At 42.9% G+C, this 288,358-nt stretch overlaps 1 protein-coding gene, 1 long non-coding RNA gene and 1 pseudogene across 4 annotated transcripts; 1 reads left to right on the forward strand and 2 right to left on the reverse strand.

The window, feature by feature from the left end:
• Positions 1–33,015: 33,015 nt before the first annotated feature.
• On the reverse strand, positions 33,016–33,499 carry LOC115460344 (annotated as a pseudogene).
• Positions 33,500–55,215: 21,716 nt separating this feature from the next.
• LOC115460345 lies at positions 55,216–90,448 on the reverse strand. Its single transcript, XR_003940467.1, has 4 exons — positions 90,135–90,448; positions 72,041–72,147; positions 64,472–64,591; positions 55,216–55,249 (listed from the first exon to the last, which is right to left on the reverse strand). It is a non-coding gene; the product is annotated as an uncharacterized LOC115460345 (long non-coding RNA).
• Positions 90,449–91,534: 1,086 nt separating this feature from the next.
• GATA6 (GATA binding protein 6) lies at positions 91,535–185,925 on the forward strand. 3 transcript variants are annotated; one of them, XM_030213446.1, is made up of 7 exons: positions 91,535–91,656; positions 93,060–93,942; positions 101,405–101,571; positions 159,142–159,267; positions 163,671–163,758; positions 163,849–163,958; positions 183,546–185,925. In XM_030213446.1, the coding sequence occupies exons 2-7, from the start codon at positions 93,105–93,107 to the stop codon at positions 183,711–183,713; spliced, it is 1,497 nt and encodes a 498-aa protein (XP_030069306.1). In that variant the 5' UTR covers positions 91,535–91,656; positions 93,060–93,104; the 3' UTR covers positions 183,714–185,925. The 3 variants fall into 3 exon arrangements, with proteins under 3 accessions (XP_030069306.1, XP_030069302.1, XP_030069312.1); XM_030213442.1 differs by having other exon boundaries at positions 91,535–91,632; XM_030213452.1 differs by lacking the exon at positions 91,535–91,656 and adding an exon at positions 91,911–91,971.
• Positions 185,926–288,358: the final 102,433 nt, after the last annotated feature.

Here is a 288,358-nt window from a genome sequence, read left to right on the forward strand (position 1 = left end):
CAGGGGCTCTCTGCTCATCAGTGTAAATGTGTCCTTTTGGCCTTAGTGCTAGCAAAAAGAGTCATCTTGCAGCACTGCATTGATAAGTCACCGCCACCTTTGGTCAAATGGCAGGCTAGTATGACACAGATGGCGGAGTGGGAACAGGGGGAAGTGAATCTACCTTGCAAGAGAGATGCTCCATACGTAGGTTTATGGAAGCACTGGCAGGCAATGACCAGATAAGTGGTCCTCATGTCACACTCTCACAACTGATAGAGGTATCTTACCAATATAATACAACATAAAATGGATTACTTGCCAGTTCCGAAGGGAAGGTAGGAGAGGGGTGGGGGGAGGGAGATGGGTGGGGGTGGGAGGAGAGGTGGGGGATGGGATAGGGGGAGGGTGCTTGGTGGGGGGGTGTTTTATTAGGTTTTGGGTTTATAAATAAAATAAAAGGAGAGAAGCAGCCTCTAAGTATAACATTGATTTTCTAGTACTCATATAGGGCAGAGAGGACGTGATTAGTGTAATCTGGTATTGCTAAGTATATGGACTGGGTTGCATGTTCCTGAGTGATGTGTACTTGTACTGTGGATGGCAAATTTGTTGCCTGCAGCTTTGATATTCTGTATCTTCATTTTTTTGTATGGTGTGTTTCTCCATTTAATAAAAACATTTTAAAAAAACAATGCTCGAGAAACTCAAAGGAAAAGAAAGCAGTTTTTGTTGTTAAAAGAGAGGATGTTGCGAATAGGAGGGACCTTTTTGTTAAGGTTCCCCTGTAGATGTTGTGTTTCTTTGAATTCTGTGAATTATATTTTTTTTGAACCAGAGAAGTTAAAAGAATTTATAGTATCAAAGGAATAGCGCTGCAGTAGCCCTTGATTGTATAGCGTTTAACCGGCTAGTGACACTCCTTACTCTGTCTGCTTGATGATATGAAGTAATTTACTTTTATATTAATTGGGTTTAGGTTGAATTTCCTCTTCTTGGATCCATAATATGTGGACTAATGGTGAAAGATTTTTCTTGATATGAAAATGTGTATGTATACTTTTTCTCTTATGTGAATTTATGTTTATTGCATAAATGTAAAATGAATAATTATAAATAATAATAAAAAAACAATGGCACTGAATACAATATATCACATGAGTGCTGGTTCAAGTAGTTACATGTTTCAATCGGTAAGTTTTATTGGAGCAGGAATCTTGAAAAACTTCCCCTTCCATTACAATAACACACATGGAACATGTCCTCCATTTGTGTCCACTGACATTTTTGCCCACACATCAGAGCGAAACAATTAATCACTCAAGTTGCAATTCCTGCTGTAAGCAATTAAACAATGTATAGAAACCTGTCTAATAATTTGAGGCATTTTTTTCTGAAAAATGTGCATATCTAATCACATAAGCAATCTGATCTTGACCTTCCCGTTAAGAATTAGATGACAATAGCAAGTCCCAGTTATTATTAAGTGCTCTCTTATAGGCTTGCTTTACTACTTTATAAGGCTAGCCTCTTTCTGATAATTGATGAGCTAACACTTCAGAAGTCCAGTGATAATTAGCTGTAGATGCACAAATATGTCTGTAGTGCAAAACTGAGAAAATGGTAAGCTGTCCTTAAGGTACCAAGGATACATACTACTATATTGCAACAATGTATTTCTATCAGTAGTCTTGTGAGATACCATAGTAGAAAATGTGTCCCGGACAAGTTGTATCTGGACATCCAAAAAAGAAATCTTTGAAATATGATATGAATAATGAAAGCCTAAAGATGTATGATAAATTTTGAGATACTGAATAAAAGACAAAAGCTGGTCATCAATACCTGTCCATAATACGCTGAAATCTTCTGCTCAGTGTGTGGGGGTGGCCAAAAAAGCAAACAGGATGCCAGGAATTATTAGGAAAGGGATAGTGAATAAGACCAAAAATACTATAATGCCTCTGTATTGCTCCATGGTGTGACCTCATCTTGAGTATTACATTCAGTTCTGGTCGCCTTATCTTAAAAAATATATAGCGGAATTAGAAAGGGTTCAAAGAACAGCAACCAAAATGATAAAGGGAATGGATCTCCTCTCATATGAGGAACGGCTAAAGAGGTTAGGGCTTTTCAGCTTGGAAAAGAGAAGGATGAGGGGAGATATGATTGAGGTCGTCAAAATCCTGAGTGGTGTAGAATGAGTAGAAGTGAATCAATTTTTTACTCGTTCCAGAGATACAAAGACTAGGGGACACTCAAGATAGTTACATGGAAATACTTTTAAAACAAAGAGGAGGAAGTATTTTTTTTTACTCAATGAATAATTAAGCTCTGCAACTATTTGCCAGAGGGTGTTGTAACAGCGGTTAGTGTATCTGGGTTTTAAAATGTTTGGAAAAGTTACAAGAGAAAAAATCCATAGTCTGCTATTGAGACAGACATGGGGAAGCTACTGCTTGCCCTGGGATTGGTAATATGGAATGTTGCCACTATTTGGGTTTCTGCCAGGTACTTGTGACCTGGATTGACCACTGTTGGAAAAAGGATGCTGAGCTAGATAGATCATTATTCTGACCCAGTATGGCTATTCTTATGTTCATATGTACCATCAATAAATCAATGCCAACATATCACATAAGAAAATAGATCACCTGTGTAAACCCATTTTCTCTCAAACACTGCGATAAATAAATTAGCAATAGAGGACACAAAAGCAGTTTAAAAGTAAAAATCGGTTTGAGAGGCACTGCAGTTAATGGACAGGACACAGAAGACATGGGCTCAGGTCCCACACTGGCACTGAAAAGAACGAGGCTAATTTGCATAACCAGACCTATTTGTGATGCTGGAAGACTGAAGTTGAGAACCCCCTCAGCACAGATTGAAGTAAAAAAGGCAGTATAAACAACTTGTAAAAATGCTGTAGTTTAAAAGAAAATCAGAAAGAGTAGAGAAAGAGGGTAAAGAGAGAGAGTGAAAGCCATACTTACATATAAAAATCTAGTTGCTTGCACACCACAGTGTCAAGTGTACTAGTGACAGTAGTATTTCAGTTTTTTGACACTTTCCCACCTCACTACATTGCTGCTGCTTGGCATGTGTTTTTTTTTGTTTGTTTCTGTGTGTATCTGCAGGAGAAGAGAGACTTGTGATATCAGTTGGAGGGCAATTTTATAAAACGTCAGCTAGATCGAGAAGGCAAGAAGGCACATATTTTGCTTCATGATTGTTTAAAACGAACCTTTCCCAAGTTCCAGGCATTTTTTGGGTTTGATAACCCATTCGGTTTTTTTAGACATGCATTGTTGCATGCAATTGATTATAGCAGGTTAAATTGTAGGTTACGGTATACTGACTTGCATGCGCTTTAAGGGCTAGTTCTCAATCGATCATCTAAAATTAGGTGCAGGGATGATGCACAGATTCTATAACAGCCATTATAGAATCCTAGCATAAATCTGCATTTATATGCCTAACTTTCAGTGTGAGTGCTTATACCAATCAAATGGCTGGTGTAAATGCTCACATCTAACTGTAAATAACTGTTAAATAGTCCACAACGATGTACACAGCTGGGATAATTTAAATCACTCAGAAGGCAACCCTGCACTTTAAATTCTCCAATCACTTTAAACAGCGGGTACATCCAATTATAGGAACCTCAGAAGCAACTCATTTCACACAGAGATTAACCCTATGACTTGCCTACATCGTCATCGGCTTCCGTTACATTACTTCTTAATCATAGAAACATAGAAATATGATTGTAGATAAAGGCCATATGGCCCATCCAGTCTGCCCATCCTCTGTAACCCTTAACTCTTCCTTTTCCTAAGCGATCCCACATGCTTATCCCATGCCTTTTTAAATTCTGATACAGTCTTCGACTCTACAACCTCCACAGGGAGGACATTCCATGCTTCCAACACCCTTTCTGTGAAATAATACTTTCTTATATTACTCCTAAGCCTCTTCCCTCTTAACTTCAATGTATGCCCCCTCATTCCAGAGTTTTCCTTCAGTTGAAAATGGCTCACTTCCTGTACATTAATGCCCTTGAGATATTTAAATGTCACTATCATATCTCCTCTCTCTCTCTCCTCTCTTCCAGTGTATACATGTTGAGGTTCCTAAGCCTGTCCCTATATTTTTTGTGTTCAAGACTGCTTACTAATTTTGTAGCCGCCCTCTGGATCGACTGCATCTTATTTATATCTTTCCGTAGGTGTGGTCTCCATAACTGCCCACAGTACTCTAAATGGGGCCTCACCAGAGACTTATACAATGGCACTATCACCTCCTTTTTCCTGCTGGTCATCCCTATTTTTATGCTTTATTTATTTATTTTTTTGTTACATTTGTACCCCACGCTTTACCACTCATGGCAGGCTCAATGCGGCTTACATATTGTATACAGGTACTTATTTGTACCTGGGGCAATGGAGGGTTAAGTGACTTGCCCAGAGTCACAAGGAGCTGCCTATGCCTGAAGTGGGAATCGAACTATGCTTCAACAATACAAATATTTATGCTTCAATAATACAAAAATTGGTATACACTTTAAAACATATCTTTTAGTTTCAAAACACTATGTTTAGACCCATTCCTTCATGGGCCATGTTTTACCACACTGCATTAGGGCGATAGATCCTATATTAAGATGCCATTAACTTCAGGTGTCTTCTCAGCAACTCAGTATCAGTATAACCGTATACAGTTTGGTGTGTAAATGTTAGTATTTTGTAACCTGTGAGCCTAACTGCTTGACACCCCCCCTCCCCACAAGTATGTAAATGCTAGTATTCTATAACCTGTGAGCCTAACTGCCTGACACCCTCCCCAACCAACCCATGCCCCTCCCAGGTCCACATCCTCTTGGAGTTGCACACTCTGGAATTTGAGCACGCAACTTATAGAATACCGACTAAAGACTGTTACATGCGTAAGTGCCAATTATTGCCTATTAACACAAATTATAGCCAATAACTGGTAGTTAAGGCCAATTAGCATCTAATTATTCTATTACATTATGCACCCAACTGACCTTATTCAAAACGTTGCATGCATAAGTTACATGCTAGTTGGAAATTTGGGTATGCAGCTTCCTAGAATTAGAAGGCAAATGTGTAGGCACCCAAAAGGGTTGGTAACATTTAATCACTGGACAGTTAATCATGTGTCACGTTAATCACTTGTTCAGGTAATCAAGAGTTATTTAGTTACAACTGAATTTAAATACTAGTCACTTCAGAAATGAGTGTTCTTTGAGGATATGTACATTTTTTTAAAATGTATACTATAAAGCCAATTAAAACGCCATAGCCACTAGTGAATTTCTTAAACATACAACAGGTGGGCAATGAGGTAGACTGTGATATTAGTAAAGAAGAGCAGTTGACTGCTTTTTGCATGTATTTACATGTCTTTTCTCAAACCTGGCATGAAAGTCCATGACTTCGGGTGATGGCATTGGAGCTAAATTATGTTTGTTCGCTGCTTACCAACATTGACTATGGTACCAACCTGTGACGTCCAAGAGGCTTTTGGGATATTAACTGACAACATGCCCAGCCTTGAGAAGATGCCAGAACTGTTGTTATACTTGAAGCGCAAATAGATTAGGGGTAGATGACATCTTGGCCATGGTTTATTTGCATTATAGTTCAGCTATTTTTCCTGTTCACATTTGGGATCACTTTGACACTGGTTCAGAATGTTTAGTAAGAACAGCTAATGCCGTTGAAGGATGGCATGGTAGTTCACAGGCTTTATTCCAATGCCATCATCCAACGTTATGGGTCTTCAAGCAAAGTCTGGGAAAGGGCATGAAAATGTCCGCAAAAAGCGGTCAACTGTTTTACCTTTGGTAAGATCGTTGTCTACCTCAGAACTAATGCCCACCTGTCATATGTTTAAGAAATTTAATAGTGACTAAGCCAATTTATTTAGTTTTATAGTAGAAATGTACATGTCCTCAAAGGACACGCATTTATGAAGCGATTAAATGCCCAGACCCCACCCAAATGAACAGAATATGCGCTCACAAATGCGCACTACTAACTCTTTCATGAATTGCCAGTTAAAGCACTTTGTTAGAGTGAGAGCTGAAGAAGTCAGTCTGCAGTGTAACTCTGCACAAGTGGGTTTTACGTCTATCATAGTCATTCACTCACCTCATACTTGTACTGTTAGATATGTCCTGGGATATTCCATGTCTACCTACAGTTCATTGCTTTTTCACTTATTACCATTTCTAACACTTGAGCTGTATTTGCTTTACCTGTACCAACAGGCAAAAGTCTGGTTGTCAGTTTGAAAAAAGGAGGTAAACATGCAACGTCAGTCAAAATTGTAAAAGAGTGTGGAATGTGTTTTATTGCTAGTCCTTAACTAGCCCACTTACCTGAAATACAAGTGAGCTTTTAAAGCAACAAACTTCTCAATTACAAAAAGATAACATCAAAATCAATCTATCAAGTTGTATTTGTAACATGTCTTCCCGCAAATGTGCTCCTGTTTCTTCTCTCCTTTCCCTTCTCAGCTATCCTCAGCTGTCCTCAGTCCTGCCCTATCCTATACTCCTTTTTCTATATTCTCCTTCATAGGGCCAGTGCTAGGGTCTCTGGCGCCCCCTGCAAACTATCAGTTGGTGCCCCCCGTCCAGCACCCCCCCCCCCCCGTCCAGCATCTCCTTTCTCTCTTCTTCCTCCCCCTTCTCCCACCCTGCCCTCTTTTTCAGCCCAGTGCCTTAAAAGCTGAAGAACAAAAGTTGTTGTTTTTTTTACTCGACAGCTTTTTAATTTATTTGAAAGCTTCCCATATGTAGATTTTTATATCATGAAGTATAATTGAATATCATTAAAACTGCTTAAAAATTATTGTGGCTGGTGGAAACAGCACTAATAAAGGCTGTATTTTGTGCTCCTTTTTCTACACTGTTCTATACAATACAGTAATACATGGCCAAATTTCAGTGAGGATATCCTGGTAACTGATGGGTTCATCTTAACTGTTGTTGCAATCTGCCTCGGGAAGCCTGGTGTTATAAAGACTGGAAGTAAAATTAAACTCTCCTTTCATTGAAGCACATGGAATCACATCTTTACCTCATCTCTTTTGTACAAATGGATTATTCTGGTTTGTTTGTTTTTTGTACAAATGGATTATTTTGTTTTGAACATGTTTCAGGGACAAGTGGTTTTCTGAAGTCAAAATAATAAAAATAAATATTTTCTTTCATCCAGATCTCTCATTTGCTTAAACATAACTAAATGGGCTATAAGCCCTTAATTCAGTCCATTGGTTTTCTTATATTTTGTCCTTGTGATGACTTATACTGTGCCAAAATCTCCCCTTCCTCCACCGCCACCATCCCCCTCCCACATACTACAACCCTCTTTGAAGGCTGACCTGGTGGTGTAGTGGCCTCTGCCTCTGCGGGGGCAGGAAAGAATCCCACTCTTTCCTGCCCTCTGCCGCTCCTCTGTCTCCCTTTGCTCTTCTGTGATGCGGGCGGTGGTGCTATCAGGATTTCAATGGCTGAGTCTCGCAATACTGCCGCTGGAAGCCTCGTCAGCCATTTTTAAAATATGGCAGCACTGCCCACTGTATTTACTGTATTGTACGCCTCTTCTTAAATAAATATAAATAAGTCAAAATGAGGAAGAGTAAGCAAAAGTTAACCTGATATCCTAACCATAGGACCCATGTTTGCTCCTCACTGGTCCATCTATCTTCAATCTCCAGCTGTATTCACTGTCTACCTGTTTACTAGATTGTAAGCTCCATGTCTTGGTGGCTTCTGGGTTACATTACTGCAACTCATTGTATTTGGGGCTGTATTTGGCATCCCATTTTGGTCTCACATCATTTCCACACTGGAGTTGCATTGGTTGCTGGTTATGCACCTTATTAAATGTAGGACATCTAAAATGATCTTATAGATTCTTGTGGGTGAAGGGCCCAGTCTCCTATCTGTTTTCTTGCTGCTCTACGATATTGATATAAAGCTGCAAACTACTCGTGCCTCTGATTTTTGGTGCCAGTCTAGGAATTTTGCCTTTTCAGCTGCTGGCCCTCTTGCAGGGAATTCCCTATTGGAGATACTAAAGACTAAGCATAAGCATGTAGCTTTTAGACCTATTTATGTACCCAAGGTTTTGGATCACGATGAACCCATTGGTGGACCAGAGAGTCGGTGCTTTTGTATGGAATTCCCTAATTGGAACACTAAAGGCTGCATGATTATTTGAATCAGTTGAATGCCCTTGATGAGCTGATGCCATTTTAGTATGAGGGATTTATTTGAATCTAGATTGTTGGTATTGTGTTTTTTTTTTCCAAGTATGTTTTTTGAAATCTGTCAATAACATGGTTGAATTGTATGGAATATAAATGTAATAAATTAAATGAAATCAAAAGTATCTGTACAGAGCTGTATAATACCTTGTAGCGTAATTTGAATGTTTAATAGTAGTAGTGATAGTTCTAAGAGCCAAAACATGCTTTGTTACTGGTGAAGCTCTAGATCAGTGATTCCTAAACTTTCTCAGGTCATGGCGCCCCTAGGCTACACAATTCCTCTTATGTCTCTCCCACTGCTGCTGCCGTTGATGGTACTGAGCATAGGAGCCAACTTTTCAAAATTATTGGGGGTGCTAAGCCCAATGGAAATAACCCCTCCCTGGACACATACAGGGAATGTTCTCAATATTGGGGGTGCTCATGCACCCACAGCACCCACAGAGTCAGCTCCAATGGTACTGAGTCCTACCTTTGCTGGTGGGGATGCCCAAGCCCTGTCAGATGACGAGGTCCAATGCCTGAGGCCTGAGCTCCAGAGCAAATCGGAGGCATGCTTCAGCCACTGATGCTGGCATTTCCACACATGTCCTTCTTCTCTCCCCCTTCCATCCAGCCTCTGCATTACTTCTCTTCCCCCTCAATCCTGCCTCTGCCCTCCTTCTCTTGCCCCCTCTATCCTGCCTCTGCCCGCCTTCTGTTTCCCCATCCATCCAGCCTCTGACCTTATTATCTTCCCCTTTCCATCCAGCTTCTGCATTCTTTCTCTTCTCCCTCTATCCTGCCTCTGCTCTCCTTCTGTTTCCCCCTCTATCCTGCCTCTGCCCTCCTTCTGTTTCCCCATCCATCCAGCCTCTGCCCTCCTTCTCTTCCCTCTCCATCCAGCCTCTACCCTCCTTCTCTTCCCCATCCATCCAGCCTCTACCCTCCTTCTCTTCCCCATCCATCCAGCCTCTGCCCTCCTTCTCTTCCCCCTCCATCCAGCCTCTACCCTCCTTCTCTTCCCCATCCATCCAGCCTCTACCCTCCTTCTCTTCCCCATCCATCCAGCCTCTGCCCTCCTTCTCTTCCCCATCCATCCAGCCTCTGCCCTCCTTCTCTTCCCCCTCCATCCAGCCTCTACCCTCCTTCTCTTCCCCATCCATCCAGCCTCTGCCCTCCTTCTCTTCCCCCTCCATCCAGCCTCTACCCTCCTTCTCTTCCCCATCCATCCAGCCTCTACCCTCCTTCTCTTCCCCATCCATCCAGCCTCTACCCTCCTTCTCTTCCCCATCCATCCAGCCTCTACCCTCCTTCTCTTCCCCATCCATCCAGCCTCTACCCTCCTTCTCTTCCCCATCCATCCAGCCTCTACCCTCCTTCTCTTCCCCATCCATCCAGCCTCTACCCTCCTTCTCTTCCCCATCCATCCAGCCTCTACCCTCCTTCTCTTCCCCATCCATCCAGCCTCTACCCTCCTTCTCTTCCCCATCCATCCAGCCTCTACCCTCCTTCTCTTCCCCCATCTATCCAGCCTTTGCCCACCTTCTCTTCCCCTATCCATTCAGCCTCTGCCCACCTTCCCTCCCCCTCCATATATATTAGTTTGATACTATGTGCAATTGTTTCTGACCTGGACCTCTTAGGGAAAGACATGTTTCTCAATAAACATCTAGACAAGATTAGGTATTTACTATAAATGCAAATCTAAATGAGAAGAAAGTATAAAAATGTAAACATGTTGAAAAGGTGAAAATGAGGAAACATGGAATGGAGGCAATGCAAATTCTTTTATTAAACAAAAATTTATTAGATCCTTTACAAAGCAAACATTTTTTTGTGTCCTTCAGCCAGAGGATTATGTTCAAACAGGTTTTAAGGACTGGGTATAAAGGTGATCTGGCTTGGCAGTATAAGAATAATTTATTACTTGGCAGGCCGTCCTTTATGCACTGTGCTAAAGACATGTTCATTGAAAGGCATTTTCAAGAATCTATCTCACCGTTTTGCTTTTGTTTCTATCTGAAATGGGGTGCTGTAAAAGTTAGTTATAAAAGTAAGTGCCTATCATTACTAATTTGTCTCACAAAACTGTAGCTACAGAAAAGCAAAATAACTCATTACATGAGAAACACAGACTATGACAACAGAGAAAGACTGCAAGGCCCATCTGTAGTCTGCCATTTTTCCTTCAGGTCACAATATCATAGATGTTACTTCAGGAATTGTTTTCTTCTGACATACAAAGAAAAAACAACTGCCCAGTTTTAACCCCAGTTCCCAGCTACAGGAAAGATACTGCTACAGATAGAACTAGGGACACCTTTGACTCCTTGAGCAATTTATAAGATTTGTTCACTTGCTATAATTTAGTTATATAATATTGTTTCCTGTTTCTCCTCTTCCTCAGATAGTGAGATTCTTGCTCCCTCTCATTGGTGGACTATATAGAGTTAATTTTGTTAGGAATTTTTCCTTTGGGGAGTTATTATGTTTTGTTATATTACTTTAATTGGCTCTTTATCATAATTCAAACTTGTTTTGATGTATTTTTGAAAAGGAATTAAAAAAAAGATTTTTTTTTTGCATTTTGGGGAACCTTTGGTCTTTTGCTGCTGTATTAACATTAAACAAAAGGAGAGTTGCTCATGCCCCTTTTTGCAAACACCTTGAATTGCAATGTTGCATGGAGATTTATGGCACTGAGCCAGAACCATCTGTCAACTAGACCTTCATTTGCCATATTGGAAAGTAATGTAATGTGTAAAATGTGTATTTACACATGAAAATCAGCATATACATGTAAATAGAGATTTTAGAAAAAGTGGTACTTATGTGAAATGGAATGCAGAAATTTCAAGGAGTCATGTTCTGGTTGTGGACTGGGTGCTCCTTCAAAGTATACATGTATTCAGAATTTAAGAATGGTAATAGACATACACACAATTTCCCTATCAGCATTTATATTTTCTTCAGATAATGCAGAACTCATGGCTAACATCTTGTTTGGGAAGGAGGCAAAGAAAGGACAAACTCCAGAGATAGACAAAGAGTTGAGATGGCCAGAAAGGCAGTGTAAAGCCACAACCAGGTTTATTGAATAACTAATTAACCATCTGCTTCAAGGGTCCCATAGTCTAAAATGAATATAAATACATAAATCAGATACAAATAGATTCATAAAAATTGGTAAAATGAAAACATTATAAAAAATAAAATGAACAATAAAAATATTATTATTAAACCATTTATACATTAATAACTCATGCACAGATAAAATCATACTAAGGAAATAGAAAACAATTATAAAATAAAACAAACATAAGCAAACATTGAGAGTAATATAAAATCATGGATACAAAATAAACAATTATGCAAAAGAATAATTGCAACCTTGTAAAGAGAATATCAAACATATAAATGGCAAGTGACCGACTCACCTGCAAATGCACAGAAGAGACTTCCCTCTCTGTCTCGCCCTCGCGTCAAGACGTGATGGCGTCAGAGGGCGGAACAGAGAAGGAAATGGAGTTGGAGTCACTGTCGGACGCTGCCGCCTGGAAACGAACATCGCGTGCACCAACCTCCACCCTCTCCCCCCATCCCCGCCGCCGCTCCCGCCCTCCTCCGTATCGGGCCCCCTGAACTGACCTGACAGCGCCTCTCACCTCTGTGTGGAAGCGCTGCAGGCAGCAGCAGAGCGATCAGCTGCTGCCTGCAGCACTTTCACACGGAGATGAGAGGCGCTGTCAGGTCAGTGCAAGGGGCCCGTCACGGAGGGGGGAAGGGAGCGGCGGTGAGGAGGGTAGCTGGAACTCTCGCCCAGCTAACGGCTAGTATCTTAATAGAAAATTACAGAGATAAAACTGCAAAGTTAAAAAATTAAAAAGAAGATGCTTGTATGAATCAAAAAAGAGAAACGTACAGCAAAACTACTACTTAACATTTCTAAAGCGCTACTAGGGTTACGCAGCACTGTACAATTTAACATAGAAGGACGGTCCCTGCTCAAAGAGCTTACAATCTAAAGGACAAGTGAACAGTCAGTCTGATAGGGGCAGTCAAATTGGGGCAGTCTAGATTACCTGAAAGGTAAGAGTTAGGTGCTGAAAGCAGCATTGAAGAGGTGGGCTTTAAGCGAAGATGGGTAGGGAGGGGGCTTGGCGTAAGGGCTCAGGAAGTTTGTTCCAAGCATAGGGTGAGGCGAGGCAGAATGAGCGGAGCCTGGAGTTGGCGGTGGTGGAGAAGGATACTGAGAGGAGGGATTTGTCCTGTGAACGGAGGTTTCGAGCGGGAACGTAAGGGGAGATGAGGGTAGAGAGGTAGTGAGGGGCAGCAGACTGAATGCATTTGTAGGTAAGAAGGAGAAGCTTGAACTGAATGCGGTATCTGATCGGAAGCCAGTGAAGTGACCTGAGGAGAGGGGTGATATGAGTATATCGGTTCTGGCGGAATATAAGTCGTGCAGCAGAGTTCTGAACGGATTGAAGGGGGGATAGATGGCTAAGTGGGAGGCCGGTGAGGAGTAAGTTGCAGTAGTCAAGGCGAGAGGTAATGAGAGCGTGGATGAGAGTTCAGGTGGTGTGCTGAGAGAGGAAAGGGTGAATTTTGCTGATGTTAAAGAGGAAGAAGCGACAGGTCTTGGCTATCTGCTGGATATGCGCAGAGAAGGAGAGGGAGGAGTCGAAGATGACTCCGAGGTTGCGGGCAGATGAGACGGGGAGGATGAGGGTGTTATCAACTGAGATAGAAAGTGGAAGAAGAGGAGAAGTGGGTTTTGGTTGAAAGACGATGAGCTCGGTCTTGGACATGTTCAGTTTCAGGTGGCGGTTGGACATCCAGGCAGCAATGTCGGATAAGCAGGCTGATACCTTTGCCTGGGTCTCCGTGGTGATGTCTGGTGTAGAGAGATACAGCTGGGTGTCATCAACATAAAGATGATACTGGAAGCCATGAGATGAGATCAGGGAGCCCAGGGAAGAGGTGTAGATTGAGAAGAGAAGGGGTCCAAGGACAGATCCCTGGGGAACACCAACAGATAGCGGGATGGGGTGGAGGAAGATCCATGAGAGTGAACTCTGAAGGTGCGGTGGGAGAGATAGGAGGAGAACCAGGAGAGGACAGAGCCCTGGAACCCAAATGAGGACAGTGTGGCAAGAAGTAAATCATGATTGACAGTGTCAAAAGCGGCGGATAGATCGAGGAGGATGAGGATGGAGTAGTGGCCTCTGGATTTGGCAAGGAACAGGTCATTACAGACTTTAGAGAGTGCTGTTTCTATCGAGTGTAGAGGGCGAAAACCGGATTGAAGTGGATCAAGGATGGCAGGAGAGGAGAGAAAATCAAGGCAGCGGCTGTGAACAGCACGCTCAAGTATTTTGGAGAGGAAGGGTAGGAGGGAGATGGGGCGATAGTTGGAGGGACAGGTAGGGTCAAGTGATGGTTTTTTGAGGAGAGGTGTGACTACGGCGTGCTTGAAGGTGTCAGGGACAGTTGCAGTGGAGAGAGAGAGGTTGAGGACATGACAGATGGAGGGGGTGACAGTATGAGAGATGGTGTTAAGTAAGTTGGTGGGGATGGGATCATAGGAACAGGTGGTGCATTTTGAGGAGGAAAGAAGGCGAGCGGTTTCCTCCTTGGTGATGTCAGGAAAGGAGGAGAAAGAGGCCTGGGTTGGTTGGTTGAGGGAGAGGGTTGAAGGGTGAAGAGGAGGAGATGGCTTGGTAGTGAACTCAAGGTTGATCTTTTGCACCTTGTCGCAGAAGTAATCAGCTAGTGATTGAGGAGAGAGTGAGGGGGGGGGGTGGGAGCGGAGGGCACTTTGAGGAGGGAGTTAAGGGTGGCGAAGAGACGACGGGGGTTGGAGCTGAGAGAATTGGTCAATTGGGTATAATAGTCCTGTTTGGCAAGGAATAGGGAGGAGTGGAAGGAGGATAGCATGAATTTGTAGTGAAGGAAATCTGAATGAGTGCGAGATTTCCTCCAGAGGCGTTCAGCAGATCGGGCACAGGAGCGAAGGTAACGGATGCAAGGGGTCAGCCAAGGCTGGGTATTAGTACGCTTTGTGGGACGGGAGGTGGATGGTGCGAGGGTGTCCAGAGCAGAAGAGAGAGTGGCATTGTAAGCGGAGACAGCCTTGTTGACAGACTCGGAGGACATGATGGAGGGGAGGAGATTAGAAATACTAGAGGATAAGGTGTGAGGGTCAGTAGCCTGGAGATTCCTGGAGGTAGTGGTTAAAGTTGGATGGGGCTGGGGGGGGTGAAGAAGTGTGAAGGTGATCAGGTGATGATCGGAGAGAGGAAGAGCTGAAGCGTGGAAATTGGAGGGAGAGCCGGAAGAGGAGAGGACGAGGTCAAGACAATGGCCGTCTCGGTGAGTAGGGGTGATGGAGCATAGCTGGAGGTTGAAGGAGGATGTTAGAGTGAGGAATTGAGAAGCGTGAGGGTCGGATTGGTCATCAACGTGTATGTTAAAGTCTCCGAGAATGAGGGACGGAATTGAGGGTTCAAGAAAAACAGAAAGTCAAGCATCGAAGTTGGTGAGGAAGGAAGAGAGGGATTTATCAGGAGGGCGGTAAATGACTGCCACTCTGAGTGGCAATGGGTAGAATAGCTGGATGGAGTGTGCTTCAAAGGATGAGAAGCAGTGAGACTGCGGTAGGAGGAGGGGTTGGAAACTACAGGAGGGCGAGAGTAGTAGCCCGACACCTCCACCGCGGCCAACTGGGTGGGGAGTGTGGGAGAAGAGATAACCTCCATAGCAAAGGGCCGCGACTGAGGCAGAGTCGTCAGGGGAGAGCCAGGTTTCAGTTAGGGCGAGCAGTTGAAGGGAATGAGAGATGAAGAGATCGTGGGTGAAGGGCAGTTTGTTGCAGACCGAGTGGGCATTCCACAGGGCACATGAGAAGGGGAGGGAAGAGAGGGGAAGAAGGGGAATAGAGACGAGATTGGAGACATCATGGAATCGTTTGCATGGATAGGAGGAGGACAGGTGAGGGGGGCCTGGATTAGGATTAATGTCTCCCGTGGATAGCAAGAGGAGGAGCAAGAGAGTGCAGAGGAGGGTGGGGGAGGGCGGGCGACAAAGGCGACGAAGACGGGATGCACTTAGGAGGAATGGTGATGGGTTAATGGCAGGAAGGAAGTGTTGAAGGTTGAGAGCTAGGAAGGAGGAAGGGGACAAGAGAGATGGTGAGGTGGTGAGGGATGGGGGTGAATAGGGTATGGCCGTAGGGAGCAGGACGGGAGAGGACATGGGTGGGCAATGAGTTCCAGCGGTAGACAGCGGTAGGGGGAGGGGGAAAGATTAGGAAGGGACAGGGCAAGGAAGAGAATGTGGACAGGGACCATAAGTAGTGATTGAGGTGTAACAGGTGTATGTGTAGTGACTGAGGTGTGAAGCAGATAGATAGAGCGGGAAAGCTGGATTGGAGGCTTGGAATTGATGGACTGGAGAGCAGGTAAGTCAATGGCTGACAAGTTAGCAGGCAGGCAAGTAAGTCAATGGCTGACAAGCTAGCAGGCAGGCAGGCAGGTTGGTTGATGGGTTAACAGGCAGGCAGGAGCAGGACTGGAGTCAGCTGGAGCAGACGGATTGAAGTAAACTGGAATGGATGGACTGGAACATGCTGAAGTAGACCAGCTGAGACAAATGGACTGGAGCAGGTGGCAGGACTGAAGCAGGCTGTAGCACTTTGGAGGTTGGTTTGATTGGCTAGCAGGCAAAACCTTGCAAAATATATATCTTCTGACCTCTACATGGCATTATTTTTGGTCCTGTATATTCATAGAGTTAAACCTGGGGTTGCTTATTACCACAGAAGAGACTCCAATTCTTAATCCAATTCTTCACTTAATACAGTTGATGACATGATAAACAAACCAGTCACAGTGGTGTTGAACTGGATTAGGGATTCTGTATATACAGAGTGAATCTGTGTTTGTGATTAGCTCCTCTCCCAGACAAGAGGAACTGTAAGTGGCTAGTATTGTGAAATAATCTGCAGCCACTACAGTAGCCACAACAGCAGCCACACCAGGTGAAAAATCACTATGGATTACTAACGCTGAGAAGAAGAAAAAAAGCAGCAGTTTACTGCCTCAGAATGGAGAGTTCAAGCTCTCTACATGGTGAATCTATGACCTAGGCATAGCTCTAAACAGGCTGCCATATCTATATATATTTTTTACCTCAGGAAAGCAATCAGAGAGAGGGAGAAATGCACCTCTCAGCATGCTCAGAGGCAGGCAATAACAAAAAAACTCCAAAAGGCACTGAGAGTAGAACACAGGTGTTCATAAAGGCTAATCACAGAGGATCACAGAAATTCAGGGACCTGGTTCATTATACACAGTTTAATAAATGTACAGACATGTAATCTGTTACAAGCATGTAATGGGGGCAGGACAACCTTAGTAAATCAGGCCATACATTATCTCAATTCTTGAACATCCCGTTTAGATGACACTTTCTACATTTGCTTCAATTTATTCATTGACCTTTGCATCTAAATACTACATTCAATAGTCATCCTCATGTGGCAAGATTTGATTGATATGTAATCATCCCTTATGGTATAAGAATACTGAATGAAAATGGAGACATGCTAGTGAAACCATCTGAACTGAAGAACAGCAGAGGTGAAACACTATATTGGAGTCAGTGACCAATATATTCCACGGAATTTGGTCAGGGATGACATGGAAAAAGAGCTTCTGGTTCCCTACACAAAGCAGAGACATACAATTTTGGAATTAGTTTGTATTAGCTGCTACCTGATGTAACATTTAAAACCGTGATGAGCAACCATGGTCCTTGAGGACCACAGCGCAGTCCAGTTTTCAAGATTTCCACAATGAATATGCATGAGATTGATTTGCAAATACTGCTTCCATTTTATGTAAACTGATCTCATGTATATACACTGTGGAACTCTTGAAAATCTGATGGTGCTATGGCCTTCAAGAATCATGGTTGCCCACACCTGATTTAGAAGGTTTAAAAACAGGACCAATGTATGTACATAAAACTCAACAATTTAGAGGAAAGAAGTTTAAGGGTTAATTTTCAAAGTAAAAGTGTCCAGTGGAATAAAGGTCTTGTGCTACTAAGGGAGAAAAGCACAACTCATAAATAAATAAATAAATAAATAAATAAATAAATAAATAAATATGTTTGATTACCAGATATGAGAATCTTAAGGTTATTCAACTGCCATAGGGGTCCTTTTGCTAAGCTTCAGTAAATGCTAGCATGTGCTTTCTGCAGCTGAAAAAAGGGCTTACTGCAGGTGGTCCTGCGATAAGTCTACAATTAGTGCATGCAAACCACACACTAAAAAATATTTTCATTTTATGGCAAAGGAGGCTTGTTAGGGAGGCAGAGAGTGGATGTGCCAGAACTGATCAGTTAGCGTACTACACGTTAACTGATTAGCGTATGGTTAGCGCGTGAACAATTACCACCTACAAAATAAGGGTTCATATGTGTGGACACGCTAATTTGTTTAAATGGTCATGCACTAATGACAGCATTAGTGCATGGTCATTAATTTTAAAAATGGGAAATTGGCCATTTTACTGCTGCGGTAGAAAGTGGCCTTAGTGCCTGGGATAAGGGTGCACTAAGACCACTTTTCCTGCACCTCTGTAAAAGGGCTCTATATTGTCTTGGAGGCGAGGAGAAAGAAACAACACACTGCTGTGTCCACATCTAATTGTGTAAAAACTAATTTTGGTTAAAAAAAATAATAGTTACACATCCATCTAGAGTTCAAATGAAAATTGAAAATGAATAATTAAAAAAAAAACAATTTCATAAAATTTGAAAGAAGGGGAGTGTAAAAATAAATGGTGGCAGCATAAGCTTGCAATAATCTAATTGGTTACTTGAAGATAAAAGGAGTGACATGCAAGAAATCACAATAAAGTGAATTAGTGAAGGGAAATCTTGCCTCACCAATCTATTACATTTATTTGAAGGGGTGAACAAACATGTGGATAAAGGTGAGCCAGTTGATATTGTGTATCTGGATTTTCAGAAGGCATTTGGCAAAGTACCTCATGAAAGACTCCAGAGGAAATTGGAGAGTCATGGGATAGGAGGTAGTGTCCTATTGTGGATTAAAAAATGGTTAAAAGATAGAAAACAGAGAGTAGGGTTAAATGGTCAGTATTCTCAATGGAGAAGGGTAGATAGTGGGGTTCCCCAGGGGGTTGTTCTGGGACTGCTGCTTTTAAATATATTTACAGTGGTGGAAATAAGTATTTGATCCCTTGCTGATTTTGTAAGTTTGCCCACTGACAAAGACATGAGCAGCCCATAATTGAAGGGTAGGTTATTGGTAACAGTGAGAGATAGCACATCACAAATTAAATCCGGAAAATCACATTGTGGAAAGTATATGAATTTATTTGCATTCTGCAGAGGGAAATAAGTATTTGATCCCCCACCAACCAGTAAGAGATCTGGCCCCTACAGACCAGGTAGATGCTCCAAATCAACTCGTTACCTGCATGACAGACAGCTGTCGGCAATGGTCACCTGTATGAAAGACACCTGTCCACAGACTCAGTGAATCAGTCAGACTCTAACCTCTACAAAATGGCCAAGAGCAAGGAGCTGTCTAAGGATGTCAGGGACAAGATCATACACCTGCACAAGGCTGGAATGGGCTACAAAACCATCAGTAAGACGCTGGGCGAGAAGGAGACAACTGTTGGTGCCATAGTAAGAAAATGGAAGAAGTACAAAATGACTGTCAATCGACAAAGATCTGGGGCTCCACGCAAAATCTCACCTCGTGGGGTATCCTTGATCATGAGGAAGGTTAGAAATCAGCCTACAACTACAAGGGGGGAACTTGTCAATGATCTCAAGGCAGCTGGGACCACTGTCACCACGAAAACCATTGGTAACACATTACGACATAACGGATTGCAATCCTGCAGTGCCCGCAAGGTCCCCCTGCTCCGGAAGGCACATGTGACGGCCCGTCTGAAGTTTGCCAGTGAACACCTGGATGATGCCGAGAGTGATTGGGAGAAGGTGCTGTGGTCAGATGAGACAAAAATTGAGCTCTTTGGCATGAACTCAACTCGCCGTGTTTGGAGGAAGAGAAATGCTGCCTATGACCCAAAGAACACCGTCCCCACTGTCAAGCATGGAGGTGGAAATGTTATGTTTTGGGGGTGTTTCTCTGCTAAGGGCACAGGACTACTTCACCGCATCAATGGGAGAATGGATGGGGCCATGTACCATACAATTCTGAGTGACAACCTCCTTCCCTCCACCAGGGCCTTAAAAATGGGTCGTGGCTGGGTCTTCCAGCACGACAATGACCCAAAACATACAGCCAAGGCAACAAAGGAGTGGCTCAGGAAGAAGCACATTAGGGTCATGGAGTGGCCTAGCCAGTCACCAGACCTTAATCCCATTGAAAACTTATGGAGGGAGCTGAAGCTGCGAGTTGCCAAGCGACAGCCCAGAACTCTTAATGATTTAGAGATGATCTGCAAAGAGGAGTGGACCAAAATTCCTCCTGACATGTGTGCAAACCTCATCATCAACTACAGAAGACGTCTGACCGCTGTGCTTGCCAACAAGGGTTTTGCCACCAAGTATTAGGTCTTGTTTGCCAGAGGGATTAAATACTTATTTCCCTCTGCAGAATGCAAATAAATTCATATACTTTCCACAATGTGATTTTCCGGATTTAATTTGTGATGTGCTATCTCTCACTGTTACCAATAACCTACCCTTCAATTATGGGCTGCTCATGTCTTTGTCAGTGGGCAAACTTACAAAATCAGCAAGGGATCAAATACTTATTTCCACCACTGTATAAATGATCTAGAGATGGGAGTAAGTAGTGAGGTAATTAAACTTGCTGATGACACAAAGTTATTCAAAGTTGTTAAATTACAAGAGGATTGTGAAAACCTACAAGAGGAACTTATGAGAATGGTAGACTAGGCATCCAAGTGCCAGATGATGTTTAATATAAGCAAATGCAAAGTGATGCATGTGGGAAAGAGGAACCCGAACTATAGCTACACGATGCAAGGTTCCACATTAGGAGTTATTGACCAGGAAAGGGATCTAGGTGTCTTCGTTGATGATACGTTGAAACCCTCTGCTCAGTCTGCAGTGGCAGCTAAGAAAGCAAATAGAATGTTAGGTATTATTAGGAAAGAAATGGAAAATAAAAACGAGGATGTTATTATGCCTTTGTATTGCTTCATGGTGCGACTGCACCTCGAATATTGTGTGCAATTCTGGTCACTGCATCTCAAAAAAGATATAGTGGAATTTGAAAAGGTACAGAGAAGGGTGACAATAATGATAAAGGGGATGGGATGACTTCACTATGAGAAAAGGCTGAAATGGCTATGGCTCTTCAGCTTGGAGAAAAGACAGCTGAGGGGAGATATAATAGAGGTCTGTAAAATAATGAGTGGAGTGGAACGGGTAAATGTGAATCGCTTTTTACTCTTTCCAAATATACTAGGACTAGGGGGCATGCAATGAAGCTACAAAGTAGTACATTTAAAATGAATCAGAGAAAATATTTCTTCACTCAACGTGGCATTACTTATTTTCTTATGTTCTTAAAGGCACTTATTTGTGTACAACTGGGCCATGTAAATAATATGAATGCAAATGGGCTAATGCCTTGGGTAAAAGATGTACCAACCTAAGAATACTAACAGATTTTCTAGTAGAATTGGTGTCCATTGCCCTCACATGAAACTATTTCTGTTTTCAAGTGAAACTTTCTCAACAGATCAAGAGAACAGCAATGGGAGCCTCCATGGCTCCCAATACAGCCAATCTGTATTTTGCACATTTCAAAGAAACCTTTTTCAGGGATCATCCATTCATGGAGGAGATCAGGTTCTGTAAGAGATACAGTGATGATGCTCCCATGTTATGAAAGGTAGTGTTGACCGCTTACACCAGTTACATTCATGGCTTTATAAGAGATGACAATATGAAATTCAAGATGCACTATGACCCCAGGAGTGGAGGAGTAGCCTAGTGGTTAGTGCAGTGGACTTTGATCCTGGGGGACTGGGTTTGATTCCCACTGCAGCTCCTTGTGACTCTGGGCAAGTCACTTAACCCTCCATTGCCCCTGGTACAAAATAAGTACCTGAATATACAGTATGTAAACCGCTTTGAATGTAGTTGCAAAAACCTCAGAAAGGCAGTATATCAAGTCCCATTTCCCTTTCCCTCCCCCTTTCCCTTTCCCCATTTGAGATTCCTTACCTAGATATCATAATTCAGAAAATCACATATGGATTTACCACTACCAGTTATAGAAAACTGACAGATAAAAATAATTTGTTACACTATAAAAGCTGTAATGCATAAAATTTGAAGACAAAACTTCCCTACTGTCCATTTTTATATTTTTACTGAGACTCTGCAGTCTTCAATAAAAATGGCAGACAGGCAGAAATAATGATGAATAGATTTAGAGAAAGAAGGTGGCCAAACAAATATATACATGACAGATAACTTTGCAACTCTGACAAACCAGGCTTTGTCTGTACATTGAGATTCTTTAGTATGGCAAAGAAGATTCAAAACATTATTGGCACTGATTTTCTTGTTAATCAATTAAGTTGTGTGCACAGTTTGGCTGTATGGTCAAATTAGTGTGCACAACTTAAGGTGCCAGTTATAGAATTTGGGGGATAGTCCTTGTACTACATTCTTTCTGTCTACCCTTTCCCTTCTTTCTCCATACTTTATCCTTTGATTGTGCCACTTTATCTTATCCTTTCTTCCTTTTTGTCCTTTGCATTGATCTCAGGGCGGTGAAACAATGTGACAAGGTAGTGGTCACAGCCAGAAGGATGTTAGGCAGCATAGAGAGAGGTATAACCAGCAGAAGAAAGGAGATGTTGATGCCCCTATACACACTGTTGGTGAGGCCCCACTTGGAGTATTGTGTTCAGTTCTGGAGGCTGTATCTAGCTAAGGATATAAAAAGAATTGAAGTTGTCCAGATATAAGCAAGATTTATACCAAAAGATGCATGAGAAAAGACTTGATGAACTGAATACATTTATCCTAGAGAAAAGGAGGTATAGGGGAGATATGGTAAAGATGTTTAAATACTTGAAATGTATTAATATAAAAACAAATCTTTTCTAGGGATAGGGAAGTGGTAGAACTAGAGGATATGAATTGAGGTTATGGGGTATTTAACTTAGGAATCTAGAGGAAGTGAAGGAGACAAAAACGGTAATGGAATTCAAAAATGCATGGGATAAACACAGAGGATCTCTATATGGAAAGAAGATGGTCAGAAACACAGAGGAACATTGAAGAAAGACACGTTTCCTTAAGTTAAGTACCTTTTATAAAAGATTAACATAGAGGAAGATTTGCATGTCTCTTTATGCTAATTTCCATTTATGATAAGAAGGCAAGCGATTTACACCAGGAGGTTTTTTGCCCATGATGAAGAAGTCCTAGCCCTCTTTCTGCCTTGTCAGTGGAAAAGGTGCTTCTCGAGGCTTTTTACTCCTGAGAATTTATTCTTTTTGCTTACTCAGAGACTTGTTTCCTGTATCTATACTAAGTGGAATCTGTTAGAGTGGAGACTCGTTCCCTTGTAGAAATATAGTTCATAATTATTTATGGTTAACAGCTCATTAGCCAATTAAGCTGTGCAGTCATTTTCGGAGTATACCCAAATCTGGGTGCCATATATAGAATCTGGGGGATTATGGCACTCTTTGTTTTATTGTCCTGCAGCACCAAATTTACAAATATTGGATAACTTTACTCCTCTGACTCAGTTTAAACATTTTTACTTATGTTCAAATAATTATCCAGCTGATCCTTGATGCAGGCATTTTGACGAAAAATAGACCGTGTTGGGTTCATTAATAGAAATTGCTCCTACACCAATTCTTGGGGCCCAGTATGCTTTTCCTGCGTTGAACTTTTTTTTTTTGGCCACCACTGCACACTGAACAGAAAATTTCAACATCTTTTCCATGATGGATTGATCAGGTCCAGTCCAGCTCCACGTGGATCCCTGCCCAGGATCCTGGGATGTATTGTCACCAGTAGGGGGTGACAATACATCCCAGGATCTATGTACTAAGCTTTTCTATAGACCAAAAATGGGAGAATATATTTATCATGGGCCTTCTTAAAAGAATCCTGCAGACCTCACAAACAGCTGTGTTTTCACAAGGCAAGGGGGGAAAGGAGAATGTCTGTTTGAAGGGAAGAAGCAAGAAAAGAATAGTGTCAGAAGTGAGCAAAGGAAAGAGCCTTTGGAAATGATGTGAGGAGATGAGAAGAGGGTAGGTGTGTCTGGAAGAGAAGAGTGGAGATAAGGTATGAAGGATCTGGAGGGCCTAGTAAGGGTCTGAGAGAGAAGGGTAAAGGAGCAGGGTACTATAGAAGCTTGATTGGAGGAGTGGCCTAGTGGTTAGGGTGGTGGACTTTGGTCCTTTTGGAACTGAGGAACTGAGTTCAATTCCCCCTTCAGGCACAGGCAGCTCCTTGTGACTCTGGGCAAGTCACTTAACCCTCCATTGCCCCATGTAAGCCGCATTGAGTCTGCCATGAGTGGGAAAGTGCGGGGTACAAATGTAACAAAAATAAAATAAAATTATTGAGAGATAATGGAAATGGGATTGGAGAAAAAGTGAGAGAGGGGCAATGGGAGGCTGGATGGAAGTAAAAGAACTGAAGGGGTTGGATGTCAGAAGGGGTTGATTGAGAAGGAAAGAGGTGGGGCTGATGAGGAAATCAGAATCAGAGGAATTTAGATAATAGTTTGAGAGGGGATAAGTACAGAGGATTGCAACATAGGACTAGTGTAAATGATAGGTGGAATAGGAAGGTGAGAAAATGATATACAGGGGACAGTGAGAGACTGAAAAATTGTTCTGTTTTCCCAGTAGTAGGTGTGCTGGTGCTCTGAGCCTGATATATATTTGCAGTGCTGTCTAGGCAGATGAAATTTAATTTGAGCAAGTGCAAAATGATGCACATAAAGGAGAGGATCCTAAACTATAGATACATTATGCAAGGATCCACATTAGTCACTGGCCTGGAAAAGAATCTAGATGTCGTCGTTTGATGCATTTAAATCTTCCGCTCAGATGGTGTAGCCTGGAGAAGACATGTCCTTAGAGCACCACAAACCTGAGAAGTATAAAAATATTGTTAACTAGTAAAACCCTTTTAAACCTAAAATTTTTTCAATTCAGTTTACCAGAATTGGAGAATAAAAATATCAAAACAGACCAGGAATACAGCGTCACTTCCAGTCTCAAGAGGCAGAAAACCAATCCACCAACTCCTGACAAAATGGCTACTAAAGGAAAAAATACTAATGAAGATTCAATTATGACTGAGGTACACTCCTAAAGAAAAATGCTTAAATGGAACTCAAACTCGCAAGTAATGTGTAGAAGGAATCAGAAGAAATTAACTCTCAAATAACTCACAAAACAAATCCACACAACACCAAACATAGAAGACCCATACCAAAACATTCAAGTGGGTTACATCAATGCCAGATCCATAGTAAACAAAACAATAATAGTAACAGACTGGATCATGTCAGAAAACCTTGATCTGCTTTTTATCAATGAAACCTGGATCCATGATCAAAACGACCCTATAATCCTAGACCTATGCCCTCCAGGATACAAAATCACTCACTGGACCAGAAAGGAAAAGAGAGGCGGAGGCATAGCATTAATCTATCGATCCCACTTTACCACCGAAACCACTGCCGAGTCCATAACAACCCAACTTGAAATTGCCTCAATCAGAATCCACAACAAAACCCTGCTTGATCACCTGAACTGTTTCTTGTTTTATAGACCACCAGGTAATTGGAACCAAGGCCAGACAAACTTCATGGACTTCATTTCAAACACTTGTGTAACCAACTCCAATATACTAGTATTAAGAGACATTAACCTTCACCTAGAAGACCCAAACTCTATCAACGCATGAGAATGCAAGGAATTCCTCCACTTATGGGATCTCAAATGGCCACACATTCAACCAACCCATGTCAAAAGGCACACACTCGACCTCATCTCACACAAACTGTCAACAGACCAGAACCTAATAATAACAGATATTAAATGGACAGAAACACCATGGACCGATCATTACAAACTAAACCTATCCCTAAAATGGTGGAAGAAGGGTTCATACCGTATACAAGAACACACAACCTACAGCACAAGAGGCCAAATAGACCCGAAAACATTCTGGCAACAGATATACAATAACGACTGGACAGCACAAACAGACTCCATATACTACCTCATAGAATGGGACAAAAGATGCAGAAGCATACTAGACGAAATAGCACCCTTATGAACAAGAACCTCACGTAGGCAAAACTCGATACCATGGTTCAACGATGAACTGAAAAAACTAAAAACACAATCCAGGAAACTCGAACGAGCATGGAAAAAAATAAAAGATGAACACACACTCAATGCATGGAAACAAATACAAAGAAAATACAAATACGCAATAAGACAGACCAAAAGGTCATACTATAAAACTAAAATAGGGCCAGATTACAAAAACACGAAGAAACTATACCAACTCGTGAACAAACTACTAGACATCACCTTGGTCATTACAACCAATACAGACATCTCATCTGCAGACAAACTTGCTAAATCCTATATAATAATTCTCACCTCCAACAGAATGTGCTTGGGACCGTGCCTGCCGGAAGTGGTCTGCTAGGCAGGCACGTACTGACCTCAGTGACAGACAATTTGGCAAAGCAAAACAATCTGAGTGCTGGCCATTAGGACACAGGGTTGATAGGAGAGTTTTAAAAGACTGAAGGAACCGAAAGTGTTAAATGGGGGGAGGGGGGGGGGAGTTCTGAACGACTGAAAGACATGAACATTTGGGAAAGGAAAACAATCTGAATGCTGCCCATTAGGACACAGGGTAGATAGGAGAGTTTTAAAAGACTGAAGGAAACGAAAGTGTTAAACTGGAGAAGGGGGGGGGGGGGGGGGAGTTGTGAATGACTGAAAGACATGCACATTTGGGACAGGAAAACAATCTCAATGCTGGCCATTAGCACACAGGATACATAGGACAGTTTTAAAAGATTGAAGGAACCAAAAGTGTTCGGGGGGGGGGGGGGGGGGGGGGCAAGTTCTGAATGAATGAAAGAAATGAAAATTTACGAGAGGAACACAATCTGAATGCCGGGCATTTGTACACAGGGTAGATAGGACACTTTTTTTAAAAAAATGAAGGATGTGAAAGTATTACATCTTGGGGGAGGGGTGAGGAGGAAAGCGGTGGGGTATCCGGATACTGGGCGTTAGGGCCACTGGGGTACATAGACTTTTGAAAGCCTTAAGGAACCCAAAGTGTGGGAAGGAGGAGGAAAAGGAGAGGAGGGAACGGGGTGAGGGGCATTAGGATCAGGGGAGGGGGCCCTGTCACACACTCTCATTCTCACACACACACTGTCACACAGACAGTCTCACTCTGTCACACACCCGCACATTCACTCTGGCTCTCTCTCTCAAACATACACACTCCCAGGAAAACCTTGCTAGCGCCCGTTTCATTCGTTCCAGAAACGGGCCTTTTTTACTAGTACTTCAATAAAAAAATGGCAAACCTAAGCAACACTCTACCTCAGGACAATACCAATATCGAAATCTTCATCAATGGTTTGGACCCAACCCTTGGAGAATACCCAGCTGACCGAACTTGGTCAAACTTCGCTCTCTTCACCGCTGAAACAGTTACCCAGGCGATTAATAGGTTCTCCAACACTCACTGTAAATTGGATATCTGCCCCAGCTACCTAATAAAATCTGCCCCCGACTGCTTCATAGCAGACCTTACATCCCACCTAAACTTCATGCTTCAGCAAGGCCTCTTCCCTAAGGAAAATGGCAACATCCTACTCACCCCAATACCAAAAGACATCAATGAAAAAACAAACGAAATCACTAACTACCACCCAGTAGCATCTATCCCACTGGTAGTCAAACTGATAGAAAGCTTTGTAACCAAACAACTTACTGATTATATAAACAAATTCTCAATATTACATGAATCACAATCAGGATTTCGCCCCCTCCATAGCACTGAAACAGTACTAATTACTCTCCTAGCCAAATTCAAGCAGGAAATAGCAACAGGTAAAAGCATACTCCTCCTCCAATTCGACATGTCTAGTGCATTCGACATGGTAAACCATAATATACTACTAAGACTCCTAGATTACTTCGGGATTGGTGGAAATATACTCAGTTGGATCAAGGGTTTCCTAACCACTAGAACATATCAAGTGAAATCAAATTCAAACATATCACCACTGTGGAAAACAGACTGCGGAGTATCTCAAGGATCACCACTATCACCGATCCTTTTCAACCTAATGATGACCCCACTAGCCAAGTCCTTATCCAACCAAGGCCTCAACCCTTTCATCTACGCTGATGATGTCATAATATACATTCCTTACAAACATGATCTGACAGAAATCACCAACGAAATCAAAATCAGCTTGAACATCATGGACTCATGGGCAAATGCATTTCAACTAAAACTCAATACAGAAAAAATGCATTGTCTCATCCCAATACAATGCAAACAACCCCACAAATATAAACACCCCAGCTCACACCCTCCCTATCTCAGACAGCCTGAAAATCCTCAGCGTTACAATCGACCGCAACCTTACACTAGAAAGCCAAGTGAAATCTACAACAAAGAAAATGTTCCACTCAATGTGGAAACTCAAACGCGTGAAATCATTCTTCCCCATGGAAACATTTCGCAACTTGATACAATCAATGGTACTAAGCCACGTAGACTACTGCAATGGAATTTATGCAGGATGCAAAGAACAAATCATAAAGAAATTTCAAACCGCTCAAAACATGGCAGCCAGGCTTATATTTGGAAAAACGCGATTTGAAAGCGCCAAACCCCTCCGAGAAAAACTATAATGGCTCACAAAGAACGTATTGCTTTCAAAATCTGCACCCTGGTTCATAAAATTATCTACGGCGAAGCCCCGGGATACATGACAGACCTCATAGACTTACCAACCATAGACACATCCGAATGAACACGAACATATCTAAATCTCCACTACCCAAGCTGCAAAGGACTCAAATACAAATCAACTTATGCATCCAGCTTTTCCTACATCAGCACACAACTCTGGAACGCATTAACAAAAGCCATGAAAACAACGTATGACCACCTAAACTTCTGGAAATCACTAACCTGAGTGAAGGAGTGGCCTAGTGGTTAGGGTGGTAGACTTTGGTCCTGGGGAACTGAGGAACTGAGTTTGATTCCCACTTCAGGCACAGGCAGCTCCTTGTGACTCTGGGCAAGTCACTTAATCCTCCATTGCCCCATGTAAGCCGCATTGAGCCTGCCATGAGTGGGAAAGCGCGGGGTACAAATGTAACAAAAAAAAAAAGGCATACCCTACCGACCCAACTTAAATGCCTGAACCCTGCAACACAATGAAACCAAAGCATGTAATGGATATAACATAACTCTTCCGCTCTACGATTCCCTAATGTGTCTGTACCACACGAACCTTATTCTACCATAACATCACTTTGTATTTGTTCATACCAGAGCTGGCAAATGCCTCTCCGTTACTATGTAAGCCACATTGAGCCTGCAAATAGGTGGGAAAATGTGGGATACAAATGTAATAAATAAATGTACATACCTTTCAACAAGAATAACACAGTAATAATGGACAAAGTCAAAACAGGACTGGACATAATGGAAAACTGGGCTGAAACCTTCAAACTCAAACTAAACAGAGACAAAACCAAATTCCTGGTTCTGTCAAGCCCACACAACCATGCAACCTTCCAAAACTTCACAATCAACAACCAACCGTACCAAATTTAAACACAGTTAAAAATACTGGGAATCATTCTCGACAAACACCTAACACTAGATAGTCAAATATCAGCAGTAACTACAAAATGCTTTAGAACACTATGGAAACTGAGAAAGATCAGAGACTATTTTCCAAGACAATCATTCAGGTTATTAGTACAATCGACAATACTATCACAACTAGACTACTGCAATGCAGTATACGTCGGTTGCTAAGAAAGTGCACTGAAATCACTACAAACTGTCCAAAACAAGGCAGCAAGGCTAATTTTCAATAAGTCAAAATACAAAAGAGCCACCCTACTACTCAAAATGCTACACTAGCTGCCAATCAAGGCAAGACTGTTCTTTAAGGCGAGCACCATTATCTACAAAACATTATTCAGTATGTCACTAGAGTACATGCTAGACTTGATAAAACTATCACCAGGACATGCAAATCCTGAAACCAGAAGCTACCTACTTCTCCACTTACCAACTTGTAGAAACCTAAACTACAAATCTATTTACATGGCCTGTTGAAACTACCTAGGTTCCAAATGGTGGAAATCTATACCTAAGATCACAAGAAACATTACAAACTATCTTCAGTTCAGAAAAGAACTGAAAACATACCTTTTTAAAAAATTCTACAACAAATAATTTAGTCATCAATGTCATTCTGATTACTAAACACAAACCATCATACAATTCACAACCACAATATAAACAGCACTTGCAAACCATCAATTTAAGCCACAACTAAACTGCAAATGTAAACAAATACTGTAACTGCTACTCAGAATATAAGTTGTAAACCACTTTGAACCAAAACTTGTTTTTGGATAACCGTGGGATACAAGAATGCATAAATCAAATTAATTTGCCATTATTTACTGAGGGGTCATTTTACAAAGGTGAGCTAACATTTTTAGCGTGCGCTAAAAATAAGCTTGCGCTAAATGCTAGAGATGCCCATATATTCCTACGGGCATCTCAAGTGTTTAACATGTGCTAAAAAATGCTAGCACGCCTATGTAAAAGCCCCCCCCCCCCCCCCATGAGTCTAATATTCAGCCCAAATTGGTATGTGGCTTGTAAGCTGCTCACAGTAATGGGCTGAATAACCTAGAGTTAACCCTGGATATTCATTCCTGGGGTATGTCCAGCCTTCAGCATTGAATATCCGGGGTAGTGTGATAACCCAGTAATTAAATGAGCACCAGTCAATATTCAGACCAGTGTCCAGTTAACTAGGTGGATAAAGTTAGGACAGCTCTAGACTGCTCCATGTGTGGTGGAGGGAGGTTGGAAAGAGACCTGTTTAAAGGGTGATTCATTAGAAGGCAATCATTTGAGGTGGGGATTTTGACTGTGTGCACCAGTGTGTGTGTGTGTGAGGGGGTGGGGGTGCTATTGAGGGTGCTTCTTGTTGGAGGGCAGGACACTGGAGGTTGTTGGGTGGCTGTCGGGGTGTAAGCATGCAGATGGTGTTCTCATCAATCCTCCCTGTAGAGGGTAAAGGCCAGGACAGAGAAGCTTACTTCCTGGAGATAAATTCATGGCTGTGTGGATGGTGTCATCACAAGTGTGTTGACTTCCTAGACTATGGGATATTTTTCCAAGGGCTGCTGAGCGAAGATGGTGTCCATCCATCAAAGAAGGGAAGAAGTGTCTTCAGCAGCAGACTGGCTAACCTGTTGAAGAGGGCTTTAAGCTAGAATCATTGGGACTGGATGATCAAAGCCCCCAGTAAGTATAAGCCCTCAGGTAAGTAAAACATTAAATACTTCCACAAAAATGGGAAAAAAGGTTAACATCTGGAAAGCAACATATACTAATGCCCATAGTATGGGAAATAAGATTCTGGATCTAGAATAAGATGATACCTTTTTTATTGGACTAACTATTTAACTTATTTCTGATAACTAGAAACTATGATGAAAGAGGCTGATTTGGATTTAGTGGCAGCCACAGAGATCCATGGTTCACAGAGAACCAATACTGGGATATAATTATACTGGGCTATAATCTATTCAGAAAAGATAGGATAAGAAGAGAGGGAGGGGGAGTAGCATTATATGTTCAAGATAATATTAAAGTGACAGAATTACAGGAATTACTGGGTAAGGAAGCAGCACTGTGGGTCAATCTGGAAAGAGAGAATGGAAAATGCATTTACATTGGTACGATTATACAGGCATAGCCGTGCCAACACGGTAAGCGGGGTAAGCACCGCAGGGGGTGCCTGCCTTCAAGGGCGCCGCTGCGGTGCTGCCCCGCCTCCCACCTACCTTTAAAAAAAATTTTGTGAAGCCGAGTTGCAGGCAGCGCCTCGCGTCTGCCCGGCTGCTTGTAAAACAAGTAAATCTCTTCTTCTCGTCATCGTCGGGCCTCACTGTGTCCCGCCCTCCTCTGAGGTAACTTCCTATTTCCACAAGGGCAGGACACAGTGAGGCCTGATGGTTTGGTTTTAAGTCTGGTAAGGGAAGTCTGGTAAGATTTGTCTCTTTGCAGATGGCACTATGTTTTGGCACCTACGTGCCTGCTTCAGGAGTCTTGATATGTATACTGATGTTCACATGTGTCCTTGGTAACACGTCTTGTAAAATAGACTTAAGTTAGTGTTTAAAAAGACTGTTGTGAAATGAAACAGAAGTATGGTATCAAGACTCCTAAAGCAGGCACATAGGTGCTGAAACATGGTACCGTGTCGAGTCAGATTTAATAAACATCTACAACTTTGCTTCAGCGTCCAGAGTCTGTTTTTGAAGAGCCTGATCCAATTCCCACTCCTTGTGTTTTGTTAGAAAAGGATCTACATTTTCCCAAGTGTTTTCTAAAATACGAGATTTTTTTTTATTAATAGACCTAATCATCTATTTTTCAACCTAGAGTGATCTATATGAAGTCATCCTCCATATCTTCTGTTTTGTTCTCCTTTCCCCATGGTAAGGATTTTCTTTGCTTGGAGCTGGCTGTTGATATGCCTGAATGTTTTGCTAGTATACCACAAGTGGCCACATCTAGCCTACTGAGAGAAAGTCTATGCAGACTACTTTATAGAGTGTTCATTTCCTAGTTAAGGTCATTTCGGTCAAACCCAGTTAGAACTTTGTCAAAAATGTAAGCAAAGGGTGGACATAGGAGCCAGCTCTGTGGGTGTTGTGGGACTGCACCCCCAATATTGAACAAACTCCTTGACTACGTCCAGGGAGGGATAATTTCCATTGAGTTTAGCACCCCCAATCCTTTTTAAAATTTGGCTACTATGGGAGTGGATATGCTGAACAATCATATTTGGGGGTTTTCTGAGATCATGAAATATTGAGGACTGTATAACTAGATAATTGGGAGCTGTCCTGGGCCCATGGATAAGGCTGTCACTAGAGGGGATGATATCAAACTCACTGAAAGCTCTTACAGTCAAAGTGAAGTCTACCAAGCAGTTTCTCCAGAAAGTGAGCCTAGTGGTGAAAAAAAAAGATGTTGCAAAATTGGAAGGGGCATGAGCCCAGGGGCGTAGCTACGGGTGGGCCTGGGTGGGCCCAGGCCCACCCAATCTTGGCTCAGGCCCACCCAGACAGCCAGCAGCTGTCTGGTCGTCCTCTGCCTAATTTTGTTTTTAGTGCAGCCACTAATGTTAGACGCTGGCGCCGTTACTCCGTCGCTCACTTCCTGAGTCCCCATTCAGTTCTGAGGTTTCTGGACTCTGCTGCTTTGCTCCTCCCCCTCATGCGTGACGGCACCGCAGTGCTGCATGGGAGGGGAAACTGTGCCGGCTACCATCGCGGTTCCTCCACTCTGCCCTGCTTCTACAACCAAATCCCTTTTCCTCATTCACCTGTACCAGTCGAAGCCCTTCTCATAGTTCCGATCAAAGAAATGTGGCTCTGCGCCCACCGCTCTGATGTCCAGATGCATCCAGAGAAACTCCAGCAGTGCCGGGGTGCCCCTTTTCTTCACCCCGATGATGATGGCTTGAGGCAGCTTCTTACTGTCCTCTCCCAGCAGGGTCAGCATACTGACCTGCTCTCTGCCAGCCCCTGAGCCACCAGTTGCCATGCTGCGCCCGATCCCTGGCTGCCCCCGCTGCAGCAGCCGCTTCCTCTTCACTGACTGCCCCTGGCCGAGCTCTGACACCAGGGATCCCCCTTCCTCCTCCTCGGAGCCCCCGATAATAGGGCCGGGCATGGTGTGGCAGCGATCGGCCAGGCAGTAGAAGACATACAGTGACATCAGCACGAACTTCTTAAAAATGCTCCGGCCCCCGGGACAGAGGCTCCGAAATGGACGCACTCAATGCCATAGTAGCCCGAGGCATGGGAAGTTCGCCTAGCAGGCGATACAAAATGCCATAGCATAGAGGGGAACTTGCTCCTGATGTGCCCCTGCCTAAACTCCCATCCAGGTCACACCATGGCTTCCCTGGGACCTGGGAAAGTTCAGCTGGGAAAATACTTAGCATAGGAAAGGTCGGGGGGGGGGGGGGGGTTGCACGTAACAGTGTGTGTGTTTTGGGGGGAAGGGGGGGCACTAGGAAACAAGACTATATGTCACCGATTGCATTACAAGAAAGATGCTCCCAAATATCGTTTGTAAAAATCGTTTGCCACAATCTGAATGAAGATCAGCCTTTTTGTTGATTCCTCCCAGGCCTCAGCACTCCCCCGTGGCCACACAACACCACACATGGAGCAGAGCACAATGATTGCGCTCTGAGTCTGCCACCACCAACAAAGCCCAGCTGCCCAGGCCAGGTAAAATAATGATGGGTGGGGGTGTGCTCTTCACTGCCTAGGTAAAAAAAAAAAAAGGCATATTTAATAATTAAATATACTTTTTTTCACTAGGCAGTGAAGAGCCCACCCCCACCCAGAAGCCCACCAAAAATAAATTTGTTATAATGCTCAGGTTACAATCTAAAAAAGGTTGATGGGTTTTTGGGGGATGTTCTCTGTAGTGCCCGGGTTACAAAGTTTTTACAAAATGTTTTAAATTTAATATAGGCAGGTTTCTGGGTGGAGGTGGGCTCTGCAGTGCCCAGGTCATAAAAAAAAGGTCTTATATTTAATGCTGGTGTCCTTCATGGTTGGGAGAAGAGATCCCAGACCGTGGGAGGATGGGTAGGGGGTAGGACAAGGCTGATGCTAGGCTAAAGGGTGGGGGGGGGGGGGGGTTATGGTAGGGCTTATCTATGGGATGAATGATTGGAAAGGGAAGGGCTGATACAGTGCTACAGGGAAAAATGGGGAAGAGGGTAAGGTAGAGAAAGGAAGGGTTGATGCTGGGCTATGGAGATGGATGATGGGGTAGGGAAGGGAAAAGCCGATGCCAGGCTGAAGGGCAGGGATGGACTGATGCCAGTCTACAGGACAATTGCTAATGTATGGTCCTCTATTCTGTAATTGATGAGAGTTGGTATGTGCTCTGCATGTGACCAAGGTGAGAGATTCTGTGGGCATGTAGTTTGTGTTGGGTTGTATGAGTCTGACTTGTCTGACTTTTCCAATGGGAAGTGTATTGCTGTTATGTATATGCACTGCTGCATTTATAAAAGTACTGTTATTGGTATTCGTGTTCAGAATTGGTGTTGAGATTTGCAACATAGGCTCTAAGAAGTTTCTTTGCAGGATTTAGTGTTACTTCACAAAGTACCTGACAGTTAAGGGATTTTGTATTGCTATTATTGAGGTGCTACCAGAATTTGAATACATCTTTCCTGTGTATTTATATTGCAAGATCCTGTCGTGTGTTGAGAGGTTTGCCTCTGTAGTAGACTTATGTCTGGTCAATTTTAAGATATGGGAAAATGTAATTATATTTTAAAATATTGTTTTTTCTGTTATGTATGTGGTTTACGCTGATGCAGCTGTTAGGCAGACTACTTAGAAATCCATCATCAAGTGCATTCTAAGGCCTTATTTTGTAGTATCCCAAGAAACACTACTCATACATAGTGCCCACCCATATTAACTCTGGGCCCACCCAAAATGTCAAGTCTGGCTACGCCACTGCATGAGCCACTCTCCTTTTGCATTTTCATTGCTTGGATCTTACATTGTTTCTGTGATTAGATCAGCTATCCAGTGTCCTGCCCTCACTGCCTTCCTATTGACTGAAAGCATGCAATGCAGGCGCACTCACACATGGGAAAAGATTAGAGACTTGCAATGGACAGAGGGGTTTCCATTTTTGTACGGGAGAGTGGGAGATGAACTCCCAAATGGGGATACTCCTGCTCAATTTGGGGACTTGGTGGATCTGATACATTCCTGCTAACCAGAAGGGCTAAGGCTTTTTGATTTTGACAGCCTTTTGTATCTATCAGCAATATATTCCTACTGAGTAGATTTTGGATTTTAGATTTATTCACTCACCTTTCCAAATCTGAGTTCATGGTGAGTCACAATTCAGGTACTGAGATTTCTCTTTCCTTGATCTATACAAATAAAGCAGCCTTGGTGAGTAGAACCACTCAAGTGTCAAAGATCATATATTTCTAAAGCCATTATATGAAGTGGAGTGGAGGAGTGGCCTAGTGGTTAGAGTGGTAGACTTTGGTCCTGGGGAACTGGGTTCGATTCCCATTGCAGGCACAGGTAGCTCCTTGTGACTCTGGGCAAGTCGCTTAACCCTCCATTGCCCCAGGTACAAATAAGTACCTAAGCCACATTGAGCCTGCCATGAGTGGGAAAGTGTGGGGTACAAATTAAAAAAAAAAAACACCTAGTGTAACTGAAAGTAGCTCACCTTGGAGCAATTCCTGAAAAAGGTGTGAACTAATACCTAGTGTAACTGAAAGTAACTCACCTTGGAGCAACTCTTTGAAAAAGGTGTGAACTAAGAAATAAAATTACAAACTAGGAATGCATGAACAAACATTTTATGAGGCCTAATGTAATTTCCTTCTTTTGTACAGAAATCTTCATAGAGTGATCACTACTAGCAGCTGCCTTTCACAATGCTGGATGGCAACAAATGGCAAAGTTGATTTCAAAATCTTTGGTAACATCACAGTGTACTTTGACCTTTCCAGGATTTTAATTATTCTCATTCCTCCTTAGAGAGAGTTTACTTGGCATGTTGCCACATCAAATCTTGCTCTCTCTAAATATTGCATGGTGCTGTATTTCAAACAGTGTGTTCAGGAAATATAAGCACTAGCCAATGGCAGCAGGGCAGTCACACACAAAGTCCTCTGACCTCCCTGAGATTACAACTGACCAAACTTGGCCTGTTTCCTAACAGGATGCTAGGGTAAAAAAAAAAAAAAAAAAAAAGCAAACAATGATTCTAAGAGGGGAGGGGGACGAAAGTAAAGGTCAGGAACACATGGAAACTATGAGTTGGGTGTTCTACTCTCACGGCAGAAATTTGTATGAATGGTTAGAAAGTAATTGGGTGGACAGAAACAATTGAATATTTTATAGGGTCGGCTTCACTGCAGTAAAGTAGTCAGCAAATTTTGGGGATTTCACTCAAGCCTTTCCAATAGCAGCTCAATGTAGGTTACACAAAGCTAGGTATTTCCCTGCCCCTTGAGGGTTTACAATCTAAATTTGTACCTGAAGAAATGAAGAATTAAGTGACTTTCTCAAAGTTACAAGGGACATTAATGGAATCTGAACTCTAGCTTCCCTGGGGCTCACCCTACTGCTCTAACCATTAGGCTACATCTCCACTTTGTAAGTAGTTGATGACATTGTGGACATTTTAGAAAGGATGTTCAAAACCCAAAATAAGCATCCAACTAGAAACATGTAGCCCAGCAAACATATTACTAAAACTAAGATATGAACATCTAGGAGTGGTTCGAAATCACCCCATACACATCTCCAGAAATAAATGTCCAAACAAGGAAATGGATATGTGATAGGTAAACCATGTCCATACCACATAAAATAAACAGCCACAGTGACAGCATAAAGGCAAATGTCTATACAGACAACCATGTCTAAAGACTGAAAAATGTCATTTGTAACCACAGGTGGCATATACAGGTACATGTTACAGAATACACGTGGCCACAAGTATGTAAATGTTCCATGCCGTATAGACTGTGGCATGGCTGTGAAATGTAATAGATATCCAACGACGTCCACGATTGTACATCATGTGGATTAGCAGTGTGAGCTACACAAAATCTTGTAATTCAGTTTCTTATCTGCATGACACAGTTCCCTCTATATGAGGAAAATATTGGATGAGGAACATGACTGCCAGGATGGAGCAAACCTTCTCACAGAGGACAGCAAACTCCTGGTGATGCTATGCATTCTTTACCATAGGCAGCTGTTTCGGAGGTGCAGAAGGCTGCTACCACATGTTGCTGCCAGGCAGATATAGAGGCAAATAAGATAGGGGAGAGAAAGACAGTGCCAGACCTTGGAGGGGGGGTGGCTGGAGCTGATGGGAAAGACTCGCCAGAGGGGAGGGGGGCTGGGCCTGGAGGGAAGGGAGGAAGGTGCTGTTTACTTCTTTGACCGTCACCGTACACTGGGCAGAAGATTTCAGTGTATTGTCTACAATGAGGGGAATAATCGAACGGCACCGGTGAAATTGATGGCCGGCCATCTTCGAGGCCGGCGCCGTAAGAAGGCGGAGCCAAGCGTATTTTTGAAATACGCTTGGCACCGGCCAAATTGCTCACCAGGTTTAGAATATGATCGCCGGCGGATCACCGGGTTTAGATGAGATGGCCGGGTCTGATTTTCAGCCATAATGGAAACCGGACCCGGCCATCTCAAACCAGGCAAAATGCAAGGCATTTAGCCATGGGAGGAGCCAGCATTTGTAGTGCACTGGCCCCCCTGACATGCCAGGGCACCAACCGGGCACCCTAGGGGGCACTTTAAAAATCTTTTTAAAAAAAACCCAAATTAGCTTCCATATCCCCCCCAAAACCCACTGCCCACAAGTCTACACCATTACCATAGCCCTAAGGGCTGAGGGGGGGCACCTACATGTGGGTACAGTGGGTTTTGGTTTTTTTTGGAGGGCTCAACATTAACCACAACAAGTGTAACAGGTAGGGGGGGTGGGCCTGGGTCCACCTGCCTGAAGTGCAGTGCACCCATTAAAAACTGCTCCAGGGACCTGCGTACTGCTGTCAGGGAGCTGGGGATGATATTTGAGGCTGGCATACAGGCTGGCAAAAAATGTTTTAAATTTTTTTTGTGTGTGTGGGAGGGGGTTAGTGACCACTTGGGGGTAAGGGGAGGTGATCCCCGCTTCCCTCCGGTGGTCATCTGGTCAGTTGGGGCTCTTTTTTGGGACTTGGTCCTAAAAATACATGGACCAAGTCCGCCCGGCGAAATACTCGTTTGAGCCGGCGGGTTTTTTTTCATAATAAGGTGAAGCCGGCCATCTCGTAACCCCGCCCCCTTCCCGCCTTCGCTACCCTACCAACATGCCCCCTTGAAGGTTGGCCGGCATCGCAACAAAAAAGCTGGAAGTAGAAGTAGTTGTGAGTTAAAATGAATTTGATTAATTTTGTAATTCATTTTAACTCACAACTACTTCCGCTTTAGCAATGATATCTATCTACAAATAATGGGCACTGCGATGGGCACCAGGACAGCACCCCAATATGCCAACCTTTTTATGGCTGAGCTGGAAGAGACATTTCTGAATACACACCAGACCAAACCTCTAAAATACTACCGATACATCGATGACATTTTTATGATTTGGACGGAGGGTGAAGAAACTCTGAAACAATTTTATTCTGCCTTCAATACATACCATCCTACAATCAGATTCAAAATTGACTACTCCCCAGAAAAAGTCAATTTTTTGGACACCACGGTCTCAATCAGTGATGGCTGTATACAAACATCTATATACAAGAAACCCACAGACAGATGCAGCTACCTCCACAACTCCAGCTTCCATCCTTCACATACAAAAAGATCCATCATTTACAGCCAAGCCACAAGATACCACCGTATCTGCTCTGACCCAGGGGACAGAGACAGACACCTTAAAAGCCTGACTGCATCCTTCAAACAGAAAGGCTACAACCCCAAAATAATCTCCAAGAATATTGCCTCCTCCCTCAAAACACCCAGGGAGAATCTGCTACAGTACAAGGAGAAAAAATCCACAGACAGAATCCCCCTTGTAGTGATATACAATCCAGAGCTGGAAAAACTGAGGAAAATCATAAGAGATCTACAACCTATACTCCAGGAGGATGAATTACTGAAAGAGATATTCCCATCCCCACCAGTACTGGCCTTCCGACAGCCACCCAACTTAAAACACAAGCTAATCAGAAGTAAACTTCCATCACAGACTGAAAAGGAACAGAAGGGCACACTTCCCTGTAATTTATCCAGTTGCAAACTATGCCAAAATATTTCACAGGACCCCAAAGTCATCCACAAAGGAAAGATATTCAACATAAAGGGATCTTTCACTTGCTCATCTTCCAATGTGGTATATATCATTCAGTGTAAAAAATGTAACGAAGGATGCTATATTGGAGAAACAGGCCAGATGCTTAAGACAAGATTCAATTTACATAGACATCACATGAACAATGCTGGTGCCAGTAGGGTTCCCACACCTGTTGGTCAACATTTTACAGGACCAGGACACTGTACCAGTGACTTCACAGTGAGAATCCTGAAAGGTAACTTTAAAACCATACAAGAACGTAAGAACTTTGAAGTCAGAATGATTGAATATTTTAACACCCAACAGAAAGGACTTAACAAGGATCTGGGGTTCCTAGCCCATTATAAACCATAAAGCTGTATGTCTCTGTTGATCACCCCATCCCTCACCTATCCACACCCATCCTGTTAGAATATCAATGATATGCTTTGATGTCCCCATGCATATCTCCTACCCACCCCCATCCTCCCACCCTGTCAGACTGTCATAGTAATGCTTGAATGTTTTCACTTATATACACTGTCAGCTAGCACATTTGCTTATTTCCGATCTGACGAAGAAGGGCAACCTTCGAAAGCTAATCAAGAAATGTATTAAGTTATGTCCAATAAAAAAGGTATCATCTTATTTTCTTTTCCATGTTTTATTTTGTTTGATTTCTATTGATAACCTTAAGAGTGGACTAACACGGCTACCACACTCCTCTACTTAAGAAATAAGCCTGAATGACACCTAGATCTTTTTCTTGGGTGCAGACATCCAAGGTGGACCCTAGCATCAGGTAACTATGATATAGATTATTCTTCACAAAGTGCATCACTTTGCATGTATTCACATTAAATTTTATCTATAACTTGGATACCCAATCTTCCGGTTTCCTAAGGTATTCCTGTAATTTTCACAGTCTGCATGTGTTCTAACATCTTTGAGTAGTTTTATTTATTTATTTTTATTTATTTGAGACATTTATATTCCACGAGTATCCCAAACAAGTTTGGGTTCAATATGGGTAACAAGAAACATTAACAATAATATAATACAAGTGATTTGAGCATACAAAGAAAGTAAACATCGCCTCCTTACAGTAACCAAGACAAGGTACCTAACATACCCAAGAACTAACAAGCACCAATGCAAGTGAAGGATCATCAAATTTAATCACCTCATTTGTCTTTCTGATTTCCAGATCATTTATAAATATGTTAAGTAGCATTGGCCCCAGTACATATCCCTGCAACACTCCACTATTCACTCTTCTCCATTGAGAAAAATAGCCATCTAACCCTACCCTCAGTTTCCTGCCCAAAAACCATTTCCTAATCCACAAGAGAACATTGCCTCCTATCCCATGAATTTTTAATTTTCTCAGGAGTTTCTCATAAGGAGCTTTGTCAAAAGCTTTCTAAAAATCGAGATACACTACATCAACTGGTTCACCATTATCCACATGTTTATTCACGCCTTCAAAGAAATGAAGCAAGGTGAGACAAGACTTCCCTTGGCTGATACCAGGCTGACTCTGTCCCATTAAACCACGTTTGTTATATTTCCGTAATTTTATTCTTTATAATAGTTTCCACTATTTTACTCGGCACTGACATCAGACTTACCAGTCTGTAATTTCCTGGATCACCCCTGGCACCCTTTTATGTGTTAATCTTTTTATTGGTAGCATGTCAAATACATAGTTAAATTTTACATAATGAGTAGGTCAACCGTGAACTGTCATAACATCAGTCATAACAAATCTACTAACCAACACGTTAGTTTTACCGGTATATGTTGTCCACCCCCTCCCCCAAATTCCCATCCCCAGTATTCCTTTCCCGCACCAGGCAGCCATATCTGCAAATAATTCCTGTGATTATAAAATTAGCAAACAGCTTCTTGCTCTTGGAGTTAGTATGTTCCAAAAGTGCGACCAGGTGGCTTGAAACTGAAGTCCCAGACCTTTTGTAATGTCCTTAAACTGTAGTCGTACCATTCTCATGTCCTGAATCATTAATATTCTCCACCGCTGAAGAGTGGAACCCTCCTCCAAGCACCATGTCTGTAATATTGATGTAAGACCAAAAAACACTAGGTGATGTAGAAACCTGTTGCTCCCTTGGTTTGTTGGACATCCCAGAGTATGCCCCAAACAGCAGAAGAGGTGTGTGCGGCACTGACAGAGACCACAGTGAGACAAAATACTAGAGCAGACTCAACCAGAAATCTTTAATAGTTGGGCATGTCCAAAACATGTGGCCCAGATGAGCAGCTGGAGCCAATCCAATGAATGTACATAATGGCAGGCCTAAAGATAGGCATAAAGGTCTGTAGAAGGCATTTGATATTCCTGCTGAATCGTATGAAAGGATTTTGGTCTGCCTTCTAGATCTATAAAAGTGTAGTAAATAATATATACCATAATATTGCCAGCATACAAATGGGCATTCACCCAGACCTGCAGGAAATCCAGATTTCCGCACAAAGTTAAATATGGGGTCACATTGGCGGAGAACTGATAGCGATGGCAAATCCATTTCCAGGCCTCCCTGGCTGTTTTGTAGACCTGATGATGCTTATATATGCCCTTGGGCAAGCTAGGCAGAACATGGAGTATATTGCTCATATGAATTCCAAGTACCAGCTGTGTCTCCATGTTGGTGCAAGAGAAGGCCTCAGTATTTCTGTGTCAATCATTGATATGATGTGTCTGGCTGGCCACTGAAAAGAATTTAATGTTAAGAAGACCCATCCTCCCATGTTGTATTGGAGTCTGCAATACCTTGAGTGGCAATCTTGGCTTCTTGCCTTGCCACAAGTAATGTTCTACCCCAAAGTGACAATGAGTAATGATCCCTAAAATCGAAGCTTAATTTTCGTGTCTTCTATTAGAAGGTAAATGTTAGCATCATATAAAGCAGTACGATCTGCTGGAAGATTTATCCCTAGGTATTTCAATTGCTTTTCCTCCCAGGCTAATGAGAAGGCTCCTACCCATTCCTTTTGCACTGCCCTGCTGACCAGGAGTACCCTGGATTTAGATGGATTCAGAGCGTGAACCCAAAGAGCCGGCCACATTTAGTCAGCAATTGTAAGAGGGAGCCCAAAGAGTGTTATGGATTTGACATTACCACTACCAAATCATCCGTGAAGGCTAATCCTTTGACCTGTGTGTCCTGTAATCAAACTCAGGCTATAGTCAGGGTATTATTTAAGGTACAAAGTAAAGGTTCCAATTTATTTATTTATTACATTTGTATCCTACATTTCCTCACCTATTTGCAGGCTCAATGTGGCTTACATAGTACCGTAGAGGTGATCGACAATTCCGGTTATAACAAATAGAAAGTGAGGTTGTGGTAAAGTCCATGTGTGACAGACACATTGGGGAATCGTAAGAAGAGTTAAGTTATGTCTAGTATGAGCTTTGGTTTTGTTGTGTTGCTGGGTTAAGGCATTTAAGTTGGATTGTTAGGGTATGCCTTTTTGAACAAGTTAGTTTTTAGTAATTTCTGGAATTTCAGGTGGTTATATGTTGTTTTCACGGCTTTTGGTATTATGTTCCATAGTTGTGTGCTTATATAGGAGAAGCTGGATGCATAGGTTGATTTGTATTTGAGTCCTTTGCAGCTTGGGTGATGGAGATTTAGGTATGTTCGTGTTGATCTTGATGTGTTTCTGGTTGGTAGGTCTATGAGGTCTGTCATGTATCCCGGGGCTTCTCCGTAAATGATTTTGTGAAACAGGGTGCAGATTTTGAACGCGATGCGTTCTTTGATTGGGAGCCAGTGCAGTTTTTCTCATAGGGGTTTGGTGCTTTAGAATTTCGTTTTTCCAAATATAAGTCTGGCTGCTGTGTTTTGAGCAGTTTGGAGTTTCTTTATGATTTGCTCTTTACATCCCGCATAGATACTGTTGCAGTAGTCTAGATGGCTTAGTACCATAGATTGTACCAAGTTGTGAAATATTTCTCTCGGGAAAAAAGGTTTCACTCGTTTGAGCTTCTACATTGAGTGGAACATTTTCTTCGTTGTAGTTTTCACTTGGCTCTCTAGTGTGAGGTTTCGGTCGATTATGACTCCGAGAATTTTCAGGCTGTCTGAGATAGGGAGGGTGTAGTCTGAGGTGGTTATGTTGGTGGGTTTGTTCATGTTATATTAGGATGCGAGGATGAGACTGTGTGTTTTTCCTGCGTTAAATTTTAGTTGAAATGCATTTGCCCATGAGTTCGTGATGTTTAGGCTCAGATTGATTTTGTTGGTGATTTCTGTAAGGTCATGTTTGTATGGGATGTAAATTGTGACATCATCTGCGTATATGAAAGGGTTGAGGCCTTGATTGGATAAGGACTTGGCTAGTGGGGTCATCATTAGGTTGAAAAGGAGTGGTGATAGTGGTGATCTGAGGTACTCCACAGTCAGGTTTCCATGGTGATGATATGTTCGAATTTGATTTCACTTGATATGTTCTATTGGTTAGGAAACCCTTGATCCAGCTAAGTACACTTCCACCAATCCCGAAATATTCTAGGATGCTTAGTAGTATGTTGTAATTTACCATGTTGAATGCACTATACATGTCGAATTGTAGGAGAAGTACGCTTTCGCCTGTTGCAATCTCTTGTTTGAATTTGACTAACAAAGTAATTAGAACTGTTTCGGTGCAGTGGTTGGAGTGGAATCCTGATTGTGATTCGTGCAGTATTGTGAATTTGTTTATGTAGTCAGTTAGTTGTTTAGTTACCATGCTTTCCATCAGTTTGACTACTAGTGGGATTGATGCTGCTGGGCGGTAGTTGGTGATATCATTTATTTTTTTTCTTGGTATCTTTTGATATTGGGGTGAGTAGGATGTTGCCGTTTTCCTTAGGGAACAGACCATGATGAAGCATGTAGTTTAAGTGGGATGTGAGGTCTGCTGTGAAATGGTGGGGAGCAGATTTTAATAGATGACTAGGGCAGATGTCCAATTTACAATGAGTCTTGGAGAACTTATTAATCGCTTGGTTGACTGCTTCAGCGGTGAGTGGAAGGAAGCTTGTCCAGAATCTGTCCGCTGGATATTCGCCGTGGACTGAGTCCATACAGTCGATGAAATTTCTGATGTCGGTGCTGTTCTGAGGTAATGTGTTGCGTAGGTTTACAATTTTTTCTTTGAAGTATTTGGCATGCCTCTTTCGCAGATATCCATAAGTCAACATTGATGGCGCATGGACGTTCACCAACCCCCCTGTTCTAAAATAGAAGCGGATTTGTGGGTATATGAATGTCCATATCACAAATAGCACTTCTAAACTGACCATCATAATGTGCTTTGATCTCAGTGAAAGAAGTGATTTGCATAGCATTTCTTATATGTATTTATCAAAAATATAGATCACCTATCTCAAAAAAGGCTGCAAGGTGGTTTATAACATAGCACAACCTACACATAAAATAACCCATTATGATACAAGTGTAATAAAATTAAAACAGTTTAGCCTAAATTAATCATAGTATATTTTGAACAGTCAGCCTTTACGTCATTTCTAAAAAGGAAGCAGATCAACTAATAGTTTAATTCCCAAAAGCTAGTTTATTTTTATTTATTTAGATTTTGCTCACACCTTTTTCAGTAGTAGCTCAAGGTGAGTTACACTTATTCCGGACCAAAACGAGAAAAGATTTGCTGTCTGGAATTTTCAAGAGGTCCAGGTGAGAGGAGCGAATACTGGATATACTGTTGCATTAAGGCAGTAAGATATGATGGATTTTTCCATGCAAGATCTTATGGATCACTAATAAAATGTTTAATTTAATCCATTGCTGAACAGGCAGCCAATGTAACATAAGGGTATTGGTCAATATTCATCCTGCACTATTTTGTACAAGCTGAAACTTTTGTAACTGGAAATGAATGAGTTTATAATAATAATTTAAATGATATGCAACACTATTAGGCCAATTTTCAAAGGGAACAAGGAGACTAACAGGCTTATTTTTGAAAGAGAAGGGCGCCCATCTTTCGACACAAATTGGGAGATGGGCGTCCTTCTCCCAGGGTCGCCCAAATCGGCATAATCGAAAGCTGATTTTGGGCGTCCTCAACTGCTTTCCGTCGCGGGGATGACCAAAGTTCACGGGGGCATGTCAGAAGCGTAATGAAGGCGGGACTAGGGCGTGCCTAACACATGGGCGTCCTCGACCAATAATGGAAAAAAAAGAAGGGTGTCCCTGACGAGAACTTTGGCGACTTTACTTGGTCCATTTTTTTTTACGACCAAGCCTCAAAAAGGTGCCCGAACTGACCAGATGACCACCGAAGGGAATCGTGGATGACCTCCTCTTACTTCCCCAGTGGTCACTAACCCCCTCCTACCCTAAAAAAAACCTTTTAAAATATTTTTGCCAGCCTCAAATGTCATACTGAGGTCCATCACAGCAGTATGCAGGTTCATGGAGCAGTTTTAGTGGGTGCAGTGCACTTCAGGCAGGCGGACCCAGGCCCATCCCCCCACCTGTTACACTTGAGGTAGTAAATGTGAGCCCTTCAAAACCCACCAGAAACCCACAGTACCCATATGTACATGCCCCCCTTCACCCCTTAGGGCTATGGTAGTGGTGTACAGTTGTAGGGAGTGGGTTTGGGGGGGGGGTTGGGGGGCTCAGCACTCCAGGTAAGGGAGCTATGCACCTGGGAGCAATTTCTGAAGTCCACTGCAATGCCCCCTAGTGTGCTCGGTTGGTGTCCTGGCATGTCAGGGGGACCAGTGCACTATGAATGCTGGCCCCTCCCATGACCAAATGGCTTGGATTTGGTCGTTTCTGAGATGGGCGTCCTCGGTTTCCATTATGGCCGAAAATCGGGGACGCCCATCTCTAAGGACAACCATCTCTAAGATCGACCTAAATTTCATGATTTGGGCAAACCCGACCATATTATCGAAACGAAAGATGGACGCCCATCTTGTTTCGATAATACGGGCTTCCCCGCCCCTTCGCCGGGACGTCCTCAGGAAAACTTGGGCACCCCTTTCGATTATGCCCCTCTATGGGTGGCAGTAAGGACTCCCTCCTGAAATGGCCATGCGGCAAGTGCTTTAAAAGGCGAAACTTTCCTTTTACCAGCTGCAGTATAAGGGGGCCTCAGCACGCGTGTAAAACACACGCCGACACCAGCACCGGCCCCTTTTGCCACAGCTTGGTAAAATGGGTCCTAAGGGCAGCCCTTATCTAGGTACGCGTGGCTCTTACCTGAATACGTGTATAGTTTGTTATGTATTTGCTATACTGCCTTCCACAAATTCACATCAAAGTGGTTTACAAAAAAATATAAAAGGCAAAGCAAGCTAGAAGTAGAACTCCATGATCAAATAGGACAGCGAGACACAGATAAGAGGATAAAAATACACAACCAGAAGAAAAACACCCTGTGCAACCAGAGACATCAGTGGAACCTAGAGCTAAAAGCCAGCTCAAATGCATGAATTTTGAGAGCACTTTTGAACTTTGCTCTGAGGCCATCACTGAATTATCAGTGGCACTGGCATTATTTGGATAATGCCACTGAAAATCATCACTGATCGAACCGGTGTTATCCGGATAGAAGCAGGATAGTCTGGGGGCAGAGCTGGAAGTTACTGAGGTAGCATCAATATTTAGCATCGGTACCTGGATAGCTATCTAGTTAACTAAGCACAGGAAAAAAGCTGTCCTAAGTTAACTGGGTAGCTATCCAAGTACAAGCACTGAATATCAGAGGTATCTGGATAGTAGTGACAGCCTGCCCTGTACCCGGATATTCAGTGTCGGTATCTGAATATACAGGTATTACTTTAAGTGCTGCAGCTAAAATGTTAAATTGATGCCAACCACAGAGTTTAATTATCGACCAGTGAGGATCTTAAGGGGCTGATGTACTAAACAGCCAACATTTTGTAGCTCTGTGGTCATTTTTGCAAAAACAAATATCAATGGGATCCAAATAAAGGTTGTTAGTTACTAACCTGCATTAAGGGAATAAAGCATGATATTTGTCTCTTTACATGCAATAAATGGCAAAATCATGCATTATTTCATCATAATGCAAATTACAATAATGTAACACATGTTACACAATAACGAATCACGAAGCATGCAAATGTATGCAAATCATCTCATTATTATGTAAACTGAATAACACAGCTTGCATTCACTTTGCAAGCTGCATTACTCGTGGAAAAATAATGCCAGCTTTGCAAGCCCCTCAAAAGTAACCCTTCCAAAGCAAGTATCCACCCCCCAAATGCTGTGGGTTTCTAATAGATCCCCAGTCACTCTAGCCCCATCTGGTTCCGGATTCACAATGCTACCTAGTGATCCCTAGCAGTACCTTTTTGGTACTACTGCTAGTGGGTCAAAATGCCAAATAAGGGCTCTTCAATTTGGAGAAGAGGTGACTGAGAAAAGATATGACAAGTCTATAAAAGCATGAGTGGGTGGGAGGTAAATAGGGAAATAATATTAGGGTGAGGGGATGCTTTATGAAACTAATAAGTACCACATTTAAAACAAATCAGTGATTTATTTTCACTCAATGCACAATTAAGCTGTGGAATTCATTGCCAGAAGATGTGCTAAAGATGAGTGGGTGTAAAAAAAAGTTTAGAAGGAAAAGTCTATAAACTTTTATTAGCTACCAGGAAAGTCCCTGTTTATCTCGAGGTATAAACAATAAGGAATGGACCTGGATTGGCCACTGTTAGAGACAGGATGATAGGCTTGATGGACCTTTGGTCTGACTCAGGATGGCACATCTTAGGTTCACAACGTTCTCAAGAAAAATAAACATTTCAAATAAATGTTGCATTTATAACCATTTGTATCTGGAAAAATAACTCTAAAACTGTAAATGAGTAATTGTCTATTTGAAATAGTGGTAGTATTTAGGGAACAATTTCATAACATGATAGGAGTCTATTCTATAAAAGAAACAAGATGCCTAGGTTCCATTATAGGATACTAGTGTAACCAGCTATTAAACATGTCTAATACTTAGGTGCTCACACTTATATGCATAGGTGGGAACCCCACCTGTGTCCCACCCATACTCCGCCCCTGTCTATACTCTCTTGCAAATACACTCTATATAAGTTAAGCAGATATTTGCACAATAGTGTTTAGCAATGGCGTTCCTAGGTCAGCTGCCACCCGGGGCAGATCGCCGCTGCGCCCCCTCCCAGGTGCAGCATGACACCCCCCTCAGAGCATCAACACCTGCCCCCTGGCGCATCAACATATGCTGCATCAACACACGCTGCTGGAGGGGTGTTGGGAGCAGCCGTGCGGCTGTCGGCTCCGCTGGCTCCCTCTGCCCCGGAACAGGAAGTAACCTGTTCCGCAGCAGAGGTAGCAGGGAACCAGCGGAGCCAACAGGTGCACGGCTGCTCTCTGCACCCCTACAGCAGCGTGCACCCGGGGCAGACCACCCCCACTGCCCCGCCCTTGGTACGCCACTGGTGTTTAGGTGCCATACTAGCATTTATGCACATTTATGCATGTAAAAAGTCTGTCGAAGGTGGACGAACGCCAAAATCCCACAAAGAGGTTGACAGTACAAAGGCAGTGGGAAGTGGGCCAATGGTTCAAGAGACCAGGACAACAGTCTGGTGTTTAAAATGAGGACCAGAGAGAAGAAGGAATTGAAGCCCCAGTGTATGTCACCACCACCTATGGTTAAGAATTGTGACCTGGCTGCAACCAATTCTGTACTACAGTACTTAAGGAATACTATTCTTTGGAGATTTACACATTCACGTAGCCAACAAGACTCCTGAGGCAGGCCTTTGGCCAAAACACAGATCTGTGTCGAGTCCTTTATAATAAAATCATTTATGCATGTAACACATGTAAATATGAGCACCCAGGTTATAGAATTGCCCTTCAAGTGATTTCTCTTATTTATTTGTCTATTTATTTAAAACAGGTTTTTTTCCTACCTATCAATAGCAATTCTAGGCAACCTGAAAAAAACCATAAAATCAGAAATACCTGACACACAATCATTACCCCAACTTCATAAAACTATATAAATACACAGGAGCTGAAACATCCATGTATTCATTTGTTTTCTAAAATAGCAAACATGTAGATCTGGGATCAACAGGTAATATATTTCACAGTGCAGTTAACAGCTACTGAAATCATATGGGAATGTGCATATACCCACTGCACAGCACACATAGAGAGTACCACAGTAGTATTCTGTTCAGTCAAGTTAGAAGCAGCATTAAGAAGCTTTGACCTAGGCAAAACACAAACCTTCTAAACTTCTAATTATGAGTTATATCAGATTAAACTTAATCCATTGCCCATTCAGCAATTGACATAGCTGATGTAACTGGAACAGTTCACTTCACCATGCCAGATGGTTTAAGTTGCCCTCACGTCCGTTGAACCACAGGGTAATATCCGACCACTCTTCCCCAAAATCTTACCCTTCTACAGGGTCACTTAATAAATATTTTAGTCCCATCCTGTCATGGCATTTCCCGGAGTTAGGGAGGAGGTCAGTCAAGCAAGAAAGAGAGAGTGTTAAGTTCCAGCCACCAGTACTGAAGCAGCTCCTGTTAAAGTAAAAGCCCCACATTCATGAACATGTCTGAAGAACATTCCCTTATCCCTTTGTATTTAGAAAGGAATCTTGGCCTGTTTTTGATTGTGCTAGCTAGATACACATTGGAACCAAGGCTGAACAGTCAGCTGGGCCAAAGGTCATCTAGGTGTCACCAGAGAAGCTTTACATTTCTTGCTGTTGTTCTGCTAAGGGATGATCACTGACACTGTATAGCTTAAAATCATCTATACAAAGTAAGGATGAAGCTACCTGTCAGTCATTAGTATGTCTATACCCATAACCTCAGAAGCTAGTAAGAATACTCAGTGCATGTGAAGGGCAATTTGATAACGGGGCACCTATTTGGAGCTATCTTCATAAAGGAAAGTAGGTACCACACTGCTTTGGGGTATAAGTTTAAAACCAGGACTGGTCAAAAGTCTCCCTCCTGGAACTGGATAACTTGGTAGCTCTGATCTAGTCTCGTCATCTGCTTTTGCAGAACCAGCTCTTGGCTTTCCCTGGGTTCTCTATTTCCCCCTCCAGCTCAGGGGTTAGTCAAACGTCTGCTGCCTCACAAAGTTCTCTTGGTCCTTTCTTCATGGCTCCTCATGGATGTCTCCTCTGGCTCCTAGAATGGCCCATTTTGGAGCCCCTGTGCTGCTGGTAAATTTTATATGCCCCTCTGCTGCTGGAGGACTATAGCAGCTCAGATAGTTTTTATTGATTTTAATAAAGACATTATTTGGGAAGGCATCACATGAGACAGGACTCTTTTTGGATCCACTGTGTGTACCTGGTGTTCTTCATTTCTCCTGTGGAGAGATCACCTTCTGTGGTTATTTCACTCAGATAGTTTAACAGACTTGCCTTGAAATCCTGCCATCAGTGCTCCTGCCTGTTAACATGTTGGCGACTTTACTCAAATCACTGTGTAGTAGTGTAAGTGAGGGTGGGCCTGGAGCCTCGAAAAACACAACCACAGAGAAGTTTAAAAGTGAAATTCAAGTTTCAAGTTTTATTGAAATTTACTATCCCCCCCTTATGGCCAGGCCACCTAGGTGGCTTACAATCTAGCAGGTTACAGATAAAAAAGAGAAAAGAGTCTGCATAAGAGAGATAGTTTAAGGAAGGAGAGAGGAACTCCATTATTAATAGGACAGAAGGAGCAGGTCAAACAATAGGTAGCTCTGTTGTCTTTTCAGAATGTCCCAAGGGTTCTTTTAAGCACTGGAAGGGGTTAATTGAAAGCATCTTAAAACAGAAATGTCTTGAGATCAGTAAATTGAATGAGGGATGTTTGTAGTCGCAAATGGGGGGAGGGAGGAGTAATGAATTCCATAGGTATGGACCCTGTACAGAAAAAATATAAATGCTCTGGTGTGTTTATGAATAACTTCTTTATAAGTGGGTACGATCAATCAGTTTTGATCCAGGGATCTAAGGGTGCGAATGGGAGAACAATGAATTTGGTGCCGTGAGATGTAATTTGGCTCCCCTGAAAGCAATGTTTTAAATACTAAAAGAAGGAGTTTATAAGTAAGTCTATGAGGAATTGGAAGCCAGTGGGCAGATTTCAGAAGAGGTGTAATATGATTGAACCTGCTGACCTTATTAGTTGTAAGGATTGCTGTACCCATTAGAGTTGTTGATGGTCACTAACTTGGGTGTCTTTATATAATGAATTACAGTAGTCCAGCTTACTGATTATTAATTAATGAATGAGAATGGTGAGTGCTGATGGTAATGGCTGGACAGATTTAATGAGACAAAGTTTATAAAAGCTGCAATGAAGTACTTGCCCTATTTGAAAATGGAAAGAGAGGTCTACTAGGTCTCCAAGAATATGGGTGGAATAAACTTGCAGAACTAGGACATTGCATAAATAAAATAAACCAATTTATTTAAGAACAGAAAAATGGCATACCTGTTCCTCTGACAGGTCAGGAAAAAATAAATACACCAAAAAGTAGTTCTTTTGTTCAAAAAGTACTCTCTTATGGCCAGCTCCTGCAAGGCCACAGCATGCTCTAATAGGTCTCTCATAAGGCAGTACAAACAGCTTGCTTCTGGCCTAGAGTTACGGCTCTGTCTTTCAAAAATGCAGCACAAATGACCAGGCTTGGCCTTAGTTCAAAGGTTACAATTTCAGTAGGGTTCCAAGATAAACTTGGCCTACTTGTGTAGAGCTTCTGTAGCTTACACTTCTCTGGTGGAGGAAAAGGGCTTCACTTCTTTCTTCTGGGCCTCCCTGACTGATCTGTCCTAAGGGTTTTTATCCTGCCTTGACCACACCCTCCCTGCTCAGGTCCTACTGAGTCATCTCTTCCTTGCTCTGTGGCCTGCCTTTTAAGGTGGCTCTGTGACTGTGAAAGTGTGCTGTTAAGGGGGAATGGTAACTTCTTATAGACTCCCTCACATACTGTTTTTTCTTGCACAATATTCATATGCTGAGACCTTTTAGGAGAGGCCTTGAGAGTCCCAATCAGTGGCATTGATTGCTTTGCAATGGTTTGGGCTGTTTAGTTATTTTGTGTCCTCCCAAGCATTTACTGAATGTAGGAAATAACATGCTTTAATCCCAAGGAGAAGATCTGCTACTGGTGATAGGTGGGTGGAGCTGGATACATGGATCTCACTAATCTGATTTGGAGGAGGACAAATTTTTCACAGGCAATCTCTATTGTTAATCTCATCTACTCCTCATGAATCTCTTTGATCTTAATGCTGGGGGTACCACCTTGATTACATTGGTGTTGGAAGGCCCCAAAATAGGTTAAGATGACACTCTGGTAGGGTAGAGTCAGATACTGTGTGAAGATGGTGCCAGTTCTTGTTGGAGATCAGCTCTCAGGACCCCTGTTTTGGCTGGAAAGGGAAATTATTTCTGTGCTTTAATAAAGAACACTTTTGACGACACATCCTGTATGGAAGTCAGTGGTTTATCATCTCCTCCTTTGATTTCTTTCAGCTTACAACATGTATCAACTTTACTGCAAGGAATAAACTAAGGAATTTGGAAGCTGTGTTCATCTTTTGTTACCAGTGTGAGCAGATAAGCTCAGTAAGTCAAATTCCTTTATGGATAAGGACATAACCTTTATAAGAATGTTTGGGATGAAGATGAAAACCCAAGGAATCCATGGCAGAGGGAGGAGAGGAGATTAGGATGGCTATGATTATTTCCAAGAGTTAAATGATTGGCTTAAGTATTTTATTTTAGTTTACTGTACTTTTGTTTTAGTTTATTATATATGATTGTAAACCACTTTGGTCTCTTAAGTTAAGTAGTATATTAAGTTTTTAATAAACCTAAACATATTCACCCAGAGGTCAGCTATTCTTATGATATGGAGTAAGAAACAAATGCCATCTTTAATAGTTTAACGCAATTTGATATCCCACCCTATTTTCAAACAATTCAGAGTGGTGTAAAGAATGCCAATAACAAAAGAAAAGCAAATCATCCAGAAAAACAAAAAACACAAACAAACAAACAAAAAAAAACATTACACAAGCACACAAGACTTATTCTCTGATAGTACATATGTCTGGGGACAGAAAACTCATTTCTCTGAAAATTTCCCCACAAAATAAGATTTCAATCGGACTTTAAATAATTGGTTCTTCTTCCCGCAGTTCCAATGGCAGCTGATTCTACAACGATGAGGCACACAAAAAAAAGCCACATTCTCTAGTAGAAGTCAAGTGAGCTGACAATTGAGGAGGGACAGTCAAAAGTGCTTTATCTTGTGACCTAAGCGCCCTTAAGGGAACATAATACTGTAACAAATGTGCCAGATAACCAGGCATTCCCGTGTACAAAGCCCATAGGAGTCAACTTTTCAAAATGATTTAGGGTGCTAAGCCCAGTGGAAATAACCCCTCCCTGGACACATACAAGGAATTTTCTCAATAATTGTGGGTGCTCAAGCACCCACAGAGTTGGCTCCTGTGCGATGCAGTATTATTAGCACTTTATAAAGTATACAAAACTCTACCGGAAGCCAATGATATTTAACATAAAGGGGGGAGTAACATGATCCCACTTCGATGCTCCCCTCAACAATTTAATTCCAGAATTTTGCACCATATGCAATCGTTTAAACAGACTACGGGATACTCCCATGTAAATGACAATACCATAGTCCAACTTGGACATCAAGAAAGAATGCAAAAACTAATGAAGCACTGACTGTATCATCAAAGCATGAACGCTCAGCCCTCAATAACCTTAATGAGGTGTACCCCGCACGCAACACATGAGAAACCTGCCGTTCGAATTTCAACTTCGAATCAATCCAAATCCCTAAATATTTAATAGGATCAGAAAGCTGTACCTTACCCTGCAAGAACTGTGGGAAGTGTGAAGGACACAGCAAATGTCCTGCCAAACAAAATAAAAGTACATCTAAATTGAATGGACCCAGCTATTTTGCATTTCTTCTTTGTTACTACCTTATGTCTGTCCAAGCCAGTCTGATGTATGGTAATCCTTTTACTGCAGACTGGAGCTGTGTGTTTTTTTTTCTATTGTTTGAACTTTAATGCCATCAGAATAAAATAAGCACTTGGGAAACAACTAGCAATTGTGTGGAAATTCAGCTAACAGCTTTATTAAAAGCTGCCCTGTTCTTTCACTGTAGACCCTAATTTCCACAGTCTCTGTGATACTGCAAAACTTTATGTCAGCTCATCAGGACTTGAGCCCGTGTAGGACAAAAAGCAATAATATGTTGAAATAAATGATTTCTAGGTTTCAAGGTTGTTATTTCTGATCTGAAGAAGAAGGGTTACCTTCAAAAGCTAATCAAAAGATGTATTAAGTTAGTCTAATAAAAAAAGGTATCTTATTTTCTTTTCTATGTTTTGATTTATTTCTATTTATTAAGGCTTATTCAAAACTCGGTATGTCGCAAATCAATCAAAATGTCTATGCAGCTTATAATACTAAAATACATAGACAAGAAAGAAGTTAGAAATTAAGAATAAGAAGGAATTGATCAGGGAGGACTGGAAAAGGAACTCCATTATCAAATAGTCCTTAGTGAGCGCATGATCTGGTGCAGGAGGAGGTAATGGTGCTGGGGCCGCTTGATATATATTCAATCTGAAAAAAAAAATCAAAACCATATTACTTCATCTGTTCTATGCAACAATTAAAATTACAAGAAAAAAAATCAGATCCATGATATTTATATACCCTTCTCCCATTTGTTCAAATACACCCAATTCAGCAAAAATAATGTACTCTTGCACCACTGTATTTATTTTATTTGTTACATTTGTATCCCACATTTTCCCACCTATTTGCAGGCTCAATGTGGCTTATATAGTACCGTTAAGGCGATCGCCAGTTCCGGTATGAACAAATATAGAATAATGTTGTAGTAGGGTAAAATTCATGTGTGACAAACACATTGGGAGATCGTAAGGAGGAGGAAGAGTTCAGTTATGTCCAGTATGGTTTTGGCTTCGTTGTGTTGCAGGGTTAAGGCATTTAGGTTGTATCCTTAGGGTATGCTTTTTTGAACAGGTTAGTTTTTAGTGATTTCCGGAAGTTTAAGTGGTCATAAATTGTTTTCACGGCGCATGGTAGTGCTTATATTTATTTTGTTACATTTGTACCCCGCGCTTTCCCACTCATGGCAGGCTCAATGCGGCTTACATGGGGCAATGGAGGGTTAAGTGACTTGTCCAGAGTCACAAGGAACTGCCTGTGCCTGAAGCAGGAATCAAACTCAGTTCCTCAGTTCCCCAGGACCAAAGTCCACCACCCTAGGAGAAGCTGGATGCATAGGTTGTTTTGTATTTGAGACCTTTGCAACTTGGGTAGTGGAGATTTAGGTATGTTCGTGATGATCTTGTTGTGTTTCTTGCTGGTAGGTCTATGAGGTATGTCATATATCCCGGGGCTTCGCCATAGATGATTTTGTGAACCAGGGTGCAGATTTTGAACGCAATACGTTCTTTGATTGGGAGCCAGTGCAATTTTTCTCATAGGGGTTTGGAGCTGTCGAATCTCGTTTTTCCAAATATAAGCCTGGCTGCTGTGTTTTGAGCAGTTTGGAGTTTCTTTATGATTTGTTCTTTGCATCCCGCATAGATTCCATTGCAATAGTCTATATGACAGTATCATGGATTGTACCAAGTTGCGGAATATGTCCTTCGGGAAAAAAGGTTTCACACGTTTGAGTTTCCACATTGAGTGGAATATTTTCTTTGTTGTAGATTTTGCTTGGTTCTCTAGCATGAGGTTTCGGTCAATTATAACTCCAAGAATTTTCAGGCTTTCTGAGATAGGGAGGGTGTAATCATGGTGTTAATATTGGTGGGCTTGTTCGTGTTGTATTGGGATGAGAGGATAAGACAGTGTGTTTTTTCTGCATTAAGTTTAAGTTGAAATGCATTTGCCCATGAGTTCATGATGTTCAAGCTGAATTTGATTTCATTGGTGATTTCTGTTATGTTGTGTTTGTAAGGGATGTATAGTGTGACATCGTCTGCGTAAATGAAAGGGTTAAGGCCTAGATTGGATAAGGACTTGGCTAGTGGGGTGATCATTAGGTTGAAAAGAATCAGTGATAGTGGTGATCCTTGAGGTACTCCGCAGTCTGCTTTCCATGGTGATGATATGTTCGAGTTTGATTTTACTTGGTATGTTCTAGTTGTTAGGAAACCCTTGATCCAGTTAAGTATACTTCCACCAATCCCGAAGTAGTCAAGGATGCTTAGTAGTATTTTATGGTTTACCATGTCGAACGCACTAGACATGTCGAATTGTAGGAGAAGTACACTTTTGCCTGTTGCAATTTCTTGTTTGAATTTGGCTAGTAGCTGTTTCGGTGCTGTGGGTGGAGATCCTGATTGTGATTCATGTAGTATTGAGAATATGTTTATGTAGTCCGTAAGTTGTTTGGTTACCAAGCTTTCCATCAGTTTGACTACCAATGGGTAGATGCTACTGGATGGTAGTTGGTGATGTCATTTTTTACTTTTTTAGTATGTGGTATGTACGCATTAGTGATTACCACCACTTAGTAAAAGGGCCCTTATATCTATAGAATTTCAAACACAAATTTAGAAACAAATGAGAGAAATGTTGCTAGCTGAAGGTGGAAGTTATCAAAGTGGGGATATTGTCAAGACGGGTTAATTTACCACAAGTCATGCTATTTCAGCACAGTGTCCCATTTTATGCAATGAGACCCTGTGCTGAAATAACGCAAATTGTGATAAAATAACCAATCTTATCGGTAGCCAACATTGATACCTTTTCCCCAACATTGTTCATTGTTGTTTAATGCATAGTGAGGCAAATGTGCATTAATGCCTTAACATTCCTTAATAACAAATCCCCTAAATATATGCAATAATGAAATATATATATATATATATATATATATATATTAGAAAAGAATCCACAGTCGCACTGTATAGCAAGGTTTCCTGATAATTTTACTAATCTGAATGGCTAGATGTCTCAATTTCAATGGGTAAATAATTCTTTGTTCTATTACTTTATCTCAGCCTTTAAACGTGAATCCCTGCCTGACTCCTTTGATTTATTGTATCCTTTCTTGATACATTCAACATAATATCTTTTATACAGAAATCTCTTAGGGCAGTGGCGTAGCTACGTGGGGCCTGAGGGGGCCTGGGCCCCCGTAGATTTCAGTCGGGACCCCCCTCCCGGCGAACCCGCCGCCGCCTACCTTCAGTTTTGCTGGCGGGGGACCCCAATCCCCGCCAGCCGACATCGTCTCCGACCGTTCTGCTGCAGTCAGACTCAGAAAAGTCTTCTTCCTTCAACAGTTGCATGCTGACGTCCTGCACGTTGTACGTGCAGGACATCAGACTCAGGGGTCATTTTACTAAGCTGCAATAAGTGCTAGGGGTCCGATCTCTGGTGGCTGGAATAGCAGACTTGGAGAAGCTGAGGCAGACACAGAGGTTTATAGAGGTCTACAGGGACACAGTAGAAAAGTCCCACCTCCAGTCTGCCAATCTCTGTGCTGCCATAGAGGAGAATGGTCTCCAGAAGGCAAGAAGTAATCTTGTAGCCAGGATCTGACCTCCAGGGGATGCAATATCTTCTCACACCGAGGATCTGTCTCCAGGGGTTTCTGCCCAGGAGGGAAGGGTTAGGATGGTCGTCGTTGTTGGGGATTTAATGATTAGAAATGTAGATAGCTGGTGTGAATGGGCAACATTCTGGGGTAGGAGGAGATAGAGCAGCTTTTAAACTAGAAACTGGGGGAAAGCCGACAGTCACTAAAAAGTGCATGGTTTGGAACAAGGTATCTTTAAAAGATATCACCAAAACAGGGAAGATAGGGCATCCCAACAGCAAGGTTACAATAGAGGTCATGGTAGACCAGCAGGCTCATTTTCGAAAGAGATGGACGTCCAAAAAGTGACATAAATTGGCACTTAGACGTCCATTTCACAAGAACGTCCAAATCAGTATAATCGAAACCCAATTTTGGACGTCTTTCTCAGAAGTCCGTTGCAAGGACGTCCAAATCTCAAGGGGGCGTATCGGAGGCATGTTCAAGGCGGGACTTAGGTGTTGCTAAGACTTGGATGTCTTTGAGCCATAATGTAACAAAGCAAAGACGTCCAGGACTAAAACTTGGACGTTTTCACCCAGACCTCTTTTTATTATGAATAAGGCACAAAAAGGTGCCTAAAATGACCAGATGACCACTGGAGGGAATCGCGGATGACCTCCCCTTACTCCCCCAGTGATCACTAACCCCCTTCCACCCTCAAAAAACATCATTAAAAATATTACTTGCCAGCCTCTATGCCAGCATCAAATGTCATACTCAGGTCCATGACATCACATGCAGGTCCCTGAAGTAGTTTAGTAGTAGGTGCAATGCACTTCAGACAGGTGGACCCAGGCCCATACCCCCCCCCCTTACCTGTTACATTTGTGGAGGAAACAGCAAGCCCTCCAAAACCTACCAGAAAGCCTCTGTACCCACATATAGGTGCCCCCCTTTACCTGTAAGGGCTATGGTAGTGGTGTACAGTTGGGGGTAGTGGGTTTTGGGGGCTCAACTCACAAGGTAAGGGAGCTGTGTACCTGGGAACATTTTATGAAGTCCACTGCAGTTCCCCCTAGGGTGCCTGATTGCTGTCCTGGTATGTCAGGGGGACCAGTCTACTAAAAATGCTGGCTCCTCCCACGTACAAATGGCTTGAATTTGGACATTTCAGACTTGGTTGTTTTTGGTTTCGAAAATGGCCAAAAATCAAAGACGTCCATGCTATTTTCAAACACAAAGATGGATGTCCATCTTTTTTTGAAAATGACCTTCTCCCTGCCTCTGAATTTGGACGTCTTTGTAAAACATCCAAATTCACACTTAAACATTTCTTTCGAAAATGCCCCTCCAGGTGTCTTTAAATCAAGAGCAGATAGATTTTCAGGATTGCAAATTATCACTGACAATTGCTGAGCAAGTTGTAAATAGGAACAAAAAATATTCCCTCCCCCCCCCCCCCCCCGTTTACTAAGCCACACTAGCAACTGCCACGTGACATTGCCGACACAGCCTTTTTGTAAATGGGCTGTGTCGGCATTAGCACATGGCAGCCTCTAGCACAGCTTAGTAAACAGAGGGGATTGGTTGAAATATCGGCATACAAATGCCAAATGCCTAAGAAATAAGATGGGGAAGTTAGAATATATTGCACTAAATGAAAAGATATATATAATAGGCTATGGGAGCCATTGTGGTTCCCATACAGTACCCTTGATTTGTTTATAAAATGTCCTTTTAAAATTAAAATACTTTTCTTTGCGAGAGCTAATTGGTGATAAACTCAGTGGGTATTTTGAAGGTATGCTTTCTCAAGAGTATTATGCAGTCAACTTTTTTTTTCAGCTTCATATTCTCATCAAATTAAAGCCTATGAATTCAGCTGATAGTTTAGGGCGGTCGTAGTCTTGATTTATTGCAACTTGATTACTGTAATGCACTTTGGGGCCTATTTACTAAAGAATAGTAGGCCTAACGCAGGCCTACCGCATGCTAAAAGGGCACTACTGCAGAACACACTGAGGTAATACTGCAGTAGTTTCCTGATCAGTGTGCGCTAATCCCACATTGGAAAATATTTTTTCTTTTCCAGCATGGGAGACATGCCCATGGGTGGAGAGTAGGCATGTCTGTGCTAATCGGGTAGCATGGGCACATTACCGTGTGCTAATCGATTAGCATGAGAGTAGCGTGAGAGTCCTTACCGCCTCCTAAATAGGTGACAGTAAGGGCTTCCACAGTAATGGCCACACACTAATGGGGAAATTAGCACATGGCCGTTACAAAAAATATGGCATGGCAGCCATTTTATCGCCACACTAAAAGTGGTCACAGCACGCAAAAAAACCATGTGCTGACACCAGCGTTGTCCACCTTTTAGCACAGCTTGTTAAAAGGACCCCTTTCAGGCTCATTTTCGAAAGAGAAAGGAGCCCATGTTTCAACACAAATCGGGAGATGGGAGTCCTTCTCCCAGGGTCGCCCAAATTGGCATAATCGAAAGCCGATTTTGGGCGCCCTCAACTGCTTTCCATCGCGGGGACAACCAAAGTTCCTGGGAGCGTGTCAGAAGCGTAGCGAAGGCGGGACTGGGGCATGCTTAACACATGGGCATCCTCAGCCAATAATGGAAAAAAGAAGGGCGTCCCTGCCGAGCACTTGGCCGACTTTACTTGGTCCCTTTTTTCTTGCGACCAAGCCTCAAAAAGGTGCCTGAACTGACCAGATGACTACCAGAGGGAATCGGGGATGACCTCCCCTTACTCCCCCAGTGGTCACTAACCCCCTCCCACCCTAAAAAAAAATTTAAATATTTTTTGCCAGCCTCTATGCCAGCCTCAAATATCATACCCAGCTTCATGACAGCAGTATACAGGTCCCTGGAGCAGTTTTAGTGGGTATTCAGTGCACTTCAGGCAGGCGGACCCAGGCCCATCCCCCCCTACCTGTTAAACTTGTGGTGGTAAATGTGAGCCCTCCAAAACCCACTGTACCCACATCTATGTGCCCCCCCTTCATCTGTAAGGGCTAAGGTAGTGGTGTACATTTGTGGGGTTTGGGGGGGCTCAGCACACAAAGTAAGGGAGCTATGCACCTGGAAGCTTTTTCTGAAGTCCACTGCAGTGCCCCCTAGGGTGCCCGGTTGGTGTCCTGGCATTTGATGGGGACCAGTGCACTACGAATTCTGGCTCCTCCCACGACCAAAGAACTTGAATTTGGTTGTTTCTGAGATGGGCGTCCTCGGTTTCCATTATCGCTGAAAATCGGGGATGACCATCTCTAGGGACAACCATTTCTAAGGTCAACCTAAGTGTGGAGATTTGGGCGTCCCCGACCGTATTATCGAAACAAAAGATGGCCGCCCATCCTGGTAACTTGGGTTTGATTCCCACTGCAGCTCATTGTGACCTTGACCAAGTCACTTAACCTTCCATTGCCGCAGGTACAAAATCTTGATTGTTAGCCCTCTAGGGACAGAGAAAGTACCTGCATATAGTGTGTACAGCACTGCATACATCTAGTAGTTATAGAAATGATTAGTAGTAGTAAAGATTGATCACCAAACACAGGGCCTCTTTTATCAAGCTGAGCTACCAGTCCCCAGTGCTGTAATGCTGACGAAGCCCATGTGTGGATTTCGTCAGCATTACCGCACTGGAGACTGCTTAGCTCAGTTTGATAAAAAAAAGGCCCTCGTCCCTCCCAAAATCAATTAGGCATGTTTCTGATTATCCACAATTTCGGAAATTTAGTGAATTCCTTGCCACTGTTGACCATTGTAATTCTCTTGGCTCATTTGATATTTCAAATGAGTCATTCTACTTCTATGTTATACTTCTTCTTGTCTTTTACTTTTATTTAATCCTTATTGAACTTTGCTTTAAAGTTTGATGTCAGCCACATTGAACCCAAACTTCTTTGGGATAGTGAGGGGTATAAATGATAAAAATAAATAAATATAAACTATTCATTCCATTGCTGATGCTGAAACTAGGGATTCTCCATTTTCTTTTGCAGAACAATTGGAGTGGAACAAATGACTTGTCCCTAGGAGGCTGATTTCAGACAAACATAACTTTCAAGAAGCAGATAAAAACATTCTTGTTCACTTAGGGTTTGGGAGCTAGTATTTTACTGATAGTGGAACTGCATGGATTAGGATACAAGTTGACAGCTTGTCATTTACTAAATGTTGTAAGCCACATTGAGCCTGCCAACGGTGGGAAACTGTGGAGTATAAATGAGTGGGATACAAGTGCAGCAAATAAATAAATAAATATAAATAAATAAATAAATTTATAGATATCACTGTCAGTCTGCAGTTAATTTTTTTGTTTTCATTGTGTTTATTAAAATCTAAATTTTATGTTCTGTTTGAAATAATTTATATAATGTGGAGGGGCATAATCGAAAGGGACGCCCAAGTTTTGTTGAAGACGTCCTCGCAATACATCCTGATGGAGGGGCGGGGAAACCCATATTATCGAAACAAGATGGACGTCCATCTTTCGTTTCAATAATACAGTTGGGGACGCCCAAATCTTGAAATTTTGGTCATCCTTAGAGATGGTCGTCCCTAGACTTGGTCATTTCTGATTTTCGGCAATAATGGAAACCAAGGACGCCCATTTCAGAAACAACCAAATGCAAGCCATTTGGTCGTGGGAGGAGCCAGCATTTTTAGTGCACTGGTCCCCCTGAGATGCCAGGACACCAACCGGGCACCCTAGGGGGCACTGCAGTGGACTTCATAAAATGCTCCCAGGAACATAGCTCCCTTACCTTGTCTGCTGAGCCCCCAACCCCCCCCCTAAAACCCACTACCCACAAGTGTACACCACTACCATAGCCCTTATGGGTGAAGGGGGGCACCTAAATGTGGGTACAGTGGGTTTGTGGTGGGTTTTGGAGGGCTCACTGTTTCCTCCACAAACATAACAAGTACGGAGGGGGATGGGCCTGGGTCCGCCTGCCTGAAGTGCACTGCACCCACTAAAACTGCTCCAGGTACCTGCATACTGCTGTGATGGACCTGAGTATGACATCTGAGGCTGGCAGAAATATTTTTAAAGATATTTTTTGAGGGTGGGACGGCGTTAGTGACCACTGAGGGAGTAAGGGGAGGTCACCCCGATTCTCTCTGATGGTCATCTGGTCATTTCGGGCACCTTTTTGTGCCTTAGTTGTAAGAAAAACAGGACTGGAATTGAAATGTTGATATTGGAGCATGCCTTTTCTGAAATACTTGCAGAAGTACACATATATATTTGTTAGAAGCAGACATTTTACAGACATACACATTACAAAAATGGCCAGCACAAATCTGCCACTTTCACATGTAAGAAGTGATTTCACAATGTCCACAAGTAGCTGCCCCATTTTATGCAGGTGCCTCCAATTAAGCAGTGAGGCAGTGATTTTAACTTGGTTTTATTTTGGAGGCAGAAGTAAACAATGGGGAACTGAGAATGACTAAAGTCATGGACAAAATGAGAATTTCTAAAATATTAACTTACTTCCAAAAAATAGATTAATCTACCACATAAAAGCTATCAAGGGAAAAAAAGTTTAAACTCAGGGGCCCTTTTACTAAGGTGTGGCTGAAAAATGGCCTGCGCTGGTGTAGACGCGTGTATTGGACGCGCACAGGTCCATTTTTCAGCATGCCTGCAAAAAAGGCCTTTTTTTTTGCTGAAAATGGACATGCAGCAAAATAAAAATCAGCGCACGTCCATTTTGGGCCTGAGACCTTACCGCCACCCTTTGACTTAACGGTAAGGTCTCACATGTTAATCAGGCGGTAATCATCAGCGCACATATACTGCCGATTACTGCCTGGTTAGCGCCAAATAGTAGAGAATAGAAATTATTTTCTGCCGTGTGTTTTGGACGCACGTCAAAATTAAAATCACCACCCAGGGCACACAGTAGCCAGGCAGTAGTTCTAATTTGAAGTGTGGTGTACGCGCATAGGCGCCTACGTGTCTTAGTAAAAGGGCCCCTGAAGAAACAAAACCCACATGTGCTAAATAGTGCCTGCTCAGTACTTTAATAAACAAACATCCAGGCATCATAGTTTGCTCCAATCATGAATGACATTAGTATCTCCTAGAAAGAATTATTTCACTTACAAAATATTTCCATTTCTTTACCATGCCTGTGTCGGCATCAGCAAATGATAAAAAGACAAATCAAGAACACTCATTGCCATGTATCGCCTGCTACTGTTATATTCTCAATACTGGCTAAGACAGTACCAGTCCTGATTTTAAACTTACATGCCAAAGCATTAGGGTGTTTGTAGTTCCCGATTCCACCCATTGAAATCAAGGCTGCAGGTCCCATAATGCATCAGGATAGGGCTGTTAGAAATCCAGGACTGGCCTATCATCTCCTTCCTGAAACTGTATAATTCAACTGTTGTACAGCTGAAAAACGCCTAAAACAAGGAACATCCTTCAAAAAAAATGCATCTCTAATGTTCTCTTATCTCTGGAAAACAGTCTCCAGAGATAAGAGAACAATAGTGATACATCTTCCCACACCCCTCCTCCCCCAGCAGAGTCTCTTTTAGGCTGTCTCCTATGTGAGGGTTTGTGCAGGTATGGTGCCTGTTTATTCACTGCCAGGTTGGAATCTAGATGCCACAGCCTCCTAGGGCTCATCTTATCTGCACCAACTCCTCCTCCTGTCCATGAGGATTCAATCAGCTTGGGAGCTGCTCTGGAGGGGAGAGGGCAGTGCCTGTAAATCTGTGAGAGCTGAAGCATTTAGGGGTCTTGAACTTTATCAGGTTTGAATGTGTGACTGTGAAAGTAAAGAGCAGGAAAATGACAGCACTCAGTAAATCAAACTGAGACAAGATCAGGGCTGTCAAAAAGGCAGGGAGAATACTGGCTGTGGGTTGAAGCTGTCTTGCAGACTTCAAGTCTCACTTGTTACTGCATGGCACTCCACAGCTCAAAAGATGCACTTATTCATTAAAAGGCTCTTGGCATTATAGATGATGTGCTCAGAATAATTCTGTAGACTATGAAAAACACAAGGTCATTGATTCTAGCCTTTAGATTTCATTATTATTAATATTATTGTATTACTGCTTTTGAGATCACATTCTTATTAGTGATAATGTCATAAAAACTGGATTCACTTATTTAAAAAATTATTTTGCAGGTAAATGATGCAATTAATAGTGAGCCCCATTTACCAAGCTGCGGCAAAAGGGGGCCTGCGCTAGCATCATCGTGTGTTTTTCACATGCGCCGAGACCCCCTTTTACCACAGCTGGTAAAAGGGAAGTCTCACTTTCCTACAGGAAATGGCCATGCGGCTAGTAAAGCACTTGCCACGTGACCATTTCGAGGTGGGGGGAGGCTTTACCGGGTATACTCCAGCGGTACGAAAATAAATAAATTTCTGTAGCACTGGAAATGATGGCGGGCAAGGGGTGGGAAGTACCGCCGGTAGTCCAGCGGTACTTCCTGTATAGCAAGCAGTAAGCCCCAGTTGGGCTTACTGCCAGTTAGTAAAAGGAGCCCAGTGTTTTTTATATTAAAAACTAATTAAAATGTAGACTTCTTAAGAATCAGCAGAGATGCTTGCTTCCAGATTTTAAACAGTGCTAAATATTTACTGCCCAATATTTAGCACTATTTAACCAACCAGAACGGCTGCTTACCAGCTAAATTACGCTTAACCAGCTATCCACTGCTGAATATCTCCAGTTAGTGGATAGCCAGTTACAGTGTGTTTTTTCTAGCAAAAAAGGTGCCAGTACTCAATTGATAGGCCACCCTTCAGGGGTGGGATGATCACTGAGGGACCCACCCCACAATAGCTAGGCCCCCTGCAACCAGTCACAGAATCTATGACAAGGCTGAATTGGTGTGTAGGGCCTGAGCTCTTTCATTAAAACTTGGGGACCATGGGTCAATTTTAGCAGACAATGGAAAAGGTGCCGGTACTCAGTACCCCCAAGTACCCTCTCAAAAAAAGCCCTGGCCAGTTATATCACGTGATATAACCGGCTAGTCGCCAATTTTTAAACCAGGTGTAGTGGCCATATTTGGTCACTTGAAAACCTGGTATATCCTTGGCCAGTTTGAAGATAACTGGCTAAGACTGAATATTGACTTAGCCGGTTATCTTCAAACCAGCCAAAAATAAACCGGATATTCAATGCAGGTTACTGGAAATGGCCCGGCATTGAATATCCAGGTTTACCGCTGACCACAGGAGTTAACTGGTCTAAGTCTCACAGTCTGAATATCGGCCCCTAAGGGTCTCTCAAAGCAGTTTTTATTCATGTGTGACATTAAGAAATCAATTACATTATAAAAGGCACATTTTAATAATTATGCTGGTGGAAGTAGTGGAGGAGTGGGTGATATCATTATGCTGTGGGGTGGGGGGGGGGGAGGGGATACAAAAGGATGATGTGATTATGCCAGGGAGTGGGATAGAGGCTAATGTGCTGATGTTAGCATTTTTGTAGGAGTTTTAAAATGTAGTTATATTATTATGGTGGTGGGGGGGCATCATATATGTTTGCTTAGGGTCAAACAAAGGGTTAATCTAGCCCTATTCATAAGACTTTTGGAAAAATGTAATCTGGCCAGATAAAACAGGTGCACACATAGGTAAAAAGATCCACAAAAGATAAAAAGTTACACACTTTAAAAGTTCCAAATTAAATAAATCATAAAAGACCCAACATGGCCATGCTTTGCCAGTCAGGTTGCATCAGGAATGAAACCACAAGAGTGGATGGGAAACAACCAGCTTCTTACATCCAATTTTCAGTCGTCAAAAATGATCTAGATTCAATTTTACTGCATTACAGAATGGAACAGAACCCCTCCCCCCTCACTCACAAATACACCCACATACCCGGCTGGTCTAACCGTTAGGCAAGACTAGGCAGTTGCCTAGGGCATCAGCTTCTTGGGGGTAGCAAGTTTAAAATGTAATAAATGTATAATGTTCAGTTATGCATTTTTATAGGATAGCTGTGAGATGATCATGATTATTGAGTTTAATTGTCAAACTGTTGGAGAAGGGGAACTGGGCTAAAGGCCAGAAATTTAACTCTAGGGGGTGCAAGGCTGAATATTCACTAGGAGGTCTGATACTCTTGTCTAATAGTTGGGCCAGCTCTGCACACAGACTAATACTTGGCTTATGTGTTAATGTGGGCAAACATTTTTCTCATAGACACAAAGGTGCCTAAGCAATAAAACCTGAACTATAAAAGTTTTAACCTATGACTTGTTGAAGTTTATATGGACACATTAAAATAGGACTTAACATGCTAGACAATAAATGTGACCCCAGGGCAATCTAAAGTTGCCCCATGATGGCATGGCCTCAGTACTAATGTAGATGTTAAAGTTTCCATACTAGCTGCCAGAAAATTCCCTGTCCTAATCAGCCCTAAGAGAAAGAGCAGGTCAGCAGAGAGAATTTCATCTCCCCAACTCCTGATGAAGGGGCCAGCATGCTCTGATTCCTCTCAACCCTCATACAAGATACAAGAGCTTGCTAGTCCTAATCATGCTCCCTCAAGACCTGTGCAATGATGGGGACCTTGTTGCTCCTATATCTGACTCCCCTCCCCCAAAATCTTCCCTGTGACACATATATGTTAATGCTGGTAGTAGGGTTAGTACAGAAACATTAACATGTTGGGGCACCATTTTAACATGCATGTTAAGGCTTTGTTGCATACTAGGCTATTTCTAGTTCATAGAAAATAACCTTAGATCCTAATTTATTTATTTATTTTTACATTTATATTATGCGTTATATCGTGGTTCCTCTGTGTGTGTGAGTGTGTGTGTGTATGTGTGTGTATATATATATATATATATATATATATATATATATATATATATATATGGGGGGGGGGGTTCAAAACACCCACTGGTATTCTTCACCTCGTTACAATTTTTTTTTTATATTCTTTATGTAAAATGCTAACATTGGAAACTACAGTATAGTCTATTATATATTTAACTTTCCTAAACTCTTTCATTGCATGGAGGAAAATAACTTTATGCCTGAAAAATTACTGCAAATCTTTTATTTCAAGAATAGAGAAATACAAAATGACAAGTGTTAGACAGAAGTGAGCATGCGGCACCTTGATATTTTTCTTCAGAATAAAGCACACTTTAGAAATGATATAGTTTCACATTTATTTTGGCACCCTCCCCCACTTTTACAAAGTTGTGTGGCAATGCCGACACAGCCCATTCACGTTGAATGGGCTGTGTCGGCATTACCGTACCGGCAGCTGCTGCTGCAGCTTTGTAAAAGGGGGGACAGTCTTTTTTGCAGGAATCTTCCTCTAACTATTTTCCACAATAACAATAAGTAAATTGATGAAGCTCCATTATTCTCTTCAAGATGAAGAAAGACTAAGGAGGCTAGGACTTTTAAGCTTGGAGAAGAGACGGCTGAGGGGAGACATGATAGAGGTATATAAAATAATGAGTGGAGTGGAACAGGTGGATGTGAAGTGTCTGTTCACGCTTTTCAAAAATACTAGGACTAGGGGGCATGCGATGAAACTACAGTGTAGTAAATTTAAAACAAATTGGAGAAAACCTTTCTTCACCCAACGCATAATTAAACTCTGGAATTCGTTGCTGGAGAATGTGGTGAAGGCGGTTAGCTTAGCAGAGTTTTAAAGGGGGTTAGACGGCTTCCTAAACGACGAGTCCATAAACCACTACTGAATGGACTTGGGAAAAATCCACAATTCCAGGATTGTACACAATTGTACGTTTGGGAAGCTTGCCAGGTGCCCTTGGCCTGGATTGGCCACTCTCGTGGACAGGATGCTGGGCTCGATGGACCCTTCATCTTTTTCCAGTGTGGCATTACTTATGTACTTATGTACTTAAGATCTAGATATTATGTACTTAATTTGAATTAACATGCGCCAAACTCTAATGTAAGTTAGTAATTGAGCGTGTTAAACTTTATTACATACTGTAGGCCTCCAAAATAGGAGAAAATATGTGATATGCTTGCACTATAGTTTGTGCCTGGATTCTAATGCTGTAAATAGCACAGGTTTTGTAATAGTTCACTGTGCTGAGAAAATATTTATGAACCCCATAGGATGGTCTGTATTTTAGCATAATTTGTACTGAGAACATGATTGGATCCTAATCCAAATTCTGATAACAGAGAAAGAAACCCCCATTGAATAAATAACTCAGGCAAAACAGGATGCATTTTGATTATTTATTCAACAATACGTTTCAGCAATAAGTTTCCTTGTATGAAAAAGTATGTGAGATTGTAATGTATTAACTTGACTATTCAGGGCTATTATATTGATTTTGGCTCAGCTTCAACTCATGGACAGAGGATCTAACATTCTGTCAGTGATTCTGCAGAAAGTAGCCTCACCACATTGTGATCTGCGCATTTGCTAATGAACGACACTGAACCTCTTGGTTGTAATTTTTGATGACTGAAAAGTGACTGTGACAAGTTAGTTGTTTCCTATCCACTCATGTGGTTTCATTCAATGAAGACATAGATATAATAGGCATCTCAGAGACCTGGTGGAAGGAGGACATTCAATGGGACATTGTGTTAACAGGGTACAAATTAAATTACAATGATAGAGTGGATCAAATTGGGGGGGGGGGGGGGTTGCACTATATGTTAAAGAGGGAATTGAGTAAAACAAAATAAACATTCTAGATGAAACTGACAGCAACATGGAATCCTTAAGGATAGAAATTTCATGTGTGAACGATGGAGTATTCTCGTAGAGCTGCTCCACCATCCACCAGGATCCAATGAACAGACAGATGAAGAAATGTTTACAGAAATTAGGAAAGCTGGCAAATTGGGCAACATTGTAATATGGGTGATTTCAATTACCTATCCATGCATCACAGAGGTTTTACTTACAGGAGAGGGGATATTCTGGATCTGTTATAGAAAAGCCTATTATCAAGCTAAACATGCTCATCGTGAAACTCTGTTAGTATGTAAAAGAAAATGTATTCAAAATAGGATTGTTGCTTTTTGTACTCCAGTTGGAGTTTGATATTTTGATTTGATTTGAAAGAGTTTAGGGGCCCTTTTACGAAGTAGCGGTAAACCCAACACGGGCTTTCTGTCCACTGTTCCAGGACTACTGCTGGCCCAACGTGGCTGCCGGTGGTAGTTCCGGGTCGAGTACGTGCCATTTCCGAGGGAAAAATAAAAACCCTGGAAACGGTTAGCATGGTGGTAACCTGGCAGTAATCGGGCATCGCCATGTACTGCATGGTTACCGCTGGGTTACCGCCACCTCAATGGGTGGCAGTAAGTGCTCCCCGCCACATGGCCATGTAGTAAGAGTTATCTTGATTTAGTTCCACAGTGACCTTGTCTTCCCTGAGTGTTCCTTTTTCTCCTTCATGATCTAATGGTCCCACTGATTCCCTTACAGGCTTTCTATGTCTGATATACCTGAAAATGTTGTTCCCATGAGTTTTGCCTCTATGGCTAGATTCTTTTCAAATTCTCTTTTAACTTTCCTTATCAATACTTTGCATCTAATTTTCATTTTTTCATTTTTTGACAGATGTTCTTTTAACTCTAATTGCCTGTGTCACTTCCCCTTTTAACCATACAGGCTGTCATTTGCTCTTATTTCCACCTTTACTTTTTTTTAATATGTGGAGTACATCTGGTCTTGGCTTCCAAGATGGTATTTTTAAAACAATGTCCATGCCTGAATTAATTCCTAACCTTTGCAGCTGCTCCTTTAAGATTTTTTTTTTTAACCATTTTCCTCATGTTATCATAGTTGCCCTTTTAAATGCTCCCACATTAGATTTCCAGTTATTAATTCAAATTCGATCACTCTTTCCCATGTGCACCCAACACTGTTACCTCTCACACCAAGTTCTGTGCATTCCACTAGGACAGGATCTGTACCTTTGCTGGTGGGGGACCCAACCCCCCCCCCCCCCCCAACGGATCTAAATATAGCTCCCCTTCTTGACAGTTCCTGGACTAGCTGCTCTAGAAATAGTCATTTATTTTGGCTAGGAATTTTGCCTCTCTAGCATTTCCTGATGTGACATTTTTCCAGTCAATATTGGGGTAATGAAATAATTCATTAGCTCAATTTGCTAGTTTCCTTAATTTCTGTTAACATTTCATCATCTATCTGTTTGTTCTGGCCCAACAGATGGTAGGATAGCCCTACCATCATTCTCTTTCCCTTCACACATGGAAATTCTGTGATCTGTATCTTGCTGATTTTAACATGTAGAGCCACTCCTCCCCTCCAATATTATCCACCCTGTTATTGTGATATAATTTGTACCCTGGTAACACAGTAGCCCATTGTTTGTCCTACTTCCACCAGGTCTCTAAAATGTCTATTATATCTACGGAGATGCCTATTATATCCATCTATGGGACTTTTTTAGTAGGCTGCGCTAAGAAATGGGCTTCACATGTCCTTATAGAGTGGGGGAGTGACCTAGTGGTTAGTGCAGTGGACTTTGACCCTGGGGAACTGAGTTCAGTTCCCACTGCAGCTCCTTGTGATTCTGGGCAAGTCACTTAACCCTCCATTGCCCCTGGTACAAAATAAGTACCTGAATATATCATGTAAACCGCTTTGAATGTAGTTGCAAAAACCACAGAAAGACAGTATATCAAGTCCCATTTCCCTTCCCTTATGGGGGTCTTTCCCATGTGCTAAGCCCATTTCTAGCATGGCCATAAATTTGGCCTTTTTTCTATTATATCTTTTTCTGGCTGTGCACTAATGTTAGCATTAGCAAGCTGCCTTTAAAAAAAATCACTGTGGGAGCACTTACCGCCTTCTATTTAGGTGGCATTAAAGGCTCCCATGTTCGCACGGTGGTAATGTCATCAAGCTAGCTAATTAGTCCTTCCATGTGCATTCTTCACCCCAACACGCCCCCTGCAAAAATAAGAAAAAATAAATACTGCACATTTAGCATGTACAGATGATGAAATTGTTCCAGTTAGTAGTCGTCATCATTTTAATATGCCTTCCAAAGCTGAATTTTTGCCACTATGAGGACAACTACAGCGCCTACTGATCTAATTCCATCTGCTTTGCTTAAGCATTCATTAGATTCTTTACTCCTATTTCTCCATGCTATGATTATTAAAAGCCTGCCCCTAGGGTTAGTCCCAGACCTTTGGAAACATGTCACCATTCGACCAAAAATGAAGGAGGTGTCTGATACAGCCAATCTACCATTTACATCAAAGATTGTAGAAGCAGTAGTGCAGTCTCAGCTTCTTGATTTCATATCTAAAACCTCAGTTCTTCATCCCATTCAAACTGCATTTAGGAAGCATCATAGTACCGAAACTTCTTAGATGGGTATTACAACTTTTCTTTATTGTGCACATGATCAGCGCAAATCAGTCCTCCTTCTATCACTGGATCTTTCAGCAGCTTTCGATCTGGCAGACCATTCTATTCTATTGCTTTAGACTAGTTTAACTTTTTTCTCACAGACAGAATATACACTGTAACTTTTAATGACTCCATATCCACACCTTTCAAACCTGGAGTGGGTGTTCCTCAAGGATCCCTTCTCTTACCAACGCTATTTAATGTTTTTCTAGCTCCTCTCCTAACTTTAGCTCAAATTCTTGGATTCATGATCAGTGGCATACCTAGCTTGTTCGCCACCTGGGGTGGGTCACCGCTGTGCCACCCTGGCGCATCACCACCCCAAGGCCAGTCATACCCACTGAAGTGGGATAGAGCTGGCTTGTTTGTTGCAGAGCTATCCTATTGTTTTACCCCACCCCTTTTTACTATCATGATTGTAGTCAGCGGTGTGCTGGAGCAGGCCCTCACAGGCTCACAAGAGCCGGTTGTTAAGTTTTTAAGAATTTTGGGAGCCGGCTACTTTAACAACTGGCTCCCAAAATGTGGGCTTGGGCCCCCTATTGAATTATCTTTTACTTTGCTGGTGGGGATGCTGAGCCCTGCCAGCCAAGTAAATAGACTACTGCTGCTCCCCGCTCCTTGTTTCCAGCTCTGAGCAGCAGGCTGGGACTTCTCCAGCATGTGAGAGAAGTTCCAGCATGCTGCTTAGAGCAAGACGTTGGGAGTGGTGGCTGTCCATTTATTGGCTGCCAGCAAAGGTATGCCTAGCGTGCCCGCACGAAGGGAGGGAGGAGAGAGAGGCAAGTGTTGCTTCCCCCCCCCCCCCCCCCCCCCCGGCTACCCCTGGCCCTTCCAACTGCAGAGCTGGCTACGTCCGGAGAAAGAGCCTGTTGTTAAAAATTTACCAGCACACCCCTGATTGTAGTTCTACTATATTTTATTTATTTTTTTATCTCTTCCATAGGGAGTGGTAGCAAATATTAAATAAACTTGGAAACGTCCCCTGTGTGGCCATTTTTGCTATATTAGGGCATACGTTAGTGCCTAATGCAGCTTAGTAGAAGGGTCCCTCTATTTGGCAGTGAGACCGGAACAAGTTTGTTTGGTTGCTTGTCTAAAGGATTAGAAAAAGCAAAAACATCTCTAGTAAAAGAATCCCTGTCAAGATGTCAAAACAAAAATTTTTCCCAAAACAATTGATGTGAGGGTCAAAATGAAACGTAAATATTATGTGAAGGGGAAACCATCAGAGTAAGGGCATGCAAACACTCTCATATACATCTCAACATGAGCTGAATTCTAATGACAACACCATAATATTATGGCCATTAACATCTAAGCTCTCTTCCATGTCATTGGTCTACCCCCCATAGATAACCTAAACGAATCTATAGTGGCACAAATCTATTAAAGGTGTTCCAGAAAGTGCTCATGAATCTGTTCCCAAATCCAGTGAAAAAAGATCAATCAGTTCTATTTGATATAAGCAAACAGGAACAGACCCTAATATCCGTATTTTCAAACAGTTCATTCACACTGAAACAGTACATATTTATATAAATGATCCACTTCATCATCATCAACTTTATTTTATATACTTCTACATCAAAATATATCTAAGCGGTTTACCAAAATATCTTAGAAAAAAAGGGTAAAGTTGCAATTTAGTTTTAAACTTGCTGTAAATAAAGCAATATAGTTAAAGACAGATAGACACAAGAGGGATGATATAAGCACAAGCCTGAAACTACAAAGTCACAACAAAAAAGGTGTCATGAGGCTTCTTAATCAATGCATTAGGTTAAACAAGGAAGTCTGTCATATGCATTTACCCCCTCATTCTATAATCTTGTGTGCACATTGTTGTGCTTAGTGAGCAAAATTGCACACACAGGTTACAGAATAGTGCCGGCTATGCATGTAATTTAACTGCATAATTAGGTGCAAATTAACATAAACAACCAATAATCAGTGATTAATGGAGTTAACTGGCCCTAATTTGTAATTATGCACATAGGTACTATTCTATAATTTTAGCACCTAAATTCTATAGCACGTAACCTCAAGAGGGGTGTGGGCATGTGAGGGGCTTCGGTGGGGCAGGGGCATGTCAAACACTTATACATTAAGGGTTGGTGCTGAGGCCAGATATTCAATGCTGGGCTTATTCTGGTGACCGGCCTTAAATATGCAGTTTATTTTTGGCCAGTTCAAACTTAAACCAGCCAAGCCGATATTCAGCACTGGTCGGTTAAGTATGAACTAGCTAAAGATAGGCCTGGTATTCACATAGCCAAATATTGCCACCAAACTTGTGCTAAAAATTGGCAGATAACCGTTATATTGCATGATATAACCGGCTAGCTGCTTGCCACTAACTGCGAATTTTCAGCAGGTCATGGCCAGCCACATTCTGCTGAAAATTCATAGTTAGCTGTTTATGGGGCATTTAACCAGCCAGGTGCCGATCCTGGCCAGTTAAATGCTTTTGAATGTCGAGGGTAAGCTTTTAGAATATAGTTAGTTACATATACTTGCATTTAGTTGTGTGCATTTATGCCTGTCATTGATCTAGCATACATGCTCACACCTACAGTTATGCTTGTAACTGCAGACGCACGATAGTATTGTATAACTGTAGATGACTGTGGTAATGTGATCGAGGGTTTGGCTTGGATCGGGCATAAACTCAGTCATAAACACAGGGTTGCAAGCAGAAAGGAAAAAACTTTTATTGCTCGACACACGTGTCCCCTGTTACTTCACAGGCTTATGTCCAGCACAAGTACAGTCTCTATTTCTCTCTGGTTTCTTACATCAAAAGCAAATACTTTCTCCTACCTTGTCAATCTTCCCACACAGAGTCTCAAGTCTTAAGCTTGAGCCACACCAGTTCCCTGGTTCTCTTATCAGGTACTAGAGCTCAACTTAGAGTGGAGTCCTCTTGCCTCGGGACCTCCATCCTGGAAGCCTCTACACTCGGGGGGCTTCTCTATCCTGTTCTGTCAGAGAGCTTTTGACTCCAGCCTGGTCTGAGCCCCAACCCTCTGACTCAGCCTCAATAGACTAGCACCACCTGTTGTAAGGTGCCTAAGCTGCACCAGTGAGGGAGTGTTTCTAAGGAAACTCTGCCTTGAACCAGCCACTCCCTCACATACCCTCCTCCTCAGCTCAACCCTACCTACATACAGCTCCAGCCAGGTACAGCCATAGCCCCCATAGACCTCACAAAAGAGCTAGAAGGAGGTCTTCCTAGTCTAACTCATCCTCCTTACCTGGCCACAAATGCTCCATGCAACACCTCAGGAGTGCTGCATGCCATAGGAGATACAGATACACATCTCCAGAGTCTAGCTCTTCAAGGGACACACAGCCACAAAGCTTTGTAACCACTGGGGACATGCAACGCCTAATGCTGCTCCTCAACAAGTTCCTGACACAGCATCTGGCTCCTTCAGCACTGGCTCCCACCAGCATCACGCCTGCACCGGGATGCTCAGCAGCACATAGCGCTACAGAAGCGCACAGCTCCAAAAGAGCACCCCAAGCTTGTAACTGGGAGGAGGAGTCTTCTTGGGAGGATGGAGAAGTCAGTGACACTGGAGACTCTCCATGGGAGGTGTCAGCATCAAATGCCTCAAACAACCCCCCATGTGATACCTCCAGTGTCCACAAGGAAGTCAATAGCTCTATCTCCCTCAGCCTTACTCCTAGAAGACCTCACATATCCAAAATTTCTTCTGAAGCTTGCTAACCAACTCTCCCTCACACCAGGTGAGACCCAGACCAACAGGAAATACGGGATGCACTAAGACACCTGGTACATCTAGACCTCTGGTCTCTCTGCCAGTGCACCAAAGGCTCCTCAACTGCAGGACCAAGATATGGCAAACACCCTTCTCTGGAGCCCCCGCATCAAAAAGACTAGAAACCAAATACCAGGTACAATCAGTGACAGGTCTGGACAAACAGCAACTGCCGCATGAATCAACTGTTGAATCTGCTTTGAGGAGGTCTAGGTGCTCCTGAACACACGGCAGCACCCTACCACCTAAAGACCTATGGACCCTTGACCTCATAGGTAGAAAGGTTTTTCAGGGTGCATCACTCTGCACATGCATCGCAGCACACCAGTTCCAACTGGCTCTCTACCTGGACTCCCTCCTTCAAAAGGCCCAAGGTGCCCTCATGCCCCTACCACCAGAAACAAAAAGCTCCCTCAATACCATTCTCCTGAATCCTGAGGAGTACAAAAAAATCTCATCTGATCTACCTTTGATGCCTTTGAGACATCTTCCCACATCACAGGCACGGCTATAGCAGCACTCCTCCTAGTATGGCTTTGGGCCTCAGGACTGAGAGAGGACACCCATGACCGCCTAGCAGATGCTCCATGCTAGACCTCTTTGGAGACAAAGTAGAGAATACAGTAAACACCATCAAAGACTGCTGCAACACTATCCACACACTCTCCAAGAATGGGCTGAACAGAGACCCTCCCCACCAGATGCCCCCAGCAACACAAGCCATATTCCAACGGATGGAGACAAATGATACACCACACTTTGAATACCCAACATCAGCACTTTCCAGCTTCTAGCAACAACTACTAGCAATGACCGATCGACACCAGCCCAAGCAGAACTCAGCCCAGTCACAGAAGACCAACCCTGGCTTTTGACTCACAAGATCTGGCACTTCAAGTGGGGAAAGTGGGTGCCTCTCGCTCTTCACACATGCCTGGACCTCAATCACCTCAGACCAGTAGATACTGAGCATCATAAAGACCAGATACCACATCAGGTTTCACTTGAACCCCCCAAATAAACCACCATGATCCCCAAAGATCCACGATCCACCAAACCCTTGCGTACTCCAGGAGATCGATTCCCTTCTCAAGGCAAAGGCAGTAGAGCAGGTTTCACCCAAGAAAATAAAACAAGGCTTTTACTCCTGCTGCTTCGTCATTCCAAAGAAAACACAGGGGTTCCACCTAATCCTGGACCTACAAAACCTCAACAAGTGCATTTGGAAAGAAAAATTCAAGATGCACTCACTAGGAACAATATTGCCCCTCCTCCAAGCGGACAACTGACTGGTATCACTGGATCGCCAAGATGCTTATTTTCACATCCTGATCCACCCATCCTATAGGAAATACCTCCGGTTTTCCATCGGGAACTACCATTACCAATACCGGGTACTCCCCTTCTGCCTCTCCTCATCCCCAAGGGTTTTCACAAAATGCGTCGCAGCAGCAACTGCCCACCTGCGCTTTCTCTTACTTGGATGATTGGCTGATAGCAGGTCCCTCCGGACAGGAGACCCTATTGGCCATACAGAAAACCATTACCCTCCTCTAGAGCCTGGGGTTTCTCATCAACTACAGGAAATCCCAATTATCCCCTTCCATCATCAACGCAAGGTCTGCCAAGGCCTTCCTCCTGGCCATGAGAGCAGACTCAATTGTCGCCTTGGCACAAGCCATCTTGACCTCAATGACATCCACAGTCAGGACTTTTCTCCACTTCCCAAGACATCTTGCAGCCACTGTTCATGTGATTCCACTCACAAAACTACACATGCATCCTCTCCAATGGCATCTACACAAGCATTGGGACCAGCACAGGCAGCCATTATTGAGCAAAATCCCCATCGATATATCAATAATCAAAGCCATTGTTTGGTGGACCAACCGGGCACACCTCCTCTCCAGCACACCCGTTCATCAGCCTCGTCACCAGCTTTCAGTAATGACTGATGCCTCCAAGAGTGGATGGGGAGCCCACCTCCTCCAACTGCAGACAGGTGGCACATGCCCCTCCCCCTGAAGCCCGCCAGCATACCAACCTCCTGGAACTGAAAGCAATAGGGAAGGCATTGCAGGCTTTCAGAATGCACCTAACAGGCAAGAACATCCTCATTCAGACATTCAGACGGACAACCAGGGTGGAATTGTCTCCCGGAGACTCTGTCGGGAAGCATGCAGAATCTGGCAGTTTGCACTCTCCATCAGACGCCTCTTCCATGCCATATACCTGCCGGGGGAGCTCAACACGATTGAGTCAACAACTGAAACCTCATGAGTGGTCCCTTCAACACCAGGTTGATAAGGACTTGTTCTATCACTGAGGGACACCCCCACATCGACCTTTTTGCCACTGAGTACAACAAAATGCACCCTCTTTTATTCCAAGTGCAACTCCCCACTCAGGGTCACACCAGATGCCTTCAATATTCAATGGGGAAAACAATTATTGTACGCTTTTCCCCCCACACCTTTCATATCCAAAACTATACAGAAGATTCTGTAAGATGGCCCGACAGTCATCCTCATTGCCCCCTACTGGCCCAGACAGATCTGGTTCCCGTACCTGCAGCAACTGACGAAGTGTCCACTCATCAGGCTCCCGCTGATCCTGAACCTCATCACCCAGCATGGGGGAACCACTCTCCACCCCAACTTATGCACCCTGAACCTCACCACCTGGATGTTGAGTGGCTCACCTTAGCAACCCTCAATTTACCTCAGGAGGTCTCAGAGGTCCTACTAGCAGCCAGGCGTCCATCCACCAGAAGAAGCTATGCCTTTAAATGGAAGAGGTTCCAATCCTGGTGCACTGCGGCACAGCAAGGCCCTTTCTCCTGCTCTACGCCAGCCATGCTCCAATACCTGCTCACCCTAGCAGACTCGGGCCTAAAATCAAGCTTCATATGGATTCATCTTAATGTCATTGCAGCACTACTGGACATCAAGCCCTTATCTGCTCACCCACTCATCAGCACGTTCATGAAGGGACAACTCAACCTGCACTCACCTCTCAGGCAACTGCCACTGACCTGGGACCTCAGCATGGTGCTTGACCAACTCACACACCCACCATTTGAACCACTCAAAACAGCCATAGCGAGAGCACTCACATGGAAAACAGTGTTCCTCATCGCCATCACGTCACTGAGATAGATCAGTGAGCTCCAAGCCCTGGTGGATTACCTACACCTGGATCCAGCAGAACTGTACCATCCTTCGGACACACCCAAAGTTCTTCCCCAAAGTCGTGTCCTCATTCCACATCAACCAGTCCATTGTCTTGTCCGCTTTCTTCCCTGAACCACTCGCTAATGCAGTGGAAGAGCGCCTTCACTCCCTGGACTGCATGTGCACTCTGCGTATCTACCTTCGTAAGACTCAACCAATCCACAGGACATCACAGTTGTTCCTCTCATATAACTCTAATAGACCTGAATACCCAGTCAACAAAGATCTTTGGCCTGCTGGATATCAGATTGCATTGCCATCACCTACAGCTCTGCAGATTTCGATCTCACAGAGTACGAGCACACCAGCTTCAAGCGATGGCGACCTCTGTGGCATGCATGCTCAGGGGAACCTTCCCAAAAGGTTTCCCTGAGCTCTGGGAGAGCAATTATCTGTCCATGGTGCCATAGGATGACGTCACCTACACATGGCTGACTTATTTTGCTGTCCACGGAGAACCCACATAACAGATAAGTAACCTTACTTTCTCAGTTAATTGCACTGCCTCAAGAAGTTGTGCTTTCATCCAGGTGCACTGTGCCTTAATCAAGCTCCCAACTTTCAGCCATTTGTAGCTCACTCTGAAGCTACAGCACATTGTCGTCCACTATCTCTCCAGTCAGGAACAGCTTCCAGAGTACTTGCTTTCATACTTTTAATCCCATTTTTTTCTCTTTTCCACCTTGCCAACTCTCCTGGTTAGGTGCTGCTTGTACAACAGCCCCCAACACACTCTGCTGAACTTCTCTGGCCCCTCCTGACCAGGTACTTTCTCTGTCCCTAGTGGGCTCACAATCTAAGATGGGTGCCCACAGAGGGGTTGTGTCTGGGGGGTGGAGAGTGGGCATTTCTGCATTAATCAGTTAGAGAGGCAGCATTGGCAACCGCTGAGCCCTTATCGCCTACAAAATAGGTAGCGCTAAGAACCCACAATCTAATGACCATTCACTAATGGCAACAATAGCACATGAATCTTCTATTAACTAATACTCTGAGCTGAAGAAGATACTTCTACAACATGTATTATAGATAAAAAAAAACAACAAAGCAGTGGAATCAAATGCATTTATTGGAACAATACCCGGCGTGGCCACGTTTCGCCCTCAGGCTGCATCAGGGGTACAAACTATCAAAAGTGTATGTAAATATATCATACACACTAGTAGTTCCAAAAATCTAGTTCCATTTATCTGCTACTTCCAACTGAACTGATATGCATTAGCTGCTTTGTTGTTTTTTATCTACCGTTTTGTAAGCAGTTGTGTGCCTTTTTTTGTTTTTTACAACATGTATTATGAAACTAAACCTCTTCTTAATTGTGGTTTATAGCAGTTAACAACAGTCTTGTAACCTAAGCAGACACAACCTGGGAGGATTTTAAGGAGGTTGAAGAAGCCTCACCAGTGCACCCCTTTTTAAAATAAATCTGCTTGTGGCTTAGCCTGCGCCTTCTGGGGGCATTCACTCTCATCATTGGAACCGCCCCTCCTCCTCCTTCTGGTTGTTTACTTTTTGTATGTTATACTTTTCAATTTTTTTCAATTTTTCTTAGTTTGTACTTAACTTATCTAGGTAAGCTGTTCTGTGCAGTCTAGAGAGCCATGGCCGACTATGGCCAGAGTTTCGATCCTTCTTCAGGATCTGTGGCGCAAAAGACAGCTCTTCAAAATGTCAGACTGTGATCTATCCTCACTAATCCCATAACCCTGCTATAAACCGCAGTTACTCACATCACTGTACTGGCGGTCCAAGTCCCGTTGCTGCAGTTCCCTATGATAGCCTTCTTTAAATATGGCACCCTTATTTATACTATTGATGTCAGACGCCTATACTAAGCTGTAGCCAATCATCATCGTGTATACAAATGAGGCTGGGGGTGAATTTGACAGACAGAGTTTTTAAGGAAAAACTTATTTAAAGACCAATTTTCCTATTAGAAAAAAATGATTTTTTTTTGTTACATTTGTACCCCGCGCTTTCCCACTCATGGCAGGCTCAATGCGGCTTACATGGGGCAATGGAGGGTTAAGTGACTTGCCCAGAGTCACAAGGAGCTGATTCCACTCTAATTTAAGATTCAAACCTCTTGGACAGACTGTCCTCAACCGGAAAATCCATGTTTGCTCCAGTTATGGACTCTAGGCTGCCGTATGAAACTTGTTGCTTAATCATAAGGAGAAGGGCCATAGCTCATGGAAGGAAAGGCTTCCAGTGCCTCATTATGCTTTCTTGTAATACCTGCCTTAAATCGAATATGTCTAGACTTGACTAGAAGAGGAGGAACATTTTCGATAACAGAACCATCTATGTGGAATAAGTTACCTATTTATCTTAAAAATGAACGTCTAGAACAAAGATTTAAACACCAACTGAAAGCACACTTGTTATGCCTGGCATATTATGTGGCTGCAAATGTTACGTTGTGATCTATTTGAGAGACCTGGACATTGTTTCTGTTTTGATTGTGTATTATGAAGAATTTATATTGTATTTTTCTTTTTATGTGATTTTATGTATGTTGCTTTTTGTAAGCTGCCCTGGATAAGGGTGGGTTAAAAATAATAAATCCAGTCCACAATCCAATCCAACTCTGTCATAACATTATAGCACAGTGAATGATAGCAGATAATGGCCTATTGGCACATTTGATCTGCTCAATTGAGATTCTTCCTTTGATTTCTGCCCCTCTGGGTTAATGAGCATGCAGATTTTCATTTGCCAATTATACACACTCCTAGTACTTGAGGGCTGCCATTGGATCACATTGTCAGGCTTTACCTAATGAGAATGAATGAGATTTGCATACTCTATTGTATGCAAATCTCTCTCATGCATATTTATTAGGGATATCCTGAAAATTATGACTTATTTATCAGTGGCATTCAAGGACTGAGAGTGAATACCACTACCATATGCAAAATCCCATCACCAGCTCACCTCTCAATACATGTCTTCCATGACCTCTGAAGCCCTCTCCCCTCACTGCCCTCCACATCTGTCCCAAACATGCCCAAATTCATTTACCATCACATCCACCCATAGGGCATATCAGGACCTGTCACCTTCCTCTTTCAGTCATACAAGACCAATATTTAACCAGCACTCTGGCTCCCTTCCCCCCTCTTCTAATCAAGTTTTGTAATAATTCCCCCAGTTATCTAAATTAATGAAGCTGACATAAGTGTGCAGTGAGGATAAAAGCTGTACGTCTCACTGTACACCATTATCACTGCTGTCATACCCAGATACCTAGGACTTATTGTGCAAACTCACCCTGCTCTATAAATAGTGAATCTTATCATGCTATACTATATTTGAAAGAAGTTGACTATTTCAGGTTCCGAACTGCTTACACTAATGTGCTATGAGGGAGGTATTAGGAATGTTGATTAACTGAGTGATGTCAGAACATTATGCATAAATGGATAGTGACATCAGGGTATACCATTTTATCTCTAATTGATACTCGAGGTCTGTTCAGATGCCATAATGTAAATACACTCATTTAAAGAACATATAAATCCTATTTCATTGTGTATGCTAAAATACTATTGTACTTGAGCAAGGACATCCCCTCCAACACACACACACACGCACATACATGCATACATAAACATGCATGCATATACACACATGTGCATATACACACAGCCACATATATACAACCCACATGCACACATGCATGTGCACACACCCACACACACCTCTCCTCCCTTCTCCCATGAGCACAGGCACATAAGCACACACACTAGAGGGAGAAAGGTTTGTGAGAGAGCGAAACTGAATAACAAATAGTTTCAACCATGACAAATAGTTTCAACCATGAGAAAATGATTACAGTTAGCAGATTCTGATGATATAAGCCATAGGGTAGTTTGGGGTGGGCATGGGGGGTGGCACCCTTTGCCCCCCCCCCTCTACCAAAAGTAAGCAGACTAAGTACACCATTTAACCTACACATAACTACACATAAACCTTGAAACCAAATGTCATTTTCACATGTCACCAATCAAGGTATTGATAGTTACCATAATGTTTTACTAATTGTTAAGTATACAAAATAAAGTCACCACATTTTTAGTTTAAAGGATTTCTGTCAATTTTTGCAATGGTTTTTTTTTTTTTTTTGTTATTTTACAGTTTTAGGAGCAGATAGAACTTGGATGATGCCATATCTTGGGGACCAATGTTCAAAGGTTCATGGCACAGTCTTCACTCGCTTTTGCCTCATACGAGTTATGGGATCAGAAGTGGGCTTCCACAAGACTAAAAGGACATTTGTGACTGGGGGAGGGGGCCAGGGAGCCACTTGACCACCAGGGCATTTTTTTTTAATTAGGGGACGGTGAGTCTGCTCAGGAGGAGGCCATTAGACCACCAGGATACATTCTTTTTATATATTAGAGAAAGGGGGGATCAACTCAGGGAGAGGGAGGAAAGGCTGGGTCCAGTGCAGTAAACAGTCTGGGACAAGATGATCCTCTCAACCAACCCTTCTATCCTGCTCCAGACCTGGCAAAAAGTTCCCCATATTACATGCATGTGAGAAACTTTTAATACCTGTATATAATATGTAAACCACTTTGATTGTAACCAAAGAAAGGCGGTATATCAAATCCCTTCTCCTTCCCTGCCCTTCTCTTTTTTTGAGCATGGCCGTGGGGTGCATAATGACTGCATTAACATGCATTTTAATGCGGTAGGTCCGTGGTAATGGTTTCAGCACAAGTTAATACCCTTGCTGAAACCATTTGAGCACTCTGCACACAAACCCTGTGATAACCGCTGGTTATCTCGCATAACTTGTACAATATAACCCATAACCAAGTTGTAACAAATGTACTTTCATTATTCTTATCTTATTGTAAGCCACACTGAGCCCGCAAAGAGGTGGGAAAATGTGGGATACAAATGCAAACAATAAATAAATAGTCATTTTAAGCATCGGCCACCTTGTTTGGGGAAATGTGACATCTGGGAAAGACACCTGGACTCTGGCACTATTTAATGCCAGGGATCAATAGTGCCAGACTTGAAAGCATTTGCCTTGAGCTGTCATTGTATTATGCCTAAGAAGGTGGGGCAAGCACAACATGTATGTAAGAACAACACATGAGTATTTTGATCACAACCAATTGCTTATGGGTAGGTGTGGAAGAAACAGCACTGTGGCAGTTGCCATCAAGCCCCCACCTTTCCATTCAGGATCATGCAGTCATCCAGTGCAGAACATGCTCATCCTAGCGCAGTACCACATGCGATAGCAGTAGCACTAGGGTAGCGCTGAGCAGGGTCAGTAACCGAGTCTCACATGTAGAAGTCAATACAGAAGAGGCTACAGTCTTAGAAATGTCTGATAAGAAAGGAAGAGCTGAAGACAATGGAATGTTGTGATGCAACAAAGAGCTGAAGAACTCTTTTATGAGATTGCTGCTGCTGCTGCTGAGATTCGTGACTGCCTCTGCCTCTCTGGAGCAGGAAAGACTCCTGTCACTGTCACAGCCTCCTAGATAATTCACAGTGCATTGGGATATATTAGGATGGACCTGTTAGGGAGTCAAAATGTTTATGTGATGTTATGCTATAATGGATTTATAACCTGCCAACTCCATCAATTGAGGATACAAAAAAAAAAAAGAAAACTGATAACAGTCTATCAGGATGGACAAAAACAAAAATCATAAACTGTTACAGCTCTAATCAGAGTGGTCCAGCTAAGCAGTTTAATCAATTGAGATGATTGGCAGACCTTTAGGTTGCAAAAGTTTCAATGAAAGGAAAGAAATTAAAAGGATTCAAATACTTCTTTGTTTCAAATGCCACCATATATAAAGTAGGGAAATGAAAGCTTTAAGCTTTTTTCCCAACTTTTTTGCAGGTGATTCCTCGGAGGCATTCATTCACACCTATTTTTTTCTTTCCAGGTTGTCTGTGACCTTTAGGAAAGTTGGATTAAAGAAACATCTCACTAATAAAGTATCTTTGGTGTCTTACTAGAGTTCATATTTTTGAGCATAATATTTAAGAACAAAAAGGGCTCATTTATGAAAAGTTACTACTTAGCTAACTCTTTTGTTACCTTTAGCTGAGTTAATACTGAGCTTAGACTGGAACTGGTGACTGCTGGCCTTGCACCTTCTTTAAATATTAGGCATAAGAAGGAGGGGGAAGATTTAATAAATGCCGATCTGTAAAGCAGATAGTTAATAAGCACCAAATTATTTATACAGAAAGGAGCTCACAATCAATCTATTAAATATGTGCTCTACTTCAATCCATTATTCCATCAATATTTCTTTCAAACACAGTCCACTGTATTCAGAAAACAATGTGTTCTTAAAGGATCTATCAGATCAGCGCACCTTCCCCTAATAAGGCTAAATGAGCCTAGCATATATCTAAAGGGGTGTAACCCAATCCTCATCGATCCTTAAATGTATTATATCCAACTTCCCCCCTTTTTTTCTTATTTTTTTTTATCAATTATAAATAGTATTTAACTCCTTCAGCTTATTGCACATAGCATTTCATAATATACTAAATTACTTAGCTTTCAGCTTTCAATTTCACGATCATATGCGCGGAGACTACCTTGAAACAGCGTCTTGTAACCTGAAACATGGATCTGTGTCGGTTGACATCTGGTCTCCAGCAATATGATCGTGAAATTGAAAGCTGAAAGCTAAGTAATTTACTATATTATGAAATGCTATGTGCAATAAGCTGAAGAAGTTAAATACTATTTATAATTGATAAAAGAAAATAAGAAAAAAAAGGGGAGGGGGGGGGGAAGTTGGATATAATACATTTAAGGATCCATGAGGATTGCCTTACACCCCTTTAGATATATGCTAGGCTCATTTAGCTTTATTAGGGGAAGGTGCGCTGATCTGATAGATCCTTTAAGAACACACTGTTTTCTGAATACAGCAGGACTGTGTTTGAAAGAAATATTGATGGAATAATGGATTGAAGTAGAGCACATATTTAATAGATCTGTAAAGCAGGGCACAGCAAGCAGTACGTCTTGCATAATGTTATTTAGGAAACGTTTAGCTCTGCCAAAGAGCCTCAGATTTAGTGCCGGTGCAGAACAAAGGCGTCTCCGTGGCCGAAGAGAGTTTTACTATCTGCATTTGGGCCCATAGGGATAAAATAGGTCCAGCAGTAAAAGACCCCGATTAAGTTATTGAACTTTATTTTCGTTTCAAACTCTGATGTTTACCTTACAAAAACTGTCCATATCAAGATGATTAAGTAGACTTGTGCCAGACCTTTCCGCTGGGGGAAAAATACATTTGCTGACATCTTTCCTGCTTTGGGGTTTTAGACAGATGCCGGCACTTTTTTGACGGTGTTAGGAAACATTTTTTCATAGCACCTGATCTGCCCTGTGTTGTATTCATGTAGCGCTAGATCATAAATTCATGTGCTGCATTGTGTAGCACCAGATCATACATTCCTGTTTTCCCTGCCTGTTCAGAACAGGGCCATTTAGTGCTAAGGACAACATGAATAACCCCTATTTGCTAAATAACCCCCAGAATGTTAAAACCCATCCCGCGGTGCCAGAATTTGTATGAAGTTTTAACCTCACCACGGCTGCAGAAGTGTGGAGGAACTTAATTCCATATGGACATGTGCCTGTTAATGGGTGACTCAAACGTCATAGTAATACTTTATAATTCTAGAAGTTATGAAGTTAGAATTAATAATAATACAGGAATCCATCAGCTGCAATAAACAACCGTAAACCATTGATGGGTACTGTTTATACTTTACAACTGTGGACCATAAATTCAGGCAAAGTGTAAGACTAAAGCTATAGAAATTCCTTCCACATCACATTTGTGAAATATGTGTGCAGTTCCAAGCCGCTTTAGTATAGTGAAACAACAGTCATGCAAGGAATGGAAATAACTTAATAACATTGTGTGACCTTGATAGCAACACCGCCGCGCTTGTAAAAGACAGCAGGAAAAACCACACCAGGAGACTGTAGCAACTGCCAGTCTTATCTGTCTGGCCTTAACTCGTCAGCAATGTATAAAGTACATGAAGTTACATAAACATAGCACGCAGAAGAATGTCCTGCGCCCCCCTTTTTTTTTTTTTTTTTTTTATTAAAGCTGCCATGTGGGTGACCTTTGCTGCTTATTCTAAGGGCAGGCAGAGCCCACGTTCCATATATTCTGTGTAGCAGCTACTGTCGGTTTCAAAAAAACAACCAAACAAAAAAATGTTACACTTGATTTTTGTATGCATGCAGAAATAAATAATGAAAGAATAGAATTATTTGCTGGACAAATGGAGGAATAGAAGATAACCATTTGCTGGACAAATGGGGAACAGAATTATAATTCAAAGACTCTCTCTCTCTCTCTCTCTGCTTAGCTACAGAAAAGGAGCACATAATTTTCTGCATAAAATTAATACATTTTCCCCTGTAACAGGTAATATCAAGCATAAACTACTCTGGGTTAGGCATGTAGTATTTCAACTGGAGTCTTTCTATTAAAATTGAAAAAAAAGTGTTAGTTTTTCATTGAATTTTTTTAAAAAGGGGCTATATTAATTCCAAATATAAAACGAGAATAAAGCGTATTGCACATTTGTAGGACTGAAGGCACAGTGTTATATCTTTCCTTGCACTATGGATGTCAGGCTAAGGAAAAAATGGGATTCAGTACATCCCATTGATCCTATTAAAGCTGTAACATTTAATAAATGAGCTTACAATTTGAAAAATAATTAGCGCCTTATCCAGGGATTTCAAGATGGAATAATAAATGGAAAATTAAAATAATTAAAAATGAAACCCTAAATGTAAAATAACTAGCTGGTAAATGATAGATGCAAACACATTCACACAAATATATATATATGAAAAAATAGATTTAGTTGCTTATTCGTTTTAATTACACTTAATAAAAATAGTGGAATTCGTTTTATTAAATAACTGACAAGCACCTTTGAATGCTTATTTTTATCCACAGTGTTTAATCTCCCCCCTCCCCCCAAATCCCATACGAATCAGTTTCTTAAATACGACAATTTTGGAGATACAGGAACCAAACGATTCCAGATCTAATTGGTGTCCGCGCCGGAGCATTCCCTTCTGGTTTCTTTAATGAGAGAGAGAAAAAAAAAATGCAAAATTCGTCACTCCGCTAAATCACACCAAAGGCAATCGTGAAGAAGTGGGAATTAAATTACCGACCCAGACAAATTAGTGAGTGGTCTGACATCAGACAGAAATAAAGGTACCTCGGAAAGCAGTCTTGTCTCAATGCTGGCCATTGGTAAAAAAAAAAAAAAAAAAATCAAATACCATTTTTGTCTTGTTTGTGGTTTGCCTATTAAGTAAACAGATAGCTAATCAGTGCTGACAAAGTTTGGGAATCTGGAGGTAAAATGCAGGTCAAACGAGACCCCTGCTTCTGCGTGCTTGCATCTCCCTGGCAGAGCCTGCTGCAGACCCCCTCCGAGCTACTTCTAACTTCCACCAGTGCAATGGGCGAAGGGAGCCTCCCCTTTCCTTCATTACTGGATAGACGTACTGTGGGATAAGTTATGTAGTTCTGAAAGCATATGTATATAATACGATTTTTATATTACACACACCCCTATAAAGTATATAAAAATAGGTAAACTATGTGTGTGCCCCATATATAAATCGCGAAGTTTCAGTAAACTATTAAAATTAATCTAATTCATACGGCCAATTATATACATACACATTATAACATGGCACAAACCCTTAGTAAGATATCTACCGGCCATGTGATATATGTATGTATACCTATGTACTCTAAGAACACATGCTAAAATCCAAATTAGCAATAAAAGCTGTAAGAATAGGGCAGAAGGGGACAGATCGAGTTAGTTTTTCTGTGACTTACTGACGGCCTTAGTATATATGCCTTTAAGCGTTGTTGGTATTTGTCTAATTCGTTGTAGATTTACTGAAGAAAACCTACAAAGTAAAATATAAATGTGAAGGTGTTTTTCTCCCCATTTTGCAGTCAATGTACCATGAAATAAATTATAGTAAATTATTGAAATAAGGCAAATCATTGTTTTTTTCTTCTCAATTTGACTTGAACAATAATAACAAATAACAATGGGTCTGAAGTTCTGGAAGTGAAAGAAATTTCGCTGAAAAAAATATGAAAAGCAACGATAAACGGCGCAGAAACGAATTGTTGATGATTTTCTTTGATGTATAGAATTCAGAGAAAAGTTCTGTATTTAAATTTCATGAAAAGTGAAACAAAGAAACCGTCCGTGATAGATTTTTAACAAGCAATGACAAAAAAATAAAATAATAACTAAAATGAAATGACCCCGGTCTTCTGAGGAAAATCAGGAATTGCATTTTCAGTCTGTATTTTTGTTTCTGTCCCCATCCCCCCCCCCCCCTTTAAAACAACAGAATAACTCGCTGCACCCAATATTCCACTCGGTAATGGAAACAACATTTCCATTTTCCACTCACCTTTGTCTGAAAAAGAGAGTCTCAGTCAGCAAACGATAAATCTAGAGTATTAGACTCTTGTGTTCGACCCCCCCCCCCCCCCCCCCCGTCGAATGGAGTGATTTCTGTTCTCTGTGGGGATGGTGACACAAGTATGCTTCATCCCAGAAATGCCACACAAAAAAATCTCTTTCTGTACATACTGGTGATGACAGATATACGGCTGATAACCTCTTGAGGGAAGGGGGAGATCGCGTTATTTTAAATTCCAGTCATTTTACTGCTAAGGCCCCAATATCTCAGCTTGTACACCGGCAAGACATCCGTCCAGCTCGGAAAAGAGACACCACTTAAGGGTTTGTGGCCAGGCTGTGACTTGACCTGAAACTGTTCCAAAACTCCAGGCAGGGCCCAGCTTTCAGTGCTGTCCGTTCACCCACAAAAGTGACAAATACTTTTGGTGATTGCTCTTCTGTTACTTTGGATTTTTTCCAAATAACCTGATGCTATCTACTAGGTAGACATTTGGGTAGATGTATAAAAAAAAAAAAACATACATCGAATCACATTAATTGATGTTCATAGAGTTGATTTCGGGTTTTTCTTTTCTTTTGTAAGCCACAGTACCTGCCTGTTGATCTTTCAAGAAAGGTTCTGTTCTTCAAATAAAGATGTATTTATTTTGACATTTATATCCGCATTTTCCCAAACAATGTTTAGGTTCAATGTGGCTTGCAAATACAAATACATAAATACATGTTGTATAGTGCATTGCCTGCAATTAAGCATAATGTATTTTACAATAAATCTTATGTCAAAAACATGCGAATTGTTTCACAGATAGATGCCTGCTATTTGTAAGTAGATATTTATTTTTTAAAATCCAAAACCTCCTAGACCTAGAACGTTTAAAGTGAAAATATAGCATGATGGTGCCTTTTAAACTGAGGATTTCTGAAATTTGTATTTCAAAACTTTGTGGTCTTGTTTTCTAATTATACACTTACAGACGTGCATTGTGTGAGTCTGTGTAAAGGGCTGGCTCATGCGAGTGATTTACTAGCAGGGAAATAGGGGCTGAACCTCTTGTTTTCAGGTAGGACAGTTCTCTTCCACTGAAGAGTACTTTGCCGACTAATGCGGAGAGTGGCTGCTGCCGGTCCCTCGGCCCCCCCCCCCCCCCCTCCTTCCCTCCCTGCCTCTTTCTCTCTCTCTCGTCCCCTCTGTGGGTATATACAGGACCGCTGTGACTGGTAGGACTGGCACCCCTGTGGAGATCCATGTTTATTTAGGGCTCAATGAATCCAATCAGGAGCTGCGGTAGGGTGGGTCTTTTTTTTTTCTTTTTCTTTTTTTTGCTTTGCAACAGGGCTGTGTGTAAGAGGCACCTCCTACCTCCTCTGAGCACATTACAGCTTTAGCAGCCTGTGCCGTGCCGAGTCCCCGGAGTTCTCTCTTCTGAATCTAAAGCCAGCAACCACCAAGCAAAGCCCCAATGGCAAAGCAGCAGAAGCAATAGGTTGGATTTTTTTTTCACATTCTGGTGTGTGTGTTTCTCTCTTTCTTGGTTTTCTTTTTTGCTTTTCCTCTTGAAATGGGCGGTCAACCGTGAGGCGATTCCCGGGGGGGGGGGGGGGGAGCAGGAATTAAAACAGAAAGGAAAGCAGGATTTGGCTTTGGTCCCGTTTGAAGCGCTTATCGCAGATAGCCTTATCTGGCAGTCATTTAGACCAGAGACAGGGAGACGGGGTTGCGCGCCTATGGCAAACTCCTTGCTGTGTCTGCTAATAATTTTAATGCGGTTATCTCTGACAGAACTCGAGCGATACTGATAGGAAAAGAAAAGCACGGCTTTGAGGTTTGTTTGTTTTGTTTTTTCTCTCTCTCTCTCCCCCTCCCCCCTTTTGCTGTCAAAGTTTCCGAGGCAGACTCGCTGCCTTCCCGGGATCTGATTTCTGCATTGTTCTTAGTTTCATTCGCTAGAGTATGAGAAAAAAAGATCAACAAACAACAGTTTGATATTCACGAAAGTGATGGGTTATTTTTTTTTTTAATGTCTCCCTCCTCCTTCCCCCATTTTCTTCAGTTCTGCGTTGATGTATGTATACCCTACCAGGGGCCGAGGTGCTCCTCAGCTCCCAGGGCTGATCATGTTGATAGTGGATTGATGCCATTTGCAAGGTGTGTTAGTCAGTGGTTTGGACTTGTAACTGAATGTAAACTTTGGGAGGCCCTCGGTAAATGGTGCAGGCTGGCACGAGCTTTCTCCGAAAGGTACACTTCCCCCCCCCCCCCCCTCCCTCCCTGTTCAGATCTGTTAAGTTTTGTGATGTGTGACTTTCACATCAACCTTTGGGGTTGGGGAGGGGGGGAGGTGAGCAGGAGAAGTTTTGCGAGGCTTTAATCAGTGCTGGTGCACCTTTAGGCAATATTGGATTTGTACTACGGGAGTGTAAGGGCTGGTTTTATTAATCAAAAAATTAATTCCAGTGAATCATCCGTGGGGACAAAAACATTCCATAGGCCCAATGAATTCATCCGTCTCCAAACGTTTAATAAACGATGACAACGGGAGCACATAAAAAAAATCTAAGTACTGTTAAAGGTTTAAATTTGGTCTCTGTTGATCTGATTTTGTTTCGGACTTACCGACAGGGTTGTCTGATAAATGTTTAGCATAGATAAGAGAAGGCTGGGCGAGACCTCCCATTGTTAGGCCCTTGAGTCAAAGGTTGTTAATGACCTTTTGCTGTTGTCTCCTATTGTCCGTTTAAAGAGAAGAGGGGGGAGACAGCACTGATTAAAGCTCCCTGTCTTAAGATAAGTCTTAATACAAACTAATTAAACCGTCTCTTAAAACAGAACAGTTGTTTCTGTGGGTTTGCTAATGTTGTTTTTTCTTTACTTTATTTTCTGGGTGTGCGTATGGGGGATTTCTCCCTATAGCACGAAGGACAGTCTGCTGTCATTTCTCGACAGCCCACGACCTGGATGGACCTGAATGAAGCCAGCTGCTTTGTGGTGCAGAGGTTCCCTTCCGGCAGCCCAGGCGCCTTCTTCTCCTTCCCAGCCAAGGACAGCTCCTGTTCCTCCTCTCCCTCCTCCTCCTCCTCCCAGGGAGATCGGGACTCTTCCAAGACACTTCGGCTTGACATTGTAGGGAACCAGCGTCCAGCAGAGGGCAGCTCACCAACCTCTCCCCTCCAGTTTGGCCCTTTTCATTCCACAAACCCGCCCAACTCGGAAGACATCCTTCTTTTCACCGATTTGGATCAAACCAGCAAACTGATCGTATCCAGCAGAGGCTCCAAGCTGAGTCCTTTCTGCGACCCATCCGAGGAAATGTATCCAACCTTGGCCATCTCTGCAAGCCAAGGAGGACCAGCCACCTATGATGGATCTGCCACCAGCTTCATGCACTCCACGGCAAGCTCCCCTGTTTACGTACCTTCTCCCAGGGTTGGATCCATGCTCTCTTATCACCCGAGCAGCGGGGCTTCTCAACCTGTCTGGTCACAGCCTGTGTCGGAAAGTCATTCTTACGGCAATAGCAGCCCCCATGCGTCCAGCAGATTCCCCTACTCTTCGAGCCCGCCTATGACCAATGGGGCATCGAGAGACGCGGGCTACAGCAACAGTCTGAATGTGAACGCCAGAGACCACTATAATCCTCTGGCTAGGTCTCTCAATGGATCTTACCCTAGTCCATACACATCGTATATGGGACCCCAGCTTACAACCGCCTGGCCTCCAGCACCTTTTGACAACTCCATGCTCAACAGTCTCCAGAACAGAGCTGCTTCCATACCCATGCGAGGGCCCAGCGCAGGTAAGCCGGCCTCACTGCAGCCTGCTCTTAGTTTCTACAATTAAATGAATAATCCAAGAAATATACAGGAATATACTAGATTCCACAAAATCCTCAAATCGTTCCTATTCAAACAAACCCTCATAAAGAACGACCATATCTCAAACAATTAATTATTACCTGAATTGGTTATTTACTATTAACTTTCTCTTTGCTTCATGTACAATTTCTCATTCATGATAGATTTTCTAAATGTTAAACATCCATAGCTATCCCAGTATGTTTATGAAATTCTATTGTAAAATTGGATTCTTACAACAAATTACTTTCTTACCATTATTCTTTGTTATGTATCCTATACTGTTTATTGTAAGCCACATTGAACTCAAACTTGTTTGGGATAATATAGGATATAAATGTCATAAATAATAATAGTAATAATAATAATATACAGCCTATATGAAAGTATATAGAAAGCCTGGCAGACCTTGAATCTGTGAACAGTGAAAGATACCTGTCTTGAACTCAGTTTAATGCTGACCAATCAAATCAATATATTTTCATTGGTTAGGGAGAATGTGTGCCCTCTCAGTAGTAGGTAAAAACAGCGGTAGGAAGAACATTTAATACCAAAGAGGTTCAAGCTGGACTTTACAAATGATAATAGTAACCATTTTTTTATGAACCGTATGCTCCCAAGTAATTAATTGTTCTGCCCTGAGCACAAACTGGTAGAAAACCGATTGTGAATAAACCTTTATTATAGGGGTCTGAAAGGTCACTGTAGTGTACAGGACATTTATGCTTAAATAACCGATTGACTTTAACAAGTGCAAAATAAGATACATAATTTGGATGTGGGTCTAGATTTTAACTTTCCAGGACATATGTCAACCTGAAACGCATTTTGCGGAGAAAGAAGTATGTTCCACATAGCGTTGACCACAGGCGGCTATTTGTTGGTTCACGGTTCTTAAAGAATATGAACCTTGGTAAATTTTCCAAAAGATTATTTAGGAAGAAAAGGTCAAGACATTGGTTTGGAGGCTTTTTTTTTTTTTTTTAATTAGGTCGATGAAAACTGAGCCATAACCCCCCCCCCCCCCCCCCCCCCCCCCCCGGCAAGATGCTCTCAAATCTACAGAATCAATCCAATTCAGATATGTGGCCTATAACTTATTTACACGTGGCTGGTCGACTGACATGGCAACCACATTGCTTTATGCTTCAATATGTTTATTAATTTTCAATTCTAACAAGAATACACTTGTTTTGAAATACAGCCGTATTAACCACATTGCTTTATATAACGATTTGAAGTTTTAAGATTTTAACTGGGGATACTTCAGTGTAGGATCCCACCTGTCTTTTAAAAATCTTAGGTCCTTGAGTGATAGATCTTAGCACAGGAGGAATCAACTTTTCTATTATGGATGATAAAACGCAGAAGCAAGCACTCCCCTTTGCCACAGCGAAGGACTTTTCTTTGCCACATGAACTGAAGTCAGCCCCCTGCGTTTCTTAGGGATGGGTGATGAGCCCGGGCCTAGCAGTGTCCCTTTAATGACAGGCTACAGCTATTTTAAGCCTAACCTTCTGTTGATGTTGACTAAGCGACAGATAGTGAGGGGAGGTCTATTGTTCAGTGATAGACTAGATAGAGAAACATAAGGTAAAGGCCAGCACCACATCTAGGGTTACACAAACCATGGTGAATATTCAGACGGGGATGAAAAAGGAAATCATTTTCGACTTTCGAATCGCTCCTATCATGTATTAGAAACAGGAAATGTGCCGCAATAGTAATTTGTATTTACATCATTCTTTTCCTTAGGACAAGGCGTCAACTTGCTTTGCAATACAGAAACAAAGGTGCACCTATCTCTCTGTGGGGTGTAAAGTCTATCATTGAGGATTTATTTTTTTATTTTTTTTATTTTGTGAACTATAACTGAAAATGTCCAGGTCAAGAACTTTTCCAGATCAGAAGGTTCTCAGTTCCACCTCATTTATCCCCCACCAGTTTTTACATACACTGTATTTGGATGAATTGTCTTTGAGCGCCCATTTAAAATTAATATAAAAGTGTATTTGCAGTCTGTAGCACTTGTGCCGTTCTTTATCTAATCTGAAATTAGCATGCACACAAGAAGTTCTCGAAAAAAAGAGAGGACTTCAAAGAAAACTCTGTAAAATGAATCAAATTGACTTTCTTAGTCTGATATAGACAATATAAATCAGTGAAAGAGACCTTCCAACCAGAAAATAAAGCTACTCTGGCATATGTATACACGGTAGAAGAATTAATGTCAGGGGAAAAAACTCCCATTTATTGAAAAATGAAGAAATACACTGAATAAGAGGAGAGAGAGAAAGAGAGGGCGAGAAAAGTTTGCGGAGGAGCCAAGGGTCAGAGCCTTTTGCCAGGGCTGTCCCAGGGCAAGACCAGGCTTTAGGCAGCGCTGATTCATTTCCACTACACGGGTTTAAATCTAGAGGTTACTGCCCGATGTCTGATGCCCCCCCCCCCCCCCCCCTGCTCAGGCTTTTTCGGTAGTAGTTTAAGGCAGAGCGGACATATTCCTATCCCCAGAGGGCTTGCAGTCTGTTTGTACCTGAGGCAGTGGAGAAGTGACTTGTCCAAGGTCACATAGAGCGTCAGTGACATTTGAACCCTGGTGGCTTCTTTGGTTCTGAGCCGCCATGTCATTGTTGTTGATGATTTGCAGAATAAAGAATACATAGGCTGGCAAAAGGGTCAAGATCACACATTGTAAGTTGCTGTATAGTAAGCAATTTGGTTTTACATCTATGTGACTGTATCCTTCAACACTGTTTATATACCCAAGGCTGGAATGCTCTTTTTGACGGAAATAAAATATTTAACAATCTGAACCACCACAGTTTTGCTCTGAAAAAAAAAAAGAGAACCAGACACTTAATAATTCTCCTAATTTGAAAAGATATTTTGAATGTTTTTACACATTTTTGGAGTATACAAAATTAGGCTGAGCAATCCGGTTCCCATTTGGAGCTCAACTCATAGACTGATGAAGAAAGTAAACATATTGTATGAAAATATAGTTTATCCCTAATTTGTTTTAAACAGTTAACAATTTATGGATTTTCACTACAAAACCAAATCCTAAACCTTTTTACATTTTCCTAGACTACATACATACAATTTCTGGGTAGGAAAGGTGTTGCTGGCATTTCAATGCAGGCAGTTGTCAATAAACTATAAATTAAGGAACCGACCTTATCAGGATTTAAATAATACTTGGGCAGTGCTAGTTAACTTTTAATGCAGATTTTTGAAATCACTGGAACCTGCAAAGAATCAGGGGAGTGGGGACTTTAATAGTATTCCTCGGTACTAGAAAGAAATGGAGATCTGTGTATGGCAAACATGCTTTTTTTTGGGGGGGGGGGGACCCATCAGTCCTTTCAAGACAGATTCCTTCTGAATTAGCAGGTCCGTTCAATGATTTATTTTAAATTTATTAGGCGGGAAACCAAAACAAATGCTTATGCTACTTAACTATCTTTGGAAAAGTGTAATTTCATTGTATTATCCTTTTGTTTAAGACATTTATAACTTCATTGGAGAATGTGGAGAGTTTTTCAACTTTTATGGAGTTATTTATGTTTCTTTTGTTGAGTTTAATTTGTCATTACTGGGTGAAATATAAACGGGGGATTAGGAGCTGGGTGCACAGTTCCACTAATACTTCTATATTTTCAGTGCCCTGAAATCTTAAATATTTCAAGGATGGAAATGTTCTGTAGTAGAAACAGCTGTAAAGATGAATAAATCTTGCAAGTACATTGCATCTTTCAAAACTGCCCACTCATGTTTACGGCTTCCCTGAAGGTGTTTGTGACGACATGATCGTTCTTATAAAACAAAAACAAACAAACAAAAACCCTACACATAAAGTTGTTTGACAGCACAAAATTTCTTCTTTTCCTGTTTATTTTTACATGATTACTTTTTTTTTTAGCATTTTTATTATTGAAAGCCCTTAAGTATCTAGTTAGATCAATACAGGTTGAAGTGCTGATTCTAGTTGAAAATGCACAACTAGTTTTGAACACGTAACAAATCTTGACCCGTATCTTTAATTATTCTTATTAATAGCTCACTGTTACATTTACCCTTACAACTTGTTTTCCGGGCAAATCATTCACCATGAGTTGTTAATTATAGGGCTTCCATCTCATTTAGATTCTAGCTTCTGTCTTTCTTTTCAATCTTTATATCTTTATCAATTTTGAAGGAAAAAATAAAGCTTAACGCAGAATAATATTTTTATATACAAATGCTTAAAAAATCAGAATACATCGATGTCCTAATTTTCTAGATCTGTACATGGATACGGGGTGGGGGAGACAGAAGAAACGGAAAATAAAAACTCTTAGCTCCTTTTTTTCATAATTTGCTCTGAATTAGACTGGATTCTTTTTTCTCTTTTTTTTTTCTCCAGAGAAAGAAGGGCAGCTTCACTTCCCTCATTTCCCAGGTCGTTATCTTTACAGCAAACGATCCACACTGAGATCCTGCTTGACTGTAGTGTAGTTTTAAATTTTCATAAAAATTAAAAGAATGTTTTCCAAACTGGCAGTCTGACGCAGATCTGGTGGTGCAGAAAACATTTTCTAACTACTTCTTTTTAGTTAAGTCTACGTCATTTGCTGTTGCTTTGGTCGAGTACCTGACTTTAAAAAGACGTTTCTTTGTCATTAGCTTTTAACAGTGACGCCACATGCCAAAATGAATTAAAAAGGTCAGAAGGAGATCCGACGTCAGGAGTTTTCACTTAAGATTCTTAATCGCTGTAAATATCAGTGATCATAGCAGAACGCCAGTAATTTATTACTCCAGCTGCAGAGCTTTCTTGTTTCAGGTTAATCCTGCATGTCTTTCACAGTCTTCAAATTTTTTTTAATTATTCATTTTTCTTCCATTTAGAAAACAGCTCTAACCAGGCACACACATTTTGCCGATTTTTCCGGTTCACTTGAAAAAGGAACTTATGATAATTTTATAATTGCATATACAAATTATTTATTATTATATTTATATGCAGATAATTATGAGAAAACTCATACATGTCTTTAGCAGCCGTGCTATGAAACGCCCATCATTACAAAGTTCGCCAGAATTTCTTGGTAATTCTTCCAAAAAGCTGGGCTTTATTTCTTGCCAAAATTGGAGGACAAATATTTTAAGAGTAAGGAACAACATTCAGCACTCTGAAAAACCAAAAATGATATTTTGTTCCGAGCATTGAAGGAAGAGACTTCAATTCAATAAAGAACATTAAACAAATGAAACCTCAATTCCCACAGAAGGTCTACATTGATGACCTTTCATCAAAGGCTATAATAACTGGTTTCCAATTAAAGCACCAAAAAATGTAACAGGATTATGGACCTTGTGCTACAGTAATTGTATATAGAATACAGCAGGGTTGGTTCAGCCTGTTTCTGGAATATTCCGGTGAAGAATACCTTCCCAAGCTAAGTGATATGGCTTTTTTTATGTGGACAGAGGACTTATATCTATGATATTTTTCAGCTTTAATTGAACAGTGTTAGTTTTGATATTGTTAGTTTTTTAAAGAGATTTTATTGAAATTTTTGTTAGAAAAAAAGGGATACACATTGGAACAGGGAAAACAGATATTCAAAAATGTCTCTCTCCTCTCACCCATATAACTTCCCTACTTAGGCTGAGCTACTGTATGTTCTCTATGCCGCTTTTCTTTTTCTCTGCTGATATTGTTAATTTTAATATTATTCTAATAATTTAAGAGCATCTTTTTTCATAACAGTGCGTTTTCTCTCTTGGTAGGAGTTGTTTTCACTGTTACTTTTTTGGTGCTTTAATGGGAAAACAGTGATTATAGGCTTTGATGAATGGTTATCAATGTAGACCACCTGTGGCCGTTGAGGTTTCATTTGTTTAATATTCTTTACTGAATTGAAGTCTTTTCCTTCGCGCCTTCTGTCTCGCTGCACCCTACGCCTGGAATAAACTTCCTGAGCCCCTACGTCTTACCCCATCCTTGGCCACCTTTAAATCTAGACTGAAGGCCCACCTCTTTAACATTGCTTTTGACTCATAACCACTTGTAACCACTCGCCTCCACCTACCCTCCTCTCTTCCTTCCCGTTCACATTAATTGATTTGATTTGCTTACTTTATTTTTTTTTTTGTCTATTAGATTGTAAGCTCTTTGAGCAGGGACTGTCTTTCTTCTATGTTTGTGCAGCGCTGCGTACGCCTTGTAGCGCTATAGAAATGCTAAATAGTAGTAGTAGTAGTAATGCTCAGAACAAAATGTAATTTTTGATTTTTCAAAATTGGAGGACGCCATTTAGGTTTTTCTTCTTGCAGACATGGAACTGTCTGTATTCATTGTGGTACTAACCAGGATTGATAGAGGAGATATGATTAGAATGACAATATTTCAACAACACCAATGAATTACCATCTTAGTATATTTCTACTCACGGTACAAAATTAAAAATAGAGGGAAGTTATGGAAGCCTATCTCTGGAACTAACGCTTTAGATTAAACACTAATAAGGGCTTAGCAGGATGTATATATTTGTGGTCAAACAATCTAAACTAGTCAGGCTAAGTAACAATCAGGCTTTCAATTTAACCTGTTCACTTTTATTCCCATACGAGTGAACTATTTCTGTATCTATTTTACAAAAAAATATATAGTTGAAAAATGTTATATACTGTTAAGTTTAAGATATTTGGGAAAAGTAAAAAAAATATATATATATTTACGCTGAGTGAAGGCCTGAATCTCTCTCTTCTTTGTCTCTAGTATTATAAAGATGGATAGGTGATCCAGTGAGGAAGAACAGTTAAGCAAGTTTAAATGACAGACTCTAACATACAACAGACACAAAACTACATTTCTGAAGGTTTTTAAATCTGTCAGCATCAGATCAGCCGCATTCCTAAGTGCTGGACACAATTTAAAAAAAAAAACCCAAAACACCTAAGTTGAAAAGCAGCTGGTAGAATGGCAACTAACGATTATTATTCACTATCTTTTCTGCTATGGGGTTTTTTTTCTGACTGATAAACTGATTTTTCATGTGTGGGTTACTGGAGAAAAGCAGGCAACAGCAGAAGGGCCAACTGAAAGGGGATGGGCTATCAGGCCATGACAGGAAGTGAGGTGGACTTGAAACCAGATCTTTGAAAAATGTTATAACACGCAGTCACAACAAGGGTAGAGTCCCACCTACGAGGAGCAAGTAGCACTGGTCCGGCTGTTCAGTGATCTGTGGATGTGTGAAGTGTCTGCCTGAGCACTGGGTTGGTAATTTGAAGATGGATAGAAAGACCTGAACGGGTGGGAGGTAAAAGGGTCCTCCATAGCTATGCCACCAAAGGCCAGTGTGTGAGGACATTATTAGAAGGTCACTGCTTTGCTTTTGTTCTACTGTCTAGACTTGCTGGATGATCTGTCAGAGAGCAGGGAATGTGTCAATTGTGGCTCCATCCAGACCCCGTTGTGGAGACGGGACGGCACCGGCCACTACCTGTGCAATGCCTGTGGGCTTTACAGCAAGATGAACGGCCTGAGCAGACCCCTCATCAAGCCCCCGAAGAGAGTGGTGAGTGCTGGGGGTGACCCCATGTGATGATCCTCTTCCCCCTCCCAAATTAGTCCTCACCGGGGAGTGGAGGAGGTGATACACAGTGTCTTTTCTCCTCCTCCTCCTCCTCCTCCTCCTCCTCCTCTTCCCTTCCAGTTTGACTCTGTTCCCTTGTCACACAGGTTATTACAGGAGAGTCCCTGATTTCCCACTTTTCCACCCTACTGGGTTTTCTATTCTGTATTTTTGGTTTTGTATTGACCATCTCCCCTCCCCCTCCCCAAAAGAGAAAAATATCTTGGGGGTCGATGCTCAGAACCTACTGCCAGCGTTTAGAGCTGATTATTTTATTTTTTATTTTTGTTACATTTGTACCCCGCACTTTCCCACTCATGGCAGGCTCAATGTGGCTTACATGGGGCAATGGAGGGTTAAGTGACTTGCCCAGAGTCACAAGGAGCTGCCTGTGCCTGAAGTGAGAATCAACTCAGTTCCCCAGGACCAAAGTCCACCACCTTAACCACTAGGCCACTCCTCCATTTACTTTAGTGCTGGACTAGCGCTGGTGTCAATCTGCACAGAATGCTCAGAGGACTTTAGTGAAGGAAACAATGTACACACCAAAGATGGCTTCAAATTGTATTTAAATGTAGTCAAACGGATGTTAATGAGATCGTTTGCTCTGCCCTCCCAATGCTCAGAGAACAGCACACAAACAAACCTTGCTTTTACCGCTGGAAACCTACCACCAGCATGGAGCTGGCGTAGGGGGGGATTTGAAGAGAGGATTTCTTTAGAATTTGACTTTAAAATCTGCCGGTTTTGATTTCTTTTGGAAATGGAAGGAAGCCTGTGCAAGCTTCTAAGCGCTGGTACTAAGATGCAATTGTGTGCGAGTCTGAGCAAACCCGAAAGTGAAAGCCACCATTGGCACCTATTTTCCGGGCTTAAATATAAGCCTTCAAAGTGAAAAAAAAATGTGAAAAGCTTATATTTAAAAGGCACAGAAGAATGGCGCTGTTGTGTGCTTCACTTCAAGGTTTGCCTGAGCATGTACATAAGAGCTGCACTTACCGCGAAACGCTGTACGTGTGCACCAGGCAAGTTTCTCCCCCTTACTTTCAGTCTCACGGCATGTATATAATTTGAATGTCATTAGCTTTGATCACTGGAGGGCTACTTTTTCTGCGCTGTTCATGCGCTATGGGGCAGGCACTGTTCCCCTTAGTGCCAGAGCTTTGAGTATCGGGGCCTGGGAGGGCCAGACTGCACTGAAATAGGAGCTACAACATCAGACTTGAATAGTGACTTTCAGAGAAAATGCATACAAATGGATCAGTGTTATTGTTTTTTTCTCTCTCTCTTCACCCCCCCCCCCCCCCCCCCCCACCTACCTCCTATTATTAAGTCTGACTCATCAAATATCAGTCTAGCATTCTGCTATCTGGTGCAGATCATATCTCACCCAGAAGGTGCCAGCTAGACAGACCAAAATGTTGAAAGTTTGTGGGTGTTAAGCTCATCACTAGCTCCCCATATTTCTCTTAATTGCTGCATAGTTAAAAGTAGTAGTGCCACATGCTTCAGATCATTTTGTTCAGATCTAGGTGAGGCCTCCTCTCCCCCCTCCCCATCAGCAGCCCAGCCTATACCTTACTTCCATATTTAGAGGATTTGTTAGGAAAGTATTGTCAAATAATCTGTAGGATGCATATACATAGTAACATAGTAGATGAGGGCAGAAAAAGACCTGCACGGTCCATCCAGTCTGCCCAACAAGATAACTCATATTTGCTGCTTTTTGTGTATACCCTACTTTGATTTGTACCTGTGCTCTTCAGGGCACAGACCGTATAAGTCTGCCCAGCACTATCCTCACCTCCCAACCACCTGCCCCTCCTCCCAACCATCGGCTCTGGCACAGACCGTATAAGTCTGCCCAGCACTATCCCCGCCTCCCAACCACCAGCCCCTCCTCCCAACCACTGGCTCTGGCACAGACCGTATATGTCTTCCCAGCACTATCCCCACCTCCCAACCACCAGCCCCGCCTCCCGATCTTGACTAAGCTCCTGAGGATCCATTCCTTCGGCACAGGATTCCTTTATGCTTATCCCACGCATGTTTGAATTCCGTTACCGTTTTCATTTCCACCACCTCCCGCGGGAGGGCATTCCAAGCATCCACTAGGCTACAGTGTCCTTTATAGATATTCCCTAGTTGTACTCCCACCTAGCCATCTGTTTTATTCATTGTTATTTATTTAGATTTTGCTCACACTTTTCTTTCAGTAGTAGCTCAATGTGAGGAGTTGCATTCAGGTACATGGGGTATTTGAAAGGTGAATACTGCAAACCTTGAAGTGGGAGGACTCTATGGAGTCTGATCAGGCAAAGAAAACTTCTTGTAAACCATAAAAAAAAGCAAATTAAAACAAAACACTTCTTTAAGGACAGTGATTCTTTTTTTTTTTTTAAGTGTTTGCAGGCACAGCTGTTGCTACTGCTGTAGAACGTGCCTTGTCTTCCCAGAACAGGAACAGAAGCCTGGCTTCTGACCTGTCATCTTTAAATTGCCCATTTAAAACTTAAGTGTAAAAGGGATTTTTGGAGCTGGGTACTAATCAAGCTAATTTAATTGCCACAATTTAATTAGCATGGCTCCACTTAACAAATGTTGTTTGTTCTGGGTGAGTTTCAGGAGAGTTTCAACCTAGCGTCTGACACCTAATGAAAACAGAGCTCATTTCCCATTGTTCCATTGTCTTACTAGTACTGTAATATTTTGTTTAGGGAACCAGTTAAATGTGACTTGGAGTCCTTGTGCTTTGAAACACAAAAGCTTCTTTTAATGGTAACTATTGGAAATTCCATGCAAAAAAGTTTTTTTTGTTTTTTTTTAAATTAAAGGACTTAGGTTCAGGGAAGTTACCAAAGGATGAATTGTGGCTAGTTAACATTGTGTTGTTGGTTTTGAGTGTAGCCTCTAACGAAAACTGGCTCCCCAATGCTCAACCATAATAAGGTGCAAATCATATGCACAGTTTGACTGAAAGCAAGGGGGTGGAACATGCCTGGTATATGTGCACAAGAGTTTCATAGTAAGCTGAGTTCTTGTACACATGTGCCAGACAAATCCGGAAGCAAAGGACACATCGGTGCCATTCTTCTGTGCCTTTAAATATAAGCTTTTCTACCAATTTATTATATTTAAGTGCAGAAAACAGGCACCAATATGTGCTTTCACTTTTGGGTTTGCTCTGACTTGTACGTATTTGTCTCTCACTACCAGCTCTTAGGGGCTTGCATGAGCTTCTTTCTGCTCCCAAATAAAATAAAACCCGGCAGATTTTAAAGAAAAATTGTTAAGTTTTTAGCAGGAAGGGTGGCTTTGTTTTGTGCTATGCCCCTATCTGAGCGTTAGGAGGGAATAGGAAGTGACCTCATTAATATCCATTTAAATACTATTTACACTAATCTTTGGCATGCACTTGTCTGTCACTACCAGCACTTAGAGGATTGCATGAGCTTCTTTCTGTTCCAAATGAAGTAAAACCTGGCAGATTTTAAAGAGAAACTGGAAGGGAGGCTTTGTTTTGTGAGCTGTTCTCTAAGCATTGAGAGGGAATAGGAAGTGACCTCATTGACATCCGTTTGACTGTATTTAAATACTATTTGCACTAATCTTTGGCATGCACATTGTTTCCCATGCTGGAGCCCTCTGAACATTCGGCACAGATTAATGCCGGCACCAGTCCAGCGCTAATCAGCTCTAGCGCCGGCCTTAAGTTCTGAGCATCGGCCTATCAGAGGGAATTTCTATAAAATAGATGCTAACATTTAGGTTCCAGTTACACATGTAAATGTGGAGACTACTGGCCTAAGTACACATACATGCCAGATATGTGCTTATGTGCTAGTCTGTAAATATGATCATATCAATGATAGTGCGTGTTTTACAGGTGGGCACACACACTGACAAACTCTGGGCGGAGCTTGAGCAGGAAGCACATTTACGCACATAACTTTAAAAATGCTATAATGTTATGTATGTATCACCAGCACTTCTGTGCACGCACTCTAACTCCATGGCTGGCATAAACGCTTGTGCCTAAGTGCATGCATTCATGTATACCCCGTTATGCTAGTATACCCGCCAGCGAGCCTTCTCCGGAGTAGCCCCCAAACTCTGGAATGCACTCCCTGAAAGGCTTCGCTTAACACAAGACTGTCTCTACTTCAGGAAACAGGTGAAAGCTGCTGTTCAACCAGGCCTTTAATGGAAAGAAGTAACTAACTTGCTAGTCACACACACACAAGGCTGCACATAGTATAGCAGGATATGTTTATCCACCCCTATCCTAGACGAGATAATATTTAAGCACATTACTGACCTCATGTGCAACTTTTTTTAAAGTAGTCCCCTTATTTTCTAACTCCTGTTACTCTATCTTATGTATCTATATGTTCCATCTTTGCTTTATGCTGACCACAGCTTGAATACTGTGCGCAATTCTGGTCACCGCATCTCAGAAAAGATTTAGCGGAATTAGAAAAGGTACAGAGAAGGGCTACAAAAATGATAAAGGGGATGGGACACTTCCCTATGAAGAAAGGCTAAAGTGGCTAGGGCTCTTCAACTTGGAGAAAAGATGGCCGAGGGGAGATATGATAGAGGTCTATAAAATAATGAGTGGAGTGGAACGGGTAGACATGAATCGTTTGTTTACTCTTTCCAAAAATACTAGGACTAGAGTCACGCAATGAAGCTACTAAGTAATAAATGTAAAACAAACTGGAGAAAATATTTCTTCACTCAATTCGTGGTTAAACTCCGGAATTCATTGCCAGAGAATGTAGTAAAAGCAGTTAGCTTAGTGGAGTTTATAAAGGGTTTGGATAACTTCCTAAAATCCACAGTTTATTTCTAGGATATGCAACATAAAGCCTGTTTTACTGTTCTGGGATCTTGTTGCCAGGCATTTGTGACCTGGATTAGGCACTGTTGGAAACATAATACTGGGCTTGATGGACCTTCGGTCTATCCCAGTGTGCAACGCTTATGTTCTTATGTGTTGATATTGTAATGTAGCGTACTATGCCATACCTTGTATTGTTAGTTAAATATATTTATGTTGTAACTGTCCCCGCCCCCCATGATATTCAGCAGTTTTTTGACTCCTGGCCGGTTAAATATGGGATAACCAGCTATCCGCCAGCCATATACCACTGAATATTGCCGGTTAGCGATTAGCGGATAGCCAGATATATCAGGTGATATAACCGGCTATCCACTGTTTTTTTAAAGTTAGACCGGCCACGTTTGGCTACATGAAACCCTGGAATATCTTTGGCTGATCTGATTTTAACCAGGCAGTGCTGAATATCGGCTTGGCATGTTAAAATCTGACCGGATATTCAATGCCAGTCACCGGAAACCGCCTGGCACTGAATATAGGCTCTCAGCATCAACTGCGGAGTTAGCTGGTCTAATTCCCATATTCTGAAAATTGGTCCTGTCTTGTCTAGGTTTGACATTATTGCTGAATCCCATTAGCCTGATGAATTATGCCACCAGCTCCCCTGAAGGGGGGACACCAAATGCCATAATGCTTTGGGATGTAAATCTTCCTCCTGACACTGGGTCATTTAGCAGCTTGGAATTGCTGGTTACTTCATTACTCCCTCCCCCTCCCCCCTCACAAGTTACTGCAGATTTGGCTTTTACCCATTGTATGCATGAACTTGTAGTTCTGCATTTCTTAGGGAAATTGGAGCTACATTGCTGGGCTGATAGCTCAGGTGACATGTGCTGCATGTAGCAGTGCAGAAAACCTGGTTTCATTCCCACCCTTAGGTTTTTATGCCTGGTTCAGTTGGAACTGGGGATGCTGCATTCATAATCCCTGAGGTGAGTGGATGGTGTCTCAGGCATTAGTCTATGAAAACACCTTTCATCACCAGAACTGCCAAATTGCCCCAGCGTCAAGAGTGAGGGGGTCTTTTTCTTTGGCTAGTCCACAGCGAAAGCAGTGTGGCATTTTCAGTCCTCAATTTTTAGTCATTAAAAACAGTACTGCAGGACGCATAAGGGGCAATTCTATAACTGGGGACCACAAATTAGGCTCCTAGATACCAAGCACTGGCCACTAATTCTATAATGGAATCTTAGCTTGGCAGAGTTCAAAAAGGGGTTAGACGGTTTCCTAAAGGACAAATTCATAAACCACTACTAAATGGACCTGGGAAAAATCCACAATTCCAGGAATAACGTGTATAGAATGTTTGTATAGCTCACCAGGTGCCCTTGGCCTGGATTGGCCACTGTCGTGGACAGGATGCTGGGCTCAATGGACCCTTGGTCTTTTCCCAGTATGGCATTTCTTATGTACTTATGGCTGCCAAGATTCCGGTATGGAATACTAGCACAAATTGGCATCGATGCACCTACATTTAGGTGTGGCCCACTCACACCATGTCAACAGAAAGCCATAAGTGGGGATGCCCATATACGGCAATAGAGTGTTCTATTAGTTAAGCATGCAAATGTTGGTCCCGCCCAGAACCCACTCATGCCCCTCCCTGTGTCCCCCTTACATTTACACACTATGTTGCAAGCTTCATTATTTTACATTATACTTCTATACCGCTGATACCTTCAGGTTCTTAGAGGTTTACAATAATTTAAAAAACAAGCAATCTAAGTGTTAGCAGTCTATAAATTTACACATGTAATCAGTGTGTAAATCTAAGCACATGTTATAGAATGAGGGGGATAATGTATTAATATACATTACATGGCAGCCTGATCACTATGGATTGTGGCCACCATTTTGAACCTGGCACCACTTTTTCTTCTAAGCTGAGCAGGAGTCCTCCAACTTCATCGCTTCCAGTGGTGGTGGTGGGGAGGGGTGCTTCAACACTGTGTTTTGAATTCTAGGGACAGGCAGGTTTCCTGGAGTCCTGCAGAGCTTGCCTGTCCCTCGCTATTGAAAATGTGATAGTGAAGTAGACTCCCCCCACTGGCACCAGCAAGAGCAGAAGTGACTGGGGATTGCTTTTACCCCATGATCCCTATACCACCGAACATTGCTTCAGGAAGGCCTGGGAGGGGGAGATCTTGGGGAAACAAATACATAGGCATGGTTTCATGGGACAAAGCCAACATGAATTTAGCCAAGGGAAATCTTGCCTCATCAATCAAAAAAACATAATAGTCATACCAGGTCAGACCAAAGGTCCATCTAGCCCAGTATCCTGTTTCCACACAGCCTTTCAACAATCTCTCCAGGAACATTACCAAGATAATAATGATGCACTGACATATAATTGAACATCTGGATGAATACAAGAATAAGAAACCGATTGTGGCATATAAAAGAGGACAGAAGCTCAGAGACTTACTAGTACTGTCTGCACTTCCAAGCATGAGAAACGAGGTCACACAATTACCATATGGACATTTTAGATATGGGAGCTGCTTATTCTGTAGTAAAAATTTAAGAACCAAATAATTTACTGACCCACGGACTGGTGCAAGATTTGACTTGAGACATTTATTAAACTGTAAGACCATTGGCGGAGTATATGCAGCGATTTGCCCATGTGACCTGGCGTATATTGGGAAGATGAGAAGGTAATTTAATAAAGGATTGACAGAACACAAAAGTGCCATTAAAAGAACAGCCACAGACAAGTCCCTGGTGGCCTGTTCAATAGAGAAGAACCATTCCCTTGAGGACTATGGGTTTTGTTCTTAGCCAGAACCAAGATCTCTCGGAGAGGGCGAGACATGGACAAGATTATATTAAGATTCGAACAGAGACTGATCGTTGGGTTTAATACTATTTCTCCTCATGGTCTTAACCAGGAGTTAGACTTATCTGTTTTTCTGTAATTCATTTTATGGTCTGATTTCTTTTAATTGATATTTATATAGTAGATACCATCACCAAAGACTTATTTTACATGGTTTTATTTATTTTTAAACAAGGCAGCTCCAATTGGCTTTATTTTCATTTTATTGTGTCCTATTTTAATGATTTTGTCATGTTTTTAAATATGGTCAAGTCATAAGTTTGAAAGAACAAGTCATGCCGTCCATGCTGATATATTTCATTTTTAAAAATGAGGCTTTCTAAAAAAGGTTTTATGATCATTTTGAAGTTGTGGCCACAATTTTGTTTTGGTGATTTTACATATTTGTCAATATGCTCTTTATGATCATTTACCCTCATGTTTACTAAGCCATGCTAGCAGTTGGCAGTGCACGCGGCTTAGTAAACAGGGGGTTAGTTTTTTTTTTTGTTAAAAACAAAGTTTTATTATGATTTATTTATATTTTCAAGTTGCGGTGGCCTTCTTGTTTTAGCAAATTTTTTATTTCATCAAAATTTAATCATTTTTATGGAATGTGAAAGAGGTGTTGTGCCCTTCATGTAGATATATTTTGTTTAAAACACAAAATTTTTGAAACGTGTTATTGTTTTTTTATAAGCAATTTTTGTTGTGGCCACCATCTTGGATTGCTGGTTTTAAAAGCTCATTTGAGTTGTTTTAAATGTCATTTTTGTATTTTTGGATGATCTTCACTGGTCTAAAAGTTCTAATAGTTGTTTCATTTGTATTTTTTTGTTTAAAAACATTTTTGAAGTTGCTTGGAGCCTCTCTGTTTCACAGCATGTCATTAAAGTCATGTGACCTAACACTTAAAAGCCACTTTGGAGCCAGGAGATCCTGATAAGTCATTTTAGGAGTTCTGCCTTGGCTAAATAGCATTATAATTTTGAGCAAAACTTACTCCTGTTTTACTATCCACTGCAATGCCTTATGGTGATATTTTTCACTGAAACCACAAGGGTATGTAACACAGTCTGACCTGGTTCCCACACATTTTATATGTATGGAATGAGCCTCTCCACAATTTGTATGTTTTGTATTTATATCTTGTATATGATGATTTTAAGTATTCTATGTATGTATTTATTTATTTATTGGACTTATTTATTTATGAGTTATTTGTTCATTGGATTTGTTATTTCTTCTTGTTTTTATTCTTTGCATGTACATGGTTTGTGTGTTAAGGTATGTGACCTGTTAGTGAGATGTGTTTTGTTGTATTTTATAGTAAAAGTTAAGCCCCTGAAGCAGCACATATAGAGTGAAACATGGCCTTGTCGAGCAGTATTTTAACCTACTTTAATAAAGATTTTTTAAGACCTCTTCAACTTTGACCATGTCTGCCTCTATAATTTCTTAGACCTCTTCAACTTTGACCATGTCTGCCTCCACAATTTCTTTCCTTCGGGACTTAGCAGACCATTTACCTACTTGTTTTTTGGGACTCACCAATCATAACATAAGAATAGCTATACTGGGTCAAACCAGTGGTCCATCTAGCCCAGTATCTTGTTTCCAACAGTAGCCAATACAGTGAAACCTCGGTTTTCATTGACTTCGGTTATTGTCGGTTTCGGTTTTCATTTTTTTCAGTGAAAAATTTGTCTCGGATTTTGTTGGTTGCCTCGGTTTTCGCTGCTAATTTTGCGAAAACAAAGGGCAACCTACGCGTTCTCCTGCTCATTGGATTTACATTGATTCATATGGAAATAATTGCCTCAGTTTTTGTCTGTTTTGGTTTTCGTTGATTGTTTTCGGACGGATTATCAACGAAAACCGAGGTATCACTGTATTGGTTACAAGTATCTGGCAGAAACCCAAATAGTAGCAAAATTATGTGCTACCAATACTGGGGAAAGCAATGGTTTCCCCATGTCTATCTCAATAGCAGACTATGGACTTTTCCTCCAGGAACTTGTCCAAACCGCTGTTAGCATATCCTTTGGCAATGAATTTCAGAGCTTAACTATTTGCTGAGTGAAAAAAAAATATGTCTTCCTCTTTGTTTTAAAAGTATTTCCATGTAACTTCATTGAGTGTCCCCTAGCCTTTTGTACTTTTTAAACAAGTAAAAAAAAATCAATTTACTTTTATACGTTCTACACCACTGAGGATTTTGTAGACCTCAATCATATCTCCCCTCAGCCATCTCTTTTCCAAGCAGAAGAGCCCTTTTAACCTTTCCTTAACCCTCCATTTCCCCTGGTACAAAATAAGTACCTGAATATATGTAAACCACTTTGAATGCAGTTGCAAAAACCTCAGAAAAGCGGTATATCAAGTCCCATTTCCCTTTCCCTTTCCTAATAAGGGAGGAGTTCCATCCCCTTTATCATTTTGGCTGCTCTTCTCTGAATCTTTTCTAATACCACTATATCTTTTTTGGGATAAGGTGACCAGAATTGAACACAATGCTCAAGGTGAGGTCGCACCATGGAGTGATACAGAGGCATTATAATATTCTTGATCTTATTTACCATTCCTAGCATCCTGTTTGTTTTTTTTGGCAGCTGCCACCATACGCTGGGCAGAAGATATTGACATGTTCTCTACAATGACACCTAGATCTTTTTCTTGAGTGCTGACTCTCAAGGTGGACCCTACCATCAGATAACTATGATTTGGATTATTCTTCCCAATGTTCATCACTTTGCATTTGTCCACAATAAATTTCATCTGTCATTTGGATGCCCAGTCTTCCAATTTCCTAAGCTCTTCCTGCAATTTTTTACAGTCTGCGTCTATTTTAATAACTGTGAATAATTTTCTGTAATCTGCAAATTTAATCACATCACTTGATGTTCTGATTTCCAGAACATTCACCCTCCAGTGTGTAGCAGTGCCAAGAAACCAAATAGAATACTAGGAATTATTAGGAAAGGAGTGGAGAATAAAACAGAAAATATATAATGCCTTCATCTTGCTCCATGGTGTGACTGCATCTCGAATATTGTGTGCAATTCTGGTCACCACATCTGAAAATAGCTATAGTGGAGTTAGAGAAGTTACAGAGAAGGGTTATGAAAATGATAAAGGGGATGGGACAACTCCCCTATGAGAAAAAACTAAAGATGGTAGACCTGTTCATCTTGGAGAAGAGATGGCTGAGAGGAGATGTGATAGAACAGGGATGCTTGCACCCTCAGAAGTAAGGGAAGAAGTGAAAGAGTGTGGAGAAGGGTCTTGAAATCTGAGGCAATTTATTGAAACGTTCTAGACAGAGCAAAGGCAACCATTAGGACAGTTATTGATAGTATACACCCTAATTCTATATATGGTGTTCAAAACTGCATGCACAAATTTGGGCATCTACCAAATTTGGGCATGCAATTTAATTGACAAGCAAGCCAATTAGTACTGATCATTGGGTGCTAATAATCAATTATTATTGCTAATTGGCATTATTTAAATTTACATATGCTGGGTGCTGGGATCCATGAGTAAATTTTACATGTCGATCCGAAAAGGGGGCACAGCCATGGGAGGAGCATGGGTAGAATAGGGGCATTCCTGGAATTTGTGCTCAGTGTTACCAAATGAGGGAGGAGTAGCCTACTGGTTAGTGCAGTGGACTTTGATCCCAGCAAACTGGGTTCAATTCCCACTGAAGCTCTTGTGACTCTGGACAAGTCACCTAACCATCCATCGCCCCAGGTACATACAAGTACCTGTATACACTATCCAGCTTATAATCAAAAGACAAAAACGCCTATATTGCGACCTAAATCGGGAGATAGGCGTTTATCTCCCAAAAACGAATAACGCGGTATAATCGAAAGGCGAACTTGGATGTTTTCAACTGCACTCCATCGCGGAAGCGTACAAAGTTGACGGGGGCGTGGTGAAGGCGGGACTGGGGCGTGGTTATCACCCGAACAGAGATGGGCGCCTTTCGCTGATAATGGAAAAAAAGTATGCGTTTGTAGCTAGAATTTAGGGCACTTTTCCTGGACCCTGTTTTTTCACGAATAAGGCCCCCAAAAGTGCCCTAAATGACCAGATTACCACCAGAGGGAATCGGGGATGACCTCCCCTGACTCCCCCAGTGGTCACTAACCCCCTCCCACCACAAAAAAAATGATGTTTCACAACTTTTTATTTTCACCCTCAAATGTCATACCCACCTCCCTGGCAGCAGTATGCAGGTCCCTGGAGCAGTTGTTAGGGGGTGCAGTGGACTTCAGGCAGGTGGACCCAGGCCCATCCCCCCCTACCTGTTACAATTGTGCTGCTTAATGCTTAGTCGTCCAACCCCCCCAAACCCACTGTACCCACATGTGGGTGCCCCCCTTCACCCCTTAGGGCTATAGTAATGGTGTAGACTTGTGGACAGTAGGTTTTGAGGGGGATTTGGGGGGCTCAACACACAAGGGAAGGGTGCTATGCACCTGGGAGCTCGTTTACCTTTTTTTTTGTTTTTGTAAAAGTGCCCCCTAGGGTGCCCGGTTGGTGTCCTGGCATGTGAGGGGGACCAGTGCACTACGAATCCTGGCCCCTCCCATGAACAAATGCCTTGGATTTATTCGTTTTTGAGCTGGGCACTTTCATTTTCCATTATCGCTGAAAAACAAAAACGCCCAGCTCACAAATTGTCGAATAAAACATGGACGTCTATTTTTTTCGAAAATACGGTTCGGTCCGCCCCTTCACGGACCCATTCTCGGAGATAAACGCCCATGGAGATAGACGTTTTCGTTCAATTATGCCCCTCTATGTAAACCACTTTGAATGTAGTGGCAAAAATCACAGAACAGCAGTATATCAAGTCCCATTCCATTTCCCTAATTTAGGCATGAGAATTTATACCAGGTTTCAGTTAGTGTAAACCTTTGAATCCCAGCACCAAGCACTAATTTTTATCAGTTCAGATTTTTTGGCACCATATACAAAATTTAGTCCATAATGGGGCTCACTTTTGAAAGAGAAAAACATCTAAAAATTGGCATTAAGCAGCATTTGGATGTTTTGCTTGCCAAAACATTCAAATTGCTATTTTCAAAACCTATTTTGCAGATGTTTATCTATGCATTTCATTTGCACTGCATCCAGATCACAAGGTAGTATGTCGTAGGTGTGTTGGGGCATGATTTGGGTGTTCCAAAACAAAATGTCCAGGATTAAAACTAAGATGTTTTGAACTAGACCTGTTTTAATAACAACTAACCCACAAAACATGTCCTAAATAACCAGATGACAACTGGAGGAATAAAAGAATGACACCCCTTACTCCCCCAGTTGTCACTGACCCCATTCCATTCCCCAAAGATATGAAAGAAACAGTATACCAGCCTCTATGACAGCTTCAGATGTTATGACCAATCCTTCTAGAGCAGTAAGCGGGTCCCTCGAGTAGCCTGGTGGTCGATTCAGTGCACTGTGGAGAAGGGACCCAGACCCATATCCCACTGTAACTGGTACACTTGTGGTGGAAAGTGTCAGCCCTCCAAAACCCACCAAAAACCTACTGTACCCACATATAGGTGGCATCTGCAGCCGTAGTGGTATATAGTTGGGTACAATAGGGTTTTGGTGGATTTTGGAGGGCTCCCCATACAATATAAGGGGGAAATAGTGAGATGTGTTCCTGGGAGCTTTTAGGTGAAGTCCATTGCAGTGTCCCTTTAGGGTGCCCCACTGCACTACTGGGATATCTCTGTGGCCAGTCTACTAAGAATGTTGGCTCTTCCTACATCCCAATGGCAATTTTGTATGTTTTTCACTTGGACTTTTTTTTTCTTTTTTTGAAAATGGTCCAAAAAGATAAACGTACAGAGTACAAAAACTTCCAGCAAGTGCTGTTTCAAAAATCGTTATATTCGCAATTCGGACTCTGGACGTTTTGAACAAAATCTCCAAAGTTGCACTTAGACATCATATCGAAAATGTCCCTCCATGTGTACTACTGAAATTTTAGTGACATGTTAGCAGCACTGTTAGTGAGTAATAGTGAGATATTGGCTACCAGTACAATACAGGGCATTTAAAATATGTCTGATCTTCAAGGACCTGAAAGGAAATGGCCCTGAGTATCTGAAGAATAGGATGAGCCTCCACACACCGCCAAGGACACTAAGGTCCTCCCAACTACATCGTCTCCAAAAGACATTACACGATGTGAAACCCGCATGCGAGCCTTCTCCGGAGTAGCCCCCACACTCTGAAATGCATTATCTGAAAGGCTCCGCTTAACACAAGACTATCTCTACTTCAGGAAGCAGGTGAAAGCCGATAATGGAAACCAAGGATGCCCATCTCAAAAATGACCAAATGCAAGCCTTTTGGTCATGGGAGGAGCCAGCATTCATAGAGTACTGGTCCCCCTCACATGCCAGGACACCAACCGGGCACCCTAGGGGGGCACTGCAGTGGACTTCACAAATTGCTCCCAGATGCATAGCTCCCTTACCTTGTGTACTGAGCCCCCCAACCCCCCCAAAACCCACTCCCCACAACTGTACACCACTACCATAGCCCTAAGGGGTGAAGGAGGAGCACCTACATGTGGGAACAGTGGGTTTGTGGTGGGTTTTGGAGGGCTCACATTTACCACCACAAGTGTAACAGGTGGGGGGGGGGGGGATGGGTCTGGGTCTGCCTGCCTGCCTGAAGTGCACTGCACCCACTAAAACCTGCTCCAGGGACCTGCATACTGCTGTGATGGAGCTGGGTATGACATTTGAGGCTGGCATAGAGGCTGAAAAAAATGTTTTTTAAAAAATTGTTTTGGGGTTGGAGGGGGTTGGTGACCACTGAGGGAGTAAGGGGAGGTCATCCCCCATTTCCTCCGGTGGTCATCTGGTCAGTTCGGGCACCTTTTCGAGGCTTGGTCGTGAAAAAAATTGGACCAAGTAAAGTCAGCAAAATGCTCGCCTTCTTTTTTTCATTATCGGCCGAGGACGCCCATCTCTTAACCACGCCTCCATTCCGCCTTTGGTACACTGCTGACACGCCCCCATGAACTTGGAGGCCGCCCAAAATGGGCTTGCCATTATGCGGATTTGGGCTACCCTGAGAGAAAGACGCCCATCTCCCGATTTGTGTCAGAAGATGGGCGTCCTTCTCTTTCGATTATGCCGCTGTTAGTGTTCTTCAGAACTTACCTATGACATAAAATTTTATGCTCTCTTCATCCTTGTTTTACAGTCTCCTATTGTAAAACAAAATTAATTGACTCTCTTTTTGCCATAGGGATACAACAAATATTGAAAAATGCTAAATTTCTTAATCATATCTTTTGGTGGAATACAATTTGCCTTTACAAATGATATGAGTTCTATGCTGCTGAAAAAACCCCAAAATCATACAAAGTTTTAAAACTTCTTTGGGATCCAGTAGATACTTTCATACAATCTGATCCTAAAGATAGTGATGCAGATCATTAATCCAACTCCTCCAATGATTGGTATATATTATGTATTGATATATGCACTTGCTATCATGCTCTATGTATAATTGAATTACTAATCTTAAATTTAAAAAAAAAATTATAAAAGAAAAAGGTTTGAACAAATTCCTAATAGAAAAGTCCACAAACTATTATTAAGGTGGACTTGGGGAAAATCCACTGCTTATTTAATATACTCTTTTGGGATCATCAGATACTTGTGAACTGAATTGGCCACTGTTAGAAACAGGATTCTGGGTTTAATGGACCTTTGGTCTGTCCCAGTATGGTGATACTGTTTACTTATGTATTTATCCCGGAGAGGCCGCAGGGAGAAGTGGGGTAGCAGGCATGAACCTTTCACATCTAATGTGTCTTCAGGGAGGTTGGAGCTCTAGGGCATTTGGGAAGTATGTTTTGGAGGGTGGTCTTTGCTGAGAGGGGATTCTTAGACCATGCTGGACCCCTGGGAAACAGAATAATACAACTTGTCAGGCTGATTGCATACTGATTTATTCCTTTAAGGTGGGAATCATTAACCTGTGGTATTGAGTTACTGCAGGTTTGTGATGCCTGCCATAAACTAAATTGTGGTAAAATACCATAGAATTGTACCACAGCAGCATAGTAACTAGAGGGTGACTAGAGGGTGAAACTGGCACTGGCATTTTGGGCTGAAACCAAAGTATAATCAAGCCTGGATTTTGGGCCAGTTTCAGCACCAGAGCCAAAACTGAAACCAAAATTTGGTTGGTCCCTAATAGTAACATCTCTTCCTGAAGGAGATAATACTATAAAGAGAGCACCATAATTTAGGGCTAAGACCAGAATACAAACGTATATGTATGTATGTGTGGACATATGCATTAATGCCAATATTCCTGCTACTTATTATTCTATAAAATGACACCTAAATGCAACGATTGATAGTTTGAAGGTGGGCATAGACATGGACAGACTCTGATCAGAGTGTGAGCAGGATACACAGTTATGTGTATAAATGATAGAATGCTATAATTTAGGCATATTTTTTAGTATTTTTATTTTAGCCATCTAGGCAAGCCAATCTATGGCTAGTATAAGCGGTCATTCCTAAATTATAGAAACTAGGATAGAGGAAGTCCAAAGCACACCAAAAGAGCACCAAAAACAAAAGTGCAAAAGGCCTTCAAGGTTAGGGTGGTCAACTCAGGAGTGTATTGATTAGACCTGACACGGTCTGTGGTTCGGCAAAACTGCCTGCTTCAGGGCTCTTAGAAATGTAAACAAGTACACTTATAGTAACCTTTCAAAGGAAAACGCCAACAAAAGGCAATGAATATGCAAAAAATGTGCCTGAAATGAACTGTTTATCTAACTTACTTTATAATTTATTTCAACATTTATGAACTTTAAATGTAATACTACTTTGTATTTCTCCTGCGGAAATGGAGTTCGCCATTACGGCATAATGTAAGCCACATTGAGCCTGCAAAAAGGTGGGAAAATGTGGGATACAAATGCAACAAATAAATAAATAAAAAGAGAACTCTCTCGCAGTACACACTCTGCTTTGGAATTGCAGAGAAACACCATTTGTTGGCATTTTTAGGGCCCTGTTTACTAAATTGCGCTAACATTTTTGGCATGCGCTAAACGCTAGAGTCACCATATGTTCCTATGGGTAACTTAGTGTTTAGCATGTGCTAATCATTAGCATGCGCTAAAAATGCTAACTCTCCCTTACCGCTGCTTAGTAAACAGAGCCCTTAGTGACCTAAGAATTGTTATTTCTCTTTGAAAGCTTTCTATAACTGTTCCCATTTATAAGTCCCCTGACTAGACGGTTTTACCGAGACATGGACTGTGTCAGGTCTATGCAATAAGCATCTAAGTTGACGCCCTAACCTTGAAGGCCTTTTGTGCTTTTGTGTTTCTTACCTAAATTATACGCACGTACTGGCATCGCTAGGCTAATATTCTGTAAAGGAAAGCAGGCACCTGCTTATCTTGGTAGGATGGCCTTCAGATAGGTGCCTTCTTGGCACCTAAAAATTGACACCCCTTTACAGGCTTGCCCTCCCCATGTCGTGTTCAGTAAATGTAACAGATTGCCTGCATAGTACTACCTGCAAAAAAAAAAAAAGAAGTAATCAAACCTGATGGAAATTCCCTCTCTGTTCTCCAAAATGACATAAGTACATAAGTATTGTCATACTGGGAAAGACCAAAGGTCCATCAAGCCCAGCATCCTGTTTTCCAACAGTGGCCAATCCAGGTCACAAATACCTGGCAAGATCCCAAAAAAGTACAGAACATTCTATACTGCTTATCCCAGAAATAGTGGATTTTCCCAAGTCCATTTAATAATGGTCTATGGACTTTTCCTTTAGGAAGCTGTCCAAACCTTTTTTTAAATTCCGCAAGCTAACCACCTTTACCACATTCTCTGGCAACGAATTCCAGAGTTTAATTACACGATGAGTGACCTCTGAAGTGAAGCAGGTAGAGATTGAATGGTGCTGGTTAACAGGTTTCCTACCTGTTTTCTTGAGGTGCAATGTATTTCTGGTAGCTCACTTTAGGCATGGCCCTTGAAGTCCATGGTCTCATTATTTTAGCATCGGCTAAAACCCCATACAGTGAGCCTGATGTAATGTAGCACTGAGGAACAGTAGAAGCAAACTGCATTGCCTTGGCATGTTGCATGAATCTCACTGTTTTCCCTGTGGTTCTCCTAGGGCCAGTAAGAAAGCCTACTGGCAAAAAAATAATCATCCTGGGCAGGAGGGCTGATGAATGGGGAATACAGCAAGGCAAATTATTTTTGGGCACAATGCAGAAATTTGTTGATACTCATGATCATCATCATCGTTAGCGACTGTGTGAATTTGGAGCGTGTTGCAAACCAGCAGATTTATGCTATCAGCTGAATACCAGGCTGGTGATGAATGGAACAGAGATCACTTGTTAAAGGGACTTTTATAATCCATTCACCTTCACTTCATTGCTTTATGAGGTTTGGCTTTGCTTCTGATATTCAGCACACAAACTCATAAAGTTCTTTGTTATATGACTGCTTCTGATATAAGGTTGCTGGGTCTTGGCTCCAAACTCCACTTGAGATCCTCATAAATGGCTTGTTAAGGACAGACTTTGCTGTCACACACAAAAGTTCACTGCTGGCTTACTAGAACAGACTCAGTGAGGATGTACTGTACTCTCTCGTATATTATTGTTCCTTGTTCTGCCCTCTCCCTTTCAACCTGGAGTACAATTAATTTAATCCCTGGTTATACTCAGACTGGTTTACGTTGTCCCACTGCCACTGCTGTTTTCCTGTGAGATAAAATGTTTTCATGCGGATGATACCTCCGGGTCACGTGTGTACAGGCCCTTTGATATCAGTCCACCTTTTCTTGTTTCTCCTTTCCAAACAAGGGATCATTGCTTTCATCATAACATCATAAAACAGAAATTGATGGGGAGATAAACATTTTTCCCTACTATATTCCTGCTATTTCTGCCTGTTGCCTTAAAAACCTTCCATACGTGTTCAATGCTTCTTTGAATGATTTTTACCCGATCACCTCTGCTGGGAGGTGGTTCCACAACAAAAGTTGTGACCCGCTGAGTGACAAGGTACCAAAAATGGGGTTACAAATGACAGAGATAAAGACTATAAAAGATTGGAAGGGTAAATTTGAGCAACTTTCACTTTGAAAAATTTAGGGGGTCTTTTACTTAGACGTGATGGTGTTTTTAGCACGTACTAAAAATAGGCACACGCTAAACGCTAAAGATGCTCATAGGGATACATTGACATCTTTAGCATTTAGAGCGCACTTATTTTTAGTGAGCACTAAAAACACCAGCACACCTTAGTAAAATACCCCCTTAATGTACTGTGGGGTGAGTAGAAAGGGACTATGCAATTTTTTCAGAACTACATGTTCTGCAGCCTAAAAACCGCAAAGGATGTGATTTCTGGGGTTAATTACTTTTTTATTGATAAATATTTCTCTTTTTTTTATATAGATGTGAAGCTGAAATTTTGCAGGATTGTGCAGTTAATAAGTCACACACCCCACTTTTTGTAACTTTTCGCTGAGCGGATCAAATATATATCCTGCACAAGCAGTCAACATTTCTCTCAAATACTCAATGAGAAATTGTAATGAGAGGTATCTCATATATCAATAACTCCAGCCATCATTAAGGCCTTATAATTTATTATTATAGCTGTTGAATAGGCTATGATTCAATTTTTGTAACTCTTGAAACCTCCTTGTATACCCACCTTTAGCGAAAGTGTAGCTCAAACAAATGTGACCTGCGGAACAAAAAGGTACCAAAAATAGGGTTACAAATAACAGAGATAAAGGCTATAAAAGTTTGGGCAACTTTCATTTTGAAAGTTTTGTGTACTATAGGGTCAAAATTGGTCAAACTTTATCTGTAACTTAAACTTCCTATGATACATAGATGTTTTAAGTTTGCTATTTTTCAAATGTGTTTTTCTGAAAAACGTACTTTTTTTTGATTGATAAAGGTTTCTCATTTTTTAAAGACATAATTCGTCCATACCTGAGGCTGAAATTTTGCAGGATTATGCACTTGATATCCTTCTATCATGTATAAATACATCATTTACCTCATTTTTTGTACCTTTTTGCTCAGCAGCTCACAAAGGTTCATAAATGCCCTTCAACAATAGAAAGCCCACTTATCTGGAGCAATCACAGAGCCAGCTATCTTCATCTCTACCGAACAAAGGGTGGGGCGGGGAGGATGGTCCATTCTGGGTGCAGGCAGAAAGGGGGCTTATGGCTATCGGCTCTGCCAGTCCCCTGCCCCCTCTAATGTCAACTTCCTGTTCTGGGGCAGGGGACTAGCAGAGCTGATAGCCCTCGGAGGACAGGTGCTCTGTCTGGGGGGAGAGAGTGTGCTCCACCCTGGTTGACAGCTAATGTAGACACGGCACTGGTCTTCATGCCAGCTGATGCCAAACTTTAAATATGGTCCAAACACAGTCCCCAGGAACCAACTCTTGTGCAGAGTTTTGCTGAACATTGCTTTGGGGTTTGGGAAATCTATTGTAAAAAGAAAAGGGGCTGGAGTTACTGTTATATGAGAGATCTCTTAACCACAGAATATCTGGGAGAAATGTTGACTGTTTGTGCAAGATATATATTTTGTTGTGCTTGCCCTAGATATCCTGTTTAGGGATTTTTTTTTTTTGAGGGGAGGAGGTGGTGCATTTCTTACACTTTCCTTGAAGAAATACTTCCTTTATATTACTTTTGAGTCTACTCCCATCTAGCCACATTTTTACAAACTTTTCTTCTATAAAATTTTCTTTTCCGTGCAGACTGCTTGTGTCTTGGTTATTATTTATAGCCTTGAGGTATCTGAATGTTTCTTATCTCTTCCCTTCCTTTTTTTAACAGGGCATTCATATCTAGGTTAAGTCTCACCTTGTAGGGAAGGTGGCCAACTGGTTGCAGACTCTGGTTGCAGACTCTGAGGACAGGTTGATCTAGTAGTCCTGGTTTTACCCCACTGCATGCATGAACTTGTAGCTTTGCCTTTTTAAGGGATTGCAGTAGAGAAATTAGGTCTACAAGTCTTCACATGCAGTGAGGTATAATCAGAACTGGATCAACTTGTCCTGAAAGTCTGGAACCGGTCGGCATCCCTACCTATAGAATTTCTATAAATGCAGACTGAACCATTGTGGTGGCAATTGTCCCACTGCTTGTGATCTGTATCCTTCCAAAGCTGGAGCCAGTGCTCCTGATTAGAGACATGCACGGGGACGGGGTTCATGGGAATCCTACAGAGTCCACGGGAATCCCCTCCAGTGCTGTGGGATTACCATGGGAACGGAAGCAGTTCTGCGGGGTTCCTTTGGGGATGGAAGCAGTTCCTGTGTGGTTCTTATGGAAATGTAAGCTGCACCTGTGCCAGACTCTCACCTACCAAGTACCAAGTTGTTTGAGTTCCGCCACCTCCTCCTCCTCCTCCTTGCTTTAACAGCACAGATGCAGAAAGTCTTCCATTAACCCTCTCTGCTCCCAGGCTGATGTGGAAGCCTCAGCTCTGACACAGCATGAGCATCAGAGGTCACCTAACCTACTGGCGCGTGCATGTGGTGACCTTTCAGCACACAGTGCCAGCGAATCAGAGATGAGTCTTCCATGTGTGGTCCAAGTAAGATTCCAGTGAGGATGGGTTAGATTCCATTGGGGACGGGTTAGATTTCTGTCCCTATGGAACCAGTGGTGTAGCTACGTGGGGCCTGAGGGGGCCTTGGCCCCGTAGATTTCCTCCTGGACCCCCCTCCTGATGACCCTCTCGACCCCCCCCCCCCCACCGTCGCCTACCTTCGGTTTTGCTGGCGGGGGGGGGGACCCCAATCCCCGCCAGCCGACGTCCTCTTCGTCCTTCAGTCAAAAAAGTCTTCGTTCTGCTGCATGCTGACGTCCTGCACGTTGTACATGGAAGACGTCAGACTGAGAGAACAGAACAAGCTCCATCTGTTCTCTGAGTCTGACGTCCTGCACGTACGACATCCAGGACGTCAGCATGCAACAGAATAAAGACTTTTTTGACTGCAGGACGAAGAGAATGTCGGCTGGCGGGGATTGGGGTCCTCCGCCAGCAAAACCGAAGGTAGGCGACAGGGGGGAGGGTTCGTGGGGGGGGGGTCGAGAGGGCGGGAGGTTGTGAAAAGTGGCGGCAGGTTGGCAATGGGGGGGGGTCAGCAATGGCGGGGGGGTTGATGGCACCGGGGGGGGGGGGGGCTAAATGTGCCCCCTCACCTCGGGCTCTGGACCCCCCTCCCACCGAAGTCTGGCTACGCCCCTGCATAGAACTCTCTACTCCTGATGAAGGCCATCACTGGCATAAAGGCAAGGTCACCTTCAGTCCTCTAACATTGATTGAACTCTTCCTTTCATCTTGTCACACTGTTTGGTAACTTGGAAGACATCTGATATGCTCAGTTTCAGATCTCATTTGTTTGGTGACCATCATCTCTGAATGTATAATTTTCTCCCAGTGTCCCATTCTTGTTTATATCTATATCTATCTATCTATCACAATTCTATTCTAGGTTCAATGCTAAATATTGGTTGCACTGTAATCACTACTTTCGACAAGCAACCGTTGCAATTAAAATACAAATCTTTATTAAATATACAATATCAAAATATTCCACAATATCAAAATATTCCAATTAACATCTAGTATCATCCATACTAGATGTTAATTGGAATATTTTGATATTGTGGAATATTTTGATATTGTATATTTAATAAAGATTTGTATTTTAATTGCAACGGTTGCTTGTCGAAAGTAGTATATCTATCTATCGATAAGTAGATAGATAGATAAATAGATATAGATATATATAGGATTACTCAAATAATTCATACAAATGCACACTTGACTGGTAAATTGAGAGTTTCCATATAACCACAAAAGGAAAAAGTCAGAAAAAAGAATTCAGTTATAGTCAGCAATCAGAACAAAAGTTCACCACATTGGAGGGTGAGGAAAAGAAAAAGGAAAATGTGAACCAACACATCTCAAGAAATAAGCTAAGACTGTGAGTCTTAGAGCAAAACATTTAAAATTGCATCACTCAGGAAGCTCATTAAGTTCAAGAGCACCCTCAGACCTATCCAAAATCAGTTTATTATGTAAGAACAAAACCAAATTGAGATGAATTTAATAAAAAAAACATGTATTTTACATTCTTTAAAAGGAAAACACATTTACAGGGAAACTTCATTAGAAAACATGCTAAACCCTTGTTCTGAGTAGCAAAAATGCTGCCTCCTCTTTTGAGTTTCCCTTGTAACGTCTGGGAACACCCAAATCTGAAAATCACACAGACTCTGAGCTTTATATTTAAATGTATTATTTTTTAAATTTTTTATAAATCAATTATTTATAATTTTTCATTTTACAAGGGTCACTTGCAAACAGTAATACAGAGATGATTGCACATTAATACAATATAAGAAGAAAACAATCCCAACTAGATATATGGATTATATACAATCTTTCTCTTTCTTAGACCACAAAGTGAAGAAAAATAGGGAGAGTGAAATAAGACAAGGAGATCAATTAAACAGTAAACAGAAAAAAGAAAACATGGTATTAACCTGATTATCCCCAGATATTACTCATCTAATACGTTATTCCACATTGATCATCTGGTTGGCTTCCTCAAGACCAAATACGGCATATAGTCAATTCATTTCATTGAGAACATATTGTCCAGGTTTTAGTTAGAAATAATACATCTGATTACATTCTCTCTCTTTTAAAAACCAGAAATTATTTAACGATACATATACTCAAGTCTGTAATTCAAATCCCACTGATTAAAGCAATCCCAGTTTTCACAGGCTTCACTCCTTTCGAAGTAATAATTAAGGAAATATTTCTGAGGAAAACGTTAGGAGTCATACCTGGAACTCTGGGAAAAACAATAATCTCGACATTAATCATCCACAAAAACATCCACCTTATTATTCAAAGTTTCTGGTCCATTATCATTTTCAAGATCATAACCACTTCTTGCTTGTACAGAACTTCATCTGTCATATCAATTGTTTCACTCTCAGAGGGTTCAGTCAAATTGTCCATGCAACTCTCCAATAAGATCATATCTGAAACAAAGTTATTTACTACCGCCATTAGGTCCCGAAGCGCCTTCCAGATGGTATTCAATGTAACCTCCACGGAAGCCAAAAACTTCAAGATGATTTCTCTTGAGGTGTTTAGGAGTGGTTCCGCCGATTCGGGTTCTGCTGTAAACGTCCTCCGTTTCAGCATATGCCTCTAACTCACTCCTCCACTCCTTTGGACATGGTGGTTGAATAATTCAGGAGTGATGGAGTTGTTTTTCCAGGTCCAAGAGCGTCGACGCTCCTTCACCAGCGCTAATCAAAGGACTCGCCAACCCTTTCATCTGTGGGCAGTTCGATGCACAGCGGTCCTGCACTTGCTGCTCAGGGGACAAAACGCTGGCCATCACCGGCTGACTGCCGGTTGTTCCCTTCCTCTCAGTTAAGGAAAATGCAATTGCAGAGAGGAAATTTACATAAAGAAGACAGAATTTCAGAGGGCAGCTGGGCAGTTGGGCATACGAACTCCAGGTCACCATCTCACCACTCTCCCAGTTTGGGACACTCTTTGTCTGGTTTCTCCTCAGAGGCGTCTGATATGGGTAGCCCTTCAGCATAGCCCTCTGAGTCATTGAAACATGGAAGCCCCTCCACCACTACAAGGTGGTGTCCCTTCGGAGGGGATTTTAAATTTTTTATTTATAACCATTTAAATTTTTACAAGCGATAAAACAACTTGCCAGAAATACAGAGAAAGTAATATATAGGAATTATTTCAGTCAGGTAATTCTCTTCGTTAGACCACTAAATAGGGAGAGTGAAACAAGACAAGGAGATCAATTAAACAATAAACAGAAAAAAAAGTGGTATTAACCTGATTATCCCCAGATATTACTCGTCTAATTCATTATTCCACATTGATCATCTGGTTGGCTTCTTCAAGGCCAATATGGTGTATAGTCAAATCATTTCATTGAAAACATACTTATTGTCCAATATTAGTTAGAAATAATACATTTAATTACATTCTTTTTTAAAAACCAGAAGTTATTTAACAATACATATACTTAAGTCTCTAATTCAAATCCCACTGATTAAAGTAATCCCAGTTTTCACAGGCTTCACTCCTTTTAAAGGAATAATTGAGGAAATATCTCTGAGCTTTATATTTAAAGTGTAGTTTCAAAATACATTCATGATCTGATTCTAATTCAGAAGAAGCTATTAACTTGGCAGAGTTAGTAGATTTTCTACCTGAATTAAGAGCGTTCAAACTATCAGTAGAGAGTGTGAATTCATCAAATGAGTAGCCCCCGACTTTACGAACAGTCCCATTTGTAACCATTCCTTAAACTTTCTTTAAGGTCTCTCCATTTTTCTTTTCCTTCTAGACCTCTTCAAGTGAAGGAATAGTGTAGAGCTTATTGCAACAAGCTGAGAACCAGAGAAGTCAGGGTTAAAATCCTACTGTTTCTCCTTGTGACCTTCAGCAAGTTTCCTAACCCTCCCTTATCTCAGGAACAAACAGATTGTAATCTCTTCAGGGAATGGAAAATACCTACTGTTCATGAAAATAACTCACTTTGAACTTCAGAAAAAAGCATGAGCCAAATTCAAATCCCCCTCTTGATCCCCATCAGGGCTTTTTTTAGATTACTGCAAAAGGTGAAGCTAGATTGAGTCCTTCCCCTAGACAGGCTCTCATGTCAATTGCACTGCACAGATTTTAGATTCTATATATCACTTCTAAAAAATCAGCACAAAATGAAATTTGCCTAAGCGTATTCTATGAAGTACGCCTTAATTTAGGTGTAATTTTTCGAGTAAGCTTAAATTTCCACGCTGTATATAGAATACAGTGCATGCTGGTACACACAACTAAAGAAAACGTTTGTGCAAATCCTGACGCCAAAATTAGGCGCAGTCTGGGTGCATTATATAACAACGCACATAGATTTTAGAAACGCCGATGATGCACCCATTCTATGCCCACGGCCATACCTATTTTTCAACTATGCGACATAGAATTTACACTCAGCACATTGTAGAATACACTACAGTTCTGTGAGTAAATTCAGCCAATTCAAAATACTACCATAAAATTAATTACAAATGCCTAGCAATATGATCACATCACACTATTATTAAAAAGTAAACACTGGCTACCTATATTAGCCAGGATATCCTCTGAAATCATATAATCTTGGTATATAACACACTTGCATTAGACTTTCTTTTATTTCTATTACATAATTTAATTCCCTACCAACGTGTACAATATTTGTGTTCTTCCTAACATCTATTAACAGTATCCTCCTGTCATCAGCTCTCTTTTGAATTCATCGTTCATCAGTTTTCAGTGTATTAGGGCCTACACTCTAGAAATCCTTGCCGTTTTATATAAAACTTGAGTCCTTCTATCAAAAATTCAAGTCAAGACTAAAGAGCTACTATTTTAGAAAAACTTTTGAAAGCGATTAGTTTTCTTAGGACTCCTGTTGCAGAGAATGATCCTGGCGTAGAGGTTTTTTTCCTGTTTGTGATTTGACTCCTGGATTTCTTGAGACATAAAGGGGCTCATTTTTGAAAGAGAAAAATATCCCCAAAAGTGTCATAAAGCAGCATTTGGACAAATTTCTTTTCAAAATGTTCAAACTGGTATTTTTGAAACCTATTTTGCAGACATTTATATATGCAATTTGTGTGCAGTGCATCCAAGTCAAAAGGGGGCATGTTGGGGACGTTTTATGGGCAGGCATAGGGAATTCCTAACACTTGGATGTTTTACAGCCATAACGAAACAAAACCAAAACGTCTAGGGCTAAAACTTCAACTTTTTGGTCTAGACCTGTTTTTAAAATGAATAAAGCACATAAAAGTGCCTTAAATGACCAGAGAAACCACTGAAGGTAATCATTGATGACCCCCCCCCCCTTTACTCTCTCAGTGGTCACTGACCCCCCTACCACTCCCCAAAAATGTGAACAAAAATAGTACTTACCAGCCTCCATGACAGCCTCAGATGTATAGCCAGGTCCATTAGAGCAACATGCAGGTCTCTGGAGTAGTCTACTAGTCGGAGCAGTGCACTGTAGACAGGTGGACCCAGGCCCATACCTCCCCCTACCTATTACACTTGCAAGCCCTCCAAACTCAACAGAAACCCACTGTACCCACATATAGGTGTCTCCTTCACCCATAAGAGCTATTGTAGTGATGTACAGTTGAGGGCAGTAGGTTTTGGAGGGCTCAGCAGAAAAGATATGGGAGCAACAGTGAGATGCATACCTGGGAGCATTTATATGAAACCCACAGCTGTACCCCGTAGGGTGCCCCATTGCTCTCCTGGAATGTCTGGGGGACCAGTCTACTAAAAATGCTGGCCCCTTCTACATCCCAATGGCTTGATTTATGCGTTTTTAGCTTGCACATTTTTTTTTTCCAAAAATAGCCTGAAAAGATAAACGGACAGAGTGCAAAATCATGTTACAAATGGGATTAAAAAAAAAAAAAAGATAGTTGTTTTGCAGTTTTGAAAATGGTCATGTTTTCTCTTCAGATTTGGGACATTTAGGCAAAATGTCCAAAGTCCGACTTAGACGTCATATCAAAGATGCCCCTCAGCATAAACTTAAGGGCTACTCTCTCCTACACTTTCAGTCTCATTTTTGAAAGAGAAGGATGCCCGTCTTTCGACACAAATCGGAAGATGGGCGTCCTTCTCCCAGGGTCACCCAAATCAGTATAATCAAAAGCCAATTTTGGGCGTCCCCAACTGCTCTCCATCGCAGGGACGACCAAAGTTCACGGGGGCGTGTTGGAGGCGTAGCGAAGGTGGGACTTGGGTGTGCCTAACACATAGACGTCCTCAACCCATAATGGAAAAAAAAAGGCATCCCTGACGAGCACTTGGACGACTTTACCTGGTCCTGTATTTTTTTTATGACTAAGGCACAAAAAGGTGCCCGAACTGACCAGATGACCACCGGAGAGAATCGGGGATGACCTCCCCTTACTCCCCCAGTGGTCACTAACCCCCTCCCATCCTAAAAGAACATCTTTAAAAATATTTTTTGCCAGCCTCTATGCTAGTCTCAAATGTCATACTCAGGTCCATCACAGCAGTATGCAGGTCCCTGGAGCAGTTTTAGTGGGTGCAGTACACTTCAAGCAGGCGGACCCAGGCCCATCCCCCCCACCTGTTACACTTGTGGTGGTAAATGTGAGCCCTACAAAACCCACCAGAAACCTACTGTATCCACATCTAGGTGCTCCCCTTCACCCGTAAGGGCTATGGTAGTGGTGTACAGTTGTGGGTAGTGGGTTTTGGGGTGGGGGGGGGGTCCGCATACAAGGTAAGGGAGCTATGTACCTGGGAGCAATTTATGAAGTCCACTGCAGTGCTCCCTATGGTGCCCGGTTGGTGTCCTGGCATGTCAGGGGGACCAGTGCACTATGAATGCTGGCTCCTCCCATGACCAAAGGGCTTGCATTTGGTCGTTTCTGAGATGGGTGTCCTTGGTTTCCATTATCGCCTAAAATCAGAAATTACCAAGTCTAGGGACGACCATCTCTAAGGAAGACCTAAATTTCAGGATTTGGGTTTCCCCGACCGTATTATCGAAACGAAAGATGGACGTCCATCTTGTTTCGATAATACAGGTTTCCCCGCCCCTCCATCGAGAGGTTTTGCGAGGATGTCCTCAGCAAAACTTAGGCGGCCCTTTCGATTATGCCCCTCCACGTTTCATTAAATGCTTTATAATGTATTTTCTTTTTCTTTTAAATGCTGAGATGGTATTTATCATTCGGTGGTATATCAAATGTTAAATAAACTTAGAAACTTAGAAACTAAAAACTCGTTTTCTAAAATTGGGTTTTACACATGTATGTGGTATCCAAATGTATGTTCTGGTATTTTCTCATGTATATCAAAAATATGGTTCTAAAATAAGGGTCTTTACACGCTAACATTTAACCCTGCTTCAGTCCAGTGCAGAGTTCTGCCAGTTTACCTCCAGTACTTTCAAAAGACAGAATGACGATAATTTGTAAGGGGGCCCATACATTAAGCAGTAATGTAGTGCTTTCCAAACCTCTAACCACCATGACTCCGTTTTAACACTTAAAAATTCATATGATCCAGATGATGATGAATTCAGAACAGCAGACCTCCACTCCACTCTACTCCCCTTCCTCATCTACTTCCCCCTCCCCTACTTATCCAAAGCATGAAAACAGCAGCAGCAGCAGCAGCATAGTAACATAGTAGATGATGGCAGAAAAAGACCTGCAGGGTCCATCCAGTCTGCCCAACAAGATAAACTCATATGTGCTACTTTTTATGTATACCTTACCTTGATTTGTATCTGTCATTTTCAGGGCACAGACCATAGAAGTCTGCCCAGCATTAGCCCCGCCTCCCACCACCGGTTCTGCCACCCAATCTCGGCTGAGCTTCTGAGGATCCATTCCTTCTGAATAGGATTCCTTTATGTTTATGCCATGCATGTTTGAATTCCATTACCGTTTTTATCTCCACCACCTCCGCGGGAGGGCATTCCAAGTATCCACCACTCTCTCCGTGAAAAAATACTTCCTGACATTTTTCTTGAGTCTGCCCCCCTCAATCTCATTTCATGTCCTATAGTTTACCGCCTTCCCATCTACGGAAAAGGTTCGTTTGCGGATTAATACCTTTCAAATATTTGAACGTCTGTATCATATCATCCCTGTTTCTCCTTTCCTCCAGGGTATACTTGTTCAGGTCAGCAAGTCTCTCCTCATACGTCTTGTAACAGCGGTGATGGTAGCAACAGCAGCAGCAGTTGGCACAAGACCCTCTGTGTCAGTTTGCACTCACAGACCCCAATCCTCAGCTTGGGGTTTTCAGTCTAATAGGACAAGGTCTATGAACATTCACTGACTCACACACCCATGCTCACTGCACTACAGGGAAGGCCAAGAGTGAGAAGAACCAGCAGCCTTATTTCTGTGATTCCATCTACAGATGATACGACTCCACTTTGGGGTCTTGGCCCACAGTTTGGGAACCACTGCAGTAATGTGTGCACATTTTGGGGGGAATTTTAGTCATTTATGTGGGGATGTGGCCATATACGTGTTCAGTGCATTCTTGTTATTTGTGCAGATATGGTTTAAAACATTGCGCGAACCGCAAAACAACAAAAGGCAATGCATTGTTCCTATGAGAAATTCCATCTTGCATTTTTGTCAGGCAATTATATTAAAGCAGTTACAGTACTGAAAGAAACATACACAGGAAAATAAAACAGCATTATACATCAAGAACTGCAGGAGAGGGAGAGTAGGAGACGATGAAGCCAGCGAAGCTGGCAGATCAACCTCTGGAGCCTAGCTTTCGCAACTCGCTGATTGGAAGACCTGTGTCAGCCTTGTCTTCTTAGCTTTCCTCCTCAAGTCCTTAAGGGTTTCAGTATAAGTGGGCAAATGCAGAGATTGTAAGACATTCCTCCATTTTGCTGAACATTGTATCCAACATTAATGCCCACTCTAATTTTTGACGCTGTCAGAGGCACAATTTTTGGAGCCTTAGGCTGATTCTCCTCTTCGTCATCATCATTGCTGCTTCTAATGCCTTGTTGCACCATCTAGGTCTTCATTGCTGGGCTCTATTTCAGTCTCAAAGCCCATTCCACGATTCTTTGCTAAAAGCGCATTATGTTTTTCACACCTTTTTTCACATTTTACGCAACACCTTCAAAGCCCTCAAAGCTTATTAGGCAGTCAGGCCAAGTTTTCTTTTCCCAACAATTGTTTATAGTAGCCTGCGTAATGCTGTCCAGGCTATGCCAACATAGTATGGTGGTTTCTTTCTCAGCATTTAGAGCTTCACAGGCTTTACTGTAAAGCTCCCACAGGTAGTAACACTTGAAAGCCTTTATTATTCCTTGATCGAGGGGCTGGATGACAGAAATAGTGTTCAGGTTAATAAAAAGGACTTCTACGTCTGGGTGAGCATTTTCAAGGGCTTTGTGACGGTGTACTGGGGCCTTATCCAAAATCAGCAAATCCTTGAAGGCAAGGTTTTTGCGGTGGAGATAGTGTTCAGCTTCTGGGATGAAACAGTTGTTGAACCAATCTCAGAGTATTTTGGACGTCATCCAAACTTTGTGGTTCCATCACCAATGGACTAGCATGTAGTTCAGGTTCTTTCATTTAAGTGTGTAAGCATTTTGTGTTCTGTAGACCATGAGAGGCCTGCATTTGAAATTGCTCTTGGCATTGGAACACAATAGAAGGGTGACACAGTCTTTAAATGATTTAAAGCCAGGGGCTTTTGGCTGCCATTTTCGTTATATATGTCCATTTCCCAGTCTGATTATAATACAAGTCAGTCTCATTGACACTGAAGACCTGATCTGACGCATAATCCTTTTCTTCTATCACACTTAGCAAGTACGTTTTAAATTCTTCATCAGCTTCATTGTCCGTGGAAACTGCCTCACTGGAAAGCTCTACATTTTTAACCGCATATCGCCTTTTAAAATGCGTATACCAACCAGAACTAGCAGATTCATCCTCACAACAGTGCTATCCACTGTGGGGTTTTTTTAAATTGTCCACCATTTGCATAATCCATACATTTAGCCTCTTTTCCATCTTTTCCATTGACTGATCACTAACCACAGATATTGTTTTAGCACTTTTTGGCACAGCATCATGAACAGACTGGTGAATATCCTTTCTTTAGCTGGATGTATCAGATTGTTGATTCATTAACATTGAACTCACAGCCAACAGCAGTAACAGACATGCCAGAACGAAGCTTATCTAAGACACATATTTCATCACTAAGGCACATCACAGATTTATTGCATTTATGAATGCTAGTTTGAGACTCACTTGCAGGATACTTAGGTGCCATTTTCAGTTCTGATATGCATGTCAGGAGCAAGAATGACCACTTCTTCAGCAAACTATTTTAAAATTACCCTTGTATTGTGGACTGATAGCAGAAGAGGGAGTTGTATTCAGGTGTATGGGCCTCACCTCTTATCTACATCAGATCTTTCCCATAACAGGAGAGGCTGCTGGGGCCAAGAATCGGCTGGGTTCCTAGAAAAATGGTGGGGGCAACTTTAACTTGAAAAGCCCTATAGTTCAATACTTCCCCAGGCTTCACTTGAGCCTAACCTCCTTGCAGAATTAACACTGTGTGAAAAGATCTTAATATTATTTTAGTCTCTCTGCAATATCCCCTGTGATAGCATTGACTAGAACTGGCCCTAAGACTATGCTTGTTTGTTTTCTTTCCTCTGATCCTCATCATTCACTTACTATCCCATACACTAAGCAAGCTGCCTCCAGTTGATGTGTAATTTCTCTCTAAGTGCTCTTTTTGCAAAATAAACACTCACCTGATGTCCATGAGACACCATCTGCTAGGCAGTCTTCTGGAAAGAGTAGGGTTACCATATGGCTCCAGAAAAAGGAAGATAGATTGAGCCAGTCTGGGTTTTACTTTCATTGCTTTCAATGGAAGCAAAACCCGGACTGGATCAATGTGTCCTTCTTTTTCTGGAGCCATAAGGTAACCCTAGGAAAGAGCTCAAAATTTATTGAAGCTGTTATAAGTACCCAGGACAGGGTGTCATAGGAAAAATGCAAATAAATAAGCTTCCGGCCATCTTGCCTTAGGAGCCAGCTCTGTGGGTGGAGTGGGTGTTGATCACCTCCACTAATGAGCAAGCTCCTTCAATGTGTCCAGGAGGGGGTAATTTGTATTGTATTTAGCACTGTGCCCAAAAAAGACAGAGCTACATAGTAGTTGCAGGTAAAGGGAAACAGCAGGGCCACCGAGAGACTAAGCTGGACCCGGGGCAAGGCCGCCCCGCCTCCACCCCCCCCCCCCCGCCGCCGCTGCTGCCCCCCATCGCTCCTCCTGCCACTGCCGCCCTCTGTCGCTCTCCCACCGCTGCCCCCCCATCGCTCCCCCCGCCGCTGCAGTCCACGGTCTCACCTGCCTGCCTCCATGGCTCCGGGCCCCCTGCATTCAAGGCGGCAGTCGCAGATCGCCTTTCTTCTGGCCTTCCCTCCCTGTATCCCGCCCTCATCTGATGTAACTTCCGGTTTCCGCGAGGGCGGGACACAGGGAGGGAAGGCCAGAAGGGAGGCGATCTGTGACTGCCACTTCGAATGCAGGGGGCCTGGAGGCAGGCAGGTGAGACCGGGGACTACAGCACCGGTGGCCTGACCCCAGCATCAGGCCCCCCCTTGGAGGCCCGGGCCTGGGGAATTTTGCCCCCCCCCCACCCCCCCTCTCGGTGGCCCTGGGAAAGAGCATTATATTAAAGCTGGTAGGTCAGGGGTCCAGTTCCGTTCACAGGTAGGAGGAAATAGACAACATAAAACTAGTCCATAAATATAACAGTGTCCTCGTGTGACCTGCTCCTGCAGGGCCACTGTGTACCTTATGGCCTCTCAGTCCAGCAGTACACTTTACTTGACCCTGGCCTGGTTCCTCAAAGTTATCCGGCAAGTCTCTAGCAATTACACAGGTAAAAATACAAAATCTGTAAGGTTCACTTACTTGAGATCATCAGGCACTATCCCATTAAGATCTTCCTTCTGGGCTATGACCAATAGTCTCTTCTCTCATATTGTATAGAACTCCTTTTGATATTTGGAGTCCAAATGCATCAGGCTGCACTTCTTTACATTAGAGTTTTAACTGTTAAATCCTTTTCTTCTATCACACTTAGCAAGTACTTTTTAAATTCTTCAGCAGCTTCATTGTCCGTGGAAACTGCCTCACTGGAAAGCATATGCTTTAAAAAGTCTAGAAGTCTGTCCAACCATGTCTAACCCTTCCACAGTGTTGCTCATGGGGCACTCCATTCCTTCTAATTCAGAAGTGATCTGTATTTTACTGTTTTAGTATTGTATGTTTTCTTCATGTAATCTGCTTAGAGAATCCTTGTTAAGCAAACTATCAAGTATGAACTCCCAAGGAGTTTCCCTAACCACACCCTCTCCAAAGGACATCACAGGATGTGATACTTGCAAGCGAGCCCCCACGATCTGGAATGCTCTCCCTGAAAGGCTTCACTTTGACTTATTCTTGCTGCTTTGAGTGAATTCCTTCAAACTAAACATAAGTGAACCATATCTGGTGTAACTCTTTAGTCACCCAAATTAAAATCAGATTCATTTGACATGACCTGCTTCTGATACTACAACCCATTGGATTGTAGGTCATGAACTATCCTTTCCTTGCAGTAGTGTCTCCATTATTTATCCTACAACCAAGATAAGGTTTACAGACCCTTAGTTTCCAACTTTCTTTCTGTTACTGCTTTTATGGAGAAGGAGTGTGTTTGTTCTTCTTTGGTGTAGAGGAACCAGTCCAGTCTCCAAAGATCTAGTGATCAAATATACCAGTAGACCCATGAAAACCTCTCAGAGCTGTCTTAGTGTCCTGGCTGGGATATATCTCACCTGGCCCCATGGCTTTGTCCACTTTCAGGTTTGTGAGCTCCTCATATATACTCCCTTCCATGAATGGTGCTGTATTTATTCCATTTCCTTATGTACTTTTACCAGCCATCTGCAGGTCTTCTCCATGGTCTTCTTCCATAAACACTAAAGAGAAGTGGTTTTTTCTTTTATTTTTATTTTTTTATTTCCGCCTTTTCCTTGCCAACCTCTATGCATTCTTCCATGGCACTTTTCAGCCTTACAGTAACACCTTTGGCCTTCTGTTTTTCCCTAATATAAGTGAAAACAAATCTTATCACCATACTTTATATCTTTAGCAATGGCCTCCTGCAGGATATTGAATGAATTCAGTAGCGTGTGTTCAATTAGTTAGTATATCTTAGAAAATGTAGGGGTCCTTTTAGAAAGGTGTGCTAGCATATAGTCCAGTGAGTATCTCTAGTGTTTAGCACATGCTAAAAACACTAGTGCGCCTTTGTAAAAAAAACACTTAGCAAGTTAATATATGATAACCTATCAATTAATATGACTATTATCAATCTGAGCACATTAAGGAGTTCTAACGTACATTCAAATTCTTTACTAAATCAAATGTGTGAAACAAACAAAAAATCTACCCAAAACTTCGCAAAATTTCCAAACTCGAACAATGTTTTGGCATCCAAATCTCTACTCTACTGATTTTTTAAATAATTATCAGATGCTCTTTTCTGTATTATCCTGTTTGATATCCTTTGGATTTTTTGAATATTAATCTTTTTGCTTTCTTTTTTTTCATATAGACACCACCTGTCCACATTTAGGTCCTGATTAAAGGGAGAAGTTATCAATGTAGGCAACCATTAAGATGGGTTATTTTACCACAAGTTGTGCTATTTTAGCATAGGGTTTCATTGCATAAATAACAGTAGCCCACATTGATAACATCATATGAATACACATACTGGGTCAGACCAATGGTCCCTCTAGCCCAGTATCCTGCTTCCAACAGTGGCCAATCCAGGTCACAAGTATATGACAGAATCCCATATAGTAGCAAGATTCCACACTACCAATCCCAGGGATAAGCGGTGGCTTCCCCATGTCTAACTCAATAATAGATTATAAAATTTTCCTCCAGGAACTTGTCCAAACCCTTTTTTAAACCCAGATACACTAACCGCTGTTCCCACATCCTCCAGCAATGAATTCCATAACTTAACTATTCATTGAGTGAAAAAATATTTCCTCCTATTTGTTTTAAAAGTATTACCATGTGTCCTCTAGTCTTTGCACTTTTTGAAAAAGTAAACAATTTTACTCCACTTAAAAAAAGACCTCTGTCACATCTTCTCTTAATAACATTTTTCTTCTGTTTCGATTTTATGGGAGAACAATAAAGTAAAGGTCTTTTTTTTTTTAACTAATGTTTAGTAAAGAGTTGTAGTTACTGTAAAAAAAAATAATGCATGGCAACTGCAAGGTCTGTAGGTGTGCCTGGCCTCTTTGTATATAGATATCATACAGAAAAAACAGTTAGCATGTGTTAAATGCATAACCGCTAATGTGGATGCATTTGATGCCACCTATGAAGTGACATAAAGGGCCTCTTTTACAAAACTGCTCTACAGATTCTCGGTGCAGCAAATGAGAGGAAGCCCATTTAATTCCTATGGGCTTCCTCTCATTTGCCGCGCAGGAATCGCTAGCGCGGCTTTGTAAAAGAAGCCTTAAATGATCTCCATGATCTGCCACAGTAAAATTGCATGTTGAGTCAACATGCACTGACTACAAGGTGCAGTTCACACCCATTGCACTCTGCTTTCCATTCTAAGAATAAATAAGCATGTATTATCTGGGTAATTCTGTAATATAGATGCTAACCTTTACATACAGATTACATGTGTAAACGGTTAGAATAATGGCATTTATACATGTATGCGTGCACGAATGCACATAAATGCCAAAATTCCAGCTAAGCGCTATTCTGCAAATACCTGAGTACCTGAAGAATAGGATGATCCTCTACACACTGCCAAGGACACTAAGGTCCTCTCAAGAACTATCACTAAGTACACCCTCCTCAAAAGACATTACATGTTGCGATACCTACAAGCGAGCCTTCTACGGACTAGCCCCCTACTTAGCACAAGACTATCTCTACTTCAGGAAGCAGGTGAAAGCTTGGCTCTTCAACCAGGCCTTTAATGGAAGAAGTAACTAACTTGTTAGTCTCACTCACACACACAAGGAGTGACTCGGGCTGCACATACTACAACAGGACATGTTTACCCACTCCTACCCTAGCTGAGATAATATTTAACCATCTCTTTGACCTCGTGTGCAACTTTCTTTAAATCAATCACCTTACTTTCTAATGCTTCTTACTTTTTTAAAAATTTTATTTATAACCATTTAAATTTTTACAAGCGATAAAACAACTTGCCAGAAATACAGAGAAGGTAATATATAGGAATTATTTCAATCAGGTAATTCTATTCTCTTCCTTAGACCACTAAATAGGGAGAGTGAAACAAGACAAGGAGATCAATTAAACAGTAAACAGAAAAAAAAAACACATGGTATTAACCTGTTTATCCCCAGATATTACTCATCTAATTCATTATTCCACATTGATCATCTGGTTGGCTTCTTCAAGCACACTTCTTACTTTTTTTTAACAATTTATATGTTCCATCTTTGCTTATACCCTTCACCATCAATTAAAATGTTCTATTACATATTGTGTTGACATTGTAAGTAGTATACTATGCCATACTTTGTATTGTTATTTGAATATTTTTACTGCTGTAATTGCCTTTTGCTCATGTTTGATCTATTCTTACTGTACACCGCCTTGAGTGAATTCCTTCAAAACCCTAATAAATAAATAAATAAACCCTAATAAATAAATAAATAATAAATAAATATTTGCAAGAGAGCATATGCATGAGTAGAGCATTGGCAGGGCTTTTATACTTGCATATATAATTTATAGAATATAAGTTATGAGTGTATCCTAGTATTAAGGTTCACCAACCCTATGACTGGCATGAGTGCTCATGCCTAAATGTTAAGCACCTATATACCTGGTTAGGCTAGTATTCTATAATGGGAAATAGGTGCTTTTTGTTCCCTTATAGAATAACCTCCTACCAGGTGTCTTGCTTTAGAACTGCCCTCCATCTGTCAAGCCAGCATGGTAAATGCTACTTTGGCCAAGCACTAACATTTTAGCAAGAGGTGCCCTTAGTAATTTAGACTTTTACCTACATATTTAGGATAATATTTTAGAAAGGTTTTCTACATATAAAACTGGGTTTTACACTTAAAAAGAGCAGTTTCTAAGATACATGTATGAAAATGTGCATGGGCACTGTTCCTACACATACTATTTTTTGGTAAATGTTCCTAGGGGTGGAGCTAGGCCTAGTTTAGTGTTTATACATATACTTTACAACATGCAGAGTATGCATGTAAATCCTGGCAAATACACACCTGTATATTTATAAGCAGTGGGGTACTGGAGCTGGCTTGCACAGGCTTGCGAGAGCCGGTTGTTACATTTTTACTAATTTTGCAAGCTGGTTGTTAGAGCAGGTGTGGGATCAAAACTAGAACGGTAAAAAGTCTTTCCCTTACTGTAAAAAAAAAAAAAAAGCAAGCCAGTTGTTAGAGCTGGTGTGGGAGCAAGACATTTTACTGTTTTCTCAGGAATGGTAAAAAGTCTTGCTCCCATGATACAAAGAAAACCCACGATTACCGTTGGAGTCTTTCTCCTTCCCCCCTTCCTGCCACCTCACCAACCTGCCACAGTATCTTACTTCTGCAGCCAGCAGCCACCAACAAAATCCCCACAGCAGGCCTGCTCCGGGACATTCCCTCTGCCAGGTCTGCCTTCTGATGCAAAGTGCTGGAGTGAGGGAGGAGGTGCTGGAGGGAAGGAAGAGAGGTCCTCATGGGGGTTGGTGTTGGAGCTGAAGGGAAGGGAGAGAGGTACTCGACCCAGAGGGGGGCTGGAGCTGAAGGAAAGGGAGAGAAGTGCTGGACCCATGGGGGGTGCTGCTGAAGGGAAGGTAGAGAGAGGTACTAGACCCATGGGGGATGGAGCTGGAGCTGGAGGAAAGGGAGAGATGTACTAGACCCATGGGGGGATGCTAGAGGGAAGGAAGAGAAATGCTGGACCCATGGAGGAAAGGGAGAGATGTGTTAGACCCATGGAGGTGTTACTAAAGGTTAGGGAGAGAGGCACTGGATCATGGAGAGGCAGCTAAAGGGAAGGTAGAGAGGTACTGGACCCATGGGAGGGGGCTGCTAGAGGCAAGGGAGAAAGTTACTGGACCCTTAGGGGGCTGCTGGAAGGAAGGGAGTGAGGTGCTGGACCTGCAGGGGGAGGAAAGGGAAGAGAAAGAGAAAGAGAGATATCAAACCAAGGGGATGAAGGAAGAGGGAGTTAAATACTGAACACAGCAGAGGGTGGGAGGGAAGAGAGAGAGAGAGACATACACACATTGGTGTTGGAGAGGAAGATAGGAGAGAACTGGACACAGGGAAGTATACAAAACAGAGGGGAGCTAATGGGCATGACGGAGAGCATAGAGACAGGGGCACAAAGGGGAGATGCTGCATGCAGATGGTATATGGACACAGAAAGACAATGCCAGACATGGGAAGGGGTATATGGAAACAGAGGGGCAATGCCAGACATGGGAAGGGGTAAATGGACACAGAGGTAAGATGCTAGACATGGGAGAGAATAGGAACAAAGAAGGGAGATGCTGGTCATGGAGAGCACAGGGTTACAGAAGAGTGATGCTGGACACAGGGGAAGGGATAGGGACATAGAGTGGTGATGATGAATGTGGAGAGATGGACATGGGGCAGATGCTGGACAGGGAAGTATAGAGGACAAGGAAGATGCTGAACATGGGGAAAGATAGGGACACAGAGTTGGAAGGTGGGTGGTGGACATGGAGAAAGAAGAAATGTCAAATGGTCAGGGGACCCTGATGAGTAAGTTAAGAGAAGACAGAGGGAAACAGAAATCAGAGTCAACATGATTTTAAAAATAAAATGACCAGAATACAAAAAGGTAGAAAAAATAATTTTATTTCAATTTTGTGTTTAGAATATGTCAGATTTGAAATGTGTATCCTGCCAGAGCTGGCTGGGGCCCAGGGCAGAAATTTGGGAGCAGACCCCCAAAGCCATGCCTTCTTAAGCTTCCAGCAGGCTTAGGGCTCTCTCTGGCCAGGGTCAGTTGTTCAGGTGAACTCCCCTAACATGTGTGATCTTTATATTTTGCACAGTATAGAATGAAATGCATCTCCTTTTATCTCTTTGGTGTGGCTTCTTGGGGTTTTAGTGTAATTTATGTTCATCATTTTTGGTTAGCTATTATGTATTTGGCATTTGTGTTCTGTGTGTGTGACAGAGGTATTCTGTTAGCATGAATTTTCTATGTAGCATTCTGTAGTAATTTGGCTTGTTCAGTTTTCCCAATAGTGGAGGACGTATTTGTGGAGGGGAGACAGATGTTTGGTTGATCCTTGTTCTGTATTGTTTGTGATTTATAAAATGACAGTTGTATAGAATGTTTTTTTTTTTTTTTAATACTTTAAATCCATTTTCGCCCCCCCCCCCCCCCAAAAGGCCTCTTTTGCAGGCATGCTGAAAAATGGACCTGCGCACGTCCAATACATGCGCCTGCAACAGCACAGGCCATTTTTCAGCGCACCTTAGTAGAAGGACCAGGTCAGGAAGGTTGCATGGCCATGAACCGGTGTACTACAAGTCTGCAAACAACTTGGCATGTCTGAGGATGTCTGCAAATTTCCATTGGTTATCCCTTCCCAACCTGTGTGCCTGTGAGAGAGCTTGTTAATGAAAGGACCATCTTCATTTGCCTGTATTAATGCAAGGTCTCTGAGTACTTTTGGATCCATGGACTTAAATTGTACCTAATTTTCAAAGAGAGAGAACCAGTACGAAAATACCTGCCTACTTTGGTTCTGATGTTTATGCAGGCAGAATGGGGGCAAGGTACATTTCTACCAAGAGCGTATATAATAAAGTTATGTATATGCTTTATTAATAATTGCTGAATCAAACCCAGAAGGGAAAGCTGAGAAGGCAAGATTTTGGAACTAATGGAGACTTAGGTTACTTCTCATAAAATTTATTTGAATCTGGAACCAGATTTGTGGGATATGTGCCCGACTTTACAGCTATCAGATTTGAATTATAAATTGGAAAGTTCTTCCCACATCCTTGGAGTAGAAGTTGACAGTTTTCTCATGTTGAGAAATCAAGTAGATGAGACTATTAAGAACTCATTTATGCTCCTGAAAAAATTGAGAGCAGTTAGAAAGTTTTTTGAACTACAAGTATTTAGATGTATTGTTCAATCTGAAGTCCTTTCACAGTTAGACTATTGTAATGCCATTTTCTTAGGTTGTACCAAGTCTTAGAAATCTTGACTTCAGTTGATTCAAAATTCAGCAGCCAGATTGATTTGCTCAATAACTCCCCTACTAATAAGATTACATTGGCTCTCAGTTGAAGCTAGGTTTACGTTTTAAAGTTTGTGGTTTTGCTTATAAGTTTTCATATGGAGAATTACCTACATATATGGCAGATCATTTCAAACTGTTGTCAGGTTTATGCTCAAGGAATATGCAAGAGAAACTACTACTGAGACTTCCATCATCAAAATCCATAAAATCTCAAATTGTTAGGCAATTCATTAACCTACCAGGCAGCTGTAATCTGGAATACACTTCCAATAGATGATCTTTGCTTTAGAAAACAATTGAAAACTTTTTTTGTTTAGAAAATGTATATTAGGCCTGTAATGATCTTAAAGTATTTGATGTCATTTTAGTTTGTGTCTCTTAATTGTGATTGTGTTGATTTTATAATCATTTTTATTTTGATGTGATTCTAGTTACTGTCTAGTTGCTCTTATTGTTAGCCACTTTGAAACTGAATAGTAACTGATCTTTTTATGTAATTATAATGTAATAATGTAAAAAGGTTTTGGTTTGCTAGTGCAAAAGAGTAATTGCATTATGAAATATAAAGAGGAAATTCTGTTAACCTATGGTAAATAGTTTACTTATTGGCTGAAACAAAACCAGAAGAGAAACTGGAAGGGAAATGTCATGGCAAAGTTTGGTAAATGCAGATAGATTGGTGCTCTCTTTGACATGCTGAAGTTAATTAAGCTAATGAATGAAGGAGTTCTGTTAATTCACTGGTACCAAAGAGTGAATTTACTACTACTACTACTGCTTATCATTTCTATAGCGCTACCTAGACATATGCAGCGCTGTACACTGAACATGTAAGAGACAGTCCCTGCTGGAGCTTGATGTACTGATTCAGGAAGTCTATCCCAAGCGTATGGTGCAGTATGATAAAAGGAACGGAATCTGGAGTTTGCAGAGGAGGAAAAGGGTACAGATATTTATCAGATGAATGGAGTTCCTGGGGAGGAGTGTAAAAAGAGTGGAGAGGTACTGAGGAGCTGCAGAGTGAATGCACTTGTAAGTCAATAAGAGGAGTTTGAATTGTATGCAGAAATGGATAGGGAGACAATGAAGTGACTTGAAGAGAGGGCTAATATGAGTATAGCGACACTGATGGAATACAACTCGTGCAGCAGAATTTAGAACAGATTGAAGGGGAGAGAGATGGCTTCAGGGCTGTGCCAACACGGTAAGTGAGGTAAGCATGGCAGGAGGGCACCATCCTCTGGGGGGCGCCCCGCCGCACCATGCTTACCTCGCCCTCCCGCTCCCATGTTCCAACTGCCCGCCCTCTTCTCTCCCCTCAACAAGATCCCTTTTAAATTTACCTCCGTCTGGCAGCGAAGGCGCAGCGTCAGTGAAGGAGGCAGCGCTCCCGATGTCTCTTCTAGTCTTCCCTTCGCTCAGTGTTCTGCCTTCTGACATCAAGGAAATGACGTCAGAAGAAGGCGGGACATTGAGCAAAGGGAAGACTAGTAGAGACTTCGGGAGTGCCGCCTCCTTCACTGACGCTGCGCCTTTGCTGCCAGACAGAGGTAAATTTAAAAGGGATCTTGGGGGGGGAGAAGAGGGCGGGCAGTTGGGACATGGGAGCGGGAGGGCAGGGGAGAGAGGAGCGTGGATGGGAGGGCAGCGATCATTTTCACGGGGGGAGGGGGCGCGCGCGCCAACTGTTCGTCTGCGGTGGGGCGCCAACTGATCTTCTGCAGGGGGCGCCACAGACCCTTGGCACGGCCCTGGATGGCTTAGTTGTTATCCACAGAGATAGAGAATGGGGGAAGAGGAGAGGTGGGTTTAGGGGGAATAAGAAGCTGTCTTGGTCATGTTTAGTTTCACATTGCGATGAGACATCCAGGCAACAATGTCAGACAGGCATGCTGATACTTGTGCCTGGATTCCTGCTGAAATTTCTGGTGTGGAGAGGTAGATCTGGGAGTCATCAGCATAAAGGTGATACTGAAAACCATGGGAGGAGATCAGAGCACCAAAGGAAGAAGTATAGATGAAGAAAAGAAGAGGTCCCAAGGCAGAACCCTGAGGTACACCAACTGATAGCGGGATAAAAGTGGAGGAGGATCCACCAGAGCATACAATAAAAGTGCAATGGGAGAGATAGAAAGAAAAACAAGAACAGAACCCTACTGGGGAAAGGGTTGGTGAATGGAGAAGGTTGTTACTCCTAGGAATGCTGCAGTTTTATTGAGAATAGGAGGAAGAGAGAAATAATTCTTCCTTAGTATCATGTGTCTCCACAGGATTTTGAAGCTGTCTGGAATACTGCAAGTCATAATTGTCCTGTACTTTTGGATGTAGTTGTGACATTTGTAATGTTTATAAGTTCTTGTAATGTTTCCTAACTTGCTGTAAAGAAGAAAAATGATCTTTAATTCTTTATAATGTCTGGAGCCTGTGAAATTTAATAGTAATCCCAAGAAAGTGATTTTAGTTTTCTTTTACTTTTTGGTTGGTAACCATCTGCACGGATGGAAGCTTGAAAGCTGTATAGTTAAACCTAATGCAGTTGTGCAATGCGACACAACTTCATTAACAATCCTGGAGATAGTTGTTTATTTGTGGGTAAATTCCTGTTCTACTGCAAAATGCTTTAACACGGTTTGTGGTAAGCCTTTTTCCCCACATTAAGCACACATTAGTGCTTAATGTGGTTTAGTAAAAGGGCCCCTTACAGTAGCTCTAATTTTAGTCACATTTAGCCAGTTATGCTAGTATTCTATAAAGGAACCTAGATGCTTAGATGGCAGGCTATCATGTTTTCATTTATGCAGATGACATTTCTATTATTTTTCAAGTAAACTGCAAGTTGCAGCAAATACATATCAAAATATCTCATTGCTTCTCTTTAATTATGGATTGGATGAATACATGTTACTTAAAACTAAACAAGGATAATATAAAGTTCTTACTAACTGGATCTAAACCCAACCAAACTGAGGGTCTAAATCTTAGAATTGATGGGATAGATTATTCATTAGAACATTCACTGAAACTTTGGGTATTATTTTGGATTATAAATTATCTATGGCAGATTAGATCCATCACCTTGTAAAAGAGTACATTTTGCATTTTAGGAAAATTGAGAAGTATTAGAAAATACCTGAAACAGGAGCAATTCAGGCTGGTGGTTCAGTTGTTGATACTAAGCAAGCTGGATTACTGCAACATTGTTTATTTAGGACTTCCAAAACCTTGTTTAAGAGGGTACAAACTGGATAGGATAACACCTTTCTTTGTGACTTTGCACTGGCTTCCAGTTGAAGCCAGAATATTGTTTAAGCTGGGCTGTTTGATTTTTAAGATCTTAAATGGTCTAATTCCTCAATATATTGTTTTCTGTACTACACAAATCTCAATCAAGATTTAGCCTCCAACACAGCACAGAAACGGTATTAATCAAACTACTAGCAAAATTCAGACAAGAAATCTCCACAGGGAATAACATCCTTCTACTACAGTTCAACATGTCCAGTGCATTCGACATGATTGACCACACCATCCTTGATAAAATAGGAATTGGGGGAAAAGTACTAAAATGGTTCCAAGAATTCCTAACCACTCGATCATACCAAGTGAAATCGAACTCCACTATCTCCAACCCCTGGAAGGTGGAATGCAGAGTACCCCAGGGTTCCCCACTATCTCCAATTCCATTCAACCTAATGATGGTCCCCCTAGCACGATCCTTATCCAACCAAGGACTCAATCCCTTCATCTATGCAGACAACGTCTCCATCTATATCTCATTCAAAAAAGACGTATCTGAAATCACTACCAAAATCACCAACAGAATAAATATCATGGAACACTGGGCATCAAACTTCAAACTGAAACTAAATAAGGAGAAAACACATTTGCTTGATACTCGCATCACCATTCAACAACGACCGATTTACATCCATCAGTGCTATGGGTATAAATCTTCCAGTAGCAGACAACCTAAAGATGCTAGGAATCACCATTGATCACAAATTATCCTTCAATAAACAAGTGCTAACACCACAAAGAAAATGTTTCAAACAAAGTGGAAACTCAAAAGAATAAAAGGTATTTCCCATTGGAAGTCTTTCACTCCCTTGTCCAATCCATGGCCCTTGCCCATGCAGATTATTGCAATGGAATCTACACGGGATGCAAGGAACAAATTCCACAGAAACTACAAACTGCACAAAATACATCTGCTAGACTTATCTTTGGCAAAAACCGCTTTGGAAGAAAATGAGTTGCAAGATCCGAGACAACATGGTTTTACCAAAGGGAAATCGTGCCAAATGAATCTCATTGAATTCTTTGATTGGGTGACCGGAGAATTGAACCGTGGACGTGCTATAGACGTAATCTACTTAGATTTCAGCAAGGCTTTTGACACGGTTCCCCACGGGAGGCTCTTAAATAAACTGGATGGGCTGAAGATAGGACCCAAAGTGGTGAACTGGATTAGGAACTGGTTGACGGACAGGCGCCAGAGGGTGGTGGTGAATGGAGTTCGCTCGGAGGAGGGAAAGTTGAGTAGTGGAGTGCCTCAGGGATCGGTGCTGGGGCCGATTCTGTTCAATATATTTGTGAGTGACATTGCCGAAGGGTTGAAGGTAATGTTTGCCTATTTGTGGATGATACTAAGATTTGTATCACAGTGGACACCCCGGAGGGAGTGGAAAACATGAAAAAGGATCTGAAAAAGCTAGAAGAATGGTCTAAGGTTTGGCAATTAAAATTCAATGCGAAGAAATGCAAAGTGATGCATTTAGGGAGTAGAAATCCAAGAGAGGCGTATGTGTTAGGCGGTGAGAGTCTGCTAGGTACGGATGGGGAGAGGGATCTTGGGGTGATAGTATCTGAGGATCTGAAGGCGATGAAACAGTGTGACAAGGCGGTGGCCGTAGCTAGAAGGTTACTAGGCTGTATAGAGAGAGGTGTGACCAGCAGAAGAAAAGAGGTGTTGATGCCCCTGTACAAGTCGTTGGTGAGGCCCCACCTGGAGTGTTGTGTTCAGTTTTGGAGGCCGTATCTTGCTAAGGATGTAAAAAGAATTGAAGCGGTGCAAAGAAAAGCTACGAGGATGGTATGGGATTTGCGTTACAAGACATATGAGGAGAGACTTGCGGACCTGAACATGTATACCCTGGAGGAAAGAAGAAACAGGGGTGATATGATACAGACGTTCAAATATTTGAAAGGTATTAATCCGCAAACAAACCTTTTCCAGAGATGGGAAGGCAGTAGAACGAGAGGGCATGAAATGAGATTGAAGGGGGGCAGACTCAAGAAGAATGTCAGGAAGTATTTTTTCACGGAGAGGGTGGTGGATGCTTGGAATGCCCTCCCGCGGGAGGTGGTGGAGATGAAAACGGTAACGGAATTCAAACATGCGTGGGATAAACATAAAGGAATCCTGTGCAGAAGGAAGGGATCCTCAGGAGCTTAGCCTAGAATGGGTGGCAGAGCTGGTGGTTGGGAGGCGGGGCTAGTGCTGGGCAGACTTATATGGTCTGTGCTGGGGCTGGTAGTTGGGAGGCGGGACTAGTGCTGGGCAGACTTATACGGTCTGTGCCGGGGCTGGTGGTTGGGCGGCGGGGATAGTGCTGGGCAGACTTATACAGTCTGTGCCAGAGCCAGTGGTGGGAGACAAGGATAGTGCTGGGCAGACTTATACGGTCTGTGCCAGAGCTGGTGGTGGGAGGCGGGACTGGTAGTTGGGAGGCGGGGATAGTGCTGGGCAGACTTATAGGGTCTGTGCCAGAGCTGGTGGTTGGGAGGCGGGGATAGGACTGGCCAGACTTATATGGTCTGTGCACTGAAGAGGACAGTACAAATAAAAAAGTAGCACATATGAATTTATCTTCTTGGGCAGACTGGATGGACCGTGCAGGTCTTTTTCTGCCGTCATCTACTATGTTTACAATGAAAGTGCAAGACCTCTACTTCCAAATCTACACTGGCTACCTATCAAAACACTCATATCTTTCAAGATCTGCACACTGGTCTTCAGAAAAATCTTCGGCCTCTACCTGACATACATGAGGGACCTAATCACCCTACCACCATGCAATGCAAACAAGAACGCAAGATCCTACTTAACCCTCCACTTCCCCAAGTGTCAAGGACTGACATACAAAAATATACACACTATGGGTTTCTCCTACATCTCCACCAAAATCTGGAACTCCTTACCAAAAAGCATAAAGTTCATAACCAACTGTCTACAATTCCGAAGGGAGGGGGGGTGGAGGGAAAATCTGAACAAAATGGAAATTACCCCAAACGACACAGGAAATAACACAAGATGAAAATTTTCTGCCTTCCCACCTGTAACTACTATATACACCTACAAGGAAATTTAAGACACTGCTCCTAATTATAGAACACCAAATCACATAAAGAGGAGCTGCCTTTGCCTTCTTTGTGGTTCATGCTGATGTCTTGGAAGTTACATCTGTGAGCAGTCACACTCAGACTCTTCTAGTAGAGGGATTGCTGAAGGAGTCTTAACTATGAACATCTGTAAGTCCGGATCTGAGGGCACCTCCTCCACAGCCCTAGGCACAGAGCCCTCGGCAGCGGTAGCTCTAGATTCCAGGGGTAGAGTGACGTAGTAGACCATAGGAGCCAACTTTTCTAAATTAAATTGCATTGCTAAACCCAACAGAAATTACCTCTCCCTGGACACAGTCCAAGACTTTGTTCAATATTGGAGATGCTCAAGCACCCATAGTACCCACAGAGCTGGCTCCTATGTAGTAGGTGCTGAGGTGAGAGGTCAAACAAATGATGAGACTCCCAGAAGCACAAAGCAGGGGTTTTGAATTCTTTCTCGGCTAACCATGGAAACTAGATTTTTGTTAACTGAGAACACCAGTGGAGCTACAGGTGTGATTATTCTACTGTAGTTTTCTTTCTGCTTGTCTGGCTCTATAACATTAGAAACTATTTGGGAAGTGATAGTTGATTTGGAGACATCATTGCTACCACAGGTGAATGAACTGTCTCAGCGATTGCAGACACTGAAAGCTAGTGTGGAATAGTAGACTGAGAAGCTGGCACAGTTTGAATCTAGATAAGATATGCTAGAACTGTCAGTGACTGTATCTAAAGAACTTCAAGCAACTTTGATTAAAGATGCTTCCTCTTTAAGTTTGCAGGTGGAAAGTTTGGATAACGTTACTAGGAGTTGCTAATCTCTGTATACTGAATTTTCCTCGAGTGCCTATGATGTCAGCTAGGAAGATGTTAAGGAAATACTTGATGGAAGTTTTAAATGATTCACAAGATAATCTTCCACAGTTCACTTCCAAAAAGGGTGGAGAAGAAAAGTTTGATACAGATTCGGTGACTGCTATGGCATTAATGGAAACTTCAGATTCTGCATAGGCGATATCAGCTACCTTGATTGTAGCTCTGGCTTTAAACTCGGATAAAGAATGGCTTGTTCAGCTATTTTTCAAGAATTAGGACACACTGTTTATGGGTTTTAAAACTCACATTTTCCCAGATGTGACTAAGGGACACAAAGAAGGTATCTGCAATTTTTTTTTTAATTATTACGCCTTGTTTTCTATTACTGCAGACTTTAAAGCATGGTCTGGGAAGGAGGAAAAAGCTCACTTTTCTGTAGATAGCATTAGTGAGTATTTTGTGCCAGTTTCTTTTCATATACCAACATGAATTACTGTACCTGCAACTTTTATTGAAGGAATCCAGGAAATAAAATTTAAAAGAAAAAAAAAACTGCAGAGCAATATAAAACAGAAGTGATCACATGGCGAAATGCAGGATTAAGAGAAAGGTGCCACAGCTGTGAAACAAGGGGCAATGCACTCGATTGCCAAAATGTACTTGATATCATGCCAATAATATATATTTGGTATCCTGCACACATCTAATGTGTTTAACCTGATATTTGCGTATTTCACTGTTTGTGTATGCAATAGATCTGCACAATGTGCACAAAATACTGATTCTGCAGCTGATGCATGGTCCGATGCAGGCTTCCATAGTGATTGGCCTGCACCCCCATATTTGCACATGCTTTTTGAACTTCCATTATTAGCTATGATTTGTTTACTACATAGAGCATAAAAATACTTTTACTGCCTGTGTTAGTTACGTGAACCACATAGAAAAATAAAATAATATTTATTCAATACAGATAAATAAAAACAGCATACAATTTTCCTCTAACTGCCAATCATGGCCATGTTTCACCCTCACAAGGGCTGTGTCAGAGGCTTAACATAAAACTATAAAATAAATACATAAAAGACCATCAGATAATGTCATTTAACAAAAAAACTATAATCTAATATACCCTAAGTGTGTAGAGCATTTAAAGGCAACAACACTTTATTCAGAAATACAGAAAAAACAAAATTACATACCTAACAGGAGTAGTCCAATGTTTTCGCTGGCTGGAAAAGACAAAGCTACCCCCCCCCCCCCCCCCACCTGTTTACTAAGCCATGCTAGCAGCTGCTGCGTGGCAATGACGATACAGCCCATTCACTCTGAATGGGCTGTGTCGGCATTAGCGCTCGGCAGCCGCTAGCATGGCTTAGTAAACAGGAGGCTAATATAGGTGAATCAGGTTTCTTTTTAAAAAAATCTACTTTATTAGTATTGCTATCTAATCTAATCTAATCCCAACATTTGTAGACCACTAGATCCTTCCGGTCTTACGCGGTTTACAATAAACAAGGTCTTAACATATAGTCTAAATACAATGTAATTAAAAAGGGATCCTTTTACTAAGCTATGGTAAAAGGGGGCCTGTGCTAGAGTCAGTGCATGTTTCTGATGTGTGCCGAGGCCCCCTTTTACTGCAGTAAATAAAATGCTGTCTTTTTCTGAAGAAAAGAAATGGCCGTCCGGTAAGCGAAACCACGCAGCCCTTTTGGGGGGCAGCCCTTACACCTATTGAGAAGGTGGTAAGAGCTCCCATGCTAACCCTACAGTAACCAGGCAGCATGCTGCATTGCCCACTGGTTAAGTTCCAGCACTACAAAAATAAAATGTATTTTTGTAATGCCGGAAATGGCGCACGCTAGGGTGCAGACTACCATGGAGTAGTTCCAGATTGGCGTGCAGTAAACCTGCCGTGGGCTTACTGCCACTTAGAAAAAGGGCCCCAAAGAAAACTAAAAATCAGTCACATACTAGTTCACAGTGCAAAACATTCAAAAATCTCTTAAAAAGATACGTTTTTATTTTTTTCCCCGCCTCAGTTCCAATGGTAATTCATTCCAGATTGAAACTGTATTTTTCTATATATCTTAAACCAACAGAGGAAAGAGACGACAGAGATAAACTTACCTAGATCAGCATACAAAAATAGAAGAAAGGCGTTCTAGAAGATCAACCACACAACATAATGTCAAACCAAAAAGAGGTCTTATAGACTAAACTGATGGTTTTAAATATAACTCTGACTTGGATAGAAACCAATGAAGATTGCACAGTAAAGGTGACACTCTTTCATATTTAGTGCATATTCCACAAATAGTCCTTGCCGCCATATTTTGCAATAATTGTAATTTAGCCAGTAATTTCTAGGAAAGGCCTATATATATGGAAGTACAATAGTCTAAATAAGAGAGAAACATGTTCTGAACCACTAAAACATTTATATCCTGGCATCTTACGTCTTGTGGAGTGTGGGTATATATGTGGTTTCTGATAAACATAGTTCTCATTGTTCTCTATTTTTCTTCCTTTCCCACTATAGTATCTATAGTATCTATAGTATCTATAGTATCTATACTTATAATAAGGTCTTCTGATGCACCTGGTAGGTCCTTTGCCTATACCACCTACAATTTGAGTTTGAATCCGAAAGTAGGATTTCTGTCAGGTAGTTGATATCTACCACTTTTGGTTGGAAAATGAGTACTTGGCCATAACTCTGTGTGTGTGTGTTTGTGTCTGTAAGAAACTGTCACATAAGTCATTTGCATAGAGGGGACATAAGTACATAAGTAATGCCACACTACGAAAATACCAAGGGTCCATCGAGCCCAGCATCCTGTCCACGACAGTGGCCAATCCAGGCCAAGGGCACCTGGCAAGCTTCCCAAACGTACAATGACCAGTGACTAACAGTCATTTATCTAATGCTGGGTAACAAGTGTAAAGAGGAATTCTGAACAAAACGGTCCAGTCATAAATCAATAGGAGATATGGATGATCTGAAACAAGATACTCAGAGCAGGCAGAGCAGATATATTATTCTTAAGCCATGCATCAGAACATTTGAACCAGCTGATATGCAGCTGGCAGCAGTCAGTGTTTTTTTTTTAAGGCTGACCATTGCCAGCTAAATTAGGCCCAGATATTCAGAGGCGGGGGGGGGGGGGGGGGGTGCATTTCAGAGGGTGGGGGTGAGGAGTGGAAGGTGGTCAGAGGGACTGAACACAATTTCAAAAGTTATGCAGGTCCCAGCCAATATTCAGCTGGGGCCTACATAGCTAACCAGGTGAATTTAGAACCCCTTTGAAGTTGTCCTAGCTATGTGGATGCTGGCACTGAATATTGACTGACACTTGCATAACTGCCAGCTCCTGCCCAACTCCACCCTCTGTGCCACCCCTGACCTGCCCACTTCAGACATGGCTGGTCTGAGCCAATATTTAGTGGCACTATATGGTCAAGTGCTGCTGAATATCAGTGGTTGGGAAGCCCTAAGTGATATAAGCAGGCAGGAGCCTCTCATGTCCACTTAAATTGCTTTGAATATCGGGCAGGAAGTTACCAAAGCATCATAGCAGTATATAGAACAATACTGATATAATTACTGTCCTTTATTTAAGGAGCTTTCTATTGCGACCTCTCTGTCTGCTTCTACTATCTCCTAGGATCACAGGAACATACCTCTGGCAGCAGCCTCCCTTCCCCTCATCTGTCCAGAACAGAAGGAACAGGAAACCACGTTTCCATGGTTTCATTCCCTTTCATAGTCTTGTGGTGCTGCCATCTACTGCTACCATCAAAGCACTTTATCTCCCACGCGTATGTTCTGTGCATGACCTCAATTTGTATTGATAATTAACATGGTATCTCTAAATCATAAGCAATCATAGTGAAGACACTAAGATGTCAATTGTGTGGGGCACCTCTTTGTAGGCTCTCCAATACCATGTGGTAAGCACCAATTCTATACTGGCAGCTGAGGCCCAGGTGTCATTGCCGAATGCTAGTGTAACCTAATATCTGTGCACCCTTCATTGAGACACCTGCGGTTACATCAGCCATAGACCTGACCTAAAGGTGGCATAGGTACATGTATTATGTAAGTAATTGGGAGCCCTGCCATTCTCCTCCCATACTCAGCTCATGTGTTTTCCCCCTCTTGTATTTGCAGATAGCAGCATGTATTGTATACACAGTCTGGCTTCTTGGAGGTTCAGTTTAATTTCAGATGTTCTTAAAACCTTTTTAAGAATATGAGTTGAAGAAAATTTGGTTTTTTTAAATATTTGACTGTACATCCGAGGTGACCAGATATTCTGTTAGCATTGAATGTATGTGTAGGATTGATCTGTACTAATCTGGCATATTTAGTTTTCCAATAGGTGTATTGATGTTCTAGTGCCCACCTAGGAAAAGGCAGCAATGTAAACATTATGCCCACTGCCATATTTATGCTGCTGCCTTTTCCTAGTTATGCCCTTGTTGTGTGACTCCTGGAAGTTAGAGCTATTATGGTATGTGGAATTTTTCTATATGATTTCACAATATGTGTGGTAGTGGATTTGAATTTAGGTCACAATTTTCTCAGCAGTAGCTCAAGGCAAGTTACATTCAGGTACCCATCCCTGGAGGGCTTACAGTTTTAGGGGCCCTTTTATTAAGCTGCAGTAAAAGGGGCCCTGTGCTACCAGTGGTGGCTGTTTTTGCCGTACGCCAGGACCTCTTTTACCGCAGCGGATTAACGGGCCAAAAAAAAAAGAAATGTCCATGTGGTAAGTTTATACTTGTTGCATGGCCATTTGGGGGGGGGGGGAGCACTTACTGCCACCCATTGTGGTGGAAGTACAGGCTCCCATGCAAACCTGGCAGTAACCAGGCAGCGTACGACACTGTCTGATTACCGCCAGGTAACCACTGTGGAAATATTTTTTAAAAATATTTCCACTAGCACCAAGTAGAATACATTCAGTCTAATAAAGTACATTTCAAGATACATTTTAAGAGTTTTCTTAAAACTTTTAGATTGAATCGACACTCGAATATTTAATGGTAAAGAATTCCAGTGCTTGACAGATTGGAAAGAAAAGAAACTTAAAAAAACTGATCTATAAATTACTCCCTTAGGACTGGGGTATTGTAATAGTAATGCCAGTTTATTAGAAGAAGCACCATTTCTCTGAGAAGGGACTACTAAATCAGATAAATACTTAGGAGCTAATCCATTTAAAATTGAAAAAGTAAGTGTGCATAATTTAAATATAACCCGAGCCCTGACAGGCAACCAGTGAAGTTTTCACAGTAACGGCGAACCAGACTCATATTTTGAGACTTGACAAATCAGCCTGGCAGCTGTATTTTGATAAGTTTGCCATCTCTTATAGAGCCCCTCAGATATTCCCACCAATACATAATTACAATAATCTATATGAGGTAAAAGCAATGATTGGGTGAGAAGTCTGAAAACATTAAAACTCAAGTTAGATCTTATTCTTCTAAACCTTTTCATTGTGTAAAAGCCTTTCTTTATCACTTGACTAATGTGGGGTTCAAAGGATAAATATTTGTCAAAAACCACACCCAGTATTTTCCATTGTTTTTCCAACTAGAAAGAAATGTTCACAGACAAAGTAGAAACTTCAAAGGGTTTAAACAAATTACCCAGAACTATAAACTTATTTTTTTCATTCTTTAGCTTTAGCTTGAATACTGAAGTCCATTCATTTAGTATTCTAAAACCGTGGTCAATCCTATACGTTATTTCAGAAAAAGATTTGGTAAATGGAATAAGTACCGTAACATTGTCTGTATAAATATAGGAACGGAAACCATTTTTAACAAGAAGAGCAGCTGAGACATTAAAACATTAAGGGCCTTGTTTACTAAGGTGGGTTTGTGTTTTTAGCGTGCCTACACTTAGCCCGTGCGCTATGTAGGCGCCTATAGGGATTTTGTAGGCATGTACATGGTTAACATGCGTTAAAAGCATTAACACGCCTATAACGCTGCTTAGTAAGCAGGGCCCTAAATAATGGAGAGAGACGTGATCCCTGAGAAACTCCACACTTTGGGATCCAAGAGGAAGAAAGATTGTCAGCCATTTTGACTTGGTACAATCGGTTCTTAAAAAATCCCCCCCATTCACTGAAGGACAGCTCCACCTAGTCCATAAAAATCAAGTAAACATAGTAGGATCTCATGATCCACCCAGGGCGCTGAGAAACAAAGCCTGGCCTGGGGCAGGACCGCCATCGTCGCTGTCCTCAGGCCACCCCACTCAGGATGCAGTCACAGTAGCCGCCCCTCCCATGCTCACTTGTTCGGACCACCCCTGCTTCTATGCGCATAGCTGGACTTGAAAGATTGGGTGGGGCCAGAGCCAAACGTTGGGGAGTGCACATGCTGTCTCCCACCCATCCGTAACAGTTTTATGTGTATATATATATATATATATATATATATATATATATATATATATATATATATATACACACACACACACACATATATATATGACACTTATACCCCCAATGGAGCTCTTTGTGGTTTGCAAAAGATTGTGTCACTGGGTATTCCCAGAGAGCTACAAGTAGAATACATTCAGTCTAATAAAGTACATTTCATTTCTCGTTAAATTGTCTAAAAATACATACCTTGGCTGGCGGGGGTCCCCAAGCTCCGTCAGCAGAAGCCTTCCTTCAGCTCTGTTCTTCCTGTCCTGCTCTGCCCTGTTGCCTGCCCTGCTCTGTTCTTCCCCTCACGTCGCACATGTCAAATTTCATCAAAGCCGAGCATGAGTGATGTGAGGGGAAGCAGAGATGGGGACCCCCGCCAGACAAACCAGGGGCCCCGAATCCAATTTGGGAATCATGTCTGCTCCTCCCCGGCCTCTAAGGGAAGCCTGTCTTTCTCCTGCTCCTGTTGGGACCCAGGTGATTGCGTTAACACGGTCGCCAGGGTCCTGTCAGAAGCAGAGACAGACAGACCCTGGCGCCGGGCCTCCCTTGGAGGCCGGGCCAGGGGGAAATCTTGCCCCCCTCCATTGCAGGCAGCTTGGCAAAATCAGTGAAAACGCTGTCTGATGTCCCACCAGCCTTCCCTTTGCTCGTTCGTTCCCTCTCAGTGTCCCGCCCCCAAGGAAATGACGTCAGAAGAAGGCGGGGCACTGAGGGAACGAACGAGCGAAGGGAAGGCTGGTGGGACATCAGACAGCGTTTTCACTGATGCTGCCAAGCTGCCTGCAACGGAGGTAAATTTAAATACTTGAAGATTTGAAGAGAAGAGGGCGGGCAGGTGGACATGGGAGTGGGAGGGATGGGGAGAGAGGATTAATTGCTGGACATGGAGGGGAGGGAGGAAAATTGCTGGATTTGGATAGATGGAGGAGGCCCCACCAAATTGTCCTGCACAGGGCCCCGCACTTGCTAAGACCGGCCCTGTCTCCAGTTCCGGGTTCCACTCAGTTCTTCAGTCCAGGAACCACACTGTACTCCAGAAGGCTTGATAACAAACTTAACTTTTATTGCAACCTCTGCCATAGGCACCGACTCCATGGGTGCTGTGGGTGCTCGAGCACCCCCAATATTTCACCCACCAGAAGTTCGTTCCCTCCCTCCCTCCAAGTTCCAGGGTCATCCCCCCCCCCCCCCCCCGAGTTCCAGGGTCATCCCCCCCCCCTCCGAGTTCCAGGGTCATCGTCCCTCCCTCCCTCCCTTCGAGGTCCAGGCCCCTCCCTCCAAATTTTAAAAGTCATCTTGACTTACCTCGTTGGGGTTATGGCGGCTGGCAGCAGCGGTAAAAAGCGTGCAGGCTCTGCGCTTACTTCAGTTTTGCCTTCTCTCTCTCTCAGCTCTGTTGCCATTGCTGCAGTTATTTTGGGGATGAGGCAGGGGATGAAGCACAGATAGCAGTGGATAGTAGGTTCATGTCTTTCAAACAGCTGGCAACTGTAGGAACTAAGCTGTGATATATAACACATTGTTGCACTATTTTACCAGAGAAGACAGCTGATATCTAATACAAACTTACCCCCTGTTTACTAAGCCACACTTGCAGCTGCCGCTCAGCAACGCCGACACAGCCCGTTGAAAGTGAATGAGCTGTGTCGGCATTAGCGCATCACCAGCCACTAGTGTAGCTTAGTAAACAGGGGGGGGGGGGGGGGTTAGATTGCAAGCTATCTGGGGACAGGAAAAAGCCTACTGTAGCTGAATATAATTTACCTTGAGCTACAGCTTAAAAAAAAGGAAGTGAGCTAAATCAAAAATCCTTTTTCTCTTTACTTTCTTCTCTAATGACATCTCTTGAAGTGGTGTTATACTTCCATGAGTAATGCAGCTTGTGAGATTTATCACAAGTAATGTTCTTCATTTTACATAATAATAATGATATACATTTCTGTGCTTTGCATCTCAGTTTTATTTAGCATGCATTGTGGTAAAAAATCCTGCATTAAGTTCAATAACACAACCTATAGTCAGTGGAGTGGAGGGGTGGCCTAGTGGTTAGAGCACCCGTCTTGACATCCAGAGGTGGCCAGTTTAAATCCCACTGCTGTTCCTTGTGATCTTGGGCAAGTCACTTAGCCCTCAATTGCCTCAGGTACAAAATTAGTTTGTGAACTCTCCAGGGACAGGAAAATACCCAGTGTACCTGAATGTAACTCACATTGAGCTACTACTAAAAAAGATATGAGCAAAATTCAAATAAATAATGTGTATTATTTGCCAAATAACATGTATTTTTCTGTTAACACATCTTAGTAACTCTCGGGTCAATACTTAGCCAGCAGGGATCAGCATTTTTTAATGTACTGACTATTGCTAGCTATTCAATGTCAGGCCATGTCTGGACACCACCACTGGATATCAAAGTCTGCCCAGATTTCTCCTGGGTGCCAGTACTTATGTGGGTCCCAGCCAATATTCAGTCAGGCATCTGCATATGACACTTGTATGGGTCCTGGCTGAATATCAGCTGGCACTGACATAAAGGTATCTGTTAAAGTTTCCTCCCCCCCAACCCCCCAATTCCTAGCCCTCCTCTTTCCACCCTCCTCAAAAGCAAGGTCCTCTCTCTCTATATTTCTCCCTCCCTCTTCCGTTCCCCCCAAGAGCAAGGTCCCTCCTCACCCCTACCCCTACTCCTTGTAGATGCCCCAGGTAGGAATGATCCCCAATCGGTCCTGCCCATTGTTACTCTAACTTCAAAATGGCTGCCGTGACCTCTAGTGGCAACCACGTGGTACTGCTGTGTGTCACAGAAAATCTCCCAGGTGAATCAGTGAATCTTTCTTGCACAGTGCATTAAGTACATTACTAGGAAATTATCTGGTAAAGCAGTCTTATCCTAGATGACTTTCCTACTGAGAAAATACCATCTGATGTATTACTGCCTGCCTTTCCCTTATCTAAAAGTGGTTATTGAGCTAACAAAGATGTACTACACTATCAAATAAATTGTTTTGTTTTTGGGCTCATGTTTTGTTTCTCTGTTTTCAGCCATCCTCGAGGAGGATTGGTCTGTCTTGTGCCAACTGCCACACCTCAACCACCACCTTGTGGCGCAGGAATGCGGAGGGAGAGCCTGTTTGCAATGCTTGTGGGCTCTACATGAAATTGCATGGGGTAAGGATCTGTTGTACTACTGTCATACCTTATGCATCATATTAACCAACTTTGATACCAATGAAGAAAATAGGTTACAGGCAAAATGTTTATTGGGCTGATATACCTTCAAATTGCGAGCCATTGCATTTAGACACCATCTTGTAGAAGAGCATTTAGCTGTAATATTGACATTTACACGTATATGCAGGGCTTTTTTTGAGGGGGTACTTGGGGATACTGAGTACTGGCACCTTTTCCATTGTCTGCTAAAATTGACCCATGGTCCTCAAGTCTTAATGAAAGAGCTCAGGCTCTACACACCAATTCTGCCTTGTCATAGATTCTGACTGGTTGCAGGGGGCCTGGCTATTGTGGGGTGGATCCCTCAGTGATCACCCCACCCCTGAAGGGTGGCCTGGCATTTGAGTATCGGCACCATGTTTGCTAGAAAAAATACACTGCATATGTGCAGACATACATCTGTAAATGCCAATATTCTGGTCACTTATGTGCATCCTTGGTGCCAAAATGTTGGTGTCCTCCTTTCAGAATTATTCCCAAGCCCCTAATTTAGAGCCATCCATAAGATGACTTCTAAATTATTGTGATGATTACTATTGCCATTTGTATAGAGTTTTCAGACATGCAGCACTTTTTATAGGCACAACTACAAAAGAATCACAATGAGTGTGTTGACATAGAATATCTAAAACAACCAAAAAATGTCCTACTTACGTAAGAAAAAATATCTTCAATAGCTGTTAGAATATCATAAAATGTTGGAAGGAAAAGCCTCAAAGAACTCCAAGTATAAATGACTTATAGAGCTATCATGATCAAATTGATCTGCTCATCATCATCATCATTGGCAAAAACCTTCCTTAAAGCAAAATAACAAAAACACTACACCTCAAAAATGCCCAACACACTATAGTTGAAACTTTCATAGTGTCAGTGTAATACCAAATGCATAACTTGAACACACACTTATCTTAAATGCGTCTTATTTGCCAACTTCTCAAATCCTCCAGGACCAATGATGGCCAGTGTTTTGCTAATTTGGTTTCCTCATTGCTGCATCAGGTTCCATAAAACTGGGGCTGTCAATAGAAAAAAGAGAAATTAGGCTTTAAATCCAAAAAGATTATTTTAAAAAAAAACAACAAAACTTACTTTCTTCATAGCGCTATAACTTCTAGCTGCTAGCGCATGGCTCTCACTAAAATCAAAATGGCCCCCTCTTATTAACGTTGACATCAGATGCCATCACTAACTTGCCACCAATCAGCACACAGCAAACATAATACAATGCCATTAATAGTTAACTTCATCTGAAATGGCACCACTCAATGTGGGAATTTAATCCCACTGGTTCCAGAGAGTTCAGTATATAGATCCATTTCTGTTCTTGCCTCTGTAGTTCCTTCCGATGATCTTCGCCTCTCATAGATGGGGTGATACATTGCAGAACCAGACAACGCAAATCCTGAAAAGAGTGGTTAGCATGTTAACAATGCATCACAACAGGAAGTCCCGGTGCATGTGTCTGAATTGAGCTCTTATACTCCCTCAGTTTTATAGACAATTTACATGCAATTTGTCCCACATATAATTTATTACATGGGCATATTAGACAGTACACCATGAAATCTGACTTGCATGTTTTTTTATGCTTAAGATCATATTTTTTTCTTATTGCTTTTGACTTGTAACCACTTGTAACCACTCGCCTCCACCTACCCTCCTCTCCTCTTTCCTCTACACATTAATTGATTTGCTTGCTTTATTTTTTGTCTATTAGATTGTAAGCTCTTTGAGCAGGGACTATCTTTCTTCTTCTATGTTTGTACAGCACTGCGTACGCTTTGTAGCGCTATAAAAATGCTAAATAGTAGTAAGTGGATCTGTAAAAACTGTCGCCTTGATCATTATAGCACATGAAGAGCATTCTCCACATTTAAAGTGTCCATGGCCACCAAATGATCTATCAGAAGTTTGTGTAAGACTTGGCAGCACTGAGGGACTCAACCATTCTTTAAGGTTCTTACCTTGGTGAAAAGCAAATCTAAAAGATGATCCAGACAGTGCAGGAATAGTCGCTAATAGCTCTCAATGTTTCTTCAATGTCCGCATCACAGAAGAAGAAGAAGATATATATTTCAGCTCATATGTTAACATAAGATTGTAAGCTCTTTGAGCAGGGGCTGTCTTCCTTCTATGTTTGTGCAGCGCTGCATACGCCTTGTAGCGCTACAGAAATGCTAAATAGTAGTAGTAGTAGCAGGACAGGTCACCTTTGGAGCTAACAAAAGCTCTCGATTATTGTATGTAGCTCTATGATATGCATTCTTAAGAACACTTGAAGGGTATCCACGTAAGAACATCTTATCAGACAGTTCTTTTCCTTGCTTTCTAAATTCGCCTTCATCTGAACAAACAAACAGTAGCGAACAAATTGTGAAAAAGGCAAGCTGTTTTTCAACAATGGAGGATGGCAGCTTTCATAATTCAAAAATGTGTTCTTATCTGTCTCCTTATGAAACACAGTAGTTGAGAAGATAGTATCTGTCTTCTTTACAACAGCAGCCAAGAAAGAAATAGTGTGGAAATCAAAATGCTAGGTAAATCTGATCTAAGGATGACACCTATTCAAATATACAGTATAACAAAACTTTGAAGATTAGTCTCATTACCATTCCATAATTTTTTATGATATACTAATAGCTATTTTCTTATGTAAGTTGCACTTTTATAGGTGCATATGATAGATGGTCTGCCCATTGCCTTCCTGGAACTTACAGGTTAGCCAAGCCATTCAGACAAAAAAAAAAAGATAAAAAGAAGCTTAAGAGGGTAATTGTATAATAGAAACAAAGAAAAATGTAGACAGAAGACCATGGGCCTCTTATTCAGACTGCGGGAGTTAGCCTGGCTAATTCCTGCGGTCTGTGCTGAGCCCGGATATTAAATGCCGGGCTGTTTCCAGTGACCAGCATTGAATATCCAGTTTATTTTTGGCCAGTTCAAACTTAACCGGCCAAATTGATATTCAGCGCTGGTCGGTTACATTTGAACTGGCCAAAGATAGGCCTGGTATTCACATGGCCAAATATGGATGCCAAACTTGTGCTGAAAATTGGCAGATAGCTGGTTATATCACGCGATATAACTAGTTATCCGCTAGCCACTAACCGCAAATTTTCAATGGGTCATGGCTGACCATGTCTTGCTGAAAATTCGAGGAGAGCCAGTTATGAGGTGCTGATCCTGGCCGGTTAAATGCTTTTCAATATTAAGGGCATATGGCCTATCCGGTCTGCCCATTAGGAGCCCCAGTGATTCTCAGGGAGCGTCTGTTCTGTAACAGCATCTGGGCACTCAGCTTCCATTAGCATAAGCCCACATTGGTGTGCCTAAATTTAGGTGTGACCATTCCCCAGGCCTATGTCTGGAAGAGCACCATGTAATACATGCAACTTATAGTATTCTGTAAGTTGGAGACATTGCCATGCCCCTCCCATGCTCCACCCGGGTGTACACCCACTTGCAGAATGTGCTCTAGCACTAGCACACTCCGCCTAATATTCAAAGGTATTTAACCGGTCAGGAACGGCACCTGGCCGGTTAAATACCTTCAAGCCGGCTATCTGCCGATATTCAGTGGGAGGTACCCGGCTATCTCCAGCTGAATATCCCGGTCAGCGGTTAGTCCGGTCACTGGCTACATTGAATGACATAGCCGGATAACGCTGATTTTCAGAGGTTGACCGGTTAATTTTAGTGGCCAGATAGACCCATGTAAATAGCAGGTCTATCATTGGCTGCTAGAACTTAGCTGGTCAGCTGATGAATATCGGCTTAACTGGCTATGTTTGTGGCGCCTAAACTCCCCCAGAATTTCCAGGTTCGCCGGCAACAGTGGGAGTTAGCCAGTCTAACTCCCGCTGTCTCAATATTGGGGCCACTATGTTTTAGAATAGCGCATAGTGCATTTACACGTGTAAGTGCTGCTTTTCTGTGCACTTACATGCACAAGATGTGTATAAGTGCACATGCCCAGTTATAGAATGGCCTCTCACCAGTTAAAGCATGGAAACTAATTGGGAAGTGGTAAGAACTAGATATACAAAAAAAATGCACTACAGCTTTAGCATATGCTAACACACATTAATGTGTCTTGTTTTCTGAAGCTCCCGTTTTATACATTGATGGCATTTGTGCATGCTAATTTGGTAACGCACATTAGTAATTCTAGCCCTAAATCTGAAGGATTGTACTTTCCAATGCTAAACAGATTCTTTGTAGCACAATTCATGGCAGTCAATAGCTTTTGCAGACAAATTCCAAGTTATAATATCAGTGGCAGTTTTAAAGGTTGTTTAATAGTGCACCATGCCCAATAATGTGAAAATCTGTTGCAGGTGCCAAGGCCACTCGCCATGAAAAAAGAAGGGATACAAACCCGGAAGCGAAAACCAAAGAACACAAATAAATGCAAGGCTTCCTCTGGTAAGTGAAATGTACATCGATGATGTCTCCTTGCATCATGGCTGCAAAACGCGAAGGCTTTGGTTCTAATTGCATTGACTTCTGTTGCAGGTAACAATAACAATCCAGTTACTATGACTCCAACTTCCACATCTTCTGCAAACTCAGACGACTGTGTCAAAAGTGCCTCCCCGAACAGACAAACTGTGTCCTCCTCCGGGGTAGGTCCTGAAATGATATATTCTAAGGACATCAAAGGATGTTATCATAGCTACTATCTTATCAAGCAGTACAGTAATCTAAACAAAACGTGGTTTTAGTGTGCTGGTGGCCTGCTTCTTCAAGGAAGTTACATATGAAAGTAAACAGGATGACAAGCTTGGGCACTTTGCAGACCGCTTAATTACAGCCAATATAGTTTCTGTTGTTAAATCCACAAAGACAAAGTCAAAAAGGCTACAGTTTGAAGATTCTGCTTCCCAGTTTTGCACAGAAAACTACATTATCCCCCATCTCATGTGGTTTGCCATGTTGCAGATTGGAGGCATCTAGGTTAGGTCAGTGGGGAATGCTTTTCTGAATAGGTAGGTCTTTAATGATCTCCTGAAGTTTAGGTGGTCATAGATTGATTTCACAGTCTTTGGCAATGTATTTCACGATTGTGTGCCTATATAGGAGAAGTTGAATGCATAGGTTGATTTGTATTTGAGACCTTTGCAACTCGGGTAGTGGAGATTTAGGTAGGTACGTGATGCTCTAGTTCTATTTCTGGTTGGGAGGTCAATCAGGTTGACCATATATCCTGGGACTTCACCATAGATAATCTTGTGGACCAAGGTGCAGATTTTGAATGTGATTCATTCCTTGATTGGGAGCCAGTGCAGTTTTTCTTGAAGGGGTTTGGCACTTTCGAAACGTGATTTAACGAATATCAACCTGGCTGCCGTGTTTTGGGCTGTTGGAAACAGTGGCGTAGCCAGACAGCCAATTTTGGGTGGGCCTGAGCCTAAAGTGGGTGGGCACAAAATTATCTCTGCCCCGCCATACCTCCACCTCAAAATATAAATACTTTAGCTAATGAGGATCCTCAACCTCTGTTAGCTGAAGACTTTCTCCGAAGGCAATTAATACCAATCAGTCCACCACTTTTCTCTCTTCCCGCCTCCAGTCCCCGGTCTGGCACCTCTCCCTAGCTCCACCCCATTGACAATTAATACCTTTAATTAAATTTAGATATTAGATATGTTTCAAATGTCAAAGAATTTTAGATATTAGATATGTGTCATATGTCAAAGAATAAAGTGGTTGCTCAAAGCATATACTAACCACAATCGTTCAACTGCAAAACACTATGCACAAATTTGTGCAAAAACACACTCAGAACCTTACTGTATCATAAATATTACACTGGGCAGACCCTAATACACCAATATACCGATACGGAAAATGCAGACCGTCAACAATATGAAACAAGGGATCATATCACAATTCTCATGTAGAGCCACTAAACACCTTTTTAGGGTGGATAGTGTTCACAATGAGCTCCTTTTATTAACGACCATATATAGATCCTTCAAAAGGTAGTGTGTCATGATTTAGGCTCTACACCATTTCTGATGTTTTGGTGCCACCTCAGTAAGGCCAACACACAATCTCTCCACTGCAAAACACTATACACAAACTTGTGCAAAAACACACTCATAACCTTACCAAACCATAACAGCACTAATTCCAAGGACAGGACGAGCTACAACCTTATGCGTGGAAAGGCAGCACTATAATTACACCGGGCTCTAAAACACCAGTACACAACCTAGTGAAACAGAAAACAAAACAAAAAAGGCTGCAAATACTACATGCTAGCAGAATACTGCACCTTGATCACACATGAAAAACACATGACACAACAGTGTAGCGCTCTAGAAATGTTAAATAGTAGTAGTAGTAGTAGTAATAATATGAAGGCAAATTTCTGAACTGGAAAGTTATCTCAAGAAGTCAGACTCAGCATGCAGCAATACTAGAAAAATTTGAAACTTACATGCAAAATATCACAGATGCACATTTCCAAAAGCTGACATACTGTATTCCAATTAATAAATTCTGAATTAAAAAATGTTTTCTACCTTTGTTGTCTGATCATTTAATTTTTCTATTCGCTTTGGTCCCAGTGTCTTCTGTTTTATGCAGTGTCTTCTTTCTATTTGATATTTTTTCACTCACCATGTCCACCATCCTCCTGTGTCCTTATGTTTTTATTTATTTATTTATTTACGTCAATTTATATACCATATCTTATTGCTACTGCAAGACAGAACGGTTTACAATTTATAAAAAAGAAGCAATGCAATATGTACAGGTTGGACAAACATTAGAACTCCAGTCATTACAGGAAAGCACAGCAAACCCACAAACTAGCTACATAAGATGAAAAACAGTATAACTCATGATTTAGTATACAGGAGAGCACCGCAAATACAAGATTAAATACATAATATAATCTACACAGACAAACAATACAGTTTTGATTTAATATATATTACAGATGCCCATTTATAACCTTTCTTCCATTATTCTAAATTCTGTTCTACATAATTGATAAAGTAGAAGGTTTTCAAAAGTTTCCGAAAATGAAAGTAAGATTTCTCAAGTCTGATCTCTTTTGGAAGGCCATTCCAAAGAGAGGGAGACAAATAGAAAAAAGCCGAATTCCGTGTAGATTCCCATCTAGCCCTAGCGAGAGGAGGAATCACTAACCTGTTGTCTGTCAGGGATCTAAGGGTTCGTGTGGCAGTGTTCTCTCCCCCTGCCCTCCCCTCTCCTCATCCATGTCCAGCAATTTCCTCTCTCCCCTCCATCCATCCATCCATGCCCTGATGTCCAGCAATTTCCTGTTTCCCCTCCCCTCCAGCGATCTGTTCTCTCCCCACCCCCGCCCTCCTCTTCATGTCCAGCGATCTGTTCTCTCCCTCTCCTTCTCCCTCCCCCTGCCGTGATGGCCAGCGATTCTCCCTGCCCTCCCTCAGCTCCCCTCTCCCTCCCCCTGCCCTCCCATCCCATCCATGGCCAGCAATTCTCCCTGCCCTCCCTCAGCTCCCCTCTCCCTCCCCCTGCCGTGATGGCCAGCAATTCTCCCTGCCCTCCCTCAGCTCCCCAACAGCCCTCTGAGTCCTCTCCGTTCCCTCCTCCCCTCCCATCCATGGCCAGCGATTCTCCCTGCCCTCCCTCAGCTCCCCAACAGCCCGAGTCCTCTCCATCCACCCCCCCCCCCCCGCGTGCACACGAGTGTGTTGAACCTGACCTTTTTCTTTCAGTAGCAGCGAGCGACGTGAAGGCACTACAAGTTCGCCAGCTTCAAGTTCTCCCTTCCCTGTCTTCTTCACACAGTGTCCGACCTGCCTTCGCGGAAACAGGAAATATGTCATCATAAAGGCGGGACGGACACTGTGTGAAGAGGAAAGGGAGAACTTGAAGCAGTGTCTTCACGTCGCTCGCTGCTACTGTAAAGAAAAAGGACAGGTTCAACGCTCTTGCGTGGGGGGGGATGGAACAGAATGGAGGAGGAGCGGAAGAGGGCTGCCGGTCGGGCCGAGGGAGGGAAGGAGGCGCGCCATGCGGGGCCTCTTAGAGCGCGAGGCCCTGTCACCCGCACCGCCCTAAGACCGGCTCGACTCAGGGTGCACCATTCCTGGGTGGACACTTATGCAAATGTTTTTCAGTAGTCAGCTGATCAGCATTTGAAAGTCTGTTTAGGCTTCAATGATGTCAACATTCTGACCAGGAGCCATCAAAAATGGAAGTTTAATAAATGAATGCTGCTTCTGGAATACGTTCACGTTCAGCTTCCTGTTCAGTTTGTGCGTTTTGGTTTGGCAGTATCACTCTGCTCACTTAGGCTTTCAGCTCATAAAACTGGCCTTTACTGGTACCTCACTACAGTGGCGTAGTCAAGGGTGGGCCCGGGTGGGCCAAGGCCCACCCACTTTGGGCCCAGGCCCACCCAGTAGCAACATACCTATGATGTGGCTGGCAGGTATCCTCAAGCCCCACCAGCTGAAAACTCCCAACAACTGTCCCTCTTGGATACCTTGTAAATAGCAGATCTTCGCCTGCAGCAACTGATACATGCTGCTCGCACCAGCCCCACAGCCTTCCCTCTGATGTATTCCTGGAAACAGGAAGTTGCATCAGAGGGAAGGTTGTGAGGCCAACATGAGCAGAAGTTGCTTCTCACTACCAGTGAAAATCTGCTATTTAAAATCTATGCAGGGGAGGGGGGGGGATGTTTGAGAGACCATATGGCATGCAGGCGAGAGAGGGAGAGACCAAATCACTTGTGGGACAAGGCAGAGTTCTTCTGCCCTCCCATCTTGGGCCCAGGCCCACCCAAAATTGGATGTCTGGCTATGCCCCTGCCTCACTATGAACAAGGCTAGAAAGATCTAAGGCACAGGTCACCCAAGTACCTAAAATTTAGGGTCCAGAACCTGACACAGCTCCAAGCCTGAGAGGAGCTACCACTGCCCTGGGCCCTGTGAGATTCGGGTCACCGTTGCTGGTGTAGGCCCTTAAGAAAGGATTAATGATGCTACAGAGGGGCCTGAGGAAAAGAGAAAGGTAGGGGTAGTGGTTAGAGATAAAAGAAAGAAAAAGGCAAAACATGAAAAAAAAAACAGCAAAAAAAAAAAAAAAAAAGAAAATCCAGCAAAAAAGTCAAAGAAATTATAAAATTGCATATGCTAAATCTGAATGAATGAAATTAATTTCTTGGGTCTAGTTTCAGAAAATATAAGAGTTGCAGTTTGACCTTTGACTCAATTGTTTCTACTGGAGAAATAGGCATTAGCGAGCGACAGATGATTGATTCAGTCTATGACCCACTGTTTCTTTTTCCTGTGAACCGTGGCTGACAATAAGGTACCCTATTATTACATTTCTTTTTTTTTTCTTTATTGAATTAGTCATCTGCCCTTAAGCAAGCCTCCTGAGTGAAGTATAACAGTAATCTTATGCAAAAAATACTGCAGCAATGAAAACAAATTATAATCAACATTTAAATATTTTTTGTTGTGGTTTTGTTTTTATTTTTGTTTTTATTAACAGTCAGAAGCCTGTGAGAATAATAATATTAAAAAAAGCTTTTAACATGCCTATGGAAATGTAGGTAATTAGCTTTAACCCTAATTTCCTGTGGAAGCTTATTCCACAATGTACAGTAGAACGCATGCCTTCCTAGGAATTCACAAAATGCTTCTGGGCCCTGAAACAATTCCGTTGTGTTTGCCCCTATCTGGATTCGACTTCACACAGAACTCTGCTTTACACTTTAACTGCCTCACACTTAGATTATTGCAACATCTTTTACACCGGACTCCCATTCTCGCTTACTTGCCATCTACAGACAGTGCAAAATGCAGGCTCTGCCCTTTCTACCTCGCCTCACCCCATGCCTGGAATAAACTCCCTGAGCCCATACGCCAGGCCCCCTCCCTGTCCATCTTCAAAGCCTTGCTCAAAGCCCACCTCTTCAATGTCGCCTTCGGCACCTAACCAACACACCTCTATTCATGAAATCTAGACTGCCCCAACTTGACATTTCGCCCATTAGATTGTCAGCTCCTTGGAGCAGGGACTGTCCTTTTTGTTAATCTGTACAGCGCTGCGTAACCCTAGTAGCGCTCTAGAAATGTTAAGTAGTAGTAGTAGTAAATGCAACGGTTAGAATCCTGTCTCTCCACAAAATAGGATCAGGTCACCCCCCCCCCCCCCACCCCCCCACCCCCACTCAAGCAACAACACTGGCTCCCGATACAATACCGTGCCCAGTACAAAATTTTGATTCGTGTGCATAAGGCTCTTTACGCAGGTTCTCCATTGTACCTTGCCTCCATGATTTTCCCTCATACTCCTGCAAGAGCTCTTCGATCATTGCACAATAGACGGCTCCATGTTCCTCCACCTTATTTCCATCAGACACTGCATTTTTCTGTGTTGCACCTCTTCTCTGGAACTCTCTGCCTCTGACGTTGCGTACTGAACCATCTCCTCCAAAATATAGGGCAGCATTTAAAACATTTTTATTCCCAAAGGCCTATGACAGGCAGTGAGTTTGGGGCTGCCGAGGGGCTGCGATCAGGCTTCGAAGTTCAGTGCTCTGTTTCTACTGTAGTTCACCTTTCCTGTTTTACATGGTGTTCCTTTCCCCTTCACTGATTTCCTATGTCCACCGCTTTGTAATTTATTAAGGGGTCCTTTTACTAAGGCGGGTAGGTGCCTATTGCGCATCCAACGCACGTCAAATTGGAACTACCTCCCGGCTACCGCGTGCCCTGGGTGGTAATTTCCATTTTTGATACACATCCAAAATGCACAGTAAAAATATTTTCTACCGTGTGGTGCTTACCCGGAGGTAATCGGCAGTGTACGTGCGCTGACAGTTACCGGCCAGTTAGCGTGTGACACCTTACCGCCAAGTCAATGGGTGGTGGTAAGGTCTCAGGCCAAAATTGGACACACACTCATTTCAATTTTGCCGACGTCCATTTTTGGCCACAAAAAAAACGCCTTTTTCCAGGCGTGCTGAAAAATGGACCTGCACGCATCCAAAACATGAGCCTACACCAGCGTAGGCCACTTTTAAGCACCTCTTAGTAAAAGGGCCCCTAAGGAAAGGTGGTATAAGAAGTCAAATAAACTATAAATAAAATGAGAATACAGGTAATGATGGGATATTTTGCCTCTATGAAACTTTCTTATCCATAAACACTTTAGAATTGGGACAAAAGTGAGAAGTGATAGTGCTTTTGGAAATAATATTTCAATTCAGGGAGGCTGTGGGTTGATAAGGGTTTATGAGAAGGAATGCCACCCATTCTTAAAACCTTAATTATAGTGTCAAAAAGTATAACCTGTGGCTGGATGCCTTACTGAGCTGATACTGTATGCATAGGTAAAAGAGAGGGTACGCTCCATATCATTTCACAGCTACCCAGGACCTTTCCCTTTGGAACACTGGCTGAAAAAAATGGGGAATCCACTCTGGGCCATCTCCGCATCTGGATTTCCACCGTCCATCTTAGTCTGTCTTCCCGTTCCCTTTTTCTTCTTACCCTGTTCCTTCCCCCTTATCCAATGTAATTGTAATTGATTAATCTGTACATTGTAAGCCACTTTGAGTCTGCTTTATGTGGAAAAAAAGTGGGGTATAAATGTTCATAAATAAATAAATAAGTTATTTTTCTGAATATAAACTTTAGGACCAGCTTAGGCTAAAGTAGGGCGGGGCTGGGCAGGGCATGTTAAAATTCTTGAGTCGTTGGGGCAACAATTATGTGAGCAGTAAAGAGACAATGGGGACACACTTGTGAACAGAGTAGAGAAGGACCACATCACTGTGGCCAACACATCACCATCTGCCTCCTCCCCTAATACCTTGCTTATTGACTGTCATATGCACACAGAATACACTCCAGAGAATTAAGTGACAATTATATTTTATTTTGCTTTAAATTCAATTGTATTTTTTTCTAGTCTATTTTATTTTGTTTGGTTTAGGTTCTTTCCTGTCCTTTAAGTATTTTTGACATTTTTTTCTGTAATTATTAACTGATTTTAAATTTTTTTTTGTTCACCGTTTTGCTATACTGTGTATTAAAGGCAGTATATTAAGCGTGGAATAACCCATAAACCATAAACCGAAGAAATCATAATAATGCATCAAACTTTAAAATAATAATATTTGCAATATTCTGGAAAAATATACAGGTACTTTAACACTTGGCTCTTAGACATGTGAACAGTGGTATTCAGTAGCACTATAACAGAAATCCTGTGGTTACTGACAAGCATAAAATGATTTGCCTATCAGAGTTTTTTTTGGTAGGTTGCCAACTGGCCACCAGGTTTATTATTGAGTTATCAAATGTGTTTTTTGTATTAGCTGTACTAATGCTTAGTGCAACAGGCTGACAACCAGGGAAGCCAGAGTTCAAATCCTACTGCCACTCCTTGAGATCTTGACCAAGTCAGGGGTCCTTTTACCAAGCTATGGTAAAAGGGGCCCTGTGATGGAGTCAGTGTGTGAAATTGCCATGCACCAAGGCCCCTTTTACCACATAAGTACATAAGCACCGCCATACTGGGAAAAGACCAAGGGTCCATCAAGCCCAGCATCCTGTCTCCGACAGTGGCCAATCCAGGCTTCAAGAATCTGGCAATCCCCCCCCCCCCCCCCCAATTTTTTTTTAATAATGTTCAATGGACTTTTCCCTCAGGAATCTGTCCAAACCCCCTTGCAATTCCTTAAGGCCAGCTGCTGTCACTACATTCTCTGCCAACGAGTTCCAGAATCTAACTACACGCTGAGTAAAGAAAACCTTTCTCCTATTTGTTTTAAATCTACCATATTCTAACTTCATCTTATGTCCCCTGGTTTTGTTGTTCTTTGAAAGTGTAAACAAACGCTTCACATCTGTCCGCTCTACTCCGCTCATTATCTTGTAGACTTCTATCATATCACCCCTCAGCCGCCTTTTCTCCTAGCTGAAGAGCCCTAACCTTCTCAGCCTTTCCTCATAGGGAAGTCGTTCCATTCATAGGAGCCAACTTTTCAAAATTTTTGGGGGTGCTAAGCCCAATGGAAATGACCCCTCCCTGGACACATACAAGGAATTTTCTCAATATTAGGGGTGCTCAAAAACCCACAGCACCCACAGAGTCGGCTCCAATGGTTCCATTCCCTTTATCATTTTTGTCGCCCTTCTCCGCACAGTGTTGTTTTTTAAAGGAAATGGCTGTGTGGTAAGTACCCACTTGCCACATGGCTATTTCCTGGGGAAGCCTTTGCCACCTCCTATTTAGGAGGTGGTAAGGGCTCCCATGCTAACTTTGCGGTAACCAGGCAATGTGTGCTGCTGCCCGATTACCACTAGGTAAGACCCCGGACGTAAAAATAAAAAATATTCCTGTCACGCCAGAAATAGCACACTGTGGAGGTGGCAGGGGGGCTGCACTACCTCTGGCTCCTATGGTGAGCTGGCAGTAGTGCCAGATTGTCACACGTCAATGCCATGGTAGCTCTACCAAGGCATTGCAAAAGGGCCCCTTAACTTTCTATGGCCTGAGGTAAAAACATAGGGGTCCTATTACAAAGGCACGCTGAAAAATGACTTGCGGTAGTGTAGGTGTGAGTATTGGGCTTGCGCAGATCCATTTTACAGCGCGCCTGCAAAAAATGTCTCTTTTTTTTTTTCCAAAAATGGACATGCAGCAAAATCAAAATTGCCACGCATCCATTTTGGGTCTGAGACCTTACCGCCAGCCATAGACCTAGTGGTAAAGAATTTGGGCGGTAATGACCTACGCACGTCAGATGCCACTTGATGTGCGTCCGCTATGCGCACCAGAAAATAATAAATATTTTTCAGACGCACGTAGCGGACGTGAGCCAAAATTGAAATTACCACAAGGGCCACACAGTAACCGGGCGGTAACTCCAATTTGGCACATGTTGGTTGCTCGTAGGTGCCTATGCAGCTTAGTAAAAGGGGCCCATAGATTGTAAGTCCTCCAGGGACAATAAAATATCTACTGTACTTCAATGTAACTCACATTGAGCTAATACTGAGAAAAGCCGTTAGCTAAATCCTAATCCAAAATCAATTACCAGATATATTATGAAGTGATACAAAATCCTACAAATATCACACGGGGCATACAGAGTAAATCTACCATACTATTATAGCACCAACTTTCAGGCGTCATACAACAAGGGCCTACCTAGGCAAAGGCAGCACTATAAACATTGCAGTGGGCACTAGATCCAGACACCTATTGGGACAACTAAACAAGCCAGATTAGTACAGATTGATACTACACAGACATTCAATGCTAGCAGAATACCTGGCTTTTTTCACAGATGCAAAATAGATAAACCCTTACCAAGTACAGACTAAGTAACCACAAACAAAAATAGAAATATGTAGACCAGGGGCGTAGCTGCTATGGGGCCACGGGGGCCTGGGCCCCCATAAATTTGGCCCTGGACCCCCTTGCCGGCGACCCTCTCAACCCCCCCCCCCCCCCCGCCGCCAACCCGCTGCCTGCTACCTTTGCTGGCAGGGGACCCCAACCCCCACCAGCCGAAGTCTTCTTCCTTCGTTTGGTTTCTGACTCTGACATCCTGCACGTACAAAGTGCAGGACGTCAGACTCACAGAAACAGAATGAAGCCCTGCAGATCGCAAGGCTTTGTTCTGTTTCTGTGAGTCTGACGTCCTGCACGTTGTACGTCAGACTCAGTCAGAAACCAAACGAAGGAAGAAGACTTCGGCTGGCTGGGGTTGGGGTCCCTCGCCAGCAAAGGTAGGCAACGGTGGGCGGGGGGTCAAGAGGGTCATTGGCGGGGGGGGGGGGTCAAAGTTGTTGGAGATGTCGGCAATGGCTGGCTGGCTGGTGGGGGTGGGGGGGGGGGGTCGGCGGCGCCGGGGGGCTATAATGTGTCCCCTCACCTCGACGCTGAACCCCCTACCGTTGAAGTCTGGCTTCGCCCCTGATGTAGACAAAAATTAAACTGAAACTCCAAGAAACACTCTGGTGGATCCTCTTCTACTTCTATCCCTCTGCCTGTCGGCATACCTCAGGGTTCTGTTCTTCGTCCCCTCCTCTTTTCTATCTACACTTCTTCCCTTGGTTCATTAATCTCATCCCATGGCTTTTCCTACCATCTCTATGCTGATGACTCCCAAATCTACCTTTCTACCCCTGATATCTCACCTTGCATCCAAACCAAAGTTTCAGCGTGCTTGTCTGACATTGCTGTCTGGATGTCTCAACGCCACCTGAAATTAAATATGACCAAAACCGAGCTTCTCATTTCCCCCCCCCAAACCCACCTCCCCACTCCCCCCGTTTTCTATTTCTGTTGATGGCTCTCTCATTCTCCCTGTCTCCTCAGCTCGAAACCTTGGGATCATCTTTGACTCTTCTCTCTCCTTCTCTGCTCATATCCAGCAGATTGCCAAGACCTGTCGTTTCTTTCTTTACAACATCCGTAAAATCCGCCCCTTTCTTTCCGAGCGCTCTACCAAAACCCTCATCCACACCCTTGCCACCTCTCGTTTAGACTACTGCAAACTGCTTCTTGCTGGCCTCCCACTTAGTCACCTCTCCCCTCTCCAGTCAGTTCAAAACTCTGCTGCCCGTCTCGTCTTCCGCCAGGGTCGCTTTACTCATACTACCCCTCTCCTCAAGACCCTTCACTGGCTCCCTATCTGTTTTTGCATCCTGTTCAAACTTCTTCTACTAACCTATAAATGTACTCACTCTGCTGCTCCCCAGTATCTCTCCACACTCGTCCTTCCCTACACCCCTTCCCGTGCACTCCGCTCCATGGATAAATCCTTCTTATCTGTTCCCTTCTCCACTACTGCCAACTCCAGACTTCGCGCCTTCTGTCTCGCTGCACCCTACGCCTGGAATAAACCTCCTGAGACCCTACGTCTTGTCCCATCCTTGGCCACCTTTAACTCTAGACTGAAAGTCCACCTCTTTAACATTGCTTTTGACTCGTAACCACTTGTAACCACTTGCCTCCACCTACCCTCCTCTCTTTCTTCCCGTTCACATTAATTGATTTGATTTGCTTACTTTATTTATTTTTTGTCTATTAGATTGTAAGCTCTTTGAGCAGGGACTGTCTTTCTTCTATGTTTGTGCAGCGCTGCGTACGCCTTGTAGCGCTATAGAAATGCTAAATAGTAGTAGTAGTAAACATAGTAACATAGTACAAAGTAAATGACGGCAGATAAAGACCTGTACGGTCCATCCAGTCTGCCCAACAAGATAAACTCATTTTACATGGTATGTGATACTTTATACCCGAGTTTGATTTGTCTTTGCCATTCTCAGGGCATAGACCGTAGAAGTCTGCCCTGTTCTTGTACTAAGTTCTGAAGCTAAGGTCAAAATCCCTTAAAATTTACACTCCAGCCCATCTCTATCTATTCAGTCACGATCAGGGCATAGACTGTAGAAGTCTGCTCAGCACCGGTTTTGCTTCCTAATTACCGGTGTCACCGCCTAATCTCCGCTAAGATTCCGTAGATCCATTCCTTCTAAACAGGATTCCTTTGTGTTTATCCTACGCATGTTTGAATTCCATTACCATTTTCATCTCCACCACCTCCCGCGGGAGGGCATTCCACATATCCACCACCCTCTCCGTGAAAAAATACTTCCTGATATTAGTCCTGAGTCTTCCCCCCCTTCAACTTCAATTCATGTCCTCTAGTTCTACCGCCTTCCCGTCTCCGAAAAAGGTTTGTTTGCAGATTAACACCTTTCAAATATTTGAACATCTGTATCATGTCGCCCTGTTTCTCTTTTCCTCCAAGGTATACATGCTCAGGTCAGCAAGTCTCTCCTCATACGGTTTGCAACGCAAATCCCATACCAGTTTTGTAGCTTTTCTTTGCACCGCTTCCAGTCTTTTTACATCTTCAGCAAGATACGGCCTCCAAAACTGAACACAATAGTCCAAGTGGGGCCTCACCAATGACTTGTAGAGGGGCATCAACACCTCCTTTCTTCTGCTGGTTATACCCTTCTCTATGCAGCCTAGCGTAGAAGTCAGACACTACATACAGTGCAACACCAGAGAAACAGAAAGAGTGATGCATGTTTCCTATACTGTACAAAAAATATATAGATAGCAGATATTCCAATCGCTACATTAAAATTAAATAGAAATAAAACAAAAAATGGAAAATAAGGTGATATATTTTTATTGGTCTAACTTAAGTTTTATTTATTTATTTATTAGAACTTGTTATACCACTATAACTAAAAAGCAGGACGGTTTACAGCCTACAAAATAACACAAAAGAAAGAAAATACATCATTATGACAGGAAAGAGAAATACTCATTCCAACATAAGAAAAACATAATTTATCAACAAGTGGTGCTGTGCAGCCTGACCCAATTTCCCTCACATCCCATAAGCTTGTTGAAAAAGCCAGGCCTTAATGGCTGATTTAAAGAAGACCAAAGCTAGCACTCCATGAGGGGTCACATGATCTGTTCTTTGTAGATGACATAATAGACAGATAGCAGTTCTTTGCAAAGATTGAATCTTTTTGATTACTGTTTGAGAGGCACTAGAGTAAACAATATTATAGTAGCCAATCCTAGGGGGTCTTTTACAAAGGCACGGTAGCATTTTTAGCGCATGCTAAACACTAGAGATGCCCATAGGAATATATTGGTGTCTCTACCATTTAGCACATGCTTATTTTTAGTGTATGCCAAAAATGCTAACGCACCTTTGTACAAGGTCCAGCTTGTCATTATTACATTGTTTGACTAGCTTTAGAAGGCCAACACCTAGGCCAAAACCTGAGGAAAGAGGTTTTAGCCTCCAAAAGCTAATCAAAGACTGGAGGGTAGCCAATGTTACTCCGATTTTTAAGAAGGGTTCCAGAGGAGATCCGGGAAATTATAGACCGGTGAGTCTGACGTCGGTGCCGGGCAAGATGGTGGAGGCTATTATTAAGAATAAAATTGCAGAGCATATACAAAAACATGGACTGATGAGACAAAGTCAGCACGGATTTAGTGAAGGGAAGTCTTGCCTCACCAATCTAATGCATTTTTTTGAGGGGGTAAGCAAACATGTGGACAATGGGGAGCCGGTTGATATTGTATATCTGGATTTTCAGAAGGCGTTTGACAAAGTGCCGCACGAAAGACTCCTGAAGAAATTGCAGAGTCATGGAATCGGAGGTAGGGTATTATTATGGATTAAGAACTGGTTGAAAGATAGGAAGCAGAGAGTAGGATTGCGTGGCCAGTATTCTCAGTGGAGGAGGGTAGTTAGTGGGGTCCCGCAGGGGTCTGTGCTGGGTCCGTTGCTTTTTAATGTATTTATAAATGACCTAGAGATGGGAATAACTAGTGAGGTAATTAAATTCGCCGATGACACAAAATTATTCAGGGTCGTCAAGTCGCAGGAGGAATGTGAACGATTACAGGAGGACCTTGCGAGACTGGGAGAATGGGCGTGCAAGTGGCAGATGAAGTTCAATGTTGACAAGTGCAAAGTGATGCATGTGGGTAAGAGGAACCCGAATTATAGCTACGTCTTGCAAGGTTCCGCGTTAGGAGTTACGGATCAAGAAAGGGATCTGGGTGTCGTCGTCGATGATACGCTGAAACCTTCTGCTCAGTGTGCTGCTGCGGCTAGGAAAGCGAATAGAATGTTGGGTGTTATTAGGAAGGGTATGGAGTCCAGGTGTGCGGATGTTATAATGCCGTTGTATCGCTCCATGGTGCGACCGCACCTGGAGTATTGTGTTCAGTACTGGTCTCCGTATCTCAAAAAAGATATAGTAGAATTGGAAAAGGTACAGCGAAGGGCCGACGAAAATGATAGTGGGGATGGGACGACTTTCCTATGAAGAGAGGCTGAGAAGGCTAGGGCTTTTCAGCTTGGAGAAGAGACGGCTGAGGGGAGATATGATAGAAGTGTATAAAATAATGAGTGGAATGGATCAGGTGGATGTGAAGCGACTGTTCACGCTATCCAAAAATACTAGGACTAGAGGGCATGAGTTGAAGCTACAGTGTGGTAAATTTAAAACGAATCGGAGAAAATTTTTCTTCACCCAACGTGTAATTAGACTCTGGAATTCGTTGCCGGAGAACGTGGTACGGGCGGTTAGCTTGACGGAGTTTAAAAAGGGGTTAGATAGATTCCTAAAGGACAAGTCCATAGACCGCTATTAAATGGACTTGGAAAAATTCCGCATTTTTAGGTATAACTTGTCTGGAATGTTTTTACGTTTGGGGAGCGTGCCAGGTGCCCTTGACCTGGATTGGCCACTGTCGGTGACAGGATGCTGGGCTAGATGGACCTTTGGTCTTTCCCAGTATGGCACTACTTATGTACTTATGTACTTATGTACTAATAAAAGGCAAGTATTTTATTTTCCATTTTTAATTTTAATTTAACTTTAAAGTGGACTAACATGGCTCCCACAGTATTGCAACAAAAATGAAAAATAAAATTATTTTTTTCTACCCTTGCTGTCTGGCCATTTAATTTTTCTAAGCACGTAGGTCCCAGTCTCTCATTTCTGTTTCCTGTCTTCTCCTAAACTCGCTTTCCAGGTTCTTTATCATTTTTCTATCTTCTGTCTTCTTCACCTCCTCCACCAGATCTGATATTGATTGTTCCATGCTTCTCTGTCCACTTTGATTCCATTCATTCTATCTAACTTCAGTCTCTCTTGTTTTAATGCCTGTACCTACAGCTTTCCATCTTTTTACCTCACCCAGATCAACCCATTCCCATTCCTCCTAATCCTCAGTCCTTCACTGACTGTTCCTCTTTCCCCCTTCCATCCATCATCTGCTCACTCTCTCTTCCCCCCATCCATCCAGCATCCCCCCTTCCCCTCTGCCATTCAGCATTTTCTTTTTCTTGCTCTCTTAACCCCCCCCCCCCCTCCCACCACCACCACCACCATCATCCAGCATCTTCTGTTTCCCCTCTCCCTCCCACTGCCTTCTTGGATCTGTGGTGGCAAGAAATAGAAAAGATGTGCTGGACCATAGCCCTTTGCGTGCCGCAGCTAGCTGTGCTGGTCTTGCCCCCTCTATTGTAGTATGCCTATTTCACAGGAGTGGAGCCAGCAGAGCTCGCAGCTAGCATGCACAGAGTAGTGGTTTTGCAGGTCTTTTCTGATTGTTGGCACCACAGACCTGGGAAGGCATGGTCCTGGCAGAGATGGCAGTGAGCAGGCAAGATATACTCGAAAGAGTGTTTTTTTATTTTCTGGCGCCTGTTTTGTGGAACAGTTTTCCACTTGTACTGAGATAAGAGCCATCTTTTATTAGTTTTAAGCAAGCATTAAAGAAACACCTTTTTGTAATAGTAGCTTTTGACTGAATGAGACATCAATCCAGCTGACACAGCTGACAGGCAGACTTCTTCCTCTTTTAAGGTTTTGAATGGTACTGTTTGAGTGGATGTTAATCTCTGTCCTATATTATCATGGAGTTTTTCACATTATTGTATTTTTACCATGTCTTGTTCATCGCCATGATTTGCTGTGCAAGTAGGGTGGTTTTTAATCAAGTCTTCCAATAAATATAAACATAAATATTCTTTATGATCACCATTGGAAGGTCAATGGTGGGGGGCAGTCCAAGGCAAGATGCCACCTGAGGCAGGGTTGAGATTCTGCCCCCCCCCCCCCCATCTCCTCCTTCCTTCCTCCAGCCCATTCCCTGATTTTACCTTCTTTTTATGTTTTTAAAAGCTGGTGGTGGCAGCGATTCCCATCCATGGCACTGGCCTCTTTACTGCAGCTGCCTCTGAGGAAGCAGGAAGTTACATCAGAGAGTCAGCCACAGTAAAGGGAAGAGGTGAGTGCCAGAGGCGGGGCAGCATATGGGAATCGCTGCCATTGCTGGCTTTTAAAAAACATAAAAAGAAGGTAAAAATGGGGAATGGGGTGGAGGAAGAAAAGGGGGGAGAGGCCATTCCTGAATGAGTGCTGTACATATTACCATCAGTAGGAGAGATAAAGTGTTGGCAGCTGGTAGCTCTGCACCACAGAAAACTTAAAGGGGTCCTTCCTTGCAGTGTTCAAAAATGCCCTACTGTATCTTTACTGTTGACATAGGGGTTGCCCCCCTCCCAATAAGGATTGTAACTTGCCCCATCATACCCCATCCCACCCCACCTTAGTCCCACCCATCTGAGCCTCCCCAAACAGTTGAGTCACTGACTGCTTATGATGGATTGGAGGCCAAAACTGGGAGTCAGCATGAGAAGCAAGAAAATGGAGATACTGTTATACAAAATCTTCATGGAGAAAAGAGGATTTGGTAGGGATGTTTTAAGGGCAGTTCTATAACAGGACACCTATATTTACAAATGAGGGGAGGAGTAGCCTAATGGGTGGTACAGTGGCCTAAGAACCAAGGGAGCTGGGCTCATTTCTCACTGCAGCTCCTTGTGACTCTCTCTTTGCAAGTCACTTAACCCTCCATTAAACCCAGGTACAAAATAAGTACATGCATATAATATGTAAACCACTTTGATTGTAAGCACAGAAAGGTGGCACATCAAATCACATCCCCTTTATTATCCCTGTAAATACATCAATAGGTACAGTACAAGTCCACTAGATATGTGTTCTTTGAGTCTTTACACCTTTCAGCTTTTCTGGTTACTAAAAGGGTGGAAGGAGAGTAAATTATGCTCTTTATGGTATTGGGTTATCCTGTCTGTAATGCTTTAGTTGCCAATTTTCCTAAACATATTTCTCTATTGTAAGTATTGGATCCAATAATTGAGACTTGAGTGATGAATATTTCTTGCTTTGTTTGATTATTACTGAAATATATATGTTTTAATTTCATGATTGAAAAAAGTCACTTATCTGTACAAGTGGATACTTGGAGGGGCATAATTGAACGAAAACGTCTATCTCCATGGGCGTTTATCTCCGAGAACGGGTCCGTGAAGGGGCGGACCGAACCGTATTTTCAAAAAAAATAGACGTCCATGTTTTATTCGACAATTTGTGAGCTGGGCGTTTTTGTTTTTCAGTGATAATGGAAAATGAAAGCGCCCAGCTTAAAAACGAATAAATCCAAGGCATTTGTTCGTGGGAGGGGCCAGGATTCGTAGTGCACTGGTCCCCCTCACATGCCAGGACACCAACCGGGCACCCTAGGGGGCACTTTTACAAAAACAAAAAAAAAGGTAAAAGAGCTCCCAAGTGCATAGCACCCTTCCCTTGGGTGTTGAGCCCCCCAAATCCCCCTCAAAACCCACCGTCCACAAGTCTACACCATTACTATAGCCCTAAGGGGTGAAGGGGGGCACCTACATGTGGGTACAGTGGGTTTGGGGGGGTTGGACGACTAAGCATTAAGCAGCACAATTGTAACAGGTAGGGGGGGATGGGCCTGGGTCCACTGCACCCCCTAACAACTGCTCCAGGGACCTGCATACTGCTGCCAGGGAGGTGGGTATGACATTTGAGGGTGAAAATAAAAAGTTGTGAAACATCATTTTTTGTGGTGGGAGGGGGTTAGTGACCACTGGGGGAGTCAGGGGAGGTCATCCCCGATTCCCTCTGGTGGTAATCTGGTCATTTAGGGCACTTTTTGGGGCCTTATTCGTGAAAAAACAGGGTCCAGGAAAAGTGCCCTAAATTCTCACTACAAACGCATATTTTTCTTCCATTATCGGCGAAAGGCGCCCATCTCTGATCGCCCGATAACCACGCCCCAGTTCCGCCTTCACCACGCCTTCAACACGCCCCCATCAACTTTGTCCGCATCCGCGACGGAGTGCAGTTGAAAACGTCCAAATTCGGCTTTCGATTATACCGCTTTATTCGTTTTTGTGAGATAAACGTCTATCTCCCGATTTGGGTCACAATATAGGCGTTTTTCTTTTTCAATTATAAGCTGGTTGGTATAATGTTAAAATGTTATAAATAAAAAATACAAAATCTCATTCCCTTTCCTTTCCCTTATTTAGGCACCTGATAGGAGGTGTCTAAATATGGTGATCTGTTTTAGTGTTGTCCTTTAGATGTGTGTGTGCAGAGGGGTAAAAGTGGTGGGATCCCTAAGCCCCTTTTGTGCGGTTGTGGGAAGATGGAAGGTCAGATGGTGGGGTTGCTGAGACCCTTTTGTGGCAGGGTGTTTTGCTAGAGTATATTTTTCCACCTAGGAATTTGTAACAGTCCAGCTTGTTCTGTTTTTCTAGTAGGAGGTGTATTGATGTTCTAGGGAAGTGTTTTCTGATCGATGATCATGATAAACTGATGTACTGTTAATGCTCATCTTAACCCTTCAATATGTTTAAAACAGTTTATTTCAGAAATTTCTAAGGTGTAACATTGATAAGTATCATATCAAAATGTATATGTTCCTTGTTGATGTTTCATCCTACAAGCGTCTGAAGGAGGCTGTTTTTTGACATAATGAAAAGTGTTGAGATAAGCATCTGAGACTCTGAGATCATCTCCAAGCAACATACTCTGATTTAAGAGTGAGATTCATTCCTGTAACTGGCTAAAGAAGGAGAGAGGGAGAAACACAGAGCAGGCTGCAGTAGTGAGGAGAAAGGATGTGCTGCCCTTAGATAATTCATGGGAATGTGAGGGAGGCACCATGAGACTTCCCTTGGTTCTGGCTCATTTCAGTGAAAAACAAAATCTCCACTGTCCATGAAACTGGGTTCCTATCCAGTCTATTTTTTGAGATAATCATAACGAGTATGTATGAGATGTACAGGGCTTTTTTTGAGGGGGTACTTGGGGGTACTGAGTACCGGCACCTTTTCCACTGTCTGCTAAGCTTGACCCATGGTTCTCGTATTTTTATGAAAGAGCTCAGGTTCTACATACAAATTCTGCCTTGTCATAGATTCTATGACTGGTTGCAGGGGTCCTGGCTATTGTAGGGTGGGTCCCTCAATGATCACTCCACCCCTGAAGGGTGGCCTGGCATTTGAGTACCGGCACCTTTTTTGCTAGACAAAATGCACTGGAGATGTATATATGCAAATGAATATGCTAATGTGTCAGACCCCACCCTTTGCCCCCCAAATGGAACAGTTTTTTCATATGTTTTTCGTTAAAAAAATCTGATATATTTTTTTTTTTTTGGGGGGGGGGGAATTTTAAATATATACAAAAAATTTTAATGAGCAAAATTGAGATAGATTGACCTTTACTATCTTCCTCCAGTTCCTCATTAATTATACTATTCTTTTTCTACAGGTGGGTTCTTCTGTGATGTCTGCTCAGGCCGGGAGCACCAGCCCTGAAAATAGTGCACTCAAGTATTCAGGTCAAGACGGGATGTATGCAGGAGTCAGTCTGACCTCCACAGCTGAAGTGACAGCTTCGGTGAGGCAAGATTCATGGTGTGCTCTGGCTCTCGCATGACTTGGGTGAAAATCAGTTGGATACCCCTGCACAGTGCTGCAATCTTTAAATGCCCACCTGTTTGTCCTTCCACTCATCCAAGTAGCCGGCATGGTGGATAGAATTTTCCTTTCAACATTTTGGTTATGGTGCCTTAAATAGAGAAGAATTTTCTCATGGTGCTCAACCACTGACATTCAACTTCTCATCTATGCAAAAATAATGAGGCAAGGAGCATCTTTTCCAAAGTAAAGCTAATATACCAGGAAAGAGAAGACGTACTTGCTGGTTCCTGAAATATGCATTCAACGTGTACAACAGTGCTGCCTCTTTGGTGTATGTTTGTTTCCCTTCCTCTAATGGATTGGTCTTCTTAGAGGATCCCCTACTATGTCAAGAGAAAGCTCCATTCTCAAACTTCCAAGAATACTTTTTCTATGCACCTCTACGGATTGCTGCGCCTTTTATTCTTCCAGCTCTAGGGATTGCTGCACTCCCTCTTATTCACTGTTTGTTGCATCCTATATGCTGATATCTACCCCCCCCCCCCACACAGATGTGCGCCTTACCCATCTCCATTTCTGGCACAAACCTTTTTTGATTCCAGTTGCTGTGTCCTTCCACCTGCTGTAGCTTAACAATAACAGCATTCAACTGTTGGCGATGTAAGCTGTGTCCCACTGCGTTACGTGCATCACGATAGTTTCACTTCTACTAGTTGACTTGGGGATCATTATAAGACTTCAGTGGGCAACCCAAGGCAAGTGGAATCCACTGCAAAGCAACTGTTTTTTTTACGCTAAAAGGTAACATTTAAGGTAAAGCATAGCAAGCTGGGGATATGGTGGAAGTTCAAAGATATTCAAGTTGTGGGCAACTCAACAGTTTCAGCTACAATAAAGAGCTTCTACTTCAGCACATACTCGGTAGATGAACCGGTGCTGGTTAACTGACGACCAACATTCTTTTACTTGGTTTTACCCATTTTTGCATCAGAGTTACAATAAAGACAATCGCAAATGGATGCCTCAGATGTTTGGTACAAGCTTTTCTCAGTTCCTAGCTCTGTGTCTCCCAATTACCCCCTCCAAAAAAAAAAAAAGAAAAAAAATCCCTCACTGGGCATAATGCAGACTTACATTTTAACTTGCATTTCACTACGACCGAAGATTTTACAAATCACATCTGTGCGACTGAACTGTAATCGGTCAAGAATTTGTAAACAGGGTAGCAAACAGAATACTTTACTTCCATGTACACAATATTTTTTTAAGAGAAGTGCAATTTGCGTTGCAGCAATCAGTGTTAAATCACATGCATATGATTTAACCACTTTGTTTTTCTTTGTTTTGTAATTAATGTAAACATTTTAACTTAATGGTACTTTAATAATTTAAAAAAAAACCCACAAAGTTAACTAGGCATCCCTCATACGTTTCTTGCATTGTGACAAACATCCCATTGGTGTATCTTCAGTTGTGCCTTTTTTTTTTTTAAAGAACAAATGTTTTCTCAGGAAAAATGCCTTAATTCTATTGTTCCCAAGTTTTATACAAAGACAAAAAATAATTCCCTTTCCCAATACAACATTGGAGCCCTTTTACTAAACTGTGGTAAAATTTGTAGTTACCGTGGTTTAATGTGGGAATATTTTGTGTGGTAGCTGCAGATTTTATGCTGGTCCTGCATTAAAGTGGCAATTAGTGCAGGGTACCTAGCCACAGTTAACACGAGAGCACTTACCATGCTAAGGGGTCCTTTTACTAAGCCATGGCAAAATTGGCCTGCGGTAGTGTGGGCACATGTACTTGGCATGTGCCAGGCCAGGTTTTACTGCATCTGGGAAAAAGGATTTTGTTTCAGTGGGCAGGGAAAAGGGTCTGCGGTAAAACTGAAACCAGCACGTGCCTATTTACGGCCTGAGCCCTTAATGCTACCCATTGATCTAGCAGTAAGGGCTCACATGCTACACACATGGTGACCAGTTGGCACGTGCCAACTGCCGATTAATGCCGGAAATGCAACAAGCGGCAGGAAATAAAGAAATTATTTGTCCTGGCAGTCAGTGGTGATCCTAGGTCGGCTGCCACCTGGGGCGGATCGCCGCTGCGCACCCCCCCCCCCCCCGGGTGCAGCGGCGTCTGTCCCCCCAGGGTGCAGCATGACACCTCCACCCCCCCCAGCACAATGATACCCCCCTCCCTGGCGTATCAAGCCTCCATCCCCGGCTCATCAAGCCCCCCCCCCCCCCCGGGTGCATTCTTGGCTGCTGGAGGGTAAAGAGAGCAGCCGCGTGCCTGTCGGCTCCACTGGCTCCCTGCTCCCTCTGCCCCGGAACAGGAAGTAACCTGTTCCGGGGCAGAGGGAGCAGGGAACCAGCGGAGCCGACAGGCGCGTGGCTGCTCTCTGCACCCTCCAGCAGTGTGCACCTGGGGCAGACCGCCCCCACTGCTCCGCCCTTCCTATGCCACTGCCAGCAGTATGGGTGCATGCCAAACCTGAAATTACTGCCGGGGGTGTGCTAGCATGGCGGTAGTCTCATTTTGGCGTGCACTGCATGTGCGTAGATCCTACTGCGCCTTTGTAAAAAGTCCCCTAAGTGCTCCTGTGTTAACGTTACATTAACCAGTTAACACATTGTAAGTGTAACGTGCTAGCTGTATAATGCTTCCATGCCCACTCTCAGCCCATGCTATGTCCCCTTAATGTGGTTGCACGATAGCCTGTTTCGGGGCATTAACCACACATTAAGGGCTAGATTCTGTATATGGAGCAGAAAAATCAGCATAAAAAATAATGAGCGTGAAGCGCTAGTCTATAAACAGTGCGCAAATTCTAGAGTGCTCCTGACCTGCACATGCCCCTATCATGGTCTCACTCCTTTTCCAGATGTATGCGGAAAAATTTACCCACACATCTTTATAGAATAACAACCAGGGGCGTAGCTACGTGGGGGCCTGGACCCCCATAGATTTGGCCCTGGACCCCCCGCCGACTACCCTCTTGACCCCCCTCCCGCCTCCAACCCACCATTGCCTACCTTTGCTGGTGGGGACCCCAACCCCCACCAGCCGAGGTCCTCTTCTTCCTTCGTTCTGTTTCTGAGTCTGACGTCAGGACGTCAGACTCAGAAACAGAACGAAGGAAGAAGAGGACCTTGGCTGGCGGGGGTTAGGGTCCCCCGCCAACGAAGTCAGGAGACAGCAGGGGAGGGTTGGCAGCGGGAGGGGGGTCGAGAGAGTCTTCGGCAGGGGGGGTCATGGTGGTGATGGTGGCGGCAGCGGCGGGGGGGGGGTCAGCTATGGGGAGGGGTCAGCGGTGCCAGGTGGGGGCTAAAATATGTCCCCTCACCTCGGGCTCTGGACCCCCCTCCTGCTGAAGTCTGGCTATGCCCCTGATAACAACTATAAAGATGTACGTATAAATTCTAATTATTGCAATTAGTTCCAATAATTAACACCCTAATTGGCTCGTTTGTTGATTAAATTGCATGCGCAAATTGGGTGCGTGCCCAAATTTGCATGCACGATTTTGAGCGCCATATATGGAATTAGGGTGTAAGTGCTTAGCACACTTTAGTTAAAGGCCCCCATTATCTTATTTAAGACTAACACATGCCACAAAGAAGCAAGAATATGAAATAAAACTTCTACTACCTAACCAACAAATGTGTATATACTACGTAAGATATTTTGGCATCTTCAAGATTTAGGATGCATTCTGTATAGATTGACTGGTCCATCATTTGGTTGGTTTACTTTTTATAATGGGATGTCATTTAGGTTACTTCATCAGACTGTTTGAAAATAAAAAAAAAAAAGAGTTGTTTTTTTTCCCTGCATCATGTGGTTTCCTTCTTTGTTCTCCGTTGGTAAAGCATTAAAGTCCATGTACATTTCTGTTTGTGATGCTATTTCTGATCTGTGAAAATACATGTCCAAAGGAAGAATTGCACTGGATTTAGATGGAACAGGGTAGCTTAGACTAGGCAACCCATTCAAGGAATGTCATATGATATCGCACAAGGCTAATGAAATCAACAAATATGTCATGGAATTTGGGATAGGGATATGACTTGAGGTACCACCTTTCTGTGGTTAAAATCAAAGTGGTTTACATATTAGATACAGGTATTTATTTTGTACCTGGGGCAATAGAGGGTTAAGGGGCCCTTTTATAAATGCTCGCTGAAAAATGGCCTGCGGTAGTGTAGACGCGTGTTTTGGGCACGTGCAGAATCATATTTCAGTGCACCTGTAAAAATGGCTTTTAAAACTTTTTGCTGAAAATGGACATGCAGCAAAATGAAAATTGCCAGGCATCCATTTTGGGCTTAAGACCTTACCGCCAGCCATTGATCTAGCGGTAAAGTCTCACATGGCAAACAGGCGGTAATGACCTATGCGTGTCAAATGCCCGTTTGAAAATAAAAATTATTTTTCAGATGCACGTATCGGACGTGTGTCAAAAATGAAAATACCACAACAGCCATGCAGTAGCCGGATGGTAACTCCATTTTGTTACACGTTGGGCACACATAGACGCTTACGCAGCTTACTAAAAGGGCACCTAAGTGACTTGCCCAGAGTCATAAGGAGCTACAGTGGGAATTGAATCCAGTTCACCAGGATCAAAGTCTATGGCACTAACCATTAGGCTACTCCTCCACTCCACATATAGGTCAATATTCAGCCTACAGTGGTCAATGGTTTTTAAATGCCAACCACCGTGGGTTTTTTATGCCTGTATATTTAGTGCCAGGCCATACCTAGCTACCAGTGCTGAATATCCAGGCATGAAGTTGCCACCAGTACTTATTTGGGTACCAGCGATCAGATCAGCGCCTAGATAACTACCCAGATAAAGTTTTTTGTTGTCCTAAATTTGGGGCCCTTTTGCTAAAGTGCACTAAAATTTGCAGGTGCCCGGTTAGCAGACTGAATATTTGTCACTAACCCCGGGATTCTATATATGGCGCCTTAATTTCTGCGTGGAAATTGAAGCAAATTCTATGACAATGCACATAACTTAATTGGTTAACTAGCTAATCAGTGCTGTTAATTGGATGTTAATGAGCAATTATCAGCACTAATTGGCATTAATCAAGATTTACATGCACAACTCGATAAGCATATTCTGTAACTTGATGCACGTAAATTCTGTCACATAGTGGAAAAGAAGGCGTGGCCATGGGCGGGGCATGGGTGTTTCTAAAATCTATGCAAGTTGTTAGAGAATACACCTGTCAGGATTGTAATGAAGTAAAACATGGTGTAAATGGCCACAACTACATTTGGTCGCAGGGAGAGGTGTTCAGCGTATTCTATATACTGCGTGGAAATTTAAGCCTATTCTATAAAATTTAGGCGTACTTTACAGAATACACCTAGGCATATTTTTTTTTCTGAATGGAATTTTCAGGCGCCATATATCAAATCTAATCCTAATTGGGTAACTTCCACCTCTCCCCGAGCACTCCAGCACTATCTGGCTAGTGTCAAGGAGGCCTGACTGGATTTTTAGCAGCATTATCTGAATAATGGTGGCAAAAATGCGGGCATGCACCCCATCAGGAGAACATCTGGTTAGGAGCTATACCTACCAGGATAAGTTACACTGAGGGGCATAATCGAACGGGGGCGCCCATCTATAATGGCGCCCATCTCTAATGATGGCCCCGTAAAGCAGCATACCCGACCGTATTATTGAAACAAGATGGGCGGACATCTTTCATTTCAATAATATGGTCGGCGCCGGCCAAATCTCAACATTTGGGCCGCCCTTAGAGATCGCCGCCCTTAGAGATGGCCGACATTGGTTTTCGCTGATAATGGAAACTAATGGCGGCCATCTTAAAACTGGCCAAATCCAAGCCATTTGGTCGTGGGAGGAGCCAGCATTTGTAGTGCACTGGTCCCCCTCACATGTCAGGACATCAACCGGGCACCCTAGGGGGCACTGCAGTGGACTTCACAAATTGCTCTCAGATGCATAGCTCCCTTACTTTGTGTGCTGAGCCCCCCAAAACACACTTCCCACAACTGTACACCACTACCATAGCCCTTAAAGGGTAACGGGGGGCACCTAGATGTGGGTATAGTGGGTATTGGGTGGGTTTTGGAGGGCTCCCATTTACCACCAGAAGTGTAACAGGTAGGGGGGGGGGTGGGCCTGGGTCTGCCTGCTTCAAGTGCACTGCAGTACCCACTAAAAACTGCTTCAGGAACCTGCATAGTGCTGTGATGGCGCTGGGTATGACATTTGAGGCTGGCATAGAGGCCAGCAAAAAAATGTTTTTTTTGTTTTTTCTTTTGGGTGGGAGGGGGTTGGTGACCACGGGGGAAGTAAGGGGAGGTGATCCCTGTTTCTCTCCAGTGATGATCTGGTCAGTTCGGGCACCTTTTCAAGGCTTGGTCGTGAACAAAAAGGGACCAAGTAAAGTCGGTAAAATGCTCGTCAGGGCCGCCCTTCTTTTTTCCATTATCGGCCAAGGACGGCCATCTCTTAACCACACCCCTGTCCCGCCTTCGGTACACTGCCAACATGCCCCCTTGAACTTTGGCTGTCCCTGCGACGAAAAGCAGTTGAAGCCGGCCAAAATTGGCTTTCGATTATACCGATTTGGCTGGCCTTAGGAGAAGGCCGGCCATCTCCCGATTTGTTTCGGAAGATGGCTGCCCATCTTCGAAAATAAGCTGGACTGAGTATCAACTAAGAGCCCTTTTTTAGTAAAGGTTTCCTCCAAATGCTACACCTATAATAAACGGTCTTGGGGCCTGAAATAAACCTTTTTCCCTGGATTCTCTCTATGGTGCTCAAACTTGCATGCACAAATTTAGGACACCCCCAATTTGCACAAACAATTTAATTGAGTAATGAGCCAATTAGTACCAATATTTGGGTTCTAACAATTATTGCTGCTAATTGGCAACAATCTGGATTTGTGTGTGCATCTTGCTAAACACTGATGTACGTGCAAATCTTTTAGGGGCCCTTTTACAAAGCAAAGGAGTCGTTGCTAGGCAACCGATGAAGATGGACGCTTAGAGTCTCTCTCTCCCCTGCTTCGGTTGGAGCATCGGTTTAAAATACAATTTTTACCCATTGTCTTCGAGGCTTAACGAATCGCTACTCTATAATGTCCTCATCTAAATCCCACCCCCGGCGTACCATCATATCCGGTGCTCCAAAAATATTTTAATTTTTGTAGCACCGGGGTGTACCCAGCGGTAATCGGGCATTGCCATGTGCTGCCCGATTACTGCCGGGTTAATGCAGGAGCCCTTACCGGCTCCTCATTGGTAAAAGGTAAAAACATGCGCCGACACCAGCGCAGGCCATCTTTTGCCACAGGTTTGTAAAAGGGGCCCTTAGTGCACAACTACAAAGGGGTGTGGACATGGGAGAGGCATGGATGGGTCAGGGCGTTCACTAAAGTTGTGTGCAGTATTATAGAATTTGGGGGATTTGTGCCTAATTTACGCGTGAGGATTTACACCAGGCTTCAGTTGATCTAAATCATCACTCCCAAAGTTGGGCACTGATCCTGGCGTTACGCACTAATCTATAAACAGTGCCCAACTCAGAATGCTGATTATAGAATAGCGCTCAGCGTGCATTATTTTTGGCACCCACGTTTAGGTACCTTTTATTGAATCTAGTCCTTTACGAGGACAAAACTTTTTCTTGGACAGCTAATTTTAGAAGCGAATTAAGTGTGTGAAACTGCATTTTGAGGTGATTTTATAAACCGTTTCTACATTTTAAAATGAGCTCTTCTACATTGAGGTCAGACCTAAATGTACACATTAAACAAACTGGTGCTTATAATCATGCTCAAGGGAAGAGTTTAGGTGGAGAGTGGATGGAGCTGCAATACACGTATGTATTTTATAAAATGCAGGTGATCATGCAAATTGTCCACAAGTTTATTTGGAACATTGTTGAGCAGGCATGATGGATGTGGCTTCAGTCTGGTATGATTTCTGAAGGATTTGTGCTAGTACAGTACAACTTTAAATCTCAAATGACATTGACAAGTTTCCAGTCTGTAACATCCAATGTTACAATCACCAAATGTTTTCTCTGTATTCCTCTCCATACCACCCCAAACAACCCTCATCCTCCGAACCTTCTGCTCATCAGCCTGAGAGTCTGGACTCTCATAACTCCTCATGCTTCTCCACTGGAACATTTTTATTCCACCGTTTGCCCTCCACTTCCTACACCAGAAGCTATGCCCTTCTCTCTTCCACAATCTCTCACCCCCAAATTTTTAGGCAGTCCATAAGTATCTATCCCCCCTTCTTTTATTGTTCCACTATATTCAAAGATAAGGATTCACATCCTGAGGGACAGAGACTGAACATAATCCTCCCACACCAAAAGGAAGAGTGTCCTCTGTTTTGGGGGAGCCTATCGGCCTTATTTTCGAAAGTGATGGGCGCCCAGATTTCGACCCAAATCGGGAGATGGGCACCCATCTCGCAAAGGCGCCCAAATCGGTATAATCAAAAGCCGATTTTGGGTTTTTTCAACTGCACTCCGTCGCGGGAACGAACAAAGTTGACGGGGCGTGTTGGCGGCGTGGTGAAGGCAGGACTGGGGCGTGCTTATTGGCCGAGGAGAGATGGGCGCCCTCAGCCAATAATCAAAAAAAGAAAGGCGTTTTTACCGTGAATTTGGGTCACTTTTTTTTGGACCCTTTTTTTTTCACAAACGAGTCCCCAAAAACTGCTCTAAATGACCAGATGACCACCGGAGGGATTCGGGGATCACCACCCCTGACTCCCCCAGTGGTCACTAACCCCCTCCCACCAAAAAAAACAACTTTAACAACTTTTTTTCCAGCCTGTATGCCACCCTCAAATGCCATACCCAGCTCCATCACAGCAGTATGCAGGTCCCTGGAGCAGTTGTTAGTGGGTGCAGTGAACTTCATCCAGGTGGACCCAGGCCCATCCCCCCCTACCTATTACACTTGTGCTGGTAAATAAGAGCCCTCCAAACCGCCCCCAAAACCCACTGTACCCACATGTAGGTGCCCCCCTTCAGCCATAAGGGTTATGGTAATGGTGTAGAGTTGTGGGCAGTGGGTTTTAGGGGGGATTTGAGGGGCTCAGCACCCAAAGGAAGGGAGCTATGGACTTGGGAGGTATTTTACTTTTTTTTTTTATTGTTACAAATGCCCCCTAGGGTGCCCGGTTGGTGTCCTGGCATGTGAGGGGGACCAGTGCACTACGAATACTGGCCCCTCCCATGACCAAATGCCTTGGATTTGTTTGTTTTTGAGCTGGGCGCCTTCGGTTTCCATTATCGCTGAAAAACGAATCCGCCCAGCTCATTTGCCTGGCACAAACTGTATTATCGAAAAAAAGATGGGCGCCCATTTTTTTCGAAAATACGGTCTGTCCCGCCCCTTCACGTACCTGTTCTCGGACATAGACGCCCATGGAGATGGGCGTTCGTGTTTGATTATGCCCCTCCTTGCTTCCAGTACTATTAAATCATGCAACTTATTTCTCCAAAGCCAATGGGATGGTGGTTCATTCCATAGAAAAAGAAGAGAAAGTGAGGTTCAATCAAAAGAAAGCTTTTACATCTTGGATTCTTTATTTTGATTGGACCTAATTTCCTCTTCTTTTTCGCCTTGCTCACCCGTTAGGTTTTCTTGCTCCTTCACTCCTTTGGTACATCCTATATCCAACGTTGCTGTGTATACTCTTTCCCTACCATACTTGCTTTCCCTTTTACCCAAAAACCTTTATTTTGTCAGTAATAGTCCAAGGGGCATAGGTTAATTGCTTGTCCTATAATGCAGTCTAAAGATTGAATTAACCCTTTCCAATAACCCTAAATTCTTGGGCAACTCCATAATACATGTATCATAGTATCCTATCCTTGCTTACATTTTTGGTACTGCTAAGTCCATACACGCCTAGCCTTATGTGTTTGAGCTTAGGAAAAGTAGGCTCTGGGGCTCATTTCAAAGCACTTAGACTTACAAAGTTCCATAGGTTACTATGAGGCGTATTTTCAAAGCACTATGGAACTTTGTAAGTCTAAGTGCTTTGAAAATACACACAGTCTGTGTAATATTCAATATTGGCACTTCAAATCTGTACTAGCAACTTGTCTTACAATTTGATCTAGGTAGGAGAACACATTAAGGGCATCCCTGATGCTCCAAAATCTTCTCCCAGTTTGTCATTTAGCCCTCTTTGATATCCCAACCATTCTGCTGCTAAGAGGACTTTATGGATTTTCAAAAATGAGGTTTGCTTTGGCATCTGTTCTTCGAAAAAATCCCCCAGCTTCTTCCCATTTAAGAAACATCCAGTCAGTTTAAAGACCCAAAGGTGATGCTGTACCTGTACATAGACACAAAAATCTCCTAATCTTTCCCGAAAGCATCACAGTAACTCTGGGAACCCCATAAATCAGCCCTTCCTCATTGATCAAGTGTTCTAGCAACATAATCCCCTCCTTGGTCCACCTTATGAACTTTGCATTCTCATTACTTGAGGGAGGTGGGGAATCTACATTGCCCCTAAAGGGCAGTTGGTCTATGAGTATACTCAGTTCCTGCCAAATATCTCTTTCAGGCATTAGGATTATATTGTACTTGAGGTGGCCCTGAATATAGTTCCTCTGAGCATGTAAGATGTAATTCAAATGCACATGTACAGATAAGCTTGTTTATATTCCAGAGGACATAATCCTGTCTATCAAATAATACATCTTTCAGATGCCATAGTAGATTGACCCTACTATATTTTTCATATCAGGTAGGCCCTAACCCCCAACCCTTTCTAATTATCATAAAGTCACTCTAGCTGCAAGTCACATACACTAAAAAAAAAATGTAAATAGGCCCTGCACCAGCCCAGCACCATTGGTGTCAGTGGCAGCCAGAAGAAGAGGAATCCAGTGGAAGAGAGAAATGTTGGTCATCACGGGGAACAGGGATAGAGGGGAGAAATTTTCCAACAATTCCTGATGTCTGAATTCCAGGGGTGGACTATTAGAGGAACCCAAGTTTTTATTTTAGTCTAAATTTACAGGATTGTTTTGATCCTGAAGTGTAAGTGTGTGTGTGGGAGGGGGGGGGGGTTATTATAAAAGGTGAGCTATTATTATAAACAATATGGTATATTACACAAGGCAAATATTACTAGTAACTACACTGTGCATAAGCAACCATACTCCTTCGCTCATACCCATAAATCATTTTACACAACACTAAAGACATCAGAAAAGACATGAGATTTAAAAGTTAAACAAAACAATTTTTTTTATAAGTTTATAGAATTTTAGGGGGAAAGATAATTCCTGGAGATGTGAGAAAGCAGAAAGTAAAAAGGACTTCCTAAAACATAAATCATTTTCATAATGTGATTGATAAATACACTATAGAAGTATCTATTGTAGGTGCTGCCAGAAGTGGAGGAATATCCTAATGCTTAGAGCAGTGGGTTGAGAAGGAGTCTGTTCAAATCCCACTGTTGCTCCTTGTGATCTTGGGCAAGTCACTTAACTCTCCATTGCATCAGACAGAAACCCAGAGGGGAAGTTATTAACATGGGCTACGATTAAGTTGGGTTATTTTACTGTGATCTTGGAGGCTAATTGCCTGTCTCGTAAGTTGTATTCTGCAGTGAATGACTTGACTGAGGGTGGTTGTGAAGTAAGGTTACCTAGGCCTTCTGTTGATAAGTTGGCGCTGTTTTTTGTAGATAAAGTGGAGAAGTTGAGAGTGTCTGTTGCTGTTGAAAGTTTGAGTGATGAAGCTCTGCTAGGTGGGATTGAGGAGAGAGGAGAGTTATTGGTTGAGCAGGTCCAATGGTGTGATTTTGAGTTGGTTTCACTGAAATGGGTGGATTAAATAGTGAGGCAAACTAGGAAAACCTCTCCTTTACATTGGTTATTAAATCTGTACCGTTACATTGGTTATTAAATCCTCAGTATGGTCTTTCAACATTGGTGAGATCTCTGATTAATCAGAGTTTGGTTAAGTACATAAGTACATAAGTACATAAGTACTTATGTACTTATGAGATGCCAATGCATTCCTATAAGTACATAAGTACATAAGTAGTGCCATACTGGGAAAGACCAAAGGTCCATCTAGCCCAGCATCCTGTCACCGACAGTGGCCAATCCAGGTCAAGGGCACCTGGCACGCTCCCCAAACGTAAAAACATTCCAGACAAGTTATACCTAAAAATGCGGAATTTTTCCAAGTCCATTTAATAGCGGTCTATGGACTTGTCCTTTAGGAATCTATCTAACCCCTTTTTAAACTCCGTCAAAATACCTCAACTATGGAAGCATGCGATTGTCCGATTTTGACAAGTAAATTACTGGACCCTTTAATGGTAGAGCATTATTGCCCCATTTCCAATTTATGTACATTGATGAAGTTGTTAGAGAAGATTGTAGTTTCTCAACTAGTAGATTCTGTAGAGTTGCATTCTATTTTGCATCCCCGACAGGCTACATTCCATAGGGGATGCAGCACAGAGACAAACTTGGTTGCACTCCTTAGTGAGTTGCATAGTATTTTGGAATGCTGATTTAGTATTGTTAGTGTCATTAGATCTTGCTTCCGCATTTGATGTGGTGGACCATGCATTGTTGTTGAACCAATTGGCTGCTATCAGGTTTGGTGGCACAGTGTTATCATGGTTTTTCAGTTTTTGATGGATTGTACATTTACTATGGTGGATAAATGGAACCCTCATTTCCACAACGAGTTTGATGTGGGGTGCCACAGGGTTTGACACTGTTGTCAATATTATTTAATGTTTTTATTAGCTTGATAGAGACATTTGGAATTAGTCCATGTGTTTATGCAGATGATTTTTTGTTAGTGGCACAAATGTCTCCATTGTCTTGTAATTTGGTTCCAGTACAATCTTGTTTACATGGTATAAATTAATGGTCAGGTACTCATTCCATGGTCTTATATGCAAATAAGACTTGCCTGTGGGGTTACGGGGTCTGCGAGACTGACCAGGGACCACTGTGCATATGTTAGGGGCAGATGTGTCGATTGTGGATTTATTTAAGTATCTTGGCGTTTCGCTCAACTATCGTTTGGATTTTTCAGTACAAGTGAATATGATGATTAAATACGGTTTCATGATACTGCATAAATTGCAGGCACTTGGGAAGTATGTTGATGAAAAAAGTTTTTGTGCTTTTAATGCACTTATTGTTTATGTCCCAGCAGGATTATGACAATGCAGTTTTGATGGTCTTCCTCATAGTAGTTTAAAGAAACTGCAGGCTATGCAGAATATAGCAATTAGGCTGTTAAGGAATTTGGGGAAGATGGATCATGTTACTCCACTTTATATTTTCCATCATTGGTTGCCAGTTGTGTTTCAGATTAAATTTAAGATTTTACTCTTAATACATAAGGAGGGGCATTTTCGATACGACATCTAAGTCTGAATTTGGACGTTTTGCTTAAAACATCCAGAATCCAAGTGGCAAATATAGTGATTTTCAAAACAGGTAGACATCTATCTATCTTTTTTTTTATGGCCACTTGCTAAATGTCTTTGTGTGCATTTATCTTTTTGGTTCATTTTTGAAAAAAATAAAACATCCAAGTGAAAAATGCACAAAGTCAAGTCATTGGAATGTAGGAGGAGCCAGCATTCTTAGTAGACTGGCTGCACAGACATCCCAGCAGAGCAGTGGGACACCTAGGGCGCACTGCAGTAGATTTTATATAAAAGCTCCCAGGTACACATCTCACCGTTACCCCTTATACTGTATGGGGACCCCTCCAAAACCCAACAAAAACCTACTGTACCCAACTATACACCACTACAATAGCCCTTATGGCTGCAGGTGTTACCATGTGGGTACAGTAGGTTTTTGATGGGTTTGGGGGGGCTGGCACTTTCCACTACAAGTGTTATAGAGTGTATTATGGGCCTGGGTCCCCTTCTCCACAATGCATTGCACCGACCACTAGGTTACTCCAGGGACTTGCTTGCTGCTCTAATAGGACTGGCCATAACATCTGAAGCTGTCATACAGCCTGATATGTACTGTTTCTTTCACTGAGAGGGGGGTCAGTGACCACTGGAGGAGTAAGAGAGTGGACCTCCAGTGGACATTTAGGGCACTTTTTTGACTCAGTTGCAATTAAAACAGGTCTAACTCAAAACGTCTTGGTTTTAGTCCTCGATGTTTGTGTTCCATTATGGCAGAATAACGTTCAAGTGTTAGGAATGCCCTAATCCCACTCCCAATGTGCCCTTACATGCCCCCTTGTGATTTGTACACCCTGCAGATGAAATGCATAGATAAACATCTGCAAAATACGTTTCAAAAATAGCGATTTGAATGTTTTGGCAAGCAAAACGTCCAAATGCTGCTTTATGCCACTTTTTAAACATTTTTCTCTTTTGAAAATGAGCACCAAGATATATTATAAACAACATCCGGATACTTTTGTGTCATTAATTAGATATTATATTCCTAAATGGGATTTGTGTTCTAAAGATAGGTTGTTTCTGGAGTTTCCAGGTGTGAAAGAAGACCGCCTCAGTAGAACTAGGGGATGAGCATTTTTTTTTTTGTAATCTGCCCAGAACTTTGGAATAGCCTACCTGTAGTTTTGAAGGGGGGAAGAGTCTTTATCTCACTTTCAATATTTATTGAAAGCCTATTTTTTTTTTTTTTACTTTGGCATTCCCAGGGGTCCTGTGGGGTGTTTGTAGATGATATGTTTTGTTTTATTTGAAGATTTTGAATGTGTGCGTCTTTTTTTTTTTTTTACTTTCCTATTGTAGTTCTATTTCTGTTGTTTTTATGAATTTTAATTTTTGAATTGTAAATTGCATTGATATTGTATTATATTGTGGTAAAATAAATTTAATAAACCGTAACTATGTAAGTTGTGCTATTTTAGTACAGGGTCTCATTGAAAAAAAAGGGACTCAGTGCTAAAATAGCATAAGATAATAAAATAACCTTTCTCAATGCAGGTAAAAGTGGGTGTTTTTTTTCAGTAATTACAAAATTGCCACTTGGCCATTCAATGCTGGAGCTCTTACTGCCTCCTATTTAGGAGCAGGTGAGGGCTCTGGTGGTAATTGCACAACATGCAGCACTGCTCGATTACCACTGGGCACACCCACTCCCTGCCCACCAGCACTAGAAAACAAAAAAAAACATTTTCTAGTTCCGGAAATGGAGCACAGCAGACCTGGAACTACTGCCGGGCTCCTGAATGAGCCCGCGGTAGGGCTGATTTGCCGTCCGCAAACCTGATGATAGCAGTACTGCCAGGTGAGAAAAGAGCCCTTTAGTGTACTTGTACGTAACTCACTTTGAACTACTAAGAAATGGGCGAACTAACATCAAATCTTTTTTTTTGTCAGGACCATCATACAGAAAAGCCTAGTCCACTGTCTAATGCCATGATTGCTGGAGATACCCTGTATATTATCTTGTAGGGTAGGCGCTGCATCACTGGATCCCTTTTGTGGAACAGATGGCGCTCCGTTTTCCAGCGTCTCTACTCTAATGTTGCTGATTGTAATCTTGTTAACTGCATCTACATTTCACATTCTTTCTGAAATGATGGGCTCATCCCTAACTGTTAAAGCAGAGGCCTTGCAGTTACTGCATGTTAATTTTGTCCATTAATAATTTTAATGCAACTTAGTCTCCTGGTTGGAGTATATAGGCACATCATTCTGACATGCCTTAGTGGACTTGCCGGGAATGATGTGGCTGCAACCATGAGGCCGCAATAAAACAAAACAAAAACATTGGAATGCTCTGGTCTAAGGGGAACCCAGTGTTGCATCCTCAGAAAAATTATTCTGGGTTTGCACAGCCTTTTTTTTTTATATAATTGATCTTGATTTTGGTACTTTTTGCAAGTTCTATGAAGTTCAAGCTCAAGTTTTCTTTATTTGATATACTTCCTATCAAAGCATTTCTTTTTGGGGTGTTTTTACAAAATGCATTATTGTTTTGCACTTACCATATATTAACAGATACATTAGGGCTTCTCTAATCACAAAAGAACAGCTTCAATCATTCCAATCGGATTTGAAAATGGAAGAGAGAGGAAAAAAAAAAAAGAAAAAAAATTTCTTGATCAAACAACTCCACTGGGCTTCAAATAGACATTGCAGCAAAAACACAATATACTTCACCTAGGTAACAGTAATAAAGTGCCATTGAAGGGAGCTTAACATCCAAACAACAAGGGCACAATCAGCTCACAATCAGGCTTATTTTCGAAAGAGAAGGGCACCCATCTTCCAACACAAATCGGGAGATGGGCGTCCTTCTCTCAGGGTCACCCAAATCCGCATAATCGAAAGACGATTTTGGGCGCCCTCAACTGCTTTCCATCGCGGAGACGACCAAAGTTCCCAGGGGTGTGATGGAGGCGTATCAAAGGCGGGACTGGGGCGTGCTTAACAGATGGGCGTCCTCGGCCGATAATGTAAAAAAGATGGGCATCCCTGACGAGCACTTGGCCGGCTTTACTTGGTCCATTTTTTTCATGACCAAGCCTAGAAAAGTTGCCTGAACTGACCAGATGACCACCAGAGGGAATCGGGGATGACCTCCCCTTACTCCTCCAGTGGTCACCAACCCTCGCCCACCCTAAAAAAAAGCCTTAAAACATTTTTTTGCCAGCCTCAAATGTCATACGCAGCTCCCTGACAGTAGTATGTAGGTCCGTGGAGCAGTTTTAGTGGGTGCAGTGCACTTCAGACAGGTGGACCCAGGCCCATCCACCTGTTACACTTGTGGTGGTAAATGGGAGCCCTTCAAAACCCACCCAAAACCCACTGTACCCACATGTAGTTGTCCCCCTTCACCCCTTAGGGCTATGGTAGTGTACAGTTGTGGGGAGTGGGTTTTGGGGGGGTTGGGGCTCAGCACCCAAGGTAAGGGAGCTATGCACTTGGGAGCAATTTGTGAAGTCCACTGCAGTGCCCCCTAGGTGCCCGGTTGGTGTCCTGGCATGTGAGGGGGACCAGTGCACTACAAATGCTGGCTCCTCCCATGACCTAATGGTTTGGATTTGGTCGTTTCTGAGATGGGTGTCCTTGGTTTCCATTATCGCCGAAAACCGGGGACGACCATCTCTAAGGACGACCTAAGGACGACCATCTCTAAGGTCGACCTAAATGTTGGGATTTGGGCGTCCCCAACCGTATTATTGAAACGAAAGATGGACGCCCATCTTGTTTCGATATTACGGATTTCCCTGTTCCTTCGCCGGGACGTCCTTAGAGATGGCCGCCCCATTCGATTATGCCCCTCAATAGGCCAAGTCTGTCAGAAGGTCAAATCCATGCACAGCCAAAGGATGATATTTGTAATTCCAGGGTTGGAATTACCATAATAATAAGATCCATAAAACAACAACCAAGCCTCAACAGGACCATCAGCCACACACAACTCACAGAAGCCATTCTAGCCATGCCAGGTACACAGATTACATTCATGCTGACAGTGAAGAACTCACAAGCAGCTGTCCAAAGCACAGTCTCATGCTCGAGGTAACTTCTTGATAAAGGTCTGGAGCTCCTCCACAGTGGCTAGAGTGAAGGATCGGTTGTCATGAGTCACTCGAACCCTAGCTGGATACTGCAGGTTGAAATGCATGGTGCGATCATGCAGCTGCATATAGTAAGGCACCAAAATTTTGCATTGGGCCATGACCCCCATGGAGAAGTCTTTAAAAGAAGTATATTTGTGGCTTTATAATCCAAGGCCTCTTTCTTCTATGCGCCTCCATTGTTTTACCTATCTCAGCATAGTTCATAAGGCTAGCAGTGGCCAATCTAGGTTCGTGATCACCCTCTCGTACAATGCCAACCAGGTGCACTCTTTCCACCTGAAGGGACTCCCCATTATTTGTAAATCTATTGTCTGAGGAAGCCGTCACTCAACCAGCTCCCAAAGTTCTCTTTCCTTCACTGATTCAGATATACCTATAAGCCAAATATTATTGCATTGGCTTCTATTTCTAAGTCCTCTTCCTGATCCATAATTGTTTTGTATTATCTCTCCAAGGCCCGAATCTTCAACTCAGTCACCACTACATGATCATTCTGACGTCCAATCCGCTCCTCCACCTGCTGTAAATGCGTGGCTTGACCCTCAAGAGTATCTTTCATGTCCTCAATAGAAGCATGTAACATTTATCATCTAACATTTGGGAATGTGATGTATTAGTGGGGTAGAATGGGTAAACATAAATCAGTTTTTTACTCTTCAAAAAATACAAAGACTAGGGGACACTCAAGGAAGTTGCATGGTACTGCTTTTAAAACAGGAGGAAATATTTTTTTCACTTAACAAATAGTCTCTCAAACTTATTGCCAGAAGATGTGGTATCAGCAGCTAGTGTATCTGCCTTTAAAAATGGTTTGGACAAGTGCCTAGAGGAAAAGTCCATGGTCTGCTATTGAGATAGACCTGAGGAAAGCAACTGCTTGTCCTTGGGATCAGTGGCATGAATCTTGTTACTATTTGGGATTCTGTCAGGTACTTGTGACCTGAATTGGCCATCTGCTGGAGGAAGGATACTGAGCTAGATGGACCACTGGTCTGACCCAGTATGGCTTTATGTTCTTATTATCTTTTGGATGATGTCGTCCTACAACATTACCGTGGGAGTAGATGAAAGTCTCACTGGCATCTTGTTGAGGGAATCCTCAGCCTTCTCCTTGCCTGATCTAGATGGTTTTACTGGTATACTAACAAAGAAAGAGGTTCCCGGGCTCCACCAACCTGGTAAGTAATTCCAAACTAAGAAGTCTATTGTTAATGCAACAATAATAAGGGTTCTTTTGGAACCAGGGAGCAGAGCTGAGCCTGAGATGTTCAATTAGACAGCAGCCATCACATGACCCCTATACAGTAATTTAATTTAATTTCCTAGATTGCAGGGGTCAAGAAGATGCTTAATTGCAGCCTATTTTATGAACACACATAGGTGCCTAAAATGCTGTAGTGGTAATAGTCTAGACTGTTGTTCATTGACCTCTGGCTTACACTATGCAAAATGTCAGCTGACCTTTAGAACATGCGCTGTCTCTTAAATAACCCTTGTATTTTGCACATGCTCTGTTGCTTTATATTATATAAGTTGTTTTGGTCAGATCATACAGTATATGCGAGATCATTGAGAGGAAAACTCATAAAAGGAATTAAGCACAGCTTACTCATTTGGGTCACTGATGGCAGGCCCACACAGGTAGGATGTGAATCAGGAAGAAACACAAGGCTGCAAAAGTACTAGAAGTTGAAGTCTCCTCTCTGGAGTTGACAAGCTCTTGGAGAATTCCAGTAATATCACTCCTGACTTTGCCTGCTGGTCAGAGGGACTTTCCCAGTCTAAGTTGAATGAAGTGACTGAGCCAGGATGTCATAATTTGTTGTGCTGATGTATTATTAATATTAGCTCTAAATATATTGCATTTGCTTTTAAAGGCTTGGTACTAGTTGTAAATAAACTGCATTTATCTTTAGGAAAGTTTGTATGCTCTCTCTCTCTCTCCTTCTCTCTTACTCAACACCCTCACTTAGTCTTTCTGGGCATTATTCCAGGCTGAAAAAATACTAACACAACTCCTGTGGAAATCCATGCATGTACAATAAACACAATCACATATACTATACAAATTATATTTGTAAATCACACCTCTGCACATGCTCTGCCCTAGAACATGCCTATACTGAACACACATATACAAGCTTGCCATAGTGCGTACTTCTATGTAAGGGATAATTTTATAAAAGGTATTATCCTCTTCATTCTATAACAGGGCACCTTGCTTAAATGTGAAAAATATTAGCACTTACACACGTGAATATACACTTATTACTTGCTAGCAGAGGGCTCAGCGCTATTCTAAAATTTAAGCTTGCAAATTGCTTGTCCCCACTCAGTCACTTCATTCTGTATAGGTCACCCCAATATGGGTGTAAATCCCAGACAGGTGCATAAACTAATTAGTCAATTGGGCGCTAACAGTTCACAAACATTTGATTGACAGTAATTAGGAGTTATGTGCAGATCTGCCCTAAGTCCTATTTTATAACATATATGCCTAAATTTCATAGCGTGCAACTCTAAAGGGGGTGTGGCCATGGGAGGGGCATGGGCGGGTCAGAGGCAGTCCCTAAGAAATTAGGTGTGATGTTATAGAATACCTGCATTTACACACCTGTCATCAGTTGGGTGCCAGCAGTTACAACAGCCTTTGGCAGGCATAAATGGTTGCACCCAAAGTTACAAAGTATAGTACAAGTCCAACCTTTAACTTAAGCTTAAAAGTGTCAAATATACAACTATATACTTATGCATAGAGCCAATTAGTCTTGTTTCCTGAAGACTTCAGCCAGGAGGAGTGATGGATCATACATTTATTCCATCAACCCCTCTCCTATTGTCCCTGGTCTTCATTTGTTTTTGTACTTTTTTTTATAGGCATATATATTTTAATCCCCCAGGGGTACTCTCATGGCTCCTGTCCAACATCACAGGACCTCAACCAAGGCTCCCTTGAGCTTAGAGACAAATCTCCTCTATGACATCCTGTAATCCTAGTCTCAATGTTTGGGGTTCCTCTTTCACTCAGGGTGACTGTTCCTCATTTATCATCCCTTCTTAGAATCCTTCTCCGATGTATCCTTGTGTAACAGATCACCTTTCTGATACAACTGATGTGCCCCCTGACACCTTCCTTGGGAATATAGTCCTGGTTTCTCAGCTTTGCCAGATATGTAAATTAATCAGCAAATGCAAATCCACTCTATTAGCATTCCTGATCCAATCTTGTAGGGAACAACTTCTTTCCACCAAATCTTTCAACTTGTTTCTTCTCCACTGAGCCCACTTATTTGGGAGACCTGTGTCTCAGTTAAAAACAGCCTCCTCCCCTGGATAGGACTTTCATCACTCACTTTAACTTTACAGTCCTGCCCTCCACCCCACAACTGTTAGTCCACTTCAAATAATACTCCATTCCATTACTACCATATCCAGGTAAGTACCTTCTTGGTTTTAGAGGGATCCTTCTCACTCAGCTTCTAGGGGATTGGCTTCAGGTTTCTGCTGTTCCATTCCCCAATTCCTCCTCCCTAGTTCCACTGGAGGTGCTGTTTACATAGGGCTGGTAATAGCCTACCACACTTTTTCTGGGCCCCTCCTCCTCGTTCTGGAAAAGTCCAGAGCCTTCTGTGTGCCTTTTCTCTTAAAGGGGAATCCTCTGCTACGGGTCCTCCTTGGTCTGTTCTCTACAATTTACTTCTGTTCCAATTTACCTCCCTCCCACACTTCTTGAATCACATTGATCACCCGCCATTTCATATCTTTCCAATCGTGATGGTGTTCCTTCCAATGGCTGGATAATGAGGCTTGAAGATTTTCAGTTAAAATATGTGGCTTATGCTCATTTAACCTTATTTTAATAGGTCTGCTGCTTCAACCAATAGATCAAATTGCATGGGCATTCAATCAAGTAAACAACATTGCTAGTGTTGTAACATATGATGGTTTTAGACTTTATTGTATAACCTGTAGACTGGATCTGTTCAAGCAGATCCAGAAATCGTTAAAGAGCACCACTGGCATTTCCCACATTGTTCATGCATCCCGTCACTCTCTTCTTGTATCCTCTTGTCATAATGTTGATGTGATAGCATTTCACCCAAGGTTTTACCTCATTTATATGCTATAATTGGATACTCCTCAAAACCCGGATAAAGCTGAAGTGCATGCCAATGCAATCTTAAAGAATTCACTACCTCCTTAGATAGAGTAGAGTAAGGTAACACACATGTCAGATGCTCCTGCTGTGTCACAGTCATCTTTTGTAATAAAAGTTCACGATGGGCAAACCTGGCTCTTAGATATGCCTGTTTTAAAGACTTGTTAGGATATCCTTTGTCCTTAAACTGTCTAGTTAGAATCTTGGCTTGTTTTCTAAAGTCATCCAAAGTAGTACAGATACGTTGCAACCGTAAACATTGACTCACTGGCAGATTGTACTTCAATCAATAGGGATGGAAACTGTCAAATCTCAATAAATTGCTTCATTCCACAGGTTTTCTATATAGAGTCGTTGAAACACAACCCTTTTGTTTAAATACCAACACGTCCAAAAATCCAATCTTGTGTTTACTAATGTGCAAAGTAAATTCTATCCCTCTCTATATGCATTCTGAATCCTCTTTATTTTAAAGTAGCTTTAAAAACCTGGTTATTCAATTAAATATTTTGTTTGAATATCTCCCCTCCCTGATTTGTTGGCTTCCCTTACACCTTTGTCTCTTTGTTTGACTGCTTGGTTTCTTTCCTATCGAGTCATTGTAGCTCCTTTCCTCTTTTTAAGCTTATATTTTTAGATTTGTAAACCGCCCAGATCTGCCAGTCAGCTTGGGCAGTATAAAAAGTTTTAATCAATATAAACAATAAACATAAACAAGTATTCTTATAGAATAGGCTCACAGTCCAAGTAAAGTGGGCACCTAAATTGTTAATGCTCAGTTATAGAATTGACCCTATATGCAAGTATATTAGTATAGATGCCTAAAAATGACTATAAAATGGCCCCCATGACCTAATACATGTATACCCTAGGGTAGAGGATAGCATATCAAATAAAGACGATGATGATGGTGATAAATATTAATGCACAAGGAACAAATATACAGAGGACAGGAGTTTCTGAGTTGCTGTTTCCCTCCATCTCATATCTCTAGCCTCCCCCTTAACCACTCACTCCTCTCTGCTCATTCTTTTCTGTCACCCTTGCCCCATCCATTAACGCTCCCCCTCCTTCACATCCAATTGTCCCTTTCGTATGAAATCTCCCTTTTCACTGCACACACCAATGAGATCATAGTTTGTGCCAGAGGCAATTTCTCCAAAGGGGTTAGTTTTGCACATGCCATGACAGGAATGAACCCCATTCCTAAGCCAGGGTATGTGGAATATGATCTCAGTCTCTCAACTTTACTGCTAACGTTCACCGTACTACTTACATTGTGCCAAAGAGAGCTTCTTTCTGGAGATCATAAGATGTAATATGTACATAGATTGCTATTTGTGAGCAGCGCTGTGCTGACGGTAAGTCTGTGTTCTCACAGCTTCCCACATATGCAGAGCTGGAGTAACTTGAATGGCGGAAGTAGGCTTGGCAGCAAGCAAATGGGCAGGGGAGAAGGTAATGGGAAGAGGCCAAACATGCTAGTTAGTGAACCCACTTTTTTCCACGATCCTATGGCAAGTTTTAATTTCTGCAGGAGCAGCTGTAATCGTTGAATATGTGGAACCTGAAGGGCCTGGTTGGAGTGCTTAAGTTGTTCCGTATTTTATTTCTGAAAAGAAATTATTATTGAAAAGTGATGTATGTAGGGATTAATACACCAATGTAATCTTAGTTTTATGAGTTTTAAATCATCTCCTCCCTAAAAGAAAACAATCTAGGGAAAGCAGAGACACTAGTCAATTGTTTTCTGCTGCCACACTACAAACATTACAACCCTGTGCCTTTATTCAGCTTGGCATTCATAAGACTCTTTAAAACCTGGCTTCCTTTCAGAAGAAATGTGTTATTAATTGTTTAGATTTTAATAGTCTAATGATGATCTCTAAAGCTCAGACCGTCTCATGAACTTTGCTGCACCTGATAAGTAATCAGAAGAATTTCATAGACATGCAGACTATGATAGGAGCGTGCACTAGGCATTGTTTTGATATTTGGTTAGTTATTTGTTATTTTCCTTTATTTATCTAAAACAAAATGGAAAAACAAATTTGAAAAAACAGAAAAAGAAAAAGCAGACACCAAGAACTACCTGATCTGGGACTCAGCCTACCCAACACAGTAAGTGAAAACAAAAGCTCTGCAACAGCCCTCATCGTGGCCCCACAACTAACCCTTCAAATTCATGTATTTATATACAGCTTAGACCTAAACAATTTACAGTTTTTATTTTACAGGTAGGCTCACAATCTAAGTAGTACATTGTACTACTGTTGTATCTGGGACAACAGAGGGTTAAGTGACTTGCCCAAGCTTACATGGAGCTATAGAGGGAACTGAATCTGATTCCCTAGGATCCCAACCCACTGCTGACCATCAGGCAGCAGCGGGAATCGAACCCAGTCCGCAACACACTACACTAACACCTTGTTCGTTGATCTTCAAGGGGCAGGAGTGTTCCTCATTAATTCTGTTGTTCTGCATAGTCGGGCTCGCTGACCCAAGCCCCAGTGCCATTTTGAAATTTTGCCATGAAACAGCTGTATGAGAAAATTTCAAAATGGCATCAGTTGCGAGGCAACTAGCACCATTGGAAGAAACAGCTCTGGGAGGCAGAAGCAATTGAAGATCATTCCTGCTCTTTGAAGATCTGCATATGGGGTTAGACAAGGGGTTGAGGGGAATCAAAATGAATTGAAACAAAATAGGACATTTTGTTACAATTCTCCTTTCATTTCAAATGCCAGTGCAGGCCCCCTTTGCCACAGCTTGGTAAAAGGGGCCCATAGTCCATTAAGTGTGACCAGTGGCGTAGCCAGAAGTCAATTTTTGGGTGGGCCAACAGGTTGGATGGGTGGGCACTAGACAGTGGTTTGCTGGTAAATGTTTAACAACAGGCTCTCTCCCCGGTCCACCTCTGCGCCCCCCCCCCCCCCACCTCCCCTCAAAATTGCAGAGCTGGCTATGGCTGGGGAGAGAGCCTGGGGTGGGGGAAGGCAATGCATTACTCTCTCCAGGAAAAATAAAATTAAATGATCCCAGGTTCCAATCTAATTCATGTTTAATGTGGGATAAAATGCCATAAATAAGTAAATAAATATAAACTTTTAATGTTGAGCACCCGATTCTCAAAGTGGACATATTCCAAACACTATAATGAAAATAAAATGATTTTTTTCTACCTTTGTTGTCTTTGTTTTTCTTATCATGCTGGCCCAGTATCTGATTCTGCTGCTATCTGTCCTCTTAACTAGGTTTCCAGGGCTTCCTTTCCATTTATTTCTTTACTTTCCTCCTTTCTTCTTCATTTCTTGCTCTACATCCGTAAGTAAAAGCTGGGTCCTCCGCAGACTTGACTGTCCAGTGGATCCAGCTTCTGCCTATTTTCTCAATCCATGTGCAGTTTTTCTCTTCTCTTCCTTTTCCCTCAAATCATCTCCTTCCTCTCTCTTCCCTCCCCTCAGGGCCGTGCCGATGCGGTAAGCGGGGTAAGCGCTGCAGGGGGGCGCTATCCTCTGGGGGGCGCCGCCGCTGCGTGCTTACCCTGCCCTCCCGCTCCCATGTAGGAACTGCCCGCCCTCTTCTCCCCCCCAAGATCCCGTTCCTTTTTTTTTTAATTTTACCTTCCTCCGGCAGCGCAGCGTCAGTGAAGGAGGCGGCGCTCCCAGTCCCGACGTCTCTAGCCTTCCCTTGTTCGCTGCTCACTGCCCCGCCTTCTTCTGACGTCATCCTTGGGAGCGGGAGGGCAGGGGAGAGAGGGGAATCGCTGCCTTGGAGCCAAGCAGGTGGGGGGGGCGCCAACTGGTAGTCTGCAGGGGGGCGCCAGAGACCCTTGGCACGGCCCTGCCTCCCCTCCATCCATGTCAGCATTTCTTCTCTCTCCCTTCCCCTCCATCCATGTGCATCTCCTTCCTCTGTCTTCCCTCCCCTCCATCCATGTTCAGAATTTCTTCTTTCTCCCCTCCATCCATGTGCATCTCCTTCCTGTCTTCCCTTCCTTCACCTCCATCCATGTCCAACAAATCTCCCTGCCCTTCCCTCCATCCATCCATGTCCAGGAACCCTCCTCTCTCCACTGCCCTCCCCTCCATCCACCTATGTCCAGCAACTCTCCTCTCCCCTGCCATCCCCTCTATCCACCCATGTCCAGCAACTCCCCTGCCCTCCCTCCATCCATCCATCCATCCATATCCAGCAATTCTCCTCTCTCCCCTGCCCTCCCCTCCATGTCAAGCAATTTCTCCTCTCTCCCCTTTGAGCTTTGACCATCTCCCTCTCATTCCCTCTCCAGCACTCTCATTCCCTCTCCAGCACTCCCATTCCCCCCTCTGTCTCTCCCTTACCCAGTCTCCTAAATTCCTCCCCCATCTTTCACCCACTTCATTAGTCCCCCATACTCTGTACTCACCACCCCTCCCAGACCCATCCTTCCCTCTGCTTACCAACAATAAAGAACGACAACGTGGATGCAGGCAGCAGCTCGGGTTGCTTGCTGTGTTTTGAGTAAACGGCGACGGCTGTGCGGGGCAGTAGAAAAAAAGATTTTCTAAATGGCTTTCTTCCTTCTCTACTCGCAGCGGCAAACTGGTGGGCGGCGGCAATAAAAGTATAAAGCAGCCAGGCTCCTCGACTCCGTCCCGTCCTTCGCTTTCACTTCCCTGCCCTCCCAGCGCCCCCCCCCCCCCGAAAGGAAATGACATCAGAGGAAGGCGGGACGCTGAGAGAGCAGGGAAGTGAAAGCGAAGGACGGGACGGAGTCGAGAAGCCTGGCTGCTTTATACTTTTATTGCCGCCGCCCACCAGTTCGCCGCTGCGAGTCTGGAGAGATCATCATCAGCTGAGCCAGAGTGGGTGCTGTTTCTGCCCTGGAGCCGTGGTCGCTAAGCTGGTGCAGTGTGTGTGGGCGCTTGGGTGGGCGGGCCTGAGGTGAAATTGAGTGGGCCTGGGCCCACCCAGGCCCACCCATAGCTACGCCCGAGTGTGACATTTATCACTTAGCCGGCTGTAGCAAACCGCATAAAGATAGGTCTGACTTTTATCCTGTCCTCTTTAGTGTGGAGGAGTGGCTCAGTGATTAGAGCACTGGTCTTGCAATCCAGAGGTGCCCGGTTCAAACCCCACTGCTGCTACTTGTGACCTTGGGTAAGTAACTTAATCCTCCATTTCCTCAAGTACAAGCTTAGATTGTGAGTCCTCCTGGGACAGAGAAATATCCAGAGTACTTGAATGCAATTCACCTTGAGCTACTACTGAAAAAAGTGTGAGGAAAATCTAAAATATTTATGCTGCTATGATGGCCAATATGTACTGAATATTGGCACTTAACTGGCCAAGTGCTGACTCGGCCCCCAGAATGCCCCCAAAATAGCTGATTTCACATTGGGCATTAACCAGATATTTTCAGCAGAACTAACCAATTAAGTTCCACTGAATATGACTGGTTATCTCCAAACCAAATTGTTTTTGAATATTGACCCCAATAATAATAACAATTCCCCTTTTAAACCACCTCCTGTGTGTTTTTGGGTCACTTCCTCAAAGGGAGGTCCTTCTCCTCCTCTTTCCTGCAGGTCCTCAGACTCCTCAATCTGTCTATGGAAGACACAAAAACATATTCCTGACATTTAAACTCTTTGGTCAGTATACCCGGACATTGGCACTGACTATCTGGGAATATACTGATCAGCAGAAGCTATCTTGGTACTGCTGATACTCAGGACCTGGATAACAAAGTAAGTTATGGCAGGTATTTTGGTGACCTAATATACCCTGGTAATACTTGGATAACTTCTGGCTCCACCTTGGCTCTACCTGGGCCTCCCTGGCACTATCCAGATAGTACTGGGTTGGTCAGAGAAGATTTTCAGTGGTATCATCTGGATGTTGCCCCTGAAAATCCAGGTATAGACCTGGTGAATGGCACTTATCCAGATAGGAGCTGTCCCTACCCAGATAAGTACTGTTTAATATTAGGCTCCCAGAGTATCTCTGGTACTTGTGTTACACACCTGTGTTTATGCATTGACTTTCTAGAAGAAAATCCCAGATTTATATGCACAAAGGAAAGGAACAGAGGAAGTTTCTTCAAATCTCCACAGACTAAAACCAGCAAAATACCTGTGTTTCTTTTTGTGTGCTTGGAATGCACAGGATTTTGGACCCTTATGTTGCAGTCTGCACTTCTTAAGATGATAAGTTAGATCCACCCTCCTGGTCTCACCGACCTGTCTTATGAAATAACATGGAGGAGTAGCCTAATGGTTAGTGCAGCAGGCATTGAGCCTGGCAACATGGATTCAATTCCCACTGTAGCTCCTTGTGACCTGGGGCAAATAACTTAACCCTCCATTGCCCCACTTACAAAAAAAAAAAAAAAAAAACTTAGACTGTGAGCCCTTTAGAGACAGAGAAAGTTATTGCATATAATGTGTACAGTGCTGCATACATCTAGTAGGCCTACAAAGAGAATCCATAGCTGCACTAATCCACCTCACCAACCCACTCAGCTACAAAAGTCCACCTCAATACTTACCCGCCTAATCACTTCCTTCTTTCTTCCCATACTCAGTCTCTGCACATTACTAATTTTATCTGATATTCTGGAATGATATTGTCATAACAAAACTATCCACCTTATAATTGAAAGAGAAAAACGCCTAGTTTTCGACCCAAATCGGGAGATAGACGTTTATCTCACAAAAACGAATAAATCGGTATAATGGAAAGCCGATTTTGGACGTTTTCAACTGCACTCCATCGCGGAAGCGTACAAAGTTGACGGGGGCGTGTCGGAGGCATGGCGAAGGTGGAACTGGGGCGTGGTTATCGGCCGAGGAGAGATGGACGCCTTTCGCCGATAATGGAAAAAAAGTATGCGTTTGTAGCTAGAATTTAGGGCACTTTTCCTGGACCCTGTTTTTTCCATGAATAAGGCCCCAAAAAGTGCCCTAAATGACCAGATTACCCCCAGAGGGAATCGGGGATGACCTCCCCTGACTCCCCCAGTGGTCACTAACCCCCTCCCAACACAAAAAATGATGTTTCACAACTTTTTATTTTCACCCTCAAATGTCATACCCACCTCCCTGGCAGCAGTATGCAGGTCCCTGGAGCAGTTGTTAGGGGGTGCAGTGGACTTCAGGCAGGTGGACCCAGGCCCATCCCCCTACCTGTTACAATTGTGCTGCTTAATGCTTAGTCGTCCAACCCCCCCCCCCCAAACCCACTGTACCCACATGTAGGTGCCCCCCTTCACCCCTTAGGGCTATAGTAATGGTGTAGACTTGTGGGCAGTGGGTTTTGAGGGGGATTTGGGGGGCTCAACACACAAGGGAAGGGTGCTATGCACCTGGGAGCTCTTTAACTTTTTTTTTTTTTTTTGTAAAAGTGCCCCCTAGGGTGCCCAGTTGGTGTCCTGGCATGTGAGGGGGACCAGTGCACTACGAATCCTGGCCCCTCCCACGAACAAATGCCTTGGATTTTTTCATTTTTGAGCCGGGCGCTTTCATTTTCCATTATCACTGAAAAACAAAAACGCCCAGCTCACAGATTGTCGAATAAAACATGGACGTCTATTTTTTTTTTTTCGAAAATACGGTTTGGTCCGCCCCTTCACGGACCCGTTCTAGGAGATAAACGCCCATGGAGATAGACGTTTTCGTTCAATTATGCCCCTCTAGGTAAGCCATTAAAAAACTATGTAAGCCAAATTGAGCCTGCAAATAGGTGGGAAAATGTGGGATACAAATGCAATAAATAATAATAATAGTAGTGCTACAGAAATGATTATTTTTATTATTATTTTTTTTAATAATCCAAACTTGCAGTTTTAAACCTTTTGAAAGCTCTAGCTCGGGGGTGTCCAACCTCGGTCTTTGCCAGGTCGGGGTTGAAGGATTTCCCCAATGAATATGCATGAGATCTATTTGCATACAGTGGAGGCAGTGCATGCAATTAGATCTCCTGCATATTCATTGGGGAAATACTGAAAACCCAACTGGACTGCGGCCCACGAGAACCGAGGTTGGACCTGGTCGGTCTCTGCTATTTCCTCTCACTGTTCACAGCTGAAACTTCACCATAAAACTTCCTCTAGGTCTGCTCTCCCTCTCAACACTGATTCGACTGAGTCTTCCCAGGGAATTCGTCTCTTGGTATAAGGCCTAACTGGCCATGAAAGGGACTGTTCTCTGCTGTTCTTCAGAAGCCAAAAACCCCAAAGGGCTCACTAGCACTATTCTATGGTGGGTAACTTCTCCTGGTTAAAATATATCAAGTCCTTCTATAGTTCCTCCTAAAACACAATCAGGCTTATTTTCGAAAGAGAAGGGCGCCCATCTTTCGACACAAATCGGGAGATGGGCATCCTTCTCTCAGGGTCGCCCAAATCGGCATAATCGAAAGCCGATTTTGGGCGCCCTCAACTGCTGTCCGTCGCAGGGACGACCAAAGTTCACGGGGGCGTGTCGGCAGCGTAGCGAAGGCGGGACTAGGCTGTGCTCAAGAGATGGGCATCCTCGGCTGATAATGGAAAAAACAAGGGCGTCCCTGACGAGAACTTGGCCGACTTGGTCCATTTTTTCTTGCGACCAAGCCTCAAAAAGGTGCCTGAACTGACCAGATGACCACCAGAGGGAATTGGGGATGACCTCCCCTTACTCCCCCAGTGGTCACTAACCCCCTCCCACCCTAAAAAAAAACTTTAAAAATATTTTTTGCTAGCCTCAAATGTCATACCTAGCTAGCTCCATGACAGCAGTATGCAGGTCCCTAGAGCAGTTTTAGTGGGTGCAGTGCACTTCAGACAGGTGGACCCAGGCCCATCCCCCCTACCTGTTACACTTGTGGTGGTAAATGGGAGCCCTTCAAACCCCACCAGAAACCCAGTGTACCCACATGTAGGTGCCCCCCTTCACCCCTTAGGGCGATGGTAGAGTTGTACAGTTGTGGGGAGTGGGTTTGGGGGGTTGGGGGGCTCAGCACACAAGGTAAGTGAGCTATGCACCTGGGAGCAATTTGTGAAGTCCACTGCAGTGCCCCCTAGGGTGCCCGGTTGTTGTCCTGGCATGCGAGGGGGACCAGTGCACTACGAATGCTGGATCCTCCCATGACCAAATGGCTTGGATTTGTTTGTTTCTGAGATGGGCGTTCTTGGTTTCCATTATCGCCGAAAAGCGGGGGCGACCATCTCTAAGGACGACATAAGGACGACCATCTCTAAGGTCGACCTAAATGTTGAGATTTGGGCATCCCCAACCGTATTATCGAAACGAAAGATGGACGCCCATCTTTTTTCGATAATATGGGTTTCCACGCCCTTTCACGGAGCTGTACTGCGAGGATGGCCCCAGAAACACGTATGCCTAGGCAAATTCTCCATTACATCACTCTATCCCACCCATCAAGTCAGAAGGCTCCCGAATTTTCCATTTTTTAAAAATAGTATATAGAAGGAAAATTAGGGAGCCTCGTTACAAGGTTAACGTTAATCAGATTACTCTAAGCAGATTTCTTATGGAGTTATCCTTTTAAGTCAGACTGTGTCCTAAACAGATACATTTTCCATTTAAGTTAGGACAGCTGTTGATGTAGGCCCACTTAAACAGATAAAGATAAGCAGATAGCACTGAATATTGACACTGTCCACTTGCCGTTTAACCTTGCCTCGAGAATGCCTCCATTCTCCATGTCTGGCCAAATGTTATGCAGTCCTTGGTTGTAAGAACTTACAATTTATGTGGTTAACTCTGAAATTAACTGCATAAATTGTTTTGAATATCAACCAGACAAAATGGGCCAGAGTATTTAAAGAATAAGGTTGGTCCTTTATATACCTTTCAGACCTCTTAAGGTCCTCTCCAGGATCATCACTGTCTGTACTGTACCCTCGTCAAAATTGTGATACCAATCAGCGAGCAGGAGTAGCCCCCACACTCTGGAATTTACTTCCAAAGGGGCTACATATAACTTGAGACTACCTATACTTCAGGAAAAGGTGAAAGCCTGTCTCTTCTCCCAAGCCTTTAATACATAGAGTGACTGACTATACACTCATTCTGCACCTGGACTAGCTTCCTACACACACTGTAACTTATATCAGTTCCTTATCTCTTGCTTAACTATACAAGAAACTTGCCTTGAGTTTAGCTAACCATCAGTTATCCCAACTGACTCTGTACTACGCATCTTGTTCCCATCATATGGTTGTTTTTGGTCACTCAGCTATATGGTAAGCCATATTGTAGAACATCTTTAGCATCATATCTATGTTAGTTAAATGTTCTAATACATGTTTATTAGGTGTATCATTAGTCTTATGCTAACATTGCATTATATCTCTGGTATTTGATTTCCAGTTCCTTAAATGTGTATATTTTTGATACTGTTTCACGGTAGTTCTATTATTAGGTTTGTTTACTGTTTTCAAGTTTACCTCATTTTTTTGTATTTGTCTATTCTTGGTTATTTTACTATTGTTATGTTGTTAACAAAATTGTAAGTTTTATGTTAAACTATTCCTGCTGTACACTGCCTTGGGTGAATCTCTTCATAAAGGCAGTTAATAAAGCCCAATAAAATAAATAAACCATGCATGTCTACAAAGATATAGAATATGGGCGCTGTGGCTTGTACACTTCCTTGTTTAGTTCACCATTGTAGTCTCTGTTTTACTGCAGGCTTTTGTAAAACTGTTTTTGTGAATATTCAAGTCTCAAGCATTCCCCTTTCATTTGACCAGAGGTGTTTCATTATCTGCTGCTTCAACTCTCTAAAATGTCCACCCTATTGGAATGGAAACAGGAAACTGGCTCTTCACTTTCTAGACTTTATCCCAGGCCCCTGGCTTCCTTATCTCACTAGCAACCAGAAATCCAGGCGCTCCCTCCCAAAATGACTCCACTCCCAGGACTCTTCACTTGTTCTCTGAGTTTATATTCCTTTCTTTTGCCATTGTTCCTGTAGGGAATGTAAATCTCATCATACCAACAGTTGCTCAAGAAGATACTGTAAACTGCAAGAAGACAAAATTCCTAGAGACTCCAGGATAAATTTGACCATCTGAAGGGAAGACCTAGTTCCAAAGTCATAAGTTCCAGAAGAAAAACTCATATGGCACTTAGAACCTGCATTGCTTTCTTAGGTTTTGGAATTCAACACAGCAAATTTGTATTTGATTAAGTACTGATTTATTGAAAGCCACTTTAAGCAGTCTTTTGACTGAAAAGGCAAGAGATCAATGAGAGAGAGAAAAAGGAACACAAAAGAATAACTCAGTATTTCTTTTTCTGCAAAAAAAAATATCATTTTACCATCTCTTGAGACCTGGTCTTAAGTACTCACACCAGATAGATCACGTTACACTGAATCTTTACAGTACATTAGATACAAGATTTGTCCAGTGTAAGCTTGTGTGGGGTTTTTTGTTGATTTTTTTTCCCCACAAAATCTGCTGCTCTGTTATGCTAACTGTGGCAAAGTAAGGAAGCACTGGATGGGACTTCCTGTCTCCTTTCATCTCCCTTTAGGTGTTAATTTTCAGATTACTACCAAAGATAAAATGATATCCTGGCAGACAGGAAGGAAGTCAGTCCCTGTGGTACATTTTAGATTCATTATTTCAAAGCAATCAGAAAACTACCATGTTCTTTTTACTCATTCAACACAAAAGAGTTCTACAGTGCATGTAAAATGCGACAGAAAAAAACGTGTTCACTCTATTACACTCCATCAAAACAATGGATTCTATTTTATGTGGGATCTTTCATACCAAGGTATCCCAAACTGCTTCACAATCAGGTATTATATATCTACAGGATAACATGATTAATTCCTATAGTTAAAGCAGTGTTAAGCTTGTCAATCCTAATGAGAAAGAAGAGAAGATTATTTCTTCGTTTAGGTGTGCTCTGTACTAAGGTACTGATTAGTGGTTCATTCTCCACAGTTTACAAATGCTGTGATGAGTTTTTTTTTAACTAAGAGCCAACCGTGAGCTAGTGCCATCCATATTTTGCCTCTTATCTGTCTTCTGCCATAATCCTTAACACCCCATCCCGTGCCCTTCATTCCCTTGATTCTCACTATCCAGTCCTGCCTTCTCCTAGGTCAGGGGCCCTTTTGCTAAAGGTTTGGCGTCCGGCAATAGGCTTGCTGCGTGCCAATCCGGAAATACTGCCAGCCCAACGTGGGTGCCGGCGGTAGTTCTGCCCCAGCGTGTGCCATTTCCGGCGCTAGCGGTAATTAGGGGAAAATATTCCTGCAGGGGGTTTACCCGGTGGTAATCAGGTAGTGCAGAGTGCTGGTTAGCGTGGGTGGCGGTAAGTGCGCCCTGCGAAATGGCCATGCGGAAAGTGCATGGCCATTTCAGTTTTTCAATTTTCACCCGCTGCAGTAAAAGGGGGCCTGGCACGGGGCAAAAACAGCCACTGCCACTAGCGCAGGGCCCCTTTTACCACAGCTTAGTGAAAAGGCTCAGCTTGTTACGATACTACCAGGAAAGCAACCTACTACTTTCTAGCCCCGAATTTGTGGAATAATTTACCCCCAGAAATTAGGTCAGAGCTCTCACTAACCCGGTTTAACATTTTGTTAAAGATCTATTTCTTTGAACTAGCCTTCAACATTTCCCCTGGATACCAGTCTTAACTTTTAACTTGTTCCTGACTTGCAGCACAAGTGCATCTATCTCAGTTATATGTTTTCATGGATGATTGTGAATCTTTGATTGATTGAGTTTCTTTCCTGCCCACCTTTACATAAGTGCATAAGTAATGCCATACTGGGAAAAGACCAAGGGTCCATCTAGCCCAGCATCCTGTCCACGACAGCGGCCAATCCTTTCCTGTTATTATGTATATTATGTAAATTGTATAGCACTTTGGCCTTTACAAAGTAAAAGGCAGCATATCAAGTCCCAGTTAAACTTAAACTTAACTTATTACTGTGGTTGTTTATATGGAACAGGAGTAAGTTTAAAATCATGGTTTTGACTTTAAACATTTTGAGACTTCAGGTACCTACATAAGTACATAAGTATTGCCATACTGGGACAGACCAAAGGACCATCAAGCCCAGCACCCTGTTTCCAACAGTGACCAATCCAGGTCACAAGTACCTGGCAAGATCCCAAAACAGTATTATACATTTAATGCTCCTTATCCTTGAAATAAGCAGTGGATTTTCCCTAAGTCCATTTGCTCAGGACTTCAAATGTAAACTCCCGGAGGCAAACTGCACTCTGCACAAATGAGTTTATTGCTTGTTCCTGAAAAAAATAAAATAAAAAAAGATCTTTGCAAAACAAAAGGGGAGGATAAAAAGCATTTAGGCAGCAGTTGAGAGTTGGAATAAACTGCCAGAAGAGTGAAAATATGGAATATCTCTTATTGGGGTTCTGAAGACGTTTTGGTTATAGGGCCAGTAGGTCATAATTTTATTGTTTTTGCAATTGTTGATGTTTTTTGTGCTGTGAGATGCTGAACCATTTCGAATGACATTTGCCAAGAAGAGAGTATATTAACATAAGAACAGGCAGACTTCTACGGTTTATGTTCCTGAAACAACAAAGAAAGACCAGGATGAAGTATATCATATCACAATCATTGTTGATTTAATCTTGAATTGAGACTGAATGAGACTGTTGGGCAGACTGGGTGGACCATTCAGGTCTTTATCTGCCGTCACTTACTATGTTACTATGTTATTTTATAAATAAATCTAGGTGAGGAGGCCAAGTGGGCTCCTATTTTGGGTGTATTTTATAACAGACACATTGGTGTATCTTTATTTTAAGAACCAGCACAAATCCTGCAGAAATCACAGGCAAATGAACTCATGGACACTTGTTCAGGAGCAGGTGTAAATATACACAGGTACACACGTATTTTATTTACAAAAGTGCAATTCCTCGCACCACCCAAAATCTACTCCCAAATAGTCTTTACCTGAGTTTTGTAAATGTACACACTTTCTTGTTATCACAAATGATTTTATGCAGGGGGTTATAAGAGGCATTTCCCCCGGAATCTATATATCGCAACTTAATTTGTGTGTGTGATTTAATTTGTTAACAAGCCCAACAGTGCCGATAATTGCCACTTAACAAACAATTATTGACACTAATTGGCATTAATTAGAATTTGCACGCAGAACTGTCTAAGAGTATTCTATAACATGATGCCTGTAAATTCTAAGTCACGTGGAGGGGCATAATCGAACAGGGCCGGCCATCTATAAGGGCGGCCATCTGTAATGATGGCCCCGTAAAGCGGCGTACCCGACCATACTATTGAAACAAGATGGCCGGCCATCTTTCGTTTTGATAATATGGTCGGGGCCGGCCAAATCTCAACATTTGGGCCGGCCTTAGATATGGCCGCCATTGGTTTTCGCCAATAATGGAAACTAAGGACAGCCATCTCAAAACCGGCCAAATCCAAGCCATTTGGTCATGGGAGGAGCCAGCATTTGTAGTGCACTGGTCCCCCTCATATGCCAGGACACCAACCGGGCACCCTAGGGGGCACTGCAGTGGACATCACAAATTGCTCCCAGCTGCATAGCTTCCTTACCTTGGGTGCTGAGCCCCCCAAATCCCACTACCCACAACTGTACACCACTACCATAGCCCTAAGGGATGAAGGGGGACACCTACATGTGGGTACAGTGGGTTTTGGGGGGGGGGGGTTGGAGGGCTCCCATTTACCACCACAAGTGTAACAGGTAGGTTGGGGGATGGGCCTGGGTCCTCCTGCCTGAAGTGCACTGCAGTACCCACTAAAAACTGCTCCAGGGACCTGCATACTGCTGTGATGGAGCTGGGTATGACATTTGAGGCTGGCATAGAGGTTGGCAAAAAAATGTTTTTTAATTTTTGGGGGGGCTGGTAGGGGGTTGGTGACCACTGGGGGAGTAAGGGGAGGTGACATCCGATTCCCTCCAGTGGTCATCTGGTCAGTTTGGGCACCTTTTCGAGGCTTGGTCATGAACAAAAAGGGACCAAGTAAAGTCGGCCAAATGCTCGTCAGGGCCGGCCTTTTTTCCATTATCAGCCGAGGCCGACCATCTCTTAACCACGCCCCATCCCGCATTCGGTACACTGCCAACATGCCCCCTTGAACTTTGGCCGGCCCTGCGACGGAAAGCATTTGAAATCAGCCAAAATCGGCTTTCGATTATACCGATTTGGCCGGCTTTAGGAGAAGGCCGGCCATCTCCCGATTTGTGTCGGAAGATGGCCGCCCTTCTCCTTCAAAAATAAGTATGATAGTTGAAAAGGGGGCATTGTCATGGGTGTGGAATGGGCGGGTTGTGGGCATTTCTAAAATCTATGCATGTTGTTATACAACACCTGGTCCACGCCTAATTTAGGCACCAGCTTTTACAGCAAGTTTTAGTTGGTGGAAGTGCCCATGACTAAATTTAGCTGCATGGATGGGCACTCGGTATATTCAAGCAGATGCTGCAGGAATTTGGAGTTCCACTTGGACTGGAACGTTATCCCCTTCGGTTCAGCTGGAGGTGGTGCTAGTGCTAGTGGGGTCTCTCTGAGTCCTGTGCTGGCACCGAAGCCCATGCAACCTTGAAGCTCTTTGCACAGCTGAGAGTTTGGCATTGTGGGAGAAGGAACTCTGCCCTCACTGCCTTTGTTGGAGGTTCTCTCAACTCTGCCTCAACCCTGATGTTGGATCAGCTTAGCATAGGTCAGAAGCATCTAGTGCAGAATACCTTTGAGATACCTGCACAAGCAGGGAAAGTTGGAACTCTGGGACCTGTGACTGGGATTCTAAAGTGACTTTGGAATCCTTATGGGACAGCATGCAAGTCCTTAATCAATCTATGAGTAAATTGTTGCTTAAGTTGGTGAATGAAGCCATTTTGATTTCAAAACCATGTTGAAGTCCAGGAACATCAAACCACAAGGAAAGGGAAGTGGGTGAGTTACCAGAGACATGTAACTCCGTGGTGAAGGATACGCTTGTTTTACTTTGAAGATTAGAGTATTTAGAAAACACACTGAGATTTCTGAATTTCTCTAAATCGCCTCTTGTGGCACCACTATATATGGTTTGGAAATAACTGCGGGAAAATGTAAAGATGTCAGCACATTTATTACCACCAATGGTGAGAGCCCAGTATTTGGGCCAGGCAGAACCAGCGATTGTGATGCGTGGGGCACAGGCATCACTACGGGGTGGTATGAGGTGGCAAGTCACCCCAAAAAATTGCTTTGCCACCCCAAACTTGGTACACTTCCCCAGTGAGTTTAGCATCTCAGCCTTACCTCCCTCTCCCCTCCTTTCTGCAGCATTGCCTTCCTACCTCCCTCTGTTCCCCAATTGGACCCCACAAACTTAAACTTGCAGTGTTGTGTGACACTGCCAGCAGCCAGTACATCAGGCTGTCTTCAGCCAGCCCCGGGGTCTCCTCTGTCACAACTTCCTGTTGCTGCATAGACAGGATGCAGCAGAAGGAAAGAAACAAAGTTGCCAGATGGAAGGTTTTCCCGCCCAATTAGGCGGCTTTCCGTGACCCACTGCAGGTCGCGTTTTTTTGGGCGTTTTTTGATTTCGTTGGGTGGGTTGTTTTTTCTTCGCCGGCTACGGGTGTTCTTGCCCCGCAGGAGGCATGGTTAATGACGTGTCAACGATGTGTTAACGATGTGTTAACGGCGTCGGTGATGTTGTGGGTGGAGTTGGATGTCGGGGGCATGGTTGGTGACGGTGGGGTGGAGCTGATGATGGCGGGGGCGGGGTTGATGATGGTGGGGGCGGGGTTGATTACAGCGGGGGTGGAGCTGATGACAGCGGGGGCGGGGTTGATTGGGGCAGGGGTGTGCGGTTTTGGGTGGGTTTTCAACTGGTTTGGGATCGGAAAATTTATTTAAACCTGGCAACCCAAAGAAGCTTTGTAGATGTTGGAAAGAGCCTGATATATGGTGTACAGGAAAACACCACAAGTTTAAGTTTGTAGAGTCCACAAGAGAGGGTAAAGGGGTGGTAAGGGGAAGTGCTGGACCTTCAAAATTGAATGGCGGAGGGGAGAAGCTGCACAAGAATGGAAGGTAAGGAAGAAGTGGAAATGCTGTACATGGAAGGGAAGGGAGAGGGGAGAAGCTGCATATGAATGGAAGGGAAGTGAGAGGGAGAAAATCTGCACACAGATGGAAGAGAAGGGAGAGTGGGAAAGTGCTGCACATGGATAGATGGAAGGGAAGGGAGAGGGGAGAAACTGAAGATAGATGGAAGGGAAGGGAGAGGAAAAAAGTAGTTCACATGGATGGAAAGGAAGGGAGAGATGGAAATGCTGTACACAGATGGGAGGGAAGAGAAAGGAGAGGGGAAAATGTACATGGATGGAAGGGAAGTGGGAGGGGGAATGCTGCACGTGGATGGAAGAGAAGAGAGTGTGGGAAAGTGTTGCATATGGATGGAAGGGAATAGAAGTGAGACGAGGAAATGCTGCATGTGGATGGAAGGGAAAGGAGAGGGGGACGTGCTATACATGGATGGATGGAAAGGAAGGGATGGGTGAAAAGGAAGAGGATGGAGAAGGAAATGCTGCATGTGGATGGAAGGGAAAAGAAGGTAGGGGGAAATGCTGCCCATGGATGGGAGGGAAGAGAAAGGAGAAGGGGGAATGCTGCATATGGGTAGAAAAGAAGGGAAGGGGAAAATGCCGCACATGGGTGAAAGAGAAGGAAGGGGGAATGCTGCCTATGGATGGAAGGGAAGTTGGGGGGGGTGCTGCATATAGAAGGCAGGAAAGAGGGAGGGAATGCTGCACATGGATGGAAGGGAGGAGGGGAGAATACTGCACATGCTTGGAAGAGATAGAAAACTAGATAGATTTGAGAAGGAGGCAGAAAAAATGGAAAAACACTGAATGTGAAAGATCAGTGCTAAAGATGAATGTAGGGCAGAAATTGAAGAAGAAAGGAGGCAAAAAAAGAAATAGCAAACGGACAGTAGGCCCTAGAAATAGAGTTAAGAGCACAGACAGAGGGAAGCAGAACCAGAGACTAGGAACAAGTTTGTAGACCTAGGGAACCATGTTCAATTCCTTTTGCAGCTCCGTGTGACCCTGGGCAAGTCACCTAGCCCTCCATTATCCCAGGTACAATATAATACTAGATTGTGAACCCATTAGGGACAGCACCAGTACCGGAAAAAGTTGTAAACTGCTTAGGTTTAAGCAGTACATAAATAAATAAATAATCAGAAAAATAAAATCGAGAGGGAATGGGCAAGATGGTGGCACGATAGCTTGGCGAGCTGTACCTGTTTCGGCACTGTTGCTTGCTGTGAAGTTTTTCTTGATGAACTATGCCTCAGACTAAAAGGAAGGGTGTCTCCGGCCCAAACCTCTTTCCTTGTGCAGCAAACACTAGACCGATACACTGCTAAGCAGTGGGCCTTGCTGTGAGTTTTGGCGGTGGAGCTTCCATTCTTTTGAGGCAAGATGTAGCTCTGTCCCCTCTGGAGTCCAGTGCCTCACCATGTCCAGCAGCAGCTTGAGCTTTGTCGGTGGGAGTTGTGGGGGTGGAAGTCGCCGATCTGGACTCCAACACCGTGAGGGGCAAGGCTGTTGTTGAACGTGCTATTGAGAGAGAATTTTCTGGAACCATGGGTGAATTGTCGGATTCCGTGGTGGTGACCCTGGAGGTTATTTGGCAGGTCTTGAAGAAGTTAGACTCTACAGTTTCTAAAGCCACAGGTGAAATATCTAACTTGGCTGGTAAGTTTGATGTACTGTCTCATAATATTGAACAGGTTAAGAAGAATGCATTGGACAAGTGTAGCAAACACAGCTAGAGCTTAAAGGAAACTGTGTTAGTAATGGTAACTGTGATTCAAAGGAAATTTGAGCAACTTGAACATTTAATATTTATTTATTTAGATTTTGTTCACACCTTTTTCAGTAGTAGCTCAAGGTGACTTACATTCAGGTACACTGGATATTTCTCTGTCCCAGGAGGGTTCATAATCTAAGTTTGTACCTGTAGATCCCTTTCTTGGTCTGTGACTCCTAACATGGAAACTTTTATGACGTAGCTATAATTCGGTTTCCTTTTTACCACATGCATCACTTTGCACTTGCTCACATTAAACGTCATCTGCCATTTAGACGCCCAGTCTCGTAGGGTCCTCTTGTAATTTTTCACAATCCTCCCACGATTTAATGACTTTGAATAACTTTGTGTTGTCAGCAATTTAATTACCTCACTAGTTACTCCCATCTCTAGGTCATTTACAAGTATGTTAAAAAGCAGCGGTCCCAGCACACACCCCTGGGGAGCCCCACTAACTACCCTTCTCCATTGAGAATACTGACCATTTAACCCTACGCTCTGTTTACTATCTTTTAACCAGTTTTTAATCCACAATAGAACACTACCTCCTATCCCATGACTCTCCAATTTCCTCTGGAGTCTTTCATGAGGTACTTTGTCAAGTACCTCATGAAATACTCCATTGGAATATTGAGGAAACAACATTCCAAGTTGGATAGCCTAGTTGATACTGATACTGTAAGAGTTAGGGGATGTCAAATAATAACAAAAAGACTGACGGCCTCTTTTACTAAACCATGCCAGCGATTCCTGTGTGGCAACTGAGAGGAAGCCCATTCAGTTCCTAGCTCGGAACCCCCTGCTACATTATCACCCTAATTTCTTGCTTATATTTTTCAACCAATTTCTGACAGTCATTAAACTGTTGACCATAGATCTCCTGTGTAATACCCTTCTTAATTAGTTCAAATTCAGAAGTTAATTCTGCATTCAAATCAACTAACATCTTATTTAATTAATCAATAGTAAGCAGCATAAGATCTAAGGAGCAATTCCATATAACTTCATTAACATTGACTCACATAATCTCCATCATCAAGGAACCAAGGTTCCTTATAAATTCTCAAATTCCGTGGGATGCACTGACCATGACAGTATTCTACAAGAGTAGCCAAATGGTATTCAAAACCTCTGACCAGTCTGTAACTGAACTTTCCTCAGTATTATGAAAAAGACGATTACCTGTAAATAAGGTGTTAATTCTTTCCGCAGACGAACTAAATTTAGATCTCCACCCCGCTGCTTGTATTATACACTTTAAAGTGAAACTATAACAATACTACAAATACAGGGTAATCAAAATAACAAAGCTTGTACTGACAATCTATAAAATAATGAACGGATTGGAATGGGCGGACGCGAATCGCTTATTTACTCTTTCCAGAAATACTAGGACTAGGGGGCACACAATGAAGCTACAAAATAGTAAATTTAAAACAAATTGGAGAAAATATTTCTTCACTCAATGTGTAATTAAAATCTGGAATTCGTTGCCAGAGAATGTAGTAAAAGCATTTAGCTTAGTGGGGTTTAAAAAAAGGTTTAGATGGCTTCCTAAAAGAAACGTCCATAAGCCATTATTAAAATGGACTTGGGGAAAATCCACTGCTTATTTCTAGGATAAGCAGCATAAAATGTTTTGGGATCTTGCCAGGTACATGTGACCTGGATTGGCCACTGTTGGAAACAGGATGCTGGGCTTGAAGGTCCTTTGATCTATCCCAGTATGACAATACTTATGAGAACAAGACATTCCTTCTGTTGAAGTCTGGATTGTTAAAGACAGGAGTGTGCATCTGCTGCAGTTATTGCTGTTTTTGGAACAGCAATACATCTTTGGAATATCCACACATTTGAAATATGACTTTAATATGACTTTAATGCTCTTGTTTGAAGCCCTTTACGTCACGGCGTTAATGCCAAAGAAGACAGAGCCATTTTGTTAAGAATTTTACCCTGTGGTTGTGGCAGGAAATTTTAAAGCTTATACAGTGGCATTTGCTTGATCAAGTCTTTGGGGATGTTTTTTTTTTGGACATTATGGACAATCTTCATAAAAGACAAGCTGTTACTGTGTGTATGCATTTGGCTTGAAGAAGGTGTATGCACTGCAGTGCGGTGATGCATTAACCCACTATTTAACGTGAGTCCTAGGATATTGAAGATTTTAATGTCATTTAAGTTATGATAGATATTCCAAATGTCTTTTGCAAATAAAAGATTAATATTGTTTCAATAATTATAGTTGTTATAATAGTGAATTGCTTCGTTATTTTGATAACCCTGTATTAGTAGCATTGAATTATAGAATTAGGGAGTATATGTGTATATATATATATATATATATATATATATATATATATATATATATATATATAAAATGCATGCAATGATTGCATCTCTCTCCATTCTGCCAAAACCATGCCCCCGGGAATGCTTTTGTGCAGATTGAGTAAAAAAGGATGGTGCTTGCTGTCCTTGCATGTACTTTTTGGCCCTGAAAAATATGGACAATCTAACCAGCTTTCGCAAATCTTTGAAGACACACCTCTTCAACAAAGCCTACGAAAGACATCCTTAATAAATCACTCCTCAAATCACTCAGGTGCATCAAAAACGCCTCTCACAACACCTTTCTAGCACCTTGCATCTAATTCATCTACTTTCAGCTTATGTATGTAAGATCATGTAATGACTGCATCATAACAACATTCTGTAAGCCACATTGAGCCTGCAAAAAGGTGGGATAATGTGGGGTACAAATGCAATAAATAATAATAATAATAATAATAAAAACCATTTTTTGCATCTAAAACAGGCTTTACACAGAGTATGATAAAATCCCCTCTTATATTTATTGTGCAAATGGCTCTGTGTTTAGCCAATCTTTTGTAAAACAGACTGCAAAATTTAAATGACCCATCTTGAACATCCTTTTTCTGCCTTAGACAACTTCTACAAAATCAGGCTTATGACATATCAGTATATCAAAACAAGTAGTAAAACATTCCTTCCTTTATCATGAGTCTATAATAACTGAAATGATAGGTATAACAACTTTGTTTTGCTGTTTGTAAGACTTACCTGTTAATTGCATTTGTGTGATAAGATAGGAACTAGCAACTGAAAGACATGAAATTTAATAAGTAACTTTTATAGCAGTGTTTATAATAGAAAGCCTGATAGTGTGGTGCCAATATAATGCCTTATTCAGCAAGCTTCCACACACTTTGAACACATTGATACTTTAGTTAAAGCAACTATCAGTAGGAGAAAATGAATTAGCTTATTGGTACATTGTTTTCTTGCCTAAAGACAATCTCCAATTCACAAAATGTAGCCAAGGTCAAGATCATTGCTTATTAGGGGTGTGGAGGCCAACATTTTTCATTTTGTTTAGTTTCCCAGACTTTCTATGGGATTTTTGTTGATGTATTTACTTTTTCATTTAGGGGGCACTTTTTCTCAATAGTGCATATTATTCCTTGACAATATGCACACACGATTAACAGATGCACTAGTACTCAATACTACATCTGCTGTAAATAAAGCACACTTTTGATAACAACTGATAAAACCTGAAATTGCAAGATTTTTTCCTGTTTAGGATTAAAAATGATTGAAATGCATACATGTACATCTCTATTTGCTTATCTCTTATTACCAAATTTTCCTCTTCACGTTGACAGACAAGCTATGGCTGTCATTTTAGAAGGGCTATTTGCATTTGAGAAGTGCAAAAACTGGCACTTAAATTTTTATTGTGCATACACATTTAAGTTCCCACTTTACCAAGCACAACACCAATGTGAATGAATGCAAATGACAAGGGCGTGTGGTTTGGGTATGTCACAGGTGGCACTAGGGCATGACCTGAAAATACACATTTATTACCCATCTCAGAAGGAGCTTAAATATGTATGTCCCAACACCTAGTCTTTGGGATTTACAGCTGCTCTGACCCACGAACCAGGAATGGCAAGGTGAGAGTTTGGGTAGGAGGTAATGCATTACATACCTCCTGCCCAAACTCCCACCTTGGCATTACTTGTTCATGAGTGTAGTACTACCCGTAGCAGCATAAACTCTACCCCCAACTGGACACCCCAAATTGCATGCCCTCTTGCCAATTAACATGCCCCCCCAACGAAAAACAAGAACCCCATCCAAGAACTTGAGCACTCTGATTACCATGACCCCCTGATGACATATGCCTGCCAGCACCAACGCCCTCACTGCAGCCATTTCCCCTTTCCTTGTACAACAGATCTTGTGCTGATTTCTCCCCCCACCCCAATAGAATGCAATGAAGCTACAAAGTAGTACATTTAAAACGAATTGGAGAAATTATTTCTTCTCTCAATGTGTAATTAAACTCTGGAATTCATTGCCAGAGAATGTAGTAAAAACAGCGTGGTTTAAAAAAGGTTTGGATATTTTCCTAAAAGAAAAGTCCATAAGCCATTATTAAGATGGACTTGGGAAAATCCACTGTTTATTTCTAGGATAAGCAGCAATAATGTCTGTTTTACTGTTCTGGGGTCTTGCCAGGTACTTGTCACCTGCATTGACCACTCTTTGAAACAGGATACTGGGATTGATGGACCTTCGGTCTGTCCCAGTATGGCAATGCTTATGTTCTTATGCTAGTGTGGGATCCTTACTAAAAATTATAGACCAATATCTTCACTCAATTATGACTGTAAGATCTATTCCAAGCTTTTGACTGATAGATTAGCTAAAGTAATGTCTCACATTATTTGTTCAGGCAAGAATGACATCAGACAACATGAGAGTTTTTTGTCATGTCTTACAGGCTACACAGACCTCAGATGAACCTGTTTGTGACATGTCTTTAGATGCTGAAAAGGCGTTTGACTTTGTTAAATGGTAGTATCTTTTTCACATGCTTAATCGGTTTAATCTTGTCTGGTGGCCAGGTTGAATGTGGATGGGACTATAACATCTTTTTCCTTAACTAGAGGCACCCGCCAGGGGTGTCCTTTATCCCCTCTCCTATTCAGTTTGGCTCTTGAACCTTTCTTGATGCAAATTCTCACACATCCGGAACTGCAAGGTATAACAGTTGGAACTGCAAGGTATAACAGTTGGATGCTCAGAGGTCAGAACTTTAAGCTATCAAATTTATTGGATACTGAGCCAGAAGTAACCTTATTTTTATGATTGTTGGGCTGCACAAAGCATGTTATTTCTCAAATATATAAGCATTTCATATGGTATCATTCTCGAAAATCATTGACCCTTCAGGCTCTCTGGGAAGCAGAATTGAAAGTGACTTTAATTGTATCCCAATGGTCTAAATTCTGATTAACGTGTAATCATCCTCTTCAATCAGCACTGATTCTATAATCACTGTACTTTGTTTTTTATAAGACCATTTGGACACCAATCAAGACATGAATAGTCAGATCCAATTCCTTGAGGTGTCAAAGCAGTTTGGGTACTTTTCAACATATGATATATGACTGTCCTGTTTTATTTATTTATTTGCTGCATTTATATCCCACATTTTCCCACCTCTTTGCAGGCTCAATGTGGCTTACAATATAATACAACTACAATCACATTGATGGAATAAAGAAATCAGAATATAGATTATTTATTTATTTATTTATTTATTTATTTATTGCATTTGTATCTCACATTATCCCACCTCTTTGCAGGCTCAATGTGGCTTACAATTCATCATGGATACTGGAAGTAGAGGAGAATATACATTTGGTTTACAGAGGGTTATGTGTTACATGGTGGTAAAAATACATAATAGTATTAAAACAGCAGACATTTTAAGACAATACTGGAAGTTTTAGTGATTATGAAGTTACTCATGTTGATCTTTGTGATCTTCGGAAATTGGTCAGTTCATAAGTCGTTTTCAGGTTCCGTGGCAACGCGTTCCAGAGCTGCGTACTCGTATAGGAAAAGGTAGATGCATGCATCAATTTGTATTTCAGACCTTTACACTTGGGAGGATGAAGATTAAGGAAAGTGCGAGAAGATTTTTTTGCGTTTCTTGGTGGTAATTCTATTAGGTCTGACATGTAGGCAGGGGCATTACCATGGATTATTTTATGGACTAGGGTGCAGAGTTTGAATGTGATGCATTCTTTTAGTGGAAGCCAGTGTAGTTTTTTTCGTAGGGGTTTCACGCTTTTGTATTTTGATGAGCCGAATATTAGTCTGGCTGCCGTGTTCTGGGCCGTTTGGAGTTTTTTAATTATTTGCTCTTTGCAACCGGCGTAGAGTGAGTTACAGTAGTCCAGATGACTGAGTACCAATGATTGTACCAGATTACGGAAGAAAGTCCTTGGAAAAAATGCTCTCTTTTTAGTTTCCACATTGAATGAAACATCTTTTTAGTTATGTTTTTCGCATGATTCTCAAGTGTTAGGTGTCGATCAATGGTGACTCCAAGAATTTTTAGAGTGTTCGAAACTGGTAGATTTAGTTTCGGTGTGTTAATAGTAGTAAATTTATTCTTATTGTATTGCGAGGTGAGTACTAGACATTGGGTTTTCTCTGCATTCAGTTTAAACTGAAATGCATCTGCCCAGGAGTTCATGATGTGCATGCTTTGTGTGATTTCATTGGAGATTTCTCTTAGATCCTGTTTGAATGGGATGAAGATCGTTACGTCATCAGCGTATATATATGGGTTTAGGTTCTGATTCGATAGTAGTTTGGCCAAGGGTGTCATCATTAGGTTGAATATGGTTGGTGAGAGGGAGGGATCCCTGTGGAACTCCGCATTCAGGTGTCCATGTAGCTGATGTGGTCAAATTTGATGTCACTTGATATGAGCGTGAGGTTAGGAACCCCTTGAACCAATTGAGAACGTTACCTCCTATTCCAAAGTATTCGAGGATGTGTAGTAAAATTCCTTGGTCAACCATGTCAAATGCGCTTGACATGTCGAATTGTAACAGTAGAATATTATTGCCGTTTGCTATCAGTTGTTTGAGTTTGGTCATGAGCGTGATTAGTACGGTTTCGGTGCTGTGATTAGAGCGAAATCCTGATTGGGAGTCGTGTAAAATTGAGAATTTGTCTAGATAATCCGTAAGTTGATTGGTTACCAAGCCTTCTGTTATTTTGGTAATTAAGGGAATGGATGCTACTGGTCTGTAGTTCATTAGATAACAGATAAGGTGCATAAGAATGTCATGGCAATCATATTAATGGAGTAAGAATTTCAGCATTATTGCAGTAAAGGTGCATAAGAAAATTATCCCAGTACTTTGATATGTTTTGCAACCCTTGATCCCTGAGATTTAATTTTATGCATGGGATTGAACAGAATTGTTGACTTTTTTAAATCAACCTATAAGGATATTGATGTTGGCTACATGGATGGATAATTAAGATGGATAGTTATCTTTATTCTAGTCCAATGTTTGGTCTATGATCAGTCATAGCCTTCTGATATGTGACTCTTTATCTTATACTACCATAATGCGGCGTGTTAGCGTTTAATGTGCCTTAAATTTAAAGGCACGTTAGAAACGCTAATGCACCTTAGTAAACATACCCAAATTGGTTTGATGTTTTCCTTGATATTGCTCAGGGCTGATCACCCCTTTTCTCTGTATGTCTGTGGTTTTTCTTTTCTTGCAAATTTCAATAAAAATGGTCAGAACTTTAAAAAAAAATAGTTCGCTGTTGTGGAATGTTTGTATATAGAGATGCTACATTCATGTAGCCAAAATCAATATCCTTATAGGTTGATTTAAAAAAAGTCAACAATTCTGTTCAATCCCATGCATAAAATTAAATCTCAGGGATCAAGGGTTGCAAAACATATCAAAGTACTGGGATAAAGGCTCCAATAAAGAGCCTATTATATCTAGGTAGGGACCCTTCCCCAATGTTTGGATATGTTAGGTGTTATCATTGCTTCTTTTGCAAATGTATGCTACAGGCAGACTTTTTTGGACATCCAAATACCGAGAAGAAACTGACATTGAGACATTTCTCAAATTTGGACACTTGTGGGGTTATTTATGTTATCTGACTAGCATAAATGAGAATGAACAGAAAAATATCAGAACATCGAACATACTACATTGTTCAACCCTATGTTATGGGGTTCTCTTAAAAATCTTATAAATAAGGTGGAGAAAAAGACCTTGGAAAATCATTCTCAACCTTCACAGGATCTGTTGTAGGTTGACAATCTATCATCATTGGTCAAAAAACTCCATTGATTTATCTTATAATCAAAAAAAAATTCTCAACAAACCTTCAAGATATGCAAAAATATTCTCATCAACGTTTATAATGTGCAAAAACCTCTTCTGTTATAAAAAATGTAAGTAAAGGAAACCACAACAATATGATGTACTGGTAAACCTCCACAAATCTGTTTCACTAATATCATAAGCGCGATAGGCTCTACGCGTGTGCAGCGCACCCCCAAAACAGGACTACCACCAGGCTAGCACACCACCTGGCAGTAATTTTGAATTTGGCGTGTGCCCATACTGCCAGAACAATTTTTTTTGTTAATTTCCTACCGTGTGTGATATTTCTGGTGTTAATTGGCAGTTGGCGCACACTGACTGGTCACCATGTGTAACCCTTACTGCTAGATCAATGGGTGGCATTAAGGGCTCAAGCCATAAATAGCTGCACGCTGGTTTCAATTTTACCATAGGCCCTTTTCCCAGCCCATTGAAGAAAAGGCCTTTTCCCCCAGATGCAGTAAAAACTGGCCTGGTGCGCACCGAAAACACATGCCCACACTAGCAGGTCACTTTTTGCCGTGGCTTAGTAAAAGGACTCCAGAATGACTTAGCTGTGAAATGCCATTTAATCTTTTTCTGCTGACAAGAGGCCCCCATTTTGCTAAAGCTGCATTTAGGTATCACAGAAGTATCACAAAAGATCATAAGTACATAAGTATTGCCATACTGGGACAGACCAAAGGTCCATCAAGCCCAGCACCCTGTTTCCAACAGTGACCAATCCAGGTCACAAATACCTGGCAAGATCCCAAGCAGCGTTGAAATGAAATTGAGACATCCAGGTCACATGCATAAAAATACCTGGTCACTTGCGACACAATATAACCAAAGACCGTAACAGACATTACCTGACTCTTCTTCCCCCTTTCCTTCTCTAAGTTCCCCCCAACTGTTCCTACCATACATGTACCTCATTATACCACAATATCACTTTGTATTCATTCATACCAGATGTTTTTGCCGTGCACCAGGGACCTTTTTACCGAAGCGGGTGAAAAAGGCTGAAAATCGACATGGCCATGCGGTAAAATTGCAGGGGGGAGCACTTACCACCACCCATTGAGGTGGCAGTAAGGGATCCTGCGGTAACCTGGCAGTAACTGGGCAGCACTCATCGCTTCCTGATTACTGCTGGGTTAGCACCACGCTAATAATTATGTAAAACATTTCCATAGCGCCAGAAATGGCAAATGCTCAAGGTGGAACTACCGCCTGTGGCCGCGTTGTGCCAGCGGTAGTTTCAGGTTGCCTCATGGCAAGCCCTTTGCCGCACAGCAACCCTTTAGTAAAAGGGCCCCACAGTGTTTGAAAAAGGCTCTGTTCCTGTGGACATAGTTCTTGCAGTGTTCTAAAAAGGCTATGCTGAATGCAGAACTTTCTGTAAAATACATCTAAGGATCTGAAGCAGTGTATCTGTACTTGCCAATATACTGCACACAGTGGGACCAGCCATTTTAGAAATACACACATGGAAAAGGTGAGCAGCACAAACTCAGCAGCTTCCAGATGCAGCTGGTCCCATTTTATAAACCTATGCATACAAGCACCATCAATAAAGCAGTGAGGCCACACTTTTTTTTTATTTTATTTCATTTATTTCATCCCATATGTAAAGTCCTGGCCAAACTGAGTACTTTTTAAATATCTATGTATGGGGGGTCATGTGATGCCACGGTGAAAAGCAAACGTGGGTGAGAAGAGCTCCTAGGCCCTGACCGACCAAACAGCTGCTAAAAAGCTGCAAACTCCGATTTTTATAACCTGAAGAAGATATAAGCCCGAGCTGGAGACACTGTGATCGGCGGGGCGACTTCAACTCCAATGGCAGCGAAAACAGCGCGGAAACAAGGAGAGAAACAAAAAGCACTGGAAACCTCCAAAATGGCGGAGACAGAGAGCGGAGGCCCTAGCTCAGTGAGCTCAGCATGGGTCGCGGAGATAATAACTGAAGTAACTCAAGCGCTGAACCAAAATCTTGATCATAAATTTGATAAGATAACGGGTAAATTGGAAGCGCTAGATGGTAAAATGGAGGCCCTAAAAGGAGAATTCGCAATGTCGTGCCAAAGAGTGTCCGATTTAGAGGATCAAATGCAACAGATCACGGCGGATAAAGACTTGCTAAAAACTAAAGTGGCGGAATTGGAGTCTAAGCTAGACGATATTGAAAATAGATCCCGGAGAGGAAACCTTCGCCTGGTGGGCCTGCCAGAGACAATTTCGGAAGGAGAGCTGAGGACATTTCTAGAAGATTGGCTCACTAACACTCTCAATCTACAATCAACAGCAGGCCCGTTAAGAATTGATCGGGCACACAGGCTAGGACCCAAACGACAAGGAGAATCCCGCCCGAGAATTGTCATAATTAAGCTTCTTAATTATGTGCACAAAGTGGACATTCTCAGAGCAATTAGAATAAAAGGATCCCTAACATACAAAAATAAATCGATCCTTTGCTTTCAGGACTTCTCGGTGAGAGTCTCACTCCTTCGACGGGCATATTCGCAGATCTGTTCGGCCATGCATAAGAGGCAGATTCAATTTGCATTGCTGTACCCTGCCCGTCTGAAGGTATTCTCCGACGGCAAAGCAACTTTTTTCGAAACTCCGGAGGCAGCTAAAGAATACTTGAACCAGCTGCCACAGTTACAACAAGCACACTGACTTAGACAAACAAGGAGAGAGAAGTAAGAAGAGACAAAGCAATATGGTGAGACAAGGAGTTGACGGCTATAATTGGGATGGCTTGGTCTTAATTAGAGGGATCTGATGTTGCTTTCTATGGAACGATGATCTGACCAATACAATCATAATACACAGACACCTCGAACTGCACCAGACCTGATCTGACTTGTGTTTAGATGGCTCATATGCAATCAGAAAGAGGAGAGTGGGTAAGATACTGTCAACATAGATCCTCACACCTATACATCTTAGTGGCCATCTCCTGTAATGGATGATCAGTTAATAAGCAAATTCACATTTTGGACATACCAGCTACAGCTGACTTATCCTGCTTCGTCGTAAACTATGAATATTGACTCATTAAGGGTTCATTTTTCATAAAGGGTATACCACTAGAGGCAATAACGAACTGATAAAAAGAGGGGTGGAATATAATAATTAAAGAGGGCTTGTGGGACACTGGAGGGAGAGGTTGAGTATTTAAAAATAAGTGGTTACTCCCGAAGTTAAGCATTGTTGTTTTCAGTTACTGGAAGAACAAACAAAACAAGCAAAGAAAGTTGACTGAAAAGCTGTTTAGGGGGCTGTTTCTCTTGAAAAGAAAATGAGTTACATAGCTATAGCGTTAAATATAATTCATGTTGGAATTGTTATTAAATGTATGAGTAGAAATAGGGGTGCTTAAGGAGGTAATAAGGAAACATGGGCTATGATGCCTGAATGTTAAATGTAATTCATGTTAGAACTGTTATATGTACGAATAGAAACCCGGGGTAATCAAGGAGGTTAATAGAAAGAACATGGGCTACGGTGCTGAAATGTCATTATGCCTATGAGAGAACCATGGGTAATTAAGGAGGTTAATAGAACGGAGAGTGAACTAGGAAGGAGATAGATTGGCTGCTATGGAAGGGAGGGGAGGAGTCTCATTCTTGAGGTGACCTACTAGGAGTAGCCTGTCACAGGCAAGCTGTGGATGGGCAGTCCTCGCAAGAGGATGTATAAGATCACAGGGGACACTAGGGAGGGAGGGCAGGGGAGGGAGGGGTTGGGAGGGAAGGGCAAGGAGTTAGATAGAGGACTAGAGGGAGGTTGTCAGTGGGTGGGAAGGGGGGGAGGGTGGAAGATAGGGCTGACTTCGACTCTGTGCGGACACACACTGAGATACAAGCAAAAACAAGAGGGGGCGGTCTTTCAACCCCCCAGGGCGATGAGATCTATTAGTAGGAGTTCCAGGGTGGGGTTGGAGGCTGGGCTGACCCCTCCCACAACAGATAAGATGAAATACCTAAAAGAGAAAGACTCAGAGACTCAGAGAAAGAGGGATGAGACCACTAAGATTTATATCATGGAATGTGGGAGGAGTTACATCTCCGATTAAACGGCAAAAAATTTTACAGCTTCTGAATAGACAAAAGGCCGATATAGTATTTCTCCAGGAGACCCACCTGTCATCGGTGGAACATGCCAAATTCAAGAGATGGTGGGTGGGCCAGATACTAGAAGCGCCAGCTCAAAACCGGAAAGCAGGAATGTTAATATTTTTTAGGAAAACCTTGGAGATCCAACCGCAGGGCTGCTGGCGGGCGGGAGATGGTAGATTTATTATAGCGAAAATTAAGATCAACCAACAGGAATTGTTACTTGCAAATGTCTATGCCCCGAATGTTTATGATGGGGCCTTTTTTCGGTCGCTGGTCCATGCAATTGGCAAACATGAGGGTGTCCCAGTAGTTATGGGAGGAGACTTCAACACGGTTCACGACCCTAGCCTGGACACATCAACAGGACGTAGGGCTGAGAAAGGGGGGAGAGCAAGAGGTATATCTATGCTCTGTGAATCTCTGGACTTAATTGACGTGTGGAGATTGTTACATTCTGATGACCGAGATTACACACATATATCAAGGGCTCACTCATCTCAAGCGAGGATTGACTACTGGTTGCTGTCTAGAGATCTTTTTTCCATGGTCCGGGAGGCGGGCATAGGCTCTTATGGAGTGTCCGACCACGCTTTTGTGTGGTGGACTATGCAGACCCAGGGGGGTCCTCAATTTGCCTGGCGGTTCCCCACATATTTAATACATGACAATAAATTTCGGGAACATATTGCCAAGCAATGGTTAGACTTTCAAAATAATAACGCAGCACATAGGATAGACCCAATACTATTCTGGGAAACAGCGAAGGCGGTTTTAAGGGGGGTAATTATAGCCTACACGAGTCATAAGAAAAAAATGAGGGATAAAGAGATTATCCGGTTAGAACAGCAGATCAGAGAGGCTCGCAGATACTGGGGAACTCAACCCACGATAGAAAACAGAGAACATGTTCTGGCGTTGCAGTCGGCTTTAAATAGCTTGCTGCACGCCCGAGCAATGAAATCCTTACAGTACTATAAATACCAACTTTATCTGCATGGTAACAAACAGGGGAAGATGTTAGCTGGCTTGCTTAAACGCAAACAAGGGAAACAAAAGATATTGCAACTTAAAGACCCGGAAGGAGGTTTGGTGAGATCGGATAAGGAAATAGCAGCCACTTTTCGCCATTACTATCGGGAGTTGTATTCCAACCCACAAACAGATGAGCTAGAAGGTAAACTTTACTTGGAGGGGAGGGATTTACCATCTTTAACGACCGCACAAAAGTTTGGGCTAAACCAAGAAATTACAGAAGATGAAGTACATAGAGCGATACAACAGGGGTCTTTATTCAAGGCTCCAGGACCAGACGGCTTTCGCTATGAATTCTATAAAATACTGGGTCCTCAGATAGTACCCTCTCTGACAACCCTTTACAATAAATTTGTGGAGAAGGGAGAGTTATCGGATACACTAAGAGCAGCTCAGATGGTAGTGCTACTGAAGCCAGGCCGGGACCCAATACACCCGTCATCCTATAGACCGATCTCTCTACTAAACGTGGAAGCCAAGATGTTTGCTAAAATTCTGGCCAACAGATTGGCAGTGATATTGCCGTCCTTGGTGGAGGAGAGCCAGGTGGGTTTTGTGAGAGGTCGGACTATAGCAAAGAATATGAGAAAAATAATTGCTTCTATGATGTGGGTGGAGAGGGACGAAACGCCTTCTCTCCTCATAAGTTTTGATGCAGAGAAGGCGTTTGATATGGTCAACTGTGACTTTTTATTTTCGGTCTTAGAGAGTTATGGGTTTGATGGATTCTGGGTCAAAGCAGTACGGGCCTTATACGAAGCCCCAAGAGCAACGGTTTGGGTGAATGGAGTAACCTCAGAGCCCATCAATATTCAACGGGGAACGAGGCAAGGCTGTCCATTGTCGCCTTTGCTATTTGTCTTAAGCATCGACCCCCTGATAAGAGAAATAATGTCAAATCCAGATATTACGGGGGTGGCGGTGAGTAGACAAGAGTTTAAGATTTCAGCGTTTGCTGATGACCTCCTAGTCCACCTGACAGATCCAGAGCGATCCTTACCAGCTTTGATGGATAGCATCGCTGAATTTGGAGATTTCTCGTGATTTAAATTGAACCTTGATAAATCTCTGGCTTTACCAACAATTCCCTCGATGCGGCGAAGATGGGTAGGACCGTTTCCCTTGAACTGGGCCTCGAGATATTTTAGATATTTAGGTGTTAAACTCCCTTATAAGACTTTCCTGATCCACGATCTAAATGTCTCACATCTGTTGGAATACAGCGAGCAGAGCCTGTCTCGGTGGATGTCACTCCCGATCTCTTTGAGTGGCCGAATTCAGCTATTCCGTATGATTTTATTTCCCAAATGGCTGTATACCTTACAAATATTACCGATCAGACTTTTGAAGAAAAATATCAAAGTTTTACACAGGCTGCTTTCCAAATTTTGCTGGCAGGGGAAGAAACCAAGAACTTTGTTAAGACATTTGACAGGGACATGGCGACAAGGAGGTTTGGGCCTACCAGACATACAAACATATAACTGGGCCTGTTTGCTGAGACATCTGGGAGAATGGGTATTGGGGGAACAAATTTATACACCTATACATATGGAACAAGCAGTGCTAGGTAAATGGAGTATTTTTTCAGTGATTCACTGCCCTACTGTGAAAATCCCGGTAGAATTGAGAGGGAATGTTCTGGTGCAGACGATCAGGGCAGCATGGATATACCTGGTGAGCTTGCTTGGAGGGAATCCACAACAAACAGATCACATACCTTTGGTTGGAAATAGGGAATTCCTTCCGGGCAATGATAATAGATCTTTTAAACGTTGGGAGAAGAATGGGATACGATATGTTAAGGACCTGTTAGATGCCGAAGGACGATTACAAACCTGGGAAGTACTGTTGGCTTCGGAGAAAGTAGAATATAGAGATATGTTCGCATATAGGCAAGTGCAACATTATATTAACAATTTTGATACAGGTAATCTGCAATTCTCCATACGACAGAAGATATTAGATTTCTATGAACCCATTCAGGACCGGGGAATATCGGTGTCTAATTTAAAGGCAGCATTAGATGCGATACAACCAAGGCAAGATAAAAGTGAACTGCAAACTAGGTGGAGTCGGGAGTCGGGAGTTAGGCCTACCAACCGCATCATTGGATATGGTTCAATTGGTGGGACGTATCCCATCAGGCTCGATCAGCGCAGAACTCCGGGAATGTAATTTCCGGGTACTACACAGAGCATATCTAACACAAGAACGACTCTTTAAAATGGGAGGGGTGGACTCCCCGAACTGTCCAAAATGTAAGATGGGTATAAACTCCTTTCTACATGCATTTTGGGAGTGCATCCACACACAGGCTTTTTGGAGCGAGGTGACAGCATACTTGGAGGGTTTGGGAGGTAGATCTCTGAATAGATCAGCAACAGGGTTTTTGTTAGATAGATATGAAGATTTTGGGCCCCAAGATAAGCATTTTAAAATGTTGCTTCGAAAGGCAGGAATGCTGGGGAAACGGGTAGTGCTGGGTGTGTGGACCAGCGACCAAGCCCCATCATATTGGCAATGGAGAAACAGGTTACATGGCTTGCTTTTGTTGGAATTACAACATGCTCGTTTGACATTTAAACGACGGAAGGTATTCCTGGAAATATGGGGTAGATATATCCAGTCCCTGCCTCACAAAGCCCGCAGCCTTGTGTTGAACTCCTTTTCGGGATAGAGGCGGAGGAAAAACTGAGGATGCGTTATAACTTCAGAAGTCTGGGACTTACACGCCCTGGGGGGGGGAGTCGAGACTGTCCATACGCCTAGGACGCACGGAGTCGAGGAGGTGGGGGGGAGAGGGGGGAGGAAGGTTGGGGGGGGAGGGAGATAAAGAGGGGGCTTGATTTGTGATAAAGGATAATGAAAAGGTTAGCGACACACTGACTTGTGTTAACACCCATTTGATGGACCGGAAAACAAGGAGGGGGGGAACCCGGGGGGGGGGAAGGGAGGGCTTAAAAGGGTAGAGACATCCTGGAATAACAAGGGGAAGGAAAGGGGGGAGGGGTGAAAAGGGGAGAAAAAGAAAACCTATTGATGACTGTTTAATACAGGATAATGTATGAAAAGACAAATTTATACCGCTGTATATTTAGATATTGTATGGTCTGTTCGGTTTTATCACCTCCATCAATAAAAATTGTTGAAACATAAATATCTATGTATGTCTCTGAGCTGGTGGAAAACCCAGCAATAAAATTGTTTTCTATATACATATATTCCCTTTGTAAAATGAGGAAAACCATGTAGAATTTTGTCCTGCCCAAACCACACCCAAATCATGCCCTAACCCATCTCCTTGAAATCTCTATGTGGGGAGGATCTCCTATCTATCTATCTATCTATCTATCTATCTATCTATCTATCTATCTATCTATCTATCTATCTATCTATCTATCTATCATTCTTGTATCCCACTATTATCCCAAAACAAGTTTCGGTTCAAAGTGGCTTACAATTTGGTGGAGTTACAATAGTGTTGTGCAATGTTGAGAGGGCATCTATAGTTTGTGTGGCTATTCATACAGTTTTTGAAGAGATAGATTTGAAGTGGAAAAGATAGTGGTAGCTTTTGTGTTCAGCTGTAGAGTTTTGGTGATATTTATTCATATAGTTTTTGAAGAGGTAGATTTGAAAGGAAGGCAACAATATCTTTGTGATTAGCTGTAGAATTTTTGGAAGCAGTAGGTCTTCATTTCTTTTCTGAATTGGAGGAGATTTGTGATGCTTCTTATGGTTTTTGGTATCGAGTTCCACCATTTGGAATCCAGGTAGCTAAATCCTGCTGTGTAGATAGTTTTGTAGATGGTGTTTTTGCAGTTGGGTAGATGTAGGACTAGGTAGTTTCTGTTTTCTGGGCTGGTATTTATTGAGGATAGTTCAATCATGTTAAGCATAAATTCAGGTGCCTTTCCAAACAGTATCTTGACAATTAGGGTTGCTCGCTTTGAAAATATTCTTGCCTTGACTGGCAGCCTATGTAGTGTTTCAATCAGTGGAGGTAGCTCTTTCATATTTCAATTTCTTAAAAATCAGGCTTGCTGCCATGTTTTGGACTGTTTGAAGCAATTATAGTGTGTTTTCCTTGCACCCTACGTATGCTGCATTGCAGTAGTCTAGTTGCAATAGTATCATTGATTGCACCAGTATTCGGAACGATTATCTAGGGAAATAGTCTCTTATTCTTCTCAGTTTCCATAGTGTTCTGAAGCATTTTATGTTACTGCTAATCAATACAAATAAGCAAAATAAAAGATGGAAAAGAAAATAATATTGTGTATCTGGATTTTCAAAAGGCGTTTGACAAGGTACCGCATGAAAGGCTACAGAGGAAATTGGAGGGTCATGGGATAGGAGGAAATGTCCTATTGTGGATTAAAAACTGGTTGAAGGATAGGAAACAGAGAGTGGGGTTAAATGGGCAGTATTCACAATGGAGAAGGGTAGTTAGTGGGGTTCCTCAGGGGTCCGTGCTAGGACCGCTGCTTTTAAATATATTATAAATGATTTAGAGATGGGAGTAACTAGCGAGGTAATTAAATTTGCTGATGACACAAAGTTATTCAAAGTCGTTAAATCGCGACAGGATTGTGAAAAATTACAAGAGGACCTTACGAGACTGGGAGACTGGGGCGGCTAAATGGCAGATGATGTTTAATGTGAGCAAGTGCAAGGTGATGCATATGGGAAAAAAGAACCCGAATTATAGCTACGTCATGCAAGGTTCCACGTTAGGAGTTACGGACCAAGAAAAGGATCTGGGTGTCGTCGTCGATAACACACTGAAACCTTCTGCTCAGTGTGCTGCTGCAGCTAAGAAAGCGAATAGAATGTTGGGTATTATCAGGAAAGGTATGGAAAACAGGTGTGAGGATGTTATAATGCCGTTTTATCGCTCCATGGTGCGACCGCACCTTGAGTATTGTGTTCAATTCTGGTCACCGCATCTCAAGAAAGATATAGTAGAATTGGAAAAGGTGCAGCGAAGGGCGACTAAAATGATAGCGGGGATGGGACGACTTCCCTATGAAGAAAGACTAAGGAGGCTAGGGCTATATAGCTTGGAGAGGAGACGGCTGAGGGGAGACATGATAGAGGTATATAAAATAATGAGTGGAGTGGAACAGGTGGATGTGAAGCGTCTGTTCACGCTTTCCAAAAATACTAGGACTAGGGGGCATGCGATGAAACTACAGTGTAGTAAATTTAAAACAAATCGGAGAAAAGTTTTCTTCACCCAACGTGTAATTAAAACTCTGGAATTCGTTGCCGGAGAAAGTGGTGAAGGCGGTTAGCTTAGCAGAGTTTAAAAAGGGGTTGGTTGGACGGTTTCCTAAAGGACAAGTCCATAAACCGCTACTAAACGGACTTGGAAAACTCCAAAATTCCAGGAATAACATGTATAGAATGTTTGTACGTTTGGGAAGCTTGCCAGGTGCCCTTGGCCTGAATTGGCCGCTGTCGTGGACAGGATGCTGGGCTCGATGGACCCTTGGTCTTTTCCCAGTATGGCATTACTTATGTACTTATGTTATGTACTTATGATACCTTTTTTATTGGACATAACTTAATACATTTCTTGATTAGCTTTCAAAGGTTGCCCTTCTTTGTCAGATCAGAAATAAGCAAATATTGGTAGATGACAGTATATATGAGTGAAACATCAAAGCATTTCAGTGACAGTCTAACAGGATGGGGGTGGATTGGTGAGAGTCAGGGAGACAGGAGAGCAATACCATTTACAAATTTATGCTTTGTAATGGGCTAGAAAACCCAGATCTTTGTTAAGTCCTGTCTGGTGGGTGTCAAAATATTTAATCATATTGACTTCAAAGGTCTTACATTCCTGTATTGTTTTAAAGTTCCCTTTCAGGATCCTTACCATGAAAGCACTGGTACAGTGTTCTGGTTTTGTAAAGTGCTGTCCCACAGGCGTGACATCTTTGTTTGTACTGGCATTTTTTAATATGATGTCTATGTAAATTAAATCTCTTCTTTACCATCTGACTTGTTTCTCCAATGTAGCAGCCTTCATCGCACTTTTTATACTGAATGATATATACCACATTGGAAGATGAGCATGTGAAAGATTCCTTAATTTTGAATATTTTTCCTTTGTGAATGATCGTGGGGTCCTGTGAAATATTTTGGCATAGTTTGCAGCTGGATATATTGCAAGGATGTGTGCCATTCTTTTCTTTTTGAGTCTAGGTTGGGAGCTTATTTCTAATTAGTTTGTGTCGGAAAGCCAGTTTTTACTGTCTGGCAGACGTAGTCTATGGAACTCACAGACACAAGAGTGTTCAGAGGACTATGACTGATTACTTCAAGTATGCCTAACGTCAGTTAACGGAGACTGTATAACGTCAGTTAACGGAGACTGTATACTGTACGTATAATAAACAGTACTGTACATATGTTTATCAGATGTCAAGCTTCTTTGGGTCACAACGGTTAAGTGCATGCTCCGGTTAACTGCATGTATTTCTTTGGTCCCAGACCCTTGCACTTAAGCGGATTGCACTGTATATACATATATATATATATATATATATATATATATATATATATATATATATATATATATATATATATATATATATATATATATATATATATATATGTTTATACAGTGGTGGAAATAAGTATTTGATCCCTTGCTGATTTTGTAAGTTTGCCCACTGACAAAGACATGAGCAGCCCATAATTGAAGGGTAGGTTATTGGTAACAGTGAGAGATAGCACATCACAAATTAAATCCGGAAAATCACATTGTGGAAAGTATATGAATTTATTTGCATTCTGCAGAGGGAAATAAGTATTTAATCCCTCTGGCAAATAAGACCTAATACTTGGTGGCAAAACCCTTGTTGGCAAGCACAGCGGTCAGACGTCTTCTGTAGTTGATGATGAGGTTTGCACACATGTCAGGAGGAATTTTGGTCCACTCCTCTTTGCAGATCATCTCTAAATCATTAAGAGTTCTGGGCTGTCGCTTGGCAACTCGCAGCTTCAGCTCCCTCCATAAGTTTTCAATGGGATTAAGGTCTGGTGACTGGCTAGGCCACTCCATGACCCTAATGTGCTTCTTCCTGAGCCACTCCTTTGTTGCCTTGGCTGTATGTTTTGGGTCATTGTCGTGCTGGAAGACCCAGCCACGACCCATTTTTAAGGCCCTGGCGGAGGGAAGGAGGTTGTCACTCAGAATTGTACGGTACATGGCCCCATCCATTCTCCCATTGATGCGGTGAAGTAGTCCTGTGCCCTTAGCAGAGAAACACCCCCAAAACATAACATTTCCACCTCCATGCTTGACAGTGGGGACGGTGTTCTTTGGGTCATAGGCAGCATTTCTCTTCCTCCAAACACGGCGAGTTGAGTTCATGCCAAAGAGCTCAATTTTTGTCTCATCTGACCACAGCACCTTCTCCCAATCACTCTCGGCATCATCCAGGTGTTCACTGGCAAACTTCAGACGGGCCGTCACATGTGCCTTCCGGAGCAGGGGGACCTTGCGGGCACTGCAGGATTGCAATCCGTTATGTCGTAATGTGTTACCAATGGTTTTCGTGGTGACAGTGGTCCCAGCTGCCTTGAGATCATTGACAAGTTCCCCCCTTGTAGTTGTAGGCTGATTTCTAACCTTCCTCATGATCAAGGATACCCCACGAGGTGAGATTTTGCGTGGAGCCCCAGATCTTTGTCGATTGACAGTCATTTTGTACTTCTTCCATTTTCTTACTATGGCACCAACAGTTGTCTCCTTCTCGCCCAGCGTCTTACTGATGGTTTTGTAGCCCATTCCAGCCTTGTGCAGGTGTATGATCTTGTCCCTGACATCCTTAGACAGCTCCTTGCTCTTGGCCATTTTGTAGAGGTTAGAGTCTGACTGATTCACTGAGTCTGTGGACAGGTGTCTTTCATACAGGTGACCATTGCCGACAGCTGTCTGTCATGCAGGTAACGAGTTGATTTGGAGCATCTACCTGGTCTGTAGGGGCCAGATCTCTTACTGGTTGGTGGGGGATCAAATACTTATTTCCCTCTGCAGAATGCAAATAAATTCATATACTTTCCACAATGTGATTTTCCGGATTTAATTTGTGATGTGCTATCTCTCACTGTTACCAATAACCTACCCTTCAATTATGGGCTGCTCATGTCTTTGTCAGTGGGCAAACTTACAAAATCAGCAAGGGATCAAATACTTATTTCCACCACTGTATATTATATATATATACCGCAGGGGTAGCGCTGGCGCCCAGTGGTAATTCTGAAGTATCTATGTATCTGAGGTGACCTTTTATTAAGCAGCAGTAAAAAGTGGCCTGTGGTAGTGTGGGCGCGTGTTTCTGGTGCGCTGGGCCATTTTTTAAACTGCACCTGGGGTCATTTTTTTTACTGCACCTGGGAAAATGCATTTTTTAATGGGCAGTAAATGGCCATGTGCATAATATTAAAAGTAGCGCATGGCTATTTACTGCCTGAGCCCTTACCGCCACCCATTGACCTAGCTGTAAGGGCTCATGCACTTTTTGTGAGGTAATCATGCAGTGTGCGCTAATGTGGGAGTGCCGCCAATTACCACTGGGAACGCCCCCACGTAGAAAATTATTTTCTACCGCACAAACCAGAGCATGCCAACTTCAGAATTACCACTAGGTGCCAATGCTACCCCAGCAGTAGTGCTGATTTGGGGCAGCCTACCGCTGCTTAGTGAAATGGCCCCTTAATTTCTTAGATGTCTTGTTGTAAAATTGCCCTCTGTAACCAAAATAGGGGCAGCAGTCTGGAATGGAAGATGTATGACGAAACTTCCTTCCTACAGATCAACAGTTTCTTGTCCTCCTAGAAAATTGTTTTGGGAAAAATTTCAGAGTGAGGTAACATGTAAGGAAAATATTTTAAGAAAGTTTTTTCCATAGTTTTCTTTTCCAGTCTTTTAGGTAGCATGCAGTGTTGTCTGAAGCAAAACTTTATATGTGCGTTTTCATTTTCTGAATGCAAAGTAATGACAAATTCGGGAGTGAAGGCAGCATGAGCAAAGGTTTGCTAAGCTGTGTTTACAGCACAAGGTTTGTGCCATAAATGTGAACTTCGCTCACTGTAGCAGAGGATTGTCAGAACAACACAGTATATTCAAACAACTGGGTGGGGCAATCTAGGCTTTTTATGATCCATGTCAGTTTCAAGGATATAATATAATAATACATAATATTTTTTATTATGCCTTCCTAATCCCATAGGGTCAGACTGAACAGATGATAACACATAAAAATTAACACATAAAAATACAAATGTCATAGATAAGTATTTTAAAAATACAAATTAAATGCAACATAAGATAAATATCAAGGTCAATATTCATCTGATTTGCCCAGGTAATTTTAGCAATTACTGTACAAATCTTTGCTTTTTAAAATCTTTTTAAAGTGGTAAAAAGTGGCCTTAGTTTGTCCTTACGCAGGTCATTCTCATGCACTAAGGACACTTTTTCCACCAGCGTAAAATGGCCACTTTTTCTATTTTTTAAATTAATGGCCACATGCTAATTTTCCTATTAGTTCGTGGGCCTCTACCACCACCTATTTCGTAGGTGGTAAGGGCTCAAGTGCTAATCACATGCTAATCGGTTTGTTCGTGGCAATGTAGTTGCACTAACTGATTAGCGCAGAACACACCTACTCTCCTTCCCCAACCCGCCCCAGTGCTAAAAAAATAAAATCTATTTTTTAACACATGGGAAGTGTGTCCATCACAAAATTACTGCAGGATACCTGAGCATGCCCTGCAGAAGGCCTTTTTTTTTTTTTTTTTTTGCTGCAGTAAGCACCTTAGTGCTTACTGCAACTTTTTAAAAGGTCCCCTTAGTCTGGCCAACTCTTGGCCAGAAAAAAATATATTCAGGGTCCTTTACTGAGCCGCGTAAGCATCTATGCGTGCCCAACATGCACCAGAATGAAGTTACCACCAGGCTACTGCATGGTTCTTGTGGTAATTTCATTTTTGGTGCGCGTCTGATATGCACATCTGGAAAATAATTTTTATTTTTGGACGCGCGCCAAGTGGGATTTGGCGTGCATAGGTCATTACTGCCCTGTTACCATGTGAGACTTTACCGCTAGGTCAATGGCTGGCGGTAAGGTCTCAGACCCAAAATGGACGCGCGGCAATTTTCATTTGCCGCACGTCCATTTCGACAAAAAATTTTTAAAAAGGCATTTTTTGTAGGTGTGCTGAAAAAATGATTCTGCGCGTGTCCAAAACCCCACGTCTACACTACCGCAGGCCATTTTTCAGCACACCTTAGTAAAAGGACCCTTAAATTAGTTACAGCAGTATCTAGCTAAACTTAGTCGGACAACCCTGACTGCATCTAAGTGCTGCCCTAAAGTTAAGCAGATATCCTTATCTAGGCCCAGATGCATAAACGTCCTTGTTAAGAATCCATCTATATTTTCAAATTAGGGCTATGGTAGTGGTGTATAGTTGTGGGTAGTGGGTTTTTTGGGGGGTGTTGGGGGGCTCAGCACCCAAGGTAAGGGAGCTATGCACCTGGGAGCTATTTTTATTTTTTAATTTTTAGATAATCAGTGTGTGTTTCCATTATCGGTGAAAACCGAGGCCAGCCATCTCAAACCCAGCCATCTCTGACATTTGGCCGACCCCAACCATATTATCGAAATGAAAGATGGACACCCATCTCGTTCGAAAATATGGTTGGCTCCGCCCCTTCACGGCGCCATCCTTGGAGATGGGTGCCCTTAGAGATGGGCGTCCCCGGTCGAAAATGTCCCTATGTGTGTCTCAGTCAGTCTCCTTCTCTGCCGTACTCCATTCATGTGTAAAGCACTCAGAAGCAGACTGTAGACAATGAACTAACAGCCTTCAGTGTAAATACCACAGTTCTATATTGTGTTACAGAAAGTCACTTCCGGTCTGGCTTACAAGTCTTCCATATTTTCTTTCTTGTTGATAATCAGTGTGTTGCACTATAAAAATACATGAATGTGACAGGGTTTCCTAATAAATAATGATATCATAAATTCTGCTGAGGCAAAAGCTAGCTTTTTTTGGTCATGGCTTAAATTGTTGTGTTTGGCTGTGCTCCTGGAAATAAAATACGCTTTATGATAAAATCATGACTTCAAGAGAAACTCTGACTCCAGGGTGGACTGAACCATGGCTCATCCTCTTTCATTGTGTTCCTGAACCTGGAAAAAGTTCAAAAGACAAATGTATTAAAATCTACTGTAAATATTAGTACTAATCATGAAAAATTAGAGGGCAAAAGCAAACATAGCTACTATACATTAAAACAAAAGATAAACTGAACTTAATGATGCATAACTTATGTTTTACCTCTAGTGCATTACTTCTGAATTTTATTAGCAATTTCAAAATTATAGGGGTCAAGGGTGCTTTCTGACAGATTGAAAGCCCTTCTTGGCTGTGCTTGGAAAGGACAATTCTGTCACAATCAGTCCTCTCGGCATTCTTTTTAGGCTTACTTGTAATGTACCACTGGTGCTGGTTTAAAGTAGGCTCCTGTGGATCAAAGAAACATTGTAGTCTAACAAGTTGGTCCTGCCACTAGGCGGACTAGGCATTTGCATAGGACTGCAAAGTTTAGGGAGCAGCAGTGAAGCTCTGGCACAAGCCTTCCTTCTGCCTGGACTGCCGCTGCAGCCCCAAGCTTAAAAAAAAGAGGGAGCTCTGTGTAGCCCCTGTAAGCACAGACCTGCACTCAAGTGCCGTCTTATTCTTCTCCCCTTCCCCCGCCGAGGCAGACTTCCTGTAGAATGGAGGTAGGACATGGCACATTTCAGTGTGGGCTTGTACTTACAGAGGGCCCATGCAGCGCAAAATCATCCTTAAGCACAGGGTAGTGGGGTGTCAGCACTGGCTTGGAAGTGGGAGAGAAGAGGGAGGATGCAGGACATGGGGTGCAGGTAGGGAAGGGGAGATGAGATAATGACCAACTAGTAAGTCCTTCCTCATGTTATCCACACTATTTGGTATCATCCACAAAGAGGCAAACCTTACCAGCAATATCACTTACAAAAATATTAAAAAGTACCAGTCCAAGAACCGAACCATGGGGCACATCACTGGTAATATCCTTTTCCTCAGAATGAGCTCCATTTACCACTATCCTCTGTCACCTTCTACTCAACCAGTTCCTAACCCAGTCATTCACTTTAGGGCTCATACCAAGGGCATTCAGTTTATTTTTTAGTTGTCTATGCAGAATCGTGTCAAAGGCTTTGCTAAATCTAAATACACCACATCTAGTGCTCTCCCTCCATCCAACTTTCTGATCACCCAGTCAAAGAATTAATCAGATGTGTCTGACAAGACCTGCCTTTAGTCAAACCATGTTGTCTTGGGTCCAAGAGACAGGCAGAGTTCCAGAGTTTCAATGTGTGGATGAGGCAATGGTGCAGGAGGAGAGTTTTAGATTTCTCAGGAACTGAGCAACATTCAGGGGAAGGGGAGCCTATTTCGGAATGATGGACTCCACCTTAACCAGGGTGGAACCAGGCTGCTAGCAACAGTATTTAAAAAAGGAGATAGAGCAACTTTTAAACTAGAAACAGGGGGAAGGCCAACAGTTGCTCAAAAGTGCATGGTTGGGAACAAGGGATATTTCAAAGATATCACCATAACAGATAGGGCATCTCAATAGCCAGGTTGCAAAAGAGACCATAATAGACCAGGTTTCTTTAAATAAAAAAAAAACAGACAGATTTCAAGATTGCAAATTATCACTGTCAACTGCAGAGCAAGTTGTAAATAGGAACAACAAATATAGTTTGAAATTTCTATATGCAAATGCCAGAAGCCTAAAAAAGAAGATGAGAGTTAGAAAATATTGCACTAAATGAAAAAAAATAGATATAATAGGCATGCCTGAGACCTGATGGAAGGAGGATAATCAATGGGACATCATCATACCAGTGTACAAATTATATTGCGGTGATAGGGTGGATCAAATTGGTGGAGGGGTAGCATTATATATTAAGGAGGGCCTTGAATCAAATAGTCTAAAAATTCTGCAGGACACAAAACACATCTTGGAATCCCTATGGATAGAAATTCCATGTGGAAAGGGGAAAAGGATAGTGATAGGAGTGTACTACCACCCACCTGGCCAGGATGAACAGACAGATGTAGAAATGTTATCAGAAAATAGGGAGGCTAACAAACTGGGGGAACACAATAATAATGGGTGATTTCAATTATCCTGATATTGACTGGGTAAATGTAACATCAGGGCATGCCAGGGAGGTAAAATTTCTTGATGAAATCAAGGACTGCTTTATGGAGCAGCTGGTTCAGGAACCAACAAGAGGGGGAAAAGTTTAGACGTAGTCCTTAGTGGAGCACATGATCTGGTGCAGGAGGTAATGGTGCTAGGGCTGCTTGACAATAGTGGTCATAACATGATCAGAGTTGATATAGGCTCTGGAGCAAGTACACACAGGAAATCCAATAAGTTAGCATTTAACTTTCAAGCAGGAGACTATGATAAAATGAGAAGAACTTCAATTCAAATCAACTCTTGTATACTGCTAATATCCCCTTTCCAGGGTTCAGTGTGGTTTACATTCTAGGTGAGACAATAGCAAATAGTGTTAGTGTGAGGTATGAGAAATGTTAGGGACCATTGGTGTAATGCATGAGACTAAAAACATTAAGGAAAGGATAATGGATGATATACTAGGAGGCAGAAGTCATGATGGATTGTTATGAAGCAGTCTTTGGGAAGAGAAAGGCTTTTAGCCTCTTTCTGAAGTTGAGGTAGCTGTTTTCTGTTCTGATGGGAATAGGCAGAGAGTTCCATATTTTGACTCCGAGAATGGGGACTAGAGAGCTGAAAATCTTCTGATCTCAAATTGTCTTTTGGAATGGTGATACTAGCATCAGTTGTTGTTTCACTCTGTTAGACTGGAACAGACATAGGGAAGCGGACTTAGTCGGAAGCCCTGTAGGATTCGAAAAACTAAACAAGCAGCTTTGAACCTGAGCCTTTCTGCTATAGGAAGCCATTGCAGTTTGTTTAGATGAGTTGAAACACTAGTATATCTATTCAATCTGTATATACGTCTAGCAGCTGTGTTCTGTATGATTTGCAATTTTTTCTGATATTGACACTTAATACCAAGAAATAGAACATTACAGTAATCCAAGTGAGGTAGAACTAACATTTGAACTAGTAGTGTGAAGGCTTTTTAGTCAAAGAATGATCTGACTAGAAATAGCTGTCTTATTTCGAATAGTGTTTTCTTCCATAGCTGATTAATATGGGAAGAGAAGGTGAGTGAAGAATCAAGCAAGACCCCTAGTACTCTGGTTTCAGATTCAACTGTAAAGATTTGACCATTGGTCAAAGATATTGATGATGGGGCCTTAAATCCCTGATTTCGGAACCACAGGGCCTTGGTTTTTGCGCATTCAGTTTCAGTTTATTGGTCAAGGCCCAGGTGCTAACAGCAGTCATACCATTCGCTTCAGACTGAGTTGGGTCTATGTTTGATGCTGTTAATGGTAAGAGAAGCAGGATGTCATCCGCATAAGGTAATAGTAGTTCATTAAGTCCCAGGTGTATTGAGGCAAGGGATGACATAAAGAGGTTGAACAGGATCGGTGAAAGGGGAGATCCATGCGGGACCCCGCAGTTAGTAGACCAGTAGTTGGAAAGTTGATTGTTTTGCTTGACAGAACAGTTTCGATATGAAAGGAATTCACTGAACCATTTGAGCACAGTCCCTATTATTCCTATCTGATGCAGGCATTTGAGTAGCAATGTGTGGTCAACCACATAGAACGCTGCTGATATATTGAATTGGAGAAGAATTACTTGGTGAAGGAACAATGCAACAAGGCAACGGCCATGGCCAGAAGGATGCTAGGCTACACAGAGAGGGGCATAACCAGCAGAAGAAAGGAGGTGTTGATGCCCCTCTACAAGTCATTGGTGAGGCCCCACTTGGAGTATTGTGTTCAGGTTTGGAGGCCGTATCTTGCTAAAGATATAAAAAGACTGAAAGCGGTGCAAAGAAAAGCTACAAAAATGGTATGGGATTTGCAGTGCAAACCGTACGAGAAGAGACTTGCTGACCTGAACATGTATACCTTAGAGGAAAGGAGAAACGGGGGTGACATGATACAGACGTTCAAATATTTGAAAGATATTAATCCGCAAATGAACCTTTTTCGGAGACGGGAAGGTGGTAGAACTAGAGGACATGAATTGAGGTTGAAGAGGGGCAGACTCAGGACTAATGTCAGGAAGTATTTTTCATGGAGAGGGTGGTGGATATGTGGAATGCCCTCCCGCAGGAGGTTGTGGAGATGAAAACGGTAATGGAATTCAAACATGCGTGGGATAACCACAAAGGAATCCTCTTTAGAAGGAATGGTTCCGCGGAATCTTAGCAGAGATTGGGTGGCGACATGGGTATTTGGGAAACAAAATGGGAGATGGGATCATGACTGAATAGATAGGGATGGGTTGGAGTGTAAATTTTAAGGGGCTTCGACGTTAGCTTCAGAACTTAGTACAAGAAAAGTGCTGGGCAGATTTCTACAGTCTGTGCCCTGAGAAAGGCAAGGACAAATCAAATTCGGGTATACATATAAAGTATCACATACCATGTAAATGAGTTTATCTTGTTGGGCAGACTGGATGGGAAGGGGATAGAGAGGGCAGATGATGGATGGAAGGAGAAAGAGAAGAGGAGAGATGCTAGAGGAGAGGATAGAGTTGGTAAATGACTGGAAAATAAGACGAAGGAGAATGGAAGGGTCGGGGTGAAGGAAAGAGATGGAAAGCTGTAGGTAGATGCAGTAAAAAGAAGGAAACTTGCTAGTAAGAATGAATGAAATCTGGACAGAGATGCACAAAAATACATGGAAGAAAGCTGAAAGCAAAAAAAAAAAAATCCATGTTGGAGATGGATGTGGTAGAGAAGGTGAAGAAGACAGGAGGATAGAGATAAATGAGAAATGGACAAGAAACCCTGTCAAGAGAGCTAAGAGAAAATAAAGGAAAACAGAATCCAAAGGCTGGGACCAACACAATTATATAAAGGTTAATAAATATATAAAGGTTAATAAAACAAAACATGCAAAATAAAGTGATACCTTTTCATTGGACTAACGTAATACATTTTTCTAGCCAAATCCTCCTTCCTCAGATCAGGACAGTGTACTAGATTCCTGACCTGAGGAAGGAGGTTTTGACCTCTGAAAACAAGTCAAAAATTGTATTAAGTTAGTCCAAGGTATCATCATTATTTCCTTTTTTGTTGTATTTTATTTCTTGGGACCCTGTTTTTAAGCTGCACTACAGGTGTGCTATTGTTTTTAGCGTGGGCTAAAAATTAGCACACACTAACACTAGAAACACCCATATGGGTGGCTTTAGCGTTAGCGCATGCAAAATTTTAGCGCATGCTGAAAATGATAGCACACCTTAGTAAACAGGGCCCTTAATTTATGATGTAGTGATTGGAATATACCACTTTTGGAACTTACACCTGCTGTCTTATATTTTGCACAGTACAAATGGATGTGTCACTGTTAGCAGAGTCCAGGTTTGGGGAATTTTTGTCTTTATATTTCTATTTTTGTGATTACTTATACTTGGTGAGAATCTGTCTCTGTTGTTTGTGTTTAAAAGAGACCAGATGTGCTGTTAGCACTGAGTATCTACTGTATATGGCAGGGTTCTCAACTCAGGACACACCAAGCCAGTCTGGCATTCAAGATATCCACAATGAATATGCACAAGGTAAATTTACATGCACTGCCTCTATTGGATGCAAATCTATTCCATGCAAATTTATTGTGAGTACCCTGAAAACCTGACTGGCTTGGATGTGCCCCAAGGACTGGGTTAAGAATCCCTGTTGCATAGCATTGATCTGTAGTAATCAGGCTTGTTTAATTTTCCAATAGGTGTACTGATATCCTAGTGCCCACTGCAATGGTTATAGTGGTGTCTTTTCCTAGGTAGTCTCTTGTGTGACTCCTGGATGTTATTGCTGTTATGGTATGGTAGAATTCCATTTATGTTTTGGATTACTTCACAGTATGCTTGTTACAGGATGTTAGATTTGGATTTACGTTACATCTTTCTCAATAGTGGCTCAAAGCAAGTTCAGGTCAGGTACAATAGGTATTTTCCTGTTGCAGGAGGGCTTACAGTCTAAGGGGGTCTTTTACTAAGCTGTTGTAGTGTTTTTAGCTTGCGGTAGAAATCAGCTGGCGGTAAACGCTGAGACGCTCATTATATTCCTATGGGCATTTCAGCATTTACCACCAGCTGATTTCTACCATGAGCTAAAAACACTACCGCTGCTTAGTAAAAGACCCCCTAACAGATTTATTGTGTGCTAAATGATAAGATGCACATTATATTTCTATATATCCACACTCTTATCACCTCTCGTCTTGATTATTGTAACCTACTTTTCACCGGCCTCCCTCTTAGCCATCTCTCTCCTCTTCAATCAATCTAAAACTCTGCTGCGCGACTCATCTTCTGCCAAAGTCGCTATGCCCACATTAGCCCCCTCCTTAAGTCACTTCACTGGCTCCCTATCCATTTCCGTATTCAATTCAAACTTCTCCTATTAGCCTATAAGTGCATTCACTCTGCCGCTCCCCAGTACCTCTCCACTCTTGTCTCTCTCTACGTCCCCCCTCGAGTACTCTGTTCTGTAGATAAATCTCTCCTATCTGTCCCTTTCTCCTCTACTGCTAATTCAAGACTCCGTTCCTTTTATCTTGCTGCACCTCACGCCTGGAATAGACTTCCTGAGCCTGTACGTCTAGCCCCGTCTTTAGCCATTTTCAAGTCCAAACTCAAAACCCATCTCTTTACCACTGTTTTTGACTCCTAACTCACTTGCCCTGTCCTTTATCCTCACCTTTTTATTCCCTTACCCTTAATTGTTCTGTCTGTTTACCTGTCTTATCTAGATTGTAAGCTCTTTGAGCAGGGACTGTCTTTTATGTATGGTGTACAGCGCTGCGTATGCCTTGTAGCGCTATAGAAATGATAAGCAGTAGTAGTAGTATATGCATCTTATCATTTAGCATGCGCTAATCATTAGCACATGCTAAATCTGTTAGAGCGCCTTAGTAAAAGGACCCTTAAGTTTGTACCTGGGGCAATGAAGGTCTCAAGGAGTGGCAGTGGGATTTCAACCTTGGCTTCCCTGCTTCTCAGCCTGCTGCTCTAACAATTTAGGTACAGCTGATATAGATAATAGCTATTCTAAGAATGTTAAGTAACTCAAAAATAACAAAAGGCCAGCAGATCTGAAGCCTGGTGACCATTTGGCAACCTCACAAAAAAAATGATAGGCAAATTATGCTGTGGTTGCCATTTACCGCAGGATTTCTGTTACAGTGCTGTTGAACATCACTTTACATGGCCAACAGGAAGATGTTGGACTGGGGAGCTAGGGCTGACTGCAACACAAGTGTTAAAGTACCTGCACATAATACTTTAATTTATTGCATTTTGATTTATTTTATTTTGTGTGTACAATCTGGAATGTATTCAGATTGCATGATACCATCTGTAACATAGGTACTAGGGAGTCGAGTCACCAACCCCAGCAGCAAGAAGAGGAGGAATTGAATTGTAGCACAGCAGGACACTTCCTCCTTCTATGCCAGTTTAGACCCCACTGTTTATGTGAACTGCGGGTTCATATAAACAGTCAGGTCTAAGTCCGCACAAGAAGAGGAAGTGACCTGTGTCGTTCTGGGTCAGAGCAAAGGACAGCAAGGGAGGAGAAGAGAGAGTGAAGAGAACTTTGCCATGGCTGAAATGAGCGGGGGGGGGGGGGGGGGGGGGGGAGGGGGGAGGTGAGTGTGCTTTGAGGAACCAAGGGCAGAGTAAAAGGATGAATCATGTGCAGGAAGTAGGATTGAGGGCAGAGTAAAAGGCTGAGCATGCCATTGGGGGCGGTTGGGGCAGACAAAAGGGGTGAATGTGCCATAGAGTGGGGGGAGGGGGGGTTGAGGGCAGAGCAAAAGGGTGAAGGTGCCATGGGGAGGGAGGGTTCCCGGGATTTCCTTCCTGCTGAGCACAGTAAGGGCAGCAACGCTCTGGGTGCACCAGTTGGTTGGTTTTTTTTGGAGAGAGAGCCCATTGTTAAACATTTACCAGCACACCACTGAGTCATGGTATCGATCCTGCAGGGTCTCGTGATCTGAGTCCAGTTGTCCCCTTTCAGCACAGCTTTTTCTTCCCCACTGCTGGAAATAGTTGATGCTTCATGATGCTGAAATACGGGAGGAGGGAGGGGGTAGTAGGACCTTCATGAAGGACATCTGACACTCTTGGGCCAGCCCTATAGTCCAAAAGTCCCTGTTAGAGATGTTAGAGTGGAGGAGTAGCCTAGTCGGTTAGTGCAGCGGACTTTGATCCTGGGGAACTGGTCCTTGTGATTCCAGACAAGTCACTTAACCCTCCATTGCCCCAGGTATAAATAAGTACCTGTATATACTATGTAAACCGCTTTGAATGTAGTTGTAAAAACCACTGAAAGGCGGTATATCAAGTCCCTTTCCCTTTCAAAATAAAGCCCTCTATACAGGGAAAACTGTTATATTTCATCCCAGTAAGAATCCCATGAATGGAATCTATGTACCAGCCGACATTCAGCGTTTTTTAAATGCTGACTGTTGTGGGCAGAATTAGCTTCAAATATTCAATGCGAACCCACATCCAGGCACTGCCACTGAATATCTGGGGTTAATTCTTTAGGTGCTAGCTGCTGGGTCTTATGCGGATCCTGGCCAATATTCAGCCGGGATCTGCAAAAATATTCTGCCAGGTACCAACCCCACCTTCCAATTTCCTCTCCCACCCCCAGGAACTTCAGAATCCCCCTCCTTATGATACCCCCTCCCACCCTCCCCCTGAAGAAAGTCTAAGCTGGCCCAAGCTAGAGGTCGCAGCAGCCATTTTGAAGAGCAGGCCACGCCAGGCAGGAGTGAGTGGACATCAATCCTGCCCATTTCCCCTAGGCAACCAGGGTGGGAGGGGGGATCTTAAGAGGGAGGAATTAGAAGGGGATGCTGCCAGACCTTATCGGACATGACCAGCATTCAGACCGGTGCAAGTTAACCTCACCACATAAACTTAGGACAGCCTTTTTCCATCCTAACTTTATGCAGTTACCTAGTGGTTAGCTGCTCGAATATCGCCGGTTGGGGATGACCATTTAGCCGGGAATATATACTAGCATTGTCCAGTTAAGTGCCCATGAATATCCCTACTTAGCCCCGACTAAGTGATTCAAACAACCAGGAACCATTCCTGGCTGTTTTTTAAATTACTTTGAATATCTATGCCGTCATAAATATTATAGTCTCACAAATCCAGTTTCAGCAGTTTGCAAAACATTGCTGTTCCAGATAGCCCAAGAAGTGCCCACACAAAAATAACAGCTGCTGCCTTCTTCAAAAAGAGTCCTAGCAGTGTCCCAACAATGCATTTTCAAAATGGCTGCTGCTATATATCCTAGCAAATTCCAGTCATTTCTACATAATCATTGCGCCAAAATGGCTGCTATCATTTCTTTATCAGAGTCTCAACATCTTTCCAGCAGTCTCTCAAGACTTAAAACAAAATATAGTCCTAGCAGATTCAACGTTTATACTGTTTCACCATCCACAATAGCACACAGATCAATTGCTTGCTGCCAAGTGCCAACCCTCCATAGGTAAAAGTATTTGACTTCCATTTTTAAACCTCTGTGGGCTCCTGGAACTGTCTGAAAACACAAAAACCAAACAACAGGCATTTACTCTAATTTTCACCTTCACTTGGTATTTGAGTTCTTGTCTTTAACTTCCTTCTGTTCCTCATCATTTGCCCCCGTTTGCAAAGCCGTGCTAACGGCTGCCGCGTGGTAATGCTGACACAGCCCATTCAAGTGAATGGACAGTGTTGGCATTAGTGCATTGCAGCCACTAGTGTGGCTTATAAACAGAGGGGCAATTGGTGTAGCTATCTTCTGCTTCCCTTTCTGCTTCTCCACTTCATCTGTCCTCTGATTACCTGGACCACTCATTTAAAGCACCTGGTAGCAGCAGGACTGCAGCCACTCTACCTCTCAGAGACTTGCTTAATTGTTAGGTAAACTCCTCATTCCTCTGCTACCAATCAGAATTCTACCTGTCTTTGCTCTGGAGTTTTACCTGCAGTTTTCCTTCTTCACCTTCCAAACTGTGATGGAAGGTTCTTCTCAGCTTCAGAACAATAGGTATTCACCTGGATAAACTGGCCTGGCTAAAAGTTGTCTTTATCTGTTCAACAAGGACGTGCTTATTATAGCACTAGTAAAAAGGCCCGTTTCTGACACAAATGAAACGGGCGCTAGCCAAGGTTTTCCTCGGAGTGTGTATGTTTGGGAGAGTGTATGTGAGAGTGGACTGTTTGAGAGTCAGAGTGAAAGTGTGAGTCCAATCCATGCTCCTCTGTCACCTGGCCCCTCCATTTTTCCCTATCCAGCATTTCCCCTCTCTGCCTGAGGCCCTGCCCTGCAATCCATATCCATCCATGCCCATCTGTCCCCTCCATTCATCCCTATCCATCAATTCCCCTCTCCCTGAGTCCTCCCCTCCAATCTATGCCCATCCATGCTCATCTGTCACCTGGCCCCTCCATTTTCCCTATCCAGCAATTGCCCTCTCTCCCTGAGGCCTGCCCTGCAATCCATATCCATCCATGCCCATCTGTCCCCTCTATTCATCCCTATCCAGCAATTTCCCTCTCTCCCTGAGTCCTGCCCTCCCAATCCATGCCCATCCATGCTCACTCTGTCCCCTGCCCCCTCCATTCATCCATTTCCAGTAATTCCCTCTCTCCCTGAGCCCTGCCCTCCAATCCATGCCCATCCATGCTCCTCTGTCCCCTGCCGCCTCCATTCATCCTTTTCCAGCAAGTCCCCTCTCTCCCTTCCATGACCCCCTCGCATCCATGCTCCTCTCTCTCCCATGTGGCAGCCTGGGCCGGCCTCTTCTCCCCCCCCCCCCTTCGCATCCATGCTGTGGTTTCTCCCCTGCCCTCCCGCTCCCATTGTTGTAGTTTACTGGCCACCCTCTCTCTCCCCCCAAACATGCGTTTTTTTTTTTGTTTCTTGTTTTTAAATTACCTCCGTGGCGGTTCGGCAGCGAAGCGTCAGGGAAGGAGGCGGCGCTCTCGACGTCTAGCCTTCCCTTCGCTGTGTTCCGCCTTCTTTTGACGTCATCCTAAGAAGGCGGAACACAGCGAAGGGAAGGCTAGACGTCGAGAGCGCCGCCTCCTTCCCTGACGCTTCGCTGCCGAGCGATGCGATTGGTTGTGTCATAGCTCCGCCCTCGACGTCATCACGTTTGACGCGTGGGCGGGGCAGACACAATGCGATCTCACCCCCTTCACTTTGCTAAGAGAGGCTTCAATTAGAACGTTGGAGGTGCGTTTTATATAGAGAGATTAGTGCATGAAAAATCAATTTAATGCATATTAAACTAGTACAATCTACTGCAGTTTGTCTTCTTTACTGTGCTAAGACTTTCGGCCATATCACGCCCTTGCTCTCCCATAAACATGGTTACCTCTGTCAGCTTGGATGAGGTTTAAAATTGTAGTAGTGGTTCAGTTCTGGTAGCCATATCTCGAAAAAGATATAACGGAATTAGAAAAGGTCAAAGTAGAGCGACCAAAATGGATAAAGGGAATGGAACTCCTCTCGTAAGAGGAAAAGGTTAGGGCTCTTCAGCTTGGAAAAGAGACAGATGAGGGAGATATGGTTGAGGTCTTCAAAATCCTGAGTGGTTGTAGAACGAGTAAAAGTAAATTGATATTTTACTTGTTCCAAAAGTACAAAGACTAAGGGACATTCGAGGAAGTTACATGGAAATACTTTTAAAACAAATAGGAGGAAATATTTTTTCGCTCAACGAATAGTTAAGCTCTGGAACTCTTTGCCAGAGGATGTGGTAACAGCGGTTAGCACATCTGGGTTTAAACAAGGTTTGGACAATTCCTGGAGGAAAAGTCCATAGACTGCTATTGAGACAGACCTGGGAAGCAACTGCTTGCCCTGGGATTGTAGTATAGAGTGTTGCCCGATTTGGGTTTCTGCCAGGTACTGGCTGGCCACTGTTTGGAAAACACAATACTGGGCTAGACGGACCATTGGTCGACCCAGCATGGCTATTCTTATGTTCATTTGTGTTCAAATTACATCTCTCCATGGCCTCAGATTATCTTCCTGACCTCCATAAACCCCTACACCCCTCCCGTGCACTTGCTCTATCAATGCTGGATTACTACAACTCTCTCTTCCCTCTGTTATTCATTACAATCAACTCGAGCCTCCACCATTAGCTATATGGCCCAAAGCTTTGGAACACAGTACCCTCTCTTCTTTGCTTAGAACCTTCCTACCACCACATTCAAACTCACCTCTTCACCCTTGCTTACTCTAGTCCTTTACTGAACTCTGGTTTTCCCCTTGTAGCTTTATAATTTTACAAACGCTCTGAAGCCATTTTTTTTGGCACTTGGCAGTATATCAAGCCTTTGCAAATAAATAAAAATAAATAAATTGTGTGTGGTAGGTCAATTTGCTTATTAGACAGTTCTGTTGTGTGTTATTTTCTTTTTAATTTAACAGGATTTATGTAGCATTGGAAAAAAAAACACATGGAAATGAGAAAATATCCAAAACTCTAAATATGAACCCAAATGTTTTTCCCTTTGCACATCTCTACTGCTCGATAAAAAGCCTTTCCAAGTTACACAATCATTCATACTTTTAACCAAGATAAAATAAATATTTCCAGGAGATGTGTTTAGTCTAAGGGAAGCAGCAGTGCACATACATTTTTATATATTTATCTAAATATTGATACTTCATGCATCCAAATCTATGTGGATTACATTTAAAAAATGTACATGTGGTGTTGTGCCCTGATTGGTTGCCCTCACAATCAGCGGTGGTGTAAAGGACCTTCGCCATTTATATTCAAGTACCTACAGATCTTTTTCTAAAAGAAACTGGCTAGACAGTTTCTGTTTGAAAAATTAGCTAAAACTATAGGCCTTTTTACTAAAGTGTGATAGATTTATGCAGGTAATTCAGGAGCTAGTCTTTCGCCAGCTGAAGTAGCTCATTAGCTGCTTGGCAGTAGGAAGAGGGTGTGTTTGGAAGCACACGCTGCAAGCAGTATGGAGTCCTTTTACTAAGCTGTGATAAAGGGGGCCTACGGGTTAGCGTATGCTTTTGACATGAGCTGAGGCCCCTTTTTACTGCAGCGGTAAAAGGCTGTCTTTGTCAGGAAAAGAAATGGCTGTGTGGTAAGTGAACCACTTGCCGTGTGGCCATTTTCTTTTGGGGGGGGAACACTTACCACCACCTATTGAGGTGGTGGTAAGGACTCCAGCGCTACAAAATTGAAATATTTTTGTAGCACCAGAAATGGTGCATGCTGGGGGTGGGAACTACTGCCAGGATCCTGAAGTAGCCTGGTTGTAGTTCCAGATTGGCATGCGGCACGCCTGTTGCCGTACACAAACCCTTTAGTAAAAGGGTCCCTATATGAAGAAGCTGGAGACAGAGCACAGGAGGCACACACAGGCTGAGAACCCTAGGACATTGATTAAGACCCTGAAGCAAGGAGTAGGCTGAAAGGCTTCCTGGAAGGAAAGGACTGGAATAGAACATCCCTGTTGCTCTGCAGTATGAAAAGAAGTTGTGGAACTGTGCACTAGGACGTGCCCCCGACATTAAGCCCTGATGGATAGATAGATAGATCTGGGCTTCAAAATAAAGTGGAAACCTGCTTAGGAGATATATCAACTCCTAAAGCTGGCATTGAATTGCCTAAACATGGTTCCATGTCAAGTCTGATAGAGTCCTTCTCTATCTGAATATTTTTGGACAATAAATATGAATATTATTTGTAATGACCTCTGGTTTGGGATCCTTTGCGGAAATCCACTAGCCCTTCCCTACTCTTAGTCTTTAGATTTATGCAGGACATTAATGCATGCAAGTATAAAACTAACTTGGCAGTTAGTGGGAGGTGTACTCAACTTGTAACCTGCAGTTACTGAATTAAAATGCCCATTAGCCACATGGTACTCAGGTTGAAATTAGCACAGAGGTATTTAGGAGGTGATAAGTTATCCCGCATTAATGGCACATTAGCACATGCTATGGGGCTCTTTTACTAAGGTGCGTAGACGCCTATGTGTGTATAACATGTGTCAAATTAGAACTACCGCACGGCTACCACATGCCCTTGGCGGTAATTCTAATTCAGCAGAAAATAATTTCTATTTTCTACCGCATGGCGCTAACTAGGTGGTAATCAGCAGTGTACGTGCACTGACAATTACCGCCCGGTTAGCGCATGAGACCTACTGCTAAATCAATGGGTGGGTGGTAAGGTCTCAAGCCCAAAAAGGATGGTTTTTATTTTGCCGCATGTCCATTTTCGGCCCCCCAAAAAGCCTTTTTTGCAGGTGCGCTGAAAATGGACCTGCGCACGTACAATACATGTACCTACACCAGCACAGGCCATTTTTCAGCGCACCTTATTAAAAGGGCCCCTAAGTGCAGCATCTTAACTGCAAAAAGCTTTCCATGCCCATTCTCTGACCATGCCCTGTCCCTGGCACAAAAAGCAATAAACATATCATTTAATACATAGTACTGTATAAATACTATAAATCCCCTTAACACAATTGTGCACTAGCAGTTACTATGCATCAAACCAAGCATTAACTCCCGAATTTATATGTCGCCCAAATTTGCATTCCCACCTTTGGGTACCCAGGGCAAATGTGCACGCAAAATGTGCACGCAAAAAACGGAGCATCAAAAATGAATAATTGGAGTGACCTGAAACTGAAACTGAACATGTCCAAGACCGAGCTCATCGTCTTTCCACCCAAAACCCATGTCTCCTCTTCCTCCACTTTCTATCTCAGTTGATAACACCCTCATCCTCCCCGTCTCATCTGCCCGCAACCTCGGAGTCATCTTTGACTCCTCCCTCTCCTTCTCTGCGCATATCCAGCAGATTGCCAAGACCCTGCCAGCTTCTTCCTCTTTAACATCAGCAAAATTTGCCCTTTCCTCTCTGAACACACCACCCGAACTCTCGTCCATGCTCTCATTACCTCTCGCCTTGACTACTGCAACTTACTCCTCACCGGCCTCCCACTAGCCATCTATCCCCCCTTCAATCTGTTCAGAACTCTGCGGCACATCTCATATTCCGCCAGAACCGATATACTCATAACACCCCTCTCCTCAGGTCACTTCACTGGCTTCCAATCAGATACCGCATTCAATTCAAGCTTCTCCTTCTTACCTACAAATGCATTCAGTCTGCAGCCCCCTCACTACCTCTCTACCCTCATCTCCCCTTATGTTCCCGCCCGTAACCTCCATTCACAGGACAAATCCCTCCTCTCTGTACCCTTCTCAACACCGCCAACTCCAGGCTCCGCTCATTCTGCCTCGCCTCACCCTATGCTTGGAACAACCTTCCTGAGCCCTTACGCCAAGCCCCCTCCCTGCCCATCTTCAAGTCTTTGCTTAAAACCCACCTCTTCAATGCTGCATTCGGCACCTAACTCTTACCGTTCAGTAAATCCAGACTGCCCCAATTTGACCGCCCCTATCGGACTGTCCGTTCACCTTGTCTATTAGATTGTAAGCTCCTTGAGCAGGGACAGTCCCTCTATGTTAAATTGTACAGCACTGCGTAACCCTAGTAGCGCTTTAGAAATGTTAAGTAGTAGTAGTAATAGTAGTAATTGGCAGCAATTTGTATTTGTGTACACATCTGCCCTAGTTGCTATAACATCCACAGCCTAAATTTCATAGTTCGCCATTCAAAAGGGGCGTAGATATGGGAGGAGTATGGGCAAAGCAGTGACCTAGAGGGGCATTCAGGGGGCATTCCCAGAGGTTAGGCATGATGCTATAGAATAATTTCATTTCCTTGCCTAAATTGACCCCCAGCTTTACACCAGGTTTCAGCTGACGTAAATCCAGTGCCTAATGTTAGTCGGGAGATCCCATGTGCCCTTTGCAGAATATTACTTTAGCACAGATCTATTCAGTGCCTAACTTTCAGTGCCATTTACTGAATCCAGCCCTTAACCCCCGGATTCTATATATAGCACCTAAAAATCCATGCAGAAATCAAGCGTATTCGATAACAGTGCACACAAGTTAATTGGTTAACTAGCTTATCAGTTCTGTTAATTGGATGTTATTTGTTTTACGTATTCTTGTATCCCACTATTATCCAAAACAAATTTGGTTCAAAGTAGCTTACAATTTACATTTTGATGTTGTGCAAAGTAGAGAGGACATTTATAGTTTGTGTGCTTATTTACAGGGTTTTTGAAGAGATAGATTTGACGAGTAGTTTTTGAAGAGATAGATTTGAACGAGTTAGCTTTATGTTTAGTTGTAGAGTTTTGGTTGTTTATTCATATAGTTTTTGAAGAGGTAGATTTGAAGTGTGGTTTCAGAGGGTTTTGAAGAGAGATTTGAAGAGGGAAAGGTAGAGGTAGCTTTTGTGCTTAGTTGTAGAAGGGTGATGTTTATTCATATACTTTTGAAGAGGTAGATTTGAGGGAATGCGATGATGTCTTTGTGACTAGCTGTAAATTTTCTTGAAGAGGTAGGTTTTCACTTCTTTCCTGAATTGGAGGAGATTTGTGATGCTTTCTTATGGTTTTTGGTATTGAGTTTCACCATTTGGAACCCTGGTAGCTAAATCCTGCTATGTAGATGGTTTTGTAGATGGTGTTAACAAGCAATTATCAGCACTAACTGGCATTGACATTTACACGCACAACTCTATAATGTATTGCTTCTAATTCTAAGTTGCATAGTTGAAAAGGGGATTTGGCAAATGGCCAGGGCATGGGCGTTTCTAAAATCTATGCATGCTGTTATAGAATAACACCTGATCTGCACTGGGATTTACACTAAGTAAAAACATGGCTTAAATAGTTGTCACTCCTTTCTCTTCCAGCAGAGCTGTCTTGAAAATGGTGGCACCCAGCCCTGCCCAGTGCATTCCTTATAAGGTGTGAAGCTCCGCCCAGCACATCCCAGGATGCATTGGGAAGGCCTAGGCACCGCAATTTTCAAGGCGGCGCTGCTGGAGAGGAAGGAGTCTACTTCCCTCATCCAACAAAGGTACAGTGGTGGGGAAGAGGGCCGCTAGACCACCAGGTCCGGGGGGATGGGGCTTGATTTGCGGCCCACTGGGTCACCACGGCTTTTCTGGAGAGGGATGCTAGGGGAGTTTAGGGGGGCGGGAGACCCACCAGAGCTCCAGCCCCCATGTCACTGGCTCGAGGTGGGGGTTTGGTGGGGGCACTAGACCACCAGGGCCAATCTGTTTGAGGTCTGATGGTCCCATGGACCTCCAGCCCCTGTGTTGTGACAGGTCTGGGCTTTTGACAGCCCAGACCTGTCAAATAAGTGCAGGAGGATTTGTGCCTGAGTGCATTGGATGATTTTGTCTCTATTTAAAAATGTAGCTGTCAGCAACAGGAAAGTAGCTGCATTATCACGTGGAATGTGGGGGGGTATTACCTTCTCCATGAAGCGTACGAAGATATTGACTGCTTTGCGGAGGTGTGGGGCAGATGTGGTCTGTCTTCAAGAGACCAGATTGACAGTCTGAGAACATTTTAAACTTAAAAGACAATGGGTGGGGGCAGTGTATTTTGCCTCTTCAGTGGAAGACATGGAGGAGTAGCACTGCTTATCAATAAAAGATTGGCATGTTCTGTCACAGAAACTAGATAAAGATGAGGAAGGGAGATATATACTTTTAAGAATGTGGATGCAGGGAAGAGAACTTGTGCTCCTGAATGTATATAGCCCCACTCCCTATGGCCCTAAATTATATCCTAAATTGTTTAAAATATTGCACCTTCTTACTGGGAAAAATCTGCTTGTAGCGGGAGATATGAATCTGCTTTTAGATCCAAGGCTGGACAGTTGTGGACCTGCTCCCTCCACAAAATTGAATAGACCCGGGACATAAAGTTTTAAAAATTTGTATTTGGCATTGCAGATGGTGAACATCTGGTATCTTCTGTACCCAGAGGATTGTGATTGCACTCATTGTTCTAGGGCTCATGCCACCTTCTCTAGATTAGATTATTGTTTATTGCTGACATATGATTCTCGGAAGTAACAGGAGCGGTGATGGAGACCTGAAGAGATTTCTGACCATGCTCCTCTGTGGATGGACGTTGTGGCCCAGCCTCCTTTCAGGCAGCTTGATTGTGGAGCTTTCCACAATATTTAGCACATGACATAGAATTCCGATCATATATGATTAAGTAGTGGGACCGACACTTGGCCTCTAACCAGCAGCAAATATAGAACAGCCAGCTTTATTTTGGAGTGCAGCAAAGGCTGTGTTAAGGGGCAATATTATATCTTATACGGCAAAATACTGCAAGCAAATGGTGGCTAGCATTTGTCACTTAGAGGCAAACTTGTGTGAAGCTAAAATTGCCTATGTAAGAGAACCCAATAAGCAGACTAAAGATACATATGTTACCATTCAGACAGCTCTCAATACACTCATTCACGAGCAAACAAACCGTAGCACTATATATCGTAAATATATTCCACAAATTTGGTAATAAATCTGGGAAATTACTGTCAAATGTAGTGAAAACCTGGGGTGGCTCCAGAACGATTGCATCGATAAGAAACACACATGGTCAAGTTATTACTAAACCTGACCTGATCTCCCAACGTTTTTATGGCTACTTTCAAGAATTGTATGCCGGCAACCCAGATGTTGCTCCTGAACTTACAGAAAATTTTCTGGTCAAAGCAGACGTGCCCTGACTGCCTGTGGAGGCTGGGAATCTTCTTAATACCCAGCTTAGAGCCCAAGAGATACAAAAAGCTATAAAAGCTTTGCATCCTTGTTCAGCTCCAGGGGTAGATGGGTTCTCAGGAGAGTTCTACAAGCTATTACAATGCCAAATACTAGGACCCCTAATAGATTGCTATCAATCAGTAATGCAATAAGGAGACTTCCCTGTTAATACCAATGTAGCACTCATAATGTTAATTCCCAAGCCTGGCAAGCCTTGTGATGAAGTGGATTCATATTGCCCCATATCTCTTCTTAATGTGGGCAACAAAATGTTGGCCAGTGTGTTGGCTACCTGCCTGGCAGAATACCTCCCATTGTTAATTGACCGGAACAGGTAGGTTTTGTTAAGGTGTGCCATTCTGTACAAACCGTGCGTAGGGTCTTGTTGGCCATGGCATATTGTAAGACCAAAGAAATATTAGCCATGGTGCTTAGTCTAGATTCCACAAAGACTTTTGACATGGTACACTGGCAGCATTTTTTTAAAGTATTAGAATGGGTGGGGCTGGGAGGCTGGTTTCTAAAAGCAGTGCGGGTGCTATATACAATGCCACAGGTACGCCTCTGATTAATGGTGGATACACAGACACATTTGAGATCGGTAGAGGCATTTGTCAGGGGTGTCCCTTGTTCCCATTAGTATTGTTTTCACTCTGGAGCCACTTCTTTGAGTCATTATTGCTACTCCCACTATCCCAGGCCTATGGCTACAGGTCCACCTAATTAAAACTCTAGCCTATGCAGATGATATATTGCTTTTCCTGACATCATTAGAATAGGCACTAAGTCCTTGGTTGAGCTTAGTAGCTCAGTTTGGGGATTCCTCTGGCTTTGCCTTGAATTTAATGAAGTACAGGGCTTTGTGGGTGCTACCAGAGGTCCATACTAAGTGGACAGGAGAATTCCCTTTTTTGTGGGAGGACAAAGTGTTGACATATTTGGGGATTAAGCTACCTTTGGATTTAACTAGTTTATACTCCTTAAATATTAGATTGTTGCTGTTGGACACTGAGCTGAGGTTGAGTCTCTGGAAGTCTTATCCCTTATCACTGTGGGGACAAACACGTCTCTTTAACATGATTCAGGCACCTAACTGGTTATACATTTTTCAGGTTTTGCCATTATTTTTGCGTGGGAGGAATGCAGGTTGGATCAAATGTTACATAATTTTTTGTGACTGGGGAAGAGACCACGTTTGCCGCTGGCCATGCTCCAGACTCCGAAAGCCCAAGGAGGCATGGGCCTATTAAACATTCGGTATTTGACTGTAGCCACCAGGATGCAGCATATTGATGATTGGTACAGAGGTACGGACACATTTTCCAGCAACAGCTCTGGAGGACAGCTCTACTTCCCAGGACTCACTTGCAGATAAAGTGCCCAGGGGAGTTTTGACTAACTACCATATATTGAAAACCAGCCCGGGAGGTATGGAGATGGGTCTGTCGCAGGTTTCACTTCTCTGTGAAGGTGACCCCTTACCTGTCTATCTGTGGAAATCCTGCTTTTCCTCTGGGACATGGAATTTCAGTGTTTTTCACATGAATACAGAAGGGCATTAGCTATCTGAGGCATGTGATCATGGAGGAGGGCAGGATAAAACCATTTTCAGAATTGATACAGACCTACTCACTCCCGGCAGCACACCAGTTATCTTACTATCAGTTACAGTACTATATCTCCACACTTTCATGGCAAGATCTTACAGAAGATGTACAAGAGACCTTGTCAGAAGCTTTTACGCTACATTCTCAGATGCCTGTGCCTTTGCGGTTCCACCCATCACTACCTTAAAGACACAACACCGTACTTGGATTATGGCGCACTGGCAAAGAATCTTGGTTGTACAGTTTACAGCAGCACAACTTCAGGCATTAGAACATGACCTGCCAAGATGCTATAGAAACATGCTCCACAGAGAACGTATGTACAAGTTTGCACTTCATCTGCACATTTTTCCTCATAGATCCTTCACAGCAGTTATTTCACTTTCTGATAATTGCCCCAAGTGTGGAGACACCCCTGCCTCTCTGGAGCATATGTTTTGGTACTGTACGTAAGTGATGTCTTTTTGGAAAACTGTGCTGTATGCTATAGAAAATATTTGGTCTTGTGCTATATATCACTATGATCCCCCCTACCACTCTTTGATGTATATGTTACTATCAGCCCAGTTCCTCCTGGTTTCAAGCAGTTTTATATCAGGCCCTTTTCTATGGACTGAAGATGATACTGCTTTGTTGGCTGCAGGCCTCTGGTCCCACATGTCAGAAGTGGCGTACACAATTTCTCGTTCAAATGCGATTGGACTGTTGTGGGGTAAGTTCCATGGACTACTCCGGCAGGTACACGTTTCCAGGAAACGTGGGAACCTCTCTGGCAGACTTTGCCATCCACTGCACGCAGTTATTTGTTGAATTTTTTAAAGTTTCTGAAATATGTCTTATGTGTCTGTATTGAATAATTATGTGTGGGGTAGAGAGAGAGAGGGAGGTTGAGGAGGACTTTGGAACAGTGGCGTAGCCACAGGTGGGCCTAGGTGGGCCGGGGCCCACCCACTTAGGGCTGAGGCCCATCCAACAGTAGCACATGAATGCTGCTCTCCACAATACTGGCACCTTCGCATGCTCAGTTTTCAGTGCATGCCTGCTGCAGACTACCAAGGTGGAGACTGGAGAGAAGCATTTTCCCATCAGCTGAGATATTTTTTTGGTGTGGGGGTGGGGGAGAGAACATTTGGTGCCCACCCACTTCTTGCCTAGGCCCACCCAAAATCTACTGTCTGGCTACGCCCCTGCTTTGGAAAAGTTATATTTCTAATCTAGGACTGCTTTGAACTTGCTTATTACCAACAAAAAGATTTAATCATAAAATAACTTACAATACCCTAGACATCAGCAGCAAAAGTAGATTCAACTGACCTCATTACCCCAGTGCCGTAGCGAGGGCAGCTAACACCGGGGCGGGTCACCGCTGTGCACCCCCCCCCCCCCGGGTGCAGCACAGCGCCCCCCCTTGGCACACACCCTCCCCCCTCCAGAGTGCACCCTCCCCCCCGGAGTGCATCCTTACTTGAATTAGGAAGCGAGGGGCGGGCGGAGGGCCAATCCGCCCCAGAGTGCACGTCGCTGAGAGCTGCGTCGGCTCCGCTGGTTCCCTGCTCTCTCTGCCCCGGAACAGGAAGTAACCTGTTCCGGGGCAGAGGGAGCAGGGAACCAGCGGAGCCGACACCCCCCCCCCCCCCCAGCAGCGTGCACCCAGGGCGGACCGCCCCACCGCCCCCCTTCCTACGCCACTGCATTACCCCCCTATCTAGTCTTCCTCCCTGCTCTACCCCATCCAAAGTTAGGCCATAGTCAATTGAGGTCAGGAGGGACTTGTCCTCTCTGTTGCCTTATTGCTGACAATATGCAAATGTTGCCAGCTGACCTAATTCAGTCTTAAGCCAATTTTAATGCAGCTTAGTATATTGGCAACTTAGGTCTAAAGTGCAGGTTATGGCAGCTCCTTGTGACTCTGGGCAAGTCACTTAACCCTCCATTGCCCCATGTAAGCCGCATTGAGCCTGCCGTGAGTGGGAAAGCGCGGGGTACAAATGTAACAAATAATAATATTAAAAAGTCCTAAATGCGAGGTTAGAGAGAAGAAAACTGAGGGCTTGAGAAAGGATGAGGAACAAACTAAGAAACCGGTGGTTCTAGAAGCCTTATCTGCTTAATTGGTAATGATATACAACAACTAAAAAAAAGGAAAATGGAGAATTTGGATTACATTGAAAAACTTATCAGTTTTGCTTGTAAGCAGGAGGAAGTTGATTTTGGCTCTCCAAAAGAGCATTTTCCTTTTTACTTAGGGGAAACTTTGGAGATCCCAGAAGAAACCCCCACCCCATTCCACCAACTAGAGCTTATTTCTCCCAGATGGCAACAGTATCAAGTTGTAAATCAAGATGAAAATAGAAATATGGATTTGCAAAGGGAAACACTGTGAAACTGGCGGATTTATGGGGATCATTTATCAAATATTTGTGCCAGTTGCATTCTGGTGCAAAACATCACAGCAGATATATCGACAAAACCATCCCACTACTTTCAATGGGAAAAACAGCCGCACAGCACTTTAATAAATAACTTCTGAATCTACAATAATAGTGACTGCATTATTTATCTACAAGAATCAAGACAGTCAGTTTAGAGGAAGTGAGCTTTGAAAAAATTCTTGTTCTCCAAAGCCCAGAGATGACATGAATTTACAATGGAAAAAACCTAAGTCTTATTGTTGGCACAAACTTAAACTTCACGATCCTTGCAAATATAAAATTGGTCTGGAGGAAATATGTTCTGACACCAGTTGGCTTAATTTATCAAAGGTGAAATAGCTATCTGTTGATACCATTATTACACTTAATTCAGGGTTGAACTGTAAATATTCTGCTTAATCACATTATTGAAAATGCTTCCCTTGGAAGCAGAAAAGATACAGAATTCTATGTATTAACCCACATTATTGTTAACACATGTGTTAATGTATATTAAAATGTATTTGGCATTGCATAAGGAAACATAAATAAGGCTCTGTTAAAACAATGAGGTTGATAATCAAAACAATTTGTCTGGTTAACCTCAGAAATTACTTAGAAAAATTGCTGACTTTCAATCCCTTCTCCAATCAGAATAATTACATTTTGGATGGACAACTCATTGCTCAGCCAGAATTTGTCCAGAGTAACCAATTGGTAGTTTGATCTTCTGTAAAGCGCTTAGAAGGTTGGTACACTGGGTAGATGGGTACCGATATCTGTTCTAATTTCTTGGGTAGAACTCATGGAAGTCAATATTCAAATGACATTTAGATGCAGGACTAGCCTAAGCATATCAGATACTTTAGGCAAACCTTCAGCAGTGCTTGCCCCCTCCCTACCAGGGGAGGTTCATGGCCTAGCAGACTCAAGAAAAATGTCAGGAAGTATTTTTTCACAGAGAGAGTAGTGGATGCTTTGAATGCCCTCCCGCAGGAGGTGGTGGAAATGAAAACGGTAACAGAATTCAACACGCGTGGGATAAACATAAAGGAATCCTGTTCAGAAGGAATGGATCCTAAGGAGCTTAGCCGAGATTGGGTGGCAGAGCCGGTGGCGGGAGGCGGGGATAGTGGCTGGGCAGACTTATAACGGTTTGTGCCCTGAAGAGGACAGGTACAAATCAAAGTAGGGTATACACAAAAAGTAGCACATAGTTTATCTTGTTGGGCAAACTGGATGGACCATGCAGGTCTTTTTCTGCCATCATTTACTATGTTACTATGTTATACCACCATAGTTCATCATCTACCCCTCCCCTCCCTATAACCCCAGGGCCCAGCATCTCCCCATATGATCCTTAGTCATCCCCCCCCCCCCCCCCCCCACCACCATGTGGCCAGTATCTCCCCTTCCCTTTTGCTTCCAAGCCCCTGTGAAGAAACAGTGTTTAAGCCTGTAAAATGTATTGGATATTTTCCTGCATTGATTATTTCTGAAGTGTATTTCTTCTATTTGGCCAGCAGATGGTGTTTCTTTGCTAACGCTGTTATAGAGAAATTAGTGTTTTTTTCTTAGTTTGTCACAAGCAGGAAGCAAGCAGTAGTGTACGTTTGAAACTTGTTGACTGGACTCTGATTGGCCTGGAGTTTGAAATTACTCAGCAGTTGTTGCTGGCTGTTGCTTCAGCTTCAGCCCATGAGAAGGAGGGAGAGATCTCTTTGCTGAAGCTCTGTGAACAGATATATGACCTGATCTTCCAGGTACTTTCTAGGAAGTATGCAAGTGTTTAGTTAGTGTTATAATTGATCCATATTTCAATTATCTGTTATTGCTTGGCAATTGTACTATTTTGTTCCAATGTTCAATATTTGTTAAGAGAATAAACATAATTGTTTGTTTGTTTGTTTGTTTGCTTTGTTTGTCTGGACTGATAAAGAATCCTGGTGGTTTGTGTGTTGGGTCTGTGAGTGCTTTCTGGGAACTGTGGGACCACAGGGAGTGAGGCTCTAGTAACATAGAAATCACTGGGGATAATTTGAGAGTGGGAGACTTGCCCAGAGGCGGTTGTGACCCAGTCAGTTAGAGGAGAGTGCTAGTGTAGAGCACAAGCGGCAGGTGCAAGCAGACCTTAGCTGTGCTGGGGATAGGCCCTCTAAGTGAATGTGGGGTAACCCCAGGCAGGTGGCTAGGCGTTTCATGACAGATCTTTGTCCTTCTTTTTGGTGGTAGAGTGGTGGGATTGTCAGGCTCAGTGTGTGGTGTGAGGGTCACCATCCACTGAGTGGTTCAGAGTGTTTTTTTATCTGTACCCTCCAGACACAGAGCACAGTGAACAAGTGCAGCTTTAACAGGGTCCCTTTCCTGTTCAGGTTTTTTTTTTTTTTTGTAGTATTAGGAAATTAGCAGTGTGCTGATGGTGACTGGCAGCGGCAAGAAGACACTGAAGATGCCTAACCTAACACAAGAGCAACCGGATGGGCTCAGAGAGGAGGGACGCAGGACTAGGGCCGCCAAGAGGGGGGGCAGGGAGGACAAAATTCCCCGGGCCTCCAAGTGGGTCCGGCGCTGCAGTCGATCTCACCCGACCTCGGCTCCGTCAACCGTCCGCCACTGGGCCTGGCCTCCCGCATTGAAATCATCATCTGATGTAACTTCCGCAAGGGCAGGACATAGGGAGGGAAGGCCCGAAGGGAGGCGATTCCGATCTGCCGCTGCTGGCTGCGCTTTCAGTCACGGAGTGAGGTGACAGGTGAGGCGCTGTGATGATTTCAATGCACGGGGCCCAGCCCGGTGGCGGACAGAGGGGGCGGGTGGGACTGCGGCGCAGCGGCCTGGGGGGGCGGTGGCGAGGATGACCTTGGGGGGCGGCTTTGCCCCGGGCCCGGCCCAGTCTCTTGGCAGCCCTGCGCAGGACTGGCCTAAACAGAGTTCTCCTGAGGGGAGATCAGACTCCTTGTGGACAACGGCCCGTGGTGCCACACCAGCTGAAATATGGTAGATCTACATGATAGAGCAGCTGTGGCTAGATCAGCTGCAACGTGAGGAATGGGAAGAGTTGCAGTGGTGAGATGAATGGGAAGAGCGACAGCGGGAGAGGAACGGGAATGTAAAAAGCAACAACAGCGACAGGAGCATGAATTCCAGCTACAGAAAATGAAGCTGGAGATGGAAACAGTTCATATCTAAAGTTCCAGCCCAACCCCTGCACCAAGGCCCGACAGGATCCGCAGCCCAGATTGGGCCCAACTTGTTTTCGCAGTTTGATGATACCAGAGGTGACATAGATGTATATCTAACTGCCTTTGAAGAATTTTGCCACCTCAATGAGATTCCTCAGAAAGACTGGGTTTGCTATCTGGCAGGAAAGCTCACTGGTAGAGCACTTGAGGTATTCGAAGGACTTTCTATGGAGACGTGCTCCAGTTTGATGAGGTGCGCAAAGATTTCTTGAACCATTATGCCATTACCCCTGAGACTTACAGATAAAGTTCTAGTCTTTGAAAAAGGGGGTGGATGATTCAGCTAAGATAGTAGAATCAGCAGTGGCTCAGTGGAGCTGAAGTTAAAACCCTGGAGGACTGCCAAAATCTGATGGTCTTGGAGCAGTTTCGTCAGCGTTGTCATCCAGAGGTGAGGTAACATGTTCAAAATCACCAATCCCGTTCTCCAGAGAAGGTGGCTGAGTTGACTGACATCTTTATGGCTAACCGTCCCTGGTTGGCAAAGAGAAGCCGTCCTTATCCACAGCAGCCGGGATCTAAGGGTAGCCAAGGCCCTAAGCCAAATATCCCTGCAACCTCAGAGACTGTCAGCAAACCCTCCAGTGTTCTCCAAAAACCTAAAGACATTAGGCATGAACGTCCTTATTACCAGTGTGGACGCACTGGACATTTCAAAGCAGATTGGCCAGATAATCCCAAGCCTGCACTAAAGAGCATTCCAGTTCCTGCACCAAGGCTGGCGGATTTCGTAGGTGGCTCCAGTACCACGAAGGAGACCCACACAGTTGCCGCAGCACAAAAAGTTACTGGCCATTCATCAAGCAAGGAAGCAGCTGGGTTTCCACAACACTACAGCACCCCAGTAACTGTGAATAAGACCAAGGTAGCTGGGCTTGTGGACACTGATTCCAGCATGACATTGGATTTGTGTGTGGGTTTTTTTTTTTTTGGACAATGGATAATCAATAACCAAGATGGGGTTAGGAGAAGGGGGATGCTAGGCTACAGGGAGAGAGACTGGGTTATTTTATTTATTTTTTTTGTTGTAATTTATAAAATGTGAGGTACATCAACTCGATGGTTGAAGATGGAGGAAGGGTATATCAATGGATTTGGGGTCTTTGCAATCTCTTTAAGTTCTGATTTTCTTTGGACTATTATTGTGACTTTGTTGTTGATGTGGTTTCCTATTCAAAAAGTATAAATAAAAAATGAAATAAAAAAATAAATGTTTAGACTATTGGTATTTAGATGTGTGTGTGTGCGCGCATACATGCATGGATGCAAATTCTAACTAAGTGCAAATCTGCAAACACCCACTTAACTCACATAATGCATATTTGCAAGAAGATGTACACATGGGTGTAGCTCACACTTACACACATTAATTATGAAGTACTATAATTTACATGCATATCTCTGGCATTTAGGTGCTAACACAAGAGCTCTATGGCTGGTGTAAGAATTTGAGCCTAAATGTGAAGTGTGTATGTGCCAAGTTAGGCTAGTCTACTATAATAAAACGCACCCTGAACGTTCTGAGGACAAATGTTCAGAACTCACAGCACAAGGGTTCGTAACTTCATGGTGGTGAAGCCATCCCACTATGACAGAGCCCCGGCCCTCACGTCAAACGTAATGACGACAAACGAACCCTTTAACGTTCTGCTGAGAGTCAGAACCTTTACAAAAGAACGTACAGGGAGCGTAATAAAATAGTAGAAGTCAAAGACAGAAACACAACCAAGCAGGGAGAGCAGTAGGGAAACACGCGGAGCGTGTTTCCCTACTCCAACGCCAGGATGTGCAACAACCCCCCCCCACAAAGCCACCCACGACAAAACGCAAAAAAAAAAAACAGGCATACAGAAGCTGCAGCTGCAACACCCACACCCGCACCGCCCCTCCCCCAAGCCAACCAAGTAAATCCAGCACAAAAAAGCCCCGCAACACAATCAACATAAAGCAACACCCACCCCACCCCTACCCACCCACTGACACGTAGCTTTGCCGCCGGGAACCCAAAACCCCGCAAGAACACGTCAAGTCTTCACACTCCGGTGGGGTATTCAGCACTACTAGCCTCTGCAGGCAGGGCTTCTGTGCGTCTGACGTCTACACGTGCACGACGTCAGACGCACATAACCCCGCCCTGCACAGCCTAGCGTGCTCAAGATCGAATGAATGGAATCAGCACAGTGACACCACACAACAAAGGACTTATTCTGGCGGGATTTTGGTACCCTGCCAGCAAAACTACGACACGGTAGGGTGGGATGGCGGCGGGAGGAGGGGGCAACGCGCGGCGGGTGCATCACGCGGAGGAACCAGGACGGCAAACAACAAACCCCTTGAAAGCAGCCTCTGCTTCCTTCCAACTACAAACCCCACCCCCCAAAATGAAATAAAAAACAGACACACACACTCTCTCTCACAACTGGTACCGCTCCATGAAACCCCAACCCCCACCTTCCCACCCCCCACACACAATCAATCACTCATCTGGCAGCGGATCCAGAACCCACCACCCAAAAAAAAACACTCACTATCAATTGGCCACAGTTCCTCACGCACCCCCCACAACACACACACACACTCACTCTATCATCTGGCAGCGCTTCATGAAATCCCTGCCCCTCACACAACACTCACTCACCATCAAGAAAACCCACCACCACCACACACACACTCACTCGCTCATCTGCAAGCGCTTCATGAAAACCCTTCCCCCCCAAACACACACACTCACTCATCTAGCAGCCATTCCGCCCCCCCCCCACACACTTACTCACTCTCACTTGCCAACACTTCTACAACGCCCACACCCCCCCCCCAAACACACCCACACTCACTCTCTCATCTGGCAGCGCTTCCTGGAATCCCTCCCCCACCACACACACTCAATCACTCATCTGGCAACCCGCCCCCCCCCCCAAACACACACACACTCACTCACTCTCATCTGGCAGCGCTTCCTGAAACCTCTGCCCCCAACATATACACTCATACTCTCATTTTGCAACACTCCTGAACCCCCCCCCCCCCCCCTCCAAACACACACACACACACTCACTCATCTGGCAGCAATTCCTGAACCCCACCACACACACTCCTCATGTGAAAACGCACAATAAACCCACCCTCACACACTCAACTGCCAGCGCTTCCATACCCCCCCAAAACCCCTCTTCTTTCCTGCTGAAACCCTAAACACACACCCCCAAACCACTCTCACATCTGGCAGCCCAACATAAAAACCCGTACACACACACACTCACTCTCTCTCATCTGGCAGCGCTTCATGAAACCAGGGCCGCGTCTTAAGGCGAGGCGACCGAGGCGGCCGCTAGGGCCTCGCGCATCAGAGGGTCCCAGCGCAGCGCGCCTCAGGTCGCCCCGCCTCCGACCGCCCGAGCACTATCTCCCTCCCTCCCAAGTTCAACAACCCGCAACGGCGACGTGGTGGGGCGGTCCGCCCCAGATGTCAGCGGGTGGTGGTGGTGGGGGGTGCTCCGAGTCCGCTCCCGGCGCTGCTCGTCCTGTCCTGCCTTTAAAAACCCAATTTGAAGCGCTGGAGTAACAGGCAGCAGTGCCTCGCTTCTGCCCTTCTACTAAAAATCTCTTCGACGACGTCATTGGGCCTTCCCACATTGAGTCCCGCCCTCCTCTGAGGTAACGTCCACATTACCGCGAGGGCAGGCGGGACTCAATGTGGGAAGGCCCAATGACGTCGTCGAAGAGATTTTTAGTAGCAGGGCAGACGGGAGGCGCTGCTGCCTGTTACTCCAGAGCTTCAAATTTGTTGTTTTTTTAAGGCAGTGAGGGTGGTGGGCCTGGCGGCAGGAGAATGGATGGTAGGTGGGGAGGACTCAGATGGGAGAAGGGTATGGGGCTCTCAGGTGGGGAAGGGTGGGGTGGGGAGGGGTTCTCAAATGGGAAGGAGACGGAGGTGGGGAGGGGGTTCATGGATGGGAGAAGCAGAAGGGGTGGGGAGGGGTTCTTGGATAGTTGAAGGGGACGGGTGGGGAGGGGACTGGGGTTCTTGGATGGGAGAGACTGGGGAGCGGGTTCTCGGTTGAGAGAAGGGGATGGGTGGGGAGATGACTGGGGTTCTTGAATGGGAGAAGGGGACTGAGGTGGGAGGGGGTTCTTGGATGCTTGGAGGGGACGGGTGGGGAGGGGAGGGGTTCTTGGATGGGAAAGACTGGGAGGGGGTTCTCGAATGGGAGAAGGGGACGGGTGGGGAGGGACTGGGGTTCTTGAATGGGAGAAGGGGACTGAGGTGGGGAGGGGTTCAAGGATGAGAGAAGGGGATGGGGAGGGGGTTCTTGGATGCTTGAAGGGACGGGTGGGGAGGGGACTGGGGTTCTTGGATGGGAGAGACTGGGGAGGGGTTCTCGGATGGGAGAAGGGGACGGGTGGGGAGGAGACTGGGGTTCTTGGATGGGAGAAGGGGACTGAGGTGGAGAGGGGTTCTTGGATGGTTGAAGGGGACGGGAGGGGACTGGGGTTCTTGGATGGGAGAAGGGGACTGGGTCTGAGAAGGGGCAATGTGGGAAAATGGGGGCCATGCCTGGGGCTGGTGGGAAAATGGGGTATGCGTGGGTCAGGTGGGAGAATGGTTCTGAAAAGGGGGGCCCTAATACAAGGCATGTGGATGAAGGGGGCTGGAACTGGGGGCTGAAAAGGAGGTTAGGTGGGATAAGAGGCTGGAGACTGAAAAGGGGCAGGGGCTGAAACTGGGGACTGGGGCTGAAAAGGGGACAGGGAGAAGTGGCTGGGGGGCTGAATCGGGACTGGTGGGAGAAAAGGGCTGGGGCTGAAATGGGGGACTGGTGGGATAGTGGAGCTGGAACTGGGGGCTGAAAAAAGGGGCAGAGAGAGGGGCAGATCCTGGATGGGGGAGCAAGAGGGAGGGCAAACCCTGGATGGATGGGAGAGGGAGGGCAAAGGTGGATTGAAGGAGCAGAGAGAAAGGGCAGACAGTGGATGGAAAGGATAGAAAGGGCAGACACTGATGGATGGGGGAGAGAGAGCGGGCAGACAGGGGCAGATGGTGGGATGGAAGGGGCAGAGGAGAGGCAGATGTGGCTGGACAGGATCAGGAAGAGAGGGCAGACATTGGATGGAGGGGACAGCAGAGAGGGCAGACACTGGATGGCAGAGAGAGACCGAAGAACTGATGCTGGATGGAAGGAGACAGTGAAAAGAAGATGAGGAAAGCAGAAACCAGAGACAACAAACTGTATATAAATATATATTTAAATTTTTTGCTTTAGGATAAAGTAGTATTGTAGATATGTTAATAAATGTTTATATAGAACATGCAAACAAGGTAATCTTTTTATTGGACTAATTTTAATACATTTTGGCTAACTTTCGGGAGAACAAAACCCCCTTCCTCAGGTCAGGATAGGATACTGTAACAGTACTATATTGTATTGACCTGAGGAAGGATGTTTGGCCTCTGAAAGTTAAATATATTAGTTCAATAAATGGTATTTTATTTTCTATATTTGTTTTATTTCTATTTGTTAATTTGTAAAGTGGTGATTGGTTAGTTTTTTCAAATTTACATCTGCTGTTTTATATTTGCACAGTACTAGATGACATTTACTGTTTCGTGGTGTTGCATTGTATGCAGAGTCTGGCATCTTGGGGTTTCATTTATTTTTGTCTAAATGAAGTTTATGATTACTTATTCTATAGTGGATTAGGGTGGTATCTGTGTTTGTGAAAAGACATGGCTTTCAGTTGGCACTGACTGCAGGATCGACAAGCCCTGGAGCTGGGGGCCTGGAGATCGGAGGGAGGGGGTGGGGGCCCTGGAGCGAGGGTGGGGGCGGAGTTAGGTGGGGGAGGGCTAGGGTGGGGCCCCATCAAATTGGTCTGCATAGGGCCCCGCACTTGCTAAGACGGCCCTGCATGAAACCTGCCCCACCCACACCACACTCACTTACAAATCTAGCAGCCGTCCCTAAACCACCCCCCCCCCAAACACAAACACCTACTCACTCACTATCATTTGGCCCCGCCTACCTCAACCCTACACCCCCCCCCCCCCCCCCCCCACACACACACTCTCTCTCTCTCTCTCTCTTCTGCAAGTGCTTCCTGAACCCACACCAAACACACACACACTCATCTGACAGTGCTTGATAAACCGCCCACCCCCACACAACACACACACTCACTCACTCATCTGCAGCGCTTCCTGAACCCCCCCCCCCCCCCCCAAACCCTCTTCTTCAAAGCTGACCTCAACACACACCCCCAAACACACACACACTCTCAACTGGTCGCGCTTCCTGAAACCCCATACACAACACACACACTCACTATCTCATCTGGCAGCGCTTCCTGAACCCCCCCTACCCCCCCCCCCACCCACCCACACACTCAATCTCGCAAAACCAATTGCGTGGTGCAGTGGCGGGAATCTCAAACACCAGAAAGATAGAAGGGGGAGCCTGACACCAGAGGAGAGAGGGAGGGAGGGTGGTATCTCTGTCACACACCACACACACACACACACACACACCACTCACTATCACACAGACAATGTCTTTCTGTCTCTCTCTCTCACACACTCTATGTCTAACAGTGTATCACATTCACTCTCTGTGTCACACAATCACTCACATACTCGCTTGGTTTCATACACTCAATCTCACAGAGCATCTGAGTATCACAACACACTCTCTCTCACGCACACACTGAATCTGTGTGAACACACTCACAATCACACTGTGTCTCACATACGCACTTGCACATACTCTCATTCTCACACATTACACTCACACCCACACTCTCTCTCTCTTACACACACACACTCGCACTTTCACTCTCTCTCACATACACACTCACTCTCACATACACTCTCCCAAACATACACACTCCGAGGACAACCTTGCTAGCGCCCGTTTCATATGTGTCAGAAACGGGCCTTTTTTACTAGTATTTTCATAAATGAAAATATGCACCTATGTTCCTTTGTAGAATAGGTTCCTATCATGTGCCCTCTAGGCACCAAGTTTTAGGTGCCCTGTTTTAAAAATGCTCTGTATGTATCTACTCTAAGACTACAGACATAGATATGAGTGGCTTATGGTCCTTATTTTAGAAACTCTATTCATACCTCGGACGTTCTGAAAACTAGCATTTAGACCTCCATATTGCATAGGCATCCAAACCTGTATTATAAAGCTGGGACATGGACATATAAAACTGCAGTATTCCTTAATTGCATAGAGACATGGTCAGGGAGGGCCTAAAATTCAAAGCGATTTATGCAGGCAGGAGAGGCCCACTCAAGGCTGCCCAACCACCAATATCAGCAGTACTTAAGCAGGCAGTGCCACTATCAGCACTGTCTGGCCAGCAAAAAAAAATGGGGCCTGTCAGGGGCAGTTCACGGGGTGGTGTTGTTGGGGAGGAGCCATCAGTAATGCGGTTGCAAGCAATTTTCAATGCCAGTACCTGCATAGTTAAACAAAGGGAATTTAGAACAGCTCAAAGCTGTTCTGAATTCAGCTGCTTAGCTATATGGGTGCCGGCACTGAATATTGCTGGCACCCGCATCAGTGGCATACCAAGGGCGGGACGGTGGTAGGCGGTCCACCCCAGGTGTCAGCACGAGGGGGGTGCTCTGCTTCTGCTGCTCCCACCCAATGGCCTCTGGCGCCGCAGTCCCCACCTGCCTACCCTCTGCTCCATTGACAGCCCTCTTCTCTCTGCCACCCGGCATACGGCCTTTTTAAAAAACTCTGTGAAGCGGCGGTGCAGTGCTTCGCGTCTGCGTGTAAAAGAAGCGGATCACCTCATCGGGCCTTCCCTCACTGTGTCCTGCCCTCATGGAAATAGGAAGTTACATCAGAGGAGGGGTGGGACAGCCCGACGAGGCAATCCGCTTCTTTTACACGTAGACGCGAGGCGCTGCACCGCCGCTTCAGAGAGTTTTTTAAGGCAGGATGCCGGGTGCCAGAGGGAAGAGGCTGTCTACGGACAGAGAGTAGGCAGGTGGGACTGGGTTAGGGAGCGGGGGCTCAGATGGGGGAAGCGGCCTGGAGCTGGAACTAGGGTCTGAGAATGGTGGCAGAGGGAGAATGGGGCCATGCCTGGGGCAGGGGCAGAGGCAGGTGGGAGAATGGGTCTGGGGCTGAAATGTGGATCCTAATGCAATGTGGATGAAGGGGATGGAACTGGGGGCTGAAGAGGAGGGTAGGTGGGATAAGGGGGCTAGTACTGGACTGGGGGCTAAAAAAGGGCAGGGGCTGAAACTGTGTGGACTGGGGGCTGAAGAGGACAGGGAGAGGGACTAGGGCTGAAGCTCGGGACTGGTGGGAGAAAAGGGCTGGGCTGAAACTGGGGACTGGAGTGGCGACTGGGGGCTGAAAAGGGGACAGGAGGAAGTGGCTGGAGCTGAAGCTTGGGACTAGTGAGAATAAAGGGCTGGGGATGAAACTGGGGGCTGAAAAGAGGGGGCAGAGAGAGAGGGGACAGATCCTGGATGGAAGAGGGAGTGAGAGGGAGGGCAGACCTGGATGGATGGGAGAGGGAGGGCAAATGGTGGATCGAAGGGAGAGAGAAAGAGAGCAGACAGGTGCAGATAGTGGATGGGAGAGAGAGAGCAGATTTGGATAGAAGGGAGCCAGGCAGACATTGGATGGAGGGGACAGGAGATAGAAGGCAGACACTGGATGGCAGGGAGAGAGCGAAGACAGATGCTGGATGGAAGGAAGACAGTGAAAGAAGACGAGGAGGATAAGCAGAAACCAGAGACAACAAACTGTAAATAAAATATATTTTTTTTATTTTTTTGCTTTAGGATAAAGTAGTATGTAGATGTGTTAATAAATGTTTATAAATAGAACATGTAACTAAGGTAATCTTTTTATTGGACTAATTTTAATACATTTTGACTAACTTTCGGAGAAAAAAAAACCCTTCCTCAGGTCAGGATAGGATACTGTACAGCAGTATACTGTATTGACCTGAGGAAGGAGGTTTGGCCTCTGAAAGCTAAATGTATTAATCCAATAAAATGGTATTATTTTATTTTCTATATTTGTTTATTTCTATTGTTAATTTGTAAAGTGGTGATTGGTATTTGTTAGGCTTTTCAAATTTACATCTGCTGTCTTTATATTTTGCACAGTACTAGGGACATTTTCTGTTTCTGTTTCTGCATTTTATGCAGAGTCTGGCATCTTGGGGGTTCAGTTTAATTTTTGTCTAAATAGAAAGTTTATGATTACTTATTCTATAGTGGATTAGGGTGCATCTGTGTTTGTGAAAAAGACATGGCTTTCAGTTGGCACTGACTCTGCAGGATCGACGATCTGCACTATTCTGTCTGGTTTCGTTTTACAATAGGTGAATTGAGGTTCTAGTGCTCACTGTAGTGTTTAAGATGCTTTCCTTTTCTTTGTGTGACTCATAGAAATTACTGCTTATGGTATGGTAGAATTGCTCTACAGGTACTGAGTGTTTTGTATTCTTGGTATGCCTAGTACTGGATTTTGGAGGGGGGTGTTAAAAAAATGACCAGCCCCGGGTGTCAACTACCCTAGGTACGCCACTGACCCACATAACTTTAAAATCTCTCCCAGGCCTTCTGATCCTCTTTCCCCAATCCCCCCTGAAACATCAGGCCCCTTCTGATCCCCATTGTCCCCTAAAACATCCTGATACCTGGCTTATACCGGTTAAAGAAAGGTGCTCCAATTAAATAGATCTCCACTGGAGGGATTAAGGTATTTTCCTATCCCTGGAGGTCTCACAATTAAAAGAAAATAGCAAAGAACCACACAGGCATCTGAACCAGAGTCCTCTGGTTCTCAGGCCACTACTCTATCTAGTAGGCCTCCGCACAGACAGCTATGCGGTTATTTTGTAACATGGATGTTTCTATGGTGCCACAAAGATGTCCATGTCCCTTGTTTTGCCCCATTCATAGTTTAGACATTTCAGTTTGTTAAATGGATGCTCATGCTAGAACATAACTATGTATTTTAAAACAGGATCTGCTGACATAAGACCTGTTGTAAAATATATGAGAAATGGGCATCCATAAATGACATACCAACTTGAACGTCCTTATGCTGAGTTGGACATGTGGATAAAGGTGAGCTGGTTGATGTAGTAGTGTATTTAAGTTTTCAGAAAGCTTTTGACAAGGTTCCTCATGAGAGACTTCTGAAAAAATTTAAAAGTCATGGGATATGAGGCAATGTTCTGTTGTGAAACAGGAATTGGTTATTGGACAGAAAACAGAGGGTAGGGTTAAATGGCCATTTTTCTCAGTGTATGAGGGTGAATAATGGAGTGTCACAGGGATCTGTTCTGGGACCGGTGCTAGTTATATTCAATAGCACTGGTCCCAGAACAGAGGTGATTAAATTTGCAGATGACACAACTATTCAAGGTTGTTAAAACACATGTGAACTGTGAAAAATTGCAGGAAGACCTTAGGAAATTGTAAGACTGGGCATCCAAATGGCAGGTTGAATTTAATGTGGACAAATGCAAAGTGATGGGAAGAAAAATCCAAATCATAGTTACTTGATGCTAGGGTCTACTTTAGGAGTCAGCACTCAAGAAAATAATCTAGTTGTCATTGTAAACAAAACACTAAAATCTTCTGCCAAGTGTGCAGCGGAAGCCAAAAAACCAAACAGGATGCCAGGAACTATTAGGAAAGGGATGGTAAATAAGACCAAGAATATTATAATACCTCTGTATTGCTTCATGGGGTGACCTCACCTTGATTATTGTGTTCAGTTCTGGTCACCACATCTCAAAAAGATACAGCAGAATTAGAAAGGTTTCAAAGAAGAGCAACCAAAATGACATAGGGGATGGAACTCTTCTCATATGAGGAAAGACTAAAAAGGTTAGGGCTCTTCAGCTTGGAAAAGAGATGACTGGGGGGGGGGGTGTATGATTGAGGTCTACTAATCCTGAGTGATATAGAGTGGGTAAAAGTGAATTGATTTTTTACTTTTTCAAAAGGTACAAAGACTAGGGGACACAATGAAATTGCATGGAACTACTTTAAAACAAATAGGAAGAACTATTTTTTCACTCAAAAAATAGTTAAACTCTGGAACTGATTGCTGGATGATGTGGTAACAGCAGTTAGCGTATCTGGGTTAAAAAAGGTTTGGGCAATTTCTTGGAGGAAATTTCATAGTCTGCTATTGAGATAGACATGAGGGAAGCCACTGCTTGCCCTAGGATTGGTAGCATGGAATGTTGCTACTATTTCAGTTTCTGCCAGGTACTTATAACCTAGATTGGTCAGTGTTGGAAGCAGGATACTAGGCTAGATGGACCATTGGTCTGACTCAGTATGGCTATTTTTATGTTCTATGCAAAAAACAAGCAGATGTGTACTGACTAGGAAGAATTATCAGGAAGACCCAGTGGAGCAGCAGGTGGTAGAGAATCCAGGGCACACCTCCCCCCTCCCCCCCACGTCAACAAAAAAAGAAGCCATTGAGAATGTGACTAGAAGCAACTGTCAGTTGCAGGGAGGCCAGGTCCTGTCACCCCACAAGAAAAGAATGAGTCTCAATTGAAGAGGAGCAGTGGAGCCAACGTGAAGGAACAGGAGGCATGAAGAGAGAAATAGGGTGCCAAAGACAACCCAACCTCTGCTGAAAGAGGACAAAAAAAGTGAGCCTTAGCCATAGTGAGGCAAAGTGCAAATAGGGACCTAATTCCCTCAACACAGGATAAAGGCTGAGTGTGACTGTAACGTAGGGAGAAGTAGAGTGCAATAGGTTAAAGAGCTGAGCCGTGGCCGTGGTGAAGAATGAAGCAGTGGAGATGGGGGGTGAATGTGTGGGAGTAAAGAGTGCCAGGAAGGAGGGAGGAGAGTTGGGAAAGATCAAGGGAGAGGGAAGCAGAAGTAAAAGAGGGGGTTGGAGGGCCAGAGAATGAGTGCAAGAAGACAGCAAAGAGGGCAAGAGGAAAGGAAGCATAAATGCTCTCAGCCAGAGGAGCCGCCTCACACAAACACACTGCACTCCAATACATGCATGTATCTCCCTGATGTATTTACACACACCCACACATACACCCCTCCTTGACATACGTGTGCGCACACACACACACACACTGTGCATATCTTTCATACAATAGTCACTACTCACACTTGATGCCTATTCTCTCCATCCAGCCTCACATCCCCTGCTACCCTACCCTACATTACCACTGGTGATTCAATCAAGTTTCCCACAGAGACATGCCTGAGTTTGCAAATGAGGAAATGAAAAATATGCCATTGCATCACACTGTCAGTGTGCACTTTTCAATTTGCTTTGTGTGGTTCATTCTAGCCTCCTCCAACTCATTGTCACAATTGAAAACATTCCAAACAATCTGATTATAATCAAGCCTTCCAGCTCCACCCCAGCTTACCCGAGATGTCTGGGGTCCAAGGAGCAGAATGATCCCTAGTCACTCTTGCTTTGCTGGTCTCTTTTTCAAAATGGCACTGGTTGACTTGCAGATGGTGCCATTTTGAAGCATAGTCAGGTAAAATTTAGCTGTCTTAAATTTGTGTAATGAACTTGAAGCCTATTATAACATTTTGTCAATGATGCCTGGGAAAAACTAAGTATTGTCACTGGAATGAATGTGAATATTGTTTCAGTCTGTACCACTGAATATAGAAATTATCATGGCAAATTATTGATCCTAAGGTCTGTATTGCTGCTAATGCCTCTTCTGCTCCCTGGGCTTGCAGAGTTCATCCAGAATCTGTTAGCCTTAATGCAATAATTTGAAAGCATTGGGAAATCGTTATGCTGTATAAACAATGAGTCTATTCTTATTGCCAGGTTTGAAGGTCACCTTGCTGAAAACTCTGCAACAGTAGCCCACTGTTAGTTCTAGGTCACGTCTTTCGTCCTTGGAAGCTGAAAATTATATTTTCTTAAGTAAGCACTGCTCGCATTCATTGCAAAAATAAAACAGAAAAAAATTGTGTAAATAGCCTTTCAACCTCCAGTACTAAAGGAACAAAGAGCTTTCCATAGCTAAGGAGGAGTTTACCTTCTCTTTAACATGGTCTGGTACCAGGCTGCAGTCTTTTCTTGTGAATCACCATCATGGAATCTTTTTGTGCTTTGTGTGAACTGGAATCTCAGTGTAGTGATAGTAAATGTATTGCTCAAACAACAGTAGAAGCTCTCCCAGCTCATTCTGCTGTAGTCAGGAAGCATGTCAGGAAAGTGGCTCAGAAATGTGTCAACTGGCATTACGCCATCTTGCAGGGCAGGGCTGATGTCATGACAGAATCTCCCTGTCTCAGGAGTCATTTGGGACAGGATCAGAAAGCCTCCAAATTAATGGTTAAAAGTGACACTTAAGGCAGAGAGTTTCTTTTCTTTTCTCGTCTACTTTTTTTTTTTTT

This window comes from Microcaecilia unicolor, chromosome 1 (genome assembly GCF_901765095.1).
Source record: "Microcaecilia unicolor chromosome 1, aMicUni1.1, whole genome shotgun sequence".
In the NCBI taxonomy this organism is placed as follows: Eukaryota; Metazoa; Chordata; class Amphibia; order Gymnophiona; family Siphonopidae; genus Microcaecilia; species Microcaecilia unicolor.

What these genes read in the sequence shown, in the direction of transcription:
- GATA6 (XM_030213446.1), top strand. Translation starts at nt 93,105, where the DNA reads ATGGACCTGAATGAAGCCAGCTGCTTTGTGGTGCAGAGGTTCCCTTCC. An exon ending in TCAAGCCCCCGAAGAGAGTG is followed by an intron (nt 101,572 to 159,141) that starts GTGAGTGCTGGG and finishes CTCTGTTTTCAG; the next exon opens with CCATCCTCGAGGAGGATTGG. An exon ending in TAAATGCAAGGCTTCCTCTG is followed by an intron (nt 163,759 to 163,848) that starts GTAAGTGAAATG and finishes CTTCTGTTGCAG; the next exon opens with GTAACAATAACAATCCAGTT.